The sequence below is a fragment of the Equus quagga genome, chromosome 11 (genome assembly GCF_021613505.1).
Source record: "Equus quagga isolate Etosha38 chromosome 11, UCLA_HA_Equagga_1.0, whole genome shotgun sequence".
Lineage (NCBI taxonomy): Eukaryota > Metazoa > Chordata > Mammalia > Perissodactyla > Equidae > Equus > Equus quagga.
This window is the reverse complement of record NC_060277.1, coordinates 45,836,280-46,075,403: the sequence shown is the minus strand read 5'-3', so window position 1 is coordinate 46,075,403 and position 239,124 is coordinate 45,836,280. Positions and strand designations below refer to the sequence as shown.

Genomic DNA, 239,124 nt, shown 5'->3' with positions numbered 1-239,124 from the left:
CAGCCTGGGGTTTCGCCGGTTCAGATCCTGGGTGCAGACCTAGCAAGGCTCATCAGGCTGAGCTGAGGCGGCGTTCCACACAGCACAACCAGAGGCACTCACAACTAGAAGATACAACTATGTACTGGGGGGCTTTGGGGAGAAGAAGAAGAAGGAGAATGAGGAGGAAAAGGAAGAAAAGAAGACTGGCAACAGATGTTAGCTCAGCTACCAATCTTTAAAAAAAGTAAAACTATTTTTGGAAAACATGGAAGAGGGAGATACTTTAGATTATGAGCGTTGAAGAAGATCTTTGAATGGGTTTGGTATTTGAGCTGATCTTTGTCAGACAGTAGGATTTTGCTGGGCAGGGCTGGGGGTGGGCTGTGGAGCAAACAGAAGAGCCTGGAAGGGCCAGGAGTCCAGTTTGGTGCCTATGCGAAGGGGAGGAACAGTGGGTGAGGTCTGTGGCCAGGTCATAGAGGGTCTTATGTGTCAGGATAAGGAGTTTGATATAACTGTAACGGCAGTGGAAACCCTCTGAATGTTTTCCAGCAGAGAAATGGCATGATGAGAAGATAATTAGTGATCAGTGATTATCTTCCAAAGAAGAGCCAGTGATTTAGGACATAAAGCAGGTAATCAATGCATTAAAAAAAAAAAAAAAAGATCATTTAGTGGGACTACATCAAACTAAAAAGCTTCTGCATAGCAAAGGAAACCATCAACAAAATGAAGACATACTTCCTCCTCCTGGGGCCCAGATTTCTCATCTGTAACATAACCAGGTTGGGCTAGATGATGTCTTAATTCCTTCCAGTTCTTGCCTGCTATGACTCTATAGTTTCTTTTCTCAAAGTGACTCTGTGATTTGGAAGAGAATGAGTTGCTAGTCTAGTGGACTTTGACAGTTATAATTCTCTTAGTAAATTAAATTAAGATATTCATGTTTGGTGTTCAACTCCACTTTTGTGGGCTCTGATTGGCATGGACAAGTTCTCCCTCCCAAATTACTTCCGGGCAGACTTGGCAAGTCAACTGACTAGTACCACCCATCCTTTCCACAGCCCATTGCAAAGCAGCATCTGAAGAGTTTGCGCAGTGACATGCTGACCATTGCGAACAGGGTTCACTCTCTGCAACAAACAAGAAAAATAGCTTTTTAAATGCTATAAATAATACTGGTAAAAATTTAGGCAATACACAAAAGTATAAAGAAAAAAGCAAAAATGGCTAAAATCCCACCATTCAGAGATGATCACCATTAATATGTTGATGACCATTCTAACATATATTTTCTATGTTTAGATACATACCTACATATGGTTTTGTATAAATGAGATCATATTATATATGCAATTTTGCAAACATTTGTAAATTTCATCGAAAACTTCTATTTTTAAAATTTGTATCTAGAACTTATTATTTTACAATAAAATAATTTTATTGTATTTAAAGAAGGATTATTAGCATAAAAAGGAAAGATTAGAAGACTTGCTTTCTCAGCCCACAGTTGGACCTTCCATGTCTCAAGATGCTGAAAAACATGGAAACTGACATAACAGCCAATTCTCTGACTCGCCAAAGAGACTGTGCAAAACTGTAAAAAAACAAATGACAAAAGCTATGTTTTCTTTACTTTATAGATGTTCATAATTTGCCATATTGGGTCTTATGCAACAGAAAAATTTCAGATTATATAATATAGAGTATGAATTGAGTTTCACTCTATTGATAGAGTTGCCAATGTAGAGACCATAACTCAGAGTTTAAAGAAGAAATAATGGAATATTTTAAATGTGGACTTGGGGCTGGGCCAGTGGTGCAGCGGTTAAGTTCACACAGTCCGCTTTGGTGGGCGGTGGCCCAGGGTTCACCAGTTCGGATCCCGGGTGCCGACTTATGCACTGCTTGTCAAGCCATGTTGTGGCAGGTGTCCCACATATAAAGTAGAGGAAGATGGCCATGGGATGTTAGCTTAGGGCCAGTCTTCCTCGGCAAAAAGAGGAGGATTGGTGGCAGATGTTAGCTAAGCCCTAATCTTCCTCAAAAACAAACAAACAAAAACAAAACAAAACAATAAATAAATGTAGACTTGATGAGCTCTTTAAATGCCAAAAATCATCTGTTACAACTTATTGAACTAGAAATGAAAACTCCCTGAAGCGTCTTCTAGATAAGTTATGGGCTGGAGGAGCACAAACAGTAACTCAGGGACAAATAAAGCCTTGAACAATTTTACAGTCAGACATTGCTGAAGGCCTGCTGGATGAAAGGTAAGCAGAAGAGAGCACAGCAGTACCACTTCAATGTTACAGCAACTCAGCTAATTAAAGACTTAGCTACAAACGTGAAGACTGAGTCAACATCTCCTCTGCAAAGCTGTGCTTTTCGCCCTAAAAATAGATTCATCTGCAGACGTGGCTGGACTTGCTCCTTTTGCTGGCATACGTTTTGTATCAGCACTAAGCACAAAGAAGAGGATCTTTTACATGAATGCTTCACAAGATGTCACAGTGGCACTGAAATAGTCAAAGTGTTAGATAACGTTTTTGAATCTTATGGTTTATCTTGGGACAAACGTGTTGACGTTTTCCTGAAGACACAAAAGAGTGGTGGGTAAAATCCCGGGTGCCTTAATACAAATTAAGGCAACTGCCCTGCACTAGTGGTTGTAATCTTCAACATCATGCACGCGCAGAAAAAAGCCAATTTCACTTAAGGATGTTCTTGCTGAAGCAGTGAAATGTTGTGTGAGACAAAACGGTAAGAACACATGGAACATTGTTGCTGGATGCCGAAGGAAGACAATCATTTCCAGGAAAATCACTTTGAGTCCCAAGCTGAACTAGCTGCTTTATTCATAGAAGACCATTTTCACTTGAAAAAACAAGTGACTTACAAACTATGGTTATTCAGACAGGTTTACTTGGCAGACATTTTCTGGAAATTAACAAAGTAGCCTGTCACTGCCAGGACTGACATTTTTTGCTAATTTAGCTAATTTTGTATTTTTTGCTCATGATTAAGTTTCAACTTTCAAGAGATTAGAATTTTGGAAAACTGTGAGTTTGACAGCTTCCCAGTACATAGAGACATTTTTGCTGAGATCAATGGAAACGTTAATTAATATGATTATTTGATTGTACAATTAGTTTATATCAGCATTTGGAGGATCTGCACAACTTAGTGAAGTGATACTTACCAATAAGTGATCTTGTAAAAACATGCATCAGTAAAAGATCCATTCAAAGTGCAGGACAGACCAGTGGATTTTAATGTTACAGAGTACAAAAAGTTCATTGGTATTATTTCAGATTCCACAATGCAGCTTACCTTTAAGAAACTACCACGGTTGTGTTTTGGTACTGTATCAAAGAAGACTATCCACAGTTATAAATAAGCTGTTTAAATGTTCTTCCCCTTTCCAACTATACATCTCTGTGCAATTTTATTTTTTCAAACAAAACAGCATACTGAAATAGATTGAATGCAGAAGAAAACATGAGAATCTCATAAACCAGACAGCAAAGAGCTGTGCAAAAATGTAAAACAATGCCGCTCTTGTCACTAAATATCTTTGTTTCAGAAAATATATTTTTCATAAATATGTTATTTATGTTAACACAAAAGGGTTTGTTTTTATTTTAAAGTCAACTAATAAATACTTATTAAAACTCTAAGCTTAATTTCTAAAATGATAAATATTCATAAATATAATCTATGTAAACTAAAGCTCTTTAGGGTCTTCAATAATTTTCAATAGTGTAAAGGAATCCAGAAACCAAAATATTTGAGAACCACTGATCTAAAGTGAACCCTAGTTTACCCAGTTTATTTAATTGATACCTTAACTGAAATTACCTATCATACATACTTTGTTTATTGAAAAGCTACACTCTGCTAATGAAATAAAATTTAATGTATCCCTTTTCATAAATGAACAATTATTTAAACAATATGTTGATTTGGTGTTGAAATGTATGGTTTAATAGTATCTATAGTCTTTTCTTTTCTTTTTAATAAATTTGAAGTAAAAACTTATGTTTTCATCTCCTATTACACTTTCTTTATTTTTAATGTTGGCTTAGCAATGGAGAAAAATGGACTCATTTGATCAAAATGGTTCAGTGACCAGGTTCCACGTTAAATGTGTATTACTGTTGGATCATGGACACACTCGTTCCTTTCTATCCCACAATTTTAATTATCCTTCATTTTTAAACAACTCTGAACGTAAATTATTCATTAGGCTTCTCAGGAAGGGACTACTTTCATTTAGGGATAGTATTAAATCTTAAATTTGTTAGTATATAGTCTGTGGCTTATTGATATGTTTTCTCCCCTGGCATTTAGTTCCTGGCACAAATGACACACTCAGTAAGTGTTTGTTGAATGAATGACAAATAAATGAGCAAATGGATGAATGAAATAATTCCCTAGTCAGAAGATCAGGTTTAGCCATGTGTATATTATAAGACAAATTAGAAACAAGGATGAGACTTTAAACGCTGTGACCTGTCAGGCATCCCTGGTTCAGAGCTTCCTTCCCTGCCCCGACGTGGGCTCGCCTGGCAGCCTGAGCCCTGCCCCCATCTCCTCACAGATTTCCTTTCCCTCGTCACTGAGCCTGGACTTGCGGGCGCCGCCTGCTGCTGGCTGGCTCTGCCCCACTGCTGGCGCAGCCCATTGCCCAGTGGGGCTTTTCTTGGAAGCAGCACCGGGAGGGATAAAGGCAGTTGACTAGGAGCCGATCGCCTGCTCTACCGGCTCCTTCCTGGGTGACTTGGGGCGTGTTTCTTAACCCGTCAGCGCCTTTGTTCCTTCTCACAGCGCAATTGTGAGAACTGTGTGAACGGCTCTTTGTAAAGTGATTAGAATGCTGACTGGCCACAGTAAGCTCTTTATAAGTGTTTATTAAATACATTAAAAACTAATACAGCACAGCTTGTTTTTCCTTTAGAGGCTTGACAGACTCCCAGTGAGGTGGGATTGGGGTCTCCAGGTACCAGGGCCTCTTGCCCCGGCACCTGGCGGCCGCAGTGAGCAGCTCTCTGACCCAGGTCCCGGCTCATCACAGACGCCTCAGCCTCCCCGGGTCATGTCTGGCTGCATCTTGAGATGGACCATCCTACCCAGGGAACAAAAATTCCCGGGTCTAGGACAAGTGAAACGACTGCCTTTCAAACACAAAGCATGCTTCCACCTGCGCATAGACAGTGTCAAAGGCGGTTGGAAGCCGGCTGAGAAGAGCCTCCTCTCAGAACAGGAAAGAGAAACAAAGAAGGGAAAAAAGAAATTCAGACTGGGAATAAACATTCTAGATTGTTACAAATTGTGTGCAGTTGGAAAAGTCACCCTGCTTAAAAGGAATAATTAATCCTCTTTTCTGTCTGATGTACACTTTGCAGACACGGTAACGGCGACTACGGAAGGTTTGTCTCCTGAGAACGGAGTGATCTTTGGTTGCAGTTCATTCAGTAGAAGAAGGTAATTATTATACATTTGAATTAGTCACATCTTGTTGGCTGAGGCTGCAAATCACTTCAAATTGGATCAGTTGTAAACCTTTATTTTTCCTATCTAAACCAGAAAACCTGGAGTTTACATGTGTTGAATTTCCTATGAGCTGTTAATGAGGAGAATGTTCTTCTTCTGAGTTGGAACAAAGGAAAATTTGTCTTAAATAAGCACCCGAAGGCCTAAGAAATCTCATGGAACTGTCATGCCCTAGAGATGGGACCCAGTCGTTGTAGAACAAATATTTTAAAATAGATAGCTTTCACATGCTTTATCCAGCATTTTTTATTCATAAGAAAATGCCACTAAGTAAATTGGCCTTAAAATATTCATGGTCTTCAACAAGCGTTTGAGAGGACCCTAGAACTGTCAGATTTGCCAGTGGGTAACATAAGCACCAGTCCATCAACCTGCAGAAAGTGGGGACTCTAACTCATTTCCTGGAGCGTAGTAACAGGGGCACCGTGAGCAATCCAGTGTGCAGCAGGGCATCCTGCCCAAAGGTGAGCAGGAGGAGGTTGTAATGTTGCCTCTGGGGCAGCTGTGAAGAGTGACTTAGCACCTGCAACTTAGTAAGTTGGGTGCTTAATAAACGTTAGGGCCCTTCTTGCCTTCCCTTGACTCCAGTGATGCCAGAGGTGCTGACGGTGTGTGTGATCTGTGCCCACCTGAGTTAGGCATTAGGGTCCCCTCTAAGTTCAGTCCCTTGGGGTTAAGGGCATAAACAAAATAAGAAAATGTTGAGTCTCACCAGTAGGCTCTCTTGCCTGGCATTTGATGTACTTCTGAGCGAGGAGAACTTGGCAGTCGCCTTCTCTGACAGCCTCCCCAGAAGGCTGAGGCCATCCTCCCCAATTCCCTCTAATCACTCATTATGGCTCTACCTCACGGTCAATTTGTCTAAGTCCTTCTTGCAGTCTCCCACGCATTTCCTACCCACTGAGCAGCACTGTTTCCTTTCATTTGTGCAGTAACTCCTGTGCATAGACTAGGAGCATGGCTGTTTTGCCCTGTTCTGGCTTCTGGAGCTCAGTGAGCAGATATACCACCCTACATTTGTGTCCATGGGGTCAAAAAACTTCCACTGGATCCCCTCAGCTCTTGTATGGCCACATCAGTGAGCACTAATCACTGTTCACTCCTCTTGGGGGTGCTTACATATATTGTTGTTGTCATTGTTCAGAAAATCTTAGTTGTAAGCACACGGATGGGGTTCAGTGAACACACTGGACTGCACTATGTTAGATTAACTTGGCCATCTTACCCACTCACCCCATCCCACGTCACGCAAGACTGCGGTGGAGTCAGGGTGGTGTTGTGAAAACACAAACAAACATGGGTTTTGTAGTCAGACATACAGAGTTTGATTGTAAGCTTTGCTGCTTGCAGGCTCTGCAAGCTTAGGCCAGTTGCTGTAGAATCAAGGTGACAGTGGCTGTCTCTTAGGACTGAGGGTGAGAATGAAATAAGATAATATGAGAGCCTCTGCAGATGCCCATCCTGTCTCCCCTGCCCACAGCCTGCCCCTGTCCCATCCCACTCCTTGACCCTGACACCACACTGGGGCATTGACCCACACCTGCAGGGAGATCCTGTGGCTTCCTCTGGCTTTTCTCACATAGGGGTTGGCATCTGTAGCCATGGGCTTGTGACACCCAGGCTCCTGGCAGATTTGATTCCTCTGATTAATAGACTTCACAAACGACCATGAGGATAAAAAGAAAAGCCATAGGCTAGGGGAAACTACTTCCAAGTCAGAAAATAAATGAAGAACTTGTATCTAGAATGTAAAAAGAACTCTCAAAACTCAAAAATAAGAAAACATGGGGGGTAACGTCAGCATCATGGCAGAGTAAATTGTTCCCTTTGTCTCTTCCTTCTAAATTGTAACTAAATGGACATTCATTAACCAGCAAAGAATTCCCTGCATAGCACAACAGGACATCTGTGAGGTCCACACAGCTGTGCATCTGAAGGTGCGTGGACTAAATCCCCAGGAGGCGGTGGAAATAGGTGAACAATCCATGACAATAGTAAGCCAAGCCATAGATCTTCACAAACTGGCCAACCAGCCTGACTATAAGAGCAGGTGGGGCAGGCAGTTCACAGAAATGCTGTTGGAGTTATAGCCCAGTCCATGGGAGTGCCCACCATCCCATGGAAGCCCTGCTAGTGGGAACATTCTACATGGGGTGGCGGCACCTCAGCTACCATGAAGGCTCCACCTGCTGAGCACAGCATAGGTAAGAAGGCACTCTGCCCCCCTCAGAAGCTGCCCCACCCACAAAGCACAGCAGCCCATGGGACCCACTGAGTGGTGGCTCAGCCCCAATGAAGGCACTCCTCCAGCCTAGTGTAGGAGCTCAGCTGGTCCCCTGCCAAACATAGCAACCCTGTCCAAGTGATAGCGGCCTGCCCACTGAGCACAGAGTCCCCACCTATGGTGCACAACCCACCCACTCAGCACAGAGGCCCTGCCCTGATGAGTGCAACCTGCAGAGCAGCTGTGGCCAGCCCAACCAAATGCAGAGCAGCGCCAACCACACAACTTCCAGAAGATGGGGCAGGATCAGAAAATACAGCTCCTGCTCCCCCCCAAGCAGTGGCAGGTGGAATCTGTTATCTGATATTGCCATAAATATGCTGGCAAAGGATCAATTCATCAAACACCATGAGAAACTACACTACCACTTCAAAGAAGAAGGAAAACGACAAGTCTCCAGAAACCAATCTTGAAGTCACAGAAATTTACAATCTAAATGACAGAGAATTTGAAATAGTCATCATAAAGAAACTCAATGAGTTACAAGAAAACTCAGAAAGACAGTTTGATGAGCTCAGGAATGAAATTAATGAGCAGAAGGAGTATTTCACCAAAGAGATTAAAACTCTAAAAAAAAACCAAACAGAAATTCTGGATATGAAGAACACAATTAACAAGATAAAAATAATCTAGAGACCATAGAAAATGGAGGCTGATGTTATGGAGGACAGAATTATGGAATTAGAGGACAGAAATACAGAAATGTTTCAGGTAGAGGCGGAGAGAGAACTCAGATTTTTAAAAAATTATGAAATTCTTCAAGAAATATCTGACTCAATTAGGGAAAGGAATATAAGGATTATAGGTATCCCAGAGGGAGATGTGAGGGAGAAAGGAGCAGAGAGCTTGTTCAAAGAAATAATAGCTGAGAACTGCCCAAACCTGGGGAAAGAACTGGATTTAAAAGTGCATGAAGCCAACAGAACTTCTAATTACATCAATGCAAAAAGACCTTCTCCAAGGCAGGTAATGTTAAAACTGGCAAGTCAGTGACAAAGAAAAAAATATTAAGGGCAGAGAGGCAGAAGAAAATAAGCTACAAAGAAACCCTTGTCAGGCTTTCAGTGGATTTCTCAGCAGAAACCTTACAGGCTAGGAGAGAGTGGAATGATATATTCAAAATACTGAAAGACAAAAACTTTCAGCCAAGAATACTCTATCCAGTGAAACTATCCTTCAAATATGATGGAGAAATAACAGCTTTCCCAGATAAACAAAAGCTGAGGGAGTTCATTGCCACTAGACCTCCCTTATAAGAAATGATGAAGGAAGCCCTCCTACCTGTAACAAAAAGGCAAAGGTTTACAAAGCTTTGGGAGGCAAGGAGTTAAAACACAAAGAAAATCAGAAAATTGCAGCTCTCTATCAGAATAGGATAGCAAACAATTAATTATAACATAAAAGATAAAGGGAAAGAAAGCATCAACAATAATTATAAATACTTTAATTTAGTCACAAATTGACAGTACAAAAAATAATAATTTGTGGCAACAATAACTCAGAAGGGGAAAAGGAGAGGGCTAGAACTGCTTAGGCTAATGGAGATAAGAGGCTATCAGAAAAAGGACTCTCTCATTTATGAGATCTTTTATACAAACCTCATGGTAACCACTAAACAAAAAATCAGAACAGGGCCACAAATCATTAGTAAAGAGAAAACTGAGAAGACCATCACAGAAAACCACGAAACTTAAATGACAGTCAGAAATACAAAGGAAGAGAGACAATGGAAATATAGAACACTTGGAAACAAGAGATAAAATGACAGTATTAAGCCCTCATATATCAATAATGACTCTAAATGTAAATGGATTGAATTATCCAATCAAAAGACACAGAGTGGCTGGATGGATTCAAAAACAAGACCCAACAATATGTTGCCTCCAGGAAATACATCTCAGCTCTAAAGACAAACATAGGCTCAGAGTGAAGGGATGGAAGACAGTACTCCAAGCACATGGCAAGCAAAAGAAAGCAGGTGTTGCCATACAAGTATCAGACGTTGCAGACTTTGAGATAAAAAAGACAACAAGAGACAAAGAGGCACACTATATAATGATAAAAGGGACATTCCACCAAGAGGACACAACACTTATGAATATATATGCACATAATATAGGAACACCAAAGTATATGAAGCAATCACTAACAGACCTAAAGGGAGAAATTGACAGCAACAATAAAAGTAGGGGACCTCAACACTCCACTTACATCAATGGATAGATCACCCAGATAGACAGTTAACAAGGAAACAGTGGCCTTAAATGAAACACTAGACGAAATGGACTTAATAGAGATACAGAGAGCATTCCATCCAAAAACAGCAGAATACACATTCTTCTCAAGTGCACATGGAACATTCTCAGAGATAGACCGTATGTTGAGAAACAAGGCAAGTCTCAATAAATTTAAGAAGATTGAAACCATATTGAACATCTTTTCTGACCACAATGCTATGAAACGAGAAATCAACTACAAGAAAAAAGCTGGGAAAGGCACAAATATGTGTAGATTAAACATCATGCTACTGAACAACCATTGGCTCAATGAAGAAATCAAAAAATGCATAGAGACAGATGAAAATGAAAATACAACATACCAACTCTTATGGGATGCAGCAAAAGTGGTTATAAAAGGGAAATTTATAGCAATACAGGCCCACCTCAGCAAACAAGAAAAGTCTCTAATAAATAATCTTAAACTACACCTAACAGAACTAGAAAAAGAACAAACAAAGCCCAAAATTGGAAGAGGAAGAGAAATAATAAAAATTAGAGTGGAAATAAATGAAATAGAGACTTAAAAAAAAAAACAGTAGAAAGGATCAGTGAAACTAAGAGCTGGTTCTTTGAGAAGATAAACAAAATTGACAAACCCTTAGCCAAACTCACTAAGGAAAGAAGAGAGAAGGCACAAATCAATAAATTAAAATGAAAGAGGAGAAATTACAACAGATACCACAGAAATACAAAAGCTTATAGGGGAATTCTAGGAAAAACTATATGCCAACATAATGCCAACCTAGAAGAAATGGGTAAATTCTGAGATTCATACAACCTCCCAAAACTGAATAAAAAAGAAATAAAGAATCTGAATAGACCAATCACAGGTAAAGAGATTGAAAAACACAATCAAAAACCTCCCAAAAAACAAAAGTCCAAGACCCAATGGCTTCTCTGGAGAACTCTACCAAACATTCAAAGATGAGTTAATGCCTATCCTTCTCAAACTATTCCAAAAAACTGAAGAAGATGGAACACTTCATAACTCATTCTATGAGTCCAACATTACCCTGATACCAAAACCAGACAACAACAACACAAAGAAGGAAAATTACAGACCAATATCGCTGATGAACATAGATGCAAAAATCCTCAACAAAATATTAGCAAATCAAATACAGCAATGGATTAAAAGGATCATACAGCATGACCCAGTAGGATTTATATGCCGAACACAGGCCTGTCTCAACATCTGCAAATCAATTAGTGTGATACACCACATTAACAAAACGAGGAATAAAAATCACATGATCATCTCAATAGATGCAGAGAAAACATTGACAAGATCCAATATCCATTTACGATAAAAATTCTCAATAAAATGGGTATAGAAGGAATGTACCTCAAAATAATATAGGCCATATACGACAAACCCACAGCCAACATCATACTTAATAGTGAAAAATGGAAACTCATACCTCTAGAACAGGAACAAGACAAGGGTGCCTCCTCTCACCACTCCTATTCAACATAATACTGGAGGTTGTGGACAAGGCAATTAGGCAAGAAAAAGAAATAAAAAGAATCCAAATTGAAAAGGAAGAAGTAAAACTCTTACTGTTTTCAGACAAGATGGTTCTATATAGAAAAGTCTAAAGAATCCATCTGAAAACTCTTGTAAATAATCAACAACTATAGCAAAGTTGCAGGGTACAAAATCAGTCTACGAAATCAATTGCATCCTATACACTATTAAGGAACTAGCAGAAAGAGAAGTAAGAATACAATCTCATTTACAATCACAACAAAAAGAATAAAATAACTAGGAATAAATTTAACCAAAGAGGTGAAAGATCTATAAACTGAAAACTATAAGACATTGTTGAAAGAAATCAAAGAAGACATAAAGAATTGAAAAGATATTCCATGCTCATGGATTAGAAGAATAAACATAGTTAAAATGTCCATATTACCTAAAGCAATCTACAGATTCAATGTAATCCCAATCAGAATCACAATGACGTTCTTCACGGAAATAGAACAAAGAATCCTAAAATTTATATGGAATGACAAAAGACCCTGAATAGTCAAAGCAAACGAGAAAAAAGAACAACCTTCAGACACCACAATCTCTGACTTCAAAATATTCTACAAAGCTATAGTAATCAAAACAGCATGGTACTGGCACAAAGACAGGCACACAGATCAATGGAACAGAATTGAAAGACCAGAAATAAAACAACACATCTCTGGACAGCTAATCTTCGACAAAGGAGTGAAGAACATACAATGGAGAAAGGAAAGTCTCTTCAATAAATGGTGTTGGGAAAACTGGACAGCCACATGCAAAAGAATGAAAGTAGGTCATTATCTTACACCATACACAAAAATCAACTCAAAATGCATTAAAGATTTGAATGTAAGACCTGAAACCATAAAACTCCTAGAAGAAAATATAGGCAGCACACTCTTTGACATTGGTCTTAGCAGCATCTTTTCAAATACCATGTCTACTCAGGCAAGGAGAACAAAAGAAAAAATAAACAAATGGGACTATGTCAGACTAAAAAGCTTCTGCAAGGCAAAGGAAACAATGAACAAAACAAAAAGACAACCCACCAACTGGGAGAAAATATTTGCAAATCATATATCCAATAAGAGGTTAATTTCTAAAATATATAAAGAATTCATACAACTCAACAACAACAACAAAATAGCCAAATCAAAAAATGGGCAGAAGATATGACTAAACATTTTTCCAAAGATATACAGATGGCCAACAGGCACATGAAAAGATGTTCAACATCACTTATTATTAGATAAATAAAAATCAAAATTACAATGAGTTATCCCCTTACACCTGTCAGAACAGCTATAATTAACAAGACAAAAAGTAACAAATGTTGGAGAGGATGTGGAGCAAAGGGAACCCTCATACACTGCGGATGGGAATGTAAACTGGTGCAGCCACAGTGGAAAACAGTATGGAGATTTCTCAAAAAACTAAAATAGAACTACCATAAGATCCAGCTATCTCACTGCTGGGTATTTATCCAAAGAACATGAAATCAACAATACAAAGAGATTTATGCACCCCTATTTCATTGCAGCATTATTCTCAATAGCCAGGATGTAGAAGCAACCCAAGTGCTGATCAACTGATGAATGGATAAAGAAGATGTGGTGTGTATATATATATATATATATATATATATATATATATATATATATATAATGGAATACTATGCAGCCATAAAAAAGACAATATCATCTCATTTACAATGACATGGATGGACCTTGAGAATATTTTGTTAAGTGAAATAAGCCAGACAGAGAAAGACAAATACTGTATGATTTCACTTGTATGTGGAAGATAAACAAACATATGGATAAAGAGAGCAGATTAGTGGTTACCAGAGGGGAAGGGGGTGGAGGGGCAAAAGGGGTAAACGGGCACATATGTATAGTGATGGATAAAAAGTAGACTATTGATGGTGAGTACCACATAGTCTGTACAGAAACTGATCAATAATAATGTACACCTGAAATTATATAATCTTATAAACCACTATGACCTCAGTAAAATAATTAAATAAAAAAAGAAAACATGCTATTGAAAAAATGGGCAAATGATTTGAACAAAAGTATCACCAAAGAAGATGATATATGAATGAGAAGAACATGAAAAGATGCTTAGCATCATTAGTCATTAGGGAAGGGCAAATTAAAATCACAATGAGATACCCCGAAGCATCTATGAGAATGGCTAAAATTAAAAAGGCTGACCATACTAGGTGTTGGTGAGATGTGGAGGAACAGAATTCTCATATACTGCTGGTGGGGATGTAAACGGTACCACAACTTTGGAAAAGAGTTTGGCAGTTTCTTGAGAATAAAAATGTCCGTCTACTACATGAACCCACCACTCCTCTCCTAGCTATTTACCCAAGAGAAATGAAAGCATATCCACACAAAGATTTGTGAATAAATGTTCACAGCAACTTTATTCATAACAGCTCAAACTGGAAACAACATAAATGCCCATCAACAGAAAAATGGGTCAACAATTTTGGTATATCCGTAATGGAATAGTACTCAGCAATAAGGGGAACTAACTGTTAATACACACAACAACCTGGATTGAATCTCAAAATAATTTTATTGAATGAAAGAAGCCTGACAAAAAGTGTACTTACTGTATGATTCCATTTATATAAAATGTTAGAAAATGCAAACTAATCAATAGTGACAGACAGCAGATAGGTCAGTGGTTGCCAAGGCATCTCCAGAGAGGGAGGCACGGGTTACGAAAAACCACATAGAGGAGACTGTCTCAGGTGTTTTATGGGAGAAAATCCACTTGGCTCTGGCAGCTGTCTGGCATGTAAAGGAGACGGAAGGCCGGGGGGAAAGGGCAAGGATCTTCGGCTCCTTTGACTGGACTTCAAATTCTGTCTCCACCACTCACCAGCTGTGTGACCTCAAGTTTCTTTTTTTCTCTCATTTTCCTCCTCCATCAAACAGGGATCGTGACACTACCGACCTCATAAGACTACTTCGAGGCGAGCTAACTTAGGAAGATGCTTGGCAGAGCGGTTCATGGTAAGGACTCAATGAATGCCAGCTTGATTTTTACAGAGCCTAACTGAGATGGGCTTTAAGCAATTATCTCCTATCGGAATTCCCCAAACTTGCCCCATCACAACAGTCCCCTGGGACACTTGTTAAACACACAGATTCGGGGGCCGGGCCTCAGACCAACTGAACCTGGGAGGGAGGGGCCTGGGAGTCTGTTTAGCAAGATCCTCAGGGCTCCAGGCACATTTGGGAAACACGGATGACATTAGTACAATTCCATGTTCCCTACATCTTTGGGTCTCAAATTTGGGGATCTGGTTAAAATAGTACACACTCCCAGCATCCCTGCTCCCCCAGAGATTCTGATGTAGTCTGGGATGGAGTCCACAAAATTATGTTTTAACTAAGCCCTGCTGGTGATTCTGGGAGAAAAGGCTCTGAGCCCACACTTTGGGAAACACTGCCCAATGTTGTCTCTCCCCCCTTTAGACCATGAAGCGAATGCTAAGAATAGTCTGTAATCTGGGCTGAAGCGTCCTGCAGCTTTGTTTCTGCTACCAATTCACAGGATATATAAGTTAGAGGGAATCCCTTTGTCTCTCTGCCAACTATTATCCTTTATTAGACCAGATTAAAATTGGTCCCTTCTATGCCAAGTTCTTTGGCTTGGGGTTAAAAAGTAACTCATAGTCTATTATGCATTCGATGCGTCTGTCCGGGGTTTGCGAGGTTGTGCTGGTGCAGGCCTTTCATCTGCTCTGATCACCTAATCTGATGTCCTGCCTTATAGGCACCCTGAAGGGAAGGACTGCACCTGATTAACTTGTGGGTGATGCTGGGTGCTCCTGAGGCATTTCTGCTGAGCAGAGGGCTCGAGGGAACAAAAGAGGGCAAAGCTGGCCTGCACATGGGAGCATTCTATTCACAGTGAGCCTTTGTGGTGCTGCTCTTGCCAGCTGTCCCAGGCCCCTCCTCATGGTTCTGGATTCACTTAATGTGCTGAGATAAAGCAGCAGACAGATCCTTCTAGTAGAGTCAGGCAACATGGACATTATATGTGTGGGCTTCGTTGCATGACACTTGATGGGTCTGAGAGAAATGCACAATCGTGTAAGCAGCCAAAAGACAGGTCTGAAAAGACGTGCCAGGATGTCGGAGCTGGAAAGTGTTGAGACCCGGAAGAGAAGCATAACTCCAGCAGAGAAGAGCAAGGAGATTTTCTGCCAATCATGTGGACCTCAGCTATGAACTGAGAAATCATTTCACCAGGACAAGTGTGCAGTCATTGTCCCTGAGCTAACGTCTGTGCCAGTCTTCCTTTATTTTATTTTATGTGGGATGCCACCACAGCACGGCTTGACAAGTGGTGCTAGGGCCGAGCCTGGGATCTGAACCTGCAAACCCCAGGCTGCCGAAGTGGAGCAAGAGAACTTAACCACTATGCCACTGAATTTCTTCCCCCATGTTCCACAGCCAGTCACTGGGTGAGTCATATTGACAAGCTCTCCTAAGAATGGAGATTAAAGCATCTTCCCACTGCTCCACAGGGATCATTCCTGCTGAATGATAAAGAGGATAAATAGCTTACATTTAGAATTATAGGTAATATTGGAAGTATCAGGATGCAGGTCTTCTTATAAAAGGTCTAGAAGTCTCACTGTACTGAACGAAGGGTTTTTTGGTTGTTTTTTGACGGGCACACTGGTATACACCAACAAACAGAAAATCTCATTAGTATCCGTTCTTCCCCGACACACCTGCTCCGCATAGCTTAGAGGCAAAGGAGGGATTAATTTGTTTTGTATCATGAGCAGGGAGGTATGCAGAAAATTAAACCATGGGTCAGTTTGAAACAGACACAGTCAGAAGTGATCTCATTATTGCTATATTTATTACGTTTCCATATTCTCGTAACTCTCCCAACTTACAGAACTCAAGCCAGCTTACAAACTTTATGTATTTCTTTCCTCCCAACCTTCCATCTATCCCTACTTGCCTAAATACTAGTTAGAAATGTTTTTAGCTGCAAGTAACAAAGCCCAACTAAGAGTCGCTTAAATCATGAAGATATTTGTTGTTTACTTCATAAGAATCCAAGAAGTAGGTGGTCTCAGGGTTGTTTGGCATCTCAAGAATGCCATTAAAGACCCAGACTATTTGTTCTTTGGCTTCACCATCCTTAGAATGTTGGCCTGTTGTCCTCTTGCTTCTCATTGAATGCTCACAAGATGACTGGCGTGACTCCAGCATCACAACATTTTCAATGCCAGAGAGCAGAATGATAAGGGGCAGGTGCGAAAAAAGGTGGTTTGGCACTATTACACTGGAATGAAAAGAAGAGCATCAGCTCCTCAGCGTGGCATAAGTCAGGAAAAGTTAAGAACAAAGAACAATAATGATATTGAGCACTTAATGCCAGGAATTGTGCTTTGCAATTGTTACCTTATTTAATTCTCGCAACCATGCTGTGAAATGGGTACTATTAAAATACCCATTTTATAGAAATAAAAATTTGATGCAGCAAAATTAAGCGATTTTTACAAAAAAATGTTTCTGAATGACATTTTATCCTACCATTCTATCCAAAATGTTTTCATTTTTATCCCAGACAGGGACATGTGTGACTCGGATCTCCCTTGGAGGAAGGAATTGTTGGCTCAGTACTAGGAGTGTTGTCAGCAGATATCCTTCAGATGGAGGTCCCTGCAGGCAGAGAACTGCCTCTCCCAAGGCCACCTCCCCTGAAGTGGCCCATCCAAGGACTGAGTGGGATGGGAGTATGCAGGATAGGGATTCTGGTCCAATGGAGGACAACTCTGTGGACCAGTCAGTTAGACGTCTCCCTCTGCCCACCCTGCTTCTACTTCGTTCCTTCCACAGGTGTTGATCCTAAGGGCTCCCTGATAAACATCTTGACCCCAACTCAGTCTCAGAATCTGCGTTGCAGAAAAATCACTGTGATAATTTTGTTTTTTGACAAAGATTATCTCTGAGCTAACATCTGCTGCTAATCCTTCTCTTTTTGCTGAGGAAGACTGGCCCTGAGCTAACATCCATACCCATCTTCCCCTACTTTATATGTGGGATGCCTACCACAGCATGGTGTGCCAAGTGGTGCCATGTCCGCAGCCGGGATCTGAACCAGCGAACCCTGGGCTGCCGAAGCGGAACATGCAAACTTAACTGCTATGCCACTGGGCCAGCCCCAACTTTTCACTGTGATAATTTTTAATATTCCTTCTACCTCTTGTCTACATGTATTGTATTTTTATTTTACATTGTTGCAGACGTACCAAAGTATTACTGTTGTTCTTATTTTTAAACTTACTGTTCTATCATGAACAGTTCCTCATATTACTATATAGCTTCATAATTATCTACTTAAAATGTAAAACTAAAGTAATATAACCATATTACAGAATGTTTGCAAAAGGGAAAAGAGAAAGTTACCCATAATTCAACTACAAAACATAGTTGATTGATATTTTAGTATATTTCCTTAATTTTTTCCTATGAATAGTTTTATAAGGTTATAATCACAATACATACATCATGTCCTTATTTCACATTCTTTAAATTTTATTTATTTGGTTTTATGCTCTCCCTTGGGCCAGAAAGGATTAAAGGCAAGTTATAAAATTACATAAGTTTAGTAAAATTTAAATGTAAGCTTTATATCTGCCAGGACCTCCTATTCTTCAGATATTTATGTATAAACATACATCCAATACTCAAACCGTGACAAATGGAAATCCAGAACCCTTCTAAGGTTTTGAGAATTTTTGACTATTCATTTATTCATGATTTTTTTCCCAGCTCCCTGTCTGCCTGAAGGAGATAACTGGCTGCCTAAGTCCTTCCACATCAGTCTGGATGACAAGCAAAACACTTTGACCAGTTGCCACACACAGAAAACCCTCACAAAATAAACGAAACCGAAACCAAAATCTGCTTTCACCAGGCATTTTGTGATTTTGCTCACTTCACTAAAGTTTTGGGAACCCCAGGTGCAAAGCCTTCTGCCATCTTGCTGGCTCCTGCCTCCTTCCTCTTCTGCTGAGCAACAGACAAATTCTTCCCCTTGCAGCATGCACAAGAGTTCCGCCCACTTTCAGGCCCTTCAGGCTGAGCTTCTACTCAAAAGCAGCTGATTCTGATTCAGATCATTTCCTCAACAAGGGCAGGTCTTGCCCTACAAGGAGTTCTCTGTTTTTCAAGGCTGAGAGAAGAAAAATGTTTTCGGACTTCTGCATTAAGATAAGAGGGTGAGAAAATAGGTCAGAGGCAAAATGAAAGTAGAAAGCATATGATGCCAGGAGAGCGATTAGTACATGAAGTGTATGTCATAAAGTTTCTGCATTTGAAACGTTGCTAGAGAGGGCGGAGGAAGACTTGAAATCAAGCAACATGACAAAGTATCTGAATAACTGAGCAGCTGGTGGGACCTGGAAAACAGAAGACACGGAGAATAAAAAGTAATTCCAGAGTTATGAATACTGGGCTAGGGAAAGTGGCCCCACCTTGAGATGAAAGGAGGAAGTTGGGAAGGAATGTTGGTTTGGAGGGGAAGGTGACACATTTACCTTCACAGGTGAGGATCCAGCTGGATTTGTTTGTAAATGGACTCCGAGTGTGGATGAATGGGGCATTGGGGATGTTACTGTCCTGGCTCCTTGCTGCCTGTGAACATTTGTGAAGAACTATGGAATGACGCTGCCACTATCCAGTCAGTCCAAAGAGAAGGGAGATCTGTAACAAGGGGCAGGATGAATCAAAAAAACATTTTTGATAGGGATCAGGTGATGGGGTAGTGTGGGAAGATGGATGAGTGGAGCAAGTGAGAGGTTGTATCTGTGAGTTCTAGAGTGTCCACTATTAGGGATTTTCTTTTTTGTGAGTGTTGGTATTATTTTGTGAAAGAGGAAGGCATTGTGCTGGGGATGAAAAATGATTTTCCTCCACTTGCTGCTGTAACTCTGTTACCATGGCAACCAATTTCCTCAGCCAGGAGAGAGGATTTTACTACAGAGACGCTCTTTATTGGACTGTTGTGATTTCAAAGGGAGATATTTACAGTTCTGTCAGTATAGATGTTCCAGCTGAGATTGTGACAGCATGGCCCAATAAACTCGATTTCAATGATTTCTAAAAAGTTTATGATTATTGACTTCAAGTGACATGACTGGTTTTTTTCTTTTTTTAGGAATATTAGCCCTGAGCTAACATCCGTGCCCATCTTCCTCTGCTTTACACGTGGGACTCCTGCCACAGCATGGCTTGACAAGCGGTGCGTAGGTCCTCACCAGGGATGGGCCAGCACACCGCAGCTGCTGAAGCAGAGTGCGATCTTAACTGCTGTACCACCAGCCGGCCCATAACATGACTGTTTTTGACCAGTTAGCAAGAGCACACCCCTGCAGGATGTATAGCCCATGTTGGTGGGGGTTAGTTTGTCTTTTCCTTTCAGCTCTATCAATGATGAAATTAGTTGATACCCTTTGGAGTTTAAATCAAACCCAAAGACTGAAATAATTGTGTGAGACAGATGTGACTGGGCCCTGGGGACAGCTTTCGTCCTCACCCCATGACTGTCGTGGAGCAGAACTCAGAGGACCTCCTCATTCCCTAAATAAAAAGCTTCTCCCTTAAGCGTTGGTGAGAAAAGGGCATTCCACCGAAGGCTTGGTGGGGAGGCCGGTTCACATCTCAGAGCTCAGAGCCTTTCACCTCCTCCCCAGTGAACAAAATCCCTCATTTACCAAAATCCTTCCTCCTTAGATATTGCGAGGTACTTGTAAATAAAAAATCTTTTTTTCTCTGTTTACTTGTTTGTGTTAAAAACTATATGAGTTATTTTAGGTATCTTCACGCGTTTGGTTTGAAAACCAGCTTTCCTGGCTTTAAAGTAGAGTGCCTCTCCAGATTCCTTCACTAACAAAGTCTGGATACACTGTTCTGCGCCAAAAGCACAAAGAGTGAGAGTACGAGTCCGACCCTCTCAGACTCAGGGGTTTTCCTTCCCTTCTAGTGTGAGTGCCGCCGCCCTTAATCAGCAAGGTGTGCTTCTAATTCTGATGGAGCGCTTGATTCTAGTATTGAAATGGTTCCTTCACTTGTTCCTCTCCCCATCTCACAGTGGTATTTTCCGTTTTGAAAGATGTTCTCGTTAATTAAATTGATCTTAACTAATGAAACGTTTGGGTGGGAAGAGAGATTTGAAGGGGGAGATATTGAGGATTCTCGCATATTTCCAGCTTCTTTCTGGAACCAGTGTTACTTTGTTATCTAACGTAGTTCACCAGAGAACTAAATACATAGAATCAGCTTGCAAATGCTCATTACTGAACCTTTTTAAACTTTCTCCCAAACTTTCCTTAACTTCACCTAAAACAGAGGTTCTCTTCTTCACTCTTTATTCGTCTATAGATTTGTTGAGACACTGTTATGAACTTTCGATGTTAGAGAGGTATTTTATGGACATTGTTCATGGTGTGCTTGAATTTGCTTCCGGCAGAGGTGACATTTTGTTTTACTTATATGGTAGTCAAACAAAAAAACCCCCACTAGCCCCAGAATCTGAGGTTCTTTAGATTGACAGAGAAGTACTTTTATTTTTTGAGAAAAGTGATGACTAACTCAGAACATTGAAAATTTTAAATATTTGGCATAATAGGACACTTCCCTCTGAATTCTTAATCAAAATACCATTAACACCTATAATTTCATCTAATTTTAGCTGTCTGAATTAAAGTATTTTAAGATCCCTTATTTTTTTTCCCCCTTCTAAATGCAGACTAATGCTAGAAGCAAAGATACTAAGACAATGCAGATGAAGACATGGTCTGTCTTCTCAAGGCACTTACACTGAAGTAAGGGAGATGGACAAGTCATAAATACTATCTTGCAGTTTAATAAGGGCAGTGACAGAGGGAGGCCCAAAATGTTAGGGTAGAATGTTCCAGGCTGCCTGACTGGCCTGGAGAAGTGGGAGGGGATCAGGAAGTTTTCTCAGAGGAGCTGACACCGGTATTTAAGGAGCTGATTAGGGTAAGGTAGGGATGGGCAATGGTGCTCCAGGCTAAGGAAACCACAATAAGAAGAAGAAAATAGTGATTGGCAGATGGAACCATGAGTAAAAAAAAACCCTCACAACTTATTGAAAACCTGTTATGTGCTAGGCACGACGTGCTGCCAATTTCTATGTCCTTCATAATTCAAAGCTCTCTAGAGCATGCTGTAGTTATTATTACTCCTCTTTTATAGGCGGGGGAACAAAGGTTTAGTGAAGATGAATACTTGCCGAGGTGCAACGGTGCGACTGAACTGGAAGTTCAGCCCCGTTAGGCCTGACTCCAGAGAGTTTCAGTCCACTTCTCTTGTGTCGATTCACTATGAAATTGGACTGGAAGAAGGCAGAAGTGTTTCTGGTTGATTCATTTTTCAAATAAATGGTGTGATCATTTATGATAATTATGGATAACTTTGGATATGTATATAATTATGGCTAATAAATATAGATAAATAAAATGATTGCATAGGGACTTGGATGTTTGAACAAACCTTTGGATGTAAAATATGAACTTGAGATTGAATTTGATGAACCTTTTGACAAAGCATAAGTTAAAGAATATTTTTCTTACATGTAAGAGACCCATTTCCAATAGCAAGGCTTCATAAAGAGGTCCTATTTCTGTTCATTTTATGTTTGGAGATGTGGTGTTGGTGAAGTCAAGGTAGAAGCATTTGTGAGTTTTTTCTTCTTTTTATCCTTAAGGAAATAAGCCAAAATAAATTAGTAGTACATTACGTTTGGAAGTTTTAAATACACGTTATCAGAAAACACACACCCAAATTATCATCTCCTTCAAGTACGACAGAGTTGACGGAGTTCCACTTTCCAAGCACATTTATACTCCCCATTGCACCATTGCATAGATGGCGAGCCCACTGCGAGTCCTTTGAAATGGAATACATTCCGATGCCTTCAGCATCTAGTCAGTATACCCCAAGGATTGTCTTGGATTTTGTCCCTGACGTTGTAAATATAGTAGAGCCGACTAGTAATCATTCCATTTCCTCAAAGTGTTTGAAATATAGAAGCACAGAATGAGTGCCTGGATTTTCTCATTCCCAATCATGTTTTTATACTTCACTCTCCATGCAGTCAGCATAATTTGTGCCAGGTACTGTGCTAGCTACAAGCCACCATATTGGTTTCTGAGGATAAAAAGATAGCATCTGACATCTGCCAATTTTAATGGGGCACCAAACCTCTATACCACTAATCGTCATGTGGCCTAATGAACAATGAGGTACAGAGATGTGGGCATTTGGCCTGGGAAGGCAAAGGAGGGTGCAGCAAATTATGCCATAACTAGGGAGGGTTCCAAAACCATTTCACAAAGGTGTTCCCTGCTGGGTCTCAGGAGTGAGTAGGAACTCTCTAAGAAGATAAGCAGAAGGAATTTCCAGGAAGTGAGACCAGCATCAGCAAAGAAAAATGCACAGGTTTTAAAAACGGGTAGCTATAAGCAGGCTGGAGGTGAGAATATATTGTGTGGAAGGAGGGAAGCAGATAGAACCTAGTGATGACCCTAGGTTAAAAGGTAGGCTGGTGCCGACTATCAGGGGCTTCGTACGCTGTTCTAAAGCAATTGGACCCAAAGTCAGTGAAGGATATTTAAGCAAGTGAGAAAACTGAGAGTTTTGTATTTCAAGGGGTGGTTGGCTTCTGAAAAGGCAACTCTATATATTCTTTTTTAAAATTATTATTTTTTGTTGTTGAGGAAGATTAGCCCTAAGCTAACATCTGTTGCCAATTTTCCTCTTTTTTTGCTTGAGGAAGATTAGCCCTGAGCTAACATCTGTGCCACTCTTCCTCACTTTAAATGTGGGTTGCCACCACAACATGGCTGACAAGTTGTGTAGGTCCGGGCCTGGGATCTGAACCTGTGAACTTGGGCCACCGAAGCAGAGCACGTGGAACTTAACCACTACGCCATGGGGCCAGCCCCAAGTCTACACATTCTTTTGATAACCTAGTCCTATATTCATAGTCTTATTTGAATATTCAAGCTAAACAATTCGTATTTGAACTCTATTGCCTCCTGTTTTCAGGGAAGATGGCCAATGGCTAGTAGCCATCTTATATGTAGGAGTTCTGTTCTATCACCTCTAGTTTTCTCTTGTCTGAGATGAATAACACAGATTCACTCCTCATTCCTCCTGGAGCTTCTTCTCAAGTCTTTTGATATTGCCTTTGTAACATTCCTCTGAATTTCTGCCAAGTTCTTTTCCTCCTCCAATCTTCTTCAATAAAAACATCATTTATTTATTTTTGACTCGGCAACACGTTTATATAATTCAACCATAAAACCCAACAGTATTTTTCTCACCCTGTCCTCCATCTGCCCATTTCTTACTGTCTCCTCTCGAAGATAAACACTGTTAGTTCTCTATTTGCCTTTCCAGAAATTTTAGTATATAAAAGCTGATGCAATATTTATGACTTTTCCTCTTTTTTAAAACAAATTTTAGGTTTCTCTTCATGAAGTTCTGCGCATTGTATTTTTCACTTAATGTCTTGAAAATATTTCCAAAGCAGGTCACAAAGTTTTTCTTTATTCTCTTTTAAGGTGCATAATAATCCATTGAATTGGGGTACCATAATTTGTTTAACCAACCCCCCATTGATGGACACTTAGGTTGTGTGTAGAGGTTTGCTATTACAATTTCACACGTGTAAATATATCTGGAGGATAAATTCTTGGAAGTGGAATTTCTGTGTTACATGAAATATATAAATATGCAATTGTAATTTTGATAGATATGACAAATTGCCCCCTCCCACTACAGTATATCAAGAGTTGCTCTTTCCCCACACACTCGCCAATACAATGTGTTGTCAACTTCGTGAGGTTTCCAGTCAAACAGTGAAAACTGAAATCTAGGGGTACTTTCAATTTGCATTTATTTGTCTTATTGTAAGTGAGTGTGAACATCCTTCATACATTTAAGAAGCATTAGGGGCTGGCCCCGTGGCCGAGTGGTTAAGTTTGCGCGCTCCGCTGCAGGCGGCCCAGTGTTTCGTTGGTTCGAATCCTGGACGCGGACATGGCACTGCTCATCAGACCACGCTGAGGCAGCGTCCCACATGCCACAACTAGAAGGACCCACAACGAAGAATATACAACTATGTACTGGGGGCTTTGGGGAGAAAAAGGAAAAAAATAAAATCTTTTAAAAAAAAAAAGAAGCATTAAATAGGCACCCTTTGCTATGAACTCTTTATTCATACCTTTGCCTATTTTTCTGTGAACTGTTTATATCCTTTGGCCATTTTTCTGTATTTTATTGACATCTCTATGAACTTGTTATATATTTTATATTCGTGCTGGATACTCTTTTTAAAAAATATTTTTTGGCAACCCACATCCCTTCCCACCCCACTATGCCCTCTCCTGTATAAATGGGGTTGGGAGCTGGAAAGTACATTTACTAGACTCCTTATCCCCCTCTGGAAGCAATTAACAGTGTGAATAAAATGCGTGCCTGTGAGGTTTTGGAAGGTGGAAAGAAGGCAGAAATGATGTTTTCTTCCAGCAGTGAAGGCTGAGAAGTGGGCTTCAGCTGCTATGGGTCTTTGCAGGGACCTCCAGTTCCCCCTGCCAGCCACCTTCCTAGGACTACAGGGCGCTGTGACGTTACTGCAGTTTCCTGGCATACAGCAACAAAAATCAGCTGAAACACGTTCCATCATTCAGTAAAGGAGCATAGTACAAAACTGATATTCAGAAATACATATATATATATATACACACATATATATTTTTTATATATATGCATATATATAGTCAGTATAACAACATAATGGAATGAAAGAGCCTATTAATAAGATAAAATATCAAGGGAAAAAATAAGGCAAAAACCTATGTGAAGCAAATGATAAAATTCCCCTGAAGGAAAAACAAGACGAACAAATGGGAAGGCATTCATTTTCTTGGCTCATTACCATAAAGAATTTAATTGGGATTTTCTCTGTAGCCTGGTCTGGTCAATTTCAGCGGCTGTACCAAGGATGCTTGACAAGAAGCTGTAGTCTCTATTTTCTATCTTTTGAATATTTATTAATTTATCTCTCTCCTTAATTTCGTTATTTAGGTCTTCTATATCCTTACTTGTCTTTTTTGCCTGTTTATCTCTCATCGACTGAGAGATCAGTTAAAGTCTCCTACTAGAAACATGGTTTTGTTAACCTTTCTGGTATTTCCTGTATTTTCAGATTTAGGAAAATTTATGCAATGTTATTTTGTACTTAAGTGAATGTTTATAGGTGTCATATATTCATCATTAACTGCAAGTTTTAGGATTATAAAATGCCTTTTTATTGTCTCATTTAATGTTCTTTTTCTGTACTCCATCTATTCTGATATTACGATTGGGACTCCTGCTTTCTTTTGCTTTATATTTACCTGGTATAACTTCTCCCATGCTTTTATTTTCAATCTTTCCAAATCACTTTGTTTTAGGTGAGTTTTACACACAGCTTGCAATTGTGTTTTACTTTTTGATCTAGTCTACAGTTCTTTTTCTTTTAATAGATAAGTCCAGTCATATTTATTATCACATCTTAATTCTATTATTTATATTTGCTGGTTTTATAGTTTTCAGAAAGTATTTCACTCTGTTTTCTTCACATTACTTTATGTTTTGAATGATTCATCTGTTATTTAGGAAACAATGTTTTTATTTTGTGATTACTTGTGTAATTGTAGATATATAATACCCTCAGAGACAGCATCTATTTTTCCTTAGTATATGCAAATAATAAAAAAAACTTATTTTCACATCTGCCACTCCCTCCCTGCATCCCCCAATTTTGGTCAACAATATATTTTTTAATTTATCTTTGTACCATTTATATATGCTTGTATTTATGTTACTTCATTTTACAGCTTTAAATGATATCCTTTGATTCGGATATATTATAGATCATTGTACTTACTCTTCCTCCCCCCATTTTTCCACCTTCCCATTTTGATTTGTGATAGTTAATCCACGTTTATACTGCCGGGCATGTAACGTTTGCAATTTCTCTGTTGCTGGAGTGTCTAATGTTTACCATTTTGTTTCTGTTCCTCTGATCCGATATGTTTAAGTCTTTTTTCTTTCCTTATTTGGTAATTCTAACCATGAGTTGGATTTCCTTTGCCTGTTTCTTTATAATTTTCTTTCTAATTCTTTTCAACTTGTAAAGAAATCAATTTCTCTTTTATTTTGATTACTTTACGTTGTCTATTTTATTTGATTTGTGCTTCTGCCAACCTTGCCATATTTCTATGACTTTTCCCTTCCAATTCTCTGCTAGTTTCCACCAGCTCATGTTTCGTCTCCTCCTATTGCTTTGCCATCTCTTCGCCGAGTTCTCGCATTTCTGTCTCCTGGTCTTCCTATAGTGAGATGATTGCTTCATTAATTTTTTAAGTTCACGAATGGCTTCCTGTCCTTGTTATCTCCCTCCACTTAATCAATGAAAGTCTGTGTTTTACTTGAACCTTTTTCTGTCAGAACAGGGCTGTATTAGGGAGGCAATCCCTGCAATGCACAGTGGCCCCTGAAAATAGATGGGGCAAGGGTGCTTTCTTTTCAATAGAAAGATAGCGTTTGACAAATATTAATAAAACATAAGGTTATGCTGTATGGAATTTTATTGGTGACACCTAGAGTCTAAACTTGTGTTTGCAAGAGGACTGTAGTAGAGGCAGCAGTGTGAGAGAGGCCTGGCAGAGACACATGACTGTGGTCTTTGGAGAGGACTGAAGTCAGCACGTTCAGCGTAGTTATCAGACAGCTGGAGGCCATGAGACCTGAATTCTGGAGCAGTACCAACCCAAGTTCTTGTTTATACGCCCAGGGAGGGATGTTGTGCCAATACTTGTGAACAAGACGGCTTGATGGATTTTTTATGTTTTGTTAATAAAATATCTTAAAATAAACTTTACAATCATGCTTGTCTTGCATTTGAGATAGTCACTGAAAGGCTCAGGAAAAATATGCTAGGTGGACACTTACCATGAAATGAAATATCCTCACAGAGGTGCTATGCAGTTCTCCATAAATGTCGCAGAGTTTATGTGGCCTGTTCCACAGCTTGAAAAGTTGTGGAAATCTCTAGTTAACGATATGCATGCTCAAGTATTTAGGAGGATATGTACTGACATCTGTAATTTACTTTAAAATGCATAAAAACAAGATAGATAGGTGGATAGAGGGTTGGGCCAATGGATAGATATATGAGAAGCAAGTGTAGGGAAATGCTAGTGATAGAATCTAGGTGATGTTCACTATAAAATTTTTTTAATTTTACTTGAAAATTTCCATTGTAGAATGTTGGGGAAAATTGTGGAAGTGAAAGCAATTACTATGTAGGTGCTGATTTCATGGCATTTACAATTTTTCCATGTTAAAAGCTTCATACATTTAATTCCAACAGGTGAAAACGGAGGAGTCAGTCACATCAGCTTGAAAATTTCTTTCTATTGTGCCTTCTTCTCAAAGCTGGCTAATTGGCTTGCTTCATTAAAAGGTTCGGCTGTCTTAACTTTAATGTCAAAGATAAGGTGCTCCTGGCCAGGACCCCTCCAAAGATGATGGGAACAACACACAATGCAGCCCATTTCAGTGGAACTGCTGCTAAAGCAATTCTCCTGTTACTATTTTGGAATCAGAAAAACAACTTTCCAAGCAGTCTTGTCATGGAATTCTATTGGAAATGGTCCAAGTTTGGTGGGTCATGTAGGAAACTCCCACAGTAGGACTTCAGCTTTGGATCCCCTGTGTAAGCATTCAATACTTGAGTTGCATAAACTTCAACACCCTAAATTTTGGTGTCTTATCATACATGATAAGTCTGGATGCTAGAAGTCAACTTCAAATAGGATACTTCTAGAGACTACTCAAGTGTAGCAACTCAAATGGATTATTTTAATGAGCCCAAAGGGTCTCTTTTAAAAGCATCTTGCTCAATTTTGGCCTTCTCTATACACACAACTTGCTGACATCCAATCTCACAAGTTAAGCCAAAGATTTACATTTTTAGGGTAGAATAGGTCTATAAAATGGTTTCTTGCCCTTTAGTCATTTTTGTTGAAATCAGAAAAAAAAAATTCCTGGCTGTTGTGAGTTGAATTGTATCCCACAAAAAATATGTTGAAGTCCTAACCCCTGGTATCTGTGAATGTGACCTTATTTGGAAATAGAGTCTTTGCAGATGTAATTAAGATGTAAGTTAAGATGAAGTCATACCGGAGTAGAGTGGGCCTCTTATCCAATAGGACTAGCATCCTTATAAGAAGAGAAAACAGAGACACAAACAGGCAGGGAGGAGCACCATGTGACGATGGAGGCAGATTCGAGCAACGTGTCTATAAGCCAAGAAATGCAAGATTACCAGCAACCACTAGAGGTAGGAGAAAGGCAGGAACCGATACTCCCTCAGAGCTCTCCAGAAAGAACCAAACTTGCCCTCACTTTGATTTTGGACTTCTAGTTTTCAGAACTGTGAGGAAATAAATTTCTGCTGTTTTAAGACACCAAGTTTGTGAGACTTTGTTACAACGGCCCTAGGAAAAGTAATCCACTGAGCAAAATTATGGCGTCCTACAGATGGACCTTCAAAGGCCTATGTGATCACAAACAATCTCTTCCTGTTTTCTGCAACCTCACCACTCATTTCTTCACTTGTTAGAGCCACACCATGCCATCAATGATGCTTTCAACTTCGGTTAGAAAAAACTATAAAACAAAAATACAGGTGAAGCTTCACCAGTAGAAGCAGGAACTAATGTGGGTGCCATTTAGGGGGTGACTCCGGCAGGATATTCTGGGTCAGATCTTGGTTTTGCTCAGACAAGTAGTCTTATAACTTCCTTGGTGAAATTCCTACTCTCCCCGCGATCAGGCTTGCTTTCACCAAACCAAAGAGGTGCTGGCGAAAATAGTTTTCTAAAAAGCTAAACAAAATTTAAGTCAGCTTCAAGCTTCTTTTAAATAAGATTTTTTTTTCCTACTTTTGTTCTGCGTTTTCCTTCCTAAACTCCTATTTCCTCAGTCTTGGGCTTAGAAAGGGAACACAAATACACATAAAGCCTTGAAATCACTTTTCTCTTTAGAAATAAAAACTGAGGCTGGTTTTGGTAGTCATTTAGAACTGTAGGCAGATTTTCCTTCATTTGTTGTGATTTTTATGATAAAGCCCTTAAAATTTGGCAAAAGCATGAAAGTGAAAGAGTAAAACTTCTTTCGCAGTTTTCCTTTTCCTTTATTCATTCAGAGAGCCCGGTTGCTGGGAGCCTGTATTTCTGGGCATCAGAAAATGAGGCAGTGGACTCAGCTCTCCTGGACATTAGGGTCACTTGCTGTTAGTTGAGTTAAACACAGTTATTAATTGGCTAGAAGGAAACAATTGGTATTACTTGGGCATTGTAAGGTGTGTGGCTTAGGACAAGCAAGGTCAACTTGAGCAATGACAGAAGCCAGAAGTTACCCAACGGAGAGGTTTAAAATAATGTTTTTTCAAGCTTTTGTAATTGATATAAAATGGCTTTCCTCTATTGCCACCCGATGTACTTTTGTGAACCTGTGCTTCCTACTATCTTTGTGGTTCTCTCAAAGGATATACTAGTGCTTTGAATCACAGCATTAAAAATCATGATTGAAGTTTTCCCCTTTCTTTTTGTTCTAGGGGCCTCAGATTCAGTTCTAAAGAGACACATGGAATCCCAGGGTAACGCTTAGGATAAACAGGTGTGAGCTCAGAAATGTACGTTTCTGCTAGGATATAAAAGTGCCAGTGTTATAGCTGTAGGAGAATTTGGTGGAACCATTGTGTTGGGTGATATTGGGTGAGCTGTGGACACTCTTCAGTTTGGGAGGCAGTCTGTAAACCAAGTGACCTTCTGGAATCCTCAACCCCAAATTAATCAAAGGCTATGTAATCAGTTGCATGGTTTTAGGTTTTGCCTTCCCAATCCTTACCTGCACGTCCACCAGCATTGGAAAGGAGGCATTTGTTGACCATCTTTTCCTTACCCATATTTCTTTCTTACCCACCGTGAATTAAAGCCTTCATGTGTCCACTAGAATGGAGGGGCTTTTTTTGTTTTGTTTTGTTTTAATATGTCTTCTTGAGGTCTCACTTCTGAAATGGAAATGACATAAAAACAACTTCTGAGCCCACAATTGCTTTTTCTTTCAAGGTCCTGTGGTCTCTTAACACATCTCATTTATCAATACTTTGCCTGTACGTAACTCTGAATCCAAGGACTGGTCATACGGTGACAATAATTTCACCAAATTGTCGTTAGGACAACTGATTTTTGCAGAGGGTGGGAGAGAGTTGGCCTGTTTAGAGAGCAACCCTGCCAGCTCCGGAGCGTGAGGGCGTGGTTGCTGGTTTTGTGCACTGCATTGCCCTGTGGTGTTGGCTTTGACTGGCCTTACTTCACTGGCCTAAGGGAGCATCTCAGAACTTTGCTCTTGGCACACGTCTCTGACAGTTGCTCTGTGGTTACCACAGGGCACTGCTCAGATCTCCCTACCTACCCCCCTTTCAAACTCCTGCTGTTGTCCCAGAGGAGCAGATGTAATGCTTCACACTGCCCTGGGACTTAACCACATGTGGAAGCATGCCAGGGCCACTGAGCACAGAGGCCCCTAAAGCTTTTCCTTAGACAGACGCATGCAGTCATCAGCCCGCAGCCGTACCAAGGGCTTCTTTGCACACTATTTAGGGCATTGAGATCCTCCACAGGGAGAGATCCTTTCGTTAGAAATGCCCTATCACACTCGTTGGCACATTTATCATTTCCTGTACAGACTTAGACACATTTCAGTAAGTATCTATTAAATGAATGAAGTCTTCCAAAAGGTCCTTTTGGGGTTTTGCCTGGAGAGCATGAAAATGAAATGCTAACCATACGAAATGCTTAAGCCTATGGCATTGACTATTTTGCTTCTGAGAGGAAATACAGGAGCTGAAAGTAAAGAGAAAGATGTTTGCGGGATGAGATGCTCCGTCTCCAAAACATGTGCCCCTTGTAGCTGGGTGAAGCTGGAACGGGAACATGACCCTGGTAAAGAAGGCCTAAATAGCAATTAGGGGCTCTGGTTCCCTAGTGTGTTTCATTCTGCTTAGGAAGGGCCCAGCTTCTCCAGGAGCACATACAGACGTTTATGAAGATTACAGAGAGAAATGCGAGTCCATTCTCTCTAAAAAGAATATGTAGGTTCATTATCCTTAAGTAACACGATCTTCAAAGTCTGCAGGGTGGGTCCTGGTACCAACTGCCACTTCTCATTCTTAAGAGAATGATAATAACTTAACAAAGGAAGTTGTCTGGGTTGCAGAACAGTCTGGCCTCATGCGTGTGTCCCTGTGGTCTTGTCTTCACCATCTGTACTGAATTAATTTCTGCCTTTTGCTCATGGCTCTTATTACTAAGTCTCTGTCTTAAAAAAAAAAAAAATTTAAATCTGCTCCAGTTACTGAGTTTATGTACTGAATCTTTGGGGCTTGACATCTAAAGAAGGGTTCGCTCCCCTCAAGTGTGCTCTGGCCATGGCTGACTTTTTATCTCTCTAGGACCTTTGGTGGAAAGAATCCTTCCGCACTGAGAATGTCCTAATGTACTGCGCCCCGACACTGCCGTCTAACTACTGAGTCTCTCTCCACCTAGCAATACCCACTCCAGAAATTACCACTCAATTACCTAGTGCTCAATATCATGTAAGTTCCAAAAGTTCTAAACTGAGAAATTGTGGGGCTGGAGAAGTTGCTCCTGAGAACGTAACTCCAGATCAGGGAGTCTCAGCATTGACAAAGTCAAACTCAGAAACATAACTTAGAATTTTTTATAATTTATACTTGCAGAGGTAACTACTTTTTTATGGGCAGCCTTCTCCAAAGCCTGTATGTTTTGTGAAGCAGGGGCTGAGTTTATCTTGTTCACTAATAACCCCCAGAACCTAGTACATGGCCAGGAACAGAGAGCAGTTAATCCTGCTTGTTTTGATTTGTACTATCATAGTGTCTAGCACTGGTGCTCAGTAAAAGTGGGATGAATCATGTCCTTAGCGGGATAAATAAAATAAAAGTGGTACTAGAGAAACAGAATAAATGTGTGATGAATCTGATATGTGCTGGATCAACTTGCATTAATATCAGGGCTTTCCAGGGCCATTTTTATTATACTTCCAGTAGCATTCTTACGTTTTCACTCACCTAGGAGATGCTCTCAATTATTCTTTATGCCAAGTACAGGTTTGGCACATGGGAGGAGTTTCTGGAATGAATGTCTAAGGGATCTTGGGAGGGTTATTTGGCATCCAGTGAGCAACAATAATTGGGGAGTCTGGATACAGAACAGGGAACAGGGAACAGGTGGGACCCTCCACTCAGACCCTATCGATGGAGGCCGAACTGGGATGAGAGGGAATTTTCTGGGTCTTGGCAAGATGATTGAATCAAAGCATCAGTTGTCCACCTTGTCCACCATCCTGTGAATCTTCTCTGCCCACTTTCTGCTGGAGGCTCCCAACCCATATGCCGAAGTTTCTATGCATGTATCTGTGGGGGCCTGGAATTGGCCACCCCAAGATATGTCTCTTTGGCATGAGGATTATTTGGGGCTGGTTACTTTTAATAAACTTCAGACAGGAAAGCAACTGAAAAGTAGAATTTACTTACCCTTCGTAAGAGACATTTACATTGTAAAGGAATTCTCCATCTGTAAAAGTATCTCCCTCTCTGTACCAGGAAGAAGGGGGGATGACTTTATCTCTAGAAACTCTTATCAATGCAGAAGGAAAGGACTTAAATCTGCATAATAATCTTACTCCTGTTTACTGTGCTTGTCTGGTAATCTCCTATAACTGACTCCCCCCACCTCCAACGTCCTCCTTTGTCTTTAGCTGAAGATGATATTTAAGGTGGGGGCTTCAGCCATTTTGGTGAGTTGCTCAGTTTGCCTGAGCCTCTCCCATGTGTACATGTTATAAAGCTTTGTTTACTTTTCTCCTGTTATTCTGTCTCATGTGAATTTAATTCGTTCTCAGGCCAGAAGAACCCACAGTGGGTAGAGAAAATGTCTTCCTCCCCTACATATCTTTTTAGATAGAGAAGGTATATTTTAGGACAGAGAATAAATTAAGTGCTTTTAAATTTTGTCATTAAAATATTTATTAAGGCAGCATAGTAGAGTGGATAAAAGCATAGATTCTGGAGCAGACTCTAGATTTGAATCAGGCAAGCTCTGTGTCCTTGGGCAAGTTATTTAAACCCACTGTGCCTCAGTCTCCTCATCGGTGAAATGGGAACGAAGATAGTAATAACACCTGTCTTCCTTCATGTGGTTGTAATGGGGATGGAATGAGTTAATCTTTATGAAGTGCTTATATCAGTAAATGATGTATAAATGTTGTTAAATAGAAACAATTGTCTCTGGGGGAAGGAAGATGAGGAGGTTGCTGTGCATATACCTGAAGAGCTCTCTCATTCTGTTGCAGATGTTCTATATTTCATGTCTTCTTGGAGAATGCAGAAATCCCTGATGTCTACATGGGATTTAAGGCTGCGTGAATTGGTGATTTAGCCTTCCATCTGGTGTAGAGCTGAACCTCTCCTGCCCAAGGAGACATCTGCAGAGGAGCCCGAAGCTGATTGCTCTTTGATGATTTGGTTTTCATTCTTCTCCTAAAATCTGGGGGAACATCCATTAGCGTCTGGCAGAAACTCTGCTCTCTAATCAGCACTACAAGCCCTGAGTTTTCTTCAGAAGCCGGAGGGAAGGACTGGTTTCCAAACAGTTTAATTGCTGTCTACAGACATGCCTTGCTTAGTGTGTCTGATCTTTGAGTTAAATGATTTCACCTGGTCCTGGAAGGACCCTGACAGCTCAGCTTCTCATCTACACTCCACAGGTAACTTTCTGATGACTAAGCACCCACATGCACCTTCACGGTCTGAACTTCATCCAGTGACACGCTGCTCACTGGGTCATCCGAGAGGTCCAGCAGAATGCTCTCAGGAGGAGTGAGGGAAACCGGTTCTCCCTCCGCCATGACTTAAGAAGTGCTTTGTGAACTCTGGGATCTTCTTTTCAGGCAGGTATCTCACCAAGGCTGCGCCCAGAGGGATCAAAATGAAAGCAAGAGAAAATGGGTAGAAAATTAAAAAACTTGGGAAGTCTGGGGACAAAGGTGGACCATAAAGACTCAAGTGGTGGGGTTACTAAGAGGCAGAGCTGGCGGCAGGATGAAGGGATGAGTGCCCAGGAACCACCCATCCACACGCCGCCTGGAAAATATCTGCATTCCTACTGGGCACGGTTGTCTGGCTTGATTGACTCCTTTTATTCAAACATTCCATCCATTTGGCAAGACTTGGCAGTATTTGGTGTCACCATCCCTGCTCTGATGGGTTTAGATGAATTCGGATTCAAAGAGCAGTTTATAATGAAAGCCCTTTATTGTGAGTTTGAGAGAAGTCTGCTTGATGGGAATGACATCTCCACTTGGGTTTCTAAATTCCATCCTTTTATCGTCTTAATACTCACCTAGACTCTCTCTTCTTCGAGGACCACAGAGAGCAGCTGCGTCTTCTTCCTGGGAGATGTGCCAGTTTCATGGAGAGCCCCTTTGAGGCAACACTTGTTCACATCTTGCCGTGATGCTCCTTTGAAGAAGGCCATCCTGGATTCCACTTTTTGTGTGACTCTGGAATTGAAACAACATTAGCTGTTACTTCTAAAGACTGGATGACTGATGCTTTGTTACCAAAAGCAGCATAAACAGATTCATGGACTTGCTCAGAGAACAAAATTACTTACTTTTGGACTCAAACTCCAAAGCCCAGACTCAAAATCTTGTCTTTTCTCCACAAGGCACAGACTGTGGCCATGTGATTGCTGTTAACATCACGCGTAACCAGAACAACAGGTGCTGCCCGGTGATGAGTATTTACTCTGTGACAGATGCTGTCCTAAGCACTTCACCTAGTGATCTTCTTCCGGTTGCAACATTCCTAGACACAGTGTTTATCCCTACTTTGCAGATGAAGAAACTGAAGCACAGAGCAAGTTAGTGGCAGAACAGAGATTCGAATCTAGGTCTCTAACTCAGACCCTGTGCTCCCATCGCCTGTTGCATTGCCTCACCTTAATTGCTTGGATCCCATGGAACCACTTCATTATGTTAATTGATTTTTAAGATTTTTTTCATAAATGAACAAAGGTGAGTAATTGTTTTGCCAAGGCAGACACCCGTGAGTCTGGAGCTCTGTTCCCTGAACGTTTGCAGGTTTTCCCATTTGCCAAGAGAGATGTGAGTTTCAAATTGATTTCACCTGACGTCCTTTCCCTTCCACTGATTATTCCCTGTCTCATACATTTCCTATAACATATAAATGTGTTATGTATATTTATAAATATATATGACATTTATGTCATATATGTGTGCATCCATATGTATATGTGTATATATATATCCTCTCCTACTTTAGGTCTAGGGGCCTATCCAGCCTATTCCAGATCACAGCCACCACGGGAGATCTCTCCAGGCCACTTGGCAGCAGTTCCCCTCGCTCAGCTGAACCCTGCCTGCACCTGAGGACACAGACAATTCTCCCCCAGCCCTTCCACCTTCAAATATTTAAAGATGGTTGTCATCTCTCCCGGCCCTCAGATTTCTCATGTCCGAGCTGAATTTAGCGATTTCTCATTTATAAATTCAGGGTGCTTAATAACTTTATTTCTTAATGAGACAAGTAGAAATTTAGAATTTTTAAACAAAAACTTTCACTAGTATATGTCTGCTGGTACCCACAGCAGGCTATTGCGAAGATGGACATTGCTGGCACCATCTATTGGTGGACATCTAAAAAATGTGTGCAAATATAAAATGAATATTAAAGTACAGAGAGAATAACTGCTGTGAGTTTTGTCACATCTGACGTTATAGAAGATAAATGCAAATATCTTTGGAGCAGAACTCATAGTAGGAAAAGCTGGAATCTACCTGTGTCTATCAATAAGGAGATAGTTAAATTGTGGCACCTACTCAATGAAATATTATAGCTATTAAAAGGTAATGCTTATAAAGATTACATAATAAAAATAGAAAAATTAAAAATGCTTACAATATAACAAGATTTAGTGAAAAAATCAATATACAAATGTATAGGTACCACATGATTACTTTGTAAACAGCCATGTTTTACAAGTCTTAAAGTCTTAATGCAAAATACTATCATTGGTAGTTTTGTGGTAGTGAAGTTATAAGATGATTTTCTTTTCTTCTTTTCAGTTTTCTACAAAGTGCTGATGCTACTTTTAAAATAATAAAAATTTAGGAGCCAGTCCCGTGGTATAGTGGTTAAGTTTGTATGCTCTGCTTTGGTGGCCCAGATTCACGAGTTCAGATCCCAGGCACAGACCTACACCACTCATCAAGCCATGCTGTGGCGGCATCCCACATAAAATACATAAAATAGACAAAGATTGGCACAGATGTTAACTCAGGGCAAATCTTCCTCAAGCAAAAAGATAAATAAAATAATAAAAATTTAAATTCTTTTACATTTATTTCAACATTTCTTTCTGAGATTTTATACACAAACACACATACCTAGATACACACATATCTCCCCCTCTTCTCCCTCATTATTTTTCGTCTTCTTCACATTGAGTCAGTTTCTATAAAATAGAGACATGCCCTTCAGTGGAGCCAGAAATATTAAGAAGAGTATTAGTGATAATGTGAGGAGAGGCAGAACATGCTGAATGCTTTCAGCACATAGAGGCATATTCCTGTCTTGTTTAGCCTTAGTTTCCTCATCTGTGAATTGGAGATAGCAATAATAACAGCAGCTATTTCATAGGACTGTCGTGAGGATTAAACGTGATGTCTACAAACCACTTGGCATGGCGTGGAGTCAGTGCCCTGAGTATTATTGGCTTCTACTCTGGGATAATTGTAAAATTGCAATGGACTGAAATTGTGTATGTGTGTGTGTGCATAAAATTGTGAGTCATCAAGGAAGGCTGGAGGGGAAGGGAGCCGGGGGGAATAGTACTGTGGCTGAGAGGTACTGTCAGCCTCCCTACCAGGGGCCAGACTACCTGATGTTCCCGGGAGATGAGGGAGAAACAAGGAGGGTATGGAATACACTGGACAGGTCTGGACCAGCAGTGCTCAGGAGCCTGCAGGAATTCAGCGAAGGCAGGTGGTGGCAGGCTCCCATTTAAGCCATGGCATTTTGGGGACTGCATCTGAGTCAGTTTGTGTTCTATGATGGCAAGGATACTGTGGTTTGGTGATGAACTGAAACCAGAGAATGAAATCCTTCATGTAAAGAAGGTGAGAGCAAAATTCCCCTGAGGCAAAGGGACCAGGAAAAGAAAAGGGGACTCCATGGGAAATGAAGCCATGCAGGGTTGCGAGACATCATCCTGCCCTCACTGGTAGGGTTGCCATGCAGGGAGCTAGGCATGAGGAGAGAGGCTTGAATGTGCACGGGATACCCACGTGGCTGTAGCCTCCAATATCAGAGCTGGAGTCAATGTGTTTTTCCATTTTGGAATAATCCCTGCCTGCCTGATTTTGGCTGTGATACAGTCTAAGGAATAATAAGGAGCAAGGAGCCAAGACAAGCCAGTCTCTTCTTTCCATGTGCTGTCAGAGTCGCTGAGCCCAGAGCCAATAAACTGAAGCCCCTCGTTATTGTGAGATAGTAAACAAATAAGAAGCCACCAGAAATTCACTCCAAAATGCACAAATCTGATTTTGAAGAAAAGAAATATTTGAGTGTCAGAGCCTTAGGGCTGTAAGTTATCACCGCGAGGCTGTAGTTTCTCCCTGGTACACTGTGTCTCTCTCTGGCGGTATAAAATATATTCGAGTTGACATTTCAGAGTGACTCGCAGCTCCATCTTCCTGATTAAATGCCAAACATGAACTAAAACACATTAGATGTTTTGTCTGCCTGGTGCCACGCTCTGTGGGTGGAAGTCTGTGCAGCACTGTCGGAGGAGCAATAGGATGAACAGCAAGGGGGAAGCTCCAGGCGAATGCTTGCACGTTGGAAGGGAAGGAATGGGATGAATCTTGTGAGGAGGAGCCCTATGCATGCACGTGCATGAGTGTGGCCTTCCCTGGTGTGCGTTTGCTCCATGGAATAGAAGGGAACAGCTGGCGGGGGAGAGCAGTTTACATATACTCAGGAAGAATTCTGCTAATTTGAAAAGAGCAACAGTAAAAAGCCAAGGCACTGAAATCCAGTTTCTGCAAAGAGTGAGAAAGAAAAAGGTGACAATTCTCATACCCGCTAGGAAGACAGGTGAGGGCTGCTACCGTTAATGACTTGGGAGAGCTTCACCACTAGAACATGACCAGCTGCGCCTGCGCTCCTCACCTCTTCGAAGCCTCGGGATTTCTGAACACCCACCTCCTATTTATTTTCTGAAACTTATCTGAGCAGTAGGATGATTGAAGTGAGCTGTGCCTTCTGCTCTTGGATGACTTTCGTAGTGGAGTGCCTGTGTCCCTGTGTGTGTGTGCGTGTGATTTTTGCCTTCGATTTGGATTGATGATAGATTATCCTATTCTTTGAAGAAAACAATCGAGCTGGAGAAGTAACTCTGTTGTGCTACACATTTTAACATCTGAAAACAACGTCCATTTTTCTTTCTCATCATTTTCTCCAGTTGCTGCTTGCCTCCTTGTTGAACTCACTGAAACACTGCCAAGTGTTCCTCACCCAGGCACATTAGCTATCAGGGATGCGTCCTTCTCTCAGACGGATCTGGATTTTACTGCTTCCTGCTGGGCCCCCTAGTATGGGTCCTAATCAACAGGAAAATAAATGAAGCTGTCCAGGTCTTGGGCCAACACCGAGCCCCTGACTTCCAGATGCTGAAAGCTGCCAGCGGGCCCCTTGCCAGCAGGCCCTGCCAGAGCTCACATCCCTTAATCACTCTCTGCTCCCTTCTCCCTGTCTTCTCTCTGCCTCTGCAGCAGATTTTCCTGATGCCTTCAGGTTTGTCACCCAGTTCATTCTGTTTCCAAACCTTTCTTTATTACTCAGACACTTGGGAACACCCTTGCTGTGTTTCACTGTTTTTTTTTAATCCCTTTCCATGAGAAATTTCTAATCTAGATGATGTCATCTTGAACAGTAGGAAGGGAATATCTCATGTTTTCTTCTGTCTGTATCTTCCCATTCTCTAAAGTTCCCCATCCCTGGTAGGGTCCAGGACAAAGCAAAGTACTCACCATTGAATGGATAAATGATTGAATTTCCCAAAGGATGATTCAGACAGTTTTTTTTTCTTTGCCTGCAGCAGTTATCTTGATTTATTTTCTTGCTCTATTCTCTTGTATCTTATTTCATCAATTATTTCCTGTCTCAACTCTGTCTTCAACTTCTCTTCGTTCTGGGTCCTTGATCTCAATCAATAAACATGTTTCAGTCTCTTTCATCTGAAATAAATGAATAAACACAAAACAAAACAAACACAACCTTTCCCTTCACTCTGCATCCCATTCATTTACTCAGCATTTGTGACTGTGCCTACTATGTCCAGGGACCACGGCTGGTGCTGGTGGAGATAGAACAGTTGCTGCTGTCATGGAGGTAGCAAGGTGACTCGGATAGTAAATAGACAAATGAGAAGGGCTCCACTGCAGCTCTATTGTTCGAGGCTGGGCCCTTAGTGCCTCTGTTAGAAACCCTTCTGTCAGCCCTTCCTGTAGGCCGATGCAGCCTTGGCGACAGAGTATGGGCTGGATTTCAGTCTCCTGGTCTCCCGGGTCTTCATAGGCTTGCACGAAGGTCCTCAGCAGGCCCACCCACTTCCCCCTCCCCAGCCTCCTTAGAGGAGTAGCTTGTAATTGCTGTCCTTTCTCCTTAACTAGCAGCCATCTGGCCTCAGTTCCCACCATGGGACCTGCATGCAAAGGCCAATGGGCTTCCGTTCTTAATCACATGACCTGGGGCCTTAGACACTACTGCGCGTTTCTCCATCAGATTCCACCTTCTCTTGTTCACCCCCTATTTCACTAGTTGCCCTTTCTCTGTCTTCCTTCCGTATTTGTGTTCTGAGCTTCTGATACCAGTCCTCTTCTCTTCTCTGGTCTTTTCGCTCCATGTTCCAAGGGAGCAATCTCACCCATTCCCACAGCCTCAACCACATCTATCCACTGACGTATCCCATGTCATCTTCAGATTGCCACTCCCATGTTCCCAAGACCTGGCTTCATGGGCATGTGACCAGTGCAGTGTCACAGAACTCCATGCTTAGGAGGGCCCTCATTTGAGATTTGATGCTCTGTGGCCACCATATTGAAATTCTTTAAAATTTTAACTTTGAATTTTGAATTTGTGTTTTGTAAATCTAGTAGTCTGCTAGGGCTGCCATAACAAAATATCACAGACTGGAATGCTTAAACAACAGAAATGCTTTTTCTCAAGATGTGGAGACTGGAAGTCCAAGGTCAGGGTGTCAGCAGGGTTGGTCTCCTCTGAGGCTGTGAGCGAGGCATCTGTTCCAGGCCTCTCTCCTTGGCTTGCTGATGGCTGCCCGCTTGCTGCCTCTTCACAAGGTCATTCCTCTGTGCCCAGGTACCCCTGACGTCTGTCTGTGTGTCCTTGTCTCCTCTTCATATAAGGACACTAGTCATATTGAATTAGGGCCCACTCGTATGACCTCATTTCACCTTAATCATCTCTTTAAAGGCCCTATCTCCAAATACAGCCACATTCTGAGGTACTGGGGGTTAGGGCTTCATCATGGGAAACTGGTGACCACAATTCTGCCCATAACAGCAAGTGAAGTCTGGTGGGGCAATGGAGCATGCACTGAGGGCTGAGTCTTGGCTCACTGTGGTCCTGCCTTCTGCTGCCTCCCTGAGACATGTTCTCAGCTGCCAGCTCCCTGCCTCCTGGCCTGCCGGCTACCCAGCTATGCCCTCCCTTTGCCCCTAGAGGGGACCTGGGTTGGGGAGCTGGGCCAGTCAGGATCCAGCCATCCTTGCCTAGGGCCAGCAGCACCCCTGCACATTTGGAGGTGATTTGGCAGGGGCGAGCCCCGCACCCACTCTGGGTATCCAGTGCATCCTGGCTGATGTTGCAATCCCTTGGGGATGTCCATGGACTGGGCAGCAGGCTGTGATAAGGGAAACTGACTCCCTCACCTCCCAGCCCAGATCAGTCAGCCGCTGTGAGAGTTTGACTAAAGCTATCAAACCTCTCCTGTGAAAAGTTCACATACACAGGCATCCACGATTTTAGACACTTTCAGGGTGTAATCGACTCTAGGAAGCTAACCTATGGGCCCCATGTGGTTTGGCTCTGCTTACCTTCCCAGCCTCATCTCAAAACTGCTCCCGCCATGCTGCAGCCCTCCTGAAGTATCGCAACCATTGTCTGAATGCATTGTTTTCTTCCATGCTTCCATATTTTTGCATATGCCTGCCGTATGCTTTTCTTCATTATCATTCTAAGAAACTACTATATGTCCTCCAAAATTAAGGTTACATTCTGTCTTCTCAGTGAATCCTTATTGTCCTCACCTAGGGTAAAGAAAGTGTTCCTCTAGGGCCTCTATGCATCTCTTTCATAAGATTTATAATGCTAACATCTGATTTTTCCTAACTTGTCTGTCGATTCTACTAGATTGCAAGCAGTTTTAAGGACAATAACTGTGTTTTAATCATTGCTATTTTCACAGTGCCTGGTGCAGAGCTAGCACAGTAAATATAAATGTTTGTTGAATGCTCAGATGAACGCACGCATGAATGAATGAGTGAGTGAGGAGCGGATGAGGTTGTAGTGAAGAGCACGCACTTTGAAGTCAGACAGTCCTGGGTTTAAATCTTGGCTCTCTGAATGACTAGTATTGTGACCTTGGGGAAATTATTCTTAAATCTCGGTTTTCTAATTTCAGAATGGGGCAAACAGAATTTACTCCAAGTAAACTGTAGTCAATTTATACTGACAAACAGCAGCTATAGCTATGTATAACTAAGTCTGATCACTAAATTTCTGTGAGCTTGAAAGGTATTTGGGAATGAAAAAACAAAATTAAAGGACAATGAAGCTGTGTTCTTATCGATTTATTTATTAACAACGACAACAGCAGAAACTCGTAAAATGTGCACAGCTTGCAAGGCAGTATGCTAGGACCTGCGGAGGAATTAAATAGAATGCAGCCTACGGAGGAGCTAAGCAGGCTTACAGAGGCAGAGGAGGAGCCCGTGCTAAAGTTAAACTCTAAAATGACAGGTGCCATAAGAGAGATATCAGATTTTAGAATAAGAGCTCATTTGAGGCTGGGGCAGTGAGGAAGGTTTCCTGGAAGAAGTGGCATTTGAGATGGACCTTGAAGGAAAGGTAGGAGGACATTGCTGGTACGGGGGAGGGAAGAAGGGAGCGGATGCAGCCGTGGGGAGGCAGAGTTACCTAGGAGAGAAATGGGAGCTCTGCCATCCTGTTGATGATGTTGCTCCCACTGGATGCTGCAGTTTCAGCCTCTGAAACTGACAGTTGGCGGCCTTTTCTATACAGTACAATGTGGCCTGTTCTCTGACTCATGAACCATTGGCACTCTGCCCAAAAGATAGGATTCTGACAGCCAAGGCAGAGACTGGCCTCTTTATACTGTTGCCTCCCTGCAGCAGTGGTTCTGTCTCTCTCTCTGACTGGTTTCTCCTCGCCTTGCCAACATGCGGTACAGGTTCTACTGCACAGGGGGTGATGGATGGCATCCTCATGGACGGGAATGTGCAACGGGAATCAATGCGGAGAATGAGAGGACGACCGAGTCTCATCACAGATGGTCGGATTCTGTCATTTAGAATTAAACTGCCTGTGGATGAGGTTGAGGAATGTACACACCGTTGAAAAGACAGTTTGCAAAATATTTCACTTTACATGTAACGATGAACTAGCTTTAAAAAAAAAAAATCAATGAATCAGATGTCGTTTCCAGGAATCCTTTTCTGGCACCAGGAGATTGAGTTAATCACACCACCAGCAGCCTGCGTGTCTGCTACTGTTGCCGCATTTCCCTCACTGCAGGACAGTGGTGGCTAAGCAAGGGCTTTGGGGTGCCAGCTCCCTGAGCTTGAAGGCAGGCTCCTCCATTCACCAATATATGACCTTGGGCAATTCATTTAACACCTCTAAGCTACAGTGTCCTCCTCTGGAAAATGGAAATGGTAATAATACTGCCTGATTTGGTGCCTGTGAGTAGTAAAAGAAATGACGCATAAAATAAAGCACATCTCAGTGTGGGGAACCAGCAAGTGCCTCTTCCCCAGGTACCAGCGTGATGTACTCTCTCATCCTCAGTTCTTTACTCAAAAGCCATCTGCACGGTGGGGCCATCTCCCACCACCTGATTTAAAATGGCACCCCCACCCTCAGCATGCTCTGTCCTCTTCCTGACTTACTTTTTCTCTACAGCGCCTATCGCCGTGGCATAGCTACATATTTTACCTCTTGGTTACGTATATTGCCCGTCTCTGGAATGTAAGTTCCAGGAGGCTGTGTGCGCAGCGCCGGATCAGCGTCGGGCCTGGAATAAGGACTCAAATATTTACCGGAAGGGAGTAGTGAGCCCCCTCGGCTAACTTGAAACCACTCCTGGCCCGGTCCTAGTCCCTCCTTTTGGGACCCTGTTCGGGGGACATTTGACTGTCCATTGGCACCTGTACAAGGGGACAGGAGGAGGAACTAAATTGAGGTGATAACTGAAGTAGCACATGATGGAGCACGCTGGCCTTATTGAACTTGAACCCAAGGCTGAGGATTTTTCATACATCTTGGTCATGCTGCCCCATTCCCTCCCGCTCAGCTCCGGAGCTCCTGTCACCAAAGTTGGCCTGAGGGACCCACTGTAGAGCCCGGGAGGGCAGAGAATTCTCTCCGACTCCCTTTCCCTTTGCTCGCGGCGGGCTCCTCTCCAGACGGAGCCAGGCCCGCGGGAGCAGGAGGGGGCTCGGCCGAGCTCGCCGCCTCCTCCCGCCTCGGCGTCCCCGGGCTCGGGAGGGCCCCGCGGCCGGGCGATCGGGCGGGAGCGCGCGTCCCCGCCGCACCGCGCGCAGCGCCGGGAACCGGGAGCCGAGAGCCGGGCCGGGCGGCCGCGGAGGCGGCAGCTCACGCACCTCGGGGAGCGGCGCCCGAGGCGGGGCGGCAGCCGGTGAGCGCGGGTGGGACGGGCGGCTGGGCGCCGGGCGCCGCGCAGGGCAGGGCGCGGGGGTCGCGCGGCGCCGGGCCGGGCTTGCTCGGGTTTGGGGGCAGTTTTCAGTTTGCGTTTTTTGTTGGATGGAGCGGGAAGGGGAGAACTGAGGATCCAGGGGGCCCAGGGGAAGGGCGGGGACCCCGGGGAGGGCACCCAAGTTTAAAACCTTCCTCGCAGCCGGTCGATGTGCGCGTCCAGCCAGAGCGCGTCCAGAAGGGCGGGAAGCGGCGGCGCTGGGGCTGGGGTGGGTCCCCCCTCTCGGCTGGGAGGGTCGGGTCACACCTCCGCCCGCCCGGGAGGAGACTGTCCTGCTCTGGTCCGCCCGGCACCACTGTACCCGCAACGAGAGAGCCCTTGCGGCGCGGGGATGCTGCCGGGCCAGGCGAAACGCAGTCCTCCGGCTCCGGGCGCGCGCCTCCTGCGGGGACCAGCGTTCTCAGAAGGATCCCTGCCCTGACAGTCGTCAATTCATTTTGTTTGCCCTGGGGAACATGCCCGCAGGTCATTTTACTGATTAGAGAGAAATAACGGTTTTGTTTCTCTCCCATGTCCATCCTTTCTGTGTAATTAATTGAGGAAGACAGAGTCGCCTCGTTAGGAACTTGTTTTGAGGCGTGGTTTCCGCCGCAGTCTAGATGACATGGGGAGTCCCGATAATACTCTGGATTTAATCTGACGACAAGGAAACGCTCGATGGTGCTCTGAAAGCGAAAGGAGCTTGGGGGAAAGTGTCTGTGCTCCTCCGGGGGAGAGAAAGGAGCTCCTGTAGAGAAATTAATTCTCATGAAAACTCGAAGGTAAGTGGTGGTACTTCCAGTTTACACGTGAAGAAAATTTAGTTGAGATATTAACTAAGTTTTCCAAGCTGAATGCCCCAGTTAACACTAGTGGGGGTGGGGACCTCTGTGAGGCTGATGTCCCTCAGGTACGTCACTTGCGGCGCATCACCAAGCATGCAGGTAGGGAAGTGGCCTGGGCCTGCAAGGATAAGGTCCAGACGGGAGAGGCTACCATGAGCTGGGGAGCCCACAACGGGGAGTTTTGTTCTGATCAGGAAGAACATCCAGGGTTTATGGAAAAGGAGATGATATTAAGAGGTGACTGGAGGAGGATGAGTTGCTCCCCGTGGATTGCTTTCTTTTCAAAATGACGTGGCCAGCCAAACTTGGTTAAGAGGGTCTTGAAGCCTGCAACTGGGCTGGATGTTCGAAGCCCAAACGACATGCAGGCTAGAGCAGGCGAGAGAGATGAGAGCAGAGCCAGCAGACTTTTCAAACAAGGGAGATGTGAATCCTGGCAACATTCCAGAAGAAATTCTTAAAGAAGACAGCTCACAACTACCAGGAAACTATTTACAAGACAATTTATGCCAAACTAACTTCTTTCTCTTTTCTAGCACCCTCCTGGGCTGTAGATTGGGGCATGCCATATCCATTGTTTTTCAAATGTGGGTTATGACTCATTAGGGGAAAGATATCAATGTGGTGAGTTGCACCAGCATTTTGTAAAACATGAAATTCAATAGAAGGGGAGAGAAAACATTCGAGTGCATTGTATGTGCAAGGGTAACTATTGTTTTGTGACCTGTGTGTGTTGTTTTTCCTGCCACCTCTGGGTGGATGTGCAGACCTATTGTGGCCGTCCCTAGGCTAACTCCACTCTGCTCACAATGGGGGTCATTTTTTATCTTGCAATTTATATTATCAGCACATTCTGGAAAATGTAGCCTTCCCCTCCGCCATGTTTCTAGGCTCCAGATGCTGAAGTATTTTGCCAATCGAAATTCATCTGTGAATCCTTTATTGTTGACATTTTAATGTCTTCCGTGTGACAGTACCTGACTAGTGCCTTCCACTGCACAGTCTCCTTTAGTCCTCACAGCTGGGTGGCTGTCATTGTTTAGGTTTTACAAATGGAAGTTCCCAAAGCTAGGGACCTACAAACATTTCAGTCACTGACCACCTCCTCTCCCATCATGGCCGGTCTACAGTGTGTCCTGCCTGTGCAGAGGCATTGTACAAAGTCTCATGCTGTCCCTAAGGAGAAGATGGGGGGAGAGTGGACATACAAGGTCTGTCCCCGCCCCTGCACCTCCGTGGGTCATTCATCAGGAGAAAGACATGGAAGGGACATTTATCAGAGTTGTGGCAACTACAGGTCTGGGAGAATACTCTTTGAGGCCCCTTTTATGTCTGGACAAGAGATAATACTACTAGAATGTTGAGCTCACAGTAGGGTTGAAGGTCTAGTTCTGCATTTAGCTTCAGAGAGTCAGTTAAAGGTGTAAAGGCTGGGAGGTCCCCGCTGAGCAGCAGTTCATGTGAAAGGAAAAGCCTGGGGGTTTCCATGGCTCACCGCGCCCTGAAGGAGCCGTAGTGTGAAGCAGCCATTCAATAGCAAACTTGGGTTGCCTTTTTTCACAGACATAGGTATGGTGCTTACCATGTGCCAGGCATACTTAGGAGTGCTTCACAATTTTATCTCAATCCCTGTAACAACCCAGTGAAGTAGTGAAGGCACACAGGGGTTAAGTACTCTGTCCAAGGTTATGTAGCCAGTAAGTAGAACTGGGATTAGAACCTGGGCCCTTAACCACTGCCGTCTGTCCCCACCCTGTGGCGTTTCCATCACAGGAGCCCAGGGTCCACTGTACTCAGCCTCAAGTCTGGCGGCCCCTGTATAGAGGACAAGGCCCAACTTCAGGGTATCCAGAGGGAGGTGACCTGGCTAAGGAGAGTCTGAACACCCGACCATGTGAGGAGCAATGAGGGTTTAACCTGCAGAGAGGAGCCGCGGCCGGTAAGGAGGCCAGTCCTGAGATGTCTGAGGAAGAGGAAGTAGGTTTGTTCCTGGTGGCAGGTCAAGCCAGTGCTGGGTGACCTCCCGTCAGGACTGGGGAGAAGATTCCCCACCGGGTGAGGGATCTGTTGAATTTATTTCCCTGAGTGCCCCTGTCAATGCTCAAATTCCTCAATTTTATTAGATATATGAGTAAAAATAATTGGAAATTAGTCATCTGTCGTAAGCATTTATGTGTGTGTATGTGTAAATAGGGCACTAAATTTACTGAGGCACACATTCAAGTTATGTGAAATTCCACAGGAAGGTGCTAGACTACCAGGTAGAAATTTCAAGGGAGATATTTGAGAACTTTTCCATAACTCACAAACCCCACTGGCCCCTTCAAGAATATGAGGATTGAGAGGGGAGGTTTTGTTAGAGAGGTTTCTTCGGCGAGGTCTGTCATCAATTCCTTCATCCCGAGGCTAGTGAGGGGGCTTTCATGGGACCACTCGGTGAGCTGCACGTGTGTTTCCTGCATTTGCGGCTCACGTGGTGGCCGGGGCAACAGCATCACCTGCCTTCCCAGAGTTCGTCAGGGCAAAGGATGCCTGAGGATTTCCTGGGGACCAGTGGGGCCACATGGGAGAGAGGGCTGGCCTGGAGCTGCTCTAAGTTCAGCCCAGCAGCTAGAGTTTCCAGAAATCAAGAGGCTAAGGTGAGCAATCAGATGAGGGAAAATGAGCGTCACGGAAGCACCCACAAGGAGAGTGTTTGAAGATAGTCAATACTGTCTCGTCCTCGTCCTCCTGCTTTGATCTTGGAGAGGTGAGAAACTGACCAGCGGCTGGGCATGAGGTGGAGGAGGAGAAAAGAGGCCAACCATCCCCAAGTCCATGCAGAAGACCAGCTCACGGCAGGGGCCGGCTGGGATGGGGCGACAGATTTAATGGTGTAACCAGGTTGGAGTTTCTTTATTTCCAGGCTGGGCATTTTAATTCTTTAGGGACTTTGAAATGGTTACTTCAGCAGAAAAGCCATGGGATCTGCTCAGGTGTTCGTCTGAGGCCAGGGAAGATGGCCTCACTGGATGCATTTTAAGAGGCAGTGGACGAGAAAAATAAAATTGGCATTTGACGGAGTCCCCCAGTTGTGCTGGCTCAGAACATGGGTTATATGTGCTTGGGTTGAAATATTCCAGATTAGCAGCCTGCTTGCTTGATGTTACACATACTTCAGGCAAAGGAAGACTCGGGGGTAGCAGCATTTAGAAAAGGAAAGAAAATGTTTACTTGCCCTGAGTCCAAGGGCGTTGGGCTTCAGAAGACTGGCTCATCAGATGAACATGTAATAAATACTTGCAGGAAAACATCCCATAAAGTGACCAGAGTTCTCAAGCGTACGTTAGTCCGTTGTTCATGGTGGAGAACGGCTTTCTCACACGGTTGTCATATTCCCCAAAGCCATGACTTATCTTCAGACATCCACTAGCAAAGAGGGAAAAAACTGATCTTTTCTTAGGGAGGCCAGGCTTATGAGATGTGTTCAAGGTTTTGTTATTTTGGGGACCAACTTCAGGGCAGAGTGGCCATGTTGTTTCTGGCTTATTTCAGAGTCAAAGTGGTTATTTTTTTTCTTGACTGGAGTATAAGCAGTGCATGGTCCCATTGGAAAGAGAGAAGAATGCATCTCTGCTTCTCCCTCCGCGCAAATGTGATTCTTTTCACTCCGTGATGGTGCTGCTGAGGTGGGAAGGTAGAAAGCGGAAGGTGAGAATCTCTTTATGAGATGCTAAAATTATGGAGGTTAAAGTCTGGGTTTAATTGTTGCTCAAGTCTGTGGCATTTTTGCCTGACTAGAGAACATTAGTAAATTTTATAACCCTTTAAGTGAAAATAATTTACAAACTTCAAATTCTTATTCTCTTCAGAGGTGTGTTTGTCATTCATTTTCCTCATCCCTGGTGACAGCAAAAACAGCTAACGCCGAAGGTGGGCGGCCGAGGGAGCTGCTTCTGACTGGTTGGCTCCGAAGTTGCCTGGTTGATCAAGAAGGAAAATTAGGGGATGAATGAGGATATGTGGTTGTAAACATCACCTGTTTTTCTCCAAACCTTCGCGTGAATCGTCCCAGAAAATATAATTCTATCTTGCGTAAAAAAAAAAAAAAAAAAAAGGAAAGAAACTAAAGATGAAGATCTGAAGTTCCAGAAACTCTATCATGTAAACCTACTATATTCCTACCAGTTCCTCTTTAAAATTTCCCCTAGTTTACCTCGGTCAGAGAGGAGAGTTAACCCATAGCTGTGGGAGACCAAAGCAGAGGCCACGGCTGCCAGAAGCAAGTATATGTTTATCTTGACCATTCGTTTAATATTTGCAGTTTACTCTGTACCAGATCTGTAGTTATTTGATATAAAAAAATAAATCCTCCAGGTCTTTTCTTACAATTGCTGCTCCAGGAAGATGAGCCAGGTGGGCCCAAGACTTTGGTGGCTATTTGGCCTCGTCAGTCCTAGGCAAGCACAGGGGGGACCTACTTTCTGCCCCTCGCTTTACAAGGCCCCCTCTGGCTCTCTTCTGGCCGGGCCCTCCCTGCACGTTGAGGAGGCCCCGGGGTGCCTGGAGCCTCAGCTGCCCTCCTCCACCGAGCTCTCGTTTGCTTGTGATCAGGGACTGTCCTAAGGTGGGAGTGGGTGGGCTAGGTGGAGGAACTAGAGGCCACACACCCTGGTTTAAGAAATCCAGACCTGGGAGGACAAGATGATCATTAGAAAGTGCAGCTTTCCCGCAGCTCTGTCTTGAGCTCTTAAATAAGCCGCCGTGTTAGTTTAAATTTCCTTTTCTGTGGAACAGAGATTGAAATACCCCATCCTTCTCCTTCTTGCTTGTTTGTGAAAAGAATGGTTCAGCTCAGGGCTGTAAAGAATGGTGTGTGCTGCCCGAGACAGATACCAGGAGCAATAAATACAAAGCAGGCTCGTTTGCCAAATCATCCTCAAGGTGATTTAAGAAAGGCCAGTCTCTTTCTCCTTAGTCTCACTGTGCCCAGTGTTTCAACACTCCACTAATTAAAATGGACAGGGCGTTGTTTTCCTAGTACCGTTAAAATGGGAATTCACCCGGCGGTGAGGTGATGTTTTCTAACAGCAGCTGGATGAATCAGTGTGAGGGTCCAGTGAGAGGCAGTCTGATCCTTAGGGAGTCTGGTTTGTGCTGTCTTCTTATTCAAATGAGAGATTCCAGTGATCAGGCGATGGGATTTGAGAAAAAAGAGAAAGTCCTCGTGGGCTGAAATCGCTGGACAGGACTCCGTGGGGGAGGTGGTAACTGAGCTCTGCTCGCAGAGGTAGGCAGGAAAGGAGAGAGAGGAATGGCAGACCGGGCTGGCAGGTGGAATGGAGCAGGCAAAGGCTCAGAGGACCATCTTTGAGGGCCTCTCCCAGGTTTCTGTGCCATTATGAGCCATCCTTTTCTTCATGACCCTGTTGCACCTGTTGTCTGTTTGTGTCATCAGGCTGTTGTTGCTCCCTAACCTGTGTGTGTGTGTGTGTGTGTGTGTGTGTGTGTGTGTGTGTTTGAGAGGGTAAAGTTCAGCAGGGGAGAACATGATTCCAAATACAAGCCTGAATTGTTTGAGGGTACAGGCCTTGACCTTTCAGACCCCACTCAATCTCTTATAGTTGAATCACAGTGTTCGAATATCCTTGTTGGGCTGAATTGACTCATACTAATTTTAGCATGTTCAAAACAAGTGTTCTTCCTCCCTGAAGGACATGTTGATAAGAACGTAATAAATCTATTTGTTGAAGATGGCGTTTGGTGGGATAGATTAATGGCATTTGGAAAATGGTTTTCTTTCCAAAAATATATTTGTGGGTTAGTGACGATAGGAGTGGTTGGTATAGTAGGTCATTTTTAGTGGCCTTTCTAGGACAGTTTATTTAATTAATTCCTCAAAGAGAACACTGGTTTGTAAAAATTAATTTCAGCAGCTGAGTTAGTTTGCGAGGGCTGCCATAACAAAATACCAAAGCCGGGGTGGCTTAAACGACAGAAATGCGTTTTCTCATGGTCTGGAGACTGGAAGTCGAAGGTCAGGGTGTCGGCAGGGTTGGTCTCCTCTGAGGCTGTGAGGGAGGAATCTGTTCCAGGCCTCTCTCCTTGGCTTGCAGATGGCCGTCCTCTTGCTGCCTCTTCACATGGTCGTTCCTCTGTGCACAGGTGCCCCTGAGGTCTCTCTGTGTGTCCTTGTCTCCTCTTCTTATAAGGACACTAGTCAGATTGGATTAGGGCCCACCCATATGACCTCATTTCGCCTTAATCACCTCTTTCAAGGCCCTGTCTCCAAATACAGCCACATTCTGAGGTACTGGGGGCTTGGGCTTCAATATATGCATGTTGGGGGGACACAGTTCAGCCCATAACAGCACCATATCTGTATTTCACTATAGAGATACACACACACATTGTGGATATCACTCACTCATAGGTCGGGAGTTGGAGCCAACTTGACAAGATATAAGAATAACAACAAACATACACATGCACACACACGATTTTTACAAATAGACACACACTATTGAGTTTGTGATGCAACTGGAAAGCAACCTAGTATTTATTAAGTTACAGAATCTTAGATCTGGAAGGGAATTTCACCATGTGCATTTCTTTCAGTCCTTTTCCTTTGCTTTCAGAGGAGTGAATATTTAAGCCATTTCAGTGGCTAGTATGTGAAGGCAGTGGGCAGAGGTAACATAATGCAGACCTGCACGGAAGTATCTGCTTGCTGGGAATAGATTGATGTCAGGCTGCCCCTCTCCTTTCTTGGAGATTATTTCTTGACTGATTGGAGGGTGTTTAATATGACCTTTTGTCTATGAAATGATAATTGTTAATGGTAGTTATTTTTTAAAATTTCCTTTACTTGGTAAAATAAAAATGTCAGCAACCCTATTTTCCAGGTCCATGAGATCTCCCTGGTCTCCAAAAAACACTCCCCAGAGACTGGAGCCAGTTGTGTGAGATTAAGGCACTTCCTCTTTGTCATTGGGAAGCAAGTGACTTTAAATGGAATCCATGAGAAGGCCCTGGAAGCTTTGAGCTGATGCCTTGTAATGGACTTATGCTGAAATGAGCTGGGCTAATGACAGGGACAACGGAAGGTGGAGCTTATCCAAAGGAGAGTTTGGGACACAGTCAGTGTGTTTCCAGGACTAGTCAGGGTGAAAGGACCGTGGCTGGCACAGAACAGTATTCTTCAAGCTTCTCCCTGGCGTAGAGAAGGGTGGTTCCTCACAGCATACACAGAGTATTCTTTTTATGTGGCAAGGAATCACCACAAGGGCTGTGTCCTTGAAGACTGGCCATGAGGAAGGCCCTCGTGGGGAGGGTGCCTGCGTGTCCCAGCACCATCTTTTGTCCCGTGGGGTAGTCTTTTGCTTTGAGGAGCTCTCAATTACCCTCCACGACGCCCACTCCCCACCAAGGACATTGGTCGGGAAGTGCTGATTTTTATTATTTTTACTTTAAAAACTTTTTAGAATTATTTTTTATTTTGATAAAATATACATAACATAAAATTTGCCATTTTTAAGTGTACAACACAGGGCCAGCCCTGATGAACTAGTGGTTAAAGTTTGGCACTATTACCACTTTGGTGGCCCAGGTACATTTCCGGGTCACGGAACCAAACCACCCGTCTGTCAGTTGCCATGCTATGGCGGTGGCTCACATAGAAGAACTAGAAAGACTTACAACTAGGATGTCCAACCATGCCCTGGGGCTTTGGGGAGAAAAGAAAAAGAGGAAGATTGGCAACAGTTGTTAGGGTGAATCTTTCCCTGTAAAAAAAAAAAGCATTAAGTGTACAATGCAGTGACATTAAGTACATTCACATTGTTGTGCAACCATCACCACTATCCATCTCCAGAACTTTTTTATCATCCCAAAGTGAAACTCTGTATCCCTTACACAATAACCCCCATTCCCTCATTCTCCCAGCCCTTGGCAGCCATCATTCTACTTTCTGTCTCTATGAATTTGACTACTCAAGTACATCATATGAGAGGAATCATGCACTATTTGTCTTTGTGTGTCTGGCTTATTTCACTTAGTATCATCCATGTTGTAACAAGTGTCAGAATTTCCTTCCTTTTGAAGGCTAACAATATTCCGTTGCATGTGCATACTACATTTGGTTTATTCATTCGTCTGCTAGTGTACATTTGAATTGCTTCCACTTTTTGGCTATTGTCAATAATGCTGCTATGGACCTTAGTGTACATACCTGTTGGAGTTCCTGCTTTCAGTTCTTTTGGGTGTACACCCAGAGGTGGAATCGTAAGGTAGTACGTGCTTAAATTTTTGAGGAACTGCTATACTGTCTTATAATTATAGCAGCTACATCAGTTTACATTCCCACCAGCAATACACAAGGGTTCCAATTTCTCTACATCCTTGCTAATGCTTGTTGTTTTGTTTGCTTTTTTATAATGATCATCCATTGGATGTGCAATGGTATCTCATGATGCACTGCTTTTTGAGAGTTGGTTCTTTGACTCTAGTACTTTTAAACATACTTTTACTGAAGGCTCAAGAATAGAGCAAAAATAGACAGCAATGGGACCGAGAAAACCTAACTGTGCTGGGGTGATCAACTTGAGATTCTACCGGTGTCCTCAACATGCCTAGAAATTGTTGAAGTACAGACCAAGAAAAGCAAGGTCCAGAAAGAGACAGGAGTTAACCCTATGACATTTCTGTGGTGAGGACCCCAACTCTACCATGGGAGCAGCCTCACTTTGTGCCTGCAACGGGGCGTTCATATTGGGGTGCAAGACAAACAGCACAGCATCCTGACACATGCGTAGCAGGGTAGAGGAGTAGAGCTCTATTTTATCGTGTTACATAACTCCTTTGCCCTAAGTCCACATTCACCAGCTAATCTTCTGATCTTAAATTTTGTTCCCCAGACCGTGTAAAACATGTGCTCTGATCTGCTTGGACATTTTATTCCTCATTGTAATTCAACAAATTGATGATCTGGCTATAAATCATTCTTCTATGTTTGGTCAGCGTGACTCAGCTGATCAGGGCTTCCTCACCCCCGGAGGACCATGAAAACCCAGCTTCCTACATCTGCAGAGTTGGGGCTGCAGTGTGGCGGCCAGGGGCCCCCCAACACATATCTTAGGGCCATGCTTCATTTCTTGGGAAATCCTCTCCAGCAGAGGTTTTATAACTTCCTTTTGGGGTGTTTTTTCCCTGTGTGGGCATAATATTCTTCTCAATCTTCAGTTGAAGTCTCTGTTAGAATGGGAGAACTCTGCTCCCAGGTTCAGGGTTGAGAAAGAGAGTGAAACAAGATAATTTTGTGCTTCTCCACATTATGAGAAACTGATTCAACAAGTATTTATTGTGTGTCTGCTATGAGCCAGGCCTCATGCACATTGCTGGAAATACAGCAGTGAGCAAAGCAGAGGAGGCCCCTGTCTGGTTAGTACTTGGGGAAGAGAGGGCAGAGGAAAGAGAAGGCCCTAGAGGTTTGGTCCGTGCAGTCCTCTCATAGTCTGTACTGTGGTGCACGGTGAAGATCTGATTTTAGATGGTCAAGCATGATTCCTTGCTGGATTTGTTGCCTCCAGAAGTGCTTTAGGAATATCCAGCTAGCTGGTCCCACCATAAGCCCGACTCATAATTATGCAGTATCTCATTTGATTTCTGTGTGCTCCTGCCCACCTAGATGCTGGTAAGCTGGGTGTACCATCAGTTGTGGTTTGAGTGCTGGGCACCCCTCTTTGCAATGAGGGAATTAAGCTTCTAATGCTGTGGTTCAGAAATTCCGACCTTGGGCTCCTGAGGCTCGAGAGCGCGGCCTGGCCAGACTTTACCTTTGGTTTCTCAGATGCCTTTGCTGGAGAGAGATTGGGTGATGGGTCAAGAGGGTGACTTCTCTGTGGTGTGCTGGGGACAGTTGTTCCAAGGAATAGGAGGAAGAAAGACATAAGAGCAGGTAGCTAATGAGACCTTTATGGCCCAGGCCAGAACAGAGGTTGGTGTCCCGGGTGGCATGCCCACTTTTGAAATTACAGGATTAAAGAGAGAGGTGACAGAATGCCTGCAAGTGGGAATTTTGATCTCAAATCTGAATGTGTTCTTAGGTCTTCTTCCTGCATAGAGGCTGGTCACCCTGGGTCTTTGGATCTGTGGCGTCTGCTGGCAGCTTCTTGGAGTGCCTTTCTGGCTGTGCTGTTGGTTGTGTGCATGTGTACGTGTCTGCATGCTCAATTTTCAGGATCTGTGGGCATCTTTTGGATCTTAATGTGCTGGTCCTGTGCCTGAGTTGGTGGTCACTTAGAAAACTCATCTGCTGATGTTTACCCCTTAACCTGGAAATAAAGATTGTCCAATTCCGAGGAAACAGCCCCCTTGGGATGTGTACCCATCATAACCCACCGAGGATATTGATGAAGAGCCTTTATTCACTGCACAGAAGGTTCCATGTCCCGTACAGCTCCCCAAATTCCAGGAGGTGGAGAGAATTCTTGACTTGTCTTTAAGAAGGAAAGAGGGTTCCCAGGAGTGCGTGGGAAGCTGGGTTGGAGGAGGATTGAACAGCCAGCAGAAAGGATGAAAGTGTTGGGAACATGGATGGGAGAAGGGGTGATGTTTAGGCAGACGTGACAGTGTCTGGGGCCAGCTAATCACGCTTTCTCTATTTGGGGTTGAGGTCTTCCCTCCCTCCCCCAGCCTCGTAAGCTGGCTTAACCTACCTCATGTACACCTGGAAAAGATAAGCTGCCTTTCCGCATGTGGCTTTGAGGTGCAGGCATAGTTTTTCATTCTCTTTTTTGTTGGCAAGGGTGCTTTCAACTGCTTAAAAGAGCAATTAGTCTCTCTGCGCTGTTCCAGGAAGCTTGTTTAGGATATATTTCCTCTGGAACAAGTTATTTTTAATGATGCTAACATTATGAAGAAATCCGACATTGAGAAAATCTCCCCAGAGATGCTCAGGAGCAGCGGAGGCGCAGAAGGCAGCTGTTCCTCCAGCTCTGCATTTCCTGTCTGCTATGTTCAGGAGCGAGCAGCTGCCTGCTTTTCCGCAGCCCTCCTCACCCCCACTATGAGGAAGCCCTGGTGCCAGACCGGCTCTCCCTCCCTGTGTGTTATGGCCCAGACATTCCTCGCTGTGGTGAGAATATCAGACTCTGGGGGCTGCCACCCAGACATGCTGGCAGTTTCTAAATGGCGAAACGGTGCCAGCTCTGCTTCTGCAAAGCTCAGAAAGGCAACCCTGGGCTTCAATTATGGGTGTTATACAAAATGCTTTCTATAGCCTTTTGGTTGTTCTTGGTCCTTGTGCATTTGATGGCCCAAGCTGATTAATTTGAAACTTGGAGGAAAAAATATGGCCTCATGGAGTTTTCCAAGGGTGCTAGGTGACTGCTTGAAAGGAGAGGCCAGAGGTTCTGTCCTCCAGACCTATCTTTGGGATTCAAGAGCTGAGAGGAGATAGCCAGTGAAAACAGAAGCCTTTTATTGCAGGCTGCCAAGATGGTTTCTGCTCCGGGAGAGGCCGTCCAGCATTTCATTCTCCTTCCCCAGAGAACCTCGGCTAGGCTGGCTCTGTTATCACTCACTCTTGTCTCCAGGTGTTTCTCAGGGCTTTCTTCTTCTCCTAAAGGATGGTCTTTCCACTGTCAGGAGCTGTGCATGCATGACTTTCATTCCATTTTGGTCTCCATCCGTCTCCAAATAGTTCATGTAGATGAACAGAAATAGTGTAAGGGAGCGAAAAAGAAGGAATGAAAAAACACTTTCTCTATGGTAAGTGAGGGGTTGATATTTCTTCATACCTAACTCCTTTACAGATAGATTTTATTTGCTCTTCCTGGCCGGGCCAGTGAGGGTGGTTGGAATGCTTCTTTCTGGCCTGAGAGAGTAGCGAGAAGACCTGCAGTCCTGTGGGCCTGGGCAGCCACAGACAGGGGTCACCACTGCCTGCCGACTTGGGGCACAGCATAGCTGTGGGAGTGCTGCTCAGGCAGAGAATGCAAAACACTCTCCCATCTTTATCTTCTTCATTGTTTTATGTACTTGTGCTATTTTTCTGTTATCCATTTTGGTGCAAGATGAAGCCTAGAGCCTCTCTCTGCTCTGCTTATTACATTGGTTGTAATGCTGATTTCCGATAAAAATAATAGGATCTAACCAGACTTTATCTTATTTTCCTTAAAAAAAGAGAGATTATTGCCATATTTATCACTTGATGGAGCAGCATGAGTCCCACGATGTATGTGTTTCTTATTATAATTTTTAAACCATCTAAACAAATGTCTTTTGAGTTATTTTTTTATTGTTATTTTAGTCATTTGTCTAGAGCACGTAGATCAATGAACCACATGGTGAATTTGATAGGAATTGGCTGTTAGGGGAGTTGGTGATGTCTGAAGAACAAGCCTGGGCTTTTCTATCCTAGACTCAGATTTCTTAGCTTGTAATAGTAGTGCTGGCTGCTGGTTACTGATCTTAACCTGGGTCCTGGCTCCTCACATTTCGTGCAACATCACATTTAATCCTTACAGCAACTCCGTGAAAATAAGTACTGTTATCATCTTCATTTAGATCATTTTTTTCCCGTGGCTCTAGAGGAGGTGTTGGCAAACTTTCTGTAAAATAACAGAAAGTAAATATTTTATGCTTTTTGGACCGTACTATCTCTGTTGCAGCTGCTCAGCTTTGTTGTTCTAACACAAGAGAAGCCATAAAAATACAAAACAAACAAGGGTGGCTGTGTCCCAATAAGACTTTATTTATGGACTCTGATACTGGAATTTCATATAATTTCCTCATGTCATATGAAACACCATCCTGTTGATTGTTTTCAACTATTAAAAAATGTAAAAACATTCTTCACTTGCAGGGTGTTCAAAAACAGGCGGTGGGCTGGATTTGCCAACTCAGCTGTAGATGACAGGAGAAGGCAGGGAAAGAGGAGTGGGTGAGGGTGGGGTTGTTAGGAGGAACACTCCTGGGGGGTGAACAGCACGTGTGCAGGTCACAGAGAGCATTAAGTATTTGAGGAACTGCAAGAAATGCAAGTGCCCGTAGGTGGGGTACGAGGCAGAGAAGAGGAAAGAGCAGGGCCCAAGTCACGACCTTGTAGGACATGTTAAGTATTTTGGACTTTGTCCTTAGAGTAATGGGAAACCTAAAAGTATTAAGCAAAGGAGTAACAAGGGCAGTTTGTCTTTTTAAAAGATCGTTGGCTGATGTGTGGAGGGTGGATGACAATAGGTTAATAAGAGTAGAAGCAGAAAAACCAGGTAGGAGGCTGGAGAAGTGGGCCAAGTGGGTAATGATGGTGGCTACTAGTGACCATAGCCAAAACCGTTTCCTGATAGCAGCATCCTCAGCCAGTCAGGATGATCACTTCTGCAGATGAGGAAAGTGTGGCTGGAGAGATGAGTGTCTTGCCTGGCCACATAGCAACTGGAGGTAGAGCAAAGGCGAAGACCCTGGTCTTCCAACTTCAGATCCAGCGCCTTTTCTTCCTGCATGGTGTGAAATTCTTACCATTCTCAAACAGAACCTACGTTTATCCTAATCTACCATCATCTCTAAACCCTCTAACGGAAGAGCTACTTCTCTCCCACACAATTCTTTTCTTCTGGAGAAGGGCTCATAAGTGAGGATAGTGCTTCTGGGGTTGGCGTTGTTAATTTTCATTTCCTGAGGAAATTTATTTCATCATTGAAGGAAATAATCTCTTGAGGAAATAATCTCTTGTTCAAACACTAGAAATGCCAAAGGTGATACCATGGTAATGGTTTTATGTTATTTTAGTGCTGGTGTTAGAACGGTAGCTGAAAACTTACTTAAAGGTCAGTTTTCCTTAAAATTTGTGTAGCTTTCTTTCCCATGTGAGAACTGTTGCTTTCATTTGGAGGAATGCTTGGTCTGGCGGGGCACTCAGAGTCACAGTCCAGTTCTGATACTGGCATGCATCTCTGGATCAGAGCACACCATCTTTTAAACAACATGATGCGAAAGGGTTTGGATCTGTTTCTGCGGGGTCCAGGGCTGGGGGTGGGGGAGAAGGGAAGAGGGAAAGGTGAGACTCATGCTTTGGGGCAGAGGGGGTGGTAGTGATTTTTGCCTCAGTTTCCCTGGGGGTTGTGCTCTGTGTGCTGAGTGATACTAACCTGTGGGGGAGTGGGAGAAGGGGAACTTCAGAAAGCTCTTGGCAGGTGGGACCCAGTGGTGGTGACTGCTCAGTGATTCTTGGTTTTGGTTGGTATTTCTTTCAAGTTTCCCCGTATATTACTGTTATTTGTCAATTTGTATTCTTTCTCCATTGTAAGGGAAGGTCTGTGAGGTCTGGGGCTGTCTCTCAAGCAGCTCCTTTGTCCCACAATGTACAGTGTCTTGCATACAGTAGATGCTCAGTGTTGAATACTGGCTCTATTGACTTGTCACCTTTTGCATCCATGCTGCTCAGTGCAACCTCTTCTCTCAAAGAAGCCAGAGTTGTGTGTGTGTGTTTGTGTGAGGAAGATTGGCTCTGACCTACATCTGTTGCCAGTCTTCCTCTTTTTTTTGCTTGAGGAAGATTGTTGCTGAGCTGATATCTGTGCCAATCTTCCTCCATTTTATGTAAGATGCCGCCACAGCATGGCTTGACGAGCAGTGCTAGGTCCACGCCTGGGATCTGAACCTGCGAAACTTGGACCGCCAAAGCGGAGCGTGTGAACTTAACCAGTATGTCACCAGGCTGGCCCCAGAAGTCAGAGTTTTTTAATCTAAAATCATCACAAAGAATATACTTGAGACATCCTGAAAATAGGACAAATTTCAGGAGCAAACTGGGCAAGATTTGGACTTACATTGAGGATCTTCTCGTATTATATGATTTTTGTTGCTCATTTCTCTTTTTTCCACCCCATTTCATTAGACTAAGGTTGCATGTCTTTACTGTTGCATCGTAGGTGCTCAATAGGTAGATACTGAGCTAGTTCACTTCTGACACTGATTTTATTTATTCTCTCTAGGCTCCTTACATACTCATGCAGTTATTGGTGGTGAGGCTGAAGTTGTAAGCTCAGGCTTTGTGATGTGTTGTCTCCCTTCCTTCTTCCATCAGTTATTGAAAGTTGATTATGTGGTAGGCACTGGGTTAAGTTCTGGGGACAACAGGAAAAGAAGACATGGTGTCTGATTTCAAATACATTCTAGTCTAGTGGAGAGAGAAAAGGAAATAATGGCCACATGGTAGGAGGTGCAGACAGCCAGTGAGGGCCCCTCCCTGACTTGGTTGATAAGACCTCCCTGAGGACTTTGCCTGCTCGACTCCTGAATGTGGTCAAGAGCAATGAGAGTCCCTGTGCCATCCTGGATGAATTAACGGTTCTGCACTTGCCTTTCTCCGTTTGTGCAGGGTGGAGATGTCTGCCCAGAGGTTAATTTCTAACAGAACGTCCCAGCAATCCGCATCTAATTCTGATTACACCTGGGAATATGAGTATTATGAGATCGGACCAGTTTCCTTTGAAGGACTGAAGGCTCATAAATGTAAGTCTTATACAATTCCCCATTGTGAGCATAATATGCATTTGCCTAAACCTGTGAAATCCCCAGTGATTACTTTTCCTGAACATTCTTTTTCACAGAACACTGTCCTCTACCCCCTCAAGCCCCAGACAACAAAACATAGGCTGATTACTCAGGGATGGCGTTACTAGAGGGCCTTGGTGATTCTGAGCGATGAAGAACTGGAAAGATTCCCTTAGTGGGGAAATATGAATCAATGTCATTCTCAAATTGCAGTATTTTCTTAAAGCATTAACGATTCCAGCTCTTCCAAACTGTTTGAAAATTTGGATTATCAAAAATTTGTGCAAAATAAAATCTGGCACTCTTATTTGAAGAACCTTTTTTTGTAACACTTGCTCAATGGCATTCTTTCAGCCTCGTTGGTTATCTGGAGCCGTGGAGAACAGTCGATCTGTGTGTTCATACAAACGGACGAGAATAGCCTGCGATCATTCCTAACTCAGTGTTATAGGCATGAATTGTGTTTCATGTTATTGGAGTGATAAATGATCCAGCACAAAGCAAGGAAATAGAATCCTGTGAAAAGTTACTGTTCAACTCCAGTCGTAACTGAATGCTGACCAGCCAACATTGAGGCATCTTTGTTTTCTTAAGTAGAGTTGACGTAATAAACGGGAGCTGCTGCCCCCTCCCTTGTCCTGTCGTGTTACCTGTAAATACTCCAGAGATGTTTGGTTGTTTCAGAATGAACATCCGCAGCACTACAAAAATTTTAGGTTCTTAACTGATTCAGATTAATAGGAAATATGAAAGAGATTAGAATGGAGATGCAAATGTGGCAAAGGAAGTGCTTTCACTCCTGTAGTATTTCCTGGCCGCTGCCACTCTGACGTGTCTTGGCGTTCAGGATCCCTCACACCCACTTTCTGCTCCCTTGCAAGGAGGACTGTCTATTTTCTTTCAGCTTTATTGAGGTGTAATGGGCAAATAAAATTGGAATATATTTAAAATGTACAAAGTGATGATTTGATATATGTTTACATTGTGAAAGGATTCCCCACTTTGAGTGAACAATCCATTATCTCAGATATTTCCCTTTATTTTATTTTTTTGGTAAGAATGTTTAAGTTGTACTCTGCTGCAAATTTCATTTATACAATACAGTGTTATCAATTATACTCACCACGTTATATGTTAGATCCTCAGACCTTATTCATCTTATAACTGAAAGTTTGTACCCTTTGACCAAACTTTCCCTATTTCCCTCACCACTAGCCCCTGGCAACCACTTTTCTACCCTGTTTCTATGTGTTTGTTTGTGTTTTTATTAGATTCCACATATAAGTGATACCATGCAGTATTTGTCTTTCTCTTTCTGGCTTATTTCACTTAGCGTAATGCCCCCCAGGTTCATACAGGTTGTCATAAATGGCAGGATTTCCCTCTTCTTAAGGGCTGAATAATATCCCGCTATATATATGGCTTTCATATTTTCTTGATCCGTTCATCCATTGATGGACACTTAGGTTGTTTCCATGTCTTGGCTATTGTAAATAATGCTGCAATGAACATGGGACTATAGATATCTCTTCAAGATAATGGTTTCATTTACTTTGGATATATTTCCAGAATTGGGAATAGCTGGATCATATGGTAGTTCTACTTTTAATTTCTTGAGGAACCTCCATACTATTTTCCATACTGTCTGTACCAGTTTACATTCCCACCAATAGTACCCAAGGGTTTCCTTTTCTCCACATCCTTACCAGCATTTATTATCCCTTGTCTTTTTGATAAAGCCATTCTAACAGGTGTGAGGTGATGTCTCATTGTGGGTTTGTTTTGCATTTCCCTGATGATGAGTGATATTGTGCATCTTTACACATACCTGTTAGCCATTTGTCTGTCTTCTTTGGAAAAATATCTATTCAGGTCCTTTGCCCATTTTTTAATTAGGGTTTTTTTTTTTTTTTTTTTTTTTGCTATTGAGTTGTATGAGTTCCTTGTATATTTTGGATACTAACCCCTTATCAGATATATGATTTGAAAATATTTTTCCCATTCCATAAGTTGCCTTTTCATTTTGTTGATGGTTTATTTTGCTGTGCAGAAGCTTTTTAGTTTGGTGTAGTCCCACTTATTTATTTTTGCTTTTGTTGCCTTTACTTTTGGTGTCAAATCCAAAAAATCATTGATTGCCAAGACTGATGTCAAGGCGCTTACCCCCCATGTTTATGCCTTTCTATCAGGTAAATCACTTATCTCTATTTAGTTAAGATCTCTTTGTGGAGATTCATCTTGTTTATTTGTTTGGAACTTATTCCTCTTTTTCTTCATTTTCCTTGATTCTCTGTGTCGATTTCTGTGCACTAGATAAAATAGCAACCTCTCCCAGTCTTACAGAGTTGTCCCGTGTAGGAGATGAACCTTGTCATTCAGCCCAGCCTGAGCTCCTAGTTGTCTCTCAAACTTTTATGATTGTCCAAGCAACCTTCCTTGTTCTTAGTGGCTACCAGTAGTTGAGGGTGTGTTAAGAGCTGTCTGTGTCCCAAAGGTCAGGATCATGGTCAGCGCCGATGCAGTCTGATTAGAAGCTGGACCCTCAGGCAGCAGCTGGGAGAGTATGTCGTTAAACCCCTTCCAGGGAGAAACTGGGAGGTGGATGTTGTGCCTGCTCCCTTTGTGCTGGGCCTGGCGTATAGCATGGAAGAGTGTTCTCGTGCTTCTTAAGAACTGCTTCTTGAGGAGTTTGGAAGCTGGTGACAGAGGAGGATCCTGAGCTTGCCTCCTCCCATGGATGCAACAAATCTACAATTATATGTGGAATAATGTCCTCTGAGGGAGGTCTGGAAAGAGGATGAAAAGGACCTCCACAACAAGGAACACCGCAGGGGTGGAAGAGGCAGAGATATAGTCCTGCTGAGAAAACCCACACCTAGCCCCGGTGATCACAGTTGAGCCATCTCAGAAGTACGGAGCTTTGGGGATTCCAGCTCTTCATTAGGCACCCCAGCCCTTAGTTCAGCACAGAAGAGAGGAGACCCCAAAACACCTGGCTTCGAAAACCAATAGGAAATACACCCAGGAAAACTATAGAACTTTAGGAAAAGCAAACTTGCTCTTAAAGGGCCCGTGCACAGCCTCACTCAATCCGGAAACCAGCACAAAAACACCAGATAGAAAAGTGCATAGTCCATTGGTAAAAGAGACTCACTTGTTAAGCTTGGAGCACCTCCTGGAGAAGCAAGAGGTGTCTTGGACCCTCGTCTAGGGACTAGCAGCTGCTATTTTTGTGACGTAGTTCAGCCACACTGATGCCAACACTGGCAGTTGCCATTTTAGAATTCTCCCTCTTGCCTCTTAGTGCAGGAGCCTGCCCCACCCACTAGTGCACTCAGACAGTTGTGTGTAGCCGGGCAGCACAGGCAGCACCGAGTGAGCCTACAGCAGTCTCGCACTGCCAGGTTTCACAACCAGTCACACAGGGGATCTGCCCTGCCCACCAGTGCAACTGAAACGGTCACATGCCACCTTCTTGGGGGTCTGCCCCACTCACCAATGTGCCTGAGGCACTTGTGCACTGCTGGAATGCACAGCCAGCTGCACTGGGGGCTTGCCCTGCCCACCAGTGAGCTAGCAGAAGTCATGTGCTGCTGCCCCTGCAACCAGCCACACTGGGTGCCTGACCCACTCACTAGCAAACCCACAGCAGTTGTGTGCCACCAAGCTTTGAAACCAGCCACACTGGGGCCTGCCCCAGCAAATAGCATGCCTGTAGCAGCTTCATGTGGCTGGGCCTTGCAACCAGCTGGCTTGGAGCCCAGCCTCACCTACCTGCATGCCCACCACAACAGAAGGACACACACAGCCACACAGGGGACACTCCTGGAGCACTCGGCATGGATGAAGAGAGGGGAGCACGCTGCTGGGCCCCATAAGACATGTCCTACATAAGGTTACATTTGCAAGATCAGGAGACACAGCTGATCCACCTAATACATGTAAATAAGCACAGAGAAGTAGGCAAAATGAGGAGACAGAGGAATATGTTTCAAATAAAACAACAGGGAAAATCTTCAGAAAAAGAACTAAATGAAACAAAGATAATTTACCTGATAAAGAATACAAAGTAACGGTCATACAGAGAGCTCACTGAACTCAGGAGAGGAATAGATGAACGCAGTGAAAACTTCAACAAAGAGTTAGAAAATATAAAAAAGAACCAATCAGAGGTGAAGAATGCAATAATTGTAATGAAAAATTCACTAGAGGGAATCAACAGTAGAATAGATGACACAGAACGGATCAGCAATCTGGATGACAGAGAAGAGGAAATCACCCAAGCTGAACAGAAAAAAGAAAAAGAATTTTAAAAAAAGCAAGGACAGGTTAAGGACAGGGACAACATCAAGCTATCTAACATTTGCATTATAGTTTCCCAGAGAGAGAAGACAGAGACAAAGGGAAGAGAGAGAACTTATTTGAAGAAATAACAGCTGAAAACTCCTCTAACCTGGGGAAGGAAACAGACATCCAGATACAGGAAGAACGGAGAGTACCAAACAAGATAAACCCAAAGAGGCCCACACCAGGACACATTATAATGAAAACATCAAGACTTAAAGATGAGAGAGAATCTTAAAAGCTCTAAGAGAAATACAAGAAGTTATGTACAAGGGAACTCCCATAAGACTATGAGCTGACTTTTCAGCAGAAACTATACAGGCTAGAAGGGAGTGGTACAATATATTCAAAGCACTGAAAGGAAGAAAACCTACAACCAAGAATACTCTACTCAGCAAGGTTATCATTCAGAATGAAAGGAGACATAGATTTTTCCAGACAAGCAAAAAATAAAGGAGCTCATCACCACTAAGCTTGCCTTACAAGAAATGTTAAATAGACTTTTTTAAGTGGAAAAGAAAAGACCACAAATAGAAATGATAAATTATCAAAGAAAAAGTATTGGTGGTAAAAGCAAATATATAGTAAGGGCAACTACTTATAAAACTAGTGTGAAGGTCAAAAGATGACAGTACTAAAAGCATCTGTATCTACAGTAAGAGGTTAAGGGATACACAAAATTAGAGAGGTAATCTATGATGTCAAACACATAAAACATGGGAGAGGAGTAAGAGCGTAGGACTTTTAGAATGTGGTCAAACTTAAGAGAGTATCAGCTTAAGATAAACTGCTATATGCATAGGTTGTTAAATATGAACCTCATGGTAACCACAAACCAAAGTCTTATAATAAATACACACAAATTAAAGATAAAGGAACCCAAACATAACACTAAAGAAAGTCATCAAATCACAAGGAAAGAGAGCAAGAGAAGAAGAAAGGAACAGAGAAGAACTACAAAAACATGTAGAAAACAAGTAACAAATGGCAATAATTACATACCTATCAAAAGCAATTTAACTGAAAATGAACTAAAGGCTTCAATCAAAAGACATAGGGTGGCTGAATGGGTGAAAAAACAAGACTCATATATATGCTGCATACAAGAGATACACTTCAGATCTAGAGACATTCACAGACTGGAAGTGAAGGGAGTGAAACATGCAAATAGAAATGAAAAGAAAGCTGGGGTAGCGATACTTATATCAGACAAAATAGACTTTAAATAAAAACTGTAACAAGAAACAAAGAAAGGCATTACATAATGATAAAAGGAACAATATAGCAAGAGGCTAACACTTGTAAATATCTACATGCCTAACATAGGAGCACCTAAATACATAAAGCAAATATTGATAGACATAAAAGGAGAAATTGACAGTAAGACAATAATAGTAGGGGACTGCAGCACCCCACCTACATCAATGGATAGATCATCCAGAGAGAAGATAAATAAGGAAACATTGGCCTTAAATGACACATAGACCACATGGACTTAATAGATATATACAGAACATTCCATCCAAAAATGTGGTGGGAATACACATTCTTTTTGAATACACATGGAAAATTCTCTAGGATGGATCACATATTAGGCCACAAAACAAGTCTCAATAAATTTAAGAAGATTGAAATCATATGAAGCATCTTTTCTGACCACAAGGGTATGAAACCAGAAGTCAACTACAAGAAGAAAGCTGGAAAAGTGACAAATATGTGGAGATTAAACAAAATGCTATTGAACAACTATTGGGTCAATGAAGAAATCAAAAGAGAAACAGAAAAATACCTGGAGACAAATGAAAATGAAAATACAACATACCAAAATTTATGGGATACAGCAAAAGTGGTACTAAGAGGGAAGTTTATTGCAATACAGGCCTACCTGAAGACACAAGAAAAATCTCAAACAATTTAACACTGCAGCTAAAGGAACTAGAAAAAGAAAACAAACAAAGCCCCAAATCAGTAGAAGGAAGGAAATAATAAAAATCAAAGTGGAAATAAATGAAATAGAGACTAAAAAGACAATAGGAAACAGCAGTGAAACTAAGAGCTGGTTCTCTGAAAAGATAACCTAAATTGACAAACCCTTAGCTAGATTCACTAAGAAAAAAAGAAAGCTCAAATAAATAAGATCAGGAGTGAAAGAGGAGAAATTACAATGGCTACCATAGAAATACCAAGAATTAGAATACTATGAAAAACTATATGCCAACAAATTTGATAACCCAGAAGAAATGGATAAATTCTTAGAATCATACAACCTCCCAAAACTGACTCAAGAATAAATAGAGAATCTGAATAGACCAGTCACTAATAAGGAGATTGAAACATTAATCAAAAACTCCCCCAAACCAAAAGTCCATGATCAGACAGCTTCTGTGGTGAATTCTACCAAACATTCAGGGAAGATTTAATACCTGTCCTTCTCAAACTGTTCCAAAAAATTGAAGAGAAGGGAATACTTCCTAACTCATTTTATGAGGTAAGCATTACTCTGATACCAAAACTAGACAAGGACAAACAAAAAAAGAAAATTACAGGTCAGTATCACTGATGAACATAGATGCAAAAATCCTCAATAAAATATTAGCAAATTGAATACAACAATACAGTAAAAGGATCATATACCAGGATCCAGTGGGATTTATTCCAGGGAAGCAATGATGGTTCAACATTCACAAATCAACATGATATGTTACTTTAACAAAAACAAAGCATAAAAATAACATTATCATCTCAATAGATGCAGAGGAAGCATTTGACAAGATTCAGCATCCATTTATGATAAAAACTCTGAATTAAATGGGTATAGAAGGAAAGTACCTCAACATAATAGAGCCCATATGTGACAAACCTACAGCTAAATTATACTCAATGGTGAAATCTTGAAAGCTATCCCCCTAAGGACAAGAATAAGACAAGGATGCTGACTTTCACCACGCTTATTCAACATAATATTGGAAGTCCTAGGCAGAGCAATTAGACCAGAAAAAGAAATAAAATGGATCCAGATTGAAAAGGAAGGAGTCAAACTGTCACTGTTTGCAGATGACATGATTTTATATGTACAAACCCCTAAGGAATCCACCAAAACTCTATTAAAAATGATAAATGAATACAGTAAAGTTGCAGGATAAAAAATCAACATGCAAAAATCAGTTGCATTTCTGTACGCTAATAACAACATTGCAGAAATAGAAATCAAGAATACAATCCCATTTACAATTGCAACAAAAAGAATAAAATATCTAGGAATACATTTAATAAAGGAGATGATAGATCTGTACACTCAAAACTATAAAAAAATTGTTGAAAGAAATAAAGACACAAAGAAATGGGAAGATATTCCATGCTCATGGATTGGAAGAATAAACATAGTTAAAATGTCCATATTACCTAAAGCAATCTATAAATTCAAAGCAATCTCTATCAAAATCCCGACAACATTTTTCACAAAAGTAGAACAAAGAATCCTAAAATTTATATGGAACAATGAAAGACCTTGCAAAGCAAAAGCAATCTTGAGAAGAAAGAACAAAGCTGGAGGCATCACACTCCCTGATTTCAAAGTACACTACAAAGCTATAGTAATCAAAATGGCACGGTACTGGCACAAAAAGAGACACATAGATCAATGGAACAGAATTGAGAGCTCAGAAATAAACCCACACATCTATGGACAGCTAACTTTTTGACAAAGGAGCCAACAGCTAACTTTTTGACAAAGGAGCCAAGACATACAATGGAGAAAGGAAAGTCTTCAATAAATGGTGTTGGGAAAACTAGACAGCCACATGCCAAAGAATGAAAGCCCATTATCTTACACCTTACACAAAAATTAACTCAAAGTGGATTAAATACTTGAATATAAGAACTGAAATCATGAAATTTCTAGAAGAAAACATAGACAGTACACTCTTCAACATCAGTCTTAGCACTATCTTTTTGGAAATGTCTCCTCAGGCAAGGGAAACAAATGAAAAAATAAACAAAAGGGACTACCTCAAACTAAAAAGCTTCCATATGGCAAAGGAAACCATCAACAAAACAAAAAGACAACCTAACAGTTGGAGAGATATTTGCAAACCATGTATCTGATAAGGGGTTAATATGCAAAATATATAAAGAACTCATATAACTCAGCGGCAAAAAAACCAAATTGATTGAAGAGTGGGCAGAGGATTTGAACAGACATTTTTCCAAAGAAGATATGCAAACAGCCAACAGGCACATGAAAAAATATCAATGTCACTAATTATTAGGGAAACGCAAATCAAAACTACAATATGATAGCACCTTATGCCCATCAGAAAGGGTATTATTAAAAAGACAAAAAAGAATGAAGTTGGAGAAAAGAGAACCCTCATACACTACTGGTGTGAATGCAAACTGGTGCAGCCACTATGGAAAACAGTATAGAGTCCCTCAAAAAATTAAAAAGAGAACTACCATTTGATCCAGCTATTCCAGTTCTGGGTATTTATCCAAAGAACGTGAAAACACTAATTCAAAAAGATCTTTGCACCCCTATGTTCATCACATCATTATTCACAATAGCCAAGACTTGGAAACAGCCTAAGTGCCCATCAATGGATGAATGGATAAAGAAGATGTTGTGTGTATATACACATACAATGGAATACTACTCAAGTATAAAAATGATGAAATTTGCCATTTGTAACAACAGGGTGGACTTCGAGGGTATTATGCTAAGTGAAGTATGTCAGACAGAGAAAGACAAATACTGTATTATTTTACTCACATGTGGAAGATAAAACAATAATAAGAAAACAGCAAACAAACACAAGATATAGGGAACAGATTGGTGGTTACCAGAGGGGCAGGGATAGGGGGAGGGTGCAAGGGGTAAAAGGGGATATTTGTATGGTGATGGATGGAAACTAGAGTTTTTTGTGGTGAATATGATGTAGTCTACACAGAAGCTGAAATACAATGATGTACCCCTGAAATTTATATGATGTTTTAGACCACTGTGACCTCAATAAAAAAAAAACAAACCTGCGTCTTTGTTTGCTGCAGTCTTGTGGGACTCATGAGTGCAAGCTCCACTGGCTGTCAGCCAGGAGGTCCAGGTCCCATCTCTCGGGCAGCAGCCACAAAAGCTGGGGTGCCAGACCTGTGTACAAGCTTCTTCCATGGAGACAGTGGCAACTTGGTTTTATTATTGGAGGAGGCTGGAAAGAGTAGGTGGGGGAGGTGTCTGCAGGCTTCCCTGATCTCTGGAGAGGATGTATGTAGCCCTAGATGCTTGCTAAATAGAAGCGTCAGGCAGCATCTTTTAAGTACGCAGACACCTCTCTTTTAGGGAGAGGTGGGAGATGGGTGTTCCTGCCTGCTCCCTCTGTGCTGAGCCCTGGGTACGGGGGCAGGGTGGCTATGGTGAGAGTTTGCATGTCCATTAAGAACTCTTTCTTTGTTTGCTGTAGTCTTAGGGTTCTCGTGGACACAAGCCCCATTGGCTTTCAGAGCTAGATGTTTTGGGGGCCTCTCTGGTGGGATTCTTAAAAGTTGGGCCTTTGGATGTGTGGTCCAAATTCTTCACTCCTCGGGGAGGAGGTGGGAGTTGGGGGCTCCCTCCCGATTGTATGGCATTGTGCCAGGGGTGGAATTTATGACAACAGTGTGTCCCAGCCTTTCCTACCCATTTCACTGTGGATATTTTCTCATTTGCCAGATGTGTAGGAGTCGCTCTGCTAGTTTCTGGGTCTTTTTCAGAGGGAATTACTCCATCTGTATCTGTACATCTGGTGTGTCCATGGGAGGAGAGGCACTCAGGAGTCTCCTAAATCTCCATCTTGTTCCACTCCCCTTTCCAGCTAATTACGTGGTTTGGCCTTTGTCCCCATTCCCTGTTGCAGGAAGAACTGCAGGAGCCCAGGCTTCATATGTGGGTCCTAAGAGCCCAGATGCCACTGTTTCCTAGTGGTGGTGGTGGGGCATCTGGCCAAGCATTTAGAGGGACCGGGCAGTGGTACTCCGGCTGGTTCCCAGCTTCTGGTCTCCATCAGCGGGGCTGTAAAGGGCTTCAGAGTTACTCATTTCCTAGCTAGAGGGCTTTCTCTTTTTGTTCCTTAAAAAATCATTTACTAAACCTATCCTTTAGCCCTGAAGTGAACAGTAATAATTAAATGCTTTCACTGATACTTTTATTGATGTCTGCTCGGTAGTTCTTTGTGGAAATAAAAAAAGCTCATGGAATCCATTAGGATATGTTGTCATCGATCATCTGATGGAAGGCTGTTGCAGTCAGGGTGTGAAATCACCCTCCTTAATTTACTTTAATTCTTTAATTCATTGTTTTTCTGGGACAATCTTTACAGAAGAACACTTGCTTGTTAAGAATTTTAGTGGAAATTCTGGGCAAATTGCCATATATTTCCTTGTAATATGGGATTGATAGCTCGGTGACAAATCTTGTCTTTGTGTCAGTTTGCTCCTATCTCATTTTCTTAGTTTCAGGGGCAGAGGAGACAGGCCTGCTGCTGTAATTTTGGATGATACATTTCCAGAGACAATTAAAAATCTTTTTTGAGCATATTGCATTCTAGAAATGATTAAAGCTGTAAAAAATTCCTGCAAAATGTAGGCAGAAGTGTGACACATTACATACTTACTTGTCCTACTATATTATTAATAAAGAGTATTTTCGTTAGTTTTAACATTCGCACTAGGACAAAACAAAAATGCCTGTGTGAATCCTTACTGTTCTGATGGAAGAGATCCGATTAAAGTAGAGGCCCTTCGCTTCAGGAGCCTGACAATATATGAGACATGTAGAAAGGAATAAAAACCAAACCAAAAAAACAAACAACCAAACAAAAAACAAAACCCTGCCCCAGACATACAGGAAAATAAAAAAATTGAAGTCAACTGTTGGTCTATGTGCAGTGGTATAGTCTCTTCCATTTTGAAATGCCGTGATTCTGACCTTCAAGTGTGTCTCCTTGTTTTGCAGAGAAAAATTCAAAGTCAGTTAGGTGCAGGTTCAAAATAATAGAAGCCAGACATTTCAAGGGGAAGCGCTTACTGCGGACAGAAATGACTGTAACAGTTACCTGCATTTGCTTAACCTGTAACACATCATGCTTGGCAACAGTAGCTCCATCTTTAGTTAGACTAAGTCCTTCTGCCTCCTGAAATTTAAATTCCGACCATCGTAGGTCTCTCATCTGAGAAACAACCTCTGATTGTCATTGTGAATTCTCTTTTTGCCCTCGGTTTTGAATCTGGTACTCAACCTTATAATGTATAAGAAGTGGACATATATCTGACACATGTGTGGTGCCGACAGAATGGATATTCATTCTTTCAGCACATATTTGTTGAGCATCTGCTGTGTGCAGCCCTATGTTAAGCACTGGAGATTCAACAATGAACAGAGAAGACAAAAATACCTCCTCTTCTTGATCATGCATTCTAATGGGAGAGACAGAGCAGAAATAAGTTAAATAAACAAAATATGCCAGATGGTGGTGGTGAAAAAGGAAAAGTAAAGCAGAGAAAGGAGACGTGGAGTGTGGAGGTGAAAATATAGATAGAGTGGCCATGGAAGGCTTTACTGAGAATAAGAAATTTGAGAAAAAAATCTAAGGAAGTGAGAAATTGAGATATAATATATCTGGGGAAGAACGTTCCAGAAAATGCTCCATGGCAAGAGTGAAATGGAACATGCCAGGAACAACTAGGAGGCAGCATGGTGCCAGGGGAGTGAGTAAGAGGCAGAGCAGCAGGAGACGAAGGCAGGTAGTGAGGAAGAGGGCACCAGGGCCTTCGAGGTCATGCTGAGGACTTTGACTTTTTCTCTGAGAAATCATTTGAGGCTTTGGGCCAGAGGAGTGGCATCTGGCTTAGGTTTCAATAAGACCACTCTGCAGCTGGGGAAAGACGGGGAGAGATTGGAAGCAGAGACCAGCCAGGGGGCTATTGCAGTAGTCCAGGCAGCTGATGATGTGGCTTGGACCATGGTGGGGGCAGTGGAGTGGTGAGAAGTACATACATTCTGGATTTTTTTTAAAGATAGTTCTGACAGGATTTGTCAATGGATTGGCATAGGGTGTAAGAGAAAGAGAAGAGGCTAGGATGATTTGAAGGTCTGTGATCTGAGTAATTGGCAGGACGAATTGCCATTGACTGAGATGTGGGAGGCTATGGGGACCTCAGGAACACCAGGAGCTCACTTTTGGACCTGTTAAATCGTGACCTAGCAGACATCCGGGCCATGGGGGGAGAGGTGTGCAGTGAAGGCGTAAATTTCAGAGTCATCAGCATATAAATGGTATTCAAACCCAGGAGTTGAATGAATGAGTGTAGAGAGAAAGCTGAAGAGGTCCAAGAACTGAGCCCTGGGGCACACCAGCATTTAGAAATTGGGCAGCAAAGGAGCCTGAGTGGAATGTACAGAAAACTAGGAAGAAAACTGGGCAGTTATATTTCCTGGAAGCCAGGTGAAGAAAGGATTTCAAGGATGAGACAATGGTTTGTGTCAAATCCTACTGTTAGGAAAAGTGAGTTGAGAACTGAGACTTGACTGTTGCATTTACAAGGTAGAAGTGACTGGCAATGATTTTAAAAGCAATTTTAGTGGAGCAGTGGGAGTGAATGGCTGATGGAATTGGTTCAAGAAAAAATGAGAGGAGAGGAATTGGGAGACAGTATGTACAGACAAATCTCTCAAAAATTTTGCTATAAAGGGAAGGAGAGAAATGGGACATTTGTGAACGGCTTGGCTGGCTGAGACAGGATGTTCTTAGAAAAGCAGAAGCAAAAGCCTATGAGTCAATGAGGGGACATGTTTACATTTTAGCAGGGCCCCTCTGGCTGCAGTGTTGAGAAAAGACTGAAGGAGCATCCTCTGGTTCTGAGCCATCAGTCATGGCCACATTCCATACTTTTGTCCTATGCCAACTTGCGGATCATGCCAGTTACATGCAAGGATGAGTCAGCAAGAAGCCAGGTCATCAAGATGAGAAGCAGAGCTAGGGCTTGCAAAGGCTTGGAGTTAAGACGTGTCATTGGGAGCACAGTAGGGACAAGTAAAAGAGGTAGAACTCAGTAGAACATCACTGTTGCCTCCTTGCCAGGAACACATACCACAAAACTGATGCTAATGCCTTAGGAACCAGAAGCGGTGTGAGGACAGTGCTGGCTCTGGTGTCCTGAACTCTCTCTTTCAAACTAAGTATTAACCCTTGTTTTTTTAATATAACCATGAGATAGAAAGGCCACTATTTATTCTCTGGAGGTGGAGAGGAGCAGGAGTGTGTAGGGTAGTTGCTGTGGCCCTACCCTAGAGTGGAGAAAATAATATATGGAGAAAAAGATCATACCTGTGAAAAGTGTGTAGCTGTCAGCCTTCAGCTCTCTTGTTTCATTATGTCCATTAGAAGTCAGTTTGAGGGGAAGTTATCCTCCTCCACCTCTGCTCCGCCATGACTTCTCTGGGGGCTGTGACCCTCCCATGCCCCACATTATTGCTGCTTTCTGGTCAGCTCCCTGGTGCAGTAGAAGAGTAGAGGGCAGGGATGGGTCTGGGTTAAAGGTATCCCTCCCCCACTGCTGCCCGCCCTGGGAGAGGGAACTGGAGGACTGATGGGGATCCAGCTGCCCTCTGCAACGTGACAGCTGTCTTCCTGAGAACACCTCCCAGTGTGAATCCACACGTCTAGATTAAATTCTCGATTGAGAACTTCACACTGGTGTGTCATTTGAGAATTTGCTTTTGCTGTGTAGGCAGCTGATGCAGTACAGTGTCCTGAACTGTTGTGATCTGTCCAATGGTTGTCCACACTCTGTGCCTTCAAAGTTGAGATGTTATAGTTACCTTAGTTGTACTTATGTACACGTATTTTTTTGGCACTTGTCCTTATGTCTTTTTTAGGCCTCATTTCCATTATTTTATAAGACAAAGTCTACAAATTCTATTGCTTTGGAACTCTCAACCCCAGGAAAGATACTTGAATTTTGCATCCAGAGTGCTGAATAAACGTTCTTGCGTAAAAGTTGTTAACTTCTAGGCAATAATAGGTATAGAACGAAAGTATGAATTATGCAGAGTAAATTGCTAATCTGATTGCTTTGCTTTAGAAAAAGTGCTACATATACATAATTTAGTTAGAATAATGCTTTGTATTTAAACACATTTAATGTATAAGCTCCCATTGTTTATTTTTAAAAAATTGCTAAGCATCCTCACGGTATTCTCACATAGATAAACTTTGTAGAATAGATCAGAAGACGTAAAGTAATTCAACTCTGTTGGGTCCCCCAGATTGGAGACCCTACTGTGTGTGAAACCAGTTTCTGCAGACATTCCAGTCTCACCCCTGTCTCAGAGTCATACACACATGACTGTTACCCAAGACAGGATCCAGGAAGGGCCCATGTAGAGAAGCACAGACAAAAATGGCCGGGGGCTCAAGGGAGGGAGAGAGCGCATTCGTTGGGGACATTAGTCCAGGCTTTGTAAAGGAGACGGTGTAAGGAATGGGCTTTGAAGGCTCTAGGCTGGGGAAAGTTGTTCCAACCAGGTAAAGGTAAGAGCCCCTGGAAAGATGTGGATGTTAGGAAGCTATGGCTGAGAGTTGAGGAAAATACAGGGACACAGTGTCCTCTAGTCCAATTGGAAACATGGATTTTAAAGAGGGATAAACTGGGAGGAAATGGTAATTTTAACAATAATAGCCGGAAATGGGGGGTACCTTCTTCTCAGATGCCAGATGTTGTAGAAAATGCTTTACTTATGGAATCTCTTTTAATCTGGAAAAGGTCAGGTCTATTTTTGTTGAAGAGTTTTTCATAAAAGAGCTGCATTATCAGAGCTGTGATAAAGCGGTTCGCACAGAGATCAAGCACAGGGAAAGAGAGAAGACGGAGAGCACTCAGGGGCCCATTTGTATGTTCTCAGCAAGGGGTAATGAGGACCTGAGTTATTCCAGCATGCATGTAAGTGAAAATAGAAAATTGGGTTGGTTTGAATCAGAATTCACTTTAAACTTCATGTTACAGTCTCTGCTAAAAACAGTATTTTCTAATTCAGGACACTCAGTGGAATCTTGAGGACCTAGATGGCCTCTGCTCTGTCCTAGCTTCCTTCACTGGGATATGGAAACCAAGAGTCAATAAGGCTGAAGTCTTAGTGTTATCTGACACAGAAACCCAGAGGTGACACAGGTTCTTCCCTCTCTCTCATTCCCTACATCTTAACTGTCCCCAGTTGACTGATGAGTCAAGATTTTCTCATAAGATTGTTGACACCCTTTCTCATTTCATTTCCCAAAAAGCTCAGATGCCCTGAGTGCTCCAGTTTTGAGCTACTGTGAAATACTAATCCCACTATTAACTGTCTTGCAGATTCCATCGTGATTGGATTTTGGGTCGGTCTTGCGGTCTTTGTGATTTTCATGTTTTTTGTGCTGACCTTGCTGACCAAGACAGGAGCCCCACACCAAGAGTAAGTTTGGGCTGTTCCTAAATGTCTCTTAAGCCCCACAGGGAACCAAAGAATCAAAAATAGTGTCCAGGGCTGGGTTTTCTTCCAGTGGGGGAGAGATGGGGCTGGCTAGGGATTTGCTGTCTGGACCCAGGCGCCTGTGGGGTGGGATCCGCCTTCTGCCTGGCACTTTGCCTCTTGCCTGTGGGGCTTGTTTCCAAGTGGACTCTTGTGAACCTGGGTTTTTTGGTCCTTTTCTATAGTCTTAATGCTGATCAGGCCTGATTTTTACATTGAAATACTTATTAATTAGGATGTATTTTCTCCTTAGTCCCAAAAGGATTTACATGACTTGCCAGACTAAAAACAGTGACAAAAGACAATAGCAAAAATAGGATGAAAACTATTTTTAAAAAACATTTCAAGGAGGGGCTGGCCCCGTGGCCGAGTGGTTAAGTTCGTGCGCTCCGCTGCAGGCGGCCCAGTGTTTCGTTGGTTCGAATCCTGGGTGCGGACATGGCACTGCTCATCAAACCACACTGAGGCAGCATCCCACATACCACACCCAGAAGGACCCACAACGAAGAATATACAACTATGTATCGGGGGGGTTTTGGGGAGAAAAAGGAAAAAATAAAATCTTTAAAAAAAAATTGTTTCTAAAAAAAACATTTCAAGGAGCAGAGAAATAGTTGTTACTGGATATTTGACTAAATTAATTATTGACAATAATCACTGAATTCAACACTGAGTTTCCTTGAAACTAGGATCAAAGTGGAAACACTAAGGATTATATAATTCTCATGGCATGATAAAGAACATTTGTGTTGGGCTTTGGATTTATGGAGGAAATTATTACACGGATGCTTAAAGAATGCTGAGCAACGTCAAAATGTATGGATTCAGTTATGGTTTGCAAAAAACTCAGAAATGTTTTAGAGAATTTTTTTTAATCCCAACATTTCAAAAAAAGAGAAAAATAATGTATGTTGGATGCCTTATTAGTTGGTCCCAGTAGGCAACAACACACTCAAATTAGGTAATTAGAAGAGCTTTCTAGAAAGGGATTATTCACAGTTTGTGTCAAGGGAGGAGGACATCCCTGCAGGATAGCGCAGGACCCCAGGGCTAGCGACACTGAGGAGTGGATACCAGTCTGGATCTGAAGGGGGCCCTCTCTGGAAGCCAGGAGTTCTGCAGAGAGGGTGGCTGAGAGGAGTCGTGACCTTGGGTCGAGGAGCACAGCTAGCCCAATGTGACCTCTCAGGAAGGGAGCTTCAAAATAAATACCCACACCTTAGTTTCCTCCATCCTCCGCGTCTTCCACCACTGCTCCCCATGGGCCGAACAGAACGACACAGCCGGCAGTCAGAGCCTCCCTCAAAGGTCAGTTTCCTGGGGCACAGAGCAGGATGGGGAAGGGTGGGGAGTGATCTAGGAAGAACTTGAGCACAAACCCTAATATTTCACATCTGGGATCTCACTTAGCCCTCGCAGCCTGGCAGCAGCATTCTCATTGCTGTATCTCATCATACAGTCTCCAGCATCTGTTGTTCGGTCTTCAGCCTACTCTTGAACTATAACAGCTACCTGGGTAAAGGGAACGGTGCTGCCCATCATTCAGCTATTTGCAGACATTCAGGTCTGGAAAAAAAATTAAACACATTTTAAATGAAAGGAAAATACCATTTTACTGAAGCACATGGAGACGTATGGTGAAGAATCTCTTTAACAGCCACTAAAAAGCCACTATAAAGATGTATAGTATATTTAAATGTATAACATTTAAATCAGTGGACTGTGAGTAAAGCACATGATCCTCCATAATGTGGGTGGGCCTCATCCAATCAGTGGAAGGCCTTCCTAGAAACAGCAAAAGGCTTGCCAAATTCCTTTTGGCTTGAAACTCATTCCTGCAGATTTTGGACTTTCCAGCCTCCACAATCACATGAACCAACTCCTTTAAATAAATCTCTCTCTCCCCTTAATGTGTCATGGTGACCCTGGGTAGCTGAGACTTCATCTCTACTCTTCCAGTCTGCGGTTCAGTCCTACTGCTAGATGGTTTCTCTTTTGATGGTGGTTCTGAATAATCTCAATCAAAGAATGGAGGTCACTGTAACTCTACATGCTGTTAATGAGGGTAAGGAGAAAGTCTAGCCTTTTTTCACTTTTAATGGAATAGTGGATCAGCCCTCAGGGCCACTTTAAATGCTTTTTTTGAGTCCGAGGCAGTGTAAGATATGGAATTGGGTTGTAGTATATTATAAGAGAAAACCAAAAGAAACAGACATGTGGAAAAATCCCTAAATGGATCAGTTAAAAAGGCTTTTAGAACTTAGTAAACTTGACATTTATTTGGCAAGAATTTTCTCTAAAATAGACATCATTTTTTCCATTTGGCCAAATTCAACATAGAACAACCAATTTTAAGGTTGCCTGTGATAAATAGGCATGCAGGAGAGAATGATAAATCACTGAGAATAATAATAAGAGCCTTGTTTTTTAATGTTTACCGTATTCCAGGGTCTACTAATCACTTTATATGTCTAATCCCACTGAGTCCTCCCGGGAAGATGAAGTAAATCCTGTAAGTGTTCCCACTTCACAGACAAGAAAAGTGAGGCTGAATCACTTGTCTGAAGCCTCGCAGGTAAAAGCAGTGGAGCCAGGCCTCAGCCTAAAGCGTCTTTCACTCGGAAGCTCCTTATTAGCATGACATTACATAATCTCATATCAGTAACTTTTAATCTCCTTCTGTTGAACCAAAGATATTAGCAAGCAATCAGATTTGTTTTCCTTTACCACAGACTGGACCAAGCATGGGCTCTGGAGTCACACGTTTCCAGATTTACTTACTGAGCCTTTGCCTAGATTCCTGACCTCTCTATGCTTGAGAGTCCTCATTTACAGAAATAAGTAGTATCTGCCTCCTAGGATTAGTGTAATGGTTAAATGAGAAAATGCCTGTGGGGCTGCTGCCTTACGCGGGGCTCACATGACGCTCAGTGAGTATTAGGCCAGCCCTTCGTTGCTGGTGGGGGTCTTGGTGAGAGCTGAAGGGTTTGGTAAAGAGTAAGAGAGAGAAGAAGAAGAAACCCATCCTCCCCTGGGACAGCCAGGACCTCAGCATTCACGTTGTAGCTACACTTGTCAAAATTCTACTTGCCTCATTCTACCCCAGCTTCAACGTGGTGTGTCTCTCAGTGAAACAGTAGGATGACTTCAGAAAGGAGGTTAAGTAGAGAATCTTGGTGGTGGGTTGGAAAGACTGACACCTCTGAATTCTGACTGCTTTTATATCAGGCTCTCTGGGTAGTTTGTCATGAAGGATAGTTCCTTCTGCCAGTAGGGTATCAGGCAGCATCCTTCTGGAATATGGCTCCAGCGTTCTGGTTAAGATACCTGATCAAGTTTGTGAGCAGAAATCAAAATGGACTTGTGCTGAATCTACCCCTTAATTCTATCCTTTTCTCCATGGAGGCATCTCAGGGCAGGGCTGAATGGCTCTCGAGGATCTCATCATTGCTGACACACGGAACGAGTATGTGCATCCCTTTGAAAGTAGTAAGACACAAGGATGGCAGATACCACAACTTGTGCCCCCAGGCCCTGTGCCCACAATGCACATCACTAACTGACTGCGTGATCTTACCTGCGTAGCCAAGACTTTGCCTCAGAGCCGTTTTCAAAACACCACTCCAGGCAGCGATCAGGAATCACTCCCAGCTTACCTGAGAGAGAACATGTATTTGCCTTCCCTGGCTGGACCTCCATTTACCAGTGTTGGATGGCGGGAGTTGAGACCCATTCAACAGCACAGAGCCAATGACAGCACGACAAAATGAGCAGGTTTTTTCCCTGAAGTTCTCAACTTGGGATAATACTGGCATAAGAAATTCAATTTTGGAGTCACTGACTACTCAATGGGTTCTGTTAAGGGAAGGACTGTGTAATAATCAGACTGGGGCATGAGACAGTAACAAACAACTCCCCAAATCTCAGTCTAACACAGCACAGGTTTATTTCTTGCTCAAGCTGCGTGTTTGCTGAGGGTCAGCAAGGGCTGGACAGAAGCTTCTCCAATTGTAGCTGCACTGTCTCCACCACTCGGCCTCCTGGGTTACTGTGACGGGGAAGAGAACACATGGAGATCTCACACCTGCCCTTCTGTCCTTCAGCCGGGACGTGGCCCACATCCCTTCCTCTCACAGCTCATTGGGCAGAACCAGCCACACCCACCAGAGAGCCCAGGCTGGGAAGGGTCATCTGTGTACCCAGAAGGAGGAGAGCACCAGATATTGGTGAGCACTAGTAAAGTATGTTGCAGAGAGAGAGAGAGTGTTATAAAGCTGACATCACCTTTCTTAAAAGCTTTTAGGCCCAAGAAACAGCTTTAATGGGGATTATTTTTCCCATGAACTATTTGCTGTTGTGAGGGGGAAAAAATCCCTCTTACCTGGATCCTTTATGGACCATGAAGATAAAAGAACCATTTCCCCCTGCTTTCTCAGCTAAAGAGCCATTTACTCCATCTGCTGTCTTGTTAAAGCATTTTAGCCCCATTTTCATAAATCTGCCAGAGAGAGTAATGGGAAAGGCTTGGATCCCATTTTTATGTTGAATATAATGGAGTTCTTAAAAAAAGTATCAAGTTGCAGACATTATATACCTCGAATGCTCTCCTTTTGTAGCCTTTGCTAAGTGCACCTTGTCCAGGTGGAGATGCTCTTCATTTAGGGGTAAGTGCGGGATTGCTCATGACCTTGTAAAAATGGAAATTACGTTTTACCTTGAAGTGCAATTTACCAGAATATGCCACTCACTAAAGATGGGTACAGGGCACCGAAAAGCTAAGAGCAGGAAAATGGCAGAGCTCGAGGTCTGTGATAATGACCGATGCCACAGGAGCTGGCTGGCAAAGTGCAGATCTGGTGAGTGGTTCCTGAGGAAGTCCTGTCATTCCGAGACATCTACCACTGTCAACAGGTAGAAAATCTGACTATTTTATGTATCGGATTCAATTCGATTCAATTCAACACCTTTGTTCAGGAGTTGCTTTTAATTCCCTGTCAATTAAGAGTGTTTATGGGGTACGCAGCTACACGTTGCCTGGAACTGTGCTGAGGGCTGTTCCAGGATAGTGGCCTGTTCCTTGCTCTAGAGAGACTGACATCTTCCTGGTAAGTCAGAAGTGCCAACTAAAGCAACCAAAGGCGCTTCCAGAGGGGAGGGTTCGATCAGCCCTCTGTCAGGGCTTGTTACATGAGATAAAGCTCTCAGCACGGGCTAAGGCTCCACAAACATGAGTGGTTATTATTATTTTCTCACTGATTGTTAATGAATGAAGGTTTCATTCTTAGTAGGTCTTTGTTTAGCTTACGCATCTTTAAAAGTCCAGTGGAAGTGACTTCTGGAAATACCAGGTGCCCTCAGTTGGACTGCCCACTGCTTTTCATGAGTGGGGCAAACCTGAGGACAGTTGTGGGCATGCTAAGACTCCTAGCAAAGCAGCAGGTACTGCATTTGTAAAAACTAGTCATAAATCTGGAAAATTCCTAGGGGAGTAATCCAGAGCATTGCAGGTGTTTCCCCCTGCAAATGCAAAGGAGTCTGTCCTCCTGGTCTGATTTGTCTTTTGAGTCACACAGAAAGAAGCACTTTCCTAAACCCTGGGGGTGGCTGTGCCTCTTCCAGGAACCAGGGCTTTGGACCACCTGCAGATACAGCTGTTCACCGCAGATGAGCTGTACACTCACTGAGGGTCTAATGACTGTGAGGCCCTTTGAGGGAGGCAGAGATGAACGAAATACAGCACAGCATTATTTAGGAGAGAAAAGACCCTACACAAATCGCTCTGACACGAGGCAGGAAGGGACGCATCCTGTAAGAGAAAGTCAGTACAACATGGGAGGAACACGGAGGAGGGACAGATTCCTTCCCATTGGGAGATCAGACCTCTAGGAAGGCAGTGACATTTGAGTTGGACAGTGAAGAAGGTATTTGATTTTGATAGACAGAGAGAGGTGGAAGGGCCCATCAGGTAGAAGGAACAGTATAAGACAAGGCACAGGGAGGGACAGTCCTGAGTGTACGGGGGGACAGTCAGGTCCCATGTGGCTAGACTGTAGGGTTAGCGAGGGGACCAGTGGGAGAGGACACTGGAAAGGCCAGGTGATGTGAGTGGAAGGTCGGAAACATCACGCAGAAGAGTTTGGGGAGTCAAGGTTTGCGAGCAGGGGATTGTCATGGGAGTAAATGACAATCAGTGCAGACGCCAAGACATGGATCTTCATGTTAGAGGCTCTCTGTTCAATATGGAAAATTCCACAGGTGGAGAGAATAACAACACAACCTGTAATGAGAAGACAAGACCAAGAATCAGAAGAGTCTGGACAGTCTTTCTATTCTGGCTGGTGGAGTTCGGTGATGTTGCAATCGATAGGTTAAGTCCAAATTGCATTTCTTATATCAAGCTGAAAATAAGGAATACAAATGCTTAAATAAGTGAAACAAGTGATTTCAAGCTTCAAGTTTCTACCAGAATAAGCAATTCTGAATGCTGAGAAAGACTGACAACCCCAAATGTGGACAGGGTTGTGAAACAGCTGTAGCTCTCATCCATTGTGGTAAGAGTGGAAAATGGCACAACCACATTGGAAAACTCTGCAGTTTCTTATAAAGTTAAGCGTACATCTACTCTGTGACCCAGTAAGTCTACTCTTAGGGATTTACGCAACAGCAAAAGAAACACGTCCCTACAGAGAGACCGTTCAAGAATGTTCATAGCAGCTTTACTCACAACACCCCCCAAACTGGAAAAACCCAAATGCCCTTCAGCAGCAGAATGAATAAACAAATTGTAGTGTATTCATATGATGGAATATTACTGAGCAAGAAAAAGAATAAACTACTGTTACATCCAACAACATGGATGAATCTCAAAAACGTTATACTGAACAAAAGCATCGAGGCTCAGAAGGCTGTATATCGTAGGATTCCATTTGTATAAATTTCAAGAGCAGGCTAAACTAGTCTGTGGTGATAAAACTCAAAACAGATGGCCTATAGGAGGTGGAAATTGACTGGAAGTTCAAGAACAGGGAAAGCTAATCAACGGAAATAGAAATCAGAGCAGTGTTGCCTAAAGGGGGTGGAAATTGAATGGAAGGAAACTTTGTAGGATGAAGGAAATATTCTGTATCTTGATTGGGGTGGTGGTTACATGGGTATACACATTAATAAAAACACATTGAATTTTATATTTAAGATCTATGGATTTCAGTATGTAAATTTTACCCAATGGTAAGATGAATGGAAACTGAATTGAAGCAAGCTGTGTCCAGGATCACAGTTTTTCACATACAGGTCCTATAGTTTATCACTCAAGGAAAGAAAATAGGAATAAAAGGATGATCTGTTGAGCATTTAATGTTTACCAGACTTGAAGAATACAAAGGTGACCTTTCCCCTTGTTCTCAGGGATGGCGAGTCAGACAAATCCACTGTTACCACACCAAGAGGTCATCAGGAGAAAGGTCAGGGGGAGCAAGGTGGAGCAGGAGGGCAGCTCGTAGGGGCCTGAATGTCCACCGCCTTGGCTGTGCCCTGGGAAGGGACAAAACTCCGTTGGTCTTCTGTGCCTGCATTCTTCTGCAAGGATGGTTAATGGACCCAATTCTGAATGCTGGAAAACGTAGCCTGTGATATGGATGAACTGCTGCACACAGTTGGGTTTCTGGGTCTTTTATACTCAGGTGAAGCCCCAGACAGGCAGAAAAACTATCACTTAGAGCTCCTTAGCACAGGATGGGGAATGGAAGAGGCCCCAGGAATCTTTTTTTGGTGAGGAAGATTCACCCTGAGCTAACATCCGTTGCCAACCCTGCTCTTTTTTTGCTTGAGGAAGACTAGCCCTGAGCTAACATCCATGCCAATCCTCCTCCATCTTGCACGTGGGCTGCCTCCACAGCATCACTGATGAGTAGAGCAGGTCCGTGCCTGGGATCCAAACCCATGAACAGGGCCATCGAAGTGGAGCATGCCGAACCCTAACCACTCTGCCATGGGGCCGGGCCTGCCCCAGCAATCTTAATCATGCTTTTTCCAAACACGTTAATCCCCTTATTCCTAGGTGACATTTCAGTTTATTAGGTCACAGGTTGCTGGCACACTCATTCCTGTTCTCAAACGTCTTTTAAACCTGAGTGAAGTGACAATTAGGGGAAGAAAATCACTCACTGAAAGATAAGACTGCTTAAATTTGCATTAAAGCAGAGGTCGTCAGAGTCTCTCCAAAGTGATTTTTCTCTGAATTCTGAATTGGTGACCTAGTGACTGTTGTACTCTTGTGTGCATCATTATCTTCACATCACGTTTGCACAGCGGGCGATGAGATTTGTTAACCAGCTTATTACTAAAAGGAAAAGCTCAGGCTTCCGAGAGGAATTCCCTGTCTGATGTCACCCAGGTAATTGTGGTAGGAGACAGAGCTGCTATCACAGTCCCTCAGCTGGCTGGATTGCAAAGCTTCTGGGATTACTGACGTCTGAGATCCAAGTGACTCTTGATAATCTGGAGGTTTTCCAGACCTGTAAATTGATCCATGCCCCTGCCCCGTGGCAGCTTGGTCATCAGCACCTTATCCTGAGTGATGGCATGGGAAGGAAGAGACTTAAGAACTGAAATCCCTGAGATAACACTCTTTGAATACAGACTCTGGAGCCTAATTTTCGTCAGATTCTGTTCCGGATTTGAAAACGTGTTCAAACATGGTTCTTGCTCTTAAGGACTTGCTACCTGTGTATGAGCAACCTTAACATAAATTTACATAAATCTGGTGATTAGATGGGATATTAGGTTATTCAATTTATCCACGCTCTTTCTCTCCTTCACTTGTGGGACTAGTTGAGAGTTATTTTATTCATTCACTCACTGATTTATTACCATTGAATTGCTCATTTGTTCCACACTAAATGGAACGAGGAATTAGGAACCTGGGTTTTATTCCCACTCCTATTCCTAACTGGTGGTGTGACTCAAGTGGGCACTCTGACTGCTCCTTGCCTTACCTTATACATCTGTAAAATGGGTAGAGTAATTCGTGCCTGAACTGACGGCACCGGTCAGTTTTGAGAATCGAGTGAGATAAATCGATAGGACAATGCTCTAACAAATATGTAACTCGACCCTGTGAGATAGCACTATTTTTGTTCAGGCCTGCCTGATGTGGGTCAGTGGTTCTAAACTTGAGCATGAGTAGTGATCCTTAGGGATTCTATGAAATACAGATTACTGGCCACACCTCCAGAAATTCTGAGGGTCTGTGACCCAGGATTCTGTATTCTAAGAAGCATTTCAAGTAATTCTGATGCTGATGATCCGAGAGTCCCGCTGAGGAACACGAGTGTATGATGCAGAATATCAGGGGATTCCTCAGCAAGCTGTCTCTTCTTAGGATCGTCCAGGGGTCCTCATCTTGAGGTTTGCCTTGGGTTTATTCGTACGTGTTCAGAAGTGATGTCTCTCACTTCTGATGTTTGTCTGCATGCTCTGTACAAGGACCTGCACTCAATAGATAATCAGAGGAAATATGCCGGCCTGCCCTACATGCCCAGAACTATGATTCTGCAGGTGAATGAGCTGGAATGTAAGCAGTCTTTTCTTTTCCTTTTCTTTCTAGCAATGCAGAGTCTTCGGAGAAGAGATTCAGAATGAACAGCTTTGTGTCAGAGTTCGGAAGACCTCTGGAGCCAGATAAGGTGTTTTCTCGCCAGGGCAACGAGGAGTCCAGGTCTCTCTTTCACTGCTACATCAATGAAGTGGAACACTTGGACAGGGCCAAAGCTTGTCACCAGACCACAGTCCTCGACCGCAATGTTCAACTCCAGGAAGCCATCAGAAGCAGTGGGCGGCCAGAGGAGGAGCTGAACAGGCTCATGAAGTTTGACATTCCCAACTTCGTGAACACGGACCAGAACTCCTCCTTTGGGGAGGATGATCTTCTGATTTCAGAACCACCTATTGTTCTGGAAAATAAGCCAGTTTCCCAGACCTCATACAAAGACCTGGATTGAGAAACAAGCTCCGTAAAGTGTCTTTTGGAAGATGTGGGTTTTGTCTCTGTATAACAAGAAATCTCCATTCACCAAAATTGTGTGTGTGTCTGTGTGGGCGAGAGACAGAGAGAGAGAGAGAGAGAGAGAGAGGGAGAAAGACAGAGAGAGAAGAGAGCCCCTCAGAGGAGAGCTGATTAAGCTGAGATTTATGTCTTTAAATGCACTTGGGGCTTTTTTTGGATTAAAGTATTTAGACTGTCTCATCTTCCTTGTTGAAAAATTTGGCCACATACTTGGTGTCAGTGATCTTGAGGAGGGGTTGGCATACTGCGTTCCAGTCTGGCCTTGCTGCTACCATGTTCTACCTTAGCAAGTCGCTTTACCTCTCTGGGCTGCCACATTTTACCTGTAAGTGAGGAGTCTGGAGTAGATGATCCATGCCAGCTCTCATAGTTTGTGAATTTACGACTTTGCATCCAGACGAGGCTGGGATCCACCTAACGCAGTATAAACTAGGGCACTGCCTCCTATCTCTTGTAGGATCCCCCATGTCTGACCTTCCACTCAACCCTTAACTGAGCCCAGCTTTCTATAGGGGCCCGAGTGTCCACCAGGATGTCTGGAGACTCATCTCACACAGACACTGTGGCCAACATTTCTGTTGGTTGAGCTGAAACAGCTCTTCTGAGGACCTCCAGCCACCCATGCTCAGACCTGGGGACGGGCCCCCAGGAGTACCAATGATACATTGCATGGCACTGTCCCCCAAAAATGTAGGGAAGGTTGTCAGCTGAGTGAGGGGAGGTCCTTCTGTGTCCCTGTGCTGGTGTGTCTATGTTTGGTTACACTGCTGTGCCATTGGCTACTGAACAAGAAAAGTGCTATTTGCTATGCTGTCTATTTACTTGGCAGATGTGTAGGTGACGGTTATGTGGCTAGTGTGTGGGCTCTGAGCTGAGATGGTGAATGAGCTGTAAATAACCCACCAACACATATTCAGGGTGGCCTGGTGCAACACAGAGTTAAACCTGCACACTGGTGTTGGAAACAACTTGTCTTTGCACACAGTCAGTTGCATGACCAGCTGCTAAACTCTCGGTGGCATTTTCATTGTGAATTTGTTCACCACCTGTCTTGCTTAAGCTAAATAATAAATGTATTTGAATGCACAGGAATTTTCTCTTGTCTTTTGTTTTCAGACATCCAATTTTTTCATTTCCTTTAGAAACGATTCCATGTTTATGATATCTCGTAATTTCTATCATCCCTACGATCCCAGTGGTCTGAATAATGCACCAAATTTCATTTAGGAATTATTCCACCCAAAGTAATCCCTTTCCTATAATCTCTTTTGAGGAAAATATTATTCTTTAAGACTCTGAACAGTAGAACAAAGCATGGAATATTTCTTGTAATTAACCCACATTCTTGCAAATAGATACTATTTTCATTAAAGAATGCTGATTTTATTAACTTTTACTAATATTATTATTCATGATTTAAGTAATCAAATAAAACCATGGGCTATTTCTTATTAAGATTCAAAGCTATTTAAGTGGTATCTTATTTAGAAGTAGATTTATTAGTCTGAAGACTGAAGGATATTTAAAAGTTGGAAAAATATCCATGACTATACCATCATTTTTGTTAACTAAATGTCAAGAACTGGGAAGGGTCTAAGATTTTACCCCCCTTGTAAGCTAACAAGTCAGCCTGGCACAGTTTTGTGCATGCCGGCAGAGGACACAAGACTCCTGGGTCAGAGATAAGGAACTTCATTACAGCACAGCAGGCAGCAGGTGCTTCATGTTCATGTTGGTTCCTGAATTTATTTCCTATCCCTGTTGTAACAAAGCACCGCAAATTTAGTGGCTTAAAGCAACACAGATTTATTCTCTTATAGTTCTAGAGGGCAGAAATCCAAAATCAGTGTCAGTGGGCTAAAATCAAGGTGTCATCAGGGCTGTGTTCCATCTGGAGGCTCCAAGGAAGAATCTATTTCCTTGCCTTTTCCAGCTTCCAGAGGCTGCTCACACTCCTTGGCTCATGGCCCTGTATCTCTGCCACCTCTGCTTCTACTTTACATCTCTACCTCTGACCATCCTGTCTCTCTCATGAGGACCCTAGTGATTATATTGGGTTACCCATGATCATCGCCAATCTCAAGATCCTTAACTTGATAACATCTGCAAAGTCCTTTTGGCCATGTAAGGTAACATCTTCACAGGTGCGAGGGATTAGCTCATGGACATGTTTGGGGGGCCATTAGCCTACCACAGTCTTCCCTTTGGCCCCAAAGATTCATGTCCGTCCTACGTGCAAAATACATTCACCTCATCCCAACATCCTTCAAAGACTCAATTATTATAGCATCAACTCAAAGTCCATTATATATAGTCTGAATCTTATCAGCTCAAAAGTCCCACATCTCATCATCTTAATCGTCTAAGTCAGGTAGGGGTGAGACCCTGGGTATGATCCAACCCAGGGAAAAATTCTCTATCTGCGGACCGTAAAACTAGAAAACAAGTCATTTGTTCTCAAAATGCAATGGTGGGACAAGTGTAGGATACCAGTTATACACATTCCTGTTAAAAAGGGATGTCACTAATGCCAAGCGATTTCAAAATTCAACCGGGCTAACTCCATTATGTTTCAAGGCCTGGAAGTAATCCTCTGTGGCCTGTGGCTTCCCTCTGGGCCTGTAGCTCTACCTTTGAAATCATCCTTCTTTTCTCTTGAAGGGTAGAATAACTAAGTGGTTTATTAACCCGTTTCCTGCATGTAGAATTTCGGGAGTCTGACAGACTTCTTTCATCTTGTCCTCTCTCCGCCCTTAAAGCCCAAGTTAGCAGTGTTTCTGCTGGTGTAACATTCTCAAGAGCATTGTGAGTTTCCTCAGTGTGTGACATGTATTCATTCCATTAGACAATAGGCACAAATTACACCACAGAGTCATTCCCTCTTGAGGCAAGGGCATGACCTTTTGTAACTCCAAGCCAGTCAGCATAAGGTGGTTTCTGCTTTGATTAAGGGCAATTCTCTAGGGAAGGGGGCACTAGTGGGCCAACTGCCCCAGCAGCAGCGAATAACCCACTGGATAGTAAAGGAAGCTGGATGGAACACTACCAGCACACTTTTATAAACAGTAACAGGTGACACTGTTACTAGTGACACTGTTTGGCACTAAGCAGCATGCTAAGTTAACTTTTGTAATCCTACTGTGAGAACTCTCAACACAGAGGCTTAAACAATCCTTTTAAATATAAGTTGTCAGTTTCCTTCTCTGCTCAAAACCCTGCAATGGCTTCCCGTTTCACTCAGGGAGGAAGCTGGAGTCCTTACAATGATCTCAAAGCTTTCCTCCCCGCCAGGCCCCCAGCTGATTTCATCTGTTCTCTGCCTGAATGACTCTGCTCTAGCCACACTGGCCTCCTGCTGTCCCCTGAAAACATCAGACATGCACCCATCTCAGGGCTGTTGCCCTGCTGGTCTCTCCGTCTGGAACACTCTTCCCCTAGATACCCACACGGCCCACTCCCTCAAGTCTTTCCTCAGATGCCCCCATCATGGGTCAAATTGTGTTCCCCTCCCAGATTCATATGTTGAAGTCCTAACCCCAATACCTCCGAATGTGACCCTATTTGGAAACAGGGTTGTTGCAGATGTAATCAGTTAAGATGAGGTCGTTAGGGTGGGCCCTAATCCACTATGACTTATATCTTCATGAAAGGGGGAAATTTGGATACAGAGACATGCCTAGAAGGAAGATGACGTCAAGAGATGGAGAGAGAGGCCTGGGAGAGTCCCCCCTCACAGTGCTCAGGAGAAACCAACCCTGCCGACATCTGGATTTCAGACTTCTAGTTCCAGAACTATGACACGATACATTTCTGTTGTTTAAATCACCCAGTTGTAGTACTCTGTTACGGGAGCCCTAGCAAAATAATACCTCGCTCCTCAATGTTCTTAAGGAGGTGTACGCTGGCCATCCTCTTTCCACTGGGAACCTGCATGGCCTCATCCCACCCCAGCACCCCATCTCCCTGTTCACCCTGTTTGTCTTTCTCTACAGCACTTACCACCTTCTAGCGTACTGTGCAATTTACATGATTATTGTATCTGTAGTTTATTTTCTGCTCCTCCTACTAGAATGTAAGCCCTCCAAGGGCAGGGATCTTTATTTTGTTCGCTTGTAGATCCCAAGTGGCTAGACCAGTGCCTGAAACACAGTAGGCAGTCAATAAAAACAGACTCTGGGGAGGGAGGGACTGTTTCTTATATCTCTTATACAGGTGAGAGAACTAAGGCTCTGGGAGCTTCAGTATTTTGCTCAGGCAGAGCGAGTATGTGGCAGACCAAGCTGGTTTCAAGGAAATAGTGAACCTGTGGAAGGCCTGAATGATTCCCTTTCTCTTGGTTAGTGTTTATCTAGTATATCTTTTTTCTGTCTCTAACTTTTGGCCTCTTTATGTCATTCTTTTTAACTTTCAATCTGTTTTAAGCTTTGATTTTGCTTTGTTTCGGGTAAACAAATGAAATCTGTAAATCTATCTTTTAACTTGTGAGTTTATTCCATCTAAACGTATTGCGATTACTGGTCATGTTTCATTTCCAGCATTCTATTTTGTAATTTCAGTTTACTTTGCTCTGCATTTCTCCTTTCCTGCTTTGTACCATGCAGTCATGGTCAAGAGCACGGGGTCCAGAGATACTCTATCTGGGCTTGACTGCATCGCCTGAGAACTGCGCAGTCTTAACCAGGATACCTAATTTCTGTGACACTCAGTTTCCTCATACACAGAAAGGGATAATATCCACCTCAAAGTCTGTGAGCATTAAGTGATAAAATATAGACTAGCGGCTGGCCTAGTCTACATGCTCCATTCTGGCTCCTTTGTTTTTATTCTTTTTTTAAACACGTATATTAGAGATTACTCTTGAATTTTAAAGAACATCCTAGATATTGAAAGTTAAAGTTTGTTGTTTAACTCACCTATTGAATTTTATATATTAATTGTTATCTATTTTTTTTTCCATATTTTCTGTTTGGTTCTTTAAAAAAATCAATCTGTTCTTTTTTTCACTACATTTTCTATGATTCATTTTATTTTTAAAAATGGTTCGGCCATACTTATTTTATGCTCTCTTTTAGATTGCTTCATAATTTTAGGCTCTGGAATACTAGTTATCCTGGAGTTTTTTAGGTTTGCTACTTCTTACTTACGGTTAATTCTTTCTGACAGTTCTCAGGGGCGTGTTTGTGTGTAGAGTTGTGTGAGCTTCTCCTCAGCAAGCATTATTTTTCCTGTGACCCTCCCATGCACTCTGGTTTATAAAGTTTCCCTGGAGAGCAAATGTGTGCTGCTTGTCCTTAGGCCTTAAATGATTTGACCAACCTGGAATTCTGTTATTTTTTTTCCTTAGGGACTCCTGCAGCATATGTAAATCGGGATCCCACATCCACGTGAATGAAGCATGAGCATGGAGTGTAGATGTTGTAAGGGAGACCGTTCTTCCCTCGAGACTCTGGCAGCACCAGTTTCCTCGTCCCTCTGCTGTGCCAGTGCCTAGAGTTCTTCGAGGCTCCCTTTCACTGAGGAGGCAGCCCTTCCAATGACTTTTATGCAGGGGTCTCAGTAAAGTGCGAGAGTCCCTCCTTCTGCTATGAACCCTTTTCCCTGAATGGATATTATAACCCCATTCACTCTGCAGATTAAACCCCTTCCCTCCAGGGTGGCGTGGCATCAGCTCACAAGCTTCCATTCTGGCTGTAAGTTTCCTCTTCATTGTTGTCACCTGGGAGCTTCTCTTTCCTTCATCGTTAGCTCTGTGTTATTTTTGCTGTTGTTGTATTTTATCCAGCATTATTAAACATTTTACTTAAAAGGGATCCAAATTAGCTCAGTTCACCATGTTTCCAGAACTGAAAGCTTCAGTTCTAGGGTGTCTGTTTGATTCTTCTTAAAAACACATTCCAGTAATTTCTCTGGTGAAAATCTTGATCGTTCATCTGTTTTCTTTATCACTTCCTCTATTTTCTTAAACATATTAAAAGTAATTATTTTATAGTCTTTATTGGTTTGCATCTATTGTCTAATGTTTTGTATTCTCATATTATCAATCATATAGCCTTGACGCTTTGCATGTCTAGACATTTTTTATTATTTGGCAGACATTGTGAATGAGAAATCCATTGACACTGCATATGATGCTATCTCCCACAAGAGAAGTCTCCTCCCTCCTGTAAGGCAGACAGGGCGAGGGGCCGAGCATCTCATTCCAGTCAGGCACTGAGGGGGTCAGGACTGAATTGCATCTTTTAAAATGACTTTGAGGTATGCTTGACAAAATAATTTTTACATATTTAAAGTGTACAATCTAATACATTTTGACACATATATACACCCAAGAAACTATCACCTCAATCAAAATAATGAACATATCCATCACCCACAGAAGTTTTCTCATGTTCTTTGGTAATCCTCCCTCCCCAACCCACCTCCTGGAAACCACTGATCTGCTTTCCCTCACTGTACACTGTTTGCATCTTCAAGATATTTATATTAATAGAACCATGAAGTATTTACTCTGTTTCGTCTAGTTAATTTGATTCAGCATAATTATTTTGAGATTCATCCATGTCATTGTATGTATCAGTTCATTCCTTTGTATTGCTGAATAGTGTTTCACTGTATGAATATACCCTAATTTGTCCATTTACTTGTTGATGGACATTTGGGTTATTTATAATTTTGTCTATTATAAATAAAACCACTAGGAATATTTGTTTACAAGTCTTTCTATGGACATATGCTTTTATTTTCTTAAGCTCCTGGGAAAGAAAGGTCTGTGTCATATGGTAGATAGGTGTTTACCTTTTTAAGAAACTGATACGCAGTTTTTCAAAATGGTTGTATCTAAATTCCTCACATGTATATGAATTCTGATTGCTCTGCTTCCTTGCCAACACTTTGTAAGGTTGGTCCTTTTAATTTTATCCATCTAATATGTGCATGTAGTAGTATCACATTGCAGTTTTCAATTGCATTTCCCTAATGATTAATGGTATTCAGCATCTTTCCATATGCTTATTTTCCATCTGTCTATCTTTGGTGAAGTGTTTTTCAAGTCTTTGGCTCATTGTTTTATTGAGGTATTTGTTTTATTATTGTGTTTTGAGAGTTTAATCTGGATATAAATCCTTTATCAAATATATGATCCGCAAATAGTTTCTCTCAGTCCGTGGCTTGTCTTTTCATTTGCTTAACCGTGTCTTTGAAAAGCAGAAGTTTGTTTTGATAAAGTTAAATTTATAAATTTCTTTTTAAAATAGGTAATATTTTTGATGTCATAGCAAAGAAATCGTTGCTGAACCCACGGTCATAAAGGTTTAATCTTATACTTTTTTCTTGAAGTTTTATAGTTTTGGATTTTCTATTAAGGTCCATGATCCATTTTGAGTTAAGTTTTGTGTATGTTGTGAGGTATGGATCAGAGTTCATTTTCTTGCATATGGGTATCTAATTGTTCCAGCACTGTTTGTTGAGAAGATCCTTTCTCCACTGAATTGCCTTTGCACCGTTATTGAAAATCAGTTGTCCCTAAGGGTGTTGGTTTAGTTCTGGACATTCTATTCTGTCCCATTGTTCTTTTTGCCTATTTGACACCAATATCATACTTCTTGATTACTGTAGCTTTACAGAAAGTCTAGAAATCAGATAGTCTATGTCCTCAACTTCATTCTTCTTGTTCAAAGTTGTTTTGCCTATGTGGGGTCCTTTCTATTTCCATATGAATCTTAGAATTAGTCTTTTAACTCCCTTCCTTACATCCTATTCTGCCAAAATTCCGCCACTTAAGATCCATCTCCAAAGCCACGTTTTCTAGAAAGGCTTTCCAGATTCCAGGTGAAAGGAATTTCTCTTCTGGGCTCGATTCACACTTCCTAAGACTTTCACTGCATTCGTCCATATTTGGCTATATGTACTTGTCTGATCCTTCCTGCCATACTGTGCACCTCTCAAGATCAGGAACCTTGACTTATTCCCTCTGTCTGCTGAAAACGCTAGTTTTATACTTTGCAGGAGTGAGTCTTGCATTAAGAGGGGTCTGCAGAAGACATCTAGCTTGTTTCCTGCATTTTGTCAAGGAATCCAACAGACTTGGAATGGTTTATTCTATTGTTTTTTTTATCTCCAAGATCTCTCAGTCTTTATTATTTCTATTGGTACTACTGCACTTTCAAAGATTAATGGGATAATAATTTTCCAAATACCAAAACATACTCTAATTGACTTGTGATAATTATATGCAGCTGTGTCTTTATTTATTGTTCACATACTCCCTCCTCCTTGAACTCTTGGGAGAATACTATATCCTTACAGATATCCATGATGTCTTTGGCTACCAAGGCAGTAGTATGTCCACTCAGACCGACTCTGTTTCCATGGTCCCCTCCAGTCCTACACTAGCTCCCCACTGTGGGGAACTGCAGTTACCCCTTGCCCTGCGACTGCCTGGTCTCAGGGGAGTTTTTGTGTGGAGTATAATCCTGTTCTTCCTGTGGGGGAAATCCAGCCCAGTGATCTGGCAGCACGGGAAGATGTTTAGCCTGCTTTGTGTAGAGCCTAAACTGTTCCATACTTATTAGGAACAAATACAGTGAGGAAGTTGTTTTAGCGCCTAACAAATGAGCAGCATACCTACATGAGAAGGGGAGTCAGCTTCCTCATCACACTCAGGCATTACGTCGGCGTGATACTCACCTTGGGTAACAGTTTCTCCTGTGAGCAATTTGAAGTTCAAGGCACTTAGGAATGGCTTTTTGCTTTTCTTCCTTAGTCTTTCCACATTCATTACATCTGGTGAGACTATATGAATCTTGTTTATTTGCAACTCAGTAGTAATCTTTATTAAAGCATCATCTTATAAAAGGCTAGTAGATAATTTGTTAGAAGATAGAAATGCTCTCAGATTTTTGTCTTAAAATAGAATCTTGCTTAGTGGTTAAAGAAAATTCACATTAAAATCTTAAATATGGCGATATAAAATTTAAAAAACAAATAACTATTAGTCGATTCCACTAAACATGATAGCAGTTATTTGCCTTTAAGCCTATTTCTGTGGCAGCTTTGCAATGATTCTCTCTTTGTCAGAGTCCCTGAGAGGCCTGTGTCATCATTGTCAATATCATCATCATCACCATTATCATCATGGAATTGATTTCTCTAGAAGATTCTAAGGAAATAAAGAGATGGACAGGGGATGTGTATGCGACAGTGTGTGTGTGTGTGTGTGTATAGAATGAGAACAATAATAAGACATTATGAAGAATACACGTTCCAGAGAGAAGAATGTGATCATGAAAACCTGGTTTGGTGAACAAAAGAAGTGACAGGCACAGGATCAAACGGAAAGGAGGAGGACACAGCAAAGGTGGGAGGATAGATGGTGTGGTTAGCTTAGTAGATTGGTTTGAATGAAGGAAGCGTCGTAGGCAGAATAATGCTCCCTCCCCACCCTCCAAGGGTAGCCGTCTGTGAAAATGGTGCTGTACACGGCAAAAGGGACTTTGCAGATGTGATTAAGGACTTGAGACGGGGAAGTGGGAAGAGTAGCCTGGATTGTCCAGGTGGGCCCAATCTAGCCTGAGTCGTACAAAGCAGAGCAGCTTGCCCAGTCGAGTTTAGAGTCAGAGGGAGATGTGAGCATGGAGGAATGCTCAGAGAGATGCAAGGTTGCTGGCTCTGAAGACGCAGGAAGGGGGACACAAGCCATGGAATGGGGGAGGCCTCTAGACGCTGGAAAAGCAAGGAAACATTGTCTCCCAGAACTTCCAGAAGGAACGCAGCCCTGATGATACCTTGATTTTAGCCCAACGGGAACTGTGTCGGGCCTTCCACCACAGAACTCTAAGAGGATAAATCTGTGTTGTTTTAAGTCATTAAGTTTGGGAGAATTTGTTGCAGCACTAACAGGAAACCAATATAGGGAGGATTTGTGTAAGAGACTAGAGATCTGGAATGAGTGTGGTGATGAAGGCTGGGGTCAGACTGACCAGTGCCCTGAAGGGTAAGGTAAGGCTTCTGACATTTACACCTAAAACACAGCAGGGGAGAGTGGGGAGGTGTATGCACCAAGCAGAGTTTAGGAAGAACTAGCCGGCAATGCTTTCTGCAGGCTATCTGGAGTGAGGAGAGCACTGGGGGAGAGGAGTCAATTAAACCTCTACCAGAAAAGTCAGGAGAAAAATGGTGGCGGGGCTCCAGTGGTGGTGGCTATAGGAATGGAAAGGGACGGATAGATATAAACCTTATTTGAAAAAATTGGCTACAGGTTTGAGGACTCCATCCATGGCAGGGAGAGTTAGTCAATGTGTGGCCTGAACGTTTGTGTCCCCTCAAAATTTCTATGGTGAAACCCTATCCCCCAGTGTGAGGTATTGGGAGGTGGGGGTTTTGGGACATAATCAGGATTAGACGACGTCGTGAGGGCCTTATCAGTGGGATTAGTGCCCTTCTAAGAACCCCAAGGGAGCTTGCTTCTGTTTTCTGCTATGTGAGGGTATGCTGAGAAGACAGTCATCTTCAAGCCAGGCGCCTTGCTTTTGGACTCCCAGCCTCGAGAACTGTCAGAAATCATTATTGTTCAAGTCATCTAATCTAAGGTAATTTCTTATAGCAGCCACAATTGACTAAGACAGTCGAGAATGCCTCAAAGTTTAGAACTGACTGGAGAATGCTGAAACCCAGGGGAGTGGGCAGCTGGTTTCAGGGAGAAAAATAAGGAGCTGGTTTCAAACATGTTGACTTTTATGACAGTGGGCAATTCTGGCAGGAACTGGGAATAGGGCCTGGCACTGGGGAGAGAGGAAAGGTAGAGATGCAGATCCATCCACAGTTACGCTCTCACCCTGCTGGTTGTGGTAGTTGTGCTGAGTATGAGAATGGGTATGGTCTCTGGAGATTGGAGGGAGGCGAGGGTTGTACTTGTAGATGGAGGTGGAGGGATAAAAGGTGATTAATTTACTAAGCTCCTACTGTGTCTGAGGGGCTGGACTGCCCTGAAGGCTCCGGCCCCAAGCCAGGGGAGTGAGCACCTGCCTGCTCTCATTAGGGCTCCCTGCACACAGCCACGATCCTGAGCACACCAGGTCAGAAGACACGGGCATGCAAATGTGTGCTTGCTTACTCTGAATGCCCGGAGCTGGTGGGAGAAAAAAACAAGATGCCTCATTCCCCTCAGTCTTCTCCAACACGAGGCTCAATTCAACCCTTTTATAAATACTCTTTCCCTTATAACTTCACTTCTGCCTACCTCACAAGTCCTTTCCAAAAACCCCTTCCAGACTTTTCTCCAGGGAGTTACACAGGCTGTGTGCAGCTCTACATCTACTATCTGTCCTCCGCATCAGGACTTTCTCATCGCACTATCATTACCCTAAAGTGGGGACCACTGGCAGGGCCACCAGGAGAGTTCAAGAGCACAGCGGGTTTACTGAGACTAGCTGCACGGGGACAGACCCCTGCCGTGTTCTTGTCTCTTCACTTTCGTGCAGGGAACGCATATCTGGTACAATTACCCTACTTTTTCTCCTGCTTCTCCCAAAAGTCTAGTCCATTTCTCTTGTTCCTGAATTCACTAACAACTCATTTTATTCTACTAATGAAACCCAATGCCTCTCCCTCTCCTATAGGATTGACTTCCCCTGTGATTAATACTGCCCCTCAACCAACAGATTTCTTACCACAATCCTATAAAGTAGGTGTAGGTGGAAAAGAGTATGTTTCCCTCTATTTGTACTATTTAGGTGGTTGTGATTGAAACTTTCAGCAAACCTGGAGAGAGAAAAATGGATCTATGGTTTAGACTAGAGGGGAGAATAGGTTAATTAGGAATAGGGACCTAATTAGACCTAATCCCTATCAAGCTGGACAGGTGCTGAGAAGGAATACGTGTGCTTTTCATTAAAGACTCTTCTATGGAAACAAAGGGAAGCCTATATTAATGGGTTCAAGTACTAGAACAGAATTATCAGTAACTTAGACGGAAAAGAAAACTTTCCAGTGTCACTCTTTCCACCATTCATTGCTAAGGAGCTGTTCAAAGCAGGATGGCCACTGAACAGCCATGTAACTACAAAGTGTCTATCTTATTCCAAGTAAGATTACCTCTTACGTGCCTGCGGCTCTAGGAGCTACCTAATTAGAGTCCTTAGTAGGTATGGGTGATAAAGAGGACTATCTGTTTTCACCTTCTTGGCATTTAGTCACAAATTTAGAATTGTTGCAATATGGAATGGGACCCTAATACGAAAGCCTACATTTCTCAGGGTTGATGGTAGATAATAGTAACAGAATGCTGTGGGCTCACAAGTAGTAGATCCGATCAGAAATCTCTGCACAAAGGCAGTGGTGACAGCAGCAAGCCATATACCCCGATAAAGTTCCTGAAGGGAAATCCTGTGGATGCGGGTGCCTTATGACATTGTGAGGAGGATGGACTTGGTAGGAGAGGATTGCTAATTTCCAGAACTTAAATCTTCATAAAAGCCTTCCTATGCATGGCAGCCTATTGATGTCTCTCTCTGTGCTGTCATCCTGAACGCTTAGGGCAGTGATTAAGGAATGGGGTGCGGCTCCTGAGGCCTTTAATTGTAGCTACTATTTCTGACAGAATTTATGGACCTTTAATCTGTAAATAGAACTGAAGACCTGCTATGTGCACAGCTTATTCCAAAATAGAATATAGAATCCTCGTCAAAATAGGATGCACTTTTGCTGTAAGTAATAATCTATTTGATATCTGCACCTGCTTGTGTTTCAGAATCAGCCATGTCTGTGCTTGGGATGAACGGCCATGGATGGAGAGTCAGTCAAAAGGACAAAGGAAGGATGGGTGCAGCTATAAGTTAAGAGGTTTGCAGACAGAAAATACACAAAAGCACAAATAATAACCAAAATAGTTTGTATTATAACTTAAAATCTTTCACATAAAAAAATAGCAAACTATAATTAATGCTTTTTCTACTCTCTTAGGAAAAGGACATTAAAAAATGCTGGACGTTAAGACTTTAATTGCATTCCTTGTATATAACAATTTCCACATTTCGTATTTGCTACCCGTATTTTCACTAAGGTCTGTTTCCCCTGTCCTTTGTAAACAATTTCATTTTGTAAGTAGTATTCTACAATTGCACTTATTGGCACGTGGTCCTTGAGCACTTGGAATGTGGCTAGTCCAAATTGAGATGTGCTGTAAATGTAAAATATACCAGATTTTGAAGACTTAGTATGAAAAGAACGTAAAAACTCAATTTTTATATTGATATTTTACATACATTAGATTACATAAATGACCAAAATTAATTTATTTTTTATCTTTTTAAATGTGGCTACTAGAAAATTAAAATTACATGTAGCTCACATTATACTACTACAAGACAGCCGTGGGCTAGAACATTTGAAAAGAAAGTGGCTATAGCTTTAACTTACCAGTATCTTATCTACTCACTATCTGCTTTTGAAAATGGGAATTAGTAAAATAAAATAACAATCAGGCTACTGTTATGCATGCTTTTAATTTTTTTCTAATGAACATATATTACTTTTAAATAAAGTAAAAATCCTATTAGATTAAGAAAATGAATAAATCAAATTTCCCTATTACTTATGAAATATACTTTGCACCTTATATCAGGTGCAAAAATGAGGCACCTAGAGGTAGGAGCGGAAATCTGGGAGAACACGAGAGTTCAATGTCCACTTATACAGAAGTTACACGTCTCGTCTGCACCATGGTGGAAGCTCTACGACTCAGGTGACTGTCGATGAGACTGTCCAAGCCACTGTGCTCACATAGCTCTGCATCTCCAGGAGAAAGAGCAGCTGTTTCTCTGGCACCAAGAATTAAGAACGAACACTTGGTCAACAGTGGCAGAGTATGCGCCATTTTCCTTACTTTCCGTATCTAGCACAGAAGTGAGATCTCACTAGTTCTAATCATCTGACATTAAGGGACTTTTCCTTAAACTATTTAAAATGCGACTTGGTTAATGATTTTCAGTAAAATACACCATAATGAATCTTTTTTTTCCTTACTGGTTAAGGAAGGACAATTTATTTTGAAATGCTGCCAGCGGCACAACCCCATCCACCTTCGGGCCTGTTGGTGAAGTCCCATGAAATCCGAGTTTCTAGTAACAGTCTGGTGCATTCACTTCATCCGCAAGAGCAACGGGCACGACCACCCCCTGCCGGTGCAGCTCTCGGAGAACATCTAATATGGAGTCTAATTCTGTGCGGAACTTGTCCAGCTCGCGATTCTTCAACTGGGCGAGTCTTTTCCATTTCTCAATTTCTTTGTTTTGCTCATTTTCTACTACTTGGCGTGTTTGCTGTATTATCTGCAAATAAAAGAATTCCATTTCACTGTTACAGTTCATAGTGGGGGTGAAGAACATTTGACAATCTCAAAGGGCTAAAGCGGGGCAATGCTGACCATGGTAAACTGGCGCCCGTATGTCGGGGGGAGGGAGACAGAGTGCAGCCTCACGGAACAGCTCAGTGTGTCAATAAACAGGCTTGCAGGTGAAGAGGGTAAGACGTGGGACATTTAGCTTGTAATTCTGATGGGGGTCAGGGACCTGTACAGTCTTTTTTAAACCTGTAAATAAAAAAAAATAGTACTACTTAAAGCATCACAATTTCTAATCCCTTGGTATGAGTCCAAACATCCCCAAAATGCTGTTCCTCTTAAGAACAGTACTTGAGATGCAACCAAGACAGTGTGAATGCACAACACGTCAGCAATGAACTGCACACCACATGGAGCTTTCTCTCGTGCACCTCAGTGTTCAGGATCCGGAATTTTATGTTGGTGACGTGTGTCTGAGTAAGCGGGCTCCGCTTCCAGACTTGACAGGCTTGCTCTGGCAGACAGTCCTCTGCCAGTCAGCTCAGCCTGTGTTCTGGACAGGTCAGCTGGTAGTGTCCTTGGCGGGGTGGGACTTTCTATCGGAGTCTCCTTTTTGGGTGAGGCCGCTGCCTGAGCTCTGACGTCCGTGGGGGCGCCTGCTGGCTGGGAACGGTTGGACAAGACTAGTGGCTGGGCTCCCTGCCCAACTGCAGCTATGAGATGGACTCCGCAGTTGCCTGGATTCTCTGGTCAGGCGTTCTAGTCGGGTTGGACTGGGTACTATACTCAGCAGTCGATGGGGTTATGAATTAGCTTCCTTTCCCTGGCAGGGCAGCAGAACAGGTCCCAAAGCCAGCATAGCTCTTTGTCTTGGAACTTGAATCAGGCAGAACGGGGGACCAAGTTCCCTGGCAAGATGGGGCCACTAAGCCAGTAGCTTAACTCCGCAGACAGGCGTAGCTGGCGGCTGGGGTTTCTGCTCGAGTGCTCCTGTAAATGGGGCTGTACAATGGGCTGCACAGCTTCTCGTGTACCCTGGTTAGGTTTCCTGGTTTTCAGCAGTAGACGGGGCTATAAATTAGTTTCCCTGGCCAAGCAGGGTGGCAAAACAGGCTCCAAGGCCAGTTCGTTGTTGGGGTCCTGAGGCAGGCAGAACTGTGCACCGAGTTCCCTGGCCGGACAGGGCCACTGTCTTGGTTCTGCAGATGGGCACAGCCACTGGCTGGTATCTCTACTTGGGCAATGCTTCAAGGAGGAAACGGGTGTGCCAACATCTGACTGCTGTAAGTCCTGTCCCTCTTCTCTGTCACAATCTGATCTCGAGTGGTCAAGCCCCGCAGATTCCCCTTGAAATCCCCATGAGGCAAGACCCAAGTGGGCCTTCTGGGAAGTGACCCACATGGTAGGGTAACTGGATGTCCATGTGGGGCTCTTTTCCCACCAGGGAAACTGTAGGCCTCAGGGAGCCTCTCGGTGTGGTGCTGCTGCAGCCTGGGCGAGGAGCGATGCCATCGGTATGGTGGTCCTTCTTACCCTTCTAATGCAGTCCTTTTCAGTCTCTGTTGTCCAAGGAGGTGCTTCAGCCTCACCCCTTTGTTCTGGGATTTTCATAATTGTGTCGTGTCTATGGATAGTTGCGAGTTGGTCTTTTTGTGAGGGGGACTGGAGTGGGGAATGACCTATGTCACCATCTTGATGACATCCTGAGCATTTTTCCATACTGTACATAAAACTGAAACCTATCACCTCTACAAATTGAGGCTGTCCTAAATGTCCTACTACAGTTTTGCCTAAGCAAATAAAAGTCAAATTTTATAAATCATATTGAAATATTATAGAAGTTTTCAACAAATATACATACATAACCTATTAACCACATTTGTTTATAAGAAGACTATAAATTATTTGTCATAAGACTGTAATATAGTATGTGCCTATAACAAGGAAGCTAATGTTAGACATATTTATCAACAACTTACAAACATGCTTTAGAACAGGGATTATAAGATGGCACATATGGGTAGGCTGTGGTGAAATGGTGATACAGTAGGATGCCTTAATTCTACTATGGCTGATGGTTTCTTGGTATACATGTGTTTTGAAGAGAAGTCCACAAATAAAAGTCTAAGAGAAAGAATGAGAAATCAACTAATTCATCTCTCTGTCTTCCCTTTCACATTTCTTGGTTCCTATGATGATAAAGAGCTAGAATCTTGATATGACTAAAGAGAGCAAGGGTATCTCTGGCACTGGGTCAACTATAATGCTTTCCATGTATGTCGTATTTTTTTCAAAGAATATATGAATGTAACTATTTCAGACTGTGTGTATCCCCATGCCCCCATTCACATGCTGAAGCCCTAACCCATGAGGTGGCTGTATTTGGAATAAGGAACTAATGTAGGCCAACGAGGTCATAAGGGTTGGGCTCCAATCGGAGTAGATAGTCACCCTTATAAGAAGAGGCCTCACAGGGCCCTCTTTCTCTCTACCCTCCCTCCCTCCCCCTGCAGCACATACACCACGGGAAGGCCGTCTGCAAACCAGTAAGAGAGCTCGCACCAGAAACTGAATCAGCTGGTACCTTGGTCTTGGACCTCTAGCTTCCAGAACTGTGAGAAGTTACTTTCTGCTCTCTAGCCCAGCCCGTCTAGGACACTTTTGTTGTGGCAGTCCAAGCTGACTAATACGCCATTCAAGCAAAGCTAAATATCAGCACCAGCAACTGACCAGAAACACACCATGCCCTTACTTCTGCCATTTTTAATTTCTATTAATTTACCTGTTTGTGATTAAGTTTAGTAATCATGATGGTACTAATGCAAGACACATACTATTTTAAATGATCACATTTTAATATAAATCTATTTCTTATAAACATTTGTTGAAATGACTGAAATACAGAAGGTTGTTCCCAGAGTAAAATGCCTAACTTCTTAGGCACCTATCAATAATTAAGAACATGATACAAGCTGTTTTTCTATTTCTCCAGATATAAGGCTTCAATCTTCACGTCTCATTTTCTCTTAAAAGCTATACATTTATTTCTAAAAAGATCAAAATACAATGGAAACACTTTAAGAAGTAAGTTTTGCTAGGGATGACAAAACCATAGCAAACTGGAGGAATTTAAAAGTGAAGAAATATACAAATATGTAAATGTGATTTACTACTTTACCTGTTGAAGTTCCTGCTCCCTTTGCTCATGTCTCATTTCCATCTGTCTAATTTTCTTTTCTAAGCCCATAAAATGTTTCATCTCTGGTGTATGGTTTTGTTTGGCTTCTCTCAATTCTTCCAAGAGTTTTGTGATCTAAAATTGAGTAATGAAGTAAATGAAAAACTATGATCATGAGGGAATAATTCATTTTTAATAGGGGTAGTTTTTTTTTTTAAGATGGGCATCTGAGCTAACATCTGTTGCCAATCTTTTTTTTCCTTCTTCTTCTTTTCCTCCCCAAAGCCCCCCCAGTACATAGTTGTATATTTTAGTTGTGGGTCGTTCTAGTTGTGGCATGTGAGACACCACCTCAGCATGGCCTGATGAGTGGTGCCATGTCTGTGCTCAGGATCCGAACCGGTGAAACCGTGGCCACTGAAGTGGAGCTCACAAACTTAACCACTCAGTCACCGGGCCAGCCCTAGTGGGTAGTCTTAAGAAGCAAGAATGTTCACATCTTCTTTGCATAAAATTTCTCTAGATAAGGGGCATCATGTTAACAACAAAGGTATACTGAGTTGTTAGAATAATTAATAGCTTTCATTCCCTATGTCCAGGAAGTAAAGGGTTGTCATCCGAGCTCTGCCTCATGAACTGAACTGCACATTCCAAAATGCTTCACGTGACTGGACCACGTTCTCCCTCCCACACATGCCAGGCTGGTTATGGTGCTCAAAATGAAGTCGGACACTTTCTTTGGTGTGTTCAGCTTTGCTACAAAGTACTTGTTAATAGGGTGATTACTTTTAGGATTAAATAATACATTTAGAGAAAATGGTAATATTTTTACGGCACAAGGGATGGAGGGGATTTCAGGGATCTTTATTATTGGGCTTGGTGAAACAACTCTTGCATTTTCTTTATGCCACATAATTATGATAATTTGCTAATTGTTAACATCAAAAGGCAAATAATAAAAAGGCAAATGAAAATAGATAAAATTAAATTCATTCATGTTTTATATGGAAATACCCAGTAGCTAATAATAACACTGATAATACTAAAAAACAAAAAAACCCCAACTCCTCTTAAATTAGTTTTAAAAACGTGAAAATACAAGCAAATTAAATCAGAGGAAATCTAAATATTTTAAATTTGGAACATCTCTGTTATGTCATCAGTGACCAAAGAAATGTGCAGACTTTAACTGTATGACCTGCAGGAAGGTCAGGGAGGGCCTTATAGAACATGCTGTGGCGACAGGCGCTGGGCACAAAATCTAATGTCTCAAAAAAATGATTACTAAAAACTATTTAAAAAAAAAAAGCAAAAACCCCAATAACACAACACCACATATATACAAAACAATAATTAGTGAACTAAGAGAGTTGTCAGAGGCAGAGCCATACACGCAATGGTCAAACATCACTTCCAACTTCTGTGAACTTGTTAATGACAGAAAAACGTGAGTTTGTCATCAGACAACACTTCCAGCCAGTCCTGTCCTGTGACCCACAGGTACCACTGCTGGGACGGAGCTGGCAAGTCCCGGGGCAGCGAATGAGGACTTAACACGGTGTGCTCTGCATGCCCAGCGAGCAGGGAGGTGAAGGCAAGCGGCACCCAATTCAAGGGGAGGTGGCTGCAGGATTCCTGACCTGAGGCACCCGGTGTGAATGGAGTTTTGAAGGACAAGCAGCAGGGAGTCATGACATTATCACGTGCTAAGCACTCTGCTAAGTACTTTACAGATGTTGTCTCAGCTAATTTTATTTAGCAAATCTTAACATTTGTTTATTGTCTGATTCCCCAAATAAAACACAAGCTCCACGAGAGGAGGGATTTTGTCTGCCTTGTTCCTCTCAGCATTCTCAGCACATGGAGTTGTGCATGGCAAAGAGTAGATGTGTAACAATTACTCGTGCATTATGAATTCACTTTGCGATGATTAAAGAAACATTCATTTGTAAATTACATAGATTCATAAAATTGGTTCTAGACAAAGAGTAGAGAAAACTTCCCTTCATTTGTACCTATTTAAAAGCATCTTTTTAAGAGTATGATTAAAGTTGAATATCTATTTTTTAAAAATCCTTGTATTTTAATGAGTTTATCCTATGCGGGTAAGTGGATACATAAGTGAAGATGCAAGATCAAAAATGCATTCTGCTACTTGAATACCATAGAAGAAACTGGAAACAACCTGAATGTCCAATGATAGGGGATTGGTAAAATAATTAGTAATTAAGAGCCTGGGACCTGCAGTCAGAAACCCCGGGTTCTAATGCTGGTACTTCTACATGTTGCTTGGTAACCTCGGGCAAGTTATTTCATTTTTCTTAGCATCAATTTCTTCATCTATAAAATGGAAAGAATATGGTGAGAACCTCATACTAATCAGTGTCTAGGACATATAAACACTTAATAAATGATAACTATCATTATTACTATTATGACTCTTCTATTATAAAATGGTATAATAAAAGTGCTAATAAAGATATATACTGACTGGATGAGTGATGTCACCAAGATGGCAACATAGGTTATTCCTGATTTCAGTCCCCCTCGCAAGAAGAACTACCACCAATTATTCAAGAACAAGACACCACTGAGAGAATCCTAGAATATGGGGGTGAGGCTGGAGCACCCCCTGCACCACAGAGACCAAGGCAGACTGCATTAGAAGGGTGAGAGGAGCAGCTACAGCTGCCCGCGCTGCCCCTCCCCCAGGCCGGCCCAGCACCCTGCTGAGAGGTCTCTCCTGAGCCTACACTTCCTCCAGTGGGTAAAGAGAGCCCAGAGTGACATCTAGCTCCCCTAGCATTGTGGGTCACTTCCAGGGAGACCCTACTCTGGTCTCGCCCCACAGGGACTGCAGGGGAGCCGGTGGGGTTCAACTACTGGGAATCTGACTGTCAGAAGCGGGGAGGGGCTTGCAACAACCAGCAGTTGGATCTTGGTGGACTGAGTTCCTACCTGCAGATCCCACCCAGTGGTGATGCTCATCTGCAGAACCAAGCTGGTGGTACAGCCTGCCTGACTCGGGTCCTCAAACGAAGAGATTTTCCAGCCCTGGAGCCTGGTCTGCCCCTGTCCAGGAAGGGAAACTGAGTCACAGCCCCACCTACTGCTGAGTGAAGCTCCCATGCCCACCTGACCAGAACGTCTGGAAAGCTGTGTAGGCCAGCAATGCTAAAGCAGAGAGTCTGGCAGGCAGAACTGACAGCCTGCAGAGCAAAGTCAGTGGTCTTTCCAGCAGGGGACTTTGGGACACTGGTTAGCTTGAGCTAAGATCACAAACAAAGAGCCTTAGTGGCCTTGGAGCTGGTTCTCCTGCTACACCTGTGGAGGGAAACTCATTTGTAGCCCTGCCCATTGCTGAACACAGCCTTCAGCCTGTCTGACCAGGGAACCTTACCACAGCACACGGGAATCTGTGGAGCTCACCCTACAGTCCTGCTTACAGTGGCACTTGAACAGAGAGCACTGTGGCTCTCCCTGTCTACAGAGCAAAATCAGCAGCCCCGTCTGGCCAGAGAATTCAGGTATAGTCTTGCCTGATTTGGGTCCCCAAACAATGAGCTGTGCAGGCCTTGGGGCCTGTCCTGCTGCCTGCTAAGGCAGGGAAGTGAATTCACAGGCCCACCTACTGCTAAGTAAGTACTCAGTCCCGAGCATCTAACAGGCCTGACCAGAGGACATAGGCCACCACGGAGCCCATGCTACAGCCTTGCTCGGGCAGGGAACTGAGCCAGAAGTCCTGCCCAACTGTTCTCAGCCAGCGACACAGCCCTTCCCCCCACCTCAGAGCTCAGGCAGTGGCCTTGATCAAAAACAGACCCTGACAGAAAGCCCCCTGACCCAAGGACATTACCCGCAGACATATCCAGAAGCCCAAAGTGAGCTGACTAGTGAAGAACTGTCTTCGCTGAAGCGAACTTGTAAAGTCTGGAAGAGGAGACCAAATACGCAGATACCAACATAAGGAATCAAGAATCAGAAAATCTAGTAAACACAACACCACCAAAGAAAACTAATAAAGTTCCAGTCAGTTACCCTAAAGAAAGGGAGATCTATGAACTGTCAGACAAAGAATTCAGAATAACCTTCTTGAAGAAGTTTAGTGAACTATAAGAACATAGATAAAGACAACTAAATGAAATTAGGAAAACAATGAATGAATAAAATGAGTTCAATAAAGAAACAGAAACCATCCAAAAAAACCAATGAGAAATCTGAACTAAAAAATACAATGACTGCACTGAAGAATTCAATAGAGAACTTCAAAGTTAGACTCAACCATGCAGAAGAATCCATGATCTAGAAGACAGAACATTTGAAATTATCTAGTCAGTGGAGCAAAAAGAAAAAAGGATGAAAAGAGTGAAGAAAACCTATATGACTTATGGGACATAATCAAAAGAAACAACATCTACATTATGGTAATCCCAAAAGGAGAAGAGAAAAAGAGAGGGGCAGAAAGTACATTTAAAGCAATATTGGCTAAAACTTCCCAAACCTGGAGAGAGAAATGGACATCCAGATCCATGAGGCCCAAAGGACCCCTCAAATAGGTTGAAGCTGAAAAGGGCCACAGTGAGACACACTCTACTTCGTCAAAAGTCAAAGACAAAGAATTCTGAAAGCAGAAAGAGAAGAGAGAGAAATTACACACAAGGAAACCCCTATAAGACCACTGGCAGATTTCTCAACAGAAATATTTCTGGCCAGGAGGGAATGAAATGATATATTCAAAATATTGAAAGAAAAAAGTGTCAACTAAGAATTCTCTACCCGGCAAAGCTGTCCTACAGAAATGAAGGAGAGATAAAGACTTCCTCAGACAAACAAAAGCTAAGGGAGTTCATCACCACAAGATCTGCCTTACAAAAAATGCTAAAGGGAGTTCTTTGAGTGGGAAAAAAAGGATGGTAATTAACATTGTAAAAACATACAAAGATGGCATAAAACTTACTGGTAATGGTAAATACACTGTCAAAGTTAGATTCTGTAATATGGTAACTGTGGGGTGTAATTCACTTATAACTCTAGTTTAAAGTTAAAAACCAAATGAGTAAACATAACTATGATAATTGGTTATTACTTATACAATATGAAAGATATGTAAACTGTAACATCAATAACTAAAATGTGAGGAGGGAGGAATGGCTAGTAGTTGTGAGCACTTAATTCAGAGGCCTAGGTTCTAATGGAATCTAGCACTGAAGGAGATACTGGGAGTTGCCTTTTTTTTGCTGAGGAAGACCCTGAGATAACATCTGTTGCCAATCTTCCTCTTTCTGCTTGAGGAAGCTTTGCCCTGAGCTGACATCTGTACCAGTCTTCCTCTATCTTGTATGTGGGTCACTGTGTGTCATAGTTGCCAGCGAGTGGTGTAGGTCTGTGCCCAGGAACTGAACCCGGGCTGCTGAAGCACAGCATGCCGAACTCAACCTCTAGGCCTGGGCATTGCCTTTTAAAGAGTCATTCCTGTGCTGGCAGGGCCCTAATCTGGTTCAGGTGTTCATGAGACTCAGGTGAATTCTGATTGGTTTAAGTCCATTACAACACTGCTGTCCAGCTCCCCCGGCAATAACTGGTTTGGAGGTGGGCATGTGATTCAGTTCTGGTGCAAATGGAGTTAGCTGGGGGACACTTGGGTCTATACACATCTGATTATTTCATTGTTTTCCTGTCCCACCCACCAGAATGGCAGCTCCTTGAGGGCAAGACCTTCAGGTGTTTTATTTATTACTATATCCCAAAAGCCTATCATAGTGACCAACACTTACTAAGTATTTATTAAACGAATTAATGAATGAAGAATGCTAGGAAGATCTTATTCCATTTAACAGCTAAAAAAACAGAGGCTACGAGAGTTTAAAAAGACTAGCAAGTAGCTGTGGGTAAAGGGTAAACACAATTCTTCTTTCTAAATGAGAAACTGACTGGGTTCAATTAACTTTCTAGCTGTTCTCCCCTTGCTAAAAATGGATGTCAGCTGTGTACCAGGCACAGTACTTGTGGTAACAATGCCCTCTGATTGGTGGAATCATCCAGGCTTGGACAACTTTTCATGAACTGAAGTACATGGTGGGAAGTGATAAGTTTGGACTCTCCCGAGTGTGGTGACCCTTGTACTGGGCATGTCCTTGCGGGAACCACCATGCATGTGTTATTATAAGAGACACTGATTCTTGTGGAGCGTGGGGCATCTAAGCCTGGGTGGTTCCTCCACCTGCCAGGTGTTTGAGTCTTACTGCCTTGCACCTGTGCTATCTCCTGGACAGCTGTGTGGACTGCTGTGCGAATTACCTGCACTAATGAGAAATGCCTGCTGCCTCGCTGTCATGCTGTTTCCTGGCCTGGATCCAGAGTACCAAGTGTGCCTATGGTCACTGTGTGACTCTAAATGTTTCCTTGAAGCTGCCGGTGAACCTTAGAGTGGCAAATGGAGAATTTAAACCCAGACTTTATCATTAACCTCATGATCATTCCACTATTCATTCATAAAATAACAGCAGGTAGCTGTAGAATTAATTGAGATAAATAACAATAGAAATTTTGATATTTTTTATAAGTGGCCACAATAATCCCTGGGCTCATACTAGAGAACACTCTTGAATGATTTCTAAAATTTTTATAGAATATTGTACAGATTAAAAAAACACAATGAAATAAAATCCCATTGATGAAAAAGAGTCTAGGACTGGTAAGCTGCATATACCAACTGCAGAACATAAAACCAGCCTCAGGCCTCTCAGTCGTCTCTAGGGAGTCTGAGGAGAGATTCAAGTCCTTTCTCTAATGTCAGGGAACAAGGAAACAAATGAACAGAATACTGCCGGTGTCAACTAGGAGTGGAAAAATAAGAAAAAGTCTGTGACGAGTGCTAAAACATGAAAGATTAACTTTCTCATTAGAGTATTAAAAAAACAAAAGATTTGAGGAATACATGCCTGAGTCAGCATCAACTGGATGAAGACACACGAGAGGCTTGATAAGGTTTTCATTGCCACATTAGAATTGCCACAGATAGAATTTTAAAGAGATGTGGTTTGAAAACATTTTAGGTAACAAAGGCATGAGCAAAATGCAGAGGACAGAAAAATCCTCTGCGGTTTCCATCATTAACACGCTGGGTGGGAGACGGTTCACTTCCCAATGAGCTGAACTATGTTGAAAAATTCGAAATTGTCACTCAGTCTTTGTATGGCTCTATAAAATTACTTTAAAAACAAATAAGCCGTCACGAAACAATACAGAGTTTACCACTGTTGTAAAATGTCCAGCGTGCTTTCATTCGTGGCCATGACAGAGTAAAAGAGACAGGGATTGACCCTCCCATCTTATACAACCAGGAATCAGACCGTCTAAGAAACAGCTTTGCCGCCACCGGCTAACAGCACTGCAGCACTGCGGTTCACGAGAAGGGAACCAAACAAGAGGAGCTCCACGAAAGCCTGGTTTGTTGCTGGGAGGCAGTTTCGAAGCCGAGGGAAACAGCAGCCTGAACAATTCCTGGAGCTCGAAGAGGGCTGGGAATGGTTCATGTTCCCACCAGCCCAAAAGGAAATGCTTATAACACACAGGACAACTGGCAGGGCCCTTGGAAGGGTATCAGTAGTGGGAATAAATTAGCCCTGTTAAAACAGCCATTAAAAATAGACTCCAGGGGCTGGCCCGGTGGTGCAGTGGTTAAGTTCGCACATTCTACTCCGGCGGCCAGGGGTTTGCCGGTTCGGATCCTGGGTGTGGACCTATGCATGGGTTGTCAAGCCATGCTGTGGCAGGCATCCCAGGTATAAAGTAGAGGCAGATAGGCATGGATGTTAGCTCAGAGCCAGTATTCCTCAGCAAAAAGAGGAGGATTGGCAGCGGATGTTAGCTCAGGGCTGATCTTCCTCCAAAAAAAAAAAAGACTCCATAATAAAAGACAGATTGTCATCACTTTTATTCAAGGGATGGAGGGCTTTACTTAGTTTTCCAATAAATAGGCTTAAAAATCATGTGTTGCAGCTTTTCTATATTCAAAATATTTTAGCTATTCTTAAACTGAGAACACTGGAACTTGACTAAAACTGACTTTGTCCTTTATCTTGCAAAATTAACATACACTATATTGCTTTTCCTAAAGATTTTACTTCAGGTCCGTGAGGCTCTGTAGACTTACTGCCTATGTACACCGTAAACACTGAAATGAACGCACGAGGCTCAACTACAGTCTTTCAACCACTACAACAACATCTTTTCAATTTGACAGTCGCATAATTTTCTGAGTGTTTTTACATTTATCTTTTCATAACGCAATTAGTTATGTTTTGCTTGTGTGATTTAATAAATGATGAATAATAAAAAATGGTGTACATGCTTCAAAGAATGGAACACACAGCCTCTCTGGTATTTCCACACTTTCTAGAATCAAAAGGATTTAGAGTAATAAAAATGGTGAGTTTCCAGAAAGATCTGTTTCTTATAACGATATTGTTCTTGGTGATCAGCATCACTGTCATGGTTGTTTACCTATTTCTTAACCAAATTAAAAAGTCTTAGTACTTAATGCAGAAATGGCCTTAACCATCCAATTTTACCTTCTAAAAAATCAAACAAAAGAACCAACCCACCATTTTTCCCCTGCCCAGAAAATCTCAACAAATAAAACATATCAATTACTTGATATTTGAGCCTCATCTGAGGAACAGTTTCCATAAACAGGTTGTGAATATTTTCTGGTGAGAAGTTCAAGTTCTGTCTGTTTGCACATTTAAGTTAAAAAGTTTACACAGAAATATGAACATGATTGAAATGGCTCAGAAAAGCTTATGTTAACCAACGTTTTGGCTATTTCTTACCTCTTTCTGTAGGATTTCTTCTCGAACTTGAGAAACTACAAGAGACTCTTGTTTACCCTGCAGCTCATTAACTTGATTTTGGAAATGTTTTATAAGTACCTAGGAAAATGTTAGAAGTATTGAGTTAAAGCTTTTCCTTGAACATTATTTGAAAAAGAAAGCCAACTAATGACTTTTGTTTGTACTAAAAAATAAAAAGGATCCTGATATTTTAAAATTACCAAATTCTAACACAGAAGTAAATTGCCACAGGAATTAAATTCACTGAATAAATTAAAATCATTGATAAGCTCATTATTTTCTTTCAACATTTAACATAAAATACCACACATATTACAAACTAATGACTATAACCACTTGGCCTCTTTATAGTATTTTACTTCTGGAGGCCCCCAAAATATCTTTGTATTAAAATTAAAAGTACCTTTCAATCTATAAAGTAATAAAAGTAAAATACCTTTTAATCTACGAAGTCTAAGCATTTTGAAGAAAGTGGTCAATATTATCTTTATACTTAGTGATTAAGCAGAATAGTTTTTATTAAAGAGCCATTAACTAAATAGCCCAAGAATATCTGTGAAATAAATGTGAGTCATATTTTTAGACAAAGAAACTGAAATACATGAACAAATACTACCACCAAGAAACTGAAAACTTAGAAAAAATTGACATCTCTTATCTTTAATGCTTTACTTTTACTGTTTTAACAATCAGACTATGCTGGCTTCCGTTTATTTCACAATTTTACCATATTCCATTTAGAACTCTAGGAAAATAACATATTTATGGTACTGTGGCATAATGACACCACTCTTCCCACCTCTTTCAGACTGCTCCATACTATAATATCACTTGATATAATATTTACATTGTACACTGACATCCCCCTTCTCTGGGGGAAGAAAGCCAGAGAGGTTATCTGCAAGGCTATATGAATGGTTACTTTTAAAAAGTACTTTAAATCTTTTTCATTAAAGTATTGAAACAGTTAAAGTTCTTTGTTTCCGGTTTTTTTTTTTTTACCAGCTTGATCTTGATTCTTTTTTTTTTCTTTGTGAGGAAGACTGGCCCTGAGCTAACATCTACTGCCACTCTTCCTCTCTTTGCCTGAAGAAGATTGTCGCTGAGCCAAAATCTGTGCCAATCTTCCTCTACTTTATGTGGGACGCTGCCACAATGTGGCTTGATGAGCGGTGCTAGGTTCATGCCCAGGATTCAAACCTGTGAACCACACAGGCTGCCAAAGCAGAGGACATGAACCTAACCACTACACCACTGGGCTGGCCCCTAGTTCTTTGTTCCTTTGCTATCTGAAATTAAATTACAGACCTCATTACACTTGACACTTAAATACTCCATTACTTCAACATGGATCTCCTTATAATAGGGGCATTTCTCACAAAATCACTGTATTTTACACCTAAGAAAATTTACAAAAATTTCATAATATCTAATATCCAGTCCATAGTAAAACTTTCCCCAATTGAGAGATTTGTTTTAATTAAGATGTTATTAAAGAATTATAGGTGGGAAGGGGCCAGCCCGGTGGCGCAGTGGTTAAGTTCGCACGTTCTGCTTATCGGCGGCCTGGGGTTCACCGGTTCAGATCCCAGGTGTGGACACGGCACCGCTTGGCATGCCATGCTGTGGTAGGCGTCCCACATATAAAGTAGAGGAAGATGGGCACAGATGTTAGCTCAGGGCCAGGCTTCCTCAGCAAAAAGAGGAGGACTGGCAGTGGTTACTCAGGGCTAATCTTCCTCAAAAATAAAAAAAAAAGAATTACAGGTGGGAAAAGTGATGACATAATTATTTCTTGAAGTTTTTCACCCTCAGCTTGCATTTTTTTTTTTTGCTGAGGAAGACTCGCCCTGAGCTAACATCTGTGTTATATGTGGGTCACTGCTACAGCATGGCTGACGAGTGGTGTAGGTCTGTACCCAGTATCCAAATCTGTGAATCCGGGCTGCCGATGCAGAAGGTGCAAACTTAACCACTAGGCCACTAGGCTGTCCCCTCAGCTTGCTTTTAAAAATTACAACCCATAGAAAAGATGAAGAGCACAATGAACATTCGTATATTCTTTGACTTGATTTACTGACTACTAACATTTTGCCATATTTGCTTTTTCTTTATTTTGGATACACAATTTGGAAAGTAAGTTGCAGATAAAAGTTCTATTTTAATGCTGATTTTTCAACCTGTGGACACCATAGAAGATGGGCCACCACAGCTGGTATCCATAGATATTCCAAGCACACACACACTCTTATCCAGGAAGGAAGACACATTTGGGGAAAGGCGGATGAGCTGTCAGCACACTGGGTCATAATTCTTAGAAGACTGTGCTTTGTAATGGCTAGAGCTGTGTCTGTCTCTGTTCATTATTTTATCCCCAGTGCCTGACTGTCTATAGACCCTAAATCACTACTTGTTTAATGAATGAAAAGAGGGCAAGAAGAATGACTAGGATAATTACTTGTCAGTTGGGACTTGGGGTGGAGAGGGATGGTTCAACATTCAAGTTCAAGCACAAGGTCCCAGTCATGTTAGACACACCCCTCAACCACGCATTACAACCTACTTAGAGGAAGGTCTATATGAGAAACACAGGGAGAAAACTGTAAAAACACCTAATTTGAGCTGTAACTTTCAAACGCAATAGTTAAACATGTGCTGATGGTATCCTCTCCTATTAAAAAATCAAGCCAACGATAATTCCCCATTTCTAACACCAACCTCAGAAAGTGAGGTTAAAATATCTCCAAATTCATGTTCTGTTAACAGTCCTGAAAACAAAAAAATCACATTAAACTCAAAGAAAGTTTGTTAAAGTCATCTACCTCTTGAGTTGCTATTTTACGATTTAGTTCCGCTACTTTGGAAGAGGAATTTTCTACTGCATTTTGGCAAAGGAGCTTCTCTATTTCCCTCTGATGAGCTGCTTTCAGAGACGTGACGTGTGCTGCGGTGTCTTCCTTGACCCTACAGGGAAAATGAGAGAAAACCACACATAAACGTGACTCTTCAACCTCTAATTCAGAGTTAGCACAAAAAAAGTGTAAGCAGACTGGAACTTAAGTGAAAGGAGAGGGGGCACCAATATCCAGTGTACTGTGCGAGGCGCTCTATATGTCATCGCCTTGAGTTCTTACGACCAACTCACTATTACGTACGGAATTTTATAAGGCAAACTTGCATTTAGGAAAGAGTGATGTATCCAGGGTCCCAGGTCAACAAGCTGCAGGGCTGGGGTTAGAGCCCAGTACAGTTGAACCCCAAAGTCTGGGCCTTCCACTCGACTCCTCGCCTGGGGCTGCACTTTCTGAGGGAACCAAAGGTTCCACACGTTCTGATGGATTCAAAGCCAAGGGCCTGTCATTTTACCCTTTAAGATAATCTCAGATGTCCTGCCCAGGTTCTGATTTGGGAAATCACAGCTGTTTCCTTTATAATCTCAATGTTTTGTGTCTAGGCGACATTCACCAGGTCTTGGGCCATGCATAGGACTCCAGGCCTCACTGCATGTTGTGAGCATAAAATGATCTTTACATAATTCTTAGGACACAGGGTAATCTGAACCTAATTAATTTGGACCCTCAAGTGTGAGAGACTATTCATTTGTCACTGTGACAAAATTTATGCATTCAGAGGCAGTTTAGTAAAGGTAAAGTTATGACTAGAGACTTGATACATTTCTTACAGATAAATATTTCCTCTTACTGTAAAAATTATTTAAAAAGACAGGATTTTACTCAAAGTAGATATTTAATAAATCACTGTTGATACTTATTAATGTGGCAATTCTCAAACTACAAACAAATACATCAGTTGCTTCTTCGACTACATGAATATTTCTTCATGGAAACAGCATGATTAGGGGCCTGGGAAAAGCATAAAATCGAAAGCACCCATGATATAAGTGAAGTATTGTGAAAACAGCCTAAATCTGGGACGAGGGAAGGTTACCCCTCACTTCTCAGACCCAGAGCTGTCTGAGAAACAGAGTAAGGATACTGAAAAATAATAAATAGATATAGGAAAATTTATAGGAAAAATTTAAATTTTACATTATTTCTAGGAAAGAATGTGATTCTCTCCCAATAACTTCACTGCTCCTATCACATTCAGAACTAAAGAAACACGGTTTCAGCTTGGAAGCAACACGGTTACCATGACGACTCAATCAGACGCGGCTGCCAATCAGTCACCAAGCGTTTGCGAGGTGCTTCCTATGCTCATTCTGCGCCTATACCAGGGTGTAAAAGGATGGAAGTGCACCTCACATCCATCCTCAAGGAGCTCTAAGGCGGCGTATGATCAGTGCTTTCTTGGTGCATGAGTTCCACAGGAGGTGGAGGCGGGAGCAGGCCACTTCCTGGGAAGCTCTAGGGAATATTTTGTGGAAGAGGTAGGACTCGAAATATGAACGAGCAAAAGGCAGTGAAGAAATTCAAGTGAGGCCCACTGACTCGCATTAGAACGGGGAGAGGACCTGAGGCCAGGTAGAGAAATTTGTCTTGATACTTGAGGAAGTTGGGAGTCAGTGGAGGGCAGAGTGACTCAGACACAGGATGAATTAAAGAATACTAATGTTTTTAAGCACGATGATTGGGGGAGGCAGAAACTACAATCGGGACATCAGGTTGGGAACAACGTCTAGGAAAGCAGGTAGGCTGCACTACACTAAGGAAGGAAGCAAACTAAGAAATACCTATAAGGGAGCAACCCAGAGACTGTGAACGCAAGGAGTAAAGGAGGTAAAGCTGGGCCAGGCAACTGAAAATACATGATCATAGACAGAGATGAGGAAGTTGGGAAGGGGAGCTAGTTAATGGGTAAAAAAGAGATAAAATTTGAGATACTACTGATTCCAAGAGAAACAATCCAACAAATAGTTGTAGATTTAACACCTGAGCTCAGACTTAACATCTAAGAACAAGCCTTAAAAAGTAAATCTAGAAGTTATGGTTCATAGAAGCCATAAGAATGGATGAGTTTAGCAATGGAGAAAGGACAGAGAATAGACAGAGAGTTAAAAACAACTTTGGCAGAATTTCAGATTTTCGAGGGCAAATGAAGAGGGGTCAGTGAAAAGGAACAGAAAAGGAGTTCGGTCAGAGGGGCCAAGTCACGGAGGGTAAGGGAGGAAGCACTTCAGGAAAGGCAGCACAGTCATGATGCCAGGGAAAGTGAGGGTAGAGAAAACTCCACTGGTCTGGGAAAGGTCATTACTGAAAGGCCAGGTTCAAGAGTGGGGAGGAGGGTGAGGCATATTCGAGAGGAAGTGAGGGGGAAGGAGAAGAGGAGGCTTCTTGTGGAAAACTGGTACTGACAGAGAGAGGACCAGAACTAGGGTTGATCAGGTGACGACGATACAAGCCCGTCAGGAGGCTCAGACAAAAGAGACAGTAGACAGCACTCAGAGATTCTGAGAAAGAAATGACGAGTATAACAGTTCTTCAAAGCATGAATGGGTGTGATCACATGATTAGTTTGAAGATTTATTCAGAAAAAGAGGATGTCAGCCCAAGGAGATGGTTTGGGTTGACGTGGAGATTCAGGTTCATCGGGATCTGGGCTTCCAACAGGTAGAGGATCCTACTCTGAAACACATCTAAGCTTCACAACGTAATGCGATTTCTTAAAATGTGGTTATGAATTCAGTTCAGGGTCTAACCAATTATCCAGAGGAAATCTACTTTGTAAGTTTGAAATTTTTATCTTTTTATGTCCCCATATAGTTACAAATTCACGTTTTACCTTTTCATAGAATTTTCAAATTGGTTCATGGCTACTTCAGATTTCATCTTCAGCTCATTCCTCTCCACAGTTAATCTCTCCAGTTCATTTTTCAATCTGTAGTTTTCTTCTAAAACCTCTGAAATACGGGAATCAGTAAAAGTACGTGGTTGGTAAAGCTTGCCACCCTGGGTTCCAGAGAAAGAGGCAGCATTTCTTTTACCTGGGTGCAAAACATCTTTCTTCACCCTTTTTGCAGTTATTTCCTCTCTCCCCTTAGAGTTCTGGTTAGACAGCATCATTTTTCTCTCCTTCTGCAGCCTCTCCACAGTCTTCGACAGGTCTTGTACTTCTCTCCCCTTGGCAGCCAGCTCCTCATTGAGTCTCACCAGTTTAGCTTTCGCATGAGCCTGTTCCACCTGGAATTCTAGAGACTGGAAATCTTGATCATCTTTGTCATTTTTGAGTTCTAACTCAGCATTCCGATGTTTGAGAACATCTATTTCAGCTTCAAGGTTTCTTACAGTGAGTTGATGGGCTTCCTTAAGGTCGCTGAGTTCCTTCTCTAGCGCTTTAACCCTGGAGGAGCTGTCATGCTGGCTCTGGGGTGCTTCCTTTAATTTGCAGGCAAGAAGCTGCTCCTGCTCCTCCAGTCTCTGTTCATACTGAATCTGAGAAAAAGAATCCATGTAATGCCAAACCACTGCTAACCATTTCATTACTGAAATAACGTAGCCCTGCACGCTACCAGGTCCTACCTAGTTCTTCATTCAGGTACTCATTACGTACTCTGATGCCTCCAACTCTGTGTTCCTTGAGTCAGTCATATGTATTGAAGTCCTAATCTTTGAAGAGCATAACATTACATATTCTCAACATATGTTGTATAATTCATAATGAATATACTACTCCATAAATGTTCAATTACACGTTTTTGTACACCCTAAAACTTAATTTTAAACCTCACAATCAAAGCAGTTATTGTGTACCCTTCTCTATGCAAATTAACAAACTATATACTCTTGGAGGATAAATAGGGAAAGCAACTGGGGGTACTGAAGTCTTTAAGAAATAGCACATTTTCAGCTTTCTAACACCAATTTAGAAAACTCAGAGAAAGTAAGTCTGCTTGGGGTTTATATACTGGACCTTTAGTATGTAAACGAAATAACCTGAATGGCTTACTCTGGAGGGCGGGACCGATGATAGTGTTTGTTCATTCAGTCAATGAATATTCATTGAGTTACAACTGTATGCTGGTTTCCAGAGAAAAAGAAACTCAGTTCTCGCCTTTAAACAGTTCCCAGCCTGGTGAAGAGAGCGACACGGCAACAGTTTCAACGTGCTAGGTAACTGCGGTGATGGGCCTATGAACGTGGTACAGAGGGGGCAAGGCACCCAATTGTGTCTGGAGGTCCAGCGGAAGATGCACAGAGGGAGCACGTTTAAGTTCCATTTAACTTCAGCCTTGAGGAATGAGTGTGAAACTGTGGATAAGTGAAAGCAGGGACATTCTAGAAGTAGGAAGAGCACATGTGAAGGCAGGTGAAAGCTTGGTGTGTACTGGCAATCAGAAATGAGGGGAGGAAGTGAGCAGGGACAGGAGTGGGATGGGGTTGAGATTGCAAAAAGGAAAACCCACGGGTAGATATAGATATATAAAAATGGAGCAGGGGGTTGGAACTCATGCCACTATTTGGTCAGTGAAATATTAATAATAACTGTAATTGTTATAATCATTTAATGAGTGTTTGCTACACTTCAGGAATGGTACTAGGGCTCCACACAATTCTGCCACTCAATGCTTCTGATATCCTTTGAAGTGGGGATTAAGTAATTAAAATACTTATTGAGCATCTACTCTGTGCCAGGCACCCTGCTGAATCATGGACTACAACATTGAGTGAGAGCAGAACAGTGCCAGCCAACATGAAGTCCAGAAGCTGGATGGGGAGAGAGATCACTAATGATCCAATCAAAATGGTTGTAAATGTGGTGGGTGCAAGGAAGGAGAGGCACATGGGGCTCCAGTGCCTATAGAGGGACTCTGCCTACACGGAGTCCAGGGAAGGCTTCACTGGGGGAGCCGTGCTTGGGCCGACAGCTGAAGGGCAGGAGCACCGTAACTGCGAAGGAGGAGGGCAGAGCACACCAACAGCAGCAACAGAGTACAGAAATTTTTGTGACTGTAGGACACATGGCAATTCAGAGAAAAAGGTCAGTATGACTGCACAGAGGAAGCATGGTGTGAGAAGACACTGGAGAGAAATGAGGGGCCTGGCCATCCATGGATTTACAGGCTGTATATTTATCCTAAGAGGAACAGGAAGTTATTGAGGAGTATAAGCAAAGGCGTGTGTGTGTATAAGACACAGAAGTATGAAAATACATTTCTGACTTTAGTGTCAGGACCTGATTAGAGGATGGGGTGAAGTGAACATGTGTAGACTAGTCAGGAGGTTATGATAGTAATCCAAGCTATTCTAAATTTCTTATGAATGATGGTAGTAGAGCCACATGGTGATGAAAAGGAACAGAGGAATTGAAAGAAACTTAGGAGTAAAAACGGCATAACTGGCAGTCAGTCAGTTATCACCACCTCTCTCTGACACATGAGGACACTGAGCTCAGAGAGGTTAAGTAACTGGAGCAAAGTCATGAAGCTATAATGGTGAAAATGGGCCCAGTCTCAAGCTTGGGCTGACTCCAAAGCCTGTGTGTTTTCCATTATGCTCCAGTCTCCCATACGCAGGCGGCGAGTCTGCTAAAAGTAGAGTGGGTCAGGGGTGGGGGCAAGATGAACCTGATGGAAGGTCTGGAGTTGACGCTTAGGGGAATGGAAGAAAGAACTGATCAGCCATGTGCGACAGGCTTGTTAAGCAGCACTGAAGGAATTCATGAGACTGGACATCCGCACACCTATGGTGGCCCTACTCTCACACTGTGCAATTTCCTTCAGAAGCACAAAGCTGAGTGAGTGGAGGAGTGGAGAAGCACATGGGTAACTGGGGAAGAGGGCGAGCAAGTTAAGGGTGGCTGAAAACTGGGTGGTTAAAGGAGGACTACACCTTGGAATTTAGGATAGTAAGAGAAGAAAGTGAACTAGGTAGGGGGCTGAGAGATTCAAAAAAAGTGGGTGGAGTAAAGAAACCCAAACTCCGCTATATGACCTTAACTAGCAGGACAATGTATTTCTAGGTTTTCAAACTTTTACTATTTCTGGAATCTAATATTCTATCATTTGTTGCTTCTCTCAGGATAGTACTCTGTGAGGAATGAGCTCTGCTTCCTAGAAGCAGTGGCATAGGGTCTGAGGCCTCCTGCTGTTGCTCACCAGCGGCAGAACCTTGGGCAATACAGCTAAATTGTGAATATGTCAGTTCCCTCATCCGTAAAAGAGGGTAAAAACATCTACTTCTCACAGGTGACTGGAAGGATTATGCAGGATGAAGAACAATGTCTGTGAAAGCATGGAGCATGAATTACTGCAGGAACCATGTGCTCAATAAGTTTTTAAATCACGTCCTGTTTCATACTTCATCATAGTGACACTTGTACTTTCTGATTCATTCCTGATGAAGGATCAGAAAACTTGGAAAATAAGACATTTTCAGCAAATGCTGCCCTGGCCCCTGCTCTATCCCAAAAAACATATTCTTCTGTCTCATTCCCTCTCCCTTGTCTAGGTAAATTTCAGAAAAATATTTTCAACCCTGGTAATTTTTTAAAAATTTCATATTGAACATCTATCGGAGATGTTTTACACTGCCTTTTATGACTTAATTTCCACAGATTCTAGTATCACTGAGAAGGACTTATGTAAAGATTATCCTGTGCTTGATTATTCCATGTCTGAAGTAAGACACTGCTGAAGGAGGACAAAAAAATAGGACTGATCGAGGTTTCCTTTGCATCTGTTGACACTGGTGGGAAAGGATGTTTAGAGCGATTTGTTAAAATGAGATCTAAGCAGCCCCCAGCCCCAGGGTCCATCTCTGAGCCTCGTCTCCACGGCTACCCGGCACTTACCTTCATTTTCTGAAACTGCTGTTCCATGGTACGAAGGCTTTTCTTTGCTTCTTCATCTTTGCCCTCCAGATCAGCTTCTAGCTTTTTTATCCTTTTTTCCATAAATTCCACTGTATTTCTATCCACTGTATCAGTAGCTGCTGATGCAGCCAATATTAAAGCAGGTAAAGAATTGGGATATCTTCTCTTTAAAATTCCCTCCATTTCCTTAACCTATTAAAATATTTTTGTATATATGTAAGGTCAGAAATAGATTAAAATTAAGCAGCTTAATGTATCAACTTAGATTATGTTACATAAGTTATGTGTAGATTTCAAAGAGATGTTTATATCACATCTGAAGACTGAATCAAATGCACAGAAGCACAAATTGATTTCAAATTTTATATCCCTAGATTATCTGATTAAAAAATCCTATATACGAGCCTGGCCCCAAGGCTAAGTGGTTAAAGTTCCGTGCACTCTGCTTTGACAGCCCAGGTTTGCAGGTCTGGATCCTGGGCATGGACCTACTCCACTCACTAGCCATGCTGTGGAGGTGTCCCACATACAGAATAGAGGAAGACCAGCACAGATGTTAGCTTAGGGTTGATCCTCCCCAAAGGGAAAAAAGAAAAAAAAGAGGAGGAGTGGCAATGGAAGTTAGCTCAGGGTGAATTTTCCTCAGCAAAAAAACCCCCCAAAAACAAAAAGAAAACCCTATATATAATGTCTAATTCAGTACTGGTTAATTTACAGAAATCCTCTTACATTCATTTGAAATGGATCTTGGCAATAGCCAATCTTTTTGAGGACAAAGCTCTTTCCCTTCCCTTTTTTCCACAGACCCCCTCAGATGATAGTACTAATATTATCTACTGACTGACAAATTACTTATATGCACATGAATGTGTGAACTTTTCACAATAAACATACAGCTTCCTAAGCACTGGCCCCTGCCTGCAACAATCTCCACCCTACCCCAGCCCCCTCCAAGTGAAGTGAAGTGGAATCTACTGTAAAATGACTTCTTTCAATGAGGAAGCAAGGAGGATTAGATGGCATTTAGTCTATAAAAAAGTAACATATTATGTGTTCTTTCTGTAATAAAGAATGGCACCAGAGTTCACAGAAATGAGAGATTCATGTTCTATATACATATGTGTATATACCTGCTTTTGTTAAAGGTATTATGGTTAAGATACCTTCGAAAAACATACATTAAAACACTAAATTCTTTGCTGAACAGTTTACTAGCCTCTGAGCATGCTCACAGTCCTGTTTTTACAGACTGAACACTGCTCACATGAGGAATTTAAGGGTCACATGATTTGCAAAGTTTAACAGCAAGTATTTCCACTCATGAAGACTGCTTGTGCATTGACAGAAGCACCATAAACTGGGAAACGTCCAGATACAAATATTAATCATTTCTTTCATCTCCAAAATTTTCAAAGCTTTGCTTCCTTTGGTATTAAAAATCTAATTATTTGAATTAGATGTAAGCATGTAAAGGTATATACTTACACATATATACCACATCTATTAAAACAGAAGATCTAGATTTTTTAAAATGAATTTGTTTTAACATCTACAATTAATGCATTCATTTAAAATTTTAAGAAATATTTTCAATCTCATTTTGATACCCTGTTATGTTACATTTTTGGAGGAAAATTAGATTTTATTTATTCTTCTTTAATTTTGTTTTTTAATATTATTCTTTGGTCTCTGATACCAGTGTGGCTGTCATACAAAGTAAATTTTTAAAAAAATTCTCACTGGAAATTAAACTGTGGAATATTCCACTAAATAAAAGCATGAACAATCACACATAATCTGAAATTTTCATTACAACATACATCTAATTAGCCCCATTTTTACTTATGTGCTATTTAGAAAAGGAGATGTTTTACTGTATAACTCCTCTATTTCAGAATATGGCTCCAAAATGATTCTTAATATATTATTATATACCTTGATTATAAACTACATATTAAGGTTTGAAATCATTAGGACGGAAATATTCATGGGAACAAAATTAATACAATCTGAAATGTACATGCAGCAAACTATACAAACTGCTACTAATGAGTAATATTTTACAAAGACAATCTTAGATGATAAACCAATAAATTTTTAATTAAAGTGTTAATCAAAGAGGGAAGTTACTTTTATAAAACGTTCTATTTCTGCTCAATACTCATCACCTATTTCAAGTGACCTTTGCTTCTGAAGCATGCTTTGTTTTTCACTCATAGATTCAGCTCTACGTTGCTTCTCTAAGTCATGTAGCGGAGAAGCAGTTCCTTTGCTCTCTCTCACCATTCTGGCTGGCTTCTATGTTGGCTAATCTAAATCTTAAGCGCTGAAGAAAAGCCAAGCAATCCTGGACTACAGTTATTTCAGGGTATTTCTAGCTCTCTGAATAACCTCTGTCCTGTTCCTTTCCTGGCCTCTGAACCAAACTACCAAATCATACCTTTTAATATAGCAACAGGTCCTGTAAAAGTAGCAAAGTTAATTTTTTGCTTAGTTTTCCTTCTACCCATAAAACTTAGATAATATTCAGCCCAGTGATGACCTCACAGCTTTGGGTTTGTGATAGAATAATAGCTCTATGTTCAAGCGTCATGACTTGACTACAGAATCATGCTCCCTTATGAATAGGGCTGGAAATTCTTAATTTATCTAGTTATGAATACAAATTCTAAATTACAGAAAGTCTTAAATACAGAAGGAAAAAGTTAATTAACATTCCACCCCACAAAACAACTACTTAAATGAAAATCTTTATCCTAATAAGCATCACTACATGATTTTTGAGAGGTCTCCCAGCCACACTGACCATGAAATGAACATTTCTAAGCCTAAACCAGAGAGCAAGAGCTCAAAATTATGGCCAGCTCTTTAGGAGGCTGAATGTTTCGTTTCCAGGGTATTTTGTGATACTTCCCAAGCACTACGAATATGCTGCCAACTCAGGGATCTCGATCTGTACTCCTCTCTCACGTATCTTTCTGTGGGAGAAGGAATCCTAACTCCACACTCAGAGTTTCAACATTCTGCTTCCTTCTTCCAAGATGTCTAATAGAGCTGGGATGCAGAATAACCTTTCACCAATCAGTCTACCATCTAATGAAGCACATTAGTCTAAAAATTCTTTATGCATAAAGCTGTAGATTATATACAATGATGCTGTTTACTACTTTTATTAAGGTTACTTTAAATACTGTGTATCAAGTATTTTTAAAGTAGGGGCAGTTCCATAATAAGATAAATGAACAAAAAAAAGAATTTCCAGGTTGACTACATTTTGTAGGAACTCCTGAAACAAGAGAAAACAAAACTGTACTATATATAAAATACCTTAAGGAAAATTTACCCTGAACACATACTTGTCGCTCTAGATCCTGAATTTTTTTGGCATCAGCTGCTCTATCTTTTAAATGTATCTTCTGCTGAACAGATGGACTTCCAGATTCAGCTTTCAGTTTCTCAACCTATCAATAAGAGAAGAACATGTTAAAAAGCATATTTAAAGCATACCAGAGAAACCCCAGGAGGGAAGCACAGTGGTGGTGCATTCATTCATTTATGAATTCCCAGATATGGCACTGTGCTGGCCACATGATGGCGAACAAGACCAGCCATGTCCCGGCTCTCCTGGTGCTTAAGCTCTAGCAGAAGACAGCTGATAAGCTAATAAAGCAAATCAATAAGTAAATAACTTCAGAGAGTGACAGGTGCTATGAAGAAAATAAAACAGAGTGAAGGAATGGGAAGAAAGAGTCAGAGGGAGTGGGACTGGTAGCTACGTTAGGAAAGAAGGTCAGGAGACATCTCTCTGAGGAGTAGAAACTTGAGCTGAGACTTAACGAGTGAGACATGGGAAGCCAAGGCCAAAGCAATCTAGGCTAAGGCAACAGATGGAATAAGCTCAGCACGTCAAGAATCAGAGGACGCCTGGTGTGCCTGGCGGAGAGGGACTCCTGGGGGTGTGGCACAGAGAGGCTGGCAGGGTTCAGACCACACGGGGACCTGACAGGTGACAAGGAGCCTGGATTTATTCTCAGTCTAACTGACAACAGACTACATCTAAAAGCAAACCAAATCCAAAACAGTTATTTTAATTAAGTGTTTAGAGTATTGATTCAATGACACTTAAAAGGTTAAGAAGAACTGATGGTTGAAGACAATATGGTCCATCTACAGAATACATTCTGAAAGGACTTATTACCTCAAGTTTGAGCTTCTCAATTTCTTCATTTGCTTCTTTAAGCCGAATTGCATCTTTATCCAGAAGTTCCTGATTTTCAGCATACCACTGTAATCTTTTTTGCAGACGACTGATTTCTTGTTTATGTGTTTCTTGTAAAATTTTTATTTCATATAATTTTTCACCTATAAGACAAAGTAACTCAATAACTTAATTGTAATTTTTCAAAATATGAAAATAAACTCAATTAAAAGATTTTAAATGAAAACCAATGTCTATCTAATGAGAGCATTATGAAAACACAAGAGGCAAAAACAGCTCATGTATGCAAGGTAGTGTCTAGTTTAATCTATTATTAAACAGAGATGAAGATTGTGTTCACAGTCCAAATCCTCAAACTTGTAGCAAAGTGGGCTATGTAGAAATTTTTGATAAATCAATTGTTTTCTCACTGACTTTCAATATAAAAGTAAGTAAAGTCGTTTGCATGGGAAAATAAATGTTGGATTGAAGAGATAAAAATGAAGAATTTCTATAATTCTATTAAAAAGTAGCAATGGCTACTTTAAACATTAAAAGAGTGCTTACTATGCATGATTTTATTTAACATAAACTTATACGAGGGGTACTACTATTATTATTCTGTGTTACAGATGAGGAAAGTAATTTTCTTACAAACAGGCAAGTGGATTTTATTGTACATATCTTACACTGAAGATCATACTATGTCAGAGGAAAGATGCTGACGTTGGCAAACAAGTGCTCCTCTGAGCTACCCTTCCAGCCCTGTGTTCTGCCAGCTTGAGCTCCAATCCATAGACGCACTCAGAAATATGCTCACGAAACACACCTCAGCAGCCTCCCTCATTCCTTCACTCCTGCATCTTACCACCTGCCAGGACCCAGCTCAACGCCACTCCTCCCTGAAACCCTGATTTAGCACCCCATCTCAGATTTATTTGTAATTTCTTACTATTAAGCCTCTCTGCATTCTTACTTTCCTTTGTTCTCCCTGGTGGGGAAGGCCATATTTATCCTCATGTTTTGACAAACATAGTGCATTGTTACTTGTTCATTTGGCGTAAATACCTGAGAGCTGACATTTCAGACTCAGGGTAGAAAGACAGACCATGTCCTCAGGGAGGTCACAGTCTCTCTGGGATGACAGCCATGGAAACAATTAAACACAGACTGCCACGAATTCAAAGTAATCCTTGATTTTCTTGATCGTGCAATTCTTCCTGCTAAAACCAATCCAATGCACATATCTATTAATAATTACAAAAAGTTTCTAAAATTAGAATGTACTTCAAGGAACAGCATTTTGATTATACTCTCCAATTGGCATTACTCAAATTCAATTAGAACAGTTACACGTATGAAGGTACACTGTTTCAGCTCAGTGTCTTACCTGTGGCATAAGCAATCTGATCCTTGGCTTGGTCTCTCTCTTTCCTCATTTTTTCCAAGTCTACTTCAAGAGCTTGTCTGTCTTGCTTCAGCCTTTTGATGTCTTCCAATAAACTGTTTTTTTCTTTCTTGATATTCATAGAAATAGAAAAGCAGATTATTTCTAACCACAATAAATTGTGGTATAGTCTCTCTCACCCCATCCATCATAAATACTGCTAATCATTTTTCCTAAATTTTAGCTCTAATTTGATCACTCCCCCTCGCCCCAAATTATTACTAGCTCCCCCTAGCCTACTAGAAGCAGTTTTAATCCTCTAACTCAGCACAGCCTTAAAGACCTTCTAGTCTACTGTTCTAACTTCTCCTGGACTACTGCAATGACCTCCTAACTAGTCGGCCTCTTCCACCTTCAGCACCTACAGTCTGTTGTCCTCACAGCAGCTGGAGGAAGTGTTTTAAAAAAGACTCAGTTTGCTATCACTCCTCTGTTGGAAATTCTCTGGTGGCTCCCATCCCTCCCAGGGCAAACCCAAAGTCGTTCCCATGACCCTCAGTATCACACAGCCAGGCTTGCCCACGGCTCTGACCGCATCTACTACAAATCCTCTCCTGTCACTTGACTCCAGTGCAGGGACCTCCTGGCTGTTCACTGAGAACAGGGACCGAGATCTCCTACCCCAAGGTGTTTGCACTGTTTCCTTTGCCCACGGCACTCTGCCCCCAGAGGGCCAGGAGGCCTGCTCCTTCACTTCATTTTCCTGCTCAAATGAAGCCCCAGGAAGGCTTCCCTGATGACTCTTTCTAAAATGTCAACCCCCATCCTGGCCCAGGTATGTTGCTTTATTCTCTCCTCACAACACTCATCACCACATGACATACTACCTAGTTACTTGACAGTAGGGCTTTATTTTGCTAACCCTTGTATCATGTTTGCAGAAAAAATGTTTGACACACCAAAAAACGTCTAATGAATTCTCAATATGCCCTCCATTCTATACTACTCTCAATAACACCCATTCCTCTGCTTGATAAAACCATACTTACCCTTCAAAGCTTAGTTCAAATAAGGCTATTCCTGATAATCCCTCCTCTACGTTCCCACACACCTCCACTGCACCTCTAGAATGGCATTTATTACTTTGTTTCATATGACACTGATTTGTGTACACAACTCCTCTCTTTATTAGGCTGAAAGCTCTATGGGGACCAAGACTGACTTTTACTACCTGTTTGCTTTACGGCACCAAGCGTGTGGCAGGTACTCATTAAATGCACGTCGAACTGAACTCATAATTGCTGAAGAAACTCTTCGACTCATGGCAGTACACTTGATATAGCTAAGTTTCAAAATAAAAATTCTTACAAATTCTGTATCGCACTACCTTACAATCTAAATCAGTCTTACAAAGAAAATAAATCCATTCTGAAAGCACTGTATAATCCTGGTCTCCGGCTGTGTCACAGATGGAACTATAACATTCCCTGTTTAATCCTCTGTAGATGTCTTTTCAGGAGAGCACTGAGTTTCTTCAAGTTTTTGAACACTCAGGTATCCTCCTGCACATACCCTTTGCTTAATTAGTTCAATCAATTTAGAAATGCTCTCTAGCAGCATCTACTTCACAGAATTCCAGGATTTTAGAAGTCAAAGGAACTTTAAACATCCTGAGTTCAGTCAGGCAGTTGCTGCTTAAATGGATGTCCACTCTATGCTTGCATCTGTCCAGGGACTGAGACCTCCCACCTTCATGAAGCCAGAGTGTCCCACATCCATCTGTGGGCACAGTGCTTTGGCTGGCAAGGACTCCCCTTCCTTGTGAGCCACTGTGTAGACACTCAGAGGGTCTCTGCCTGCCGCTCTGACGGGATCCTCCACTACTCTTGTCCTTACTCACCCACTTCTGCCTCAGAGGCCTCTGCTTCTGGAAAGTAACAAGCCCATTCCTGACTCTCCCCTGGTTGGAAGGCTCGACCTCTACATGCTGAGCTGTCTTACCTCAGACGTCACTTTCTCAGCGAGTGCCTCCAATGAATGCTGCCTTGCCCCTGCCCCACCTACCATTATTCTCTATTTTTGTTTTCTTTAAAGAACTTACCTCTGTGTGTAATTATTTAATTAGTTTACTGATTTTCTGTCTTCCCCACTAGAATGCATCCTACCATGCAAGGTCCACGCCTGTCTTGTTTACCTACTGTTTTTCCAACACCAGGATGAGTACCTGGCATATAGCAGGTGCTGGATAAAGGCTGACTGAATGAATGAGCTGTGATCAGCCTCATTCCCCTCCCCCGCCAGGATGCTAAGAGGAAAGGGCTCAGGACCCTCACTTTTACTATGTGTCCATCCATAGCTTATAAAGAACCAACTCCACTTTAAGGCTACACTAATTGACATTAATTTTTAAGGTACAAATTAGACTGGACACAATTATGGATATTATTATATTACAGATTTATCCCAGTATGAATAGTTTTTACTCTAAAACTATTTAAAATCGGAATATCATAAATGAATGAAAATAATGGAATATCTGCATTCCATCTTTCAGTATTTGCACGAATAAACAAATCCCCAAAGAATTTTTACTATTATCTTAAACTAACACTGGGGTTTAAAAAAATTTTTTTTTAAGGTTTGGCTTGCCTTTGGTAGTTTCACCATGATGGGCACAGATGTAGATTTTTACCTATTTATCCTCAGCAGGATCCACTGTGCTTCCTGAACTTCAGAATTCATCTCTTTTTATCATTTTGAGAACATTCTCAGCCATTATGTTTTAAAAATACTTAAATATATACTTTAGTACCTCATACATCTGATATTTTTCATTCTCTATTTTTCTGTTTCACTATAAGTTCCTTATATCTATCTTCTGGTTTATTAATTATTTTCTTGGCTGTGTTTGTTTGATCATTTATTTAACTTTTCTACTTAGTTTTTAATTTCCAGGAATATATTTTATTTCAGAGCTCTGTTTATTTTTCTCTGAATTTGCCTAGTCTGTTTTGTTCTCGCCTCATATTTTCTCATTTATTTTATATAATCATTTTAAGTCAATTTATTTTATGGTCTATTCAATAATTTTATAGGGGTTCTAATCTTGCTGTTTATTAAACCGTCCCACACCTGCTCATGGTGGATTGTTTCTCTGGGTTTTGTAATTTTGCAGTGTGTGCATATCATCAGTGGAATTTTATCTGTAGGAATACTGTGTGAGCTGGGTTCAGAATGTATACTTCTCTCTTTTTTTTTTGGTTGAGGAAGATTCTCCCTGAACTAACATCTGTTCTTAATCCTCTTCTTTTTTCGCTTATGGAAGATTAGCCCTGAGCTAACACCCATGCCAATCCTCCTCTATTTTTCGTACATGGGATGCCTCCATGGCATGGCAGATAAGTGGAGTAGGTCCATGCTTGGGATCCGAACCCGCGATCCCAGGCCACAGAAGCGGAGCACATGAAACTTTAAACACTTGGCCATGGGGCCAGCCCCTTAGGTGTATCCTTCTAAAAGCTGTTTTGCATTTATTTCTTCTGGATACACTATAGGTTATCATTGACTCAGGACCAAGTTTATGGAATTTTTTTGTTTGAGCATGACCAACCCTTGCAGGTAGCATCAATTCAAACACTAAAACACCAGTGGAAGCAGAAGGATGACATATATATTAACAACCAGTAAGGCACGAGCCCTGGGCAGAACAGACATTCTCCCCTCCCTATCTAAAGATCAAGACAGAAAAGCTCTCTTGATATCTCTATAAGGTGGGTGGATTCCTTCCTAGTCCACTGTTTTATTGAAGGACACGGCCCTGTGAAGGCCTGGTGTCCTGTCATCTCCGCTGGGCTTAAAGCTCAAGCCCCACGGTTCCTGAGCTGGCGGCCTAGGAGCAGAGGTTTCCTGCTAGGTTTGTATCCTTCTTCATTTCGGCCCCTAGAGAGCTCCCTCACTTTCTTGAGAGCTTGGTTATGCATTTATAAGATGTTTAGTATATTTTATTCAGCATTTTCCAGTATTTTTAGTGGCAATTTTAGTTTCCTATTTGTCAGCAAAATATGTTCAAAACAGCACTTCTAAAAGGCCACTAATAATAGCCTTTGAATGAAGCTAATGCTATGCTTGAAACCTTCACGCTTTTCTAAGCCTTCATAAAATATGAGCAATATTAATTTCTCTTTTAACTTGTTAAGTTTTGAAGCCTACTAATAAGATAGGCATGCAATCATCCATTCTTTCTTTCTATCTTTTTGCCTACCTATCTACTTAAACATTCTGTACACACATTTACATATGTATCTGAAGAAAGTTCCCTAACGGGTTCATATTTGAAGCTGCATTTTTATATACTACAAAAACCTGTTAAACATCAGTTATTAAACTATGGTATGCTTAGATTTCTACGTAACCCACCTCTATATAATAAATTTCTTATTAAAAAGTGCTATGTAATTGGAATTTTTCTAATTTACATAATCATTCAAACACAGTCATACGCTACATAATGACATTTTGGTCAACAATGGACCACATATACGACAGTGGTCCCATAAGATTAGTGCCATACAGCCAAGATATGGAGTAGGCTGTATCATCTAGGTTTGTGTAAGTACAGTATGATGTTCACACAACACAACACATTTCTCAGAACATTTCCCTGTCATTAAGCAACACGTGATTGTAGATTGGAAGGGCTTTTTAGTTTAGTGTTATGGTTCCTTTTCTTTTTTGGTGAGGAAGATTGTCCCTGAACTAACATCCATTGCCAATCTCCCACTTTTTGCTTGAGGAAGACCGCTGCTGAGCTAACATCTGTGCCAATCCTTTTTTGCCTGAGGAAGATTGCTGCTGAGCTAACATCTGTGCCAACCTTCCTCTATTTTATACATGGGACGCTACCACAGCATAGCTTGATGAGTGGTGTGTAGGTCTGTGGCCGGGATCTGAACCCGTGAACCCCAGGCTGCTGAAGCAGAACATAGGAACTCAACCACGACACCAATGGGCTGGCCCTAGTGCTCTGGTTCTTATTGGGAGGGAGTGTAAGAATTAACTGCTCTCCCGCAGGGATGTGTGGAAATGTGGCAGCGGTTTTGATTGTTACAATGACGGTGGCTGCTTTGAGCACACAGTTCCTGAGCACAGGGATGATAAAAATCATGTAATACATGGGATTGTTCTGCTTAAAATAGAATTAACCTGCCCAATATTCCAAAATTTCTCCAATTGATAAATACTGCTTTAGAAAATTCTAGGCCATATTATTTATAATACAATTCAAGAAAAATAATTCAAGAACAATTCAAGAAAAATAATGAAAATAATGAAAAATAATGAAAAAATAATGAAAAATGGAGCAGCTACTGCATTTCACGTTTGTGGTAGGTATGTGAGATATAAATATTCTGTAGATACAGTCTTTGCCTCCTGAAGTGCACATTCCACTTAAGACATTTTACCCATTGGCTTTTGGGTAAAAGTCAACTAACTTTTTAAGGTGAACAATCATCTTCAAATTATTTTCCTTTTTTAGCTGTACATTTCCAATGAGGAATTTGTTTGAAAAAAGGTATACATGCCCTAATAAGGTTCTGCCTCTGACATGGCTCCATGTGATCAATGCCTGATGAAAGGCTGGATTATAAAGACGATGCCACCTAAAACCAGTATTATGTCATTTTCTCTAGATTAAGGTCACATGTATGCTAAATGCTAATCTTAGATGTTCCTTAATTTTTAAATGGTATGAAATTTATAAATAGATCTTATTTATTCATAAATCACAAAAACAGACATTTTTTTACATATGGGAATCTTTATTATTGCTAAAAGTTAAAAGCCCTCTGCAACTTACCTGTGCCGCCCGTAGTTCCGCTAACAGATCTGTAAAATTCTGGTTTCTACTGGGCTCTGGATCGTCAACTCCTTGAGACAGGAAACGACTTTTGTGCATCTGTTCTCTGATTTATTTTGAAAATAAAAAGATTTTTTTTTCTTTTTACAAGTACTCCTTTCATTGCAAAATATTCAATTCTTAAAAATTAAAACTCTAGTGGATGTTGGAACTATGTGAGTCATTGAAAAGAGAAAGTATATTTAATCTAAAGATTAAAATATTAAAATACTTAAAGAAGCATACTTCAAGGGAAATGCTTATGTTTAATCTAAAAGAATTAAAACCCTAAGATTATTGGCTTATTTGTAATATAAAAATATTTTCTCCCAATTCTCATAGAAAAAATCAATGTCCCAGAAAGATGTGCTGCAACTTCCCTGTGGTGTTGTGCATCCCTTTACATGTCTTTCTAGACTCTTTTCTGAGACAGAGATCGCCAATCATACAGACGGAAACTGACAAATTAAAGAAAACACAGTCTACTATTTGGACTTTAGAATCAATTTTCCTGTTTTTCCAGAGACATTATACAAGGAGTTTAGGAATCCATATAAGATCATCTGCCCCTAATATACTAAACAAATCACTTATTTCATTGTGAAAGTTCATTGAGAGCTTCAGTTTGAGATCCTGGAGTAGATCTTCTCTTTTAAAAGCCAGGCAATATAAGATGTGATATTTTAAAATACTTTATTGAGGCATCTGGAAAGAAAGCGGATGTAAATGTTTTCATGCATCAGAACTGTGCAGATTATCACAATTGGCCTGGGGTCACACTCATCGGGAGAACAGGCATTTTTTCCCCTAATTTACACAAAAGTGCCCTTGCTTGCCAAGCTGTGTACCTTCTAGTTTTGTCTGCAATAAGGTGTGCCTGTTTCTATTTTGCACGAAGATCAGTATGAGCTAGCAGCAGCCCTGCCTCTTACACCCTACGTTATCTAACAAGGAAATACGAAAGGTATCTGAATAAACGTAACTAATTCATGACATTCATGGCCAAAGAGGCTTCTTCTGATAGCAGTCCTGAGTCATTAGGTGTTTATATTAAAGGATGCACAGCTGGTAGTCATTTTCTAAAGGAAGATAGTACTCTAACTTGCCCATGTTTGTGGGTTCAGCTTTTTCACTTAATATGTTTTAAGCTGGATGTGGAACACCCAAAAGATCTTAAACAGTCTAAAAAATAATTCCTAACTAGGTGCTGGTGCTCCATCAGCCTGCCACGCTGAGTGCTGCTTGCTAACAACTCACCAGCTCTCCTCTGGAGAAGTGCCCTTAGCCAAACAGCAGCCCCTGCCCCCAGAGGACAGCCCCCAGCCGCCTCCTGGGGACACCTCAGCCAGTGACTGGCTGGCTTAGGGGTACAACAAAAGGCTGCCTCAACCAGAGACCAACTCTGTGGTGCAATCTGCTCTCCTAGGCATCCTGGTGAGCGCAGAAGGAAGCCAACTTCCAGCTGAGGCCTCTTCTTACTTACCTCCCCCCAGCTGCCATCTTGTGTCTCTTGCTCCCCCTTCTCCTGAGCATCATCCTCCAGGAAATCACCTCTACAAAGATTCCCACCTCACACTCTACCTCTACCAAACCTGACCTAAGACATTAAGTGATAGTGTACGATATCTTTTAGTATTATTAATCATATGGTTCCTTAGGAAATGGTTAAGCATCTCAAGCTTAATGATTGATCAAGAGGAATATCATCTATTCAACCTCCTAAACTGATGTCAAACTCAAATATTAATGTTGAAATACTAAAGTATGTACTAGTCATCTAACACCAAAGGAAAAACCCATTGAATAATAAAAATATGTTACAAAACTATAAATCAGTGTAAAAATTTTTTCATTTCTAAGTAAAAATAAATGTATTACTAATATACCAATAAAATACTTAGAAATAGTCTAAGTGTATCTGATTTTAAGAATTTAAAAAAGACTTACTTTAAGGAAGCTAACTCGCTGAATAAATTCTGGTTTTCCTTGAACATTCGCTCCTCATTTTTCTTGTTTTGTTCTTGGAGATGCTTCACTTGATTATACAATCTTTCATTTTCCTATTTTTATAAATAGAAATTTACATTTTAGTTAAAAGTCACTAGTACCTGGATAACATAAATATGTATGTTCACAACAGATACATCCTTTAAATATAAATAATTTTGGTGAGAAAGATTGTCCCTGACCTAACATCCATTGTCAATCTTCCTCTTTTTGCTTGAGGAAGATTGTCCCTGAGCTAACATCTATGCCAGTCTGCCTCTATTTTGTATGTGAGATGCTGCCACAGCATCTTGATGAGCAGTGTATAGGTTTGCGCCTGGGATCTAGGCCTGCAAACCCTGGGTTGTGGAAGCAGAGTGCACAAACTTAACCACCACGCCACTGGGCCAGCACCAAAACATTTTTAATTTAAATTGCTTCAGTTTTTGAGTAAGCAAAATCTTTTTCAAACTCTTTATATTCTTTTAGAAGAAAACCTTTCTATGAAAACAATTCCTTTCAAAATGCTCAAAATGCTTACTTGAAAAAAACAGTTGTGGGGCTAGCCAGGTGGTGTAGTGGCTAAGGTTGGTGCACTCTGCCTCGGCAGCCTGGGTTAGTGGGTTCAGATCCCGGGCGCAAACCTACACCACTCATCAAGCCATGCTGTGGCAACGACCCACACATAAAATAGAGGAAGACTGGCACAGATGTTAGCTCAGGGCCAATCTTCCTCAAGCAAAAAAACAGGGAGACTGGCAACAGAAGTTAGTTTAGAGATAATCTTCTTCACCAAAAAAAGAGTTGCAAAAAACTCCCAAAGCCAAAGAACCTAATGTCACAATAATGCACCACATTTCACAGGAGTAAGCTGGCGAGTGGCTGCAGGAATAACCACATCCTGAGTACATGGACCAGGGGCAGAAAGACCCAGCAGGCCTGTTTGCACTCTCTTTTTTCTGTTTTTTTCCTGGCTTCCCGTGGTGAGGTAGTTGGACGTAGCCACAATGGACATCTATGCTTGTCTTTGAAAGCTTCTGTGAGGAGGGAGTTAGAGACTGGGTGTTCGTGAAAGTGTAAGACAGGGCAGAGCAGAGACCAGACCCATTTCACTGTCAGGCTGGAGCTAAATGTGACTCAAACAGTGAGATCAGGGGGAGAAGGTACCAATCTGGGCTTAGGTACTGTGGCTTACTAACCTCTTTAAAATTGAGAAACTGATGAAAACCAAGGAGCTTCGAGGATCTAATGAAAACCAAGGACCGTCTCACTGTGTCTGGCCTAGTGCCTGGCAGATGGTCTGTGCTTAAAGAGCTGCAGAACTAAGAAACTCAGAGAAATACATAAATATGTACATAAATACATAAATTTTGTGTTACTTTTGTGGGAGGGGGTAGTTATTAGCATACTTATGGGTCTGTGAAATGTTCCTTAAAACCCACACTCTATACAGCCAGATGAGAATGGTGGGTGAAGGGTTTGGAAGGGTGTTACAACTCTATGGCAGTGTGCCCTGCAAAATCAGTGCTGTTCCATTTGTAGTGGACACCATAATCACTGACGTGGCAATGCTTTCTCTGGACGTCCCTGGATGACAATATGTGTTACTGGCAGGCTCAATGCTTAGGGGATGGTTGTAAAAAGAGGACAAGGTAATGGAAGAGGAGGAAAGGGGAGGGAAGTGAGAAAAAAAGGGAGTGAGGGAGGACACTAAGATGAAATCTCCTGCTGGAGGTCACTGATCCTGTCCTGGCTGGCTGTCAGGTCAACATCAGCAAGATTCTATCACACGTTGCAAATGTCTGCTTTCTGCAGGACACACTGATTTTCTCTCATTTAACTCAAATTTTTTTCACTCCGAGGGCACTGGCCATTGATTTCAGATTCATATTTCTGAATATACCACCAAACTAGCCAATATTATCTAGTGAATAGCATTATAGAAAACTAAAGAGAAAGAAGACAGTTTCTAAGGCACATGGCTATTAAAAATAATACGAAGCAACATTCATTAACTGGTTACTAGCGCCAGGCGCTGAGAGCTTGGTTTGCGCTGTCTTATTTTACTTCCACAACCATCTTGTGAGACACTATTATCATCATCCTCATCTCACAGATGCAGAAACTGGATTAGAGACATGATCCGCCCAAGGTCACAAAGCAGGTGGTGGAACTAACACAAAAACCAGATTCTTTGAATCCAGAACCCATGCTCTTAGCCAATTTAATTCTGCCATGAGAAATGTGCAGACTAGTCATATTATTACTTCTTCACATTTGCCAGAATTCCCATTACCAGTTAAATGAGCACAGAAATATTTTAACATGCCTTACTTTTACAATCAAAGGATCTCAAGAACAAACTTCGGCTGCGCTGAAGAATCACCCTACCTGTTGATATCCTTGAAGAAGTGTCTCTTGTTCTTGTATTTCTTTTTGGATTTGCTTCAATTTTTCTTCAGTGACAGGATCAGTTGTTTCTCCAAAATGTAACCACCTTTGTTTTTTGTTTGTTTCTTCAAAGCTATTTAACTTTGAGAAGATGCAGAGATTGTTTTATTTGGGGAAGGAAATGATGAAAGGAGGAAGAACAATAGAAAACTCAAAATGGACAGACCTAAAACCATCTTGTAACCACGCTAGAATGAACATAACACTGCTACGGCTCAATCATTCCTGATGCTCTACACTGATGGTTCTGGTGATGGAAGTGACTCGGAAATGCTACACAGTATCACTCTCCGAATCCAGGCCTTCTATAGGAGTTCCTTCTGAAACTCTGTCTTCTTTGAAGGTCACTGTGAACTAAGGGAATTGTTTTAAAAAGGGGACTGCTAACAGTAGAAAGCTCTCAAAATGAGCCAATTTAAATTCTGCTATTTTCCCCCAGGGAGTTTGACTTAGGGTCTTCGTTAAGGAGGCACTCCGGGAACCACATTCAGGTTTTATAGAGCAAATACATCAAGCCAAACAGCTCCAGGGAAGAAGGATAACAATGCATTTAGCAGGGAGTACAAGTTCTTTTTCAATCAACAAAAGGAAAAACAGGACAGTGTGTCTAGTACCTTGGCTTGAAGAATATAATTGTCTTGACTCAGTTTGAAGAGTTCCTTTTCTTGTTGTCTCTTTAGTTCTTCCATCTTATCTTCCAACTCTCTCTCTTTTTCGGAGAACGTGACTTTAATTTGCTCAATTAGGGCTTGTGCACCCCTCCACTTTTCCTCTGCTTCCTCAACTCTTTTAAACATAATTAATTCTATCTCCTTGTTCCCACCATGACATCCTGAAGAACCCTTTTAAGGAAAAGCATTACTTCATTACAGCAGATTTACATAAATGATTCGAACACAGGTGGTTAAAAAAACCCAGAAAGAATAAAAATGACATGGTTAATAATGTTCTACTATATTCGAAAATAAGTGTTCAATAAGAGTGATTAAGCTATCACTCTTGAAGCAAGATACATTTCATATACTATATTTCATTATGTACAATTTAGTTTTAATATGCTTTTAGAACATAAAAACATTATGAATATTGTTTTGAAATTCAATACTTACATTGTGAAACTGAACACAGGAATCAGTTTCTGTGGGATCTTCAGGTTTCTCAGGAGTAGCCAGGCAGCTTCCAGTTTTGGGATCTGGTTTACCCAAAGCTGAAGACTTGATGAGTTTTGTTTCAGATAAGATTTCTAAATATTGTAAACAATGGATAAAAATGCAAAGAAAGTTGAATGTGTATTCAGCAATTCTGTAACACTAAGTATGAATACAATGGGAACACTAAGATAAAGGCTGATGTCTAACAGTAACACAGCAGCTTCTCTGCACTCAGAGCTGCTAACTATAATCAACATTCCCCTCAGTTTGACACGGAAGACAGACTGACCCAAGATGCATGTCTAATGATGAATGGAGCTAAGGGAATGGGAGGAGAATGTGGATTAGGATAATTTCAGGCTTTACTCCATCTTTTTTTTTTTTTCCAGGAAGATTGGCTGAGTTAACATTGTGCCCATCTTCCTCTCTTTCACATGTGGGATGCCTGCCTCGATAAGCGCTGCGTAGGTCTGCATCCAGCATCTGAAGTGGCGAACTCCAGGCCACCGAAGCAGAGTGCACAAACTCAACCACTAAGCCACCAGGCAGGCCCATGGGCTTGACTACTTTTAAATAAATTATTCTTTTAAATGGTCACAGCAATAACAAGTAAGAATATCTAAATGATGAACCAAAGAGCAGCTGATAACTTTATGAAGCATTTTAATTCAGATTAAGCGTGCTTTCAAAGCACACTTTTTATAAGTAGTGTATATCAAGATATTATAGTATTCAGTGGAACCATACAAATTGCAGGAAAATTTTATAACAGCTAGTCTGAGTTTGATTTAAAAAGTATAAAATTAACTGCTATAATATCCCGATAATATATATGAAATTAGAAAAAAATGTGATAACTGTATATTCTGGTCAAATTTTCAGTTTTTAAGGTAGCTTGTAAATCCACAACCAGTAGAAATAATTCTAAGGCCAATAAATTATTCAGTTAATAATAAAAAAACATTTAAGGGAAATACCTAGAAGATATCATGAGACCTATATTCAAATGTTTACAGGTTCTGAGCTGAATACTGAGTAAACGTTTATCTGATGGCCTTAGAGGTACAGGGAGAATTTGAAATTTCTATTTTCAATGTAATTTCTTCAAGATGCTAACTTTTTAAATGTAAAATCTACTTTCTCACTGAAAGTGAAATACATGGTTATTAAAGATTTGGAAAATACAGAAAAGTCAAAAGAAGAAACAAGTTATCAACAGTACCTCACCCAAAGGCTTCCTTTCAATCTTTTTTCCAGGCATGAGGTTTTCCTTATAGAGTAGTAACCATGTTTAATTGTTTGATGTAGAAGGTTTTCTGGAGAAATTTCTTACAACATTCATAAAGAAATCACTTGAGTCGCTGGAAGAGCAGACATCAATCCTTTCCAATCACTGGAGGGCCACTACGTGGCTGACGAATGGGGTATGCTCGGCTGACACTGATTCTCCCTAGGACATGGCAGCCAAGAGCGGCAGGCGGCTCCTGTTCCAGTTGCGGGCAGCCAGGGCTTTATGGCAGAATTCTCCCTTCCCGAGTTCTTAATTTTGATTTCTCTAAGTGATTATTTTCAATAAAGGTACATGGACAGTATCTTTTCCCTTTACACATGGTACAAAATTTACCTGGATATAAAATTCAAACATGAAAAGAGTGCAGAGTTTGGAATCCATGAGCCCTTCTTGAAAGAAAATTCAGTCAAATAAGAAACCAATCAAAACAATTTCAGAATGAAGCAGCTGTGGCTTAGGGACTGGTGTAGAGCATTCACTCCTCAAACGCTAAGGGGACTGCAGTTGCAGAGAAAATAGAATAAATGTATCCTGAACAAGTAAAAAGAAGCAAAAATGGGAAAGAGGCACGTTCTTCTCCCTTCCATCTACTCATCCACACTTCCTTCTCTCTGCTTAAGTACCCACAGAGTGAGAGGCCTGGAACGATGCTCACGCAGCATGACGTCAGTTGTTTCTGTCTAAATTACTGTTTTCTTCTTTTTACTTTTCTGTATTTCTGAATTTAAATAATGAGTAACTATCCCTTTCATGACAATAAAATTATTAGTCTAAAAATAAAAACAGAAAATATAGTCAAAGAAAAGGAAAACCACCACGTGGCAGGTACTGCTGACTGTCAATCTCCTCTTCCTCCTAGGGGCCGGCCAGGTGGCACAGCAGTTAAGTTCCCACATTCAGCTTCGGAGGCCCGGGATTCGCCGGTTCGGATTCTGGGTGCGGGCATGGCACTGCTTGGCAAAAGCCACGCTGTGGTAAGCGTCCCACATATAAAATAGAGGAAGATGGGCATGGATGTTAGCTCAAGGCCAGCCTTCCTCAGCAAAAAGAGGAGGATTGGCGGTAGATCTTAGTTCAGGGCTAATCTTCCTCAAAAAAAAAAAAAACAACAAAAAAACAAAACCAGAAACCTAATTCTGTCCCAGGCAGCAATGTGCTCAGTTAAAAATACTCAGCTCCTGGATTCCATGCAAATTGGGGGGGCTGCAAGATCAGTTCTGGCCAATAAGATGAAAGCAAAATTCTCCTACTTGGGGCTTCCAGGAAAGTATACTTTCCTGATTAAGATGCTGAGGATTTAACCAGCATGGCCCTTTAACCTTTCACCTTTCCTCATGACAGGGCCTGGAGGTCAAGCAGCCATCTTACGATGATGAAGACAAGTCACAGGCTTAGAATTGTGCAGCAGGAAAGAAGGGATCTGGTTCCTTGCACAGCTGCACCAGCTCTGAACTGCCGATCCCTGATCTCTTGGCTACATGAAAAAGAGAAGCCTTTTATGTGGGTAAGCCCCAGCTGCTGGGCTTCTGTTCCATCTTAACCAAGGTTGGTCCCAAGTGCATTCTTTAGACTTTCCGTACACTAACCTCCATCTCAGTCTACTTCTCGGAGAACCCAACCTGTGACAAGCACCAACCTTGGTAAAGGAATTACGGTTCTTCTGAATAAAACTAAAATTTCTCTGGGCAATTTTTCAATAAAAAGACTGAGATAAAAAATCATACTTAATAGATAGCCTAATGAGAAAAAGTAGCTCAGTATAAATATAGAAAGTCATAGTTTATCATACTTTAATATAAATTTTTGTGATGTGTTTTATTTTTATTTTGGTAGTCACAAATACTACAAAATTTTGAAATAGGGAAAAATACTTATAAAAATATTGTTGCCTTCATCTATCAACCTCTACATCACTCTCATTTCTATTCTACCCACTGTGACATTCCGTCTTCCTTCTTAGTAATTTCAATACAATCAGAGGTGGTCCTTTCAAGCCCCTGGCTTTTGGCTCCTAATACTCCTCTCCGCCTCAGCTCCTCACTCCACTGGCACCTCCAGGTCTTCTTCTATTACTAGGAGCACACAGTCTTAGGCATTTACTGTCTATCAATCCTGTCTCCCACCTCACACCCTCTGCGACCTGGATTCCAACAATCTTTTGACCCCAATGGGACTCTGTTGATCCTACCTGTTTCCTACTGTACCACACCCCTTGATTTCCTTTCTTCCTTCAAGAAACTTAAATTACTCAACGTAAATTTCACATGCATCATTAGCTCCCTTCTTGCTCTTCTCTCAGTTTACTGTACTCATTTGGCAAAAAATACTCCCCTTAGTGAATCCAATACAACCACCCAATGCCTACAATCATGCATCACAACATGGCCATGCACACACAGAGACACAAACACAAACACACACACACACACACACACACACACACTACCTTGTCTCAATTTAAATTCACGATTACTGAGTTCAAGTAGACTCTTCCTTCTGCTGGCAGTCTAACCCTCCTGGATGGCTATTTCACATCTTCTCTTCTCTCCTCCAACACCCCGCCCCATCCTCCCTGCCATCTAATGACACTGTTTTATTTCTCAGAGAAAACGGAAGCTGTCAGAAGAAATTATCCATTCTCTCACCACCTCTACCCACATACCAGTATCTGTACCCACATCCTCCCTGTTCCTATCTGCTTCCACAGATGAACTGTCCATGTTCCTATCTAAAGCCACCCTTCCATGTACACTAGCCCCCATCACAGCTCCTCTACTCAAGGACATTGCTCTAGCAATTCTTCGCCCTGTTTCCAATGTGAATTTTTTCCTGTCTACTAAATCGTTCCAAAAAGCATAACATACTATTATTCATACTATTATTTCTCCCATTAAAAACAAACCAAAGTGAAACAAAAGGCTTCTCTTGACTCCACTTTCATGCCAGCTACTGCTCCATTTTTTCCCTGCCTTTTACACCCTTTTTCCCAGGATGGTCTATAACTTGAAGCATCCAATTCCACTCTTCCTGTTCCCACTCAATTTGCCTTTTACAGCCATGTATCCATGGAAACTGCACGTCCAATTTACTGATGACCTCCTCCTTGCTAAGCCCAAAGGTCAGTGGTCAGTCCTCAGCTTTCTTCCTCCCTCGGCAGCAACTGACAGAGCAGATGGATTCCCCTTTATACCCTTTCTTCACCTGACTTTCAGGCCCCCACTACTCAGGTTCCTCCAACCTCACTCCATCCTCTTTGCAGATTACTCTTCTTCTCCCTGACTTCTTAAGGTTAGCATGCCCAGGGGTGAGCCTTGGTTTGCTTTCTTCCTCTAGCTATGCTCACTCTTGATAATCCTTGTCAGTTTCATGGCTTAAAAGATCTCCCAAATGCTCTCTACAACCCATGTCTCCTTCTCGAATGCCACACTTTTAGATCTGCCTCCTTGCCATCTCCACTTGCATGTAGAACAGATATCTTAAAATTATCACCTCAACAACTGAACTCCTGACGCAAATCTACTCCATCACAGCATTCCCCATTCCAGCTGGAGAGTAACTCCGTTGTTCCAGATGTTTCAGCCAAAAACTCATCCACAACTCCTCTTTCAAATCCAAAACCAATCTTTTGGATTTTTGGTTCTATCTCTAAATACATCCTTATCCAACCACTTCTTATTACCTCTACCGCCACCATCCTGGTTCCAGCCCTTTTAGCCTGGACCCCTAAAATCACCTTCCATCTGGTCTCTGTGCTTCTTCTGACGCCCCCTATGGTATGTGTATATATTTATATGTCTGTGATCTATGACATAGCAGCCAGAGAAATTGTCTAAAGGATAAGCCAGGTAAGGTCACTCCCATCTCAAAACTTTCCAGCAGCTCGCCTTTTTCACTCAGAGTAAAAGCCTAAGAAGTCTTTAAAATGCCCTAGAAAAACCTCTATGTGCCTGCCCTTTTGACTCGCTGATCTCATCTCCTGCCACCCACTTTGCTCACTCTGCTCTAGCCCCACAGGCTTCTACACTGTTCCCTGAACATGCCAGGTGTTCTTCCCAACTTTAGGACTTTTGCACTGGCTGTTTCATCTTTCCAGGATATGCTTCCCCTAGACATCCACAGAGCCAATTCCCTTACCTCCCACAAGTCTTTGTTCAAGCGGCTCCTTCTCAGTGAGGCCTACTCTGTCCGTCCTATTTAAAACTGTGACCTGCCGCACTCCACCACTGACACCCTTGCTCTACTTTTTATTTTTCCTTAGCATATAACATCATTTACTTATTATGCTTGTTGTTCAATGACTGCCTCTCCTCATCGATGAAAGTTCCACAAAGATGGGGGAGGGGAGGTATCTTTGCCCACTCTGTTTACTGATGTATCCCAAGGGCCTCTAGTGCCTGGACCAAGGTAGGTGCTCGAAAAATATTTGTTAAATGAATGAATTCAGATAAAGTAAACTTCAAAAATGTTGGGGATTAATTTATCTAAAATAAACATAATAAGTAATATTAAAAACAAAATTTCAGGGCCTGGCCTGGTGGCTTAGTGGTTAAAGTTCCATGCGTTCCACTCCAGTGGCCTGGGTTCACAGGTTCGGGCCCTGGGTGCAGACCTACCCCGCTCACCAGCCACACTGTGGAGGTGTCCCACATACCAAAAAATAGAGGAACACTGGCACAGATGTTAGGTCAGGGCTAACCTTCCTCAAGCAAAAAAAGAGGAGGATTGGGGCTGGCCCTGTGGCCAAGTGGTTAAGTTCACATGCTCTGCTTTGGCGGCCCAGGGTCTTGCCAGTTCAGATCCTGGGCATGGACATGGTACCACTCATCATGCCATGAGGAGGTGGCGTCCCACATAGCACAACCAGAAGGACCTACAACTAGAATATACAACTATGCTGGGGCGCTTTGGGGAGAAGAAAGGAAAAAAAAAAGAGGAGGATCGGCAACAGACGTTAACTGAGGGCAATCCTCCTCAGCAAAAAACCCTACAACACCAAAAACCAAAATTTCACTTTCCTGCTCCCAAAAGCACAGAATGAATACTCTTACAACATCAATGAAAAATTTTCACTCCTCTTGACAATTACAAAGTTGAGAAACATTCCAAGTGTTTTTTTCTTAATATTAAGCACTAGATCCAATAAGCAATTAATTATTAATAACAATGAGTAGATAACATCACAAGCAGATGTTCCACAGAAAAATGAGAAAATAAGAGAACACAAAAGACTTCTTAGGGGAAGGGATTAGAAGTTCCCAGGTGAAGAATAGGAGGAAAGGATGCTTGTATTAACCCCGGAGACTCCCACTCCTGCCTCGCCAGAATAAGCAGCCTACTGCTGTCCTCCTCCACTCTGCCAGACATCAGCCCCAGCCTTTCCAGCCTATGTGCACAGGCTGCTGCAGCAAACACACCCACAGAGACAGGAGGAGAGAGCCTGTAATGCCTCAAGAACTTCAAACAGAGTCAAAGTGGTCTTGGAAAGTTGTAGGGAAAGGCAAGGGAAGACACTTTAAACTAGAAACAAATTTTCCAACGAAGGTAGTTCTCCTCTGACAACTATCACCATCCAAAAATGGTGAAATTGGTCACCCATTCAATGTAATCACAAAGGGGAGGACAAATGCTTCTGGCTCCATTACTCTCCCTTCCCCACTGGAGTCTCAAGGCAGCAGAAATGTTGATCTGACCTGAACATTTCTATTTCTTCTAATAGCTTCATGGGCTTCTAACGTTGATACAAATGACTTTCCTACTGTTAATATAAACGACTACATTAGGAAATCACCAACAGAGGCAGTGTGATATATAACAATATACATTAGGTCATACATAAAACATCCTGCCTCTCCAAGGCTACAATGAAAATAAGAGGACCCAGATAATCTCTACATCAACCTTCACTTGTAGGCTTCCACTTGCATTCTGAATTTCTAGCTCTTCTCTGGTCAACATTTCGGATATTACAAAGCCAACGACAGGAGGAGTGGTTTGACTCTCCTATCATATATTCACTTCCTATACTTTACGAATCTCATGAAAGCCTAGAACTAATGATGGAAAACCTCCTGCAAGGTGAATCTTTCAGAAATGGAATGTAGTACCTTAAGATTAATTTTTTCTATGAATAAGGAAAGCTCAAAGAAGGAGAGGAGGAATCAGGGAAAGGAGAGAACAAGAAAAGCAAAATAAGACACTATATGCCCAGAATTCCATTAGGAAGAGTATATGATTACCTTTTTTCCTCACTTGACTTGAGGAGGGAATGGATCTCAAGTTTTTGCTTTTCATAATATCCTTTGAAGTTTTCTTTTCCAGAGTAGAAAGTGTCTTGAACGGTGAGCTGGATTTGCCGTAGCCTGAGCTCCTGACTGAAGCGTACAGTCCACTCTGGGGTTTTCTTTTAAGTAAAGGAGGTGCACTTCTGGCCTTCTTGTATGGCAGCTGTTTACCAAGCACAGCTCCTTCTTCTTCAGAACTGAGATGAGATTTAAAAGTCTGTGCAGAACAAGTACACACTCTTTAGAACTTAAGTGAACTTCAGCTATGGCAAAACCAGAGTGATGACTAAATAACATAGTTTGTAGACGGCAAACCACTACATTAAAGTTTTCCAAGTCTAATTCATCTACATTTTAGTATTTTGAAGCACATCTTCAAAGTTGGGAATAAAACAAAGCAAAATAAAACAAAAAACGCTTGCCAGAAAGCAAGATGCATAATTACTAGAGTGAACATGGAGAGGAGAAGGGAAGAACATACTTGAAAGGACACAAAATCTTTTTTTCTCCTTCAGATTTCTCAAGATAAAAATTTATTGATACCTTGTCTTATTCCATAAATAATTGGAGCTGGTTTATGGCAAGCACATAATTCCAAATTGTAAAATAAAAATTGAAGATTGGGATCACAAAAACTATGAATCAAAATAGATCAAGAAAAGAGGAAAAAGGAACAGCAAAATATAAGTTTCTCAACAATTGCTAATAGCATTTATATAAAATGTCAACTTACGTATTTTTGCAAGAAAGACTGAATAAAAAGCACTAGAATGATGAATAAACTTTATTTTCTTATACTACTCAAATTCTGGACTATGTTTACTAAAAAAATGAAAAATGTAAAGAATGCCTTCTAAAAGAAAGCTAATGCTAGAATGGTATTTTTGAATTTGGGGACTGCAGGGTGTTGTAATAAATATTTGTCACAAATACCCAGGATTTATGTGGAGGTTAGCATGTCAAAATTCCCACTAGCTTAAGAAGTACATGCTTATCAACAGTACTTATATAACTTTATATAACTTCATTTATCAATAAGTCAAATTAACGTAAATTATAAACACTTACTTTCTTTATTTTGTCATCCTGCGGTAATAATGAAGGACCAACAGACAGTTTTTTCCTTAAAATATCAAGGTACATTTTATCTACTTGTTCTTCTGTAGCATTTACTCTTGGACAGCTATTTTCTATACCTTCATTTGTTGTCTTTTGTAAAACCACATTCTCTTCATTTTTATCAAAAAACTGGTTTACATTTCGTGGCTCTTGAGACATAACATTTGGATTCATCTTAAGGGTTAAAGGGCTTACAAATTCAGTGTCTTTACTATCAGCCAGTTTCTTATAGCTATAAAACAAAACAGGACACAGAGAATAAACCTTATCTGACACCTCAAATATAAATTTTAACATAAATATACACACACTATATATATATATATATTTATTTACCTTTTATTTATTTATTTATTTATTTATTTAATATAAGAGATTACATGGCTCACCCTGAGGCTTACTTCAAAGGAAAGCCAAACAAGACTGAGATTACATTTGTCTAAGAAAAAATAAAATACGAATTTCTAAATAAACCTTTGTAATATATCTCTTATCCATAACATCTTATGAAGTCAACATGCATTTAAGGCAGAAAAAAACATTTTATACATTTCTAGAAAGAACTAAAGAAGTAATCACAATTTATGACAATGAGATATAGAACATAAGTATTAAAAAGCAAAAATTTCATCACAGTATAAGAAAAATTTTAAAGTAAAACAGAAAAATCATTAAAATTTTGAAATAAAATAATTTCTGTGGTTTTAAACACTTAAATGCAATCTAACATTTCAAAGCATTAGATTTCAAAAATATGGGAAATCTCCCTTAAGGAAATGTTCTAAATGTGGTTAAACATCAGCATATTATGGGAGCTTCAGAAATACGAATATCATTATTTCCAACTACTTAATCATGGTCAATTAGGTCATTTAATTTTGTAATTTATAAAACAAAAGGAAAGTTTTAGAGGCTACCATTTTCATATAAGGTAGACTGGTTTCTCAGTAACTGTTAGAAGCTTCTAAAGTAGATGGAATCATCAGAATATATAATAGTTCCTTCCTTCTTCATGGTAGCAGAACCTGGTTAGATGCTCATTGAAACCGTTTCCTGCTCCTGCTGTGTACCAGCTAAACTACCTTTCCTTGTCACCTTGCATTTAGATGGGGTGAATTAGTTCTGTAGAATGTGAGTGCTATGGTGACAAGAACCTAACACATGTGTCATTGGCTCAGTGGTTGGGTTTCGGGTGGCAAGGAAACTGAAACTAGACACTGGAGAGGTGGCAACCCATGTTTTATGGTGGCAAAACATTTGCTAAACTGTCACCCACAAGAGTTTATCGACAGACCACATGCCTACTGAGTCTGGGGCACTAAGAGAAATGGCCAGAGAGACAGGGAGTCTTTAAGTGCTGGCTACTACTGGCTACTTTTGACAAGATATTATAACAAAGAGATGAGCTCAAGATAGAAGGGGCCAGTTTGTAAGAAGAAATCAAAGGGAAGAGAGAGAAATTAGAAAGTCAGGGCCTCTTGGGTCCTCTCTCTGTGTGTAGACTCAAATACTAAGATCTGGCATTAAAAAATGCTATGAAAAAGCAAGATTTCATGCGAGTTTTCAGTTGAAAAGAATGAGTCAGTCCCTTGGCAAAGATCATATTAAAAGTGTCATCGTCACACTTAAGGTTATTGTTCTCTAGATTATCCAGACAACTGCAATTAAATTGAGAGAAAAAACCCAGAGGAATAAGGAAGCAAAGGCATAAAGCAGATTTAAAGCCTGTGTTCAGCAAAGAACTTTAAGTGTAGTTACTGTCACATGGGACTGACTCGAACCAGATAGATCAGAAGCCTACTAAACTTTTTAAAGGAACTATAATGCCAAAGAAACTACAACATATTTTTTTAAAAAAGCCAGTGAGTGGGAGTGTTAAAACCACCTAAAGGCAGAAAGTGGACTGAGAAAGGAGTACATCCTCCAAGATGGGCATACCCCCCCGCCAAAAACCCACTTCAGCTCTGGCCAAGGGTGATAAAATACAAGACAAGTCCTCTAAGAAGTAGCACCAGGAGCTATGTGGAACGATATATCTATAAGGCAGTTCCTTCCTAAGAGCAGAATAATGGCCTAATTAAGGAAAATCCCTCGGTGCAAGGTGGGGAGTCTTTAAAAGGTCTTTGCAGTGGATTTCAAACTTGCATCACTGATTGTGGTATTTTCCTTATACTTCTCCTTTCTGAATGGGAGTATTTGTTGCAGTTCCACCATTACATACTTGCTGGCGGTGAGGAACCATATAACTTGTCTTTTTAATTCATTGATTGGTAGACAATGAGGAGCCACATTCAAAGCTGATGGAGAGGACCACGCTTCATCTGGAAATCCCGGCCTTTCAGATGGATACAGGCCTGAACGGGACTTTGCGCTGTTTGCTTTGGGGAGGGGGTGAGTGGGTCTTTGTATGAAGAAGAATGAAATGGATATTCGGCTATTAGAAGGGTAGATTCTGGTAGAGAGTGGCTAGATGCTACCCAACTCATTTATTTTTCTTCCTGGGCCCACAGACAACCACACTTCCCAGCCCTCTTGGATCTCGTTAGCTACACGTGCTGGTTCTTACCACAGAATGTAAGCTGAAGCGATGTAATACTTCTGCGTTGAGGCAGTTAAGAGAAAGTATGTTAAACCATCTTTTTTTTCCTTATCAACTGGTTAGCAGAGACCCTCCCACCCCCACTGCCACACATGGATTATCATGTGAGCAAGAAATAAATTTGTGATGACGTTAAGCTACGAAAATTTCAAGAATCATCTGTTACACCAACTAGGATCATTTACCCAACACTTTACTAAAGAGTTTTTGGATATATGTATTAGTTTAGACTACTGATATTTCTATAATTACTGTTATGCCTTTAATGCAAGTATACTTATTTTCAGCTTTTAAACACAAATGTAAAAATCTATATTTTAGAATTCATGACTAAAATGGTTCCACCTATGCCAACAAAGACACAAGATGTAGTAGAAGACCTCTTCAGTAACACTAAGATAGCCCCAAACAGTAACGACAAGTGAACACAATCTGCTCTTTAAAAATAATAACTAGCACTACAGACCAGTGGATGAATACTAGACTTAGCATTCAAGTAGATGGGTTTTAGTGTCAGCGTCACTGAATCATTTTTGTTGAACTAGTACAAATGCAGAAAGAAGGCCAAGGAATCACTGGAAGTGGATTTACACAATGAGGATGTGGTACAAGAAGGGGCTCAAGATGTGTCTGTTGTAAACATAAATGGATGAATGAATGCACGAATGGATGATAGGCTTTTCACAGAAATATTTCATGGACATCAAAGATCTAACCATGTAAGTGGTTAATAAGCACATGGACTTCCTGTGTGCCCTGGTTATAGCTATACGACCTTGGGCAATTTATTTAACTTCTTTAAGGCTCAGTTTTCTTACCTATGAAATGGGGATAATAATGGAATATGCATCATGGAGTTGCTATAAGATTGAATGAAATAGTGTATGTAAAAGAACTTTGTACAGTACCTGGCCTACAGTAAGCATGTGATAAAATGTTAGCTGTTATCATTATCTTCATCATCATCATCAGCTGATTCTTGTAAGAGCTCCCCCACTAAATTGAGTTCACCTCAGATTCATCACTTGAACCATGTGGATAAAGATGCCTGTCCTACTTGTTACGAGGATCACAAGAGATAATGGATGTGACTCTAAATGCTACAGAAATGCAAAGTTGTCTTATGACAAGGTTATTGTGATGTGCTACTCCGTGTGTTGGAGAATGACAGTGAGGCCCCACAAGCTTCCACTAAAATGTACTAGAGCTGGATTATTTTCACAAAGCCCATTTCTCTTGTGACCAAAGAACTCACTCTGAGAGATGATGGCCAGTCTGTGACTAAGTGCAAAACTAACTGGTTAAGAAAGAAGCAAATCCATGACTCATATAGAACAAAATTCACGTTCTCTCTCACCATTGGAATCAACTGTCCCCAAGCTATTTAAAGCTGAGGGGATTGTATTTTCCATTGAAAAGCTTTAAGACTACCTAATGACAGCAACCTTGTTAATGACACCCATTTTTTTTTTAGCATTAAAAGAATTTTGATGAACTAATTGAGTAAGCGCTAATATCAAAAGAGGAGAGCAGTGACTCACAGGCAGACTCATACAAGCTACCCACTAATCCTTCACCAGGAAGGATTACGTAGAACACACGAGTCTACAAGTTTCCAGTGACAAAAAGAATAAACAAACAACCCACACAACCCATTCCAAAACCTCATACCTGACAGGCTGTAAATCAAAACCACTGACCCGAAAGGAATCGATTCTGATAGGTTTCATCAGTTCTTCCACGGTGGGCAGATCTAAGAGGGGAAAAAAGTTAAAATAGTCACCAAAAACCTTAGGTAAATTGTTTAACTTAACGTCTAACACAATCAAAATTAGGTTTTCTCTGATTGACATAGGTAACAAAATGGCATATACAATAAACCCGGATTCCCACTAAACACTTGCTTACCAAGAAAACCTCCTGTGATATTTATATTTGAAATATATATCTATATATTAGCTGTATAGATACATCTCATATATGTGTATGTGTGTATTCACAGACACACACACAGACACACACATTTGCTAATTATGTATTTAGTTGATCCCAAAATGCTGTTCTCTATTTAAAAAGTAACTTCAATAGGTGTACATGGAAAAGAGTAAAAAATATGAAAACACTTAAGTGATGCCTTTTTTTTGTTATTTTTGGTTTTTTTTTTTTGAGGAAGATTAGCCCTGAGTTAACTACTGCCAATCCTCCTCTTTTTGCTGAGGAAGACTGGCCCTGAGCTAACATCCGTGCCCATCTTCCTCTACTTTATACGTGGGATGCCTACCACAGCATGGCTTTTTGCCAAGCAGTGCCATGTCCGCACCCAGGATCCGAACTGGCAGACCCCGGGCCGCCGAGAAGCGGCATTTGCAAACTTAACCACTGCGCCACTGGGCAGGCCCCTTAAGTGATGTCTTAATATGGTCAAAGCATACTGGAGGAGGAAGTGAAATTTTATCCCATGTTTAGCTCTAACTTTATAGTTAAACCAATGATTCCCAGATTTCATTTGAACAAACTCTTTAAAAAAATTCAGAGATTGAGAAACAAGCATTACAGCAAATTGTATTTAAATTCCACTAAAATGAACACTGTTCAGAGAGAGTCTCAAGTAAATAAGCTGTTACCAGATTCCGTAGTAGAGATGTTTCTAGAGGACTCTTCATTTTCTTGAGGACGATCTTTCACTGAGCTCTTGCTATTTTCTACTGCATTTCTCTCAGTTCTTTGTTCATCTGCATCTCCCAAAGAATGAGCTATATGATGATAAGCCTGATGTAGAGCTTCAATGTCACTATTGCTTTGTCCATAAGAAACACCTGCTGACATAAATGTACTCTCCAGTATAATTATACAAACACATGAGAAATCTAAAACACTAATACCACCCCTTAGTCTGTGAGGAATGGTGGACAAGGCTGTAGGACAACAGGGACATTACAAAGATAGGGTTAAATACAAACATAGGTAACCCATAGCTATAGCCTACCAGCATGAAATCAGAGGAGGCCTCAATAACTCTTTTCAGCAAGCTGAGATGTGTCCTGATGTGCTAACTGTAAAATCTGTCTCCACTAGTTATTGCCTTCTTTCCCCGCTACCCCTGATTAAGCTCTCTGCATTGGATAAGACTATTCCTAAATTTCCCAAACTGACACAACCACTTCAAGGACTGTCTCTCCCTCACCACTACCACTCTCTCTCTCTCCCTCTCTCTGCTCACCTGAGCCACCAAGCATCTTGCAGCCTGCGTTTCTTCAACTGAAAGTCACTCCTCTAACTTTGCAATCCAGTATGTGTCCCCACATCCTGCTAAAGCTGCTATAATCAAAAACAATTTCCTAATGGCCAACTCCAGCTGTCTTCACTTTTCTTCAACACTGTGAGACACTTAACACTGTCCTCTTGCTGGGAACCATTTCTTCCGCATCCCTTCTCCTCCTTGTTTTTCCCACCATTCTAACGGCTACTTCCCCATCTCTCATGGTAAATGGTTCACCTCAGGGCTCCATCTTTAGCCCTCTTTTTTAAACCTCTCACTTATTTATTTTTTTGGCCTAATTTCATCAAGACCCTTAGCTCCAGGTATTACCCATATGCTCATGACTCCCAAATCTATGTCTTTTGTCCTTATCTATTTTCTGAATATTAAACTCTCTAACAGACATTTAGATTGTTCTATAAGTAAATCACATCTAACATATCCCCAACTGTATTCATTTTTATTATTATATTATTATAACAAAACTTGTTCTATCTACCAGATTTTTATTTTAACTAATGGCATCACTATGCACCCAGTCATCCAAAATAGAAAACCTGATGTCATTATTCCTTCTTCCTTTCCATTAATTTCCTCCTCCTGCCACCAACAGATAAATAAATCCCGGAAAAAAGAATTCAAAGAAACTTAGACAACAATGATCTAAGATTTTTATGAGTATTTTCTTACTCACTTTGTAACTTTATTACTAACAGTGGAATTTTCAAAATTAAAGAATAAAGGAGTCATAGAAGAGTGGAAAAAAAAGAGAAATAGGGTGACGTTTCTTCTTCTCTTGATATCCATGATTAAGTAATTAATGCTTAAAAGTAAAGTGGTACATACACACTCATCTCCCTCTCTATAAACTGCACGTTGTACAATTCCAAGGGGCTATTCTCAACTCTAAAGATAAGAGGTAGTCAAGTGACCCATATAAGACTGTGTAAGAACGCCTTACATGGGATATCTTTCTATCTCATGCTTCAGGTCACCACTGCTATTTGGAGCATGCCCAATAACTAATAGCTTAGCTTAAATAAATTAAAAATGAAAAAGTCGGGGAGAGGCCGGCCCCGTGGCTTAGTGGTGAAGTTTGTACACTCCACTTTGGCAGGCCAGGATTTGTCAGTTTGGATCCCAGGTATGGACCTACACACTGCTCATCAAGCCATGCTGTGGCAGCATCCCACATAGAAGAACTAGAATGACCTACAACTAGGATATACGACTATGTACTGGGGCTTTGGGGAGGGAAAGAAAAAGAGGAAGATTGGCAGCAGATGTTAGCTCAGGGTCAATCTTCCTCACCAAAAAAAGCATACTTAAAAAAAAAAGTGGAGGATTCTAACTAACCATTAGAATCACTACAGTTATAAGGCAGAGATTTTCCAACAGGACTTGGAGAAAAAGATCTTGCCTGTTAAGGTTGACAAATAGAAATGGCAAGCAATAGGATATATTGGAGTATATGAGGAAGCCATTTGGTGTAAACCTAATTCGGCCTGGCCTAGTTTTTCCAAAAGGGCCTGACCGAGGCCATTGAGCATGCATTGTATATCTGCTTTAGACATTCCCTATGGCAAGAACAAAGGCCCTTGAGGTGAAGGTGCAACTTCCCTCCCCCTCCCAATGTTGGCATTTCCTTAAGTATTAAGCATCTTTCCCTAGGCTAGAAACTGACTGCTGAGCTTGCCTGTGACCGCCCAGCTCGAGACAACAGACTTGCTTCCTGCTACACCTGCCAGGATAGCAGACCCCCTACCTGCTGTTTCCATCAATCGCTGTGCTGATAGAGCAGTCTCATGACTACTGTAAAAGGGACATTTCAACCCTATGTGAAACGTCCTGTTTGGGGGTACATAACCACTCTGTACACCTCACTTCTTTGGTGCCCTTTCTTCCTTTGGGAAGAAAGGCCCTGGACCATGGTCCTCACACTTCAGCTCAGAATAAACTCTCCCAAATTTTCATGTATAGATTGGTTATGGATTATTTTCGTTGACAAGGTAAACCTAACACTCCTCTAACTTATGCATGACTGAGGAAAAGGATTAATCTTATGAAGGAAAAAGGCACATGGCATTTTCTCTTCTCTGTGGAAATACCAGGATGCTTAAGTATCTGCTGAGTTATAAAGAAATGACCCCAATGGTAAACAGCTGTACTGAATGTGCATACCTAATTTACCAGGTGTGAGGTGTCACAACAAAGGTGCCAGGCTTTAAAGCAACAGCAGAGCAAACATGCAGAAAAACAAATGACCTGAATGTTAGAAATTAGAAATGGAGGACAGAGAGGTATTAGGGGCTGCTCAGAAAACAGAGCAGGGGAAAGGTACTTTTCGCCTAACTTGAGTCACTAAGTCAAGTGACATTAAAATTCCAGGGTCATAAAAGTTAACTTTTACCAAGCATTTTTTTTTTCTTTTTTTTTGCTGAGGAAGGTTAGCCCTGAGCTAAGACCTGTGCCAATCTTCCTCTATTTTACACATGGGTTGCCGCCACAGCATGGCCAATGAGTGGTATAGGTCTGCCTCCAGTATCTGAACCTGCAAACCCAGGCCACTGAAGGAGAACACGTTCAACTTAACCACTATGCCATGGGGCTGGCCCCTTGGCAAGCATTTTATGGAAAGAAAAGTAAAGGGCTGATTTCTCTGCTTTTATATTAAAAAGAGTACTCTATGTAGTTATTTTATATATTACTATAGTCAAAAGCTCCCTAAATTTTTCCACTTTAGAAAGCTGAGAAGTGTCAGATCCTACTTGGCAGAGGCAAGAGTCTAGCTGTGGAGCAACACTGTCATCCTGTGACGGCTGCAGTCATGCAGCCTCAGCTCAGAAGGGTACTTGCCTGTGAGACAAATGGAAACAAGCAAAAGGCTACATCTGGCCTGGTGTTACGAAAACCTCTTTGTTATAGTTACCAATCTTTTTACTACAATAAAGCACAAAGAATTTCACAAATAATATTATTAAAAAAGATCTTTGACAACATATCACCTAATCTGAGCCTGCTTAATACTGGAACAAACATGGTAACACAAAACAAGAACACTCCACTGATCTTTTCAGTTCTTACACCAAGTTCAGATGCTGATTTGAAGATTTTCAAGAGTATTTTTGAATTTCTAGGTAAACAATACCCCACAGCCAATAAGCATTTATACCGTGTCCCTTCAGTTTCTTTACTATAACTTGGACTGTTAACAGAGAGTTAATTACGTACTATTACTATTGTACTATGTAATATTAACCACAGAGTTGCTATTGCTTGTTGAATCTCAATGTACCAGGCACTAGACATTGCCTCAGGTGACCATCGCAAGGTCTTGTTTTAAAGAGGAGGAAACAGGCTTAGGAGCATTAACTGTCCAGTGTCACCCAGCTGATAACGGGCACGGCTGGGAAGACAAATTACAGTCTACATGACAATCAGTTCATACTCTACTATCTGACAGTAACTGATTCATCAAAATATTTCAGAGTCAAGAACATTTAAGAAATAACACGAGAAAACTCTAACTTTATATAACTGCTTGGATCATCTTAGTAGAATTTTTACTTTCAGCAATATTTTCTTATTTCGGAATTTTTCTTATAAACTACAGCAGTGGTTTTTCATACTGTATTTTATAAAATCAGAGTGTTTCAGAGAAAATTATGGGTTCCACAAATGTTTGATTGAAACTTCATCTTAAATCGTGCTATAAAACTTATAATAGATAACTAAATAATACAAACTTATAAACTTGCAAACTTATAATATAAAAGCACAATAGGAGTTAATCTGCACACTCAAATGTGCCACTTACGGAAGTGTAATACTCTGAAGCTCATCAGAGTGCTAACTTTTGCCTGCTGCTTTGTTTTCAGGCATATCTTAGAATACAGTTTCTCTGGCCATCCTGCACATATATGAATTTCCTATAATGTGTCACGGATGAGCAAAGCTGTGGCTCCACATGAGTCTTTTAAAAGAATTCACGTCTGCTTACTGAAAACCAGTGGCGCCACTATCACGGCACATGTGCGATGTGTACTTAGACAAGCAACAGTAAGACATGAACGTGTGCCGGCACACGCTTTCATCATGATGGAACACTCAGCTGGATAACCACCAGAAAGTGAGTAACACGTCTTGATGGGAAAATTCTGTTCTAACTTTTTGACTTTTATATTTATATTTTAATATGGAAGTGGATGAAACAAGTCAGGATGGTGGTGGTGACTCCTGGAACAGCAGTGATCATAAATAAGAGATCTGAGTGGACTTCATGGTTTGGGTCGAGTTTTGTTTTTTGATCTGGTTGCTGGTTACATGGGTTCTTCAGTATTTGCAAATTCATCAATTTGCACAATTATGATACACGAACTTTTCCATAGGCATACTATACTTCAGTAAAAAAGCAAAGCAAAAAGAAATAAAAAACAAAAATAAAATGCAAGCAGATGTTTAGAGTTGGTGAGTAATTTATCATTTCCATTGCTGTTTTTTCCAAGTGTCTGCATTGGTTTAACTGACAATACTGGTCAACTAAGACCAACAAGCTGATTAACAAGTTCCCATTTGCAACTATTTATGTGGTAAATCAAGAATATTTTTATATTTTACAACAAAAACAAAATATACAAACACATTGGAAGTCTGAAGGTGATATGAGAATATAAGAAATATCTATAACTTCTGATTTCAAAAGACCATTATTGCTCTAACTGTAGAAGTAAATGTTACAAATGTAAACATTTATATTTATACCAATAAAATACCATTTTTATCTATATAGAGAGTACAACATAAGATTTCACTCGGAGATAAGGATTCCACCGGGTTAAAAATGTTTTAAAAGGCAGTGTCTTAAAGACCTTTACACCCTTTAGTAAAGTCTACGTGGTCCTAGGCATTTCAGAATTTGGGCATGTGATCTAGCTTTTTCCTGCCTGGAGGCAAGTATGGAAAAGCACCATAAGACCTAAGTCTCATTTCTCCTACACATGGAAAATTTAACTGAATACTCTGGAGGGGACAAAAAATTAGTTAATATTCAGCTAGCATGCTCCACTTTGTATCAACAGCATTTCTTCACTTATTAATAAGTATTTATTTAAGAACACATTTTACTTGGTCTACTAACATTAAGTGTCACCATTAACAAGTTCAGATTATTTAAGTTAAATATGGTAGAAAAGGAAAGCTTTAAAATTTTATTGTCAGTATAGTTATTATACATATTTTTCCCTAGAAATAAAGTCAATTAGTCATAAAACATTACATAATTAGAGAACAGTGAGTTTTTCAAACATTTTTACCTGTTCCTGTCATTTCATGATCAGTCCCTTCCGGCAGGGCCTGTGGCTTAGTTGCTGCTCCATCCTGTTCATCAAGGTTGACCTCTGCAACAGACTCTAACGAATCAAGCAGCACGACTGGAACAACGTAACAGAAAAGATATGAGGATGTAGAGATATTTTTATGGTTCCTTTAATTTAAGAAAATATCTTAATCATATGCAACCATATAAACATATAAAAGCAAATGTTTATTATATATATATTTTATATATGTTGTATAATACATATTCAGTAAATAATAAAATTATCTATAACAAGCATGATCTTCTTCTTACATGCAAGAGAGTAGGCTTACATCAACACACATATCTGTGCTTATACAGGCCTAACGTATCTTTATAGGTGGAGGGCAAAGGGCCTGAGAAAATAACAAAATTGAATATTATTTTTTCCCCCAACTTTATTGAGGTATAGTTGACAATTAAAATTGTATACATTTAAGATGTACACTTGAAGATTTGATATATGCATACATTGTGAAATATTCACCACGATCAAGCAAATGAACACACATCACCTTGCATAGTTACCTTTTTTTGGGTGTGTGGTGAGAACACTTAAGAACTCCCCTCTTAGCAAATTTCAAGTACACAACATACTTTTGTTAATATAGTCACACTGTTGTACACTAGACTTCCAGAACTTATGTATCTTGCATAACTGAAACTTTGTACCCTTAACCAACATCTCCCCATATCCCACCCTCCCAGCCTCTGGTAACCGTCATTCTAATCTACGTTTCTATAAATTTGACATTTTTAGATTCTACATGTAAGTGAGATCACGCAGTATTTGCCTTTCTGCATCTGGCTTTTTCACTCTATGCCCTCCACGTTCATCTATGTTGTTGCAAATGGCAGAATTCCCTTCTTTTTTAAGGCTGAATAATACATATATATTTGGATAAAGCCCACATATATATTCATACACACCACATTTTCTTGATCCATTCATCTGTTGACAGACATTTAGATTGTGTCCCTATTTTGGCTATTGGGAATAATGCCAAAATGAACATGGGAATACAGATATCTCTTAAGAGATATATATCCAGAAGTGGAATTGCTGGATAGTAAGACAGTTCTATTTTAAAGTTTTTTAGTAACCTCCACACCGTTTTTCATAGTGACTGTAGCAGTTTACATTTCCACCAACAGTGCAGAAGGGTTCCCTTTTGTCCAAATCCTTGCCAACACTTGTTTTCCTTCCTCTTTGTGATAAGAGTCAGTCTAACAGGTACGAAGTGATATCTCATTGTGGTTTTGACTTGCTTTTCATTGATGATTAGTGAAGTTGAACATCTTTTCATATACCTTCTGCCCATTTGTATGTCTTCTTTGTAAAATGTCTATTCAGGTCCTGTGCCCATTTTTTAATTGGGTTATTTGCTTTTCGCTATTGAGTTGCATGAGTTCCTTATATATTTAGGATATTAATACCTTAACAGACATATAGTTTAAAAATATTTTCTCCCATTCTGTAGGCTGCCTTCTCACTCCATTGTTCCTTTTACTATGCAGAAGCTTTTTAGTTTGATGTAATCCCATTTGTCTATTTTTGCTTTTGTTGCCTATGCTTTTGGGGTCATATCAAATAAATCATTGCCTAGGGCAATGTCAAGAAGGTTTTTTCCTGTTTTCTTCTGGTAGTTTTACAGTTTCAGGTCTTAAAAGTTTTTCATCCATTCTGAGTTGACTTTTGTGCATGATGTGAGATAAGGGTCCAATTTCATTCTTCTGCACGTGGATATCCAGTTTTGCAAACATCATTTACTGAAGAGATTATTCTTTCCCCACTTTATATTCTTGGCACCCTTGCTGAAGATCAGTTGACCACACATGCATGGATTTATTTCTGGGTTCTCTATTCTGTTCTATTGGTCTATATGTGTTTTTATGCCAATACCATACTATTTTGATTACTGTGGCTTTTCAATATATTTTTGAAACCAGGGAGTGTGATGCTTCCAGTCTTTTTCTTCTTGCTCCACACTGCCTTGGCTATTTGGGGTCTTTTGTAATTCCCTATGAATTTTAGGATTGTTTTATCTGTTTCTGTAGAGAATGCCACTGGGATTTTGATAGGGACTGCACAGCAGATCTGCAGGTTGTAGATCCATACTTTGAATAGGATGACATTTAAAAAACAGGAATTCCTCCAATTCATGAACATAGGATGCCTTTCCATTAATCAGTCTTCTTTAATTTCCTTCCTCAGTGTTTTATAATTTTCAACGTGCAAGTCTTTCACCTCTTTGGTTAGGTTTATTCCCGTGCACTTCACTCTTTTTGTTGCTATTGTGAATGGGATTGTTTTTCTTGATTTCCTTTTCAGATAGTTTGTTGTTTGTATATAGAAACAAGATTGATTTTTGCATGCTGGCTTTGTATCCTGCAACTATGATGAATTTGTTTACTAGTTCTAACAGTTTTCTGCTGTGTCTTTAGGGTTTTCTGCACGTATGATCATCGCATCTGCAAACAGAGATAATTTTACTTCTTCCTTTCCGATCTGGATGCCTTCTCCTTCTTTTTCTTGTCTAAACGCCCTGGCTAGGACCTCCAGTACTATGTTGAATAGAAGTGGGAGCTCAGGCACCCTTGCCGTGTACCGGATCTCAGAAGGAAAGCTCTGTTTTTCCCCGTTGATTATTATGTTAGTTGTGGGCCTGTCATATATGGCCTTTGTGTTAAGGGAAGTTCTATTTTGTTGAAAGTTTTAATTATGAACGAATGTTGAACTTTATCAAACGCTTTTTCTGTGTATATTAAGATGATCATGTGGCTTTTTATTTTGTTAACCCATTTTATCACGCTGACCGATCTGCATATGTCGAACCATCCTTGCGTCGCAGGGATAAATCCCACTTGATTATGGTGTAGGATCCTTTTAATGAGCTGTTGAATTCAGTTTGCTAGTATTTTATAAAGAATTTTCGAACTGTATTCATCAGGGATATTGGCCTGCAGTTTTCCTTTTTTTCACTTCTTAATTACCTTACTACATTTACTACTATCTACTTTCAGGTAATTCACATCAATTTTATCTGTATTTTTATCTGAATAATATCTTCATACTGTTTCATCATGTTGCTATCTTGAAATCAACTAAGATGGAAGGATTTACACCATATAAATGGGTAAGCTCTAGAACTTAGGGCCTTTTCATTTCTTCCATTATCTGGTTGTTAAACATATATCAACATACCACTGATTGGGACTCTGTAAATCACATTTTCTTTTGTCAATTAACCATCTTTTTTTTTTCCCCCAGCTTTACTGAGGTATAACTGACAAATAAAATTGTAACATATTTAATGATTTTACATACATATACATTGTGAAAGGATTTCCAAAATCAAGTTAATTAATACGTCTGTCAACTCACATATTTACTTCTTTTTTTGGGTGAGAACATTTAAGTTTTACTCTCTTAGCAAACTTCAATTAAACAATACAGTATTAACTATGGTCACCACATTATACATTAGATCCTCAGACCTTATTCATCTTATAGTTGAAAGTTTATAGCCTTTTACCAACCATTCCCTATTTCCCCCCACCACTCTCCCAGCTCCTGGAAACCACCATTCTACTCTGTTTCTATGAGTTCGACTTTGTGCTTTTAGATTCTGCATGTAAGTGGTACTACATAGTATTTGTCTTTCTCTGTGTGGCTCATTTCACTTAGCACAATGCCCTCCAGATTCGTCCATGTTGTCACACAGGGCAGGATTATTTCTTTTTTAAGGCTAAATAATAGACCATTATATATAGATACACATTTTCTTTATTTAGTCATCTATCAACAGATACTTAGGCTGTTTCCATAGCTTGGCTATGGTGAATAATGCTGCAATGAACACGGAAGTATAGATATCTCTTCAAGATGATTTTCTTTCCTTTGGATATACACCCAGAGGGGGAATGCTGGATCATGCACTAGTTCAGTCCTAATTTTTTGAGGAAACTCCATACTATTTTCCACAGTGTCTGTGCCAGTTTACATTCCAACTAACAGTGTACATGGGTTCCCTTTTCTCCACATCCTTGCCAGCATTTGTTATGTGTCTTTTTAAGAACAGCCTTCCTAACAGGTGTGAGAAGATATCTCAATGTGGTTTTGATTTGCATTTCCCTGATGATGAGTGAAGCTGAGCATCTTTCCATATACTTGTAGGCCATTTGTACATCTTCTTTGGAAAAATGTCTATTTAGATCCTTTGCTCATTTTTTTAACTGGGTTATTCGGTTTATTGCTACTGAGTTGTATGAGTTCCTTGCATATTTTGTATATTAATGGCCTATCAGAGAGGTAGTTTGTAAATATTTTCTCCTATTCCACAGGTTGTCTTTTTTTTTTTTTTAAAGATTGGTACCTTAGCTAACATCTGTTGCCAATCTTCTTTTTTTCCCCTTCTTCTTTTTCTCCCCAAAGCCCCCTAGTACATAGTTGTATATTCTAGTTGTAGGTCATTCTGGTTGTGCTATGTGAGGCGCCACCTCAGCACGGCTTGATAAGTGGTGCCATGTCCACGCCCAGGATCCAAACCAGCAAAACCCTGTGCCACCGAAGCAGAGCATGCGAGCTTAACCACTTGGCCACAGGGCCAGCCCCAAGTTGTCTTTCCATTTTGTTGGTAGTACCCTTTGCTGTGCAGAAGCTTTAGAGTTTGACATAATCCCACATATTTTTGCTTTTGTTGCATTTTCTTTTGGTGTCAAATCCAAAAAATCATTGCCAAGTATAACATCAAGGAGATTATGCCCTATGTATTCTTCTAGGAGTTTTACAGTTTCAGGTGTTATGTTCAAGCTTTTACCTATTTTGAGTTGATTTTTCTGTATGGTGTAAGATAGCGGTCAAGTCTCATCTTTTCCATGTGTGTGGCTCAATGTTCCAAACACCATTTATTAAGGAGACTATCCTTTCCTGTATATTCTTGGCACCTTTGTCAAAAGTTAATTGACCATATATGCATGGGTTTATTTCTGGGCTCTCTATTCTGTTCAATTGATCTGTTTCTGGATTTTTGTTTGTTTTTTGCCGAGGAAGATTAACCCTTGGGTAACATCCATGCCGATCCTCCTCTATTTTGTATGTGGGCTGCCGCCACAACATGGGTGTCAATAAGCGGTGTAGGTCGGTGCCTGGGAACTGAACCTGGGCTACTGAAGCAGAGTACACTGAAATTAACCACTAGGCCATGGGGCTGGCCCCTCTATGGGTCTGTTTTTAATGCCAATACCAGACTGTTTTGATGACTATAGCTTGGTAACATAGTTTAAAAACAGGAAGTATGATGCCTCCAGCTTTGTTCCTCTTTCTCAAGATTGCTTTGGCTATTCCGGGTCTTTTGTGGTTCCATATGAATTATAAGATTTTTTTTTCTACCTGTGAGAAATGCCACTGGAATGTTGATAGAGATTACACTGAATCTGTAGATCACTTTGGGTAGTACGGACATTTTAACAATATTAATTCTTTCAAGCCACAAACATGGAATATCTTTCCATTTGTGTCTGCTTCAATTTCTTTCAACAATGTCTTACAGTTGTCAGTGTACAGGTCTTTTGCCTCCTTGGTTAAATTTATTTCTAAGTATTTTATGTTTTTTGATGCTATTTTAAATGGGATTATTTTCTTGTAGTTTTCTTTTCATGAAGTGTCTTTCTTCGGTTTTGGTATCAGGGTGATCCTGGCCTCACAGAATGAGTTTGGAATTATTTCTTCTTCTTCTTCTATATTTTGGAAGAGTTTAAGAAGGATTGGTATCAATTCTTTGAATTTTTAGTAGACTTCACCCATGAAGCCATGTGGCCCTGGGCTTTTAAAAAAGAAATATCCTTAAATATAACAGGAAAGATTCAAGATAGTCATGAGGGATATATTATGGAGAAAAGCTGTGAACCTTCATTAGAGATATCAAAAAACAAAGACAGATGGTGACATATTTGGAATCATTTAGATGCAATCTGAACAGATCAACTTTTTGCCAACTAATATATATGAATATACATAATATTTACCATTAGCCAGCATGCCAGTTTTCTCTTCTTCCTAATTAAAAGAAGAAAGTGATCATATGATTTGAAACCAAAGTTTTGTAAAAGGACCACAATGGAAATAGTAACAAAATTTGAAAGTTAACACTTTACTCCATTATAAAAAGATAAGGAAATATGCCTTCTAGGTTTCTTTCATCACCCTCATTCACCAATCACTGTACAAGACTAGAGATCATAGCTGCAAGAGAACATTTAAAAGTCTCTTCAGAAGGCTTGCAATTACCAGAACTTAATTTAGGCCTTTATAAGCCTTCTTTAAAGTATCTAGATGCCATCTGCTCATCTACCTTACTCAGAAACTTTTTTTTTTGAGGAAGATTAGCCCAGAGCTAACGTCCACCACCGATCCTCCTCTTTTTGCTGAGGAAGATTGGCCCTGAGCTAATATCCATGCCCATCTTCCTCTACTTTATATGTGGGATGCCCACCACAGCATGGCTTGCTAAGTGGTGTGTAATTCTGCACCCGGGATCCAAACCGGCAAATCCCAGGCCAAGAGAGCGGAGTGTGCAAACTTAACCCCTATGCTACTGGGCTGGGCCCAGAAGTTCTCCTACTTTTGAACTCCAGGATAACATGTATAATTCATGTAAGATTCCAGCTATTATAACATCACCAATCGTTTTTCCCTTATTGCTAAAAATTAATGATAAATATAACGTAGTCATTGTTCCATCAATATTTTGAGACAAAATTTTCAAAAAGGCAGGTCACCAAATGGCAAGATGATTGAAATCCATCAGTATTATACCTTCCTTAGAATAAGTACTCTAATTAGTGTCACCTATATTCTCTACTTGCTTATTAAGGCAGTATCTAGGATGATGCCACAATAACAGAGCTTTATTTCCTTCCTATTTAGATCCTTACCCAGACAACTCCCTACTAGGCTTCAACATTTAGGTTGACACATTGCTACACATTTATTTACTCTTCATAAAATACTGTATTTTTCATAAAATATTTATTTTTCATAAAATATTGTAATTGCCATATTCCAAGTATAAATCTCATTAAATTTCTAAGGCTATTCATCAGATCACACTCATTAATCTTCATGTATTCCTAAGGGCATCTTGTTTCTCCACCTAACCTGTGTGACACACACCCCCAAGGACAAAGTACTAGGTAAATTCAAAAGTAAGAGTATTTATTAATAGCTAGAAAGTGTTCCTCACTTCTTTTTAGAGTTTATGGTTTCACACATATTCAAAACATCTAGCCCTCACACACAATCCCAAAAGTGACTATGTCCAGATACAGATCAATGCAACAAACAGCAATTGTCCTACTAGTTACTATTAGATAGCTCAAGGGTAAGTTCCATCAGGCAGCCAACATCTTGTGTACCCTTAACCAGTCTCAGTAAAAACTGAGAAACGAAAGAATTATAGTAACATTGAATGTGAATGGAACAATTTAATTCATGATCTTAGCCAAGGAAGTTTCACACAGTAATGTTACTATACTAGCACAAGTAACAAGGAGGGATATTTATTGTACTTCAAGGACAAGACCTACTCAAGAAAAGTGTAATTTAATATACCTGTTTAAAAATTAGATTTGAGATTTTAATTAAGTTTCCAATTTCTAAAGCTTAACTTAAGGAGATTACTTGCCAAAAGAAATCCTTTAGAAAATCATCAATTGCCATGATATTTCATTAAGACTTATAATAAATTGACATCCTCAGGTAAGAATGTCTAACTGGGTGTTAAAGAGACCTAGAACGTTACAGCAATGAGCAAGACTATGAAGGACTCCTCATATTTCAAGCTTTTCAGATGCTGTCAGCTAAGGTAATGAAATAAGTTTCTAAACTGTCAAATATATAACTGATGCATACCTGTTTGGGTGCTTTTGTTTTTTCTGATATGGGATTTTCTTTGCAATTAGTCTCTCCATCTTTAGTAGGCAAAGGTGCATCAATATCCTCCTCATCTTCAAAATCATCACTGTAATTTTCTGAAGAAAATAATTTAAAAAAATACAAGGATCACACTGTCAAAGAAGTCAAATTCCAGGAAAATACTGTTAATTTCCAACGGAAGAAGTCTGACTCAGAATAATTTATTGAAATATTAACATAAAGATATCTTTAGAGAAGACTTTTTTTTGCAAAGATTTAATAAGAATTCAATTCATAAGACTATCTTAGGTCATTTTGGTTTTTTATATTTTCAAATGGTATAAGAGTTTTATACTTTTAATCTTTTATATTAGCCAAATAAAAATTTCTAGAGCTGACCAAAAGATTTTATATCATTTTTAAAACAAACTTTAATATTTGCTCTTCAAAGACAAAAATCTCAAATTGCTTACTTAAAAAAAGCAGCACTTTTGTGAAATCTTGAAACTCCTAAAAAGGCTGGATTTTGCTTATTTTGTTAAGCTGATTCTTGAGGCCTCTGTAGCTACCTCTACTGAAAGCCTTAAACAGTACTTCGGACAAGTCTATCTCCGACACCTCCCTTAGCAAATACTGGCCCTGTATGACCTTTACTGTTTCCCAGTCCTGGGTTCTTCCCAGGAAGTCTCAAATTATAGCTCAATGACTTTGCAACAGAACAGGAAGGTGTGTCCCTGTTAACAAGATGCCATCAGAGGCGGGGAAGGCGGAGCAAGGACTATGTGGCCAGGATCTTTTCATCAACTTTGAACTTGATTATAGCCCTTAAATCAAAGGATTGACTGAGATCTGTGGGCTGTAGAAGCGGGACAGCCTTTTCAGAGTGGAATCAATCATTCCAGAAGCAAACAGTCTTATTTGTATTTCAAAAATTAGATCACATTCAGAATCAGGATGGCCTGTTGTAAGAAGGATGGCACAAGTACTTGCGAGGCTGCTTCTGGAAAGGCTGTCTTTTAGTGTTCTCTTAGAAGGGAGCGGACAACCTGAGTGTAATTAATACTGGAAGTCTGGGGATGAATCTGAGAGGGCATGGAAGTTAGAGATGCTTCCAGTGAGATCAGCCCACAGAAATATCTCAATTTCAGTTCACAAGGAATACGAGGTCAGAACAGCACAGGTATTGTAACTTAGTGGATAAGTTAGGTTAGTTGGTTAACTACGTTAATATCTATATTCTCAGGCTAAGACGCTCACCTTCTTTCTCCTCCATAGAAGAAAGAACACTGGCATTTTCTAAACATCAATAGACATAATTAAATCCACAAAACAGTTACTGAGAAGTCACTTTGTATTAGACATACTTCTAGGTGCTAGGACCAATACAAAATGATTAAGACTTTAATATTCTAGGTGGGAATCACTGAATTTTAAGTAACCTCACGGATTAGATTTACTTAAGAAAAGATGACAAGCGGGGGCTGGCCCCGTGGCCGAGTGGTTAAGTTCGCGCGCTCCGCTGCAGGCGGCCCAGTGTTTCGTTGGTTCGAATCCTGGGCGCGGACATGGCACTGCTCATCAGACCACGCTGCGGCAGCGTCCCACATGCCACAACTAGAAGAACCCACAACGAAGAATACACAACTATGTACCGGGGGGCTTTGGGGAGAAAAAGGAAAAAAAAATAAAATCTTTAAAAAAAAAAAAAGAAAAGATGACAAGCAAGGAGAGAGGAGATACGGGAGGGTATGACAATGAACTTAGACAACTACTTGGGATTTGGGAACTACCTGAAATCAATGGAAGGGGATGTAGTTTGTGTGACTGCAAAGAGGAGCATAAGAAACAGGTCAGGTAGTATAGCACCGTGCTTAAAAGCACGACCGGGAGCTAGAAGGCCTGGGTTCACCACTTGCTTCTGCTACTTTCAGCAGCAGAACTGTCAGGTCATAAATTCTCTTCGCCTTACTCTTACCGTATGTAAAGTGAGGATGATAATAGTACTTATCTCAAATGGTTGCTGAAAAGATTAAGTGAGAGTTCATTGAGAACAGCAGCTGATATATAATATGCACTATATATAAGTGTTAGCTATTATGTTCACAGTAGTAGTTGTCTGTCAGTATTATTAAAGCTAGTATTACACTTAATCTGAACCAAAGTTAATAAAGGCAAATATTATTTCTTATTGGGAAAAGTGCTAATCAACACGCACTTTTCAAAACTACATTTTGTAATTTGCATTTAGTAAAGTAATAGCATAGTCTATAGGCAAATACTACTGTCCAACATATGAATGACTAACCCCTGCCTCAGGAATTTGTCATGAATAAAATAGGTTTGAAGTAAGAGGAAAAGTCATTGGTAGATACAGAGAGAAATGAAATAGATAAGACAAGAAATAGAAGGAAAACAACATATCAGAGATTTCAGAAAGAAACATCGAGGCAAATTAAGTTGATACAAAAATGAAAGAGTAAAACCAAACTGAGAAGGTGGTTCTCATATGAGAACTATCAGAGACAGTAATATCAAGGCTCTTCTATATTGTTTTGAAAAAAGGAGAATATTAATCTGTAGTGCTCTGACCTTTATGGCAGGAAATGTTACATATTCAAGGTATTATTTCTATTGTTATATTCCCCACCCCTGTAAATTTGAAAATATTATTTGCATAAATAAAAAATATTTTAAAAATTCAGATAAAATAAACAATATTAAATGTAAAAGATCCTTTTTGGAGACATTTTTTATTCTTTGTTGGAAAACGTAGCTGCAAATATTAATTTAGGTATCATGCAATGTAGAGGGCCTTCTCCTCTACCATGAAGTTCAAGGACTCTGTAAACAATTAGTAAATTAGTCAAAATACATGAAACAACTGTTTTCAGATATCAGACAAGTGGCAGCACAAAAAGGTGATTCCTAAGGAAAGATAACCAAGTGAGCTGAGCCCTCCAATTCCCTGAAGGTACGTCCATTCTGGAGCGCTAAGCACTGGGGTAGGGATCAGGCCAGTCTCACTGCTGAGAGAGAGATAAGAGTTCACACAGGCTGAGGGATTAGAAGCTGCAGGACAGTGACAAAGAGAGGAAGTACCCATGTAGAAACAGAGCTCTAGAAACCTGCATAAGGGTGCCCTTGAGCCTGTGCTGAATACTAAGCCATGTATGTGTAGTTTGAGCAAAGTGACTGGGAAGCTGCAGGGCAGACAGTTCCTGGCGTTCACACAGGGCAGGGAGACTTTGCAGCTCTGACCAGTCTGGGTGGAAAAAGTCCTCATTGATCAGCAGGGGCGTTCAGTGGAAACCTTGGAAGAGCTGTGCCTTAGCAGAAGGGTTAAAGTGCACCTAGCATAAAGACTCCTCTAGACATCCCCCAACAAAGCATAAGAAAAGGATTAACTATCCACCAGAACAAAGCTCAACACTCGTTAAGAGGAGAAAACAAAATTCAGATACTTAACAATGTAAAAATCCACAATATCCCATACCCAACAAAAAATCACTAGACTTCCAGGAGGAAAAAGTGACCCGTAGCTAGCAGAAAAAGAAGTCAACAGAAAGAGACCTAGAAATGAACAAATGCCAGGATTACCAGAATATGCTCACTGTTGAGGACGTGAAAAAAAATGAACATAATAAGGAAAGATAGTAAAGAGACAAAAAAAGATCCAAAAGGAACTTCTAGAAAAAGAAAAAAAAAATTCAATGAAGTAACAGAAGATTAAAGAAAAGAAAAAAAGATCAGTGAACTTGAAGACACAGCAATAAAAAACTGAAGCACAGACAGGAACAAAGCTTCAAGAAATGGAACAATCTTAGTGACCCGTGGGACAAAATTTAGCTTTCTAACATACTTGCAATTAGGGCAGAGTGCAATGGGCAGCAGAGATGATATGTGAAGAATTAATGGCCAAAACACTTTTTGATTTTGACAAAAACTATAAACTCACAGATCAATGATGCTCAACCAGCTCCAAACAGGATAAATACAAGAAAAGCACACCAACATACATCATAATCAAACTGCTCCCCCCCAAAAAAAGATAAAAAGAAAATCTTGAAAACAGAGTGATAAATAAATGGCAAGCAATAGGATACATTGGGGTATATGAGGAAGACATTCAGTGTAAAACTGATTTGGCCTGACCTTGTTTTTCCAAATGGGCCTGACGTGGCTGTTGAGCATGCATCGTATATCTGCTTTAAGCATTTACCATGTCCCAAAGACAAGGACAATGCCCCTTAAGATAAAGAAAGATGTGGGGCTGGCCTGGTGACGCAGCAGTTAAGATCGCATGCTCCACTTTGGCAGCCCAGGGTTCACAGGTTTGGATCTTGGGTGCAGACCTATGCACCACTTATCAAGCCATGCTGTGGTAGGCATCCCACATATAAAGTAGAGGAAGATGGACACGGATGTTAGCTCAGGGCCAATCTTCCTCAGCAAAAAAAGACTAGAATTGGCAGCAGATGTTAGTTCAGGGCTAACGTCCCTCAAAAAAAAAAGATAAAGAAAGACGTAACACTTCCCCCGTGTTGGCATTTCCTTAAGGATAAGCATCTCTCCCTAGCCTATGGATTGATTGCTGACCTGCTGTGACCACCCAGCTCAAGACCAAAGACCTGCTACCTACTGTGTTCATCAACTGCTGCATGAATTGCTGTGCTGGTGAGGCAATGGTGAATTGCCTTCCTCCCCTTGAAATCCCAAACCACTACCTCTAACATCCTCCTTTGCCTTTAGCTGAAGGTGGTATTTAAGATGAGAGGCTCTGCCATTTTGGCGAGTTGTTCAGTTTTCCTGAGTGTCTTCCATGTATACATGTTATAAAGCTTTCTTTGATTGTCTCCTGTCATTCTGTCTCATGTGAATTTAATTTGTAGCCCAGATAGAAGGACCCAGCAGGTAGAGGATATGTCTTCCTCCCCTATAATTGGATAAAAATAAATTTTACATAAATTTTTATCTCTTTAAAAATTTTTAAATGATAATCACCTATTAAAACAACAGCAATAATGCATTGTGAGGTTTTTAAAATACATAGAAGAAAAATACATGACAAAAATAGCAAAAAGGTTGGGGGGTTTACTGTTGTTAAGACATATAAAGTGGTATAATGATATTTGAAAGTATACTCTACTAAGATAAAAATACTGTGAATCATAGGGCAACTAAGTAAAAAAATAGGACAAAGAGGTGTAACTAACAAGCTAAAAGGAATAAAACGGAATGCTATAAATAATCCAACAGAACGCAGGACAAAAAGAAATAACAACAACAGAAAGATGGAAAGATCAAAAAACAAATGGCAAAACAGTAAATAACTGTACCAATAAATATCTTTGTAAAGGGCAGAAACACTTCAATTAAAAGTCAGAGATCGTCAGATCAGATTAAAAAAGCCAAACCCAGTTATACGCTATCTACAAGAAAACCATTTTAAATATAAAAACACACATTAAAAGTCAAAAGATAGAAGAAGATATACCTCCCCAATCATGCTTTGGAGGCATTTGTCCTGGCTCCACACATTCCCCTGGTCTTAGCACAAAAATCCTTTTTTCTGTCTTCCCTATTGTTCCCCTGCCCAATCGCAAGAAACGAGGCGGTACTGCACTTTCAACATCTCTCGGTAGCTCAGATTGTAACACAGGCGATTCACTCTACCTGTTCAAAGCCCTTTCCAAGACAACATGATTTTCCTTTTATTTTTTTAATTATTTTTAAAAATTTAATCAAATTTAATTAAAAATTTTAATTACCCTTCTCTTATCAATGTCTTTATTAAAAGCTATGTTATCTTTTCAAATATTGTAAATTTAAAAACCATTGAAATTACCTGCCAGTTCTTCATGTTTCGATTCATTCTCACACTTATCTTCAGTTCGTTCTATATTGGCTTGATAACTGGAAAAATATTTACTTAATTTAGTATTACATGTTAATAATACATTTCCATGCAATCCTTTGTATATATTTTTTAAAAATCTCTGATATTATATATTTCTTTTCAAGTACCCTTGTTCTATCAAAAGTTAAAAATTTGGGGGCTGTAATGAAAACGTCTTGAAAATAAAGGTTCCTCAAAGCTTAATTGTAGTTGCCAAGGTAATAAAAAGGAAAAAAAATGCCATACTACTTAGCTTATTACACAAATATGAACAATTTTATACATAAATATGTGCATTTACATGTCTCGGGACCCAAATGTCCTTTCTACACTAAAGATGAGGAACTGACCTCAAGCTATGAGAACCAGTGAAGTCTACATGGAGGCCAGAAACAAACGTGGGATCAGTCAGCATTTACATGCTAACGGCAATTTAATCCTGAAATGGAAGCAGCATAGGAGCCTTAAATCAAGGAAAACTCAGCGAAGTGACAAAGAAGATTAAGCAAATTCTGTTTATTTTGGGGCTATTAGTTCATATTCTGCTTTCTTTCAAACCAAGGAATCAGTTATACCTTTCAGCCCATCAACCCTGTCTTTAGTGAGACCATTAGCAGATCCAAGAAATTATAAAACTACGGTAATACTAATAATAGCAGCAAACATTTATCATTGCATACTCTGTACTATGCTGTACTCTAACTAGTCTGTTCTGGAGCATAAATGTCAGTAGTTAAGAATACTGTTAAGAAATCAGAAAATGTTAAGTAATGTTGCAAAGGGGCAAAAGCTCATGACCAACAAACCTCTGTAAACTTAATCTGCATTGTCACTTTAGAGGCCATCAGCACAGCCCTGAGTGTCGCTGCACGTCCCTGCTGGGGATGCCAAGAATGACAGGCACGGACAGCTCTTTCCTCGGTCATTTCTCAGGGCTGTGTTTGCAGTGAGCAACCTTGAGAGAGGAGGCAATGTTTCCGCCCAGACAAAGAACAGGCCTGTTTCCACTTACTATATGCGAACAGGCTCCCCAAGCTCAGTGAGCCTCTCCTGTAAAGCCCCCAAGCACATGTCCAGACAGCCATCATGGACCCTTTGTGTTGCCCCCATGGGCCTTGGGGACACGGAGAACTGAGGCAAATAAACGTGACATGCGAGCACTGGTCTTGTGAGAAGAAATAAAGTCCTCTGTTTCTGACTCAGGAATTGTGTGTCTCTTGTCAGCATCCAGAAAACCGGCAGGCTAATTTGTTAGCCTGCATGTAGGGTGGGTAAAAACCTCAGACCCTACACAGTTCATGGACAGTCACTGCTTTGTCCATGGTCTATAAGAAACTAAGCATCTTGAGGAGATTAGGCACTCCAACCAATGACAGGTTAGGATTCTCTTGACCCTTAATTTAATTATAATTTGGTGTTCTTAAAATCTGAAAATTGTAATCTGACTTCCATTTATAATTTAAAAAATTAAATGGAAAACTGAAACTGAGAAAACTAAAGATATCAGGTTTCACAAAGGTCTTGAGAATGTCAAAGGTCTACCATACTTCAGAGGACCAACTCAATTAGCAGAATTTCCAGGATACATGAGGCTTCCTGATAACCATTAGGGTCAACCAAACAAAAAGGCAGGACACAGACCAAACCTGTCTTTGCTCCCCGGTTCCCCTTCCCTTTCTGTTCCTTTTTCCTGAGTTTATAATCGCTACCTGGACTCTTATTACCTTACTGTGGAAAATCACTTAATAAATTACTCTCCTAGTAAGGTCTTTTGGGTAATGTGCTCCTAGTCTCAAGAGTATCTCAGATACGACATTTCAGATCTGGAGGCAGAGTGGGCTCTCCAATACAAATCAACACACTCTGCTTATATATAAGAAAAACCCTGATCAAAATAATGCCCAGAGAATAGAGTTAAAAATAAGATGTAAATTTTGCCTGTTATAATATTTACCCATTTAAGTCCATGCATACCCCAGCCTTCAAAAATACAGAAAATCACAAAAATCATTTAACGTGTAATTTATATCGTATTTACATTACCTATGTAAAGCTTTAAAATGTGTGGAGTCATTAGAATCCAATTCCTTATTTAATCTTGAATAATCGATGGAAGACGTTAAGCCTTTCTCAAGCCTGGCAAAAAACTGCTCTTTTTCCTCTTGTTCTTCTAATGTGTCCAATCCCAAACCGAGAACACTATGGTTGAGCTCAGAAACTACTATCTCTAAATGGAAAGTATCAACATATTTTATTAACATACAGAATTTTGATAAAATTTCAATGATGTATTCATTTACATTATATAGCAAAATTTTTAAAAATTTAAGACACACTTTACTTAATCTCTCACCCACCAAATATACATTTATGTTTATTATCAATATGTAAGGTTAGAAAGTTTCTCGAGAGTTATAATTCTAAACGTTCCAGGAAGGTATGAAATCTGTCTACATGGTTCAGTAAAGGAGGCTCCAAGACAATTATGAGTTAATTTTTTACAAAATGCTGATTATAAGCATACTGATTAACCTGTTAACTCATAGCCCTGACATATCTTACCATTTGTTTCTAAGCTGTCAATGCTCAAGATAGAGGTTCCACTGCTCTTAAGAAGCTGAATCCTCTCAACAGACTCCTCTTCCATTTCCATAACTGGCTGAGAAGTCCTCTTTGTTTTCAAATAGCTTACATTTGTTCCATGCAGCCCTAGAGATGGAATTTCATAAAGTTGGATATTTACGTTAAGAAAATTGTTTTGACCACTATGCCAACACAGTAGTACTGTTACACTAATTTTGTGGATAGTAGCTACAAAATAAATCTGGTCTATTAAATAAAACTCCACCAGACCAAAAATTCACAAAAGAAAAATTACAATTCTATTTGATTGCAGTGCATCTTATTAAATGGAACATTTCAAAAATTTGCATAATGAGACAATTTTTAAAAATTATTTTGAAGCACAAGTAATTAATACAGTATACCACGGCACCTTAAAGAATATCTCCTGCCTTACGTAGGAGGAAGGTAGGAAACAACTATGTAAACTGGGAAAGGGAGACAATTCCAGGCAGGGACAGGAGGAGGTATAAGGGTCAACAATGGGAGGGGCAGGCCACATCTGAGGATGCAGAAAGACCACTGAGATTGGATCTAGAGCTAGAGAGCAAGGGTCGTCAGGGCAGAAATAAGCCCAGAGCAGGAGTCAATGGTTAGACCCTGCTCATTCTCATAGGCTGGGGGTGGAGTTTTGCTCTTTATTCCAAAAACACCGGAAAAGCTACACAAGATCGAAATTTCTTTACCCTAACAGTCTATATTTGTTGTAAAAAACTGATAAATATGTGGAAAAAGTAAATAATTATATTGTGTGCTATAAATATTAAGATTAGAAAAATAGCACTTTTGTTTAGAAGGAAGCCTTATTAAGAAGTTACAAATTCTGATTTTAATTTCTTAATTTGTGTCCTCTTGGAAGGGTTCAGAATCAATTTATTTCATGGCCTTGTGTGAAGAATGGTTTTAATTCCTCAAATAATAACTTCCATACAGCTACAGAAAGTCAAGAGATACATCTATAGATACTTGAAATGGAAACGTGCATGCTAAGGCTGGGTGCCACACTAATCAAGCTCAGGACAGACTAAAATAACTGAAACCAAGATCCAATTGAGTTATATATAATGAAGACTACAACCACTAGGAGGATTAGATGGTTTCACTCTCTAAGCAAAACGGTTTATCCTTCCAGCAACTGAAAGAGAAAGCAAAACGATAAGGTTCAAGTAGCTCAATGTTGTTTAATGGTGTCTGTCTAAGACTGGTAATGCGTTCCTCTCTTCAAGAGGGTGTTCAGTTCTCCCTTAGAAGCTTCTACACTCTCGATGGCAGGACTGCTATCCTGCCTTTCTATACTAGTGCCTAGTACTCAGAACGTAACGAACTCAACAAGTGTCTGTGATTGAACCAGGGACCAGGTGACACCCGTGGGCAAAGAAACCCTTTCTCCTGTTTTAAACGGACACTGTCAAAGTTTGCTTCTTCAGTATCCTTTCATCCTTTACTAATCAAATGCACTTCTGATTGATATATTCTTTTAAAAAAATTATTAATACCCTTAGTCAGGTTACATTCAAGTGTTGGTCCACGATCTAGTCTTTCCCTTAAAGTGAGCTGGCACATTCCACTTCTGATTCATTACTTTCTAGAAAAGAGACTTTAATGCTAATTAAATCTCAAATTTTTGTCAACAATTCTAACATTACTTCATCATATAATATCGTTTTTCAAGCACCAAGAGGGGAAAGATTCTAAAAAAGAATTCTTCACATGCAAAGCATTTTAGCATTACTGCATGGTTTGGGGGTTTATGAAAAACACACTAAATTTTTCAATAAGGCAATTCCTTATTGTACAGTTTTAAGAAGAACAGAGAAGTGACGATCAATTTTACTCTAACACATTTATTAAACACATTTATTATTTACTGTTGAGGGTCAGGGGTACAAAGAAAAAGAAGTGTTTGTTGCCCTCACAAAGCTCCCAACTTCAGGAGTGGCCCTATAGGTCATGACTATCAGCACAAAGTATAAGTACTGTTTCAGTGTTCTGACTTCAAAACAAAGGAGACAATAATTGTGTTGACAAGGGAGCTAGGAGAGTTATGGAGGGATTGCAAAAAGAAGTAATGCCAAGCTTTACTAGACAAGAAGGATGAGAGGGAAGGCATTCCACTGAAAAGAAAGGACGAATTAATGCACACAGGCATGGAGCCAGTGGTGTTCCCTGGAGACAAGGAATAACTGAGAGTGACTGGAGCACATTAGGCTGGAAGGAGGGCTCCAGGAAGATTCTGCAGAGCCTTAAGGTCACATTAAGGAATTCGGGCTCATTTTACGGGAAAAAACAAAAGCTATGGGTAAATTTTTCCCCTAGAGAAGAGATGTAGAAATCCTATCAGTTTATAAAATGGCGCTTAATGATTCACAAACAGAGCAAACATAGGAACTTAGGAGAGGGAGTCTGGGGTTCCTTAAGAATATGGCAGAATTAAACATAGTAGATATACCTAAGAAAACACTCCAGAGAGTGATTTTCTATTGGTAAAGATGTGACGAAGAATAGTTCTGGTTTCGAAAGGTAGACACAGGTGCCAGACGGAAGCAATAATGAGTTCTTTACCAATAAGGCAAAAAATTATTTTTACTACTGTTATTAACAGACTGTGACACCAAAATCTATAGATTTGTTAAAATCTTTCCAACGCAATGACATTAATACATTGTCAGAATATTTTAATAAATCACCTTAAATCAATTTACCATTGAACATGATAATATATACACTCATATTATTCACCATCTTAATTTGAATAAATATAAATTATCTCAATGTAAAATAACCTGATAATGCAGAAACAGATTCTCAATTATATAATAAAAAGATAAAAATCAATCCATACTTCAAAAATCCACACTATTAGTACCATTTTCTTTATATATTTATAGTATGTAACAAAATCCAGAATTAAAAGTCTTGACTGACACCTTGTGGTCAAATAATCTGAAATTAATCAGCGATATTTACCGCTGTCTTCGAAATCACCTTCAGCCATCCACCAGGGCACTGTATCTTTCTTCTTCACTTCGTTTTTAGGTTGTCTAGGTGTTTTGTTTGAATTCTCAAAAGAATCATCTGAAAGCTGAATCAGATATAAGCTATTGAATTTAAATTCAAGAATCCCATATTCATCACTGAAAATGTTTCTTAGTCCTCCTACAGTTCAGCTATCACCCACATGTTCTTAGCAATAAATGTATAAATTCATATTTCTAAACTTATGTGGCCAAAATAACTTAAAAATCAAGCACACATCTCTGAATATCAATTTCTTATCCAGAATTAAACAAGTAAACTAACCAGGGAGAAAAACATCAATAACAAAGAAATAAAGAAAACTTGATCAAGAAACATAATCAGGAAAGGAAAAAAAAAAAAGGATACAATCTTCTTTCTAGACATTCTCTAGGGTCTAAGAATAAAACACGATTGAGCAAAATTACCTAGCACCACTATAGAAGAATACAGAATTCTAAGACCAGGAAGAATTGAGTTGCAGGTGTCTACCTGAGAAATTAGTATTTTGCCCCTATTAATAAACGTTTCTACTCTTCAGGTCCAAATTTTACTACAATCCTGAATCCCCTACTCTAACCCTAATCTACCACGCTCACTCTCAGCCATTAACTTGGCCTCTCTCTTTACTGAGAAAATAGAGACCTTCGGTCAAAAACCACCCTTCTTCCCCTCACTCCACCATGAAACTCACCTGTTGAGACACTGCTCTCCCTCAGAAGAGACATTCCCTCCTCCGCTCCAAGGAGACCCCGCACAGCGTCGCTTCCCGCCTCCCCAGGCTCTTGCTCCTCGGTTACCCCATTTCATCTCCGTATCTTCACTCCCTCCCCTCTCCCATCTCCCTCCTTCTCTCGGATTATAAACCTGCTCATCACTGCATCCCCAGGGCTCAGCACAGCACCTGGCACAACGGTGGACTCGAAGAATGAACACTCAAGTCTACTCTACTTTAAAAAATAAAGCAAAGCAAAACAAAAACAAACAGGAAAAATTCCCTATTCCCTCCTCCTTTTCACTCTACCTCTTTATCACTTTTCCTTCATATATCAACTTCTCGAGTTACTGCTCAGCCCCTGAAAATCTGCTTCCCGTCCAAACAGCTCTCCTCCAGGCAGCAAAGGCTCCTAAATGCCACAAATAAGGGACCACTGTCAGTTATCTTCCCTGATCACATGAGGGAATTTGATACAGTGACCAACTCTTGCTTCTTGAAACTCTCTACCTTTGACTTCACAGCATCACTTCCTTCAGATTACTCTTCAGTTCTGTGACCTTCCCATCCATCTATTTTAACAGCTCTTGGCTCTTTTGCCCATTTTTTTAATTCAAGACTGCCCCAGGACCATGCTCATGGTCCTTTTCATCCTCATTCCACACACCTTCTCTGGGGAAGAAACCAACATTTGTTCCATGCCTGCTCTATGTCGGGATCTATATTCAGATTATCTCAATCTTTAAGCAATCCAGCAGAGATTTACTGATGGAGAAACAAGCTCAGAGGGGTTAAGCAACTTGCCCGAGTTGCCACTGTTAGTGTTACAGAACTGGATTCCAACTGAGGTCTCTCTGACTAAAACCTGTCCACTTTCCACTACACTGTGTAGTCTGCCAGTGAGGACAACGTTATCTGGGTGAACTTTTAAACTTCCAAGATGACAACACACATTTCCACGTGCCAACCAAACAACTCTACCTCAATGACTTGTAAGAATGTCAATTTTTAAATGTTCAAAAAGAACTCACCTTCCCAGACAATCAAGCAGGAAGAAGGGAGGCGGGAAGAAAAGATATTCGTCCCATCTAAATTTTAGCTGTTTCACCTTCCCTTCAGTCTCTGAACTTCACTGTCACCTTGAAATGTTCTACTTTTCTTTCCTCTCTACATCTCACTGTTTATCAGATTCTGATAACCTGCCTCAGACTTGGTCTCCTCCTCCTAAACCTCATGGCCACATAATAGTGTGGAAGAAGGACAATAGGTTTTTGGGGCCACACAGATCTGAGTTGAAATTTCAGCTTCAAAACAGGCTAACTTTGTTGCTTACAGAAAATTGCCCCTCTTTTTTCAGTTTATTCACCTGTTAAAAACAGTTACGGTACCACTGACCTTGCCGGGCTGTGGCAAAGCTCAGAAAAAGAAATGGAGAGTGCACACCCTACGTCTAATACATAGTAGGTACTCCACTTTCAACAATCTTCCACACTGCTTTCCAGACTACCATCATTAAAAACAAAACAAAACAAAAAGCTGGTCCCCAGACAATAACAGTGCTGGGCAGGATATGGAAAAATTGGAAGCCTAATATACTAATACATGGCTGGTGCGAGTGTAAAATGGCACAGCCACACAGAAAACAGTCTGGCCGTTCCTCAAAAGGTTAAATAGTTACCATATGACCCACCATTTCCACTACTAGGTATATGCATAAGAGAAATGAAAACATACATCCACACAAAAACTTGTACACAATTGTTCATAGCAGTAGTATTCATAATTGCCAGAAAGTGGAAAGAACTCAAGAGAGTATTATTCAGCTATGAAAATAAACGAAGTACCGACAGATACTATGACATGGATGGACCTTGAAAACGTTATGTTAGGTGGAAAAAGCCGGTCATAAAAGACCACAAACTGTACAATTCCATTTCTATGAAATATCTATAATAGGCATATCTTCAGAGAGAGAAAGCAGATTAGTGGAGCTTAAGGCAGCGGAAGGGCATAACTGCTAATGAGTACAGGGTTTCTTTTTGGGTGATGAAAACGTTCTAAAAGTGATTGTGGTGATGGTCGCATAACTGTGAATATACTAAAAACCACCGAATTGTACACTTTAAATGGGTGAACTGTATGGTATGTGATATCTCAATAAAGCAGAAAAAAAAAATCTGGTCCCAACAATCTCCTTAAAAACTGGGATATATAAACCACATGTTTGAACAAACTGCTTCAATAATAATTTATCAAAATGACCAAAGAAGTCAGCATGACTTTAAAATCATGGTTTTCATTGTTAAAAATGAGACACTGTCTTATCTAAATCTCTAGCATGAGATACGAGCTTTTATGAGTTGAGGTTGAATATGAAAGAAAGAGGGAGGGAGGGAGAGAAAGAGAAGGAAAGGGAGAGTGTTGAAGGGGTGGCAAATGAGGGGTAAAAGGAAAAAAACTGACCTGTACTGCTTTTTATCTTTTACAATGAAAATACTCCCTATAAATTTAATTTTCAAAATGTGCCCATATTTGATATAAAAAAATCAGTTTTTCAAATGGGAAGTGAGACTCATATCCTGAGTATCTACTAAATCCTAGCAATTGGTAGATGCTTTCTTTTAATCTTTACAACAATCCTACAAAGTGTAGGCATTATTTTTCCTGTTAGATACTGCAACTCAGGTTCTTTCTACTACATCTCACTCAAACTCCCTTTATGAACAAGAACATTGCCATAATAATTTAAAATGTGACTCTCCTGAATGCCCTGCAAGGCCTCTCCATTTCTATAAATACATAGGACATGGTGTAACCCTCTAATTCATTCATTCAGCAAATATTTATTAAGCATCTATTAGGTACTGCAGGTGCAGCAATGAACATATAGTCACCACATCACAGACCACACATTCTTATAATGGGAGGCAGAAAGCAGACGTACACAAGTAAAATAACGCGTGGTACTAAGTGCTACATAGAGGATTAAACACATGGTATACTAAGAAGTGACTTGGTGGTTACTTATTTACTGGACAAACAGAAAAAAAAGCTCTTTGAGGTAGTGATATTTAAGATGAGATCTTCACCAGCCAGGTGAAGAACAGAGGAACGGCACTATTTGCAGAAGGGACAGCTAGTGCAAAGCTCCTAATGTGAAATGAGCTTGGCGTGTCTGGGGGAGAAAAAAGGCCACAGTAGCATCAGTGGATGGGGTGAAAGAGTGGCATAAAGTCAGTGAGGCAGACATGAGCAAGATCATCCAGGGCTTTGTAAACCACCGGAAGGAGTTTAGATTTTATTCTACATGTGATGGAAGGCCAATAGTGTTTTACATTGCGCAGGAACAGAGTCTGATTTATGTAACAGACCATGCCGGCTGCGGTGTGGAAGGAATGCTGGGAAAGGCCTTGGGAACTATTGCAGTAGCCCAGGTGCGACGATGGTGTCCTGGACTAGGATGGCGGCAGTGAAAAAGAAGAGAACGAGAGGGATGAGGGAGAGATTCTGGAGGCAGAGTTGACACAGCTTGGTGACGGGCTCATTGTATCTTGAGAGGTGAAAGAACTGAAGGATGAGTTTCTCATGAAACAAATTTATAATATATCTTTTAAAAATATAAACTTACCTCTTTCATGAACTGTTCAAACTCTTCATCCAACTCTTCTTTGGAATAGAGAGCCATGATCTATAATTTTCACTTCCCAAAGTAAACATTCCAAAATATTTACAACACTGGAAACCCTAAATAACAAGAGACGATAAACATCTTTTGAGGAAACTCATATCACATCTGAAAACCACCAGACTTAAACCTCAGACATTTCTCTTATGATTTGGTATGCATGCACAGTTATTGACCAGTAAGCTGGACAAGAGATTCCTAATTCATTAATAAAACTAATTTGGAAAGGCTTTCACAGTCTGCCTTTTACTTAGGGTCCAGAACTACATTTTCCTTGTTAACATCCTATTGTTAAATAGTGGCCTCCACAATATTTCCCAAGTCTACACATATTAGTGTGAGAGTGTGAGAGTGTGTGAGAGTGTGTGTGTGTGTGTATTATTTAACATCCCTTAAACAAACCAGGTCCTCTCAAGGAATCTTAAAAATTATAAATTAGCGAATCCAAAAGACCATTTTTTCTTAGCAAGGCACACGACAGAGTTTGCACCGCCTTCTCATTCAGCTAGTTATCTATCAATCCATCTAAACAGTTTTGCAAAATAGGCTGTTTCCAGACATGGAGACATTTCCAGATACACACAAATGTATTAAGACTCAGAATCTACCTAAAATAAAGTTAATGGAGTATACCAATCAGAACGAATTGTTTCTTTTGGAGCGAGAGAGGACCAACAAAGACTCTGCAATAGTGACTTGCAACGCCAAGCTCTCACCTGCCCCTCTAAGAAATCAACTTCAATCTGCCCCAGCTTCCGCATGGAAACTCCTTGAGGCCGCTCACACCGCAGCTTCGTTTGCAGAGGCCGGAGAGGGTGCCCCTGGAGACTCGGACAATACTCTACCCATCCCGCAGAATAAACACCTCCTGCCCTCATCAGCATTTCTGATTACATCAGGACGTGTGCGCTTGACGTCTTGGCCCCAAATTCTTGGTCAGAGGCGACTGCCACTAAAGGGTCCTCAGCTCCGCGGGCTCCGGAGCTGGCGGGAAGACAAAGACTCCCTTGCCGCGGAGGCCGGGTAGAGGAGGGGAGTGACCGGGGACACTAAAGCCCTGAGGAGCGGGTCTGAGGACAGCCCAGCCGCGGTGAACCGAGTGGGAAGCAAGGGCCCACGCCTCACCTACCTTTGCTTCTGAATTCCGCGCTTTCCCAGAAGGTCTGCGGGGCCCAGGAGTTGCCAGGGTAACAGACTTCAGCCGCCGGGCTGCGGAGTCACATGACTCGGCGGGTCACGTGGCTCGTGGACCCGGAGGGACAGCGGTTAGTGTCTCTGCGACTACGAGCGAGGTGGGGAATAGCGGCGGCTGCGGTAACCTGGGGAGTAAGGGTCGTCGCTGCAGCACCAGCAGAGACCCCGGGGCGTTGTCTGCGCTCCTGGCAGAAGATGCCCGCAGGACTGGGTCACGAGACCCCGAGCTCAGGCATGATGGGGGTTGTAGGCCAAGCCCGTGGCTTCCTGGGAAATGTAGTTTAGCTCCCCTAGTCCTTGCATTTCCGCGCTTCTCATCTTCTCTTCCTAATTTTCCCCATCCTTGTCGTTTCAGCTCGCCGCTTTCTAGGCAGTTTAGAAAAAATGTAATTTATTGGGTTTCCTCCACGTGCACAGCCGTGTGGGCGTTGTGAGAGAAACTCAAACCTGTGAGAAAGAGCTCTGTTGTCAGCAGAGGGACTCTGTTCCACCATCTAGTGGGCAAGGCATTGAAAATACACATCACACAGCTCAACCGGCTACTCACCTCACAGCATCTCTACGGTTTCCCGCCACCTCTCCTTTACCCCCATTCTGTAGCGGCATCTTGCAATTACTTTCTTGCTTTTTACTTTATTTTTACTATTTCTTCCTCTAAAAAAAAAAAAAGAACACAAGTTGGAGTTTCAGAAGACGGCGTTTAGGATAGTGAAAGTAAAAGCTGAAAGAAAGGATTGCTGCTGGCAGACGTAGGTTAAGGACCCACCTCATCATCTCCGGCCTGAACTTTTCATTCAGCAAGAGTTCACTGAAACACGGATGTGTACATGCCAGGAGCTGTGCCCTGCGATAAAAATTTGAACAATAATAGAGATTTCTTAAAGCCACTCTTTATTGAGCACTTGAACTGATAGAAGCTTCACATGCTTTATGTCACTTAATCCTTAAAATCTACAAGTTAATTCGATTCAGTTTATATTTTTGTTTCTAATATGTGCTAAATGGAGAAGACAGTCATAATTCCCGTGCTAACAAAGTCTAGTGGAGCAGACAGACAAGTGATTGGATAATTGCAATTCTGTGTGACAACTGCTATAAAAGGAGAAGTAGGCTGTGGTTGGAAGATATTAGAGGTCACCTCACCCCCTGGAAGGATAGAGAAGACTTTCTGGTGGAAACGAAGTCTAAATTGAAACCTAAACCACCGAAAGGATGAGTAGAAGGTGGCAAGAGTTAATGAGGAGGAGAGAGGCAGTTTTCAGTCGGAAGGAATCCATGTGAAAAGACACACAGAGTCTCTGTGAAGTTATTATCCTCATTTTACAGGTGAGAAAATTGAAGCAGAGATGTTCCGTAACTTGCTCAAAGCATGGTGACTGAAGCAGAATTCAGGCCTTATTATTTTCACTTTCTTATCCAGCTTCCATTCTATCATCCTTCCAATGGTCTTTTGCAAATACTGTCACCTGGTTTGCCCCGATGCCCTTGGAGCACGCCTACCTAACAAAATACTCCTGCAGCCATTGAATATAGCTCGACAAAATCACCCAACAGGCTGGACTACAACCAGTTTTCTGAGACACTTGAATTCCTTGCGGTATAAACATGAAGTTGTTTTATTTTTAATGATCACTCCTTTGAAGTGCTTCTGTTAAGTGCTTTATTCCTCTCCTTATCATCTTAGACAAATTTTAGATTCCATGAATTTTTAATAATATCTAGATATTAAAACCTAGTCAACACAGTTTAAAAAGAGAAACTTCTTAACTAATTCATAGTTGTCTTTGTATTTGGAGAGGCTTGGAATCGAGAAGGGAGCATGGTCCACTTTTTACACAAATCTTCTTCCTCCCTCTTTTAAAGTCTAGAGGGATAGGGAGGAGCATTTTGGCGGGGCAGATGTCTCTTTTCTTCATGAAGTGAAATCATAGTCTTCTGCTCACCGGCTGTCTCCAATTCTCAGGCTGGCTATATAGCCAGATGACTGGCTCTAGTGCCCTGCTTGGGTCAGGCATCGAAATGTTGGCTCATGTCAGATGAAAGTGTGGGTTCTTCAGAGATCCCTGCATAGTTCCCTAAGGGACGGAATCTAGTTCTGGCTCAATTTTTCAATCCTCCCCTCCCCAAGCTTTCATCATAAGCAATCTGTGCCCTACACCTCCTATTCTGCCTTCTCTTACTACTGGAGTGTCCTTGACAAGTACACCTCTTGGGTAGAATATTAACAAGATGGCTCAAGACCCGTTACTTTCCCAGCTCTCCATGTGGCTCATGGAAAGGTGATTCATATATGCTGTGTCAAATGGTGAGGATGAGGATGCTATATCTCAACCCCTTCTCTCAGCATTGGATGTCTCTCCATATTTTTTCCCTTGTTTAGTGACATATAGGTAATGTATATGTGTAAGTATCAAGGTGTTTGTTGTGCCTTGTTCGGTATAGGTACAAGATGATAGATTCCAATTCCATAGCCTAGTAGGTTGCTTTCTCACCCATCCCTACTAGTAAGCTTCTTACAAATTAGGCCTCTTTCACATTAATTTGTACATAAACATTAGCCTCAGATCTTCTTGGCCTCATCTTTTACTCAAGCTACAGCTGCTAGGACCACTTCCACTCAGGTTTTGACTAGCTTCACATAGGTGTAACTCAACTGTGTGCCTGCCTTGAGTCTGTAGTGTGGACCTCTTGCTTTCTGATCCCTGGGGGAATCCATTCAGCACTCAACACTTGCAACTTGGAAGTGTGGGGGACTTAACCTCTGTGGATCCATCCTTGATCAATGGGATTTGGAGCTGATGAATAAATGGTTCCCCCTTTTGACCTCAGGTATACAGAATTGATACACATCCCATAAGACTTCTCAGAATGTCTTGTGTGATCCAGAACTATTTGTTCACAACAGTGACCAACTTGATAACACATTTTCAAATTGGCTTTCCATCCTTCTTAATGTCATTCTCCTTGTTCATCACTACTGCTAAATGGCGACCATTCCTGAATAAAAAGCTCTCATGCAGATCTATGTCTTGTGTTCTGTTTTCAGGGGAGCCATGGAAAAGATAGCTAGTATCAGCATTAGCCCTGGAAAGCAGACCATTAGGATGGGTTTGGTAATTGTGCAATTCACCAGTCAGATGGCAATGAAGACCCCACTGTTAATGGGAAATGGGGTGGTGATAACCAGTGGCATGCAGCTACTAAGGTTCTCATATGAGGTTGGCTGGGCAGAGGTACAGGTGAAGGGTGATAAGTTGACTCATACACTCACTGGTATACTTGAATGGTCTGTCAGCAGTGGTAATTATAAGGATTGTAGAGATGGCTGGGTGTTATTGATTTCTTTGGACGCTTCAAAATTAAAAAATGACTGGATCAGGTCAGGCAAAATCTACTCAAGTCACATTATAAATGCTAAGGGCCTCTATCAGATTTGAGGTGATTATCATTTCCTGTGGTAGCAGGAGAGTCTGTGGTGAAAGTCAGGCCCAAATCAAATTGTAAGGACAGTGTAGGTGCAAAGGAGACTGAAACCACAGCAAGTTTGGGTGTCCTGAGCTAGAGCCCTGGTAGAAAACAATGCAATCCTGAAACCTGGAATATGAGCATTTGGGTGGATGAGTCTGGGAACCTTGAACTCTCAGATTTCCCTGAAATCTCCACACTCGGAAAAGCAGCCACTCTTCTTGCTAAAGGAGAGCATCCTCCTATTGCCTGGAGACCCTGAAAAGACTAAGAGACTCTCAAATGAGGAAGGCAACTCACAAGTTGATGCTTGTCCTCTTCAGGATCCAGCCCTGCCATCACTCATTGTCTCCATGCCAGTAACTTGGGTCATATCTCAGAAACATGAGCAGGGAAATATAATCCTTTCCCCAGAAGGAAATGACTTACAGGAATTGCGGGTCCTACATTAAATATACTAAAATAAACCAGGGAACACACGTAGGAGTGGATATTGAGAATATCGAACTGGTAGGGGGAATAAAATAAGGTTGCATAGGGAAGAATTCATTGACATGGGAAGACTCACTCATAAATTGGGGTTTAATATCCAACAAGAACACCTGGAGCTGGTCCTAATATGCTGCTGGGATGTTTCCTTGAAGGCCAAATGTGATAATGGCCAATAGGAAAATGAGGTCAAGATGCTCAAATTGCTTTGGCATAATATTAAGTAAGACGTCAGAAGGCTCATGGAGATGGGAATGTTAGAGCGAATTTGTTATGTGCTATCTAGAACCTATCATGTGAGTTTGTTCCCTGGGAAGACTCACAGGACATTCCTTTCGGTGAGACAATAAGGAATTCGTTGGTGAGGGGGACATCAATATCCCTGAAAAAACCTGGTGATGTCTGTCCTCTACAGTTCAGAGTTATTAACAGGAGATGCTGCTGTGGAACTAGTCAGTGGGGTTATGGGATTTCTGAAAGGCAGAGCCCATGTAGCAATACAGAAAATCAGAGGTAAGATGGTTGTAACTACTGAAATGGGCAGAAGTCTGTAGTAGCAAGCAGGTTGCCTTGACCTGAAGGAATCTGTGGCAATGGCTAATAAACCATGGTGTTTTGAGGGATTAGACAAATGGTTGATTAGACAGCTGATTGGGTGATTACTTGACTTTGTCTGTGTGTGTACGTAACAAAGAAAGAGATATAGGGAGCAGAATACTAACGTCAGCTGTCACAATGGAAAATCCAAATCGCTTGCCCAATTTTTAGATTTATATAATTTCACAGATCCAAATCTCATTGGTTAAAATGGTGGGTGTGTGCCCTTTAGGAATGACCCTGTAATGTCACTAGGATAACTATAGACATTCTCCCTTTCCTTCCACAAAGGGTCCTATGGTAATTTACCAGGGTAACACTACATTGAATAAAGAAGAAAAGTTAGACTTTGTGAGGACTTTGGATAAAAAGTATGAGCTGACACTAATGTCAGAGGACAAGAAAAGCCACCATGGTCGTCTAGTTAGATTAGGGGCATATGGAGGCCAGGTGAAAATTGGAAAGAAGGACCCTTAGACTTTTCAAAGACAGATAGATAAGGGGTATGAGCTGACACTGATGCCAGGAGACCTGAAATGCCATCATGGTCTTCCAGTTAGATTGGGGGCATACGGAGGCCAGGTAAAAATTAGAATTCTAGCCCAAGTATGTCTTACAGAGGATACAGTGGGTCTGTGGCCCACCCTGTGATAGTTTCCTCAGTCCCCAAATCAATGATCGGGATATATAAAATTCTCAAGTATGCTTTGTAACTGGAGGAACTCTTATGTTGGTTCCCTGATCTGTGGAGCCATTATGGTAGGAAGAGCCAAGTAGAAGCCCCTGAAAATATCCCATCTGCATCCAAGTGAGTAAATCAGAAACAGTATCACTTCCTAGGAGGAACGGCAGAAGTTAGCACGACTGTTTAAAGACTTCAAGAATGCATTGGTAGGGAACTCTGCATATCCTTCTTCAATCTGTTTGGCTCCTACAAAAGAATAGATAGATCTTGGGTGACAATAGTAAAATTAAGCAAGTGCTAACACCAAATCAGCTGCCATGTCAGATATATATTTTTAACCGGAAGAGATTAACACAGTTAGTAGCATTTAGTATGCCACTACTAATCTGAGAAGTATGCTATTTTAAATTCTCTTTGGAAGAAGCATCGAAAGCAGTTGGCGTGCACCTAGGCAGGACAACAGTTGACATTCACTGTTTCCCCTATGGCTGCATCAACTCCCCTGTACTCTGTCAGAATGTAATCTGTAAGAACCTGGATTGTCTTAACATTTCACAGAACACCATTATGGTTGACTGTATTGATAGCATCAAGAAGAAATTATTCTAGCTGCCCTATTTGGGCACATGCAAACCAGAGGGTAGGAGATAAACCTCAAAAAATTTTAAGGTACTGCCACATTGGTGAAGTTTTAAGTGACCTATCATTTGGGATATGCTGGGACCAAAAAGATAAAGAACAAATTGTTACACACTGGAATCCAGCACCCAGAAAGAGGTAGATTGCTTGGTGGGCCTCTTTAGATTTTAGCGATAGCACATCCCACACTTAGGAATACTGTACCAACCCATTTATTGGACCTGAATTTTACCCAGAGCTATGGAAGCGCCTGCAGCAGTTCTAGGCAGTTGTACAAGCTTGCCAGAAGTTTAGGCCATAAGACCCAGCAGATCTGACGGTAGCTAGAAATATCTGTGCCAACTGACAAAAGAGAAAACTCTGGCCTTGTTCACATGTGGGTTAGCGTGATGGATTGATGCCAGCCATAAATGGACTGTTGTCCCACTGCTGCTGCACTCACAGTTATCCCAGATGGAATGTGGTGAAGGGAAATCCTCCCCGTGGGAAGAGCTCCAAGCAGAACACTCCATCAATTACTTTATGTGGAAGTAGAAGTCCCTGAGGTATGAATAGACATAGACTGCTGGGCGGTGACAAATTACTGGGCTTTTTGGTCAGGGACCTTGATAAAGCAAGGTCAGAAAGACCAGAGACAAGGAAATCTGGGGAAGAGGCATGTGGCTGGATCTATGGGAGTGGGCACATAGCATGCAGATCATTGTGTCTCATGTGAAAGTCCACCAAAGAGCATTCTTAGAATAGAAAGTACTCAACAACTAAGCAGACAGGTTAGTTTGCCCTGAGGATGGGAGCTATACTCTCTCCTTAATCTTTAGAGACTCCACTGTTGAGACATTTGGCCTATGAAACAGACATGACACCATGGCCGGAAAGAAGGCTATTTGTGGACACAACAGAATGGGCTCCCTCTCCCTAATGCTTATCTAGCTACTGCCCCTTTCTGAATGCCCAACTTGTCAGCAATAAAAACTGATGCTGAGTCTTTGATATGATATCATCCCTCAAAGAGACCTGCCAGCTATTTAATATCAGCCATTTATTGGATTCCTTCTACCCTGGAGATGGCGATAATTCATCCTGTCTGGAATTAAAACCTACTATGGTGATGAATTTGCATTCTCTGCTAGCAGAGCCCCCGCCAGCACAACTAACTGAGGGCTTGCAGAATGCCTTACCTGTTGGTATGGAGGCCCCCACAACATTGCCTTTTCTCAGAGATTAATTTATGACAAGGATTTGTGCATGACCATAGGATCCTACTAGATACCGCATTACTGTATAGCTCATCACGCAGAAGCAGGTGACCTAATACAATGGTGGAATGGCTTGATGAAGGTTCAGCTAAAGTTCCAGGTTGGGAAAAGATGAGATATACGTGCTGTATCAATGGCTGACATGTGGTGCTGTGTCTCTTCAGGCACCAAGGAGTGAAAGTACAATTGGCCCCTTTCACCATTACTCTTAGAAACCCATTTTAAAAGTTTATGATCTTGTCCCTGAAACCTTAGACTCTGCTGGATTCGAGGTCCTGGTTCCCAGCGGGGAGAACACTTCCACCAGAGGACAAAGTAGAAGAGTTCCACAGACCATGACTATCACCTGGTCACTTTGGGCTCCTCATTTCAGTGATTGGGCTCCTCATTCCTGGATCACCAAGCAAAAGGGAATAATATGTTAATATATTTGCAAGATTAATCTACCCTTATTAACATAAAGAGCCTGGGTCACTGTTATATAACGGAGACTGGGAGAATATCCAGGAACTTGATTGGTGCATCTCCTGGAGTTTTGTGCCAGGTGATAATGGTGAAACCCAGGAGAAGACAGTCTGGGTCACTCTACCAGGAAGCAACCTCAGATCAGCTGAGATGCTGGCCAAAGGTGAGAAAAACTGAGAATGGGTAGTGGAGAAGAGAGATGATGACAATCGATAAGGCTTTGGGACTAGCTGCAGCAACAGGGGCTGCAGCTACTTTCACGAACCTTCTTGCAGAGATTGCAGTGGCCAGCACCTTGGAGGAGACAGGTTGGAGTTAATGGAGAGAGAGGGTGGATCTGGGTAGTGCAAAGGTTCTACTGTATCAGATACCACTTGTGCATCACTTTAAACACTCTCAACCCCACATCTTACTTCAGTCATTGTTTTCTACAACTTGTTCTCACAGTCTTTGACCAGCTTCCCACAGGTGCAACCGGAGAGTGCCTCACCTCTGGTCAAGACATGAGCCTCTTGCTTCCTTCTCTGGAATTTTTCTGACATAGAAGTGTGGAACACCCAATGAGTTGCCACACATGTGCAACCTACAAGCGGTTATGCAGTAGTCGAAGTCTAAGGGGTCACCTTTACCCATGGGGGATGGGAGCCCGTGGAAATATCTTTCTTCTTTTTATTTCATGGATTTCATTAAGCCTTCTCAGAAGGCCTATGGAATCCAGCACAGGTTGTCCATAGCCATAGTCATTTTGATAATGCATCCTTATTTTAGCTTTTCCTTCTTTCTTGTTTTTATGACCTCGTTTGTTATTCTCTGGAATCATATTCCCAGGTAAATTACCTGTGAGGAAACTTTTTTGAGAGGAACTCAGGCTGAGACAGTAATCTGATTAACTAGTTTTAAATAATGAATAAATACAAATAATACAGATCTTAATATACAATTATGCTTCATTATTCATATGTACAGAGAATAGAGAAAAGTGATGATTTTGTAAATTAAAATAATTTTTTCAACTTTTCCAAACATTATTCTTTATTCAATTTACATTTGAGAGGTAGTAGCTATAATGGTAAGTTGCTATATCATTAAAATGTTCATTCTGCTATAAAAAGTACACACATATATTTAGAGATTTACAGACTGTGAGTAAGACGGCATTTTTTATGCTTTAAATTAGTATGAAATTATCCAACATTCTCTCTCTATTGTTGCTAATTGATACTCTTACATTCTCAAGATGAATAAATATGAAAAGAAGGGAAAGGTTCTTCAATAACAAGATAAATGGTATTTGTGGCATTATTTCTGTTGGTGTTTGTAATGTCAGTTTATACTTTCACCATGAGAGGTCATGAAAGGACAATTTAGAAGAGAAAATTTGAGCTTTGTTGAAAATAAACGTAATCTTGAATTTTGAACTGTAACATTCTTAGAAGCCTTTGTAAAAAAGAAAAATCACAATCTACTTAATGTCATTTGTAAAGGAAGGAAAAAATTTTTAAGGATAAAATTATCTAGTGGGTTACGAAAACATCAGGGTATTACTTGGTTTTGGTGCTCTCAATTTTTAGCTTAAGAATAAAATTTAAAGTACCAAGTATTGATGACTACTTGTCTTGGAAATATATGTATTTAATTTCAGCTAGATTTGAGGAGTCTATAATTGACAAAAGTATTCCACTTGTTAAAAAAAAGAAAAGAAATACATAAAACTAAGCTTAGAAGTGTCTAGGAACATATCCCTTAGTAAACATAAGATATACTTCATAAAACAGTGAAGTGTGTCATAAACTTTGCATCTGAAAAACTGACAATGAAAAATATGTCAATAATAATAAATTTTATTTTAAATGTCTACTATTAATATGTACCTTGGTTATCATAGGTAGTGTGTGTTGATTTAAAACTTTTCTTGCTCTAGGTAAATTATTAGAAATGCAAAAAGCCAATAAGTTAAAATCATTTGCCCTTGGGTTATAGAAACACACAAGTCATCAGTTGTCATTGTAATAATAAAAAACCTCCTAATGAAATGATTGTTAATATTTTTGCATTAGCATAATTTTTTCTGTTTTCAAAAATTCTGTAGCACATGAAATGAGTCACAAAAAGACAAGTATTCTGTGATTCCACTTATATAAAGTATCTAGAATAGTCAAGTTTATAGAGAAAGAAAGTAAAATGGTGGGTCTGTGGGTTATTTAATGGGTGTGGAATTTCAGTTTTGCAAGATTTGAAAGAGTTCTGGAGATTGGTTACATAATAATATGAATGCATTTAACACGACTGAACTGTACACTTAAAAAAGATAAGATGATAAATTTTATGTTGTATGTATTTTACCACAATTAACAAAAAAACAATGAGGATAAAAAAATACGGTGGCACATGATTTGACATCGGACAATCAAAATCCTTTCCACTGAAGCTGGAGTCCCACGTTACCAGCACGTATAGGCACCTGTGCTGCCTCTCAGCAGCTCTGGGTCTGGGCAGCCAAAGGAGCCACCAGTGGGCGAAAGGAACCCCTGCAGGTTGGGGGCTTGGTTGAGAGAAATTATATTTGACTTACATGAGAAATTTAGATTAAAATGTGTCATCATCCATCCCCAACGCCTCATTGATTCAACAGGTACAACAGTAGTATCTACACCATAGTGTTATGAGGAATAAATGAGTTGAAACAGGTAAAAATTTTGAACAGTGCCTTGTACATCATAATGTTAACTATTGTGCTGTTATTCATGGAGCATGTCATATAGTGTATGTGGTGAAGAATCATTTGATACCTTTTATTATCACCATTATTGTATGTTCCGTTTTTCCAATCTAGAGTATAGAAAGACATTTTGTTTGCCTCTTGGAGCCCCAGGGTCATCACAGCTATCAAAAAACCTTAAAAAAATAAAAACACAACTCAGTGACTAATAGAGGAATCCATTTTTATGGATTATTTGTGTAAATAGCCAAACCTTAGTCTTCACTAAGGTCTTACAGTTGTCCGACCCTCTCCTCACTTCTGTCCTGTTTTTGAGTCAGTTCCATCTTACTGGGTTTACTCTCTAATCATCCAGTGGCTCGCAAGTTCTGGAAGCCTCCATACTGCTCATATGCGCGGCCTACTCCCACCTGAAATCACTCTTTACATACAAGGACCATGGGTGTGTTGTGGTTGGGAGGAAGCCAATTAGAATCCGGAGCTTCAGAAATCTTCACCACAGCTTTTATTATTTTAATTTTTGCTCCTTTATAGATAGTAATAACTATTCTAAAGTCATTCTTTGGGTTTTTCAAAAATTAGTTTTAGACTTTTTGTCACTCACACTTGCTTGATTTATTGCTAAATATAGGGTCCATCAATTTTAACATGCAAGTAGATTCTGCTACTTGTATAAATACTGATGTGTTCTGTTAGTTGAGAAATATTTTACTATATGTCTTGTTTGTTCTTGGTTATGTAATCAATCTTAAAAAGAAAGTATAAATTAATATTTGATATGAAAGGGGAGAAAATTTTGATTTTTTTTTTCTTGAAGTCCTTCTTTGAAGAACTCCTTTATCCGGAAAGTCAAAGCACATGTACCATTTTCTAGTCACCATATAAATCTCATTGATGGAAAACAAGGTTTCTTTGAAAGAAAAAGAAAATATAAAAAGACTGTTTCTACAATTCCACCAAACCTTTCACCAATGCTTCTAACAAGTTCCAAAATGAATTTCATCTCCATCCCTCCCTGGGTTTCCCTCTGCAGGAGGTTTTAATGAGCAATGAGCTGGTTCTCACGGTGAAAGCCAAAGGAGAAAAAATCCTGAATAATCCACCATCTGCATTATTCCACATTCAATAATCAAGGACACTGAGAGTGGCCTTAGTTCTATAACACCTCTGCCTTATTAACTTTGGGAAAATTGCAAAGGAACAAAAGAACATCCAATTTAGATTTATTTCAAGCTTAAACCCAAGCCTTCAGTGACCTTCTGATACTTCAAGTTGGAAACAACGGTTCTTCTTTGCATATATCACTAGTAGAAAGGTTATCTTATGGACTTATGTTTTAAAATTTTTATTATTTATTTATTGAATGCCTGCTCTTTCTCTTTCCCTTTTCTTCTACCAGATCATAAACTCTTTGAGGGTGGGTGTTGTGTTTTAAATTTTTGTATCATACCAATGTTTTGCACAAGTAGGTGTTAAGTAGCTAGTTGTTGAAACTATTGTTTTTTTTGTCTCTTGGTACCAACTTATTATCTAATGGATTAAGATATAGCTTAAAACTTTTCTAAGGGTTAATACTTCCTGAATGGGTGTCATATGTATGGGGCTAATGCTCCCTCACCCCCGCCCCCACCACCTTGTAGTCCACCCTTGTATGTAAGTTAGAGGGATTGTCCTTTGGCCTGAGCATGGGTAAGCACATCATTTCTAGGCAGGAGTAACTAGAATTACTGTATAAATGTGGTGATCCATTATTACGTTTTCTAATTTCAATGATAATAAAGATAACCAAATGTCTAGGGTAGTACAACAAGAGATGTGGGAATTGTAGAACTTCCTGCATCAGCTCAGCAATTGCTCAGAGTTAACCCACATGTTGTCTCCCCTCCCAGGGTCTAGTAAATGGATGAATAAGTTGTTTCTTTTAATCTGGATAAATATTGCATCAACGGGAAAATCATTTCATTTTGTGTTATAATTCTGAAGGGCTCAGAGCAAATAAAAAATCTTGACAATTGCTTACTGCTCTAGCACAGGGCTCCTCACTGTTGTTAGAATGAGGATGACCTCTGATGATGACTTTTGTGATAAAGTACCTGTCTTAATGTTTTTGAGAAGCCTGAAGAAGATTTGCTATTTTTCTCATAAGTTAATGTAACTTAAAGTAACTTTCTTCAGCAGTTTTATTTCCTTCCTCTTAAAAAAATAAACACATTGGGGCCAGCCCTGTGGCCCATTGGTTAAGTTTGTGCACTCCACTACAGTGGCCCAGGGTTTCACCAGTTCGGATCCTGGGCGCAGACCTAGCACCTCTCATCAAGCCATGCTGAGGCGGCATCCCACATAGCAGAACCAGAGGGACCTACAACTAGAATACACAACTATGTACTGGGGGGCTTTGGGGAGAAGAAGAGAAAAAAAAAGAAAGATTGGCAACAGATGTTAGCTGAGGGCCAATCTTAAAAAAAAAGAAAATCTTACTTTGCAATAGTACTTTGTAAAAAATAACCACACACACACACACACACACACACACACACATTTAGGCTGTTCAGCTACTCTGAAAAGTTATTTTGTAATACATAGGTAAAGATGCAGGATTTATGTTCCCCTCTTTTTTTTCTCCCCAAGAAGAGAGGTATTAATGTTTTATTTTTTTTTAAAAAAAAGAATAAAACCCATGAGATTATCACCTCCATATTTCAAGGTTGTTTCTGAGTTCTTGCTACTCTTTTAAAGGAGATAAATTTGATTTAATTTTAGTTGAAATTGAATTTTTATTTAAAAATATGTAACGTAAACACTGTAAGAAATAAAGAAGAAATAAAGTCACATATTAACATTATTAACGTTAACCTTGGATTTTTGAAAGACACTTTTGTGTGTAAATCTAAGAAGAGGCCATAGGCTGATGTAGGGGGAAGGCCTCTCATGGGAGTTCCAGCTATGGTTTCAACTATGGAGGTGGACCCTTTACGGAGCTTGAAAACGTCACCATTACAAATATATTTTGTTTGAACCAAAACATCTAGTGGGTTGTTTCGACATCAGGAACATGGCTGGCAAATGACCAGAGATGTCTACCATCATGGAGGGTTAAGCTGGATGGTCTGAGAACTCCCAGCCCTCTGCTGCCGAGCGCAGCCTGGGGAGTCAGACAGGTGGGGGAAGCAGGGCTGGCAGGGCTGGAAGGAAACGGAATGAAAACCAGTTAGCAACAGGCTCCTGAGAAGGTAGCATCTGAACACTAGAAGAGAATTGTCTGCTTTTGGCTCAGATCAACAGTCTTTTAAGGTCTGAATAACACAACCAGAACATACGGCTATTCTGAGTTTGTTTTACATTTTTAGTTCTGGCAACTCTTCAAGAACAAAAGGCTATTTTATTTTCTATTTCTTTTTAAATTTTGAAATGTTTCCTAGTCTTTAAAGTTAAAAATCTTAGGATATGATAGAATTTCAAATATCAAATTTAGAATTTATAATTCAAATTTTGTTAAAAACATATGCATATGACCTCATAGAAAAAATGCATAGGCTATACGTGAAAATTATCTGGGCTGAGGGGCAGATAATTTTAATTAATTAATCAATCAAATTAATATTTGATTAATTTTCTTTGTACTGTATTATATTTTTCTAATTATTTGCAGTGGAAGCGTAGTCTTTTTTGAAGTTTGAAAAAGGGAAAGTACAAAGTAATACATGGGACATGCAAGGATGCACTATCCTTGTTTCCACTTTTAAAATGTTTTATTAAGATTTTTGGGAAGAAATAAATTACCAGAGATAAAAATTAAAGTTATCTGTTTAATTTCTATTTAAGAATACATTTACAACCAAAAGAAATAAAAGCAATGAAACCTTTAATTTTCTGAGAAGTTATTGCTAACATGGTTGCATTTCACGTGTTTTAGCTATTCCGTGGGCAGTCCTAATGTGATGGTTTTATATTTTAAAAATCTACAGGGTGACTGAACAATCAGCAAAGTTTTAAGGATATTTATAGCTTAAAAGAAAACAAAGTCAGTTACTATATGTTTATAATAAAGATTCCATGTTGTGGAAGGGATCCAAAGTAATAATGCTCTAATAATAAAATATACAAATATTAAAATAGGGAGTGTGGATATGTAGGTGAGACTTTTAACAAAACGTCCTCCTTCCATTGTTGTTTCTTTATCTTGGTCATGGTGAATCTAAATATTTCTTCGTAAGGCTGGAAACTCATGTACTATTCGCTTTCTTGGTGTACGGGACCAAATGCAGGGGCCCAGGGTGAAGATCGGAATGCAAAGAGATAGAAGTAGGGAAAAGACAAATAACACACTTTAATAATTTCATAAAAATAGTGCTCACACCTACACTGGCAGGACATATTATGACAGAACCCCAAGCATGACTATATGGAATAGAAAGGTTCTCAAAAACCAAGATTAGAAATTCTATCAAAATACGGGCTAGCCCAGTAGCACAGCAGTTAAGTTCTCATGCTCCACTTTGGTGGCCCAGGCTTTGCTGGTTTGGATCCCAGGCACAGACCTAGCACTGCTTACCAAGTCATGCTGAGGCAGGTGTCCCACATGTAAAGTAGAGGAAGATGGGCATGGATGTTAGCTTAGGGCCAATCTTCCTCAGCAAAAAGAGGAGGATTGGTGGTGGATGTTAGCTCAGGGCTAATCTTCCTCAAAAAAAAAATTCTATCAAAATAAATTTCTGAGGGTTGCTGGAATGCCACCCTTCCCAGGCACACTGATGAAAGCTGTAAGTTGTGTGATGAAAAAATAAGCTTGCATATGTGTAAAAACAATATATCACTGACAGTTACCATAAGAGAATGATTACATTTCCTCCTGAACTGATGTCTATTTATTCCTCACACAATTTTCCCATTTCAACTATTGTATCACTTCTCTTTCCAGTTAGCTATTTTGACCGCCTTTTGGTGCATGTTGGTGGAATAATCACCGTGTGTTGTGACCACTCTCTCTCAAACTCCTATGGAACAGTAGTTCTCTGTGCTTCCAACAGGCATCCAGCTGACAACTGACAACGCTGTTTCTTGAAGAATCATATTGCTTTTATGCCAGCATGTAAGTGGATATCAACTAAAAATCTTATTTCTAAGACAAATGAACATTGTTTACAAATGTTTTCTGTTACCTCTCAGTTAATATTAATAGTATAAAGAGTATGTTACAATCTTCTATTATGTCCTTGATCAAAAGATTAACTACTGAGCATGAAATTTGTTTTTAGAAATTTAACTATAATAAAAGTTGAACATCTTCAAATTTTATACTGTTGTACTGACGTGTGCAACATTAAAGAGTAAACAATTTTGTCTCCTTCGCAGTCTGACATCTAGGTGGAGACAATGGGCTCTTTCACGTCTTCATAGCCCAGGGAAAATGATATAAATTTTCGTGTGTATGAGTTAACTCAACAGGATTTGAATACTTTTGAAATTGCTTTAACTTTCATTTATGAAGAAATGGAAAACTTTTCACAAGATTGCTCTGCTACTCAGCTTATAACTAGTTTAGGTAATAAAACAACCTTTCGTGAGCTTTGGTACGGATGTAATCTCAGTAGTGTGCAAAGAGCACGCTGTAATGAATGTTAGCACTGAGAATGGAATTGTGCTGATTATGAGGCTGATGGTAAGTGTTCATGCTGGGAGCATCTTCCAGCTTGCAGTTGTCTTGTAAAGTTCTTGGAACTGTCAGTCCTGTCACTGGGCAAGGAAGATGGCGTTTCCGCTACTGACAGTGGAGGCCAGCATCTTCCAGCGGTCACCCATAGATCACCCATAGACTCCAACACATTCTCCCCAGGAGAGCCACAAAAATTATTCAACACACTTTACTGAGGACATATTTTGTCCTCACGATGCCTGACTCTGAAGGCACAGAGATCAAAGACATAGTCTCTGCCAAGAGGAACTCACTGTTGAGATGGGAATGACATCATAATTACAACACCCCTGAGAAGTGCTACAAGAAACTGTGGTGACGACAAACAAAAGAAGCACTAGCTTTGTGAGGCACAAGCCAATGCTTCACAGAGGAGGTGACGTTAGACCAGGGGTAGATAGGTGCTCCCTTGTTAGAAAACAGGGAACCATCTTTTCAAACATTGAGACCAGGATGTTTAAAGAGGCAAAAGGAGCATGTCTTCATGGAGAATGTCGCAGAGCCCGAGTAGCTGAACCATAGATTGTACCTCTGTCGATTTTCTGTTGTCCAGCATCTGATTCCACTTTCTATGGCTAGCCTCTCTCTATGAAGCTGAAAAGTCTCCCTCTTGTTTTTGCAACCCTTACCACCTCCCCATTTCTTGGCAAGGAATGGATATCTAACTTAGGCTCTACCAGTCGGATGAAGCAAGGGAAGCAGAAAAACATTGAGTGGAGAATCCTTCTGATGTTAACAGCATCATTGGGGTTGCAGTTTCCAGGAGCAGTGGCTGTGGGGCCAGTGTCCAAAGACAGTGCCAAGAGAGAGCAGCAGTGGTGGCATAAAGCACAAGACTATTGTTTTGTGGTGGCAGTAATGGCAGTCTCAACTGTCTTGGTTCTATAGTCTGTGTTTGGCTGTGGCTGTCTTCTTAGGCCCCCTTTCTTCCTGCCTTTTCTGAGTCTGGTTCTTCAACCTTCCCAAGATTTCTGTGAGCTAGTCAATACACACTGTCATAAATTCCTTTTCTGTTTTATCAGCCATAATTCCTGCAACTAATAACCCTGTTTAGGTTAACAGTGTTCACATTTGAGTTGAGAAAGATAGGAGAGAATATGAAGGGTCTTGTATGCCATGCTAATTTTTTTTCACATTTAAGTCTTTAAAATAGAGGAATGTGGGCTGGTGCCATAGTATAGTGGTTAATTTTGGTGCACTCCACTTCAGTGGCCCAAGTTTGCGGGTTTGGAACCCCAGGCATGGACTGACACCGCTAGTCAGCCATGCTGTGGTGGCGACCCACATATAAAGTGGAGGAAGATTGGCACAGATGTCAGCTCAGGGCTAATCTTCCTCAGCAAAAATAAATAAATAAATAAATAAATAATAGGGGAATTATATAATCATATTTGTATTTTTAAAAGATAATTCTGTTGTCTGTGTTGAGATTTGTAAGGAGGACAATGAAGACAAGAAGTCCAGGCAGAAGACTTCTGTGATGGTCAGGCAAGAAATAATGAGAGTTTTAAAAGAAAGTGGCAGTGAGAAAGAATGAAAGAGGATTTGAGAGATTTTCCAGAAGCTAAATATATTGGTTTGGGTGACTTATGGAGTAGGGTAGAGAGAGAAGTTGATGGCTCTGAGTCTTCTAGCTTAGATGTTTGGATGGATAGATGGATGATGGGGCCATTGACTGAGTAAGCTAAAGAGGTTTTGGAAACATTGAATTACTGAATTTAAGGTGCAGTTGGAGATATCCAGCAGCCAGGTGCATACGCAGAACTGGATTTGAGTGGAGAAGTGAGGAATGGAAAGATATGGACGGCCTTTTACGTGTTCAGAGTAGATGAAGCATGTTTGAGAGAGATAGGTAGGTAGACAGCTGGCTAAAGGTAACATCCTCAGGAATGTCAACAGCAACCACTCTCAAAGTTACTTTAAAACTTCTTTCATCCGTTACCAGTTATTTTGTTGCATAACTTGTGAAAGGGCATCGAAACTAAAATTTTAACTGGAAAAAAGAGAGGTACTATGGTCTAGTTCTGTAATTTACATTCGTAAAGAAGCAGGTTATTTCTTAAAATTATTTTATTGAGGTCATATTGGTTTATAACATTGTGTAAATTTCATATTTAAATTATTATATATTAGTTTCTGTATAGACTGCTTTGTGTTCACCGTCAATAGTCTAGTTTTTATCTGTCACCATACATATGTGCCCCTTTACCCTTTTCGCCCTCCATCTACCCACTTCTCATCTGGTGACCACTAATATGTTCTCTTTATCCACGTGTTTCTTCACCTTCCACATATGAATGATGTCATACGGTGTTTGTCTTTCTGTCTGTCTATTTCATTTAGCGTAATACCCTCAAGGACTGTACATGTTGTTGCAAATGGCACAATTTTGTCTTTTTTACGGCTGAGTAGTATCCCATTGTGTATACATGCCACATCTTCTTTATCCATTCATCTGTTGATGGGCACTTGGGTTGCTTCCATGTCTTGGCTGTTGTGAATAATGCTGCAGTGAACATAGAGGTGCACAAATCTCTTTGGATTGTTGATTTCATATTCTTTGGATAAATACCCATTAGTGGGATAGCTGGATCGCATGATATTTCTATTTTCAATTTTTTGAAAAATCTCCATACCACTTTCCATAGTGGCTGCACCAGTTTGTAGGTCAATGGAACACAATTGAAAGTCCAGAAATAAAACCACACATCTATGGACAGCTAATCTTCAACAAAAGAGCCAAGAACATTCAATGGAGAAAGAGAAATCTCTTCAATAAATGGAGTTGGGAAAACTGGACAGCCACATGCGAAAGAATGGAAGTAGACTATTATCTTACACCATATACAAGAATTAACTCAAAATGGATTAAAGCCTTGAATGTAAGACCTGAAACCATAAAACTCCCAGAAGAAAATATAGGCGGTACACTCTTTGACACCAGTCTTAGCAGCATCTTTTCAAATACCATCTCTACTCAGACAAGGGAAACAAAAGAAAAAATAAACAAATGGGACTACATCAGGCTAAAAAGCTTCTGCAAGGCAAAGGAAACGATGAACGAAACAAAAAGACAACCCACCAACTGGGAGAAAATATTTGCAAATCATATATCTGACAAAAAGTTAATTTCCAAAATGTATAAAGAACTCATACAACTCAACAACGAGAAAACAAACGACCCAGTCAAAAAATGGGCAGAGGATATGAACAGACAGTTTTTCCAAATATACACAGATGGCCAACAGGCACACAAAAAGATGGTCAACCTCACTAATTATTAGGGAAATGCAAATCAGAACTACAGTGAGATATCATCTCACACCCGTCAGAATGGCTACAATTAACAAGACAAGAAATAACAAATGTTAGAGAGGATGTGGAGAAAACGGAACCCTCATACATAGTAGAATATTTTTTCAAGTGACATGTTGCATGGAACGCCAATTTATAAAACATTTGAAAATAGAGAGACTGTTGTTGAAACAGGCACAGAGGCCAGGACTCCCACCTGCTGGGCCTCCTCCACAATTCCCAAGACGGCCCTTGAGCCACCTCCTTAGAATCCTAAGGCTCTGGGTGTAATATACATCTGTATGGATACGTCTGTGGATCCACATATGTGGATCTATAACAGTAGATCCACAGCCTCCCTCCAGTGTCCCCCAGTTCCTTACCAATGAGTTTGCCTTGTTTCTCTTCTGCTGCCCTGGCTCCTGTTTGTCTCAGGTAGCTGCTTGCAATGCCGTGTGGAAGAGCTACACACTGCCACTGCTAAAACACCAAAGTCTATACCAAGCGTACTGTCTCAGAGCACTCCCAAAGCTCCCTGACCTGGGTGCCAGAACAATGCTGGGTGTCCAACACAGGTGGGCATAAGGGTCTTCCCTCCCACACTCTGACATACCTTTCTCCACAGCCCAAACACATTTGAACATTTCCATTTGCCTATAGCCATTGCCTTTTAAATAAATCCAGCCTGCTGGTCCATATGGGAACAGATACCCTACCATCCTTCCCACCTTTCCTTTCTTTTACTGTCTCTCATCCTGATAAAAAACAAAAGCAAATAAGTGAAATCAAATAGGTATGTTTGTATAGGTGTGCGCGCATGTGTGTGCTTACATACGAATGTGTGCGTGAGAGTAGGGGGATAGCTAAGCCATCAGTATCCAGTGAAAAATGCCCTGCTACATGTGGAACACAGCTTAAAAACCACCGGACTGTTTTGGAAAGAACAATGGCTCTGTGACCAGAACAAGGCCAAAATCTTATTAATGCTATTTAGTGCTGTGTGGCTTAGGTTTCAAGTTACTTCACCTCCTTGAGCATTAACTTCTTTATCAGTAAGATGGAAACAACAATAATACTTATCTTTCAGGACTGTTAAAATACAAGATGATGTTGATAATATACTTTGCGTTGGTAAATAATTAAGAAAATGGGTCTTTCTATTTTCCTAGATATTTAAAATGGGTATACTTAGCACGTGCCCTTTGAAGTGGCTTCCACTTTGTTCTCTTCATCTTTTTCATTCAAAATTGATTTCTCCTGTGTGCACATATGTATTACAGAAGAGATATGTCCTTATACACAGATGAGAGGGATGTTGAATGTGGGAAATCATTTAATATGTATGGGGAAGTATAGCTTCCATTTATTATGGATATAAAATATTTTTTAAAACTATGTGTGTGCAAGATCCCATTTAAAAATGACTTGAGTTGCATAAATATTTTTAAGATATTCCCAACTAACATTCTGTGAGCAAGGGTGGCAAGGCTGGACCTTTGGAAATATGGTGCAAAAGTGTTCTGCCTTTTGCTTCCAAACACCCAGCATGGTTGGCACAAACTTTTATGTTTTAAAAGCGTTTCTCAGCAGAACAAGCTTTTGGAATCAAAGTAAGCACAAGGCCTATTGGACAAGGCAAAATAATGCAGATGTTGACCATTTTCACTTTCATAAAATACTGTGGTATTTTATCAGTTGCCTGTGACCTTTATGTACCATATGCTCTTTTCTTCATCCCACTTTATATCAGACACAGAAAGTTCCTCAAAGAAATTTCCTGCTCCTCGCTAATCCATTCATCCTTTCTTTCTCTTAAACAAAACTGCATGGAATGACTATTTAGTAACGGAAGGCCTGTTTTGCAGATAATGGCTTAAATTTTCTATTTCATCCTTCGCAAAGTTTTAGATTGGAAAAAAATTTTACAGTGAGAGGAAAAGTAAAATGTTATCATCAATGTTATCAAAAAGTTTTGCATGTTTCTCATATTTCTTATTTAAGATAAGTCAGTGGAAGTGAGACCAGACATTCATTCCTTCATTCGTTTATTCAACAAATATTTTGTCAGCACCAGTGGCTGGTTGGCTCTGGAGAGGAGCTGTGAATAGGGTAGAGATGATCCTTGCCTTGAATGGAGCTTAAAAATGGTCAGAATTAGAAAGATTTTTGCAAAAATGACATAGAGAACCCAGAATCTCTGCCAACAATTTTTGTGATCCAGTATGGAAAACTCAAAAGACATTGGGAATAATACCCCTCCTGTTCCTGTATGCTGATGGTCTTACTCATTTCTCCCCTACCCCCCAACTTAAGTCAGTTTTATTATTCTGACTTATCAATTGGGGCTTAGCTAATATATGAAACAGTTTGTCTGGCAAACCTGATGACTGAAGTCAGCTATTTATATGTTATGTATATTCATTTGTTATGTTTAAGATGAATTGCTCATTAAAATTTCCTCATTGCATGTAAGTGCTTTCTGATAACAATGTCATTTTTTAGTGTTATCTTGGAGAGCCTTATTGGTTTTTACTGGTTGGTTTTGTAAAGAGAGATTATCGCTGTGAACGTGACAAAGAAAGCAGTTTGAACAAAGTTCTTAATTTACCACTGTTTGCTTTTAATTCAGTATGAAACTGTTAAACTTTGCAAAAAGACAACTAGGAATACGGCTAAATATTTATTTTCGTAATCTCTAGTTTCACATATTTGTAAGTTCAGAACTGAAATCCTATATCTCCTCTGACGCCCTAGCAGAGTGAATGGTACAAACTCCTTTTTTGAACTTTTTCTCCTGACTTAGTCTCTTAATTTTTTATGGCCCTAAAAAATAAAACATGAAAAGGCAAAGCCAGATATATTTTATCTTTCATGTATGACAGATGTCCCCTCACCCATGTTTCATGGGCATAATCCGTCTTTTGAAAGTATAGAGATGGATGTTTCTGCCAGTAAAGCCTCAGGGAAAGAGGACCGCTTGTCTTGATTAGCAAATCCTTCATAATGAGTCTCAGGGCCACACACTATTCAGGTTGTTGGAAGAGCTTCTACACCAAGTGGTAAAAGAATTAGCATGAAACTAAAATGCAGAAAGTGGCTATGCGTATATAAATAGTGATGGCCATTCCAATAGAACACCTTCTGTCGGTGCTATTAAATTTATTCTACTTGTTTGTTTGTTTCTTTTAAATATTAGGTGCACAAAGGCGCAGGCCATACATAAACTAAGGACAGTTTCATTTTTAAGATGGCCGTGGCAGCATAGGTGTTCACATGGGTATTTTTAATGGGCAAATAAGAAAAAAAATCAGTCTATTAAACACGGACATAAAACAGATTAGAAGTTCTAGCTACCAAACTGATATCAGATACACGGTTGCTTTCATCGTCACAGAAGGATGCAGATACGCGGTCTTTTGATTAAGCCTGATCCTATCTGCTTATAATGCTGGCACATAGAGCAGCTTTGCCTTTCAGATTTTCACCCAGTTATTTTTAGTTCTTCTGAAGCCTGGGAAATAAGAAATATAACCTCCTTGAAAAATCCAAGCGAGCCAACCATAGCAGGGCCTCTGAATCTGATTAGATAAAACAACAAAGAGGTTCTGTCGGGGCAGAGGCAGGAAGAGCCAAGGTGGGTGGCAATCTCTGCTGAACTCGGGGGAAATGTAGCCTCAAAGAATTCAAAAGTGGGTGAAAAAAATAACATAAGCAATAGACAACTTTCCCACATCTCAGGTCACTCTCCAAATACAGCTAGAAAAATTTTCCCCATACAAAACTTTTTTTTAATTTTTGAAGTATAATAAACAGTATGTGAATGTATGTTTATCCTAAGCACCCCACTGAGAGAGAGATACTCGCTCTCTAGTAACATTTGTGCTCTGTATTAACCAGTTTTCATCCCTCTCATTAGCTTAGAAGGTAAATCAGGACGAAATTTAAGTTGTAAAAGTGGATATTTGTTTTAGATTTCCCAATATGATATTGCAGTGATTTAAGGCAGCCTTTTCTCTCAGTTATTAAAATGGAGGAGAATTACAGGAGTAAGTGTGGATGGAAATTCTCTCCCCAGTTCTGTCACTGGATTCCTAGGTTTGCCAGATTTTAGCTTGGCGAGTAGGACGCAGAATCTAACTGGGCAGGTGGGGCGGCCCGTGTGCTGACAGTTGTCATCAGTAGCTTTGACAGAGCTACTGTGTAAGCAACGTTATGCATCCCCCTCCTCAGCATCACCACTTTGTAAAAGAAAACAAATAAAAGGGGCCTGAGTCCTGAAATACAAGGGAGTGGACATCTGGCATCTTTGGAGCTTGGGAAGTCACCAAAGTGCCCTGTATTTCAGGCTCACTGTTTAAGATGGGGGGATTGTCTCACGTGTCACATTTATTTGATAACTTGAAAATCACTCCAAATTCTTACCCATTTCCTTCTATATTGCTGATGCTCATGGTTAAAACTGTGGAGAAGCTAAAAAGAGTCAAATTAGAGTAAGGCATTTCATTTGTTTCTTAGGTACGAGGAACATCAACTCTGCTACACTTCCTTCCTTTTCCTCGCTGAGCTTCTCAGCTTCTCTCTTCACATATCAATGCCCTGATTCTTCTTTAACTGGTTATGAGCAGCTGAGAGGCACCTTGGCAGACGTGGGAGAGGGTTCCAGTGGAGGATCTAGAGCACTCTTGGGCTGGGGAATCCCACACTCTGTGCAGAGGTCTGGGAAGAATTCAGAGCTTTTAAGAGGATAAGGAAACAGCATGGCAGGCTCAGCCAAGATCCCAGAAGGAACTGTGACTCTGCCAGATTCCCCCTTGTTAGCTGGGCCTCTTTGAGCTGTTCCCGGTGGACATGCTAGTCTTTCGTGTACAGTCCCAGGTTCTGTGACAGTGTGGATGCTATGGGGCAGCCAGAAATAAATGAACAATTATTTCACCTTCAGGCCTTCAAACCTCAGAGGATGCTGATAGATACGCCCAGAGTGTAGACCTAGAGATTCTCCCAGCTTCCCCGACACCACAGCATCGAGCACTTGGTCTGAGATCAATGGCTTGGTCTGTTTGGTCTGAGCCCGTTTGGCAGTTCTGTCTCTTTCCTGTGCCTCCCTATGCAATGCCATTGGGAATGGGACCTGGAGCTTGCTTCTCAGTGCCACTGTGGCTCTGCTAGTTTAGGGATCCTTGAGTCAGACTTGGCAATCCGATGACCTCACTCTGGCAGCCACCTACATATACTTTTCTGCTTTTCAGATTGTAGATACTCCTAGACAAAGGCATTGGGAGACTTCTGATAGTAAATTCTTATACAACATTTTACATCATACTCTCATTTTTACCCAAAGAAAACACCTCAACAAAGTGCATCTATCTGTCCTGTGAAATATACAATGTTGGCTCCTCACTTGCGCTTCCATTAGGCCAGATTCTGTGATCGACAGCGTTTCTGTTTGAAGTTTCAAGTATTGCTTGTAAGATAGACTATTTGCACTAAAAAGTCGTGAATTCCTCCCTCAAAATATGCATTCAAAATAGAAGTCATGGAACTCATGACCTAGTTTTAAACTTTGTATGACCTTTGTAATTAAAACTTTGTATGAAAGTGTTAAAACTGATTATGCAGTTATCTATCAGCCTAAAATATAGTGGATAAGTCAGAGCTCTCTAGTCCTCGGTTTCCCCATCTTCAAAACAAAATGCATTACTTTTTGAGAGAATTTTTCAGTTTGCAAAGTGTTTTCCCACACGTTATCCTTCTGATCCTCCAAGACGTTTGCGCTAGATGGTTTATAAGTTCCCCTGGCTTTAAACTTCTATTAGTCTGTGGCTATCCTTCTGTTAAAAGATACAGACTGGAAGACGGTTTCTAACAAGGAAAACAATAGAATGAGCCAACCCCATGCAGCAGAGTGACGCACGAATACTCTTCATAAAGTCCTTGTATCTTTAGATAGCACTTTTAAAATTCAGCATATGGTCTCAGTCTTTTTGTTTAAAGGGTCAGAAACTCATCATCGGGTGGTTCTGAAGGGGAGGAGACAGTCTGTCAGTGCCCTAGGAGCCAGAGCAGCTGAGCATTTGAAGTCGGGCAGCCACCCACATAGTGCCAAATTTGCCACCATGGAGTTGGCTGTGCAAGCTCTGAACAAGAGCACAAAGAACATGACACCTGTCCTTTCATTGATTCCCTTTCTTTCAGCGTCTTTTTCACTAATCACCTCTGAACTGTATCAGTACGAGAAATAAACACTGGGAGACAAGGCTCCGACAGAGCACTCAAAGACTCTCTCCAAAGTGTGTCTTGAAAATAATACCCAGATTAAGCCTAAAAACCGGGCTGTTCTCTTTGTTGTTGCAAGCTTTCTGAATGTGGTTATTTCCTTAGTGTGAGAAGAAACCGAAACATTGTCAAAGAAATAAGAATTTGATCTTGTGTTTGTCAGGATCCACAGAGTCTTGACCAGCACTTTAGGGAATATTTCCATTGCAAGAAATTCTCTCAAACTTCTTGTTCTGATTCAGAAAATCATTTAACCAGTCTTGTGGAATGTTCCCATTTTTGAGGTGGTATAAGGCATGCATGTGGGGGTTTATTCACTAAGGAAAGACTTTGCAATCTAAAAGCACTAACTATGATTCTAGTAAAATGCACACAGAATTTTAAAACAAATTTATTTTTTGAAAATTCATACAGAAAGACCAAGGTCTTTTAAAGTTCAGTATTATTCCTTAATGATTGTGTGTGTTACTAATTCAGTATTTTGTTGAGCTACGTGAGGAGTTCTGTTAAGTACCCAAGCGAAGGCACAATGGCTGATGGCTGACTCATCTTCAGGTTCGGGTTACATGTGTGGGGCTGTGTTTTGGATGGACCTTTCTAGAATAGCAACACTCCATCAAAAACACAGTGGCACACCTGTACTCCAAATGGTGGAATAAGGCAAAACATATGACATCAAAACGCTAGGAATCATATTAAAAAGAAAATAAAAAAAGAACGTAAGCTGTAGCAAAAATAAAGACAGCACCAAGACATTAATATACACGAAAAGTAGAGAGTTTTACGTACGTTGCTCATGAAATGATTTATCTATCATTTAACTTCTGCTCACAAGCCATGTTTGTTCTGCCTGATGTTGACACGAACACCACATACACAGCGTGTGAAAAGTTGCTCAGATGGATGTTTCATCCTAAAAAATAAATTGTCATTACAGGTTGCACAATGAGAGATGACTGCTGCTTATATTTCCAGGGGCTCTAAAACACCACAAAGAAGGTAACAAAAGGCCTTCCTCTGGAATTTTCAGTGGTAACTCATGGTAAAGAATAGATTCTGCTATTTTAAGGGAGGATGTTATAAATTAATGTTTAAAATTAAAAGTGGGAATTTATGTCATTGTTTTTCAAATAAAACTTTCACAAATTACCTTTCCAATCTAGTGAATTCTTACTCAGACCTCTTAGATGAACACGTTAATAGTGTCAATCTGGTTGAACTTTTAGCTAGTTTATTTTTTATGGATATAATTTAAAACAAGTGTAAAAGAAATTTTTCTATCTGTTTGCATAGTCGTCTCTCCGTACTTGATTGTCTGCAAGAAATAAAGACGTACAAGCAGGCAGGTGTAAAAATAGAACTTCTGATTGATAAAAGCTTATTTCTATGTGTCAAAAGATTGATTTTCAATAACTGAGTTTGAACTTTTGTTCACTGAAACTTGTTACATTATAGATCTTCTTGTGATTATCTACACAGATTTGTATTGTTTTTCCTCATTACATAGATAATAAGAGCATATTGCCCATTGGGTAATATTCCTATATCATAATTTTTTTCTAAGAATGCTTCTATATTGAGATTGTAATGGATTTTGATTTTAATTAGCTACCTTCTCCCCATTCTCCATGCATCACACCCATGAGAGAGCTGCTTATCAATTCCAGGGCTGTTCCTTGCTGTGGCCTAAAACATGGGGAGCGAAATTAACATCAGAGTTTGAAAATCTGGCTTTCTAGTAATTACGTGCACATTTACCAGTTCTATGCAGAAGACCAAGGTTCGGCTTTAAACATAGACTTTTTCCTCTGGAAATATCACAAGAGAAATGATTATTAAAAATACTACCTTTTAGATTGGGCACTCAGGAAACACACTCACAGCATCAAACTTTTGGAAGTTTGGTGCTACCATGGCCTTTATTGAAAAACATGTGGCTGACAATTGAGAAGCCGGGAAATATCGTGTGGATTAAGGAAATAAATTAAGAACTGAGTTATATAAATCTTGAATGCTCGTTGCACCTGGAATCATTTTCATGGCAGTGCGCACAATTGGGCTTTCTCCTCTTTAAAGTACCCTAGCTGCAGAATGAACACTGCTGTTTTGAGTAAAATACTATACAAATCTTTCCTTTGGCCGCTAGAAAAAGATTTTTTTTTGGAAAACATTTTTTTTTCTTGTTGAGATTTTCAGGAAGTATCAGAGTATGTTTGGTAGAGATTACCAAATACTGTCAGGACCTTTGATCCTGGACTCACAGTCCCTCCTTGCGCATTTTCCTTTAGCTTTCACTAAATCTGTTTAACTCAGCCTGTCCTTTATATTACCAGAAAATTTGGGGAACTGGCACAGACTGAGTTTGGTAGAGACAGTTCAGATACAGTATATGAAGTTTTATGGCATTTTAAAAGAGAGAGCTTTGAGCACACTAAATGCAGTGAGTTTGCCTATAGGACAACAGACATAAATATTACAGTTTCCCTTCATACTGTGTTTAGGGAGAAAACAGAAGGAAAACAATATTGCTATTGTTGAGCTCCAACTTTACCATAACATTCTGCTCAATGTTATATGTGCATTATCCAATAATGTGAACACTTGTTGAGCATTTAATATGTGTCAAACTCTGGCTGAAGCCCTTTATGCATATTAACGCACTGAATCCTTGCCAGGACCCTATTAGGTAAGTATTTTGTGATTTCCACTTTGCCGATGAGGAAACTGGAGCTGACAGAAGGTAGAGCTCTTCTCCGCTGCACCAGCTTGCTTCTCTATACGGCTCTAATCTGTTAATGTTTGTAATACCCCTCTAGATAGGCACAAATATCCCTCTCATAAGCGAGGATACAAGAAGCTCCGAGATACAGTCACTTGCCCAAACTCATGCAGCTAGAAAGTGGTAGAGCCAGAATTCTGTCTAGGACTGAGTGAAGCCAAAGCTGGTGTTCCCCATTGCAAGAGGTATGCTTTTTCTGAGAAGGCTAAGTCAACGCCTTTAGAGAGCTGCTTCCTCAAGCATGGAGCTGGGAAGGCTCTGGGACCCGACTGTAAGGCAGCATGGCAAGGGCACTGCAGCCCGCTCAGAGCTGTGGCCCCCACACGTGGTTCCAATTGGCCTCCTTACCCATGCTGCAGGGTCAGTGGTCAGAGTGAATTGGGAATTTCAGAGTGGTTTGCTTCCCAGAGTGGACATGCGCCTTCAGACAGGCTCTGTGAAGTCCCGCTGGGACTTCCACATAGCACACATATTTGTAATGCCTTCCCCTGCCTCAGGCTATAAGGGTGCTTTGTAGTTGGAACCTAGTTCGTTTTAGTATCCCATCTGGTCTTTGGTGGAGCACACTGGAGAAAGTGAACTATAGATTAACCCCCAAGTCAGAAAATATTTTCATGATTCCCATTTCCATAGGGTCACAAGAGTGTATGAGAATAGAATGCTTGGCAGGAAGTAAAAATCCATACTCTCAGAAATAGTCTTTTCTCTAGTTCTAACTATATCTCTTCAGACCTAGCTACTTATAAGATAAGAAGCTACAAGTAGGGACCCGTGCAGAAAGCATCACGCTGTTCCTATGGCAGTGGGTTAAAGGGAAAAGGCAGGATATTCCAGGCTCCTCACATTCAAATTGTGTATATTTCAATTTCTTAAAAATTTCAACAACTTCCTATGTAGATGTAATATTTTTATGTTATGGGGTTTCCTGTCAATTTGGGAGATTACAATGATCAAATATAATGAAACACACATTAGAACTACACTTCCTGTTGTTCTGTGAGTACAAATGCACAGATCGTCAATATGGCCGCTGCTAGTTTACACTGTTTTCCAGATTCATGGGCACCATAAGCTTTGTACTCCCAAACCTATGTCTCTCATAGGAGGAATCGGCTCGTGTATAGAGTGCCTAGTCTTCCCTCTTTAACAAGAGAGATTAATGTAATTTCACCTGCAGATTGAATCCAGCAGACGCAAATAAGTTAAGTCATGTGCATCTGGCTCTGTTGTGATAGGAAGCACGAGCCCACCACGGTCAGATGCTGAAATCTGTGACAGCAGACGTTACTAACCTTGGGTCTGTAGGAAACAACTAGACTTCAGTAAGTCCATAAACCCTTGAAACTGAATGCAAAATTTTGTGTCTGTTAATTGTGAGAGAAAAGGGCCGTAGTATCCATCAAAGTCTGTAAAGGGCATATGACTCAAAAGAGACAACTGAGAGATACCTGGAAATTCCATCAGCATTACCTTCTTTCTCTCAGCCAGAATCAAAGATGACGAAAACAACAACACAGCCACTGAAGACACACATGTACAAAACTTGCTTTTTTAAAAAATGTTTCCTCGTGGATAATGTTATTCTTTTTGCATGTGGAGAGTGTTGTACGTCAATATGTAGACGCCCATGGCCTTTCGATGTGTAAAAGTTAACGTAAAATTCTGAGAATAATATATAAGAAAGTATGGGTGGAATCCTTCAGCTGTTTCTTATGTGGAAATGAAACATATTCAATGATATTTCTAGAAAAAATATTTCGAATGGTTCATACATGACTCAGAAAGAACTACTGAAGGTCACAAAATGGAATCAAATTCTGTGAGTGATTCTTCATATTAGGATAAGAAAATCCTGTTTGTACTCTTCAGCATGGAGATTAAAAAGTACACCAAGACAGAATTAAAGATTAATTTGTAAGAAATTCCCCTCTTCCCCCAAAAAACTGCAGAAAAATCCTCTCAAAAATCATAATTCAGATAGCTTGCAACTTACATGCGTTAAAGATGAGCGTCCACACAGGAGCAGCTACCTGCAGCCCATTAGCCAAGAATTCTCTTCTCTTTCTGTGACAATCAGCTGGAATGTCCTTCCTCTTGTGCTCTCCCTCCCTCCCCTTTCTTGCTGCTTGAGACCATTTGCACTACTCTCCTGACATTGCGATTTTTACCTCCCCAGGATGAAGGTCCAGTGGTCTCGGGACAGGAGTGACATTGATGTGAGAAAGGGAGAAGAGAGATTCAAGTAACCTGTGGCTTTATCTGGTGTGCGTCTCTTCTCTAACTCTGGCTGTTTCCTCAGATTCAGTGCACAGTGTCATCAGTCACATCTCCAACCCAAGTCCCTTTGCCACCATCTCAGTCCCTTTCCTGCTCTCTTCTAGAGGGCCCTACTGCCATAAAATTCTCGGGAAGATACAGATTTCCTCTGGAATGTAGGTGAATCTTGTTTCAGTCTTGTCCTAGAAAGACCCTTAGTTACGATCATGCTGCCTTCCCTCCCTGCCCACCCCAGGGCCTTTGCACTTGTCTTCCCCTTTGCCTATTTATCTGCTTGGCTCCCTCTCTCACTCCTTCCAGCTCTCTGATCAAATGATCTCATTGGTCAGCCTTCCCATTTCCCCACTCTACATCCCTCTGAACTTGATTCATTTTTCTTCACAGTACTTTCACCATCACACTCCAATGATCTATTTACTTGTTTATTATTTATCTCTTCCCATCAGAGTGAGGGCTCTGTTCCATTTACTGCTCCATGCCTAGAACAGTGCCTAGCATGTAGTAGGCACCCAATAAATATTTTAAATGCATTGAATAAATAAGCAACACTTAACACTGCTCTGAAGTTTGCAAAGTACTTTCATATTTATTACTTTATTTAATCCATTACAAACTCTATTTGTTATCCTCATTTTATTAGTGAGAAACCAGAGGATATAACTGAAAAAAAAGAATAATAGAAAATAATTATTTTTCTCTAAGTCCCTGCATTGCAGTTCAGAGAAGCAGGCAACTAGAATGAGAATGGTCACTGCCTGGGACAGGCCACACAGCATTGTAGGGGTCCCTGGTAGGGTTGCCACATCCCAGGGGATGGTACTCAACATTAGAGTAAAGCTAAAACATTTGATGTTAAAATAAGTATAAGTAATTGTATTATAGGGAGCTCAGTAATCACATTCACAAAAGACTGATGTATAGAAACAGGAATTCTAATTTATTAATTTATGACCAGAAATAGAGCTATTCAGTATACCAGCCATGGATCATTATACTCTTTCCCAATAGACGAGTCTTTACAGGAAGCAAAGTTATAATTAGAAAGTTGCTTGGTAAGCAGGAAAACAAAGGAAAGAGTGTTAATTGAGTGATTTGAATAACTGTGTCATCAACCTACAATAGCTAATAATAGTAATAATAAAAATAATAACCACCGGTATCGAACTATTACTACATGTCAGGCAATGTGCTAATTTCCATGGATTTACATTTGTAAATGACAAAACTGTTTAATAGATGAGAATATGAAGATCAGAGAGGTTAAGTGACATATAAGATGACACGGCTAAGTGATAGAGCTGGGATTTAGCCAGAGGTCACTTTGAATCTAAGACACGTGTGCCTGCCTCAGGGGCGATGTTGCCTCCTCCACTGCAGGGTATACTTGCAGGACAGATCCTCTCCCTGGAACGGTGCTGTGGTCATTCTGTCGATATTGATCTTTCTGATTCTCTTTTGCATGCTTCCATTGGTGATCCTTTCTTTGGCCATATCAACACCCATAATCAGGTACAGTAGAGTCTGTGTCTCAGAGCCATCTATCTCTCTAAGACAAGTGTATGCGCTCTGCCACTTTGCATTGCTATTTTGGTGTTTAACTCCTAGAAGATGCTTGTTCCGCAGTCCCAGGTTCTTAGGTGGTGCTGCCTCCTGTGCTTCTCAGTTCTGAATGCACTTCAGGAGTTCTCCACCCGGCTGCGCAAGAGAAGCATCTTGGCAGCTTGGAAAAAACACTGCCATGAGGCCTAACAACAGACTAATTAAATGAGAATGCGAGAGTGGGATTGGACACTGCGTTAAACAAACAAACAAACACCTCCCTAGAAGATCAAAAAAAAAGCTTACTTAATGTTATCTGGACTTTTTAGTTCCTTTATTTGGTGGTAATGGTACGTTCAGATTATACAGTTAAATTATCTTTACTTGTGAGGTCAAATTTCCTCCTTAATCTTAAACTATTAATAAAACTTTTTTTTCCTCCCCAAAGGCCCAGTACGCAGTTGTATATCATCCTAGTTGCAGGTCCTTCTAGTTCTTCGATGTGGGATGCTGCCACAATGGCCTGATGAGCAGTATGCAGGTCCGTACCCAGAATTTGAACCTGGGCCACCAAAGCAGAGTGTGGGAACTTAACCACTTGGCCATGGGGCTGGCTCGCAGTAAAACCTTTAGTATAGATTATTTCTGTGCTTTTGTACAGCCAAGATTGAGAACTATTGGGTATTTGAATGCACAGGTTCATTTTTCTGGAGCACCAATTCTACCCAAATATTTATGAGAAAAATATTTTTATTAAATAAATTCAGTTTACCATGGATTCCCATTCAAAATTTTCGTGAATTTTAAAGAGTAATTCCTAAGACTTCAAAGAAATTTCTAGCTTGTGGCAGCTTCTGTTACGGCAGATTCTCTCTTCTTGGCCAAAGGGAAAACTGCACAGAAAACTAACAGTAGAGGACGTTTTGGGAGGCAGAATAAAAATTAACATTATTCTGTGTGGACAGTATAGTAATGAGGCAAAGGCCAGAGCTTTAGGCTTTAATGGAAAGAAGGAAAATGAGAAATGAATTAGCGAAAGATGGGGAGCCCTATGTAAGTATTCATTTAGCCAGTAAATGGGTCAACAGACATGTACCATGACTGCCCTTGGCACCAGAGCTGTGAAGATGAATTGAAGGAGCTTGCAGGCTGGTAGGAGGGATAGTCACACAGACACGGTTACTGTAGAGTGTGGTCAGTGCTGGGAAAGAAGGATATACAAAGTGCAAATGGAGCACAGAGCACCAACTCTGATCAGTTTAAAAATTAAGAGTTGGGGGCCAGCCTGGTGGCGTAGTGGTTAAGTTGGTGCTCTCTGCTTCAGCGACCCAGGCTTTGCAGGTTCGGATCCTGGGTGTGGACCTAGTACTGCTGGTCAAGCCATGCTTGTGGCGGCATCCCACGTGAAATAGAGGAAGATTGGCGTCAGGTGTTAGCCGGGGCCAATCTTCCTCACACACACACACAAAAGTTAAGAGTGGGGACTACAAATTGGCAGAGATGGTACTATATATTTGTGTAGTACTTGATAGTTTCAAAGCAATTTGGCGTGAATTATTTGTTTAATCATCCTTAAGCACTTTGAGATAGAGCAGATTATCTCTAATAAATAGGAAAAGTAAGAGACTTGCCAGTATCATACTACTAGTTCCATGCCCTGGTCTTCTGTTTCCCATGACGCCATCTTCCATTTATGCCATCTAAATATGATTCCACTGGGACTAATTAGAAAATGGGAGAATCTTAGTGTTATTTTCCTTTTCAGAAAAAAATTAAATATTAAATTCCTGTGGCTGTGAACACAATCTCTCACTTTATTATTATTTTTTTTTTTTGCTACAGAAGATTCACTTTGAGCTAACATTAGTGATAATCTTCCTCTATTTTGTATGTGGGTTGCTGTCACAGCATGGGCGCTGATGAGTGGTGTAGGTCTGTGCCTGGGAACCAAACCTGGGCTGCTAAAGTGGAGCACACTGAACTTAACCACTAGGCCACAGGGCCAGTATCCCTACAATCTCTCACTTTTTAACATTTTCCATAATACCTGCATGATGCTTATGATAAAACTGCTGCTTGACTAGCAAATGGAGTCATTTTGCTAATATTGAACGCTCACAAAACAACCTCTGCCAGTCAATGCCTAATCTGTCTAAGGAACAGAATTTATCTTTCTTTTGAAAATTTTAAAGAGTCTTTTCCATAGTTAAAGGTTAAAGCCTATATCATTGGTTTCCCTTAAAAATACATTTTCCAGCTTGTGCAATGTGTGTTATTATAACAAATAAAAACATTAGAAAAAGCTCTGGGTATGCTTTTTCCTTCAGATAAGTGCTGTGCTACTAGGACATATGACATCATATTTGGCTTCAACATTTGGAAATGAGACAGCATAAAAGATGGCAAGTTCTAGTAGCCACATCATAACAGGATGAAATTTAAAACAAGACTGACAAAATAAAGTTTGAGGAAACTGACTATTTTTTAAATTGTACATTTATCATGACAGTTTGGGGGTTAATCTCTGGATCCAGCACAAGGATGAATGAGGTAATAGTTGCACATGTTGTGGATAAGATAACCCAAGGCAGGGAAAGGCCCATTTCCAGGGTAATGCGCAACTAAGATTATGTGCCTGATGGCTGGAAACTGTCGTGTGGTTGGGATAACTTAGGGTTCAAGAAAATGATGCCGATGGGGTGTTGAGCAGTCACGTTGGATCTGAAGCTTTCCGAATGGGGCCAGGGAAAGGAGCAGGCTGCAGATCGCCAAGAGAAAGATTTGGGCAGCCAAAAAAAGTGGGCAGTAAACAACAACACTCCCTCAAAAAAATGACATTCTAGGGGTTGGTGATTAAAACTTCACTGAGAATTGAAAAGTGATGATAAAACCAGCTTAATGCTGTTCATGTGTACATTAGGGTATGAGAGGAGATTGTAAAGCTGATTGCCGTTCCCGACTACCCAGATGTTACTACCATCAGAGAAATGTTCAGAGGTCTTGTTTGGACTCACTTTGTTTTATTCTGTGGCTCTGAGGAAGGGGAAAGAAATTACTGTGAGGGACGTGTTGACTGAAATGCACCATTAATTTCATGTCTCTTTTGTAAAAAGCGCTTTTAAAGTGTGCCAAGATATTTTAAGTGTTTCAACAACATGCTTTTGTGACAATAGAGAAACGAGGGTACATTTTCATGGCATCAATAAAAATATCCTAGTAATTTACAGGGTTGGACTGACTCTAAACTGGGTCACAATGAAGCTCTTTCAGTGTGAACAGAGATAGCAGCAACCTCGGCTTTGTTCCTGAGTCGCTGAGATCAGTATAAACACGATCTCTGACGGCCTCTGCGATCTGAAGTCTTGGTTGCCAGGGGGCTTGGGTTTTGTGAAGAGCCCCTATTTTTGGAACTCTCCTCTTTTCCCTCCCCAAACAGATCCTAGATTTACAAGCTTTGAGGTCTTAGAAAGAAAGAAAAAAAGGCATATTAGTTTCCTTCTTAACTGGTGTAAGTTTCCAGATGGTATTAGAAGATATTATTGCCTGAGAAGAAACACTTGCTTGTGTCTCAGTCTTGTACTTGGGTCCACAAATTTGGCCAGTACCTCATTTTGAATATCTAAGCAAATAAACAAAGCATTTTCAGTATTTGCTGACACTCACTATCCTTTTCTTCTCAAATTTTGCCAGATGCAAATACCAAGGGCCAATTTCTCTCATTTCTGCTCTGCTTAGAATCTCCTTAAAGAATTAGGGTGCTGAGAATCCCATATCTGATTCTTTGTATTGTGTCTGTGGACATATGATCCATGGCTGTTTACTGATGAGTTAAGTTGCATATGGAAGCAAGATAGGGGCTTGTGGATTCAACTCCCTCAATGTCATGATGATGGGGCACTTTCACATCAATGTCACATTATTTAAGTTTCTACTTTTCCATGCATGGCTGTAGGCTGTCTGGTATGCAAAGATGTTTAAGACTAAGTTTTCAACCTGAAAGCATCCACAATATTATAAAGACATGGATGGTACACAAATCATTTTTCAAGGCTGATGCTCTAAGAGAAATAGCAAAGGAGGCAACAAGGCTTGATGGAAAGAGACAAACACGGGCTTTGAAGTCCGGATGTACGCGGGTTCAAATTCTGGCTCTGCTGCTTCCTTACCTAGAGCACAATACGTTACCTCTCAGAGCCTTGCTTTCCTTATCTGAGAAGTGGGGAAACTGACAGTTCCTTCACAGGGATGTTGTGAACGCTAAATAGAATAGCCCATGAAAACTTCCCAGCACTCTGCCTGATATGAAAGATGTTCGGCAAACTTGGGTTCCTTCTTGCAAACAAGCAACAAAGGATCCATAGCTGAGGGGATTAGGGAATGCTCTGCAGGTAAGTGGCCTTTGAGTAGAGTATTGAAGGATGCATATAATTTCATGCTAGTGATTTGAAGAACACTGTATAGGAAGACAGAAGAGCATAAGGAAGGGGAAGCATGTTTGGGGAATAACATGCAGTTCAATTTGACTAACTAATAAGGGAGCTCTGTGTAGGGATGGGCTACAGAGATAGCCATGGAGTGCCTCCAAATGCAATGTGAATGATGGCTTATAAAATTCTGAGAGCGAAAAGTATCAGTGAGATAAGGAGGGGGCACTATATAATTGGAGTTGTCCCAAAGGAACAAGTTTCTGGCAGCAATATATTCATTGGATTACAGTGGGGAGAGGCAGAGGCCAGGAAACTGGTTGGGATGATTGTAGAGTAGCTCAGAAGAGAAGTACTGAAGGTTTAAACTGGTGTGGCAGGGAAAAGGGCACACAGGTGAAGGTGAGCAAAAAGGGACTGGAATTGCTCCTTAACTTCTGCCCAAACAACTCCTCTTTCCTCCCTCCGTGTCTTTTTGTCTTTATCACACTAGACAGAACTGTATTTATTTATCGGCTCATCTCTCCCACTGGTTGGGCGTTTTCTGAGACCTGTGTTGTGCTCATCTTGGTATTTCTCGACTCTATCACAGAGTCTGAGAATATAGTGAGCCCTGGAAAGAGTTTGTTCAGTGCAAGAATAAATGTTGAATAAATGTGTTCGACAAAAATGGAATGGCAAGACGAAAATAAAAAGAAAGGAGAGTAAAAGATACGTGCAAAATGAGGAGAAGGAAGTAAAGAGAAAGATGAGAGGGATGTTTTGAAACAGTTTGAGTTCATTCACAAGCGGGGATGTAGAATTGTAGCCATTAAAGAAATTAGATTAACACTTTACTTCTTTTTTCCTTTACCCTGAAGCCTTCACCCCACGCACTGCTATTAATAAATAATACTTGATGAAGATGGTGATGATATGTCCTCTTCATGTTAATCCAGGCAGTTCTCAGTTTACGAAGGGGTTGGGTTCCAAATGTCTGTTGTAAGTCAGTTGTTTGGCTATTGGAATGTATTTTTCCTTTGAGACAACGTAACAGTTAGTGGTTAAATTCTCCAACTACCTCACAAAAGGCTATTTAATCCAGAAAGTGTCAGAATTATAGTGCTAATGTACTGCAGAGTAGTAATTCCTTATAGGCATATTATATACTTCTTGAAGGCTTGCAAAGTGCTTTTGCATACATTTTTAAAAAGTAGAACGTCTCTGCATAATATTTTTTCCATGGAAAAATGCGTTCCAAGTTTTAAATGAGGAGGCCAGTAACACATCCTCCACCCACTCTGGTCTCTGTGGAATGACTTGTCTTCCACAGAGAGGCTCCCACACTGCCCTTCCTAGAGGTGCTCCCTCCAAAGGAGCCCCCGAGACTGGGAAGCAGGATGGGGGGATGTCAGTGCAGGAGGGCTCCGTGGTGAGTGGAACCATTACTGGCTTTCTAGTCAGAAGACCAGTGTGTATGTAGATTCTGCCACTACAAGCTGGTAACCTTGCGTGAGTGTTTAGTTTCCCCTTATGTAGAGTGGGGATAATGATACGTACCTCATGGGGTTTTGTGATGTGTAAGATGAGATAATGTATGTAGTACAGTACCTATACTTAGTGGATGCTCAAAAATGTTCTCTTTATCCTCTGCCCCACCCACTGACCACCATTAAACTCTGAAGCAGAATGAGTAAAGAGGGGCTCCTACAGTGATCAGCTCTACTGATGGGGCAGGGCAAGGGGACAGGAACTAGGGAGAGACTGTGGTGGTGGGTGCTGCCCTGGTGGGTAACCAGTTCCCCGAGGGGGAGCAGTGAGGGCTTCAAGGTGCTGATTCTCCCAGATGCCAGAGGCACCTGCAGGTCCATTTCTGCATCAGTACTGTGTGGCTCCAACAAAAGGGGACCCAGGGCCAGGTTATTATTCTCACTGTAACTGACATACCCCCAAATCTCAGTTGCTCAACACTGCAGAAGTGTAGTGCTCATTCACGGTCACATGAAGCCCTGCGGGCAGCTGTCCTCTAAGAGGTGTTTCAGTGACGCAGCTTCTTTCCCTCTTATGGCTCTGCCTGTCTTCACCATTTGCATTAAGCCAGTCAAAGAGGAAACGAAAAATGCCATTGTAGGATGTGCATTGGCAATTTCTATAGGCCAGCCTGGAAACGGGCTCACATCACTTCTACGCATGTAGCATTGGCTAGCATCACGTGACCACAGGAAAAGGAAAAGGAAAAGGAAAGGAAAGGAAAGGAAAGAGCTGTGGTGGTCAACTCGAAGTCTCTGTCACACATGAGGGTGGGGGTGCTAAGTAGCTGCTTGTGGTACAAATTGTTTGCAAGTGAGTAATTATAAGTAAAAAAACCCAAAAACCCACCTGACTGCAATTCAAGATAAATTAGTCAAGCTGGATGACTACAAGAGAATCCACAATGAGATAATGGCCTGAGTACTTTGAGGGTAAACCTTGACTCGTATGCTAGTTTTCCTTCTCTGGCAGAAATGAAAGAGATGGAACAGATCAATACCAAACAGTTTTCAAAGAAGATTCAAATATAAAGACGGTGATCCTTTAACGTTCCTCCACCAAGAAAGTGTTTAAAACAATGCCAAACTTAATCATATAAATTAACTTCAGCTATTTTAATATATTGGCACTGTCTGAAAACACAAATAGTCATGTTGTTCTTTTCTTTCTTTGAATTATTTAACACGCTGACTCAAGGCCTGGATATTCAAGGCACTCCCATAGCCGTGGTTGATAGGACCATTATCTACACCCAAACCTTCTCTGACTGGTCTTGGAAAAGGTCCCAGAAAGAGCATGGACTTTGGAGTGTAGTCAACAGGTGAAAGGTTTTCCAGGCCTCTGCTCTCTTCCAGGGTTTAGAGATAAAAAGAGTCAAGACGCAGGATTGCCCCACAAGAGGCTCACAGTCTAGTGATGGAGACAAGGCTGTGCATAAGTCATGGCAGCACAGCGGGATTAGTGCAGCATTGGCCACACGTTCACGGTGTGATGGCATTGCGAGTAGGAAGTGCTGACAGTGGAGAGTGAGGGGAGAAGGGGACAGTGAGGGGCTGGTTAGGAATGGAGAAGGGGGTAGGCAGGAGCCAGAATGCAGAGGATCTTGTGAGCCATGCTAAGGGGCTCGGCTGTTATCCTCCAGCTGACTAGGAGTTCATGTCACTCTGGTGCACAAGCCCAGTGAGCTCAGAGAAATACTATCTATTGATTCAAGAATCATGCCAGTTTATTTGTAAAAATGGCTTCCCAAAACATCTCTGTGTGGTCTCACTCTGTTAAGTTATATTAGCACGATGTTTGTGGGTTTGTGTTTATGTTTGTGTGTTTTTGTGTTTTCTAGGGCAGACAAACATTTTTCAGACTACTGGCATGAAAGTCCTCGAGAGATCAGAGGCAGTAAGTGAGAGTTGCAAATTATGTTCCCTGTGTCCCCTGGGCCTGGCCTTGTAAATGATATTTTCTAGAAGAAAAGTTGCTCAAACCCAACTTCAAATACAGTCTAAATGCATCCCATTGAAAGTTTGGGGGGGGCATTCAATGATGCATTGATTTAAATACTGGTTTAGCAGCCAATAACTAAGGAGTAGTCACTTTGCTTGTTCCAAAAGAGCAGGGAATGGGACCATAGAGGGATGGAAAATAACTATCTGTTCAGTATAACCTAAGGCATTGCAGTGAGCCAATCAACATGAGATTGCTTGGAGCATTTCTCAATTTGTGAAGGACCTGGCCATTAGAGTGATTCTCACTCTCTTCCTCATTAGAACCACCTGGGGAGCCTTAAAACGCTTTGCAGCTCAGGTCACATCCCCGACAGATTAAATCAGGATCTCAGGAAGTGGGCCCAGGCACCAGCCTTTCTTGAAGCTCCCCAAGTGATTCCACTTCCCAGCCCAGTGTGAGAAGCACTGGTCTATGAGAGAGGAATAGCCATTATATGAAACAGCAAGGTCCAGTTCATCAACTCAACTCATTTAAATCACGCGTCAGACCCTGTGCTGGGTCCTAGGGGCTACCTTCAAGTGTGTCATGCTCTAGGAGACAGGCTGAGCCTAGCGGGGCTGGAGGATGGGAGCAGGTGAGGAGCAACAGATGGGATGTGGAACATGTGTTCAGGTGTGTATGGGTGAAAGGAAGAGGGGAACATCATAGTAAATATTTGATAATAGTGCTGTTTTGTAGCTGGAGAAACTGGAACATACATCTTGAGGGACTCAGTGGAGGATAAATTTTTATCTTGGATGGGGATTAGAAGCCAGGGAGCTGGCTTCCATTCTTCGATATAGCAGACCATTACTTTTGTCTATCTACTCCAGCCTCTACTAAGGATTTAAAAACAAAATAGGGGCAGGCTTGGTGGTGCAGCGGTTAAGTGCGCAAGTTCCGCTTCGGCAGCCCAGCGTTCGCTGGTTCAGATGCCAGGTGCGGACGTGGCACTGCTTGGCATGCCATGCTGGGGCAGGCGTCCCACATATAAGGTAGAGGAAGATGGGGACGGATGTTAGCTCAGGTCCAGCCTGAGGAGGATTGGCAGCAGTGAGCTCAGGGCTAATCTTCCTCAAAAAAAAAAAAACAACAGAACCCAGAGACAAATCAAGGAGCCTTTTCCATAAAATTGCCTAAAAACAATGTATTTCTACATAAAATTTACATAATATAATTTCTTTAAAACATACTGTAAAAAAGAACACTAACTTGAAAGAACAGTATTTTTCTCTTAAATGAAAAAACCATATGCAGGTTTTTATAGTTATTAAACAAATGCTAATAAATATATGAGGAGTGGGGACATGTGTCAATCTCTATTCTCTAAAGTACATTTAGATTTTCTATTTGAGGGCCCGCCCGATGGCGCAGCAGATAAGTTCGCAGGTTCCGCTTCGGCAGCCCGGCGTTCGCCGGTTCGGATCCCAGGTGCGGACAAAGCACCGCTTGGCAAACCATGCTGCGGTAGGCGTCCCACGTATAAAGTAGAGGAAGATGAGCACGAATGTTAGCTCAGCGCCAGTCTTCCTCAGTAAAAAGAGGAGGATTGGCAGCAGATGTTAGCTCAGGGCTAATCTTCCTCAAAAAAAAAAAAAAATTAAATTTACAACATCTATTCATATCATGTGTTGGTTCTCCCTAATGAACTTTGCTTGGGCACCTTTATCCATTTTCTGGAAGCTGCCATGGTAATGTCCAATAAAACTGAAAGGACAGATTCATGCAGAGTTCCTGCAGTGTTGACAGGGGCAGAAATTTCTAGGTGTTAGTGAACAAAAGCTAAATCAGAAGGAATGTAACAGTAATTTAGCAACAATTTTACAGGTCCTACACAACTTAAAGTGTAAAATAATTTATATTATGGCTTATAGAATGTAACTGGATTCTCAAACGTTGTCATAAAATCAAAAGTTCACTTTTATAATTCAATGTTTTAATTAACAAAATCCACTTATCTTGATGATGTATAGATTAGTGCATAGTAATTTTTAAAGGCAATTATTTCTAGGTTCCGGGAATAACAGGTAAGTGTAATTTGTATATGGATTCTCTGTGACTTGACTCATATAATAAGAGACCTTTCAACTTGATGCTGGTGTTTAAATTAAAACATTAAGTCAGTTTACACATCTGGCCTTACTTGGTGGTTTTTGAACTTGCCAATGTTATTATCTTAAATGTACTTATATTAATCATGGATCAAAATAGCCACATCATTAAATAACAATTTTTTGAGAATATATGTTGTTAGAAATGGTACATGTACCCACTTCAGTTTCTGTTGTCAAATCATGGGCTAGGGGTGGGGGGGGTGGGGAGGGAAGAATGCCAGATCTGCTTTTTGAGCCATCAGCTAACTCCCAGGGTTGTTCCATGTGAGCCTTGATTCTGTTGCCAAAGGGAAGATGGAGACGCCTGTGGCCGCAGTGTCATACTCTCCTGCCAGCTGCAAACCTCATCAGGGTTCCTGTGAAGTGCATTTCCACAGATCAGGTTTCTGCCAGGGAAGACTGAACCATTTCCCACTCCGCTTTCAACCAACAACAATTAGTATTAGCAAATGGTTCAGGCCACTGCCTGGGATTACATGTGATTTCTCTTCACAAAAGACAAACTTTTACTCAAACCAGACCCACATGCTGAACACTTGAGCTCCCCTCCTAGATATAATGAAGTTGAGACAGTTTCTATCTTTCATTTAAATAAAAAATCACCCTCACATTTGAAATCAACTTGGCTGCCTTCCCTGGCTGGGTTAGCCATCTGGTAAGGGGGACTCATGTTCAGGCCGGGAGTTTCGGGGAAAAAAATCATTATCCTTTTGTCCTTTTGTGTCTTACTCTTTTAATGTGGTCAAACTTTTTTTAAATGTTTTCACAGCAGGTTTTTTTTTTTTTTTCTGCTCTCTTTCGGATAACACATATGGCAAATAAGTTGAATTCTTAATACATTTTACAGTCAAAATTTGCTGTTTGAGGGTTGTGGATCAGAAAAGGACACACCTGATTGAGGTCGCTACTCAATGGTCGCAAAACAATGGAGATTCGAAGCTTCGCTGTCTTGATCTGCTGTGTCCCTGTGGTTTTTTTAACGCTGCTATGCTATTTACCAGGGTACAGTATTTCCCAGGGTAAGGTCAGTTTCCTTTCCACGTGTTTCAAAGGCTTATGATTGCCCCAAAGAGAGGGACTGCAACCTTAGTATGTCCAAAGATTTTACTGTTCCTCTCAGTGAATTTCTTCAAAAAACAGATTTTGATGGCTACTATCTATCTAGTCACTTTTCTGGCTGTTTTCTTCATGGATGGAGGCTGGTTATATCAAGGAGTTAAGAAATCTGTTCTGAACAACCATCTCATAGCGACAATTCTCTCCATTTCATACCTTTCGACTTCAGAAGGTCATAGATAATTCAAAGCTACGTTTCCTGCAATTGAAGGCAACTGAAGAGATCATTCCCGTTTTGCAGATGAGGCAATTAAATTTCAGAGAAATCAGGTGATTTTCTTATATGCCCACTCAGCTCAGACAGAGTGCAGAGGGGGCTAGAACCTAAATATGCTCTCTGCCCTTTATACCTTGACCCATTTTCCCGTGTTGGAATGCAGACACATTGCATCTCTGAATACAATTTTTTATAGTAGTGATGATTTGCAGGAAACCTTGCATTTTCTAAAAGGCTCATTATGAAACTGCAGGAATCTCAGTCAGGAACCTGTTGTTACTTTAGACAAAGTGCACCTTTTCTAAGTTATTAAATATGTAAATTTGTACGTAAAACACATATTAAGACTTACGCATAGTACTCTAAAGTCGTGGGGAATATTTTCTTTAGCTATTTTTCTATTTCTAAAAAAATCTGACTGCATTTAAACATTTTAAGGTAACATTTCAAAATCAATTAGTTTGATATTAATTTCCTCAAAGAGAAGGAAGGAAGGAAAATCAGAGGTGAAGTCACTGGCATAGAAAACCTATAAAATAGCTTTATAACATGTCAGTTTGGCTGGGCTGAACTAAATTTCCCAGAATCCTCTTTCTTGTATGACAGGGGCCACAGGAGAGAATCTTGGGAGATACGGAAGCAACAGTTATTTTGTGGCTCACACTCAGACGCACACAGAGTCAGCTGATCTGCTGACCCCGGCTGACACGAAGCAGCGGCTGGGCCTGAAGACTGCTCTGCATGCCGCTGGGTCTGCCTCAGCTCCCCTGAGTCTCGGGCCTGGGCTATCTGTTTTAGCTCTGTGACCAAGGGCCCTGGATTTTGCAAGTACTAGTGTTCATTTTCTATTGTTGCTGTAATAAATTACCACTTAAAACAATTCCTTACCTTACAATTCTATAGGTTAGCTGCCCGACACGCACCTCACTGGAATCAAATCAAGATCTTTTGTTTAATCCCATGTGTGTCCTGATGGGGAGAAGAACTTCGCGTTAGCGAGTCTCACGATAGCAGCGTTATTCCCGTCAAAGCTGGAAAAAGGTAAATTTGGGGGAAATTTTTGTTACAAACAGTTTTTAATGATTTTCTTCTTTAAAATCTAGGCTGCAACATGAAAAATATAAGGGAAATTATGAGATTAAACACCTTGAATATAGAAGCACTTATATTAATCATAGGCAAATAATTTATCTCCTTAAGTGTTAAGTAAATAGATAACCATGGGAAATGAATTTGAACAGCTTGGGCTCTTGGTGAAATTACCAACTTTTTTATTTATTTATTTATTTATTTTTAAATATTTTATTTTTCCTTTTTCTCCCCAAAGCCCCCCGGTACATAGTTGTATATTCTTCGTTGTGGGTCCTTCTAGTTGTGGCATGTGGGACACTGCCTCAGCGTGGCTTGATGAGCAGTGCCATGTCCGCGCCCAGGATTCGAACCAACGAAGCACTGGGCCTCCTGCAGCGGAGCGCGCAAACTTAACCACTCGGCCACGGGGCCAGCCCCCAACTTTTTTAAATTAAGCAGTGAAATTCTTCATGAAAGAGATGGGATTTAAGGTTCTTTTGTAATGAATTAAAAAGAATTGTTTTGGGCAAGAGACTCCTTTTTCTAATGTATTACAAATCCACTAGCAACATCTAGATTTATTACTATGCCCATTTCCTATCCTCCCATCTGAATAAGTGGAATGTAGTCAGAGTTGAGCAAGTGCAATCAAATCATGCAGGTAGTTTTGAAAATACAGTAGTGTAGGCGTAGTCACAGATTTCCCATGTATAATTCCATGTAACTCTCACAGAAGATATTGACAGTTACTCAGAATTGCCTGGAAATTTGAAAGTCTGGTAAAATTTTTAAAGTTGATGAAGCTCACCCTTTACACATTGGAAAGAGCACGTCCAACTCATCTTGTTGTCTAACTTCATTCAAAACTTCTGCATTTGTTGATCAGCTGGGGTGCTGATGCAGTTCCCAGAAGAACGTTGCTCCCTCCAAGAGTGCTGACTTAACCACCCACATCCTGGCCCACGGCCCACTGGCACGCTGGCTCCCCTTTGTGAATCAGGGGTAGGGTGTAAACTCAATCTGCTACACACACAATGGCACTTTTTTGGAGCGTGGCTGTCTAGACCATTTCCTTCACATGGTGGCTCAGGGGTCCTTTTATGGAGCGATTACTGGAACGTTAAATTGTGGGCAGTGGCTTCTTCAACAGATTCCTTACCCAGTTCTGACAGTGGCGTCGTAAGTGCCCTTCTGCAGATTAGTATGGTCATTAATGTGCCTGTTCACATTAGCTTTAAAGTGAGTTTTCTGGCAGCCAGAGCTCTTTACCTCTCACCTGTTCCCTTTCTAGAAATGAAGAGGATACGGTTTCTACTCCTCGCTTTATTTTTGGTAGGTTTTCTGGACCGGGATATAAGTTTTGGGGGGAAAAATAGAGTACACGCATATTTTGTTTCATTCCACCTTTTCACTTTATGATGCTTCACAGTTATTGCATTTTTCACAAAACCCTCCACCAGCAAAAAACGTTATGACTCACTCCAGGCTCAGATGATGGTTAGCATTTTTTAGCAATAAAGTATTTTTAAATTAAAGCATATACATTGTTTTGTAGACATAATGCTATTGCACACTTAAAAGACTAAAGTATAGTGTAAACACAATTTTTATATGCACTAGGAAACCAAAAAATTTGTGTGGCTTGCTTTATTGTGAAATTTGCCTTATGGCGGTGCAATTAAACTCATAAAATCTCTGAAGTATGTCTCTGTTCAAAGCAAGCCTCAAACACCTAGGTGCTCCAGTGAGCATCTGTGAGTTTTGAACTAGAGTCCCCCTTATTCGTGGTTTCCCTCTCCATGGTTTCAGTTACCCATGGTCAACCATGGTCAGAAAATATTAAATGGAAAATTCCAGAAATAATTCATAAATTTTAAATTGTGCACTGTTCTGAGTAGCGTGATGAAATCTCGAGCCGTCCCACTCTGTCCCACCCAGAGCATGAAACATTCCTTTGTCTAGCATATCCATGCTGTTTACACTACCCACCTGTTAGTTGCTTAGTAGCTGTCCTGGTTATCAGATCCACTGTCGATATATCGCAGTGCTTGTGTTGAAGTAACCCTTATTTTACTTAATAATGACCCCAAAGGACAAGAGTAGAGATGCTGGCAATTCAGATATGCCAAAGAGAAGCCATAAAGTGTTTCCTTTAAGTGAAAAGGTGAAGGTTCTCAACTTAATAAGGAAAGAAAAAAAAATTGTATGGCAAGATTGCTAAGATCGATGGTAAGAATGAATCTTCTATCTGTGAAATTGTGAAGAAGGTACTATCTTCGTGGTTCCAGGCATCCACTGGGGGGCTTGGAATGTATCCGCTGTGGATTAGGGGGGACTACTGTAGTGTGAGAAAGTCCAAGTATTTGAAGGGACAGTTCATGCCTCTGAACTCCTGAAACTATGTCCATGGCTCCACACTTATTAGCCAACTAAATTCGTTTCCATGTGCCTCACTTCTCCCTATCTCAAAAAAACCCCCAAAAGTTGCCCAGTCAAGAACAGCAAAATAAGTGTTAAGAGCAGGGATAGAGAGATCAAACCAAGCAGGGGGAAATAAACTATGCATATGTTAAATATCGTGTAAGTTGTAAGATAATATCTATTTCTCGAAGCTAGAAACTGTGGGTCACTTTACATTTGGTTTAGGAAAGCCTACCCCCTCCTAGAGTTATAAAAATGTCATCCTACATTTTCTTCTAATGCTTTTGTGATTTCTTTTGCTTTGATTGTTAATTGTATCTGGGGCAACTGGCAATTTCATAATACTGAGTCTCCCCTGCAAGAATGTGGCCTATTTAGGTGTTCCTTTGTGTCTTTCTATTTTTTCTCAGTTGGTACATAACCTGATTTGACTACATTTAGAGAAGAAACAAAACCAAACACCTCCACGATACTTGAATTCCACCAAACCACAAGTTCCTTTCGTGATTGTTGTTCTAGAAGAGGTCACATTATTAAATGTATTAGTTTTTAAAATAAAAAAAATAAGATAATTGCTTTGGCCACTTGACATATAATCTCAGTCCTCTTGTATCACAGAATATCACTCATTAAATACTTGTTATGAGATGGTAAGTGTTGAATACTGTTTCCAGGCCTGTCAGCTTCCACCTCCAGTTTTACAACACCCCTCGTGGCCAGTAGGGGGTGCTCCTGCAACAAGGTGTCCTCTTTCAATGCCGCCACTGAATCCTAACAAATTTCACATCTTAGGAAGTTGTATTGGTTTGTAAATTATCAACTGCAGTTCTCACACATTCTAACAGACTCACATCTGTGGGCATTTTATGTAGAAGACAAGTAATGGGAGAAGGTGAGATCTTCAAAGTGTCTCGTAATTGAAGAAGGCCTGTATTATATAAGCACAGAAGGCAGAAAGGGATTATAACAACTTGTGCTTGGGCTGAAGAGTGGAGCCTCTGCTTTTAGGGACTGTTTTTTTGAGCCCTGGTGCCAGCAGACTGCTTTGTGAACTGTCAGTTTCCTGATCTTAGTCCTCTAACGGCAACATTTTTTAAGTGGTGCTTTAAATAGGGCAGACGGGCTCGGAAGAGCAATGAGTTGGGGGCCGTGGAATGAAATGGGTCTGGTTGCAGACAATCCTGTGGGAAAAATTTTGATTCTGTCTACTGGTTTTGAGACAGTTCCACTCACTATTGATGGAGATGTTGTTCAAAGAAGTGTGTCATTCTCCACTTGCCCTACCAGTCTGAGCTGAGTGCTTCTTCCATGTGCCCCCAAATCATCCAGTGCTTATTTCTATTATGTGAATATCACATTCTATGATGTTCACCTGTGTGTTTATAGCCCCTTCTAGTTTAAGCAACATGAAGGCAGAATCATGCTGTATTTTTCTAGGATAGGGTTTGGGATTCCTTAGGCAGTCAATAATTATTTGTTCAATGGATGATGGAAGGAAAGGAAGGCAGGAAGAAAGAAAAGGAGGACAAAGAAAAAGGTGTCCCAGAGTAGTAGATTGATATTATAGGGTAAGGGAATTTTTAAACTGATCCAGAATCTGGAAACAACAACAGTAACAAAATTCACATAGGACGTTATCAGGTATAACCCAATACAAGTGATAACAACAGAAAAGAATTTGTTTCTAATGAGGTTAGTAACAATATATGTAACAGCAAACATGTAACGTGACCATAAACACCTCAATGTGAAATGAAGACCTTTTGATATTTATGTAGATTCCAAAGCTTAATTGCATAACGTAACGTGTCCTTAAAAGTAGTGAGGTTCTGGAACCTAATGTTCCATGTCCGATTTTATCAAATCAATTTTATTAAATATTCTACTGAAATTCAGATATTGCAATGTCAACTCAATCCAGTTGTGGCTCTTAGTTGAATGGAATTTTTCTTACCCGTGTTTTCTCCCTCTCCCTGTCTCTGTTCCACTCTTTCTCCCTCTTATAAAAGCATCAGACATTTATTATTGAGGTTAGTTCAGGTGTTTACATTCATAGTTTTTGGGTTACCTTTTCCAGTAATACTCAACTTCCCTTATCTTTAAACAACTGCAAATGAGGGTATTTCAAGTCTTCATTCTTCTGGATAGTTTATTATCCAATATTCTATATGAATTATTCTTAGAATGCCTGAGGTTAAAGTGGATGACGTAAGTGCTGTTTTGAGTAGAATAATTTTATAAGATGCTCTGTCTCAAAAGTTACACGTTAATTAGTTGATAAAAATAATTACGTTATTTTTTCGATATAATATTGACTTCTTTTATTCACTTAGTTAAAACTATGAAAATAACCTGTGTCAAAGACTCATAATGACACTAAAACAACGTATAGGATGCAACCAAAACAGAATGGTATTTTATTTTTAATGTTTTAAGCACTTTAAAAAATTTGAAAAATGATCAACATGATCATTGAATCTTCTAAGCACCCTTTGAGTACATTTCATTTTGTTAATTTAGTGTTAATTAAGAGTCTCACTGGGAAATTGAAGGCAGCTGATGAGGAAGCAGGTTCTGGGAGATTAAGTGGTTTTCCTAAGGATTATAAATCTGAGGCTAGGCTTCTTTTCTTACTTTTTTTGTTATGACTACCAAGCCCTAAAAATTCACTGTACATGAGATTATGATGCTTTGTGAAAATTACCAAATGTTGATTTGATGTATTGTGTTCGATTAATTTGATATAATGTATTATTTACATTAATTTGATATAATGTATTTAACTCAAACAAAAATGCAATTGTCTGATTTTTCAATATCCAGAATGATGCAATAAACAGAAAGTGGAAGGCAAAATGCATTTTTTAAAAACTCAGTTAGACAAGCATTTGTTGCACACCTGCTCTGGAGGGAGAACTTAATCTGGAGTCAGCCAGCCAGGGTTCAAATCCCAGCTGTGCCGCTTACAGTTGGGGGGTCTCAAGCATTAGGCTTTAGCTCTCTAAGCCTCAGTATCCTTATCTGGAATATTCTTCAAGATAATTACAGCCACTATTTTTAAGGTCGTAGGAGGATTAAATGAGATAATTTATGCAGAGCAATTGGCATAGTGCCTACCAGATGGCAAACTCTCAATAAATGGTACCTGTTATAATTCTCACCACTGTGCTAGGTTCATGGGATAACATAAAGGATGTTCAAGACACTGCTTATATCTTTAAAGAGGTTATTTATTAATAATATTTTCTCTATTATATTAAGAACACTGGGCTCTGTGCAGCAGGTTGGAATATTACACATGAATCACTTAAAAAATATTCCTCCTTATAAAATGTAATTTCATGTAGATATATAAATTATATTTGATATGGGATATGCTTGTATTTTATTTATTTAATTACCTTTTATTGTAAAATAAAACACAGGTACAGAAAAACACACAAAACAAATATATAGCTTAGAAAAATTATTATAAGACAAACAGCCTTGAAACCACAACTCATTTTATTTTTTTCTTCTTCTCCCCAAAGCCCCCTCAGTACCTAGCTGTGTATTCTAGTTGTAGATCCTTCTAGTTCTGCTACGTGGGACGCTGCCTCAGCATGACTTGATGAGCGGTGCTAGGTCCGTGCCCAGGATCCGAACCAGTGACACCCTGGGCCACTGAAGTGGAGTGTGAGAATTTAACCCCTCTGCCACAGGGCTGGCCCCCACAACTCATTTTAAGAAATAGAACCTTGACAGTTGTGATGGTTAATTTTATGTGTTAATTTGACTGGCCATAGGGTGCCCAGTTAAGACTGTTTATTGGTGTGTCTATGAGGGTGTTTCTGGATGAGATTACATTTGAATCCATGGGCTCGGTAGATTAGATTGCCCTCCCCAGTGTGGGTGAGCATTATCCAATCCATTGAGTGTCTCAATAGAACAAAAAGTGGAGGAAGGAGGTATTTGCCTCTTTTCTCCTGCCTCCTTATCGAGCCAGACATCTCATCTCATCTTCTCCAACCCTTGGACTGAGAATTACCCCATCAGCTCCTCTGGTTTTCAAACCTTCGAACTCAGACTGGATCACACCACACTGGCTTTCCTGGGTCTCCAGCTTGCAGACAACAGATTGTGGGACTTCTCAGCCTCCATAACTGAGTGAGCCTATATATCTCCATCATCTCCTAGAGAACCCTAACTAATACAGCAGCCTCTCCAGAATTACCTCCAAGGACCTATGCCAATCACGGTACCTCTCTCCAAAAGTAACCATGATCCTCATGTGTAGAATAAGCACTTGCATTTCCTTATGGTTTTGTCGTCCAAGTGAGCATCTTTAGACACTATAGTTCAGTCTTGCCCGTTTTTAAAGACATGACATATCTTTATGTCTCTTTTAATCTACAGATTCCTCAGTCATTCTTTTCTTTTTCTTACAGTATATCTGTGACGAACTCAGGGCAATTGACCTGTCCAAAGTCAACAGTCCAGATTTTGCTAGCTGCATACTCATGGTGCAGTTCAACTTGTTCCTCTGTCCTTTGTATTTCCTGCAGATTGGCAGCTGGATCCAGACACTCAACTAGACTCAGGTTCGATTCCTTTGGCAATACTGGTTTTCATCAGGGGACATATAATGTCTGAATTTTGCTCTTTTTAGCGTTTACAGCAGTTGACGCTCAAAGCTTAGATATATTAATTTATTGGGGTTGCAGGGAAGGTACTGTTCTAATTCTATCACTCCTTTTTCATTTATTAATTGGCATAATTTTATAAGGAGATGCTTTCCCTCATCTATTTAGTTACTCAATGGTATAGTTCATATAAAAGAGGCAGTATAAATGTTCAATTCTTTTATTTACACAATTTTCAGGATAATGAAGTGGCTCTCTGTTGTTCTCAGGAGGTAAACAATTCAATTTGTTTATTTTAAGTATCATTACAACATGTATACGTGTGTGTGTGTATATATAGATATACATATATATGTTCGATGGGTTTCAACTAATTGTGATTTTTATCCTTGATACTCACTGTCCTATTTTTGGCCAGTGGAAGCTTCTTTAAGTTGGCTCCAAAGTCTTCCGACATTATAGAATGGTCTTTCCTTGCTTTCTCATATGTCAAGATATTTCAAGTCATCTTGTACATTTCTTGCTCCAAATCAGCAATTTCTCCAAGAAGCCCTGGTGTCTTTTAATAGGAAATGATAGGTAAAGACGACAGTCTAGGCTCTAGGATCACTCATTGGAGGTGGGTTTGTCATTGTTTCTAGGCCTTTTCAGAGAATTCATTTTAATATTTCCAATTCAAATACAGGACTACAGGATTCGTACTTTACCTTTTCTACATTACAACTCAAACTTCTTCTGCCTACACTGAAAACCTTGGTTTTCAAGGATGTAGGGGATGAGAGAATTAGAACGTCCTGGCATTACTCCCTTTCTTTATCCCATGTTACACATGCGACATGCTCAGAATAACAACATTTATATTAGATCACCATTATGATTGCCGAAAGCAGTTAGATTTGTTTCCAATATGCTCTCCCTATTCTCACTGACCTTTTCTTATGATTGTATTGTATCTATATTATCAGATTATATATTCTATTATATGCTCTTTATAGTCTATGATACCTTTCTCATTAAATCTTAGTTCTATAAGTAACAGTGCATTTCATGCTCACCTCCCGTCCTGATGTTAGTGTCCTTTTAGTCATTTCAGCTGTCTGAAGCTCATTCTCTAGCAAATTCCAAAGGAAAGATCTATGAGAATGGTATTCCCTGAGTTTCTACATGTTGGCCACAGGTTGTCTATGGTCTTTGAACATTTTACCTTCTCTTCCCTTGAGTGTCTTAAATATATTCCTTCATTTTTTTTCTGGTATAATGTGCTGCTGTCAAAAAGTCTAGTGATAACCTATTTTTTACCCATATAATTCATGTGCTATTTCTGCAAAGACGCAAAAAGGAGTTTTTCCCTTGTTTTTAAAAGTCCCTTCATTTTGCTAAATTATGTGTAGATATTGGTTGTTCTGGGTCAATATTCTGAGGTACATGTGATCTTTTAACACGTTTCAGTTTTTTTTAACTTCAGGAAAGTTTTCTTGAACTTTAATGCTTGTATTCATTTTCTTGCATTACTTTTTCTTTTTCAGAAACTTTTTTACTGTTATCAGTATTTGTCACCTCTTTTTCTCTTACACCTTTTAATTTCTTTCTTCATTTACTTTTTAAAATTGAGATACAATGTACATAACACGCAATATACCATTGAACCATTTTTAAGTGTACGATTCAGTGACATTAAGTACGTTCACATTGTTGTGCAACCAGCACCACCATCCGTCTCTGGAACTTTTTCATCGTCTCATATTGAAATTCTGTGCCCATCCAAAGATTACTCTCCCTTCCCCCTCTATCTTCATATACTTTTGCTTTTCAAAAGTTCCATCCTCTTCACTTATTTCTTTTAAAGCATTTTTTGTTGTGTTTACTCACCTTCATGATTCTTCTATTTTAGTCTTCATTTCTAAAATTATATTTTTCCTGTATTTTCAATTATTTTCTTTAATTCTCTCACCTAATTTCTGAATGTTTCTAATTCTGATTTATGTTGATCTTTCACATCTTGTGTCATTTTCTTACCGTCTTTTAGCTCATTTTGAAATGCCACATTACAATTTTGATCTGGTTTTTCTGA

The 239,124-nt window shown here is 40.8% G+C and overlaps 2 protein-coding genes across 7 annotated transcripts; one reads left to right on the top strand and one right to left on the bottom strand.

The window, feature by feature from the left end:
• Positions 1–44,786: 44,786 nt before the first annotated feature.
• MRAP2 (melanocortin 2 receptor accessory protein 2) lies at positions 44,787–87,348 on the top strand. Of its 2 annotated transcripts, none has more exons than XM_046677078.1 (4): positions 44,787–44,876; positions 61,137–61,270; positions 77,033–77,132; positions 86,794–87,348. In XM_046677078.1, exons 2-4 carry the CDS (start codon positions 61,144–61,146, stop codon positions 87,185–87,187), a joined length of 621 nt encoding a protein of 206 aa, XP_046533034.1. In that variant the 5' UTR covers positions 44,787–44,876; positions 61,137–61,143; the 3' UTR covers positions 87,188–87,348. The 2 variants fall into 2 exon arrangements, with proteins under 2 accessions (XP_046533034.1, XP_046533033.1); XM_046677077.1 differs by lacking the exon at positions 44,787–44,876 and adding an exon at positions 45,622–45,715.
• A 12,809-nt stretch (positions 87,349–100,157) lies between these two features.
• CEP162 (centrosomal protein 162) lies at positions 100,158–185,577 on the bottom strand. 5 transcript variants are annotated; one of them, XM_046677614.1, is made up of 28 exons: positions 185,343–185,577; positions 184,157–184,272; positions 179,766–179,880; positions 176,739–176,885; positions 176,220–176,403; positions 174,126–174,193; positions 168,278–168,396; positions 166,393–166,423; positions 160,322–160,438; positions 154,375–154,569; positions 153,422–153,503; positions 149,101–149,383; positions 147,988–148,249; positions 140,419–140,552; positions 139,924–140,151; positions 139,250–139,390; positions 136,820–136,932; positions 134,834–134,939; positions 128,980–129,106; positions 127,590–127,753; positions 126,748–126,852; positions 123,371–123,583; positions 119,565–120,012; positions 119,363–119,480; positions 116,443–116,584; positions 113,600–113,698; positions 104,766–104,900; positions 100,158–101,576 (listed from the first exon to the last, which is right to left on the bottom strand). In XM_046677614.1, the coding sequence occupies exons 2-28, from the start codon at positions 184,211–184,213 to the stop codon at positions 101,367–101,369; spliced, it is 4,143 nt and encodes a 1,380-aa protein (XP_046533570.1). In that variant the 5' UTR covers positions 184,214–184,272; positions 185,343–185,577; the 3' UTR covers positions 100,158–101,366. The 5 variants fall into 5 exon arrangements, with proteins under 5 accessions (XP_046533570.1, XP_046533568.1, XP_046533569.1 ...); XM_046677612.1 differs by having other exon boundaries at positions 119,363–120,012; XM_046677613.1 differs by having other exon boundaries at positions 119,363–120,012; positions 154,375–154,566.
• Between the last annotated feature and the right edge of the window lie 53,547 nt (positions 185,578–239,124).

What these genes read in the sequence shown, in the direction of transcription:
- CEP162 (XM_046677612.1), bottom strand. Translation starts at nt 184,213, where the DNA reads ATGGCTCTCTATTCCAAAGAAGAGTTGGATGAAGAGTTTGAACAGTTC. An exon ending in GAAACATGAAGAACTGGCAG is followed by an intron (nt 168,397 to 174,125) that starts GTAATTTCAATG and finishes TATTTTCTTCAG; the next exon opens with AAAATTACAGTGATGATTTT. An exon ending in TTGAGAAGCTCAAACTTGAG is followed by an intron (nt 126,853 to 127,589) that starts GTAATAAGTCCT and finishes TCTTATTGATAG; the next exon opens with GTTGAGAAACTGAAAGCTGA.
- MRAP2 (XM_046677077.1), top strand. An exon ending in AGGACTGAAGGCTCATAAAT is followed by an intron (nt 61,271 to 77,032) that starts GTAAGTCTTATA and finishes ACTGTCTTGCAG; the next exon opens with ATTCCATCGTGATTGGATTT. An exon ending in ACAGGAGCCCCACACCAAGA is followed by an intron (nt 77,133 to 86,793) that starts GTAAGTTTGGGC and finishes TTTTCTTTCTAG; the next exon opens with CAATGCAGAGTCTTCGGAGA.